General features: G+C 44.0%; 6 protein-coding genes and 1 long non-coding RNA gene across 10 annotated transcripts; 5 read left to right on the forward strand and 2 right to left on the reverse strand.

Annotated features, from left to right (window-relative positions):
• Positions 1-23,942: 23,942 nt before the first annotated feature.
• On the forward strand, positions 23,943-48,829 carry WDR44 (WD repeat domain 44). Its single transcript, XM_082062062.1, has 20 exons — positions 23,943-24,111; positions 30,018-30,051; positions 33,050-33,124; positions 33,640-34,270; positions 34,880-35,010; positions 35,105-35,197; positions 36,068-36,204; positions 37,215-37,298; positions 37,602-37,708; positions 38,367-38,518; positions 39,967-40,105; positions 40,201-40,265; positions 41,478-41,591; positions 42,173-42,295; positions 43,180-43,371; positions 43,537-43,638; positions 44,851-44,966; positions 46,353-46,480; positions 47,170-47,301; positions 47,742-48,829. The coding sequence occupies exons 1-20, from the start codon at positions 24,035-24,037 to the stop codon at positions 47,834-47,836; spliced, it is 2,727 nt and encodes a 908-aa protein (XP_081918188.1). The 5' UTR covers positions 23,943-24,034; the 3' UTR covers positions 47,837-48,829.
• Positions 48,830-56,203: 7,374 nt separating this feature from the next.
• On the forward strand, positions 56,204-139,798 carry DOCK11 (dedicator of cytokinesis 11). 3 transcript variants are annotated; one of them, XR_014185006.1, is made up of 55 exons: positions 56,204-57,021; positions 73,550-73,666; positions 73,889-73,978; positions 74,686-74,768; positions 75,904-75,973; positions 78,143-78,238; positions 81,234-81,368; positions 82,524-82,701; positions 83,153-83,232; positions 84,440-84,523; positions 86,569-86,709; positions 88,391-88,600; positions 88,941-89,063; positions 89,959-90,041; positions 91,513-91,635; positions 91,817-91,893; positions 92,853-93,037; positions 93,139-93,204; positions 93,372-93,464; positions 93,868-93,991; positions 94,633-94,754; positions 95,201-95,287; positions 96,508-96,597; positions 98,075-98,193; positions 100,351-100,420; positions 100,498-100,623; positions 101,178-101,249; positions 101,708-101,854; positions 102,362-102,445; positions 102,857-102,968; positions 106,084-106,262; positions 108,336-108,452; positions 109,157-109,232; positions 109,533-109,636; positions 111,643-111,754; positions 111,925-111,991; positions 112,724-112,771; positions 112,975-113,046; positions 113,273-113,415; positions 114,086-114,201; positions 116,008-116,145; positions 121,186-121,368; positions 122,032-122,145; positions 123,845-124,060; positions 124,142-124,199; positions 125,644-125,750; positions 126,694-126,816; positions 127,733-127,846; positions 129,622-129,768; positions 130,848-131,058; positions 131,398-131,588; positions 132,245-132,345; positions 133,523-133,661; positions 136,235-138,531; positions 139,753-139,798. XR_014185006.1 is itself a non-coding variant. In XM_082062111.1 (54 exons), the coding sequence occupies exons 1-54, from the start codon at positions 56,920-56,922 to the stop codon at positions 136,355-136,357; spliced, it is 6,288 nt and encodes a 2,095-aa protein (XP_081918237.1). In that variant the 5' UTR covers positions 56,204-56,919; the 3' UTR covers positions 136,358-139,792. The 3 variants fall into 3 exon arrangements, 2 of the variants coding, with proteins under 2 accessions (XP_081918237.1, XP_081918238.1); XM_082062111.1 differs by having other exon boundaries at positions 136,235-139,792; XM_082062112.1 differs by lacking the exon at positions 112,975-113,046 and having other exon boundaries at positions 136,235-139,792.
• Positions 139,799-144,153: 4,355 nt separating this feature from the next.
• Positions 144,154-161,719, forward strand: IL13RA1 (interleukin 13 receptor subunit alpha 1). Its single transcript, XM_082062063.1, has 10 exons — positions 144,154-144,305; positions 147,540-147,697; positions 149,766-149,901; positions 151,792-151,912; positions 154,044-154,228; positions 154,570-154,721; positions 155,941-156,073; positions 156,596-156,692; positions 157,293-157,377; positions 158,962-161,719. The coding sequence occupies exons 1-10, from the start codon at positions 144,227-144,229 to the stop codon at positions 159,079-159,081; spliced, it is 1,266 nt and encodes a 421-aa protein (XP_081918189.1). The 5' UTR covers positions 144,154-144,226; the 3' UTR covers positions 159,082-161,719.
• A 19,271-nt stretch (positions 161,720-180,990) lies between these two features.
• Positions 180,991-213,928, forward strand: STK26 (serine/threonine kinase 26; the record flags this gene model as incomplete). 2 transcript variants are annotated; one of them, XM_082062168.1, is made up of 12 exons in its annotated part: positions 180,993-181,301; positions 181,408-181,526; positions 197,298-197,528; positions 204,453-204,509; positions 206,142-206,250; positions 206,344-206,501; positions 208,972-209,157; positions 209,792-209,940; positions 210,611-210,704; positions 211,192-211,254; positions 211,345-211,481; positions 211,997-213,928. In XM_082062168.1, exons 2-12 carry the CDS (start codon positions 181,485-181,487, stop codon positions 212,019-212,021), a joined length of 1,251 nt encoding a protein of 416 aa, XP_081918294.1. In that variant the 5' UTR covers positions 180,993-181,301; positions 181,408-181,484. The 2 variants fall into 2 exon arrangements, with proteins under 2 accessions (XP_081918295.1, XP_081918294.1); XM_082062169.1 differs by lacking the exon at positions 211,997-213,928 and having other exon boundaries at positions 180,991-181,301; positions 211,345-211,485.
• A 4,909-nt stretch (positions 213,929-218,837) lies between these two features.
• Positions 218,838-229,455, reverse strand: FRMD7 (FERM domain containing 7; the record flags this gene model as incomplete). The annotated part of the gene is made up of 12 exons (XM_082062137.1): positions 218,838-219,872; positions 220,043-220,118; positions 220,212-220,280; positions 220,523-220,686; positions 220,979-221,074; positions 222,577-222,724; positions 222,927-223,041; positions 223,186-223,283; positions 223,996-224,074; positions 225,644-225,686; positions 226,197-226,301; positions 229,399-229,455. The coding sequence occupies 12 exons, from the start codon at positions 229,453-229,455 to the stop codon at positions 218,838-218,840; spliced, it is 2,085 nt and encodes a 694-aa protein (XP_081918263.1).
• Positions 229,456-245,396: 15,941 nt separating this feature from the next.
• Positions 245,397-248,100, reverse strand: RAP2C (RAP2C, member of RAS oncogene family). Its single transcript, XM_082061667.1, has 3 exons — positions 247,942-248,100; positions 247,470-247,866; positions 245,397-245,716 (listed from the first exon to the last, which is right to left on the reverse strand). The coding sequence occupies exons 2-3, from the start codon at positions 247,740-247,742 to the stop codon at positions 245,438-245,440; spliced, it is 552 nt and encodes a 183-aa protein (XP_081917793.1). The 5' UTR covers positions 247,743-247,866; positions 247,942-248,100; the 3' UTR covers positions 245,397-245,437.
• A 123-nt stretch (positions 248,101-248,223) lies between these two features.
• On the forward strand, positions 248,224-249,240 carry LOC309444304. Its single transcript, XR_014184987.1, has 3 exons — positions 248,224-248,248; positions 248,292-248,412; positions 249,056-249,240. It is a non-coding gene; the product is annotated as an uncharacterized lncRNA (long non-coding RNA).
• Positions 249,241-258,933: the final 9,693 nt, after the last annotated feature.

The following is a 258,933-nucleotide window of genomic DNA, read 5'->3' on the forward strand; positions in this document are numbered from 1 at the left end:
TATATAAGCTGAAAAGCATAATAAATTAATAGTACAGACCACTTCAAAAAATATGAGTCACTGTGCACTTTGTAGTTCCCCAAATCAATTGCTCTTCGGATACGATTCAGTGGCAGCTGCAAATTTATTTGATTTGATTATATGTTGTCCCCACTTTATTCATCCTGCCTGGGTTTTGCAGCATGACTCCATCCTGGTGCTGCAAAATGCAAAGTAAGTGTCAGAAACAAGAAGGTGTTAGATACATTCATCCCCATGCCTGGAGTTTTGGGGCACACAGAACCCCAGAGACAGGAGCAGCTGGGACATCCAGTCCCCAGAGCATCCCTGACAGCTTGTTGATGTGGTAGAGGTGCCAGTCGTGGTGACCATGGCCCCTCCCTTAATATAATCTTTTTCTGCTTCAGCACTGTACCCACTCTGCTTCTTTTCTAGGCATGATTTAGTTCTGACCGCGAGTAGTATTGTTCTCATTTACTCTGTGTGTAGCACGAACATGGAAAATGTGCAGAGGAAGGTTGTAAAAGTTGCTGTTCTAGCTGGAACTCAACAAAAGAATGAGAAAAACCACAATTAGAAACACAGAGCAGCTATAAATGTGTAGACACACCCTTGCAAGAGTGGAGACCCAATAAATATTTGAATATACCGACCTCTGAAATCAAGATGCTAAAAGTAGTCTCTAGCTTTTGTTTTTCAAAAGGAGAGTATCCTGTTGCCAGAAGAGATTTCTCTAGTATTTGAGGGGAGTTGATGTGAACCTGCTGCTTGCCAGGAGCAACGCAAGACATTTGGGGCTTGCTGAAGCTGCTTCCCACAAGGTGTAATTGCAGTGTCCATGCCACATCCATCCCCACCCCATCCCTGTCCCTGCGAGCCGCAGCGGCAGTCAAGAGTCTCTCTCCTGCACTCCCAGGTGCTTGCCGGCGCTGGCGAGGAGGAGGAGGAGGAGGAGGAAGGGCTCTGGCAGCTCTGCTCAGTGCAGCAGCAGGTCCTGGCTGGAACTGTCAAATTTTCCCTGTGGAAAAGGCTGAATTCTTTTTCTCAAAGCTTTGAAACCACCTGCAGAGCAGGAATGTCCCCCTCTGGCCAGTCCTTGTTTATGTTACTTGTCCACAAGAAATTGCAAGCACAGGTGCATCATCACAGTGCGACACAGCTGCCTGTGTTGCATAGAATCATAGAATAGTTTGGGTTGGAAGGGACCTTTAAAGGTCATCTAGCCCAACCCCCCCTGTCATGAACAGGCACATCTTCACCCAGATCAGGTTGCTCAGAGCCCTGTCCAGCCTGGCCTTGAATGTTTCCAGGGAAGGGGCATCTACCATGCAATGCATCACTCATGCTCCATAGCGACTGACCTTTTTATTTTCCAGACAGTTTAACTGCCCTAACATCATCAGTTAACCCCAGAGCATTTCTTCTCCACTTGCATTTGAAGACTGTTGCTGCTATTTCAGGTCTGGTGTGGGCTGTATGTGCAAAAGTGTGTTCATTCTTCAGGCTCCATAAATGTCACAGAAGAAACTGTGTCTTCATGAAACTTGTCCCGCTTTCATTCTCAAACCACCACAGCTCCAGGAGTGCCACTGCTAAGCATTTTCTAGTCACTTTTCTGTTTTTCCTTTTTCATTTGGGGGGGGCGTTCTTGTGCTAAAGTCATAACAGTATAAAAAGGCAACTTTACATTAAAGAGCAAAACTTCCTTAGTATGTCCTGCTCCACCATTGGAAGAGGAACCGTTTTCCCAGGGATCATATCCAGCAGCCTCCACAAAGATACTTCATAATTCATTTTGTGTATTTTATGAGTCAATGTGCATGGAAGAGATGAACAAACAAGGGTCCACATGCCAATTCCTTGAAATGCCTGTGATGTAGAATATAATATTATTTATGTAAAAGGAACAAATCATACTCCTAAGAAACGAAAGGTCACTGAGGAGCCTTGCACCACGGCAGCAGCAGCTGGCTCACGGCTGGCTCTGCTCCTTGAGGCACTGAGGAGGGATTTAAGCCCTTCTGCCACTTCCAGCGAGTGGCACTGGGGTAGAAATTGTCCATCCTCCTGGGGCAGCACCTGGATGCTGGCCCGAGCTTGGTCCCCCACCTCTTGGGTGCTTGTGGGGCACTGTGAGCAGTGACGGCAGGATGAGGCTCTGATGTCGTCCCAGCTCGCTCCAGCTCCACGGAGGGGCCCTGGCACAGAGCATCCTTCAGAGGGACATGCAGGTTTGAGAAAAGGAGAGCAGAGACAGGTTCCACTGAGATCTGGTTACCTGTGGCTGCAGGGTGACCATTGAGAAACTTTACAGGCTATCCTGAGGCTCTTACCAGTCATCATTCTTGCTGTTGCTGCTTCTGTAGTAGCCTTGACCTGTAAAAGGGCATTTAAAAATTATTTCTACAAAAGCTTTTTACTTTCTAAGCCACAGCTTCAGCTTTTGGGAAAATGCTCTCAAACAGGAAATCCTTGGATTCTTTTTAAAGAAAATGGAGATTAGGTGCATAGTCCAACGAACAGGACAGACATGGCCAACAGAAGCAGGAAGAAAGCTATATGGAGGTAAACAGAGGCAGATTCATGAGCACGGTGTCCCAGCCTCAAGGTTCTGCTGTGAAATATGCCTTGGCCTCACTGAAATGTGCTGCTGCTGCCTCTGTCCTGCTTGTCTCAGGCATGGTTACGCTAATGGCCATGGGCATTAATGTCCTCCGTCGCTGCAGTCACCCCGCAGTGCCGAGCTGCATCCATACCATTTTATTGGCATTAATTTGAAGTACTTCTTGCAACTCTCACTTCCTCGCATCTCTCCGTTCAAAGCAGTTGCCCTGCTTCGAGGAGGATGGGGCATGGCTGGGCTTTGGGCATCTGCCCGGGGCTGATGGAAAGTGCAGGGAGGAGCGGTCCCTTTTCACCTGCCCATCAGCCTTGGATTGAGATTCATTTGAACACACACATACCATCACAGAATGCAATTGTATTTACAAGCATGAATGAATCTCCTCAGTTTTGCTTATTATTTCAAGGAGGGTTTGCTTGCTTAATGCTCCATAGTTATTGTCTCTGCTGTAGAGGAGACAAAGCTACTGCTCTGTTCTCAGTCACAGCTATTTATATCTTGTAATAACACTCCTCAGGATACAAGGAAAAGCATGAAACCAATAGTGTAAAATTAGGACAAAGACACAATCTCCAGGGCCTTTCTGCTCAAAACCTGTCACTGACATTACCACCCTGCTTTTGTTTTCTCTGCTGCATTGCTCCCCTGCTACCTCTCAGGTAGAAGCTCTTTAATCTTGTTTATTTAAGCTTAATTCAAAGCAAAAAGAGTCTGTGTCTTTGGGGAGATCAGTCCCACATTCAGCATTAGACGTGCTGACACCTCTGAAAAGCCAGATACAATAAACCTTTCAAAAGCCTCTAAATGCTGGGAAAATTCGAGGTAGCAGTTGCCAGCACCGGTCAGATAAGGGCCCAGCCCTGCTGTGTGCAGCTGCTCCGGGTGGGACATGTCCGAGCCTGCTGGTCACTGTGAAGCCACTTGCTGGGGAGACATTCCCAAGGGAACAAAGGGAGAACAGACCTGTGGAAATCCAGCCATACTTGAGCACTTGGCAGGTACTTTTTGTGCCTTTTATAATGCTTCCTCTAACTTTAAAATCACATCTTGTCTTTTCAGGGATTTGTTGAGATATTGCTTTGCTGGCCCCAGGATGTTTTTCCCTTAACGATTCCCTAAGGAGAAATTGGCTGACAAAAATAAGTACTTAGTGATTCTTTGGAAATCACATGTGGATGCTATTCCCTTAAATCTCTGCTGCCAAAACATATATATATTTGTAGCATATATGTATAGTTTCTTGTGCCAGCTTGTATTTAGATGATTTTGCAATTGTTTCCCCTGCTATTAAGCCCATCTGCTAAAGTTCCACAATCACAACATCAGAGGTCCAACTCCTCCAAAAAAATTTCTGTTTAAAAGTGACTCGTAACCAGATGTGCCAGTGTTACATGCATTTAGTGCTATTTTTATCCCTCTGCATTTTCTTCAATGATTAAAGCTTTTATCATGTAACCCAGTACTTTGAAACGGCTGCTCAAGTTGGACACTGCAGTTCAGTATTCCATCCCACTTTAATGTCTCCCTGATTGCAGAGAGATGATGCCAAAAATGTGCTTTGAGCAGAGCCACAATGCTGCCTTTTCTGGGTTTTGGCTTTAGAGGTGTCCCTGCTGGATCGGAATGAGCTGTCTGGGATGTCCTTCCAGATCTCTTTGGGGCTGAAGGAAACCAGCTCAGACTAGGTGTTACGGGGATGTTCCCAGCCCACATCCACATCATGTCTGCCCACCAGTTGTGGCCCCAACATCACTCACCATTGGTGTGTGCCAGCCAAACAGCTCCACAGCTGCCAGCTGGGAAAGTCAACCTCAGCTCTTTCACCCTCCCCATGATTTTTTCTTCCAGAACATATGCAATGCAAAAATCAATTACTTGAAAACAGTATCAGAAAAAAAGTCAGTTTAAAAAAAAACACACACACAAAAAAACCAAACAGCTATTATATGACCTTTTTTTGGGGGGAGGGGGAAATAAAAGAAAAAAAAAAAAAAAAGAAAAAGAACAAAAACCCCCAAACAGTCTATTTCAAACCCCAATGCTTGTCACTGAGAAGCCAGGAGCAGAGCTGTGTGCGTGTCCCTGTGCACCGTCCCATGTCCACACAGAGCACACCCGGGGCTGCCATGCTGGGGCAGACACGCTGCTCCTGAAGCCACCTGCACCTACATGGTTTTTCTCATCGGCTTGGAGCTGCTGACTCAGCACCCAGCTGCAGGAGGGGGTGCATTGGATCTAGATAACAGATATGCCGTGTTCAACAAACATTTGACTAGAATGCAGATAGCATAATCAAGATACCCATCTGCTTCAGAAAAGTCTTCTGAGGAGTGAAGTTACACCCTTGCTACACCATATATCCAATTATAATTCAGCTCCCCCCCACACTCCCACCCTCGGGTATTAGCATAGAAGCTAATCACTATGTAACCTGCCGAATGTGTGGGAAATTGTCTTTTATCAGCACTAGCATTACCCCTGGGAATGGGAGGGTTCAGGCACCAGTATGCAAGGTCCCCCCTGCAGCAATGCCGCCTGCTGCCCTTGGCTGTGGGGTGTTTCAGTGCTTGGGGAAAGGAGCTCAGCCCAGGGTTTTCCCTCCCCCGAGCCCCATGGGATGGATGGCACAGACCCCTGACATGGCTGTGGTCTAAGGCCAAATCTGTTCCTCACTGTAGGTGGGAAAAAAAGGTATAAGGGCTGGTGGTGGTGTCTGAGAACCCCTCTGGAGCCTTGCAGATTACAGTGCGAGGATGCCCGAGGGGCAAAACTGGGAGGAAGGCTTCAGTGCCCAGGGCTGACCTGCTCCTGGCACACACCAGTGAAGGGCAGGTTCATTCATCTTGACCACCCTGGCAGTATCTGTAATCTCCACGGTGAGCACTGGAGCAAGCTGTTGCTCTCTAGATAAAGATGAGTCACTCCCCTCCAGAGCAGCAGCTTCCAGCTATGAGGCAGGCAAGAACTTTCTTCTTTTTTCAATGTTGATTTTTTGCTTGATCTTGAAAGTTGCAATCAAGACAGCAGAGAACAAATCCATGTGAAAGCGAGAAGGTGGTGTCTCTTTGCTCTGAGCAAGGCCTGGGAAGCCATTGTGTCTGCACATTGCCAGCAGGACTCAGCGCTGGATTTTTTAGTTCAAGTTTCTTAGGAGATGATGTGCTATCTACTAACACAGTGTTTTCCACAGAAATATTTTGGTTGTGATAAAACACTTCTTTCCCACTAAGAAATTGAATAATTCATTTTGAGCCAGGTCTTCAAGGGTTGATGCCTGTCATGCTTCAGTATGAAATCAAATACCTTTTCCAACCTCCCTCTGGCTGAGTCATCACCATGTCAAGACGAGGGTCGTCCTGACCCCAGGCAGGGGCTGTCTCCCATGAGGAGGATGCAGGCAGGAGGCTCTGAATTGCCTCTCCAAGAGCATGAGCAGGTACGTCACACACTGAGCAAACCCCCAGCGTATCTATGGAGCAAGGATATAATTCTAGAGTGGCCAGTGTCTGAGGCAGTGCCTGGCACCCCAGGAGCAGTTGGGAGTTGAATCCTTACATGATGCTTCCCTGAGCATCGTGGTGGGGCAGGCAGCCCCAGCACAGCGCTGAAATGTTCTGACATTTCCAAGTTTACTCTTCTTTTCTTATTATTTATTTAATTTTCCATTTAACAAAGGCATGATGTGTGCACAGTGACCTGATCCAGGGCACAACAATATATCAAGCTGCTGGCCTCCCCGCAGGCCTCTCCCCATCACTGTTGACCTTTGCTGAACAAAGAGCTGCCCAAATGTCACGTCCTGTGAAAAGCTCTCATCTCCCACGAGGCTGCTCAGGCGTAAGGTACAAACTGGGGCTGGAGCTTTGCTGATGGATGGTTCAGCCCAGGATACAGCAGCAGTAGACAAGATCCAGTGTTGGCTCTCCAGGACATTCGGAAGGACATTTGGAAGAAAGTATGGGTACATTTCACTCTATTACATTACAGAAAGTCTGTAGGTCATGTTCCTTGATTCTGCAGAGTTGCCTTCATCTTTTCTACCGCCAGATACAATTTGCACTTTCTTATTGCTGGTGTTGGCCCACAGCAAATAAGCAGCAAAAGTCACATTAGCATTTTCCCTCAATAGTCTCCTTGCGAGCCAGGACTGTGGTGTTATCTGCATCGGGGCAGCAGTCAGTCCCTGAGCCAGGGCCCTGATGTTCCCTCTGATTAGGACCGTGGTGCTGTAACAGGAGCGTCTGTGCTCAGTGTTCTGCAGCTTCCGTGTGCCAGAGAGCCCTGGGGTGGGCATCCAGGCACTGGTTGGTCACAGAATAGTTCAGATTAGTGGGCCCAAAGCAAATATTGCCATAGTTCTTCACTCCTGGCTGGTTTTATATCAGTGTACATCAGCACAAAAAATTGGATGATTCCTCAGGTTGAAGCAATAGGGTTATTCTATAATTATGAATGAGCAGAAATAGAGAGATCATTCCTAGCAGAGGAGTAAATCAAACACAAGTGGCTGAGATGACACTGGAGTCTAAATGTCAGTATGCTAAGGGCGAGATGCATCCACCAAAAGTAACATCGTGTTTCCTAACAAGCTGCTCTTCCCAGCACCCACCTGAGTTAAACACTTCAAAACAGACTGAACTACACTTTCTGATGCATTCCTGAGACCATGGCTCTGTGATAGCCACCCCTGTGAAAGTCTCATGCATGAATATTACCTATGCAGAGGTGAACAAGTCATTCCTGCATGTGAGTGTGTAGAGTTTGGTGTGCCGTGCTGGGGTTTGCATGGGCTTTAACCCATACTGAGCTTGCTTTATTCAGTCCTTGACTAACGGGAAGTAATTTGAGCATCGGTGTAATCTCAGGGCTCAGCAAACCAAAGTTTTCCATCCTGTATAAATAATAAATGCAACACACCAGGCTTGAATTTTCCGCTTGAAGACTAAACGAAGCTCTGTTCAAACGAACTAAATCTGCTTGCTCTCTTTTGGTGATGAACTTGAGGCTGATGAAAGTGAATTATTTTTAGTGCTAGCTAGAGGCACAAGCAAATGGCTGGCAAAGAGCAGAGCATGTTTCCCTGCCCTGCCAGCGCATCCAGCCGAGACCTGCATGTCCCAGGCATCAAGGATGCCTGGGACAAACCTCAGTGCTGCTATGCAGCCCCACTCAGCATCACCCCTTCTCATTTAGAACAAGCTCTGCGGAGCCCTTTTCACAGAGAGAAGCTCCTTCCAGCCCAGATCCCCCGTGGGTCGGTGGGTGCCTGTCCTGTTTCACCAGTGCCAGGGGAACATTGCTGTGTTCAGCTTTGGGGTGCTGGTGTGTGAACCCCAGAGTTTTGCCCCTGGGCAAAAGCTCCTCTTCTGCTTTGGAACAGCTCAATGGAAAATCCCCCAGGTGCTGCTGCTGCTCTGCACTGCGAAGCAGCACATTAGTAACATTGCAAACATTGCCATGCACTGGAAAAGGAGTAGAAATTATCTGCCTTTGGTTCAGGGCCATCCTCAGTAGTGTGAGCTGGAAATCGGCTTCTGCTGCACGTCCTGCACCTCACATCATGACGGGGGGCGGTGCTGGTGCAGGGGGGTCTGCAGAAGCAGCCTCTGTTTCCTTTGAGTGCTCTGAGGGCTGCTGACTATTTCATCTTTACTTATTGTAATGCATCCTTTACTGTCGTCATTTGTCTTGTTCTTTAAAGGCTACAGTCTGACATTTGGTCTTTGATGATTTCACATTGCTTGTGAGAGTAAAGGTTCTGCCTGCTTAAATAAAGTTTTATCCCAGGTGCTATTTACAAGTTTCTCTTCCCTCCTCACCAAAATATCAACATTTACTTTTACTGCAAGCTGGCAGGGCACCTCACACTTATTGATGAATAGCACTGCAAATTGCATGTACTCGGCTGCCAGCCTGTGTTTCTGAGCCCCCAGAAGAGGCTTTCTGAGACCTCACGCCCTTGGGAGGATGCAGCCGGGCACTGCAGAGTTGTCCCCCCCCCACATCCAGACGTGGCTCCTCTGGGAAGGGTCTGGCTCCTTTATTTCAAGGTTCATACTAGTACTTAATCATTGGGCTTCTTACACACAGATATCATCTCTTAAAGTGTTTTGTTCTGTTCTGTGACACATTTATTTGTGCTGCATGCATGGAGCTTATCTGCCTGGGGATGTATCCCAGAAAGGGCAAGTCTTTCTTTATGGGTTTGGTGGAATTAGCTGCTCATTTAGCTGTTATAAAAAACAAACGAGGGGTTAAAAGCTTCAGGACAGGAGGATCCTATCTGCTGTTTCCAAGCACCATGTGGGGCATGCACAGCCCGCACTGAAGGAATAGGATGGTATTGGAGGTGGTGGCCCCCAGGGCCAGGGGGAGCAGTGAGGGTAAAGCAGGATCCCTGCCCACAGCAGCTGCCAGATCCGGGCCAGCACAGGCAGAGATGGGTTCGTGTCTTACTCTTACGGCACGACTGGACCATGGCTCCATAAGCTTTCATCCCTCCAGCTTATGCTGCAAGGTTTTACGTCTAAGAGCAGAAAAACCCTGTATTGCAGAGAAGCATTTGGCAGAGATAAAAAACATAATGAATGTGATTTTCCACATGACAGAGGTTACTTGATCTCTTCGTGCACCCCATTCTCAATTACAACAAAGGTTTTTCGGTTACAGGGAATTGCCTTGAACTCACAGGAGTTAATTCATTTACATGACCTTATCCTACTGCAGGACACCAGACAGACTAAGGACACCAGTGCTAAGGTTTTCTTTCATACACCCTGTACTGAAGACAGGCAGTGGATTTACCACTGGCATTTGCTTGCAAGCATACCGTGGATGGGCATTTGTTAAGTTCTGCAGCATTATTTGGGAGATCTAGGGGCTGGAATGGCTGCAGGAGTGTTTGCTAGGATTTTAACTATGAATTTGCAGTAATCTTCCCAACGTTAATGACAGCAGTTGATAAAAATGTGGTTATTAACATAAGGCATCTGAAGGACCTCACGGAGTGTTCCTGTAGCGTAGCCCACTTGCCCCTATGCCTAGCAATCCTTGGAGGATTTACCGTGCTGCATTAGTGCCCGTTCTCCTGATGCCATTGTCCTGAGAGCCCTCCATGGTTTTGTAAACTGCCCTGCACATCAGGTATTCAGACAAAACCCCAGCAGCCTGTGTGCCAAATGGAGCATGCTCGAGGGGCTGGTGAGACAGAATGACTCCACACGGGACCTGGCAGCAGATAACCCCCCTGCCTGCAGCGTGACTCTTGCATTCATGCACACATGGTGCCCGCCTGTGGTTCCATCTGCATGTGGCACTGTGGAAACACCCAAACCCAGGTGGCAGGAGGGGGAGAGTAGCCCATGGGTGCCATCCTCAGCATGGTACACAGTGCCGGACCCTCTCCTGCCCCTGCTACCCAGAGGCTGCTCTGCCCCAGTGCTGAGGAACGGGAGAGCTCCATTTCCACTGCACCAAATTGCATTTCTTACCTGCAGCAGTACGTTTTTCCAAGTCATTACTGCAGAAGCAGTGGCACTTTTCTCTTATACCAGAATTACCTTTCACTCCTGCCTGAAGAAGGATGTAGTGAAACGTTGTTTGTTCTGCTTTAGGACACTGTGAGGGGAGATAAGCACCAATGAGAAGCCCAAGCAATAAGCAAGCTCTTTGCAATAGACACTGGCCTGCACTGAGACCTGTGCTTAATGAAATGAATCAATGTCCTTCCCAGAGATCTTACAAAACAAGATTTTCTTTATTCTGTGGTATTCAGGATACAGAGCTAAACTAGCAACAGTTAATCTATTTAAATTACTCTGTGATATATATTCAAGAAAACAGAGGTACACTCATAAGAGTTAATCCATTTAAAATTGATTTTGTCTTTCAGTCTTTCTGAAATATCTGTGGAGGAAAGCCCATGGGCTTCCTGTGTTTCTTGGTTAGAAAACAGACCAGCCAAGCCAAACCAGGCTTGGGGCAGGGGCAGACCTCAGCTTGCTTTACTGCAGACACACTGTATCCAATATTTCAACCAGTACCTGAGAGACAAACTGCTGGAAATGAGCTGGGAAAAGCCACCAGAGTCTTACTTATTATACAATAAAGGGAGACAAGGTCAAAATAACCCGAGAGCTGCCACAAAGATGAGCAAACTGAGAGTTCCTACATGAGTGAGCACACCCAAGCTCATCTCTCACGTGGAGGCAAAGAAAGGGTTTTGAGTTACTTTTGGCATCCTCTGGAGGAAAGCGTGATCATTTTCCCTTAAGGATGGCTTTAGATATCAGACACCAGTGGCAGGACATGGTGCCTTTATCCTCAGAGTGTCCACCCAGGGGAACCAGTGGCCCTAAAGCCTCCAGTGGGATTTGAAACTGGGGCCCCACTCTGCAGCCCAGCCATGGAAGGACCGGCTGGGCTGGGTGGGCAGAGGCCCTGGTGTGGGTGCAGGGGTTTCGTGCTCCTGCCCAGATGCCGGGGTCATCGCACCCATCCTGCAGGCAGGTCTGTGCCCACCACACGGCACCTTGCTGCGGGCAACCCCAGCACAGCTGGCTGCTGGCTGCGGCTTCAGTGCAGTGCACCACTTTGAAGCAAACCCAAGGTAATTGCAGCCAGACAAAACACTTTTCATGTCTTTTAAAGTCTGTAGCCAGGGCCCTCTGCTTTTTTCTCAGCGACCCAGCGCTGCAACTCGGCGCTGCGAGCACGGCGGGGCCCCAGCGCCACCCTCCGGGGCGCGTCTGGAGCCACCCCGGCCCCGGCTGCCCGGCCCTCCTCCTCCTCCTCCTCCTCCTCCACCACCGCCAAGTGGGTTTTTGCTTCCTTTCTCCAGCACCTCTGCATCGCGGCGGTTTAGCCCTGCGCGAAGCAGCCGGTTGCCGTGGATGTGCCGGGCTGGGCGCTGGGTGCGGGATGGAGCTCCCAGCCTGCTCTCATCCCCTGCTGAAAATGCCCAGGCTTGCTGGCCACTTGGCCATGCTCCGGAGCTGACCTGTTTGTTCAGCAGTCACTGGGCTGTGCTCATTACAGCCCCTTTGCACGGCCACATACACGGTGCTGATAATAAGAACAATCGTGCATTTAATCGCAGCTGCGGTGTCCCCAGGACACTTCTACTGCAAAGCCAGGTCAGGTTGGCCATACTCTGGCACACTGAAGTTGCAAAGCAGCCTGGCCCCACTGGCACATCTCGAGTGCACCAATGCAGCCTGTGAGCCCAGCCACTTCCCATTGCTCTCGGTGTGAATGTTGTCTACACCACTGATGTTGGTGGGCAGAGCAACAGCCTGTCCTGACATGCACCCCTGACCTTGCAACAGGACACCTTCAACCAGTAAAGAGCACTTAGTCTAGAGTGTCTTTACTGACTGCTATGCAATCCTGCACGGTCAGCAAAATACTGTAGACACAGGTTATACCCTTCTTTTTACGGAGCGAGACTGTGCCCATGAGCAAGCGCAGGGCTGGTTTTACAGTCTGCCTCCTACCCCAGGAGCTGTGCCAGCAACACATGACTTTGCTTTGCACCCTGATTTCCAAGTCTGGATGAACGGAGCTCCATGAGAGTGGGATGAAGGCACTTTTCCAGAAAATAGCATTGCGAGGAGCTAGCAGAAGCTGCTCCACTGTAACTGCGAGCAGCCCTGTGATGTGCAGGGCTCCGCATTGCAGAGTTCAGACCCTGAGCTACAACACTCAGGCAGAAACTATAAGTTTGAACTGGCAGTCCCCACTCATGTGCTGTGGCTCCACAAACAGCTCCTGTTCCCCACAGCTGGGAGACTGAGCCTCTGTGCTGCTGGAGAAGGCATTTCCCTTACATACTAAATATGGAAGCAGACATAAGCAGCTCTCTTGTTCTTCCCAGGGTCAGCTGGTCCACAGAAAAATCTGGAGGAGGCTTTTCCTTAGCCTTCACTCCCAGTTGCTTTGCTCCCACCACTGGCAGAAGCGGAGCCTGTGCGATGGGGAGGTTTTGCCTTTAACACCCCTCTGCTTCAGGAGTTTTAATTTTCCCCCAAGCATTCATTGGCTCCAGGCTGGCTCCGTGCAGAGGACATGGCAAGCAGTCACAACCAGGTATTGATGTGGGATTTCCTTCCCTGCACCCAACCAACGTTTGCCGAAACTCTGACTTGCAGCACAACCATTGGCGGGGTAGAGATCACCATGGGTGTGAGCTCCTAAATCCCTTACAGCAAGAAACAGAGAGGTAACTGCACAGCTTCGGCGGCTTTGCTGTGAGCAGTAGCAAGGCCAGCCCCACCAAACCAAGCACCATGAGATGACCGGGGTGAACACAGCACATCCATGCAGGGTCCAGCTATCCTTCCCGGAGTGCATCACCAGCTCCAAGCTTCCAGGGCCCAGGGCCGTAGCAGGAGCTGCTTCCTTCCAGCAGAAAGCTGTATCTAAAATAAGTTACATTTACTTCATTGTTTCTTGGCTCCAGTCTTTAAAAGTTCAAACTGGTTTTATTTTTCCTGGTGTTAGTCATACACATAGACTGGGAGCCTAACCTGTAATTCTGGCTTTGCTGCTACTATAAAACATTCAGACTATGCTCTTCTAAACTAGGAGCAGAAACCTTTAATTTAATTCCACTAGAGGAGTTTAATCTAGGACTATGACATTTCCATTACTTAGTAATGCGTATTTAACATTGAGTTGTACACATCTAAAATTAAACCAAGGGAAGGAAAGATGTTGTATAGAAGCAACTACAAGGATTTTATTTAAATTCAGTAAATGCTGTAGATTTAAAACAAACATATAAACAAAGACCCTAAATTAACCCCTTTTGCTTATTAGGCTGCATGATTTATGGAGCTCTGTTTAAAATGAAATGTCTAAGGTTTCTGTTTCTCCCTCATTTTGAACTTCTGGCTGATGAGGGACAGAAAAGTCTAAAATATTGAACACTTCCCTGAGACGAGAAAACCATTTCTGTGGGATGTTGGCCCTAGTCTGGAGCACACAGATGTTCCTCATCCCTTGGGATTTGGTGCAGGAAACCACTCAGGTTTGTTCCCACCGCCACTGAGGGCCAGGTGTGCTGGTTTTCAGCCTAGCAGTCCATAAAATAGTGGGATAAACAACACGCTCATAATTTTGTCTCTCACACAAAGAACACAGGCTCATTGTTCCCTTCTTTGGCTTTGTATTCTGGTATCTATAGATCCCCTCTTGGCTTTCAGTGGGTTCTGTAGGGCAGGGTGTTTCTCACTGTCCCATGATGGTGCAGATGCTGGTCCAGCAAGGTTGCTCATCTAGAGCCTGGCATTGCCATGCTGCAGTGCATGAAGTGCTCCACGCTTCTGCTTCCTCAAATAACTGAGTCATTAAGAAATATCTTCAATTTTACATCCTTTAACATTGCTGCTTTCTGCATCCCCACAGATTGTTTATTGCTCACTGCCAGCGAGGTTTTCACTCCTCCATAAAGTGAGCACAATAAATCAGGCTCTTTTTAGCACAGCCTTAAGAATTCCCAGGGCAGTTTCAGCTCCCTCAGCCCCATAGTGTGACTGAAAGTGGCAAAGAGATAACTAGACTTTCCCAGTCAACCCCTGTTTCCACCCAAAAGTTATTGCTGGATAATGTTTGGTTCTATTGCTGTGGTGGTCGGTACTCGGGATGTCCAGCCTCTTGCTTAGCAGAGTATGGCAGGGGAAGCAGAGAGGCAGTGGTGGCCCTGGAGAGCCCACACAGTGGGTGCCAGGCAGGCTGTGGTGCTGGGGGAGCGGGGCAGAGCTGAGAACAGCAAAGGAAACCTGGGGATGAAGGAAGAAACTGCTGGGCTGCACCATTTGGGAGCAGTCACCTGGAGGCAGCTGTTCCGTGGGGAGAAGGGGTTTCCTGGCTTGGACTTACACACGCACACAGGTGCACCACGTGCAGGACACAGTTGGGCTTCTGCACCTGTTAAATATTTCTGGGAAGATTATTATTTTTTTTTTTTAATTAACGCAGGAAATCAAGGGAGGCAAGAATGAAAGTGCAGGTGTCAGCAAAGGAGGTGCTTTGTTAATTCTCACCCAGGGCATGGCAGGAACCTGGAGCTGCTGGATAAGACACAACAATATCAACACTAGGTCTTGGAGCTGCTTTTACAAATGACTACTGGTGCCTATTATCCTCCACAGCAGATATCAACACCTGTAGAAGGAAAGAGAATTATCCCCACTAATAATGCATTCTCTGCTAGCAATGGAGACTAAGTCAAATACTGTTAGCTTTGTCTAAGAATAAAACATATAGGTCACATAGTGCCCTTTTAAATCTCGGATGTGATGGTTGTGCTAAACTCACAGCCACTGAGATAGGGCCGGCTGCTCTCCCAACTGCCAGAGCATACAAGGATGCTAATGTGGTCCTCAGCAGTCTTTGGAGGAGAAGTAAATACTGACTGTCATTAAATATAATAACATATTAATAACCTGATATTCATTTACTTAATGTTCATGCTCCTAATAGTAGATATCGACCCAAATGTGGGAATAGCCTTATCCAATGTTCTATCACCTACCATTAATCCTTATCGGCTTTGTGGTTGTGTTCAGAGATCTCCCTTGGGTATGTTTCCCGGAAACCACAAAACAAATAAATTGCTTCTGCTGGCTATAATTTTAAAATAATATATATACAGCAGCAAAGGGGCACAAATTGAAGTATACATCAGGAATTTGCCTCATCCTGTGTTACCCTTTAGATAGAGTACAATGGCAGAACAAAGCACAGTCCCTGCTGGCAAGGAAAATGCAGAAAAGAGAATGAGATTAAACACAAAGCAGCTGCAGAGCAGTCCTGGGCTGCCCTGGAGATACCACAGCAAATCCTTCACTGATCTGGGTGGATTCTGGCTTGTTTGACCCGACACCTCTGTTTTCCACTGCTGCTACTCCAGCTTTTACTGTCACCCCTCATGGACACCTCTCTGCTATTACCTGGTCTTCTCTGCCTGTCTCTACCCTCTGCCAGCATCACTTCTTGCACCAGAGGGTACAGCTCATCTCCAGTAACGGGACAGGTGATTCAACGAGTGTTTTTTTGGTAGATTCTTTCCATAAAAACTCAAAAGGCCCATTTCAGACTATTTTCCCACATCTGGCCAGCCAGGTTTGTAAATATACACCACATGCTGTTTCTGGGCACTGGAGAAAGCAACAATGGGCTATTTAATTTCCTCTGGGAGTCCATCAAGAGAAAAAGCAGCAGAAGGCAGCACTAGAAGTAATTATCATCGAAATACAGATATATATAAGGTTGAGGCAGAAAACCACTAAAGCATGAGAATTGAAAGCTGGGGCTGTCATGGCAACCCTCACTCATGCTGCCGTAGTTGGGCATTTCTACAGGACCTCCAAGTAAATGCTGATGTTTCCTGAGCATTTTATGGACATTTTATGGACAGGTAATGGATCTGCTGGAGAAAGTGGCTGGTGCATTTGTGGAGGAGGATGCAAGTTTTGAGGGAAAATCTGGAAACCCAGTCCCAGAGGTTGCAAATACATGCTGAGTAAAACCAGGCTCACAAGTGAGGTTGCACATGAACCCCTGAGCCCACAGCCCCAGCAAGCCACGGCACCACTAGAAGCTGGTCAGGAAAGCAGAAGTTTTAGTTGTGAAACTTGGAACACTGAAATCCCAGCTGCAAGCCTCAAACCAGAGCCAGCTGCAGCACAGGTCCTGCCTTCAGAGCCACTAACTCCCAGCTCCCGCTCTTCCCATCAGAGGCCTCCGTGTGACAAAACAGCTTCATTTTTCTCCACGTAAAAATCCTCGCAGTAATTCTTCTCTTCATGCGACCAAGTCCCTTTTGCAACTGTTCTGTGGAGGAAATAGAGTCTAAAGCAGAGACCGATAGCTGATAAAAACTCCATTGAAAACATTGACCTGCTGGTTGTAGCCCAAGAGAGTCTGGGAGCTCCCTGAGCCACATCAGAGGCAGCATCCAGGCAAGCGGCTACAGGTTATTAAACACAGATGTGATGGCAGGAGGCAGATAAGAAGTTTCCTTAGAACTGACTGGCTTCATGTTAATGGCATATATAAAGTTAAAACTTCCAGACACCACAGTACTTTGTGGTGTTGTTATATCTTTAGAAATCTAACTGATTCTTGTGAGTGTTTTCAGAATGCAGCCAATTTTACGTGAATTTTGGTCCCATACAGAAAAGGTATGCAATGTAATTCCTTCACTGTAATGTTATCTTTTTTATTTTTACTTTCCTTTCAAATGTGAGAGTGTTCTGTAAAGCCATGCTAGCAAAAGCTACTTATTTGCTTCTTATTCAACAATTGAATTAATCTGGGATTCTTTTCTAATCTTCACAAGTGGCAAATTACTTTTCAAACCTGACAAAACTCAGTTCAAAGTAAAATGCTCACTATTCTTCCTTACAAAACCAGCAAATGCACCCTCTTTTAGTGTGCATTGCTTTCATCGTGACTTTTGGTGAGCTGCAGTGAAGAACAAATATACATCTCCAGAGGAAAGCATAACTCACGACTCCACTATAGAGTGATGCACCAACTCTGATTCATAAACCAGCAATATGCTTTTAGGCATTTAAAGAAGAAAACAAAGATGTGACAATTGCATATGAAAGCATATGCATCTACTGAGCATTTTCAGACAAAAATAAAAACATGGCAATTCGGAGGACAGGGTGTTTGCATTTGGCAAAAGCTGAGACACAACTCATCTGCACATGCAGGAATCGTCAGTATGCCAGGAAGAATGAATAAAGAGCATGTCTATGTAATTAAATTGGTTTATTTGTGTGAGCAGATGATGCAGTGCAAGTCAGAGCAGCAGGCAAATTCTTTGAATACAAATCCATGCACAGCCTGAGTTTTGGGAGGGCACTTCGAGAGACAGAGGGGGCTTTCTCAACCATTTCTTACTCCATTCAGCAGGCACTGAGTCTGCACCTCACCTTTGATTCAGTAGCTGCATTCCACCCTGTTTCACACTTTGGATAGCTCCCCATGAAAATAACAAGGCTGTTTAACTTCCAACAAACCAGTTGGATGATCTGGTTCTGGAAGCAGGGAAAGCCCCCAGATGTTGCTGGCTTTGCTCAGCCCGTCCTGGCTCCTCCTTGCCAGGAATCAGCTGCCACTGTGCAGCTCCAGGCTTTTTGTCCCCACGCCTGTGGGATGGAGGCAGAGATGGAGGCAGGGATGGAGGAAGAGATGGAGGCAGGGATGGAGGCAGGGATGGAGGCAAGGATGGAGGCAGGGATGGAGGCAGGGATGGAGGCAAGGATGGAGGCAGGGATGGAGGCAGGGATGGAGGCAGAGATGGAGGCAGGGATGGAGGCAAGGATGGAGGCAGGGATGAAGGCAGGGTCCAGTCTGGGCTCACCCTGTGGTGAGAGCAAAAAGGCAGCATTCTGGCAGTCACTGACCCCCCTTCCTCCCCCATCTTGGGCCAAGGAAAGGTGACTCCCTGCTGTATTTTCCCAGAGTGGCCTTTGAAGAGAAAAATCAAGCCAACAACTTCAACTACATAAAAAATACCCTGCTGAAACACAGCCCTGCAAGGAAGGAGGCTGCAGCCCTGACTGAGCGCTCCTCTCCTGGCTGCAGGGCTGCACTGGGATGGCTGAAGGACCAGGAAAGTTGCATTACAGGAAAGTCTCACCACCCATTTGCAGTCATCTGTGCCTCAGGTTATGTCCTTCTGGGACGTGACTCCTCTGACCTATCAACTCAGGTATAAAGGGAAATCCGACTTTCCTGAAGATCTGCTACCTCCTCAGAAGAAAACCAGCAACAATTAGAGAAGGTTGCTACAGCCTGTCTTGCTCACAACCCTTCAATATAACCAACTCTGTGAAGCCTCTATATGTCAGAACACCTTTTCCTCTTAATCACAACAGGAAAAGACTACCCAGTCCATTCAGGGAAAATATTTTCCACATCTGCATTTCACAGCTATATGGGATATTTTCTTTCCTACAACGTGCCTGGTGCTGAGCACTTCCTTCCCGTGCTCCCAGACAGGAAAGACACATGTTAAAGCGCCACATGCTCTCTGCCAACCTCATCACGTGCATGGATACAAACCTGTTTCATCGCTGCTGGTGTGAACAGCCCAGGCATAGGTCTTGCAGCATGATTTAGTGATCAGCAGCTGGTGAATGCCACTGTCTCTGTTTCCATACCTGCCATGCACAGTAGAAGCCACAGCCGACATTGCCACATCTCTCCCTCCTGCCACACCTGTTTCAGGAGACATTTGGCTTAATGTATTTTTGTTGGTGTGTTTGCAGTGATCTGATTTGGTATTTATGGGAGGGTTGTTGCTGTTGTTACCTGAATGTCCCAGGGAGGGCTGTGTGGGAACCCTTAGCTAGGTACAAAGCATTTCCCAGAGCAGGTTTTCCACTCCTCCATGCCTGGAGGCAGGTGCTGAACCACATTCCACCAGTTGTCACCGAGTTTGCATTTCTCAGTATGTTACTTCACCTTGCAAGATCATTTGAGCTCCCCTGTAGTGTTTGACTCCCTGCTCACAGGGATCCTCCCTCCCTCCTCCAGTTTCCCATTTCCTCTCATATTGATACCCTCCCAAAGCTGCTCACCCCTCCACATCCTCCTGTGACCTTCCTGGTCCTCCCACACTGTTTTGGGTGGTGGTAATTTCTGGAGGCTCTGTAACAGCCTGCAGCAATGGGGTATATCAACACACTGGGATAACATCAGGGAGCAGCATATCTGCTGGGTCTCCACCTGGGACAAACGTGGAAGAAAAATCAAACAAAAGCAAAAGGAGATACAAGTGATCGAAATCCAGATGAAAAGACAAAAGCACCTCTGGGCCACAGCTCTTCATGATCTGCTCAGACTCTGCTGCATCCCGAATCGTGCTGCCTTGCTCCCTGATGTTTTTTCCTGGTGTGTCAGCTACAACATGCTGTGTGTATGTGTGTCTGCTCACCTACACATGTGTATGTCTGTGTGTGCCCCTGTGCACGTGAACACATGCATGTACAGGAGGTTATTTGCTGCAGCAAAAGCCATGGGACATATCTAAGGACAGGGCCAGGCTGTTGTTAGCTCAGTCCATAGTTAAACCTTACCCTGTGTGAGCACCCTTTGCACAAAGTTGTCTGTGCAAGACAGTCATGACCCCCGTAAACCTCCCTGCGACTCCTTTCCTGCGACTGTGCAGGGGTCGGAGCGCTGCCACGTGAGGGCTGCAGTGGTGGCTGCGGTGAGTCAGCAGCGGTTTGCAGAGCTGGGAAGGAGCGGTCCTCACAAAGAGAACCAGAAATCGTTATTTACATCAGTGGACTGTCAAATACGTTGGCAAAGATAAATGATCCTGCATGCGTGCTCAAGGTATGCAGCTTTTCCTGTTTTCCTGCTTCTCTCAGACCAGCACAAGTTTGGTGCTTAGGACTTTAAATCAGAAGGAATCATCCTCTTTTATCTGACCATAGGTGCTGTTCCCAAGCCACATCACAGCTCCACATAGTCATCACCACTGGTCATCTTTGTCTCTCCTGCTCTCACCACACTCTATATTCCAGACAAGCAAGGTCACACAGATAAGCTCTGGGATGAGAGATGCAGGAGACCTGAGTTCCATTCTTCATTTAGCCGCATGTTTTGGGCTTGACTTTGACCCTTGTCTACCCATGGGTGGTGCAGGACCAGCAGTTCTTCCAGCACATCTCCCCCTTGCCTCTCTCTGCCCCCAGAGGGCACACAGGAGATTGCCCACTACCTCTTAAAGCAAAATGACTTTTTATCATTGCTGTGTGAGGGACCCAGCTCCAAATTCTCTCTAAACACTTGCTTTAAGAGCTTATGTCCCTAGGTGACCAGATGAATCAGGAGACTGGCAATATTTTGCAGAGGCTGCAAATCTACCCTCTATCTGTCTGCAGTGAGTATATTAAGATGTAGTGGGAACAAGATCCATCTGCCAACATCAGCATTGCTAGCAAATGAGGTAGGAAACAATGGAGAGGGACTTCTTTGCTTTCTGTGCTTTTTGATCTAGAAAAGCAGTAACACACTCATTTAAGCAGGCACAACCCTTTATCCTAGAAGTCAGTCTGGCAGAGGCAAAACACAGAAATTTCCACACGTCAGCGGTGATTTTGGTAGAATGGTCCTGCTGACACCACGGGGTGCTTGGGACAAGCTGACATGTGAGCTCTGATTCATAGGAGTCCTTGGGGGAAGTTCACTTCTAAGCCAAAGAAAAAAACCTATCATCACCTAGTCAGGAGCAGAGCGTGCACAGGGGTCAGCCACTGAGTACGGGGCAAGCAACGGGACCAGTCTGCTCACTGGGGTGTTAAATGCGTAGACTACCTGTTGGGCAGTACATAGAAGTCAGAAAGTAATTCAAGTATTTCAACTGTGTATTACATTATGTTATGTTAGAAAATCCTAGCAAATGTACTATCCACTATGCCAGAGTCTGCCATTCATAAGGATTTTTACCTATGACCTCCTCTTGTTCCTCATACGGGCTTGGCTTTTGGGACAATTGGCCCAGGGGCAATGTCAGGTATAAGCTTGAGGATTTAACAGCCCAGTTCTTAAAGAGCTGGCCACCATAGCCGCTCCAAGCCAAAGCATGCCACTTGTCATCAATGCATGCAAGGCACATGCATGGCAAGGCAAGACAAGCCCTTGTGAGCACCCATTGCCGCCCTAGTGCTCATCCCTGCCCGCAGCTGGGAAAGGGCTGTGCCAACCCTGGGGAGAAAACACTTGGGTCATTTGTAAACACTAATTACAACCTTAATCTTCTCTCTCTGGAAACTTTGTCCCTCTTACACCCAATTGTCCTCTTGCAGATCTCTACAAGCGGCAAAGATCCCAGCAGTGCTCTGCAAAGCCCCAGCAACGCCTGCAGTCAGGAGCCAACGTGACCCCACCGGCACCTGTCACCGGCCATGACACCTTCTTGTTCAGCCTCTGTCTTGGCCAGTGGGTTTCCTGGCACTTTGTGACACTGGAGCACACCTTCATAGGTAATATTACATTTGTCTCCATGGACGAAGGCAGGCTGCGCTGTGTCACCATGGAGCCGTGGTTACAATCCTCCTGGTCTGGGGGCTCTATCAGCCCCTGAGAAGCCACTCGAATGCGAAGGGCACGTGAGTTTGGAGTGTGAAGGTCAAGATCATTGCAGTTAGGCTGAATTTGAATAATCATGCAGATCTGAATAAATGCCAGAATTGGGCTTTTATTTGAACGTTCCTTAATTCTAGCTATATAATTTCCTCTGCCTAACAAAACATGAAGTCGTGCAGCTGCCATTAGTTACTGACAAACTGATAAACAATTCAAGATGCTTTTCAATAGCATTTTTTCTCAGTTTCTAGAGCTGTCTGCCTTCCCAGCTAATGTTACATCATTGTTGTCTTTAATAATTTAGAGACCATCCTACTTACGCTAATGCAATTGTCGTGTTTGGCTGTCAGAGCAGGAACAGTGAGCAATGAATCACAAGTCAGTAATTTTCTGTACTACTTATTTGCCCAAATTTTTCAACGTTAAGAGCTTAAGGTGTACGCTAGGCTCATCCTTCCTTGTCTTTAGGAGGAATCAGAAGAATTGCTCATGGGTTTCCAATTCATCTCCTTCCTGTCACCCAGCCCTTCTGTTGGTTTGGCTGAGAAGCCTCATGATTTTTTTAAGGGAACAAGAGGATTTGGCCCCACACCACGTGCATGTGGAAGGGCAGGTGCCTCAAATATATTAAGCTTTTACCCGTCTCACAAAAATAAGTGCATACAGAGAGAGCTCTAGTTTGTGTCACCGCTTTGGGAAACTTAGTGCTTTTTGGAAGTCAGAGAAGACACATGAAAAAGAACTGGAGCCCAGCTAAGGGTGCCAGAGAGCAACAGGGATGGGAGGTCAGCACACAGATAATGTTGAGGGAAGCCAAAAATTATAATCAATCTGTCACCATCACACTTGTCAATGAAGGAATACTGCTTTGGCTCAGAAACAGGTACTTATTGCCATGTAGATATTAAAAAGGAAAAGCATTTCAGGTTTCAAAGGGCAGCCTCTTTCCTCCGTGAATTGTTGCTGTCTGATCATGCATAATTCAATGGCAGAAGAAAAATGACAATTTATTGGAAGGAAAAATATGGGGAAAAGTCAACAGAGAACCATGAAATTGAATTCCTGCTACAAGTTTCAAACATTCATTACAGAAGTTAATGAGAAAAAAAAATCCTTTAAATATTTCCAAGCAATTAATGTAATAGAATATCTTAATTTTTTATAATCTGATTCTATTACTTTAATTCTGGTTTCCTTGTATGGCCAGACCAATAGAAAAAAAACAGATTTTCTCCTTCTTTTCCACTGTATTATTTGCTTGCCTTTAATACCAAGTGTTTTGACAGTGTTTAACAGCGCAGATAAATATTTGCATCTGATTTATGGACCTCATTTTGCCTGTCATCCGAAAGGTCAGAGTCAGCATGGTTTTGGTCGGGTAACCTCCTTGAAAGAGCAGTTGTGACAGCAGCAGAAAAACGGGCCAAGTGCTGCAGAGCTGTGGCTGCCCCATTTGCCATCACCACTTGGCAGGGGATGCATGGGGGGCTCCCACAGCAGGGCTGTCACCCCCCATGCTGAGGGCTGCATGGCTCCTGCCTCCCAAAGCCTGTGAGGGGTGCTGGGGTGCACTGTACCGCACAGGGTACACGGTGTTGTGAGGGTGCACGGTGCTGCACAGGGTGCACGGTACGGTAGAAGTGTTTGGTGCTGTGAGGGTGCATGGTCCGGTAAAGATGCTCGGTGCTGTGAAGGCACACGGTCCGGTAAAGGTGCACGGTGCTGTGACGGTGCACAGTACGGTAAAGGTGCTCAGTGCTGTGACCGTGCACAGTCCGGTAAAGGTGCACGGTGCTGCACAGGGTGTACGGTCTGGTAAAGGTGCACGGTGCTGCACAGGGTGTATGGTTCGGTAAAGGTGCACGGTGCTGCACAGGGTGTACGGTCCGGTACTGGTGCTCGGTGCTGTGACGGTGCACAGTCCGGTACAGGTGCTCGGTGCTGTGACGGTGCACAGTCCGGTACAGGTGCTCGGTGCTGTGGGGGCGCTCGGCCCTGTCCGTGTGCCCCTGGCGGTGCCCGCGCCGCCGCCGGCCGCTCCGCGAGGTGGCGCTGCAGCGCGGACACGCGGTGCGGGCGCCCCGCTCCCAGACGTCACGCGGCGGGGACAGGCCGGGCCGCCGCGAACCTCAGGCCTCTCTCGCACTTCCGCCCTTCAGGGGGCGGAGCCAGCGCCGCTCTCGCGAGAACCGCGCGGCCCCCGCCCGCCCGTCCTGCCCGGAGGTGGCGGAGGCCACCCTGCGCTTCGCTGCCGCCGGCTCGGGGCGGCTCGGCCCGGCGCGGCTCGGTGCCGTCATGGCCTCCGACAGCGACACCGAGGAGTTCTACGATGCGCCCGAGGACGTGCACCTGGCGGGCGCCTCCCCCGTGCCGTGAGTCCGACGCGGCCGCCGCCCTCCCCTGCCCTCCCCGTCCTGAGCGCGGCCCTCAGGAGACGCGGCTGGTCCGAGCGTTGCGGCCGTTGGGGAGCGGCCGGGGGGAGGGAATGGGGCTCTGCCAGAGCCCGGTGACCCGCCGGGGAGCACGGGGGGAGCGGGTGCTCGGCCGTCGTGGCCGCGGCCCGGCGGGGCTGCCCCGGCGGTGGGTGGGTTGGACGAGCCCGAAAGTCAGGAGGCTGCGGAGAAATGGAGCAGTTTCTCGGTGTATTCCGTGAGGCTTGTGGGGAGGGCTGTAGCCATTATCTTGATGAGATCATATCTGCCTACCTCGGGCTGGCAACATGTAGTTTTTAGAAAAGATGTGCGCAGACGAGATCGGGACCGGCAGAACTAATGAAATATGGTAAAATCAACAGAGTTTTCAGAGGAAAAATAAGAGAGTGAGCTTCTTCAGCAACAGGCTAGCAGTTTCTCTGTGTAAAACAACTTATGGCGTGCTTTGTTATTTGTTTTTAACGGTGTTGTTTCAATGCTCTTTGTATTTAGCCAGTGTATGGCTCTGTGTAACAAAGTTTTGACAGCATTTTATACCGTGCTACTGACATAAAACTGTGTCACCATATTGTTGATATTAGCAAAGTACGCTCCCTCTTTTAAAATTGTAAATATATCTTTCTGGTTGTGTTCTAAACCGCTGATGATTTCTATCAGTTCTGTTTCTCATGTAGTCTGGACCAAACCTCTCCATTTTATGACCTTGCAAGATGAGGTTTCATGTAGCTTGTTCAAAGAGCAATAAGATATGGATTGTGGGATCCATCCATTTGAAGCTTTAATAATTTACTAAGGGCTTGTTTTAATCTGTGTGTCAGTGGTCACTGGATGTCTAGAACAAAGGAAAGACTAGATCTGTTCTCCTCACCCACACATCCTGTATCAAAGCTTTTCAGAAAGTAGCTTTTTAGGTAGTCTGGTGAAAAGTGTATCTTGGCGTACAGTTCCACAAGATGTGGGAAGCCAAATTAGCAGCGCTTGTGCCAAAATGGGGTTTTGCTCCAACTGCTTTCCTTGCTCTGGCACTAGTGATCATCGGACTGTTCTGTGATTTGCTTCAACTCAAAGTTATTGAAAACAGCTGAAAAACAGAATAGTTTTAGCCGTTTCTAGAAGTTAGAACAGCTGGAACCTGTCAGGGTGGGGACAGGAGAGGGTGGAGGTGTGGGATTTGTGTGGTTAGAAGCCACATGCAGAAGTGGGGGGCGAGATGATTTGGTGGAAGTGAGCCATTAAATCTGGCCCAACCACACATCCTGACTTCTCTTCAATACAGATAATGCTGTATGTCCTGACTTTGCAGGTTTCTCCCACCTGTATTTAAACAGAACTTGATAATATGAAGTCATTCACTAGAAATTAAGATGAAAGATGCTTTTAAAATTTCTGTTGCTCTTCCATAACCTATAAGGAAGCATCATTGACTCAGTAAAATTCTGTCAGCTTGAGTCAAGTAAGGAAGTGATCTCGGAGGGTTTAGTTTGCAATACAGATACTGAATCTGTAATTCAGTCTGCTATTGGGCCTATGCTAGCTAGTATTTTCTCTAAATAAGCTTTGAGATTTCTTAAGAGCTAATTTCACATTTACATTGGACACTTCTTGGAAGCAGGCTTGCAGAACGTAGTTCTGAGACCTGTGCATGTGTAATGATGTGGAGTTGGGACCCACAAAAAAAATCAAAACCTTCCTGTGGGAGGAAGGGCAACTGAAAATAAGTGCATATTGCCCTCTGCAGTGTGAGACATTTCATTGTGCATTCAATCTTCTGATGATCATCAGAAACACCTGGGAATCCTTTTTAGCAGCATGTGCTATAGCCATCCTGTAATTTAGAGGAATAAACTGACACATTAAGAGGGAAGTCAGTTTTTAGAAAAAGAAAACATGAAGTAAGGCACACCTGTTTGGATGCAGGCATGTGGCAGACCCTCTTATTTATAAGAAAAGTTGTCCACCCACTCTGAAATCAAGAACTGCCAAACCTGATAGTGTGAATGTCATATGCCTGACAGTAAGCGGCAAGTTTATTCCTAATGTACTCGTATCCTAAAGATTGTTATGAGCAACCAAACAAAAGGCACTGGATTCAAGAGCTGGTGTAGCTAATGAGAAATATCCTCTGCTATGTTAAATTATTGAATTCTGACTCCAGTAGTTCTATCTTTGTGAAGTTGCATCAATGTTTGTTTGTTTCCTGAAGAATCTCGTTTTCTTCTTTGTAGGAAGTTAGGTAACATTAAGTTGTGCCCTCTTGACACATGAGTCCTTCTTAGTATAATATGACTTGTTTGTTGATGTGTATTTTAGGCAACATGCAAAACTGATGTTGGCAGCAAACGGATGGAGTGTGAAGCGTCGGTTATGTTGCTGTAGTGACTTGCAGCACTGCAGCCAAGTTCTGCCCTCTGGTTAGCTGAAGTTCCCAATCGCTCTCCAGAGGCAGCCCAAAGAGTGCATTGCAGTAACGAGTCCTTGTGGTTTGGGAGGTGTGGACTGCCACAGAGGGCTGCATCGAGAAAAATTGTAGCTTCCAGGCCAGCCATAGGTTAGAGGGAGGAAAATGTGACTTGCCTTTGCAAGCTGAAGTACAACAGTAAATAAGGTTAGTGGGCTGGTTGCTGAACCTGTATGTTCTGTGCAGTGTACTGCTACTATACGTACACTTTAAACCTCTTTTCATCTTCCTGTTAGCACACCTGCTTTGTAACAATGTACATCCTCGCAGGAAAGCAGGCAGTGTGCTCCTGGGATTTGACCAAGGCCATTCATTCACTTTTTTTATGGACTAAATGTTTTGTTTTCGGTCATAAAACTTAGCAACAGTGTGGTGAAAGCATTAAGTTCTTTTTTCAAATAGGTACTAGGCGGGAGCTACCTGATAGGGGGAATGTCAGCTTCCTATAGTCTAGTCAGTATTAGGATGAATGTGACAGCTGAATAAATACCAAAAAAAAAAAAAAAATCTTCAGGAGTTTATTTGACTTTCAGATTAATCAGGCATCTGGTTATGTTTGTGCAGGTGAAATGGGATTTTTTGTTTGATCTTTGTGGATAACCTTGAACTTCTCCTTTGTTAAACTGGTGTTACAGTGGTATTATGTAAGAAAACTTGTAGATTGCATTTCACATAAAACAATTCTAACAAGATTTATTGTTATCAATTTGTAAATCCCACTATTTACTAAACAGTCTTACTAGACAACAAAATTAAGTTTTTGCCTTAAGTTTTCTGTGGCATCTCTCAGTCTTGATGTTCTGCCCAATAGCTATCACAGCTATGTTATATTCTATACCTACTATCTCTGTAACCTTCATCACTTGAGCAACTTTTGCCCAAGGTAGAGCTTGAGAGTGGGAAATAACATCTGTCTCAGTTTGAGTGCTGATTTTCTACAAAACAAATTAACTAAAGAGGTCTGAAAGAGTACAATGTCTTTTGAACCTCATATTTTGTGTTACCAGTGGAGGAATTATTTGTCTGTACCACAAGTGAGGTTCTAGTTGGCGCTGAGTGTCACAATAGAAACCTAAAGTATCTATTTGCAGTTGAGGGATTTACATTTTATTTAGATTGTAAAGTTGTAGCAGTGCCTTGTAGAATAGGACGCTATAGCTTGCTGAAGCCTAAGGCATTAATGTTGCAATTATAAATACTCATTGTTAAAGTCATCTTGCGGATTTCATGAACTGACACACATTTCTGCCACTCTTTCTAAGGAAATCAGAGTTCATAGTGGAACTGAAAATGTTTCAGTAACCAGAAACTCAGCACAGGCTATGACCTTTCCCTACAGTATATTTTGGAAGACAAAAGATGTGATTGTTTTTTTCAGATCAAAATACTGATTTTGCTCTTTTTTTTTGCACATTGTTATTAGCACCTTCTAGGAGAATTATGCCTCAAAACAGTATTATGGATATTGTACATCTTAAGTGTCAATATCTGGACAGAATCATCTAGGTTTAAGGTATTAAATTAGTTATGAATGATAAGTCATTATATATCAGTCCACTGTACTTTAAGTTTACTTAACTCTGCTATATAAATGTGATTTTATTTTTGTGATGAAATGCTTTTAGACAGTAAAGAGAAGAACTGAAATTCCTAAAGATGAAATTGAAATAGTTTTCTTTTTCAGAAGCTATTGTCCCTTGAAACCATCATTTTGGAGGCAGGAGGGGCCAATTAGTCTGAGAAGTCTATATTTGTCTGTATTGCTTGGTACAAGGTGATACTCAAAGTTTTTGAGTGTCACTGACCTTGGTAGCCAGCTGGGATACTTGTACAGTCCAGGCTGAAGTTCATTTACACAGAATCACAGAATGTCAGGGATTGGAAGGGACCTCAAAAGATCATCCAGTCCAATCCCCCCACTGGAGCAGGAACACCCAGATGAGGTTACACAGGAAGGTGTCCAGGCGGGTTTGAATGTCTACAGAGTAGGAGACTCCACAACCCCGCTGGGCAGCCTGTTCCAGTGTCTGTCACCCTCACTGAGAAGAAGTTTCTTCTCAAATTGAAGTGGAACCTCTTGTGTTGCAGTTTGAACCCATTACCCCTTGTCCTGCCACTGGTTGCCACCAAGAAGAGCCTGGCTCCATCCTTGTGACACTCACCCTTTATATGTTTGTAAACATTAATAAGGTCACCCCTCAGTCTCCTGTACTCCAAGCTAAAGAGGCCCAGTTCCCTCAGCCTTTCCTCATAAGGAAGATGCTCCACTCCCTTCAGCATCTTTGTTGCCCTGTGCTGGACTCTTTCCAGCAGTTCCCTGTCCTTCTGGAACTGAGGGGCCCAGAACTGGACACAATATTCCAGATGTGATGTCGCCAGGGCAGAATAGAGGGGAAGGAGAACCTCTCTCGACCTACTAACTAGGAAGCTTTTAAGGAAGTAATCTGTAATTTGGTTTCTGCTTGTGACTGACAAACTAATAGAACCGTAGAATAGCCCAGTTTGGAACAGACCTTGAAAGATCATCTGGTCCAGCCTTTTATATATGAGTAAGATCCTGTAGTCAGAGTAAGCAGTGTAACTCAATATTTAAACATGTTCTAGAATTCTTGAAATCTTGTGGGAAATATAAGTTCAGGTTATAGTTGATCATTCACTGATTGGATTGAGTGGTGACTTGAAGAGAAGTAATTATCTGATACCATTCCCCTAAGATACCCTGTTCTTTCATGTAATTAGTGAAATGAGAGGTTATGTGAGTGGATGCTAATGCACATTCACTGTTTCAGAGTATGCATTTTGGAAAGTAATGCAAAACTAGTTCCCTCTTGTTATAATGTAAATACTTACATTTATACCCAGTGTCATGATTAGAAACAAGACCTTATGTTTACTGGAGAGGCTGAAGGGCAGAGTGGCTGTAATAGTGTTGACTGTACAGAGTAGGGTTCAGGTACTTGGTTTGCAAACTCCTAGAGTATTTGTGCCTCTGCTCTCTGAGAGTTTTGGTTTCTTTGATGTCCACCCTGTGCTACCTGTATACGCTAACTTTAAATTCTCTGTAATGTTAAATGTTTTTAAATCTGTACTTGGAATAGCATCAGTTTATTAGAAAAGGGTGATAGAAATATAATTTCTAGAAGATTCTGCTGAGAAACTTTCAGGGATTGTAGAAACTGTGGATCTGCGCATTCTGGATAGCTGAGAGCTTTATTTGGAGCCTTTTGTGTAAAGGAGTGGCAAGAGAAGCGTTCACTTTGCTGGTCTAATGCATCAAGTATACATGCACCATAAGGGAGGGCTGTACTCTGGACTATTTAATTTGAAACTTACTGTCAAGGGAATTTTTTTTGGAGCTCTATTTAAGTCTGTCTTCTTTTTCAAACAGATCACCAACAAAAGTTGGATCCTGTGTACTAAAGGTGAGTTTCTTCTTCAAATCAAATACTTGTTGATTAACAAAATGTGGAGCATTTCTACCTAAATCAGATGTGCTGCGGTAGCTCTAACATCTGCACAGACAGGAAATTATAGGCTTTTCTTGTCACAGGTAGCAATTGTGTTTGTCTCTCGAAGTTCCAACTTTTATTTAGGGTATGTTAACATCTCAAAGCTAATTTTAATCTGAAATATATATGTGCAATTTAATTGAGCTCTACTTAATTACTAGACTACCGGCTTTCAAGTGATTTGTGAGCCGTGAACAAGTCTCTGCAGCACTTGGGTTTTGGTCTCTATTTATATGAAATAGTTGTCTTTGCTCTTTTCTGGCTTCAAAATAAGAAAAATCTTAGTGTTTGTAGTTCAAAAGCCTTCCCTCTAGGTTATGTGAAGATAAAACACTATATTTAGCTTAATGAGACAGCGTTGCCGCGTCCCACGCAGGTAATTGGTATGCTGCATCTGCACATAGTGTGTGCCGGATTGAGCTGCACTGTCACTGAGTGAGGAGTTGGAACCTTGTACAATTAAGTCTCATTTCCCGGTCTGAAAAGGCCAAAGGTGATGCTGTGCAACACTGTTAGACAGAGTACAGAAGGCTTGATGTTTTGTCTGCAAGGTGTTGGGAAATCGTAGTGGAAACAGCGTTTCTGATTTGTCAGCAGCACTCTGCTGTAATCAATAACATTTTTACAGTGATACCATATCTTATGGTATCTGTTATGCAATAGGGACTTATCCCCTATTTTGTGTTCTGGTTCATGTCCAGTTGATTGAGTATTACATGTGTAAGCCTTTCAAGAAATGTCACTCATTCTGACTAAACTCAGTACAATATCTTGTTGACTGAATTATTGTATTAGCTATGAAGTTCTGTATGTTGCTTGTAGGTTTTTTAATTTTAAGTATTTCATAAGTCACTTGTTCAAAGCTGAGTTTTTGAAGGTGGAAAAAGCACTTCTCTACTTGGTACCATATCCATTGAGTGAATGTGTGACTAATGGTATAGTTTGCCTTGGAATGGGTAAGAAATGTTTCCAAAGTCCAAAGTTTAACAGGTGTGCGAGTTTAATGTCAATAAAATTAGAAATTAATATAATGGACTTCTGTAGACACTGATTACACTTAAGTGTTTAATCATACCTTTGAAGATATCTTTTAGTGATAAGGCAAAGTAGACTTGCATTTAGATTAGAAAAAAAATGTGGAAGGATGGGGATGGAGTAGACAGGGAGGAAGAATTTTTCTGTAACTGCAGTTGTCTCTGTATGATATGCTATATTTCTTGAGGTCAGAACTCTCAAAGATGGATGTCTAAAAGCTTTGTGTGGGTTTTTTCAAACATGTTATAGTATGTTAGTATGCCATAAAGGTTCTGTTTGACTAGCTAAGTGTCTAAAAAAGTCTAAGGAGAAATTTCTTGGATATCTGTACTAGACAGTCACTCTAAACCTTGTCAAGGTCCAAAAATATATGGAGATGTTTTGAAAAATACCTGTTTACTATGGAGATCGGATATCTTGTGCATATCTAAAACTGTATAAGCAGAATTAAATTAATAGCCTAACAAAAAGAGTTTATAATGGTAACAGCTAGTCTTTGGGGGCTTTAACATTGTGAGACAGGTGAGGACTGCTGACCTCAGCAGAAGAGAGTTTTGTGTCTGACAGGAAGGAGTAGAACAGCAGTTCTGTATCTAAACTCGGAATCGGCTGAGTTTTGTTTGTTTTTCTTAATGCTTTAAACTCAGTGAATTAATTCTTTGAGCCAGTTGTCAGGAGTTTTTTGTGAGACAAATACATGCTTTTATCAGCAGCTTTGGTCACCAAATAGACTGTGCAGGATAGTCAAACAGTGGAACAAGTTGCACAGAGATGATGTGTGGTCTTCATCCTTGGATATAGTCAAAACCTGATTGGACATATCTCTGAGCAACTTGTTCTAGTTGGCTCTGCTTTAAGGACTACAGGATCACCACAGGTCCCTTCCAAGATCAAACATACTATCCTATTCTCTGTTAGCTATTGCTAATGTATATGCTTTTATTTATTTTTTTAATTATTATTAAATAAGACTTAAAACTGTTACTAAGATTTGCTACATTATTTTGGCATGCAAGGCCACCTTTAGTGAACTGTTTTTCTTAATTCTTTATTTGGTAGGATATACCAAAGTGCTGATGCTGTTTGTGCATCTCAAAAATACACTTCTTAAACTGCAAGCTGACTTCACATCAGTAGTATGATATCCTGGTAGTGTTGATTTTACATATATAAAGAATAAATAGTACACTCAGCTTTGAATATTCATGCAGTCTTTCATCCAAATCTGCTGAAAATGTTTTTGTTTGGTGCTTAAATCCAGTTGTTTCATTTGTTCAGCTGCAATTTATTTAGATTTCAGAAGGATCTGCATGAAGATGACTGAAGGCAAAAGTATACAATGTGTGCTAGGAATAAACTGTAGAAACTAAGATTCCATGTCAGAACATCAAAAGCATATTTGTGGCCACTTGACAGATCTGCCTAATTTAACCTGGAGATTTCTAGAAAAGTTTGTTTTATATGTTGTGATAATACAGTTCTTGCATCCTTTCCCACACACTGATAAAGAAAAAAAATATTTTAATATAGATTGTCCTTGCTGCAGATTATTGAATGTGTATGTTTCTGTAAACTTCATGCTACCTTCAGTTTTATTTCAGTTAAGATTCAAGCCTCTTAAAGATAACTGCCTTTTTTGTTTAATAGTGTGCAGGCTTTCTCTGTGTCTATGGTTGGATGAAATACTCTTCATGCGCATGACTGTTTAAACATCTATCTGACAACAGTAATGTGTGAAAATGTAGCAGAATTCTTGTCCTTTGTACTATGTAATTTGTTGTAGATATATTTTTGTTAGATCACCTTGCTGAAGATCACTAAAATTATCTACAATTACTACAATTGTCTTATGATATCTACATTATTTTTACTATAGGATGTGGACAGCAAGCTACACAAAGCTGGAAATGAAACCTTTCTTCAAGAAATGAAACAAGATGATTCAAAAGAGGTTAGTTAAATATTGCTTTGTGCTGCCAGCACAACACTAGAAATATTAAATAATTTAATAATCGGTGTTCATCCTGAAACTAACAGAGGTTAGAATTTGTTGTTAATGTTAGTAAGAGTGTCCATCTAAAATGTAAATATGAAACTAAGAATTCTAAAAACAGACTTGGGTTTCAGCAGTGGTGAATTATTTGTGTAATTTACGGGGTCATATTTAGCAGCGCATGAGAACTCTGAAGAGTGAACAGCTCTTGTTTCATAAGTTTGTCACAAAGTACATTGTAGGGGAATGGAAGTCAGTAATTTCATTTCAATTGTCAGTTACACCTATTTCTGCACCTAGGTCTCCAGAATTTTTAAACTAAATATATTTTGTACACAAAGCAACTCTTCAGTGGAAGAGTTCTTGTGGGTTTTGTACAGACTGAGTGGTAAGTGTACCCTACAGTTGCCTGCTGTTTAACAGCAGAATGCTTTGGTGTTTTGCTTGTTCGTGGTTTGTTTTCTTTTTTTTAGATTATTGACAGTATTATAGAAGAAAGCCAGAAGTCACAACAATTGGATGATGATTCTTTAGCTTCTAGAGAAAAAGAACTGACCGTTCCAAGTTCAGATGCAAATGCTTGGATTTCTGGAGTAGGAATCATTAGTAGTATTCCAGAAGTATTAGCTGCTCAAACATCATTACAAGAAGACTCTAGAGAACCGATACATCAGAGCGTGTTTGAGGACACTGAATTGGAGTCAGGGAAGGTTTTGTTTGCTTCTGAGCAACAGGAAACTCATAAACTAACAAAAGTAACTAATGCAACTGACCACAAAACGGATGAAACTGAAGCACAGGAAGAAACATCAAAAAATGAGGACATAACAGATAAGAAAGAAGCAAATACTTTAGAACAAGTGGTTTCAGATTTATCTACCAAAGACCTTTCTACAGCAGAAGAAATGCCTCCAGCAAAACCACCGAGGCAGCTTACTGTAGAACCTGATATAGTTGCGAGCACAAAGAAGCCTGTTCCAGCACGGCCACCACCTCCAACACATGTTCCTCCTCCAAGACCACCACCACCTGCAAGGCCAGCTCCACCCCCCCGGAAGAAGAAGAGTGAACTGGATTTTGACGTGCAAAAACCTCTTTTAGAAGGCAAGTGTTCTATTTTAGATGGCTTGAGTTATCTGCATGGTTACTATTTTTATCTTTTGGGGAAGAATCATTCCATCTTGTAATTTTAGTTTAGTTGAAGTCTAGATGAGGAAAAAGAATTCTTCAACAATCTCAGCTTCTTAAAGTGGAGGAATATCCTTTTGCATTATGAGCGTTCCTAATTCATAGACTTTCTTGTAAACTAATGTTTCCTACCAAAATAGCTACTTCTGTAGCAAGAAGAAATTACCTCATCAATACAGAAACTAAAAGTTACTTCAAATGAAATGTGTGCAATCTGTATTTGCATGGAAATATAACACAAGATGTAGGCTTCATGAAAATGAGTAGTCCTGGGTTAGTAGGGAATGACTAAGAAAAAAATTGTTAATAAAACTTGAGAGGACTGGGTGTGAAATTGTGCCTGTGCCTCCAGCTATAAATGAAATACAGAATTGATAAGGCAAATTTGGTGACAGTTGATGTTAAAAAAAAAAATGCAAATTGTCAGAAAGGGTGTTCTAGGAGTATGATGTTAGGATTCTAGCTATCTGTAGACTATCTATATCAAGTGTTATGCTCTCCTTTCTAATATGAATGTCTTTTTAGTTTCTCGAGAGAACTTCACAGCTGGTGGTCTTTTAACTCCAAGCACAGTGACAGAAGGCATGCCCAAAGATTCTCAGCCTTCTTTGGATTTGGCAAGTGCAACTAGTGGAGATAAAATAGTCACTGCACAGGTATCAGGAAAAGATTTTAAGTTCGGTAACTTTAAAGTTTTCTATCACTTCTGTGTTACGCTGGAGATAACAAGTTCTGTCTGCAAAATTTCAGGAAAATGGGAAAGCAGCTGATGGCCAGACAACAAATGAAGTACTTGGACCACAAAGACCCAGGTCTAATTCTGGAAGAGAACTCACAGATGAGGTATTAATGAATGTGATCGCTACATAGTACGTTCTTGTGCTTGCTTTTCCAGCCTGTCAAATGGGTTGGAGTAGCCACACATCACTCTTTGCATCGCTACGTGTTGTGATGAGAGATGCAAACAGGAGTGATGACATGCTGGCTTTGTCCACCTAGGTGCTTTGTGGTCCCTGAGTCATATGTAGTATTAGTGTTTGAAAGCGTGAGCTGTAGTAGATCTGAAATGCCATGAGTTTGTGTTTGTAGCTATGCAAACACGTTTCAAGATTTCAACATGTGGGAGCACCAGCAAAGTTGGCATTTTGTCATGTTTCTAAAAGGAGAAGTCAGCTATAGGAGAATAATTTTACTATTATAGTTTCTTTAGTTAGTAACTTCCATTAATCCTAATGATCTTATTGAGCTGCTGCCAATTTATGTATATCTGTGTATAGTTTTTTTTTTGCTGCTGCTATACAGATGTGTGATCATAAGCAGATCATTAAATGCTCAAACCCTTTTCTTTTGTGTAGTACTAGTTAGCTCTAAATGCTTTTTCTCTGTAGGTGAAGGTTGTCTTTGACTAAATCTAAGCTACGGCTGTTAGAATATCTGAAACAGGAGGACTTCAAAATCTAATAATTGCATAATATGTTTGATATTAGCATGTTGGGCAGTGGCTCATGTCTGTACAGCTGCATTTCTGATTTATGAAGTTGAAGCTTGTGATGACATGTAATTGATCATCTGTGTATAGTGGTTGATAATGTTTGCACTAACATGCTAAAGGCAATTTTAACTTAGACTTTGTGAAATAAATCTGTAAGATCGGATGATTTATATTTTGCCCTAGGTTTTGGAGTCTGATCAAGTTGTCTTATTTTTCCGTAGGAAATTCTAGCAAGCGTAATGATAAAAAACCTTGATACAGGTGAGGAAATACCCTTGAGTTTGGCAGAAGAAAAGTTGCCAACAGGCATTAATCCCCTAACTTTGCATATCATGAGGAGAACTAAAGAATACGTCAGGTATGAGTGATGATAGCTTTCAGCTCTTTCTGATACTGTTGCTCTCATAGTTTTTGCATACATGGAAACAGCTCTTACGCAAGTAAAGAGTCCCAATCCATCTGTATCTGACAAATTTACTGCTAATGCCAGTTCCCTGTGAACTAGGCTGTTAATTGAGTTCTTTTAAGTTAACTGAAAGTTGATGATATTGCTTGAAACCGATAGGCAAGAATCTCTGAAAATCCAGCTGAACTGCAGTTAGCAATTGATATGTTAAATGTTGTCATTTCTATACTGAATTAAACAAAGTTCATGTTCAAGTACTATATGTTGTTCATTCTACCACCTCCTGCAGCTTTTTCAGTGTTTAATTTAGTAGACTTCAGTGCTCTGAAGATCTGTGGTCATAAGTATAGCTAACTGCTTTGAGGTTTTCCTATGCTTAACAGGGCTTTAGGCCCTTTTAATGTTTAAAACTGAGTCTATAAGCTTTGGTAGCAAAATACAGTTTCTTAATTATCAGGAAATTGTATGAATCGAGATGTTTTTTTCAAAACCTAGATTTGTGTGAATTATGCGTCAGATAATTTTAATTTTTTTGCCTTATTGTATTGTCAAAGAAAGCTCACTTCTGTAGAGCTACACTCTTCTGTGTACAAACTTCCGTTTCAGAATTAACCAGTATTAATTTGATCTATGAGAACAATGTGGCATGTTGCCAATTCCTAGTAATGTAGTGTATTTTATCTCCTCTTATCTCTCAGAGCATCACAATAATCTTTAAGTTTTGAATTTATGGGAATAATTTCTCTTTGGCATCTGGAGTATGTACGCAGTTTTAGTATCAAGATACCTTAGAACTGAAAGATGTGTCTTATTACTTGATTGGAAATACATGGATATGATGTTAATGTGGTACATGAAGGAACAAAGATGAATCCTAAAATGCAGCTCCTACTTTACTAATGTTTTATTCAATTTAGATAAATTATGATTTCATATTGAACAATCACTTCTGTATTTCCTAGTAATGATGCAGCACAGTCTGATGATGAAGACAAAATGCAGACGCAGCAAACTGATTCTGATGGAGGAAGGTTAAAACAAAAAACGTAAGATGCTGTTTCATGTCCCTACAAAGAAAAGGCAGGGTTTGCTTTTCTAAGCTGCAGCTCTCCTTTTGACTTTTGAACAAGTTACCTTTTAAGTACAAGTGCTACCTGAATTTACATAAGCCCGTTGCCCTACAGTTAAACTGAACATTACATTACTGCTGGCAAATTAAATGCTTATTTTAAGGAGCAGTAATGGAAAGAGATAATATTGCATTTCAAATCAAAACTATTGACTCATAATAGCAAAAAAATGAGAATTTGCCAGAATTATTTGTTGAAAAAGTGCCATTCCTTTTTAAGGACCCAGCTGAAAAAGTTCCTTGGCAAATCTGTAAAGCGAGCAAAGCACCTTGCTGAAGAATATGGTGAACGTGCTGTAAACAAAGTTAAGAGTGTTCGAGATGAAGGTTGGTGATGCTGAGTTTTTAATTTCTTTTTTTAACAGGATAAATCTGTTTATCCTTGGGTTTCTAGGATTCAAAGGTGTCTGAGGGACACGTGCTGCTGTATACTGCCACTGTACAGTTGGTGGCTTTTTAGAGTTGAAGCTTGTAGCTTGGTAGGCATTCTGAAACTTGCCAATTACAAGGATGAATTCTTGTAAAGTAGTAGTTGAGAGACCTTTTCAGCTAAACCAGTTGAATACTATAATTTTTACTGTGCTGTTAGAAAGCTGTCTGGGTAGCAAAATGTGAACCTTTTTTGAAAGTTGTTCCAAAAAGCAGCCAATACAATGAAATGGATAATTTTCAGCACACATTAAACTGACGTAAATCACTTAGTGCAGGATCTGCCAAATTTAAAACCCAGTGTAAAGAAAGGGGCAGAACAAAAATGGGTAGCAGTTCTTACTTTGAATGTTCAATATTTGGATTCACTACAACCTAAAATTAGTGTAGATGTATTTTAGACCTTGGTACAACACAGTATTCTTGTTTTGCTTAATAGCACCTATAAAAATTTGCTTGTTCAAGAGTAATCTGCTACCAAAAAGTATTGGCAAATGCTTACTAATAGATTAAATGTGTGCTGAGATATGTGCATCTGAATTTGTGTTCTTCTTAGTCTTTCACACAGATCAAGACGACCCCTCTTCCAGTGATGATGAAGGGATGCCATATACAAGACCAGTTAAGTTCAAAGCAGCACATGGCTTCAAGGGACCTTATGATTTTGAACAAATTAAAGTTGTTCAGGATCTCAGTGGAGAGCATATGGTAGGTCTCTGAAATTTCATCGGTGGTTTTACTGAATCTCTTCAGTGTGAGTTTCAGCTTTTAGTTTTCATCTGCTTGGTGACCTCCAGAGATTACTGCCAAGTTTATTCTTCAAGAGCAATTTCATTCTGGCAAGAAATTAAAATTTGGCTGGTTTGATCAGATCTTCAGGAAAAAGAAGTCTGTAGATACTCAGGCTTTAGGGATTCTCAAGAGATTTTCCTAGAAAGAGTTTTGGTATTGAGTGGTGCTTGGTTTCTTAGTTTCTGCAATTACAAATTCAGGCCGAAATAGGCCATGTTCCACTACTAGAACTGAGCACAGAGCAACAGTATTGACCTAGTCTGCCTGTTAGAGGTATGAACACCAGTATTGAACAGAAATAATAGGTTGTAGAGGCAAAGGTGCAGAAAGATTAATAGGGTGTGTGGATCAGGATGATAAGGAGGGGAGAGAGTGGGATATGATATTTGCAGACATGCCTGTGGAGAATGAGGCAGAAAACCTACCTATTCATCACTGTTGGAAGTGTGCAAGCTCCCCTGCAGAGTCTGAAACACATTCTAGTATTCCTGACTTCCCAGGTACTTCTGCTGACAGTAACTGTCTGACAATTGAAAGAGTTCCACATCTTTCAGTGTTAGGCTAAGGATAATGACCCACAGCAATCTGTTTGGTGACTGGAGAGTTCAGACTTGTCATCCACAACTTAAGTTTCCAGTCCTGCTGGTAATCCATCTGTGTTAGTTTCTATCATACCAGTATATGACTTCTTAAAACCTAGGAAATTCCCCAAAAGCATACTAAAAGAATGGTAGGTTGGTGGAGTCAAATGTCTAATAGCTGTTCAGTAAATAATAGGAGGAAATGGAATATTGCTTGTGTGGTACTGTGTTTTATTGACTACTGACTCTGGACTTTGCAATGAAGAAAGAATTGTTGCCCTCACAGGCTTTGCGAAATCCTCATACCAGTTCTGAATTTAACAAATGTAGTATTCATGTTGGTTGCTAGAATTGATGTAACCAAGCACAATTTCTATTAAAAAAAAGTGTTTGCACAGCTAGTGCTAACTTCATGTACAGCTGCAAGTACTTGCCAGTTTTACTAATTGAGTAGCAGGTTGTAAGTCACTCAGAACCCTGACTTGCTGACTGTTACTAACTGTACCAGTTTTCTGTAGAATGCTGTGGTAGCACTGAGCTCCGTTAACTCTTCACCTACAGTAATCTGCTTTGTGAGCTGTTTCTTTCAAACTGTCTTTGCAAGTATGTTGCACAATCCACGTGTCTTAACACTGTCTTTTCAGTGTTTTGACCTACAATTTATTTACTTGTGGTATCTTGTATATGTCCTAAATCTTGTCAGTTTACATTAACACAAAGGGTTTTTTTGTATGGAAAAAGGCTCTTTATGTAACTTAAACAATAATATTTTTATTTGGGCAGGGTGCTGTCTGGACAATGAAATTCTCTCACTGCGGTCGGTTACTTGCGTCTGCAGGACAAGACAACGTAGTAAGAATATGGGTTTTAAAGAATGCTTTTGACTACTTCAATAACATGCGAATGAAATACAACACAGAAGGTATCTTTCTATGCATCACTAGAGCTCTGAAACACTAGAAAATCTAGTTATTTGGGAACGTAGAGTTGACCATGGTGTTTCTGCCTGTATTGTAGGCCGTGTCTCTCCCTCCCCATCTCAAGAGAGTCTGAATTCCTCAAAGTCTGACACTGATGCAGGGGTACGTACACTGGGTGTTGGGGGAAAGAGGTGAGGGGTCGCACTGGTCTCTAATGTGCGTTTGGATAAAGCAACAATCAAGATGTGGCGTTAAAGAGTTCTTGGCCTTTGTCTTTGAGGCACAGACAAACTGTCTTATCCAAAGACATATTCAGTCAAATACTGTTATTCCATGTGTATGGGGTGCAAGTGAGAAAGTACAACACTAAACTTAGTGCATTACAAAAGGCGCATAGCTTCTCTGTGGCCCTTTGTCAGAGTAGATTTCCAAGTGAAATGCTAAAGGGGAAAAACCTACATTATTGAATTTCCTGTCTTAATGTTTTGCCTCAGAGCATTACTTGCAGTTAACATCTGACTTGATGATGTCTTTTCTGAGGAAGGCCAAACTCAACAATGGGATACTCAGAAACATAATAAAACCTGACATTTTTACATTTTTTCACATCTGTGTAGAATAAAATGGAACATAACTGACCAAAGGTATTAAGACACTGTTCCTTGTAGTGTGTTGAGAAGCTTTAGTAAACCTGCCATTAAAATTAATTTATTTACATTTTTTTCTATTTTTGGTTTCCAGTAGTGTAAGAAATAGATGACAAAGCAATAGCATTATTTAATGTGCACTACTTGGGTGGGGGGGCTAGGAGGGGGCCTAGAGTCTTTCCTTGCCTTAGGTAAGTGAATGGGCTTGCTTAGCCACACGCACCAGGTGTGTCATCTTGAGTGGTTTTTTGGTGGAGAGCTTTTGTATAGGAATTTCTAGGGTATTTTTTATTTTGCACCTGTTTATTCTGAAAGGGTCTCTTGTTAGGAAGTTATCATTCTTGATATGCACTAGAAACATGGAAACTTTAACTGCAGTTTATGTTCTAAATTGGAATGCAGTTTTCAAGATTGATACATTTTTTTCCAAAAGCTTACCTTCAAATGTTTGCTTAAATTGCTGTCAAGCTTGTCCCATTGAATAAAAGCTGTATGGATGGGAAATGTGGAGCTTCTTTATTTTGGAATTTCAATATGATGTTTCACAGACTTGAAATCTACTTGAAATCTGTTTTGGTTGTTTATTACTGCAGTGTTGTTTATTTTAAAGTCATAAGAGTTGTTCTTTAAATTGTTATTGGTCCTGTACTTTTCATAAGCAGTAATTGCTTTATTGCTATTTTTTCCAGCTAACATTTTGTAATGTTTCTATACACTTTTCTGATAGATTTGCAGTGGAGTTGATGAAGACCCAGATGATAAAAATGCCCCATTTCGTCAACGACCATTTTGCAAATACAAAGGGCATACAGCAGATCTTCTTGATCTTTCCTGGTCTAAAGTAAGGCACCTTAATACAGCCTACACGGTTCTCCTGTCCTTTCATTGTTTCCTTTTGTCAGTTACCATTGGAACCATGCATCTAAACAATATGAAACATATTGAAGTTAAGAGAGAAGATTTTTAGAGACAGTGCTTATTCCAGCTGAAATAATTGGAATAAAATGAACAAACTTCTCTGGCTTCTCTAATTAAAAGCATTCTTAAAAAAAATCAATACAGTTTTAATTTTAAGAACAGTCTGGCTGAAGGATCTTAGGCGGGAGTGACTCTCCCTTCTTTAGAAGCCTGTTGTGCCGTTTTTTTTCTCCAAATACTTTAACTACCTTCCAAGTATTCATTTCTGTTGAGATTCTTCCAGAAAACTTTCTGTGATTGAGCATTAGTGTGCTTGGCTTAGGGAAAACACCGATTAGTAATGATAATTTGGATAAAACATTTTATGTTAAAGGTTAAAATGTTAAATTTCATGGCAACAAAGAAACTACCAGAGAAGTTAATCGACTTTGCTGATCAGATTGCTTCTGTATTTTCTGTTACTTTTGAGTCTATTAATAACCATGGAATGCTCTTGTTTCACAGAATTACTTCTTGCTTTCGTCTTCTATGGACAAGACTGTCAGATTATGGCACATATCAAGAAGAGAATGTCTCTGCTGTTTCCAGCATATAGACTTTGTCACCGCTATAGCATTCCACCCAAGGGTAAGTGTAGTTGCTGTCTTTCTTCTAGGGAGGCAGAATTTGAAATTACAGGAGTATTCCCCCTTTATTTTTAGTTTTTTAAAAAATGAATAATAGAGTTTGTGCACTTTAAAAATATCCCTATTGGATAATACTCTGGAACTTTAAGTATTCATTAAACTTCACCAGGAGTGTTCCTGTGGTTTAACTGCTTGTAAGCATGATTTGGAAAGTCAGTTATCTATTGGCTATAACATTATAGCTGATATAGTTTTGAGTAGCTTTGTGAAAAGTCTGAATTTCCAATGACAAATATTGTGACTAAATGCTAGTGGAAAAAATTGTAATGAAATATAGCACATTGTCCAGAAACCACAGAATCCTTGGGAATGTTTAAAACTTGCAAGTATGTAACTCTCTACAGCCTGATCAAACTCTTGAGGCCTTCCTTGCTGTGAGCAGGTGAGGTGGACCAGAGACCTCCACAGATTACTTCCAACCTGTCTTATTTGATGTTTTTTTAAAAATACTGTAATATGTTCCCTGAACATAGGTAACTGGTAGATGCATCAGGAACTCTGAAAGGAGCTTTCAACCACTGACAAAGTTAGTATTTTTCTAACTTGTCTTGAGAGGGTAAAAAGTAATTGTGCTAACAGTGAACAGTTTTTGAACTTGAGGTGTACACCCTGTATGTGTGTAATCTTTTCAAAAAGCTATGAAATTGAACTTCATTTACCAGTGATTGTCTTTTCAGCCTTCTTAAACATTATGATGAACTTGTTTGAGAGCTCTTATTTAGGAGGTTCTGGAGAGAAGCTCTTTGGAAATGGAACAGGAAGGTTTTAAGGAAATCGGGACATACTCATAGCACAAGCTGAGATTAATGTAGTTTGTCCTCTCAGGATGACAGGTACTTCTTAAGTGGTTCATTGGATGGAAAACTCCGACTCTGGAACATTCCTGACAAAAAAGTGGCATTATGGAATGAGGTAGATGGGCAGACAAAATTGATTACAGCTGCCAACTTCTGTCAGAATGGCAAATACGCAGTCATAGGCACATATGATGGAAGATGCATCTTCTATGACACAGAGGTAAAAAGTTTTTTGAGACTGTTTCTTTTTTCATGTTAAATAACAAACATTTAAAAGTCATGCTTATTTAAATATCAAGAAACAAACCATTTGAACTTGAAGCAAAATAGTTTAAAGCTTTTACACAATTATTTCAAGTCAAGATGCATTTTAATATCTTTCCAGCACTTGAAGTACCATACACAAATACATGTGCGCTCTACCAGAGGCCGAAATAGAGTTGGAAGAAAAATTACTGGCATTGAACCCTTGCCTGGAGAGAATAAGGTACTGTCTTTCAGTGCAACTTTGGCTCAGTACTGGAGTCTGATGCTTAATAAGCTTGTGCTAAGTCTTGTTTGTAGTCACTGACTTAAATCAGCATCTTAACACTACTAAAATGAACACGAATCTTTGCTGATTTAGACTAATACAATACTAAATAGTGGTAAAATATACTTTTTTAAATGACACACTGATTAATCTAAAGGTCACAAAATACTTACAGATGGCTTTCAGTGAAAATTTCTTTAGCATAACCAACCTCTCGAATTTTATATTCATTTGGAAAAACGTGAATCTTACATCAACCAAGAAAAGCTCAGTTTGCTTATTGTCTTGGTTTTGGCTGGGATAGAGTTAATTTTATTGCTAGTAGCTGGTATAGTGCTGTGCTTTGTATTTAGAATGAGAATAATGTTGATAATACACTGATGGTTTAGTTGTTGCTAAGTAGTCAAAGACTTGTCAGCTTCTCACACTGTTCCTGTGCACAAGAAGCTGGGAGGGGGCACAGCTGGGACAGTTGTTCCAAACTGTCCAAAGGGATATTTGATACCCTACGACATCATGCTCAGTGTATGTTTTGGGGGAGGCTGGCTGGGGGTACCGCTGCTCAGGAACTGGCTGGGTATGAGTTGATGGGTGGTGAGCAATTCATTGCGCATCATTTTTTTAATATACTTCTTTACTATCACTGTTGTTATTATTTCCCCTTTCTGTCTTATTAAACTTTTTACCTTAACTCACGAGGTTTACCTGTTTTCTGATTCTCTTCCCATGCCACGTTGTGGGGAGGGTGAGTGAACGGCTGTGTGTGGTGTTAAGCTACCTGCTGGGTTAAACCACCACATTTATATAGCAGATAGTGGCCTCTGATCTGTGCTTCATGGTCATGAGTCTCCAGAAATTTACCTCACTAGAAGAACTGTTTTGCTATATTATTGTGGAATGTGTTCCAAAATATCCTTTGCAAATTGATGACTATTCTTAAGGCCCCCATTTTACTTCAGTAAAGAGCAGCTGTTCTGATTCAAAACAGAAGATGAGAGAGAAAAAAGTCATTGTCCTGAATCTTGTTTTGCTTCTTTTGACCTATTTTTTGATTTAAAAAGTGACATAGACAAAAAATAGAATTCTGACTGTTTAAATGAACTCTGTTCCTCTTCCTTGGGCATGCTAATGGTTTCCACTTCTAAATTTTATTTATTTCTTTTCTAGATACTAGTGACATCGAATGATTCCAGAATCAGGTTGTATGACCTAAGAGATCTGTCTTTGTCTATGAAATACAAAGGTTATGTCAACAGCAGCAGCCAAATCAAAGCCAGCTTTAGGTAAGTCAGTGTTACAGCAGTGGAATTGTTGGATTTGGGAAATGCTGTGGCTGAAGTACAGAGGCTTTTGTTTAAATCATCTGTTTACCTTGGTGTGTAGCTGAGCCTCTGAAATGTCACTTACCTCGCAATACAAATGTAACTGAAGGCTCTAGTCAAGAATGACACAGCTGCCCGTGAGCAGGGAGGTTCTGTGGACGAGTGAATCCTTTTCTGTTGATAGTATGATGCGCGTCCATTACTATTGCTGTAAATACAGGAACTGTGCTAGAACAGGTGGGGCTTGGATGCTGCATCTTTTCTCTCATCCATGATAAATAGGTTTTATTTCCTTAATTTTGTCAGGTGGTGTTGCTGGTGTGTTGGTCACCCACCTGTTGTCCTAGGTTGCTGGTCACTGCCCGTGTACCGTCACTGTCAGGCAACAGCCTACAAATCTGAGCTGGAATTATTTTTTTTTCTTTCTCCATGCTGGCCTAAGATGCCTTTCTGAGTTTGAGTATATTACTGTGACTGTCATGGAGATACTGGTGTTTAAAGTAGTAAAAGAAAGGGAGTAGAGGGAGAATATTTGTTCTATTCACTCTTTGAGTCTTGCAGAAGCCAAAGGGGAAAAAATGTTTGGTTATGTGTTTAACCTGGATGTTTGAGCAGAGAAGGGCAGCAGTGCTTAAGCAATGATGCCAAATGCAATCTCGATTGTCAGCTGTTGGCCTTTGAAAGCCCCTTTAAGGCTGACCCAGTATTTCCCAGAATGGCTGGCTCTGGAAGGGACTTCTAGAGGTCATCTTGTCCAGCCTCCCCACTAAAGATTAATTTCTCACGTTAAGTCATCTTTAGATACAGGGCTGTAGCATAGTTAGAGTTTAGATATGTAGCTTATTCATCAGTAGGTAAATTCAAAGTAAATATTTGACTTGTACTGTTTTGTCTCTATCAGTGTTCATTATACAGTCGTCTGGTTACAATCTGGTTGAATGCTTTTTATCTTACACCAGTGTGGATTTTTTTGCCTGTGATTATATTGTAAACAATTTCTGTTACTCTCTCAGGTATTCAGACAGGTTCCAGACTCAAACAGATGCAAATAGCATTTAAAGATTGTTGTTCTTACTAAGTATGGTTGTTAGACTAACCCTCTTCTATGTCAGAAGCTGCAGGAGAACAGCCTCTGTATATGCTATTCATGACTGGGAAGCTTGCATGCACAATCATTTAAGGACTATGTATTTTTTTTGAGATGCAGTCACTAAAATGAAGGATCAGTTTGAATTGCGAACTTAGCCTGATTGCACTTGTAAAGCTACAAGTCTTCCTAGGAGTTACTGTAACAGTTGCTTGCGAAGCTAAGAAAAGTGATGTGTTTTTCCTTCTTTGAATCCTTAGCCATGATTTTACCTACATTGTAAGTGGTTCAGAAGATAAATACGTTTATATTTGGAGTACATACCATGACTTGAGCAAGTTTACATCTGTAAGAAGAGACCGTAATGATTTCTGGGAAGGCATTAAAGGTAAAAATCAGTTTTTGATCCTTGTTTATTGAAGGTCATGTTATTTAAAAAATTAATTATTTTTATTTTCTAGTTTTTATTTGCTCAGCAGTGCAATTCATTTAGTTTGAAGAAATTATTAGCAAGATGCATTGTAACTGCTGGATTTTCCATAGGTAGACTGTCAGAAAACCTTGTCCACAGGAAACTCTCTACAGATGCATGATTGGGATGGCAAGAGACAGAGTAGCTAAGAGTTTGTCCAGCTTCAGTAGGAGATTCTGAATGAATATAATGTTTCCCTGGCAGAACTTGGTTGTGTAAGTGTAGTAATTGAAATAATTATCAATCCTTAGATCCTTTATGGAAAAGTGTCTTTGAAAACAAATGCAAACATTTAATTTTTGTGTCAAGATTAAAAAAAAAAACAAAAACAACTCATAGCTCCTACACACAGTTTTGGGGAAATATGGGACCATGTTTATATTAAACATGTTTTGGAGCTCTTGAGAGTTAGTTTTGGGCACTTACAGAAACTTCTGAGATCCCTAAGCTTCCAAAGCAATGACAATAGCTCCCTGAATGATGAGCTTACCTGGTGCCACAAGCACTAAAGTTCTTGGATATTTACTAACATTTATGCCTGCTATTCTTGTAAAATTAGCAATTCATTGGAACAAAATAATAAAAATTGGATTGTCTTTCTGAAGCGCACAATGCAGTGGTCACATCTGCGATTTTTGCTCCCAATCCTGGTTTGATGGTGTCACTGGAAACTTCTGAAAAGCAAGAAGCTGAAAGTAAGGGAGAAGATTCTGAAACATCAGATACCATACCCTCTGGTAGGTGTTTAAGGTGATCTCTGCTTGATACCACGGTACGAGAAGGAAAAGATTATGAAGAACACTTTGAATTAGGGAGGGGGGTTTCTTGAGATGAAAGTCCTTGCAGTGGCATGGATATATTTTCCCACCTTAGCAGTTGAACACTTTGGCAGCTGTTGCATTCTTAAAATCTGAAAGAAAGCAAAGTGAGGGGTGTAGCTGTTGTCCTGTGTACATTAGGATTATTTTTCTTACACTTGAGCTGTTAGGAGGTAGAGCTGTATCAATATATAGTAAAAAAGTTCATCTCCTAGAAATGCAGATGTGTTCTTGAAGTATTGGCTAGGTAACAGGAGTGGGATACAGGAAGAAGGGTGTCACAAGGACAGTTTATCTTTTAATGAGAGCTTTATTTATTTGTAATGAACTAACAGTTTACTCTCTTTCCTTATTAAAAGGAGCTTTGAAGACAGATCACACAGAAGTGCTTTTATCGGCTGACTTTACTGGAGCAATCAAAGTCTTCATTAACAAAAAGAAATGCGTATCTTAGTTGGTTTGAAACTGACAGCATAAAGCTATGGTACTGTGGGATTAAAATTCCATAAATAATGTGGGCAGAAGCAAAGTATCTAATATAATAATGTTACAGGGTGATTTATTTTTAAATCTTTTATTTTAAGGCTACTCAAATATTGGATCCTTGGAAAGCTGTGTCTACCTATTAACAACTGGGCTTGTAGAACGGAGAGGAATGTGTAAGAATAATCCTGCCAAACATTAGACTCTAAACTTTCTATGAACAGTTGTTTTGCAACGTAATTGTGAACCTGCACAGGTTTCTGCACGAAAACGTATTCACACATGTGTGTGCCTTTTGGTTACATGCACTAATTTGACTATATATCAAAAGGATTTTAGTGGTGCTTGTGGCCACTAGATGTCAGGGATGGGAATGGGAAGGGAGGGTTGGAGGTAGGGCTGGAAAAATGCTGAATGATGTAGTCTAATCTTTGCACAAAATTCCATTTGAGAAAGATCTTGAATTTGTAGTAGCTATTGTTCAGAATTTTAAGTTATGCAAGTTTTTGATGGGTCAGCAACCATGTGTAAATGTTTTTATAAATTTCTGAACTTCAGGACGTGACATTTTTTTTGTTGTCTTTTAATTGTTGTGGACTTTAGATTTCTTTCTTATATACAATTTTTTGCACACTGGAGCACAATACTTGTGTAAAAATTCTCTCATTCCTTGTTCACGGGCACCAGGATATATTCACGTTCCAGATAAAATTAAGCTGCATTAGAAAGTTCTTATATTTTACAACTATGTAAAATAAACTGTTTACATTTTTTAAGCATTGTAGCTTAAAGTTTTAAGTTCTTCTCATTTGTTTAGTGCCACTGAATTTTGAAAGTCTTTGTAAATATTCGTATAAAACACCTATGAAGTAACATTCTGGGCATCATAACCCATGAAATGTTATTGATGGTCAAGTGTTTCGGAGAACAGATGTATCATTAAACTGGGTCACACACTTGGAAATTGTTGCTTCTTTTCCATTTTGATTCATAAATTTGCTTTTTATCTAATTAGTTTTGACCTGTTTCTCAGATCATTGTTCTTGCATGCACTTGTTAACTTCTGAGTTTTACTTTTCCTAATCTTCTCACTTTTTTGATGACAATGTTCTTTCTGAAATAATGGGGTATGGGGTACTGAAACTGGATATTAAGCAGAATTAAGAGTAGTCATGACAGTTTAGTTTGAGGAGGAGACTTTGAAAGTGTGTGAAGAAATCTCTCCTTCCTATTTGTTTAAGAATGAAGACATGGAAAGACAGGAGATGAGTCTTACTCTTCTATTAATATGATTTTATCCAGGTGAATTTGCCCTGGGCTGGCAGCCAAACAGTAGACAGCTGCTCTCTCTCACCTTTCCTTCCCTGTGAGGGAGGAAGGGAAAAGGAGGAAAGACTTGTGAGTTGAAATCAAAACATTTAATTAAACAATAATAAAAGTTAATAACGTGAGTATAATAAAATACAAAGGTATACAAACATACAGAGCAATACTTAAATGCTGGAACACGTGCTCCTGGCAATAAACACCCAAGGGCGGACACTGCAAGCACAGCGACTCCAGTAAAACGTAGGGATGGCAGCGGATGCAGGGAAGTGATGGGAATTGGGCTCTGGCAGCAGGAGCAGGACTTGTCACAGGCAGTGACCATCACAGAAGGACTGTCCCCAGCAACTTCCTGCTTACATATGGCATGTGATGTTGATGGTATGGAATACTTCACTGAGCGACCTGGATGTCAATCTGGGTGTGTAATGTTCCCTCCCAGCTGCTGTCTTGCACCTACAGCTGGACTGGTGAAAAGTCCTTCATCCCCGTGGCAACAGCCAGGATATCAGTGAGCTCTTACTTTCTTTTTGTACCAAACCCCAAACACTGGAAAGCTACTGGAAGAAAACACAACTCTGTCCCAGGATTTTATCCCATTATTCTCAAACTAAATCCAAAACAAATGACCATGCTAGCTACTAAGAAGAAAAAAAATGTAGCTGCATGGAAAATGGCCTCAATTCAGCACAGTGGCCTTCAGGGGGGATCCTGCAACGTTTAGATGTTCTCTACAAACATTTAGATGTTTGGTTACAAACGTTTAGATGTTCTATACAAACAGCCTCCTCCCTAACTTCCTAGTGACTTGAATGTTTTGGGTTTTTTTAGGATGTAAAGATTATGGCTTTGGAAACTGAAGCTGAACTGTAGTTTTACCTTGTAGCTGCCAGAAGCTCTCTCAAGGTGTTGTGCTGGACCTGTTAAGGTACTCAAGTGATCATAAAAAACAAAAAAAGGTTATTGTTGTTTTTCATGATCCAGGATCTTGTGCAGGCAGTAAACAAAGCTGATCTTGAGGAAGATGTTTGACTTCCATTTATCTTGATAGTTAGCTTCTAGCACTCACAGGTCTGGTGCTCCTCTGCAGTGCTCTGGTACTCTATGCTTTTTCCCCAGTTGAACTGTGCTTCAGAAATCAGTGCCTCTTTCTCTCTGCTTCCAAAAGCTGCATCAGGTAAGTGGTACTCTGCTGTGAGTGGTGCTGTGTCCTGTCTAATCTCACCCACTGCTGGATCTTAAGGTTTGTCTGGTACCATACACACCTGGGTTCTGCTTTTATCTAGAGCTTTAAGTTCCCCTGTTTTTTCACGTAAATATCAATTGCTCTGCTGAGCCTGTTCTGTTCAAATGCCTTTGTGGTGTATACATCAGGTATCCCCTTGCACTGGGAAGTGATGTTCCCTCAAACACAAGAAAAGCTTGGGTTGGGGGTCTGTTAACATAGAACACTTCCCCTTGTGCTGGAGGGGTCCTCTCTGGACTGCTTCTTCCAATGGCCTATAACAGAAGTTGGTGATATTTATCTAATCAAAATTCTGCTTAGAGAATATGATTGAGGATTCCCAGGAGGCAGAAGTGAGGAATTGCCATTGTACAGGACCTTGGCACAGGAGATGTCCGAATTAACTCAATCACTTCCCAAGAATCAATAAAACGAGCTGATGGGAGTGTCGTAGATCACTTGAACTCTTCCCTTGGACACCTCATGTCTCTGTCAGTGGCTCCTGTGGGCTGGTTCTGGCAGCAAGCAGCCAGGAATGAAACAGCTGCTTCGCTGCTGCCTTTGTCTATACAGAACTGGGCACCAAGCCCAGTGCATGTGCAGAGGACAATAACGACAGTTCAAGTAGATGAGTAATGCTAAAATTGGATCTTTAAATGCTGCACAAGTCATGTTTTTCTCATGTTAAAAAGGAAAGGGGTATTTGGTTTTTTTGGTTGTTGAGATTTTCTTTTTTAACTTAAAGCAGTGCTGAACTCAGCCACTGATGTGATGCTAACACTATTAAATATAAGGACGTTAGCCATAGACAGGGCAGAATTGATTTTTTTTCAGACACAGGAAGCTGCTGTGTGCTTTTTTTTTGCCTGCCATTAACAATTTGCTGTACGTGTGTTCAGGGAAATGTTGGAAGCTGGCCATCTTCAAACCTGAAGAGTGAACTGTTGAGTGTGGGGGAATGCTAAGCTGCTCTCTTCTGAAGAAAACATGCGTGCTGCTTTTTACTGGATTATCAAGCAATGCAAATTTATTTGTATTTTGTCAATGTCTGTTTTCTGTGTGCCTTCTCTCCTTAGTTACGTATATGATGGATGTCTTGTTTCATTTTGTGAACGTGGGAGCAAACTGGAAGGTTGTAGGGAACTGTTGACTGGTTCTGAGGATGCGGTACTGGAGTTGTGTTTCCAGGTTCCTTATGCTAATGGCTACAGCTGCTGCTTCAGCTTTCCTTGTATTTTGCCAATAGTATTGGGCGGCTAACGAGATGTTATGGAGGCTTTTCAGTTCACATGATGAGAAGCTGTTGATTTTTTGTGTGTGTGTGCTTTAGTGAGAGTGCTTCGAGCTTCTGTGTGTACATCTGATCAGAATGTAATGCTAAGTAAATGGAGCACAAAAAATTAGTGAAGCCAAGTGCTGCATACAAAAGAACAGACAAAAGACCATTCAGAAAAGAACCTGAGCACTTGTTTAAGCCTGTCAGTAAATTTTTCTTTAACAACAGTAAGTGACGAGCATATGCTCAGAGCTGTGCTGATAAGTTTGTTCTACCAATAACTGTAACTCCTTTGACTTTTATAGGGTTCATGCAAAAATTCAAGTACCCTCCTGAATAAAGGCTGTCATTAGATTACGGTGATTATCAAAACAGCTTGTTACAGAATTACACACTACTTAAGGTTCAGGGAGACCTCTGGAGCTTTATTCCACCCCCATGGGGTCTGAGCAGGTTGCACAGGACCGTGTCCAGTTGGGCTTTTAATATCTCCAGGGATGGACACTCCACAGTTTCTGTAGGTAACCTGTCCTGGTGTTTGAGCAGCCTCACAGTAAGTGCTTTCTTGTCATCTTTCATTCTTTTTCCACTTATTTCCTCTGCTTTTATATCTAAATGTCCCAATGCCATTTTTGCCTTTTTTAGTCCTCCTGGGTTTTGCTTAGGTGATTTTGTGTCCGAATTGTTCGGTTCTTCAACAGGCTCTGTTTTTATGGAAGTAACTGCTAAATGGTCTGACACAAGGCTGGGATCAGTATTGATCGGTGTCTTTAACAGTCACTTCATTTTCATCTCTGGCTTTTCAGTGTTTCTAGCCTCAGGACTTCAATTCATGGAAATCTCTGGAAGACCTTGCACAATATTTTCTCATACTCAGCACTACTGGAGCTTCCTCTAAACTGTTGTCAGTCAAAGGGTTCAGCAGTTGGAGGCCTTGTTAACTGTTACAGTATGTACTTGCTCAGGAAAAGCTCTTCATACAGCTGCCTTTGCAGGTCCTTGCTTTTCCTGCCTGGAAACAGATATTCAAGAGCAGTAGCAGTTCAGAGCTTTTGAAAAGGTGAGAGGTTCTTATATAGGCCTGAACTGTGTGCAGTACTTCATACTGTAGAACATACTGCCAAATTGATTTATTTGAAGGATGGTGACCTCTTCATGCTGTTTTCCAGCTGGCCTAGCATATCTGTACAAAGAAACAAATATAAAGGAGATTTTACCACTTTTTTCTTCTGCCTTTTCACACAGACTTGTCCTGTAAAATATTGGGCTGAGACGAGGCAGCAATGGCATTTTGACCTCAAGTGAGATGTCCAGCAGCTGTGTGTATCTTCCTCTTAATTGCTGTATTTGTCCAGGCCAGAGAGATGCTCATGGGAGTTGTGTGAGATCTTAATAATCCCCTTGTGTGACAGTTACTGTAAATAATCTTTAAAGACTTCAAGCAGAGAAGGATAAATAGGCAAGTACTCATAAGCTGGATTCTGCTTCAGTACCATATTGATCTACTTCTTAAACCAAATTCTCTACTTTCATACCATGACTCCCATCTGCTTAGCTGTAATCCAGGGTACAGAGAAGACAGCCAGCATGCAGAAGAGCTTTGCCAGTAGTTCAGAGGAGATGGTCTTTCCTCTCTCAGCACTGATGAGGCTACAGCTCAATGACCTCCTCTGCGTGCAGTACTGAGTACCCCAGTACAAGAGACATATGGATATACTGGGGAGAGTCCAGTAAAGGGCTACTCAGGTGATAAATGGCTTGAAGCATCTGACACACAGGAAGAGCCTGAGAGCTGGGGCTGTTCAGCCTGGAGAAGAGGCACCTCAGGGGGATCTTACCCATGTGTATAAATTCCTGATGGGGTAAAGATGACTGATGCAGACTCTTCTTGGTAGTATCCAGTGGAAGGACAAGAAGCAATGGGCACCAATGAAATGTAGGAAATTCCATTTAAACATAGGAAAAAGTGGGTTGCTGGTTGTTTGTTTGTTTCCCGTCGGGGTGGTCAAACACTAGAACAGACCCAAACCTCTGCCCCTTGAAGTGGGCTGCAGACCCTTGTCTGCTCTTCCATGAAGGTGGGTGCTGGTGGGAGCTCACAGGATGCACCCACAGCCATGGTCAATGTGACTGCCACGACTCCCATCCCCAGGAGCTGAGGCAGGTGAAGCAAGGAGCACAGCAGCCCTGGCAGCAGTGTTTGATCCTGCCGAGTGGGCCGAGTGCTCACCTGGGTGGTGACGGGGAAGGCAGTGCTTGGACTCGGCATTCCTGCCACCTTTGGGGAGCTGTGCCTGTGCAGTCCTGGCTGGATCAGCAGAGGGCAGCCCTTTAACAGCAAGGACTTTGTAGCCTTGAATTAAGCATCAGTTTATTGCTGTACAGCTGGAGAATGCTCCCTTCACAGGCCTAGAGAAGCCAATGATAAGTAGCTGCTCATTGACAGTCCCATTGTCACCTGCAGCAGTGACACGAGTCAGGAGACAGGACAGATGGCACAGGCAGAGTCACAGCAGTAGCTATGGAGTCCCAACAGCTGCTCTTGCCATATCCAGCCTTGCATAGTGTTTACAGCTGTCCTGATGCCACAACTGGACTTCTGAGCACATGTCCTTCCCCCCCTTTCCTCCCCACCTCTTTTTCCCTTTTCCTTTCCCTCAAGAATTGGTGTTCACTGCTGATCCTGGGCTTCTGATAAATGCACGTGCCTGGGAAAAGGGCAATCAATCCATCAGCTGTAGCATGTCAGCTGGAGAGCCTGATGCTCTCCATTGCTCTAGATTGAATCCACTAAAGGCAAAAGAGAAGCTGCATGTACATGGGAAGAAAGTGGAAGCAATTTCAATGAAGCTTGTGTTTTGAAAAGGCCTGGGATCAAAATGACATCAGGGACCTCAAGACACTAGTGTCAACGAAGGGGTGAAGATGTTAGCAGAGTTGAGTCTGTGAGTTCCCCACAGCAGGCTGAGTTCAAGCAAGTTTGGTTATCTGAGGCAGTGCAATTCCTCAGCATCTCTAGAATGCCCATGCATGCTGGGTGCCTTTCTTATGCTGATAAACCACTCCTGGCTTTTCTTCCCCATGAAAAAGGAGATGAAAACCGCAGTCTTTGCAGACCTTGGGCTTATCTTCTCACAGTGATGCTGTGGCTGCTGTTGTCTTGCCTTAGTACTCCTTGTGCTTGAGACTCTTATTCTGATGTTTGGTTTTCCTGAGAGGGAGTCATAGCTTTCTGCATGTTGTTTTCATGTGATGTGTCCTGCCCATTGCTTCTATTTTCCTTTTGGTTTCATGCTCAGCTCCAAAAAACAGCCTCACTGTTCACTGGTCTTCCATGGCTGCTTAGCTTAGTTGAGTGGGATGCTGATGAGCAGCTGATCAGAAACAATCCCTCACTGGCACCAAACCAAGCTCATAACCCTACTAGGAACATTTTGCTCTTGACTGGATAAACAAGGGGTGGATGCTCTAGGGATGACTTTATTTCTGGTCAAGTGACCTGTCACAGCCCTCTTCTCCTCAGCCCCTTGGCAAACACGCTGGTTCTCGGAGCTGTTCCTAATGTAGGCAGAAATGGCACTGCCCTCAGTGTCGGCCTCTGGTCACTGGTGTTGTGCTGGCTTGTGCTCTCCCGCAGTGCCCAGCCTGCTCGGAGGAACCGCGGGGGCCGGGGCTCTCCCCAGCAGGCGGGATGAATGGGGCTACCCCATTCTGTGACAGGGATCATTGCAGTACCTGTTCTCTTGCAACCAGGTGAATGAGACTGAATGATTTGACTTACGAGTATAGCCCAGTTCGTCGCAGTGTAATCACTGGAGTTGCGTGGTGTGGTGGTTCGAAGTGGCTGGTAAAATCTCTGCAGGAGTGGGCATGGGTGTGGGGATGAGGAGGAGAACGTCAGTGCACTGCAGCTGGAGTTGGGCCTCACAATGTTTTTTTGCTTCTTAATTTAGACAGATTTGGAAAAGCTTTGGGTTGGTGGAAAAGCTAATTCTTCAGCTCATAAACTCTTTTTTCCCCCCCCGTCCCTCATCTAATAGATGTTTTATAATTAGCAATGAACTTTTAAATTTGTTTTGCCTCTGGTGTAAAAAATCAGAGCAATGTTTAATATGAAATGGTGTCTGCTGCCCCTTCAGTGAACTGCTAAAAAGCAGAACAATAACTGGCTTGCATGCTTTAGAAGTCACAAATAACATTTTGAATGGTTTGGATCATAATAGCTGTATTCATTATCCCCTACAGCTTTCCTTTCATAATTGAAACAATTTCTCTATATGTTGTGTGGTTTACAGCATGCCTATAGTTCCAGTGAGATCCTTGTAGATAATATTTAATCAGCCGTATGGCACAATATGTGTAAATTCCTTAAGAGTATGGCAACTCTGTCTAATTCAGTATCTTGCTGCGAGGACACAGCACACAAAATAAGTAAAAGGTTTTAAAAGTAAGGCTTTAATGTATAAAACATAAAGGATTAATGGCTCTCTCTAGTTCCATTATTATTTCAAAATCAACATTCTTAAAAACAGTGCATAATGACAAAGCAACAAGGACTAAGAATTAATTTCAGTCCTAAGGAACCTTCCTTCCACATCCTTACTTCTTGCTTTTGCAGTCAGACAGGCAAATGGGACCATGGCCTCTATAATCAAAGCGCTTTCCTTTAGCAAACCCGATAGGTTGGAGATGCTTAGTAATAAGATCTTGTCCTGGATCCAGCTTAGCCTTACATGAACACAGCAAGGACACACCTTGGGCAGAGCTGCATGGAGACCACCAGCCTCCTCGGAGCAGTGTTGTTATAAATGTCCGGTAACTTCGCCTAGAGGTTGGCTGCCTTCGGGTGAGCCCCAGCACCGCTCTGCCCTTGTTCCGTCCCTGGAGCTCCACCAAGGGAGCAGCCCCTGCAGCTCTGGTGGGGCCAGGGAGCGCCTCCCCGGCGCAGGCACGGTCCGGCAGTGCCCTGGGTCTGCTGCGCGCCCCCGCAGATCCCCAGCCCGGCCTTTGTGTGCGGAGCAGGACGGGTGTCCGGGAGAGCGCGGCACACGGGCCAGCGGCTGCTGCGGGGACAAAGCGGGGCCGGGCCGGGGGTCTGGGCGGACCGACCAGAGCCCTCCCCGGCCCCGCCCAGCGGCTCCGCCCGGCCCCGCCGCGCCCGCCGGCAGGGAGGGAGGGAGGGCGGCAGCACCCGCGGCTCCGAGCGGTCGGCGCGGACCATGTCGCCATGTCGGAAGTGAGGAAGTTCACCAAGCGGCTCAGCAAGCCGGGCACGGCGGCCGAGCTGCGGCAGAGCGTCTCGGAGGCGGTGCGGAGCTCCTTCGTCCTGGTGAGCGCGGCGGAGCTCGGGGGAAGGGGGCGCCGCGGCCGGGAGCCCCAGCCCAGCCCAGCCCGGCCCGGCGGTACCTTGGGCAGCTCCCGGCCCGCGGGAGGGGCCGTGCGGGGTTGGACGGGCGGCGGCGGCTGGAGAAGGGGCAGAGTTGGGCAGGGGGTGCGCAGAGTGCGGGAAGAGGAAAAGGAAGGGGCTGGGCAGGGGATGGAGAAGGGGCAGAGCCCGGTCGGGGCTGGGCTGAGCGGGGGATGCGCAGGGCACGGCTGGGTAGGGGCTGGGAAGCGCTGGGCAAGGGATGGGCAGGGCGCGGCTGAGATGGGGAAGAACAGGACAGGGGCAGAATTCGCTCTTTGGGTTCCCCTCCGTGTGTGTTGTGTCACACTATCACATCTTCCACCCCGCTTGCCACCTGCCGTCACGGTGCCCGGCTGAGGGCCGTTCAGACACATGAGGATCGCGGGGAGCCGGCACTTTTCACGCCTGGGGTTAGTTAGTGCCTGTGTGATGGGAGCAGGAATTAACGAGTATCTGTGTAGAACACTGAGCAAACGGGTAACAGAGCTCACCCTTTTTAGGGTGCAAGCAATGTAAAATGGGCAAATAAATAGGGCAGGAGAAGGGCATGGGCTGGCAAGGTGAGAGGGAGATGTGAGCATTGGCATAAGCCAGGAGCCTGATGTATCCCAGCAATCACACTCAAATGTCTGGGGTGACAATCACGTGCTTTATCCCTGCATGTGGGATGCTGCAGCAGGTTGCCTTTGTTGTTCTCACAGCTGTGCAGACGTTAGCTGCTGTACCCTGGGTGGAGGCTGAGGTCGGTCCAAAGCTTCCCTGGGCTTTGTTGGACGTATTTCAGTGTTGCTCATTGAATTACTCTAGCATGTAATCAACTTTGACCTTGACTTTGATGGAAGGTTAGTCAATGGGATATACAGAAAGTGCAGTACAAGTTCAATGAATATTTCCTGTTAGTTCTCTACTGCCAGTGTGTGCTGTTAAATAAATGGAGGTTTTTAAACAACTCTTTTTTTAAAAGAGTTTTCTTGTAAATGTACTGATATCTAAAGCTGAAAAAAAGCTATGGTGATAATCAGCCTAATTTCCTAGTGCCATGGTTATTGCTTCCCATATGTAGCTGTTCAGAGATCCTTACAGGCTTCAGTGTGATTAGCTTTCCCTCTTTGATCAACAATACATAGGAACAAATGCTTTGTAAAAGCTGATGGAACCTCTCATTAAAAATGAAATTGTTTGTGTAGGACCTGAGGACCTTTGATATCCTACAGGCAAATGGTTACTTGGTACCGATGCCAGGTGCCTCCTGTCAGAGAAGGAAGGGATGGGTGGGACTGCAGGTGAAAATAAATAAAACCCTGACAGCAACCCAAAGGAGCCAGTGGAGTCCAGCACCCATCAGCAGCCACTCTTTCTGATCCTCTCTAGGGTTTCGTTGTCCACACTGTCCCTGCCAACTTCTCTCACTTTCTGACAGGCAAATCCCCTGGAGTTGCTGTGCTGCTCAGTGTGTTTGCAGCCAAGTGCTGCAGGAGGGTGAGGGCAGGTGTCTCTGATTCCTAGGTCTTGGCAGAGTTTCCTGCTTTCGACAGTTCAGCAGTAAGGGATAAATCCCAGCCCTTCTGCATCACAAGGAAGAGCCATAAGACACTGCAGTGTTCAGGGAGCGGGGAAGGAGGTGGCATAAGCTTATAGGACTTTTGCTGCCCTTAGTGATTAAGGAGGAGAGTCATGCTTTCTGAGTTGCTCCAAGAAAAAGGTGGTTCCTCTCCATCTACTAGGTCATCATCCTTGCGAGGAAGGGATGTCTGTGTGCTGGTGTGCTGGCTGCCGGGAGAATGGAGAGGGCATCCCATGAAATGATGGTGGAGAGAGGGAGAGACTGAAAAGCCTTAGGTTCTGACTGTGCTCCCAAGGCGAGGCTCAGCCTTGGCACTAATGAGCTGGGCAGCTGCAGAGCATGGAGTGAGTGCAACCCCCACCTGTCTACTCGCTTCTTGCCACGGGCAGAGTGGGGGAGACTGAAGGTCTGGGTATCAGGTGTGTGCCAGCAGGCTGCAGTCCCAGCTCTGCCCCACCCTCGGGCAGATCCAAGCTCACCAGTGCCCCTGGGAGACAGGTGCTGCTTGATGGATACTGGGGGAGCAAAGGTTAGTGCTTGGTAAGTGGAAAATTGTAGCTGAGACCATGAGAATCTGCAGTGGTGAGTATGGATGAGATGAAGGAGTGGGGAGCGGAGTTCATGCTGTGTGTACCAGAGCACACAACTTCAGTAAGGCTCTCCCAGTGTGTAGATTAAGCTTGGCATTTTGGGCATTCAAGGCACTCCCTTGAGACAAGGAACTGTCTGGAGTAAGAAGCCATTTGTAGTCAGTGATAAATGAAAACGTGTCAGTGAGCTTTTAGTGTCATGGAAGCGGTCGGCTCGTATAGAGCCATAATTTGTGTGTTGAAGGAGATGCATCTCGAGCCAGGAGCACTGGGCTCCTGCGCAGCCAGCCTGAGCAAGTGCGATGTCTGGTTCGATGCAGCTCTGCAAGTGCTGTCCTTCAGGTGCAGGGAAGTTCATGGCATATTGTTTCTGTTCCTGGTTTTCTGTTTATGGTTGTCTAGCACCAGTAGAATATTTACACTTCTCTTTGGTGCTCAAAGCTGGAATGAAATTGGTGGGAGTTTGGTGACTTCTGGCAGAGCTTTGCTTTTTCATACCTGTGAAAGGGGAGCGTTGCATATGGTGGTGGTCAGACATCAGCAGCTGTCCCTTTCCAAGGTGGCCAGGAGTACCCAGGTCCAACCCGTTGCCTGTTTGAGCAGCTGCTAGGATGCGGTCCGTGATGTTTCTGTCATGAGCGGAGCTGTAATCTGGAGCTGTAGCAGCGAAAGTAAGCATGGGCTGTGGTGGGGACCTCATGGGCTTGTTGGTCCCCATGGATGGGGAAGGATGAAATGCTGCTTTCGCTTGGGCCTCTTTTGTTTCCTCTTACTGCACTGGTGTTCCCAGCATCCCGGCTGTCATTCTGGCCTTATATCACCTTCACAGACAGGCTGTAGAGGGGAGGTCTTGGCAAGGAAAAAGAGTTCAATGGGAATCCCTTGAAAACACGCACAGCCCTGCAGAGCTGAGCTGGGAGAGCAGGGGCTGCACAGGCAGCCAGAGCATGTGTGAACCCTGGTTCTCTCTGTGCACTTTCAATTGTAAATCTGTAGGACAGCTTGGTGTCAATTTCAGCTTTGAATGGTCCTTGATGTGTGCTAGTCATTGTAACTCATGGATGGAGTTTTGGCAGAATAACTGACAGATGAGGTCACTGTTCAAATAAACAGACAAATGTAGCAAATGCATTTAAGTTGGCAGGTGGGATAAATAATATGCTAAAAGACGAAGGAAAATTGTAAGATTAGGTTAAGGAGAGGAACAGTCAAAGCCTAAGTGTGATAACTTAAACTATTCTTAACCAAGAGGTTACCTGCAGCTTAAACCTTGGGCAGCAACCATAAAATAATGTGTTAGAAGTGCAACTTCAGAGCCAGAGCACAAAGTGGTGATGGTACCTGGGAGAAATATCTAGGCTGAGCCTCAAGGAGAGCAGCCAGGGATTTTTGGCAGTGGATAGACCCGGGTGATTTTTGGCTCAGACCTTCAGTGCAACCTCCCTCCTCCCATCCTCTCCACACTTGGGATGTTGCTGAGTATCAATGGGAAAGTCACCTGGCCAGCCAGGAGGAACCTGCACTGAGGCACTGGCTGGCGTGGGACCTGGCAGCTGCAGGAGCGTTGCAAGACAGAGCTCAGGCCTCGCCAGGAGGATGCACACGTGTGATCTGGTGGATGGTCCCCTGGTCTGTTGGAGATGCCTGTGCACCTCTCCTTCACTCCACCTTTGCTTTTGCACACATGCACGGGAATGAGATCTATAATCTTTGGCCTTGTGGCACTGCCAGGAAAATAGCAAAGGTTCTACCTTCTGCCTCAGAGCCCGAATCAGCTGCAGATGGTCACTTGTTTCCCTGTGTGCATGTAAGGCCACGGCTGAGCCAGAGCCTCCCTGTGTTTCCCCTCTCTCTTTGGGAGCAATATGCTCAGCAGTGGCTGGGCCCCTGCAAGGAAAGGGCTCTATCTCAACCCAGTTGCAAGTTTTCCAAAGGTGTCATTCTCTGTGTTATGACAGAGAAATAAAATGTGTGGGAGACACGAGATCAGGGGAGCAAGCACTTGACAAAACCCAGACAATCCATTTTCCTACAGTGCTGCCAAAACTAGGCATCTGGTGGCAATTTTAAGTCTCCCACAATAGCTTGGATTTTTTTTAGTTCATATATGTACAGATTAACTTAAGATACATTTACTGCTGTGCCATTGAGATTTACAAAGGATGCAAACTCAGAGCATCTTATCTGAGAAGCAGCAGCCCTAGAGGATTTGTCCACATTGAGTGTCAGACAGCCCTGTGGTGCATCCCCACGTGCCCCAAGGCAGAGCTTGGTGGCACCCAAAGGCACAGCTTGGTGGCACCCAGGCACGCTCACAGCCCTCAGCCACTCATCTGCCAGCACAAGAACTCCCAGCAGTTGCAATGTGGGAGAACCTCTACTTGCAAACAACCTCATTGATTCTTGCCATACAGAGGTATTCAAACCAAGTGTCTGCTCTCCTGTGTTACGTGGTGCTGTGGGATGTGCTCCCTGAAACCGCGCTGTGAGACGGGGGCAGCGTGCCAGGAGAAGATGGGTTTTGTTTGGTCCTGGCTGGGCTGGGCTTGTGTGTGTGGCTCAGTTTCAGGCAGATGCAAAATAGGAGATAAAAAGCTCCTTACTAGTGATATTAAGAAGGTTTTGACTGGAGGCAAAAAGGCATTTTGTACTTTCTGTGGGGTTCTTTCAGCTTAAACTATATTATTAATGTCTGAATTTATACTCATGCAGAGGAAATCAGCTTTCTGCATAGCATCGTCTTTTAATAAGCTAAATTCACTTTGATCAATGTGAAGACTGTTTATATGCAGCATTTGTAGTGATCTCGGTGCTCAAGAGAGACATGGAATTTATGCACCTTCCCCCTCGGGTGTAGTCAATATGCTGCGTTTGCATAATTTTCATAGAAAAAGAGATGTATATGAGACATGGGAGGAAATTCTGCCCCTGCATAAGTGGGTGGGAGTTGTGCTGTCGGTTGAGCAGGGCAGGTTTTCCCACTGTGGCAGGCTGCCTCTGGAGTCGGCCACCGCAGCTTGCTCGGGTGACTTCTGTGGAAGTGCTTGTGGAGAGATTATTGCTCACAAGGGCTTGTTCAAGAAAACACTTTAACGCATTCTTGAAATTAATCACATGCTTTCCTGACTTGGGGCTGGTGTGCTGTAAGGAGATGAATTTAGCTCAGCGCCGGCTGAGTGCTGTGGCACAGCCCTGGGCAGCACGTGCCATGGGAATGGCCGCGTTTGCTCCTGCCTGGGCACACATTGGTTGTGCAGGGGACGAAATGCATCATTTTATGGAGAGGAGCAAGGCCCCGAGTACACTGTGCTGCTATTTGGGGCCACTTAGCAAATGTCTGGCATGTCGCCTACTATTGCCCAGCCCAGAAGAGATGAAGCTTCTCCACACACACCTGTGCACTGAGGAACGGGTATTATAGGATGAGCTGTAGTCAATACGTCCATTTTTTTGAGGTTTTTAGGGGCTATGACAAGTTTTTGACGGGCACTAAATCTTGTCCTTCCCAAGGCATCATTTAAGTGTCCTCCTACCCACTACAGGAAAGCTGTAGGAAGGGAGTAAAGCATCCAGCCCTTACACAGGTATGCATATACCTCATCACATTTTGCTAGCTATGTTGTTGGGGTTTTAGCATTCTCTGGGCAAGGCTGAGAGTGGCTTGTTCTTTGCCAGGGATAGTGTTATGAAAATGCAGGTGTCCTTGCATTGACAGCATCTGCCCCAGTCTTCCACCGTCAATGCAGCGAAACGCCTGGAACAGATGGTTGGTGGTGGTGCCTGCAGCTAATGCCAGCAATGCGGTTGGGGATTTGGTGCACTCAAAATTCATTGAGGGGATGGTTCTCAGGCTTTGTTTCAGCCTTTTCAGTTATCTAAAGATTTTTGTGGAGTGCCCCCCCAAGGACCAGAAACATTTGAACCTGGACTACCTGCTCTAGTGCATATTGTATCATCCTTTTATATATGTAGCCTGGTGGTTCTTACAGCACTTCACTCAGCCCTTTGCACACTGATTTGTTATCTCTAATGATGCAAAGGTATACAAAGCTTTTGACATTTCTGTGACCTGAGAATGCAAGTCACAGTCACACACAGCAGCTGAACAGCAGCCAGGCTCAGGGTACACATATGCTTTAGCTTCCCTGGTTAATTGGGCTCCTCACTCCTATTCTGTCCAAGGAAGAAAAGGGTAGTCTCGTATGCCTTTGTGGGCATTGCTATCATCTTAGAAATGCTGGAGTATGTTTCCCTGCCACCATCTCCCTATTTCTCTTTCATTTCCTTAAAAAGTACAAATCAAAGCTCTCCCTTGCTGGCTCCTCTTTGCTTCAACACGGCTGTGACTTATCTATACAGCTTTTCCCTGCCTCCTGCTGCTTCTCTAATGGGGTCAGGTCTGCTCGTTCCTGACCCATTTCTCACCCCTCTCTCTTTCTTGCTGAAATGGAATTTTTTCTCTCCCCTATTAATATCTCCTGCCGCAGGGCTGTCCCTGAGGAGTGTGCGGAAGGAGACCCTGCCTGTTTCGATCCAGAGTGGTCCCTGCTACATCATCGTGCTCCTGGCTCTGTGCAGGGTGACATCCTCACTGCAGCCCGTTCCCTCCATCACCAGGTCAGGGACACTGCACAGGTGCAGCCAGAAAGATGACAACCCTCCTATGCAGTATTAGGACCTGGTCATGTCAAAGTGCTGTCCGTTGCTCTTATATATAACTGTATTTTGGCAGCAATCAGGAGCCTGGGATGTGCATTGGAGCTGCACTGTGGTGTCTGTGTTGAGCCGGACACATCTCTGGCAGGTCTGGAGGAAGCCACAGCTCGGGATGGCAGCTGGCCCCCTGCCCGCCAGGGCTCTGCCAGGCCTGCGGCTCCACGGCTTGGCCCTTGGGGACACAAGGTTGGCGGGTGTGGGGACCCGAGGGAAGGGTTGTGCCAGCTGGACAGGGGTGGAGGGCACAGGGTGGTGAGAGGCTTGGCAGGGGCTGGGTTTATGATGGGGCAGGTAGGAAAGGCAGGAAAGGTAGGAGGAAAGGTAGACAGGAAAGGTAGGAGGCTGCGAGACGAGCCTCCATCTCTTGAAGGGAGATGGTGATACTGGCTGGGGTGGGCTGAATGCCCACAAAGCTGGTTTTAAGGCAAACCCAGCTGCTAACACACAGCCAGTTTCTGTGGCAGTTTAATGATCCAGGAAAGTTGCATTCAACTCAGACAGGTTTTTCTTCACAGTTTTGCCTTTTCTTCTGTGCCTGGGGAGCCCTGAGCAGTCCCTTGTCCCTTTGCATAATGCTGGAGCTTGCATGGGCGTCTTCATCTGGGAGAAACTTTGAGGTGCTTCTGTTGACAGCAGCGTTTTGACTGTGAGTAGGTTGAATCACTGCAGAGCCCGTCCACAGGCCCTCCTGCATTCGCTGGGGAGAACAGAGTTTAACTTTGCAGCCACTGCAGCCGTCTGCACCTGCAGCTGATGCCTCCAGCCCCAAGCCAGAGCAGGGATGGGGGTTGAACAATTGACTTCCTGAGCTGGTTAAACCACCCCATATCTCCGGGGTTTGACTTCATTGCTGGGTGTGTTTACTCAATTGCCAAGGCAACCCAAAACCGTCTTATGACTTCCTGCTCTGTTTTTTGCTGTATGGGCTTGGGCAAGTTGCTTCACCGTTGCCTGGCTTTGCTTTGTGCCCCGGTGAAGCCAAGGAGTGTTTCGCCTGCTCGCCTCCTGGGAGGAGCTGCGCAGTTGGCTTGGCCCCATGCACAAGTGGTTTCTTGAGTGAAAAACAAGTTTTTAAGGGCAGGCAGGAAAGGGAGGGGTTCTACTTATGTGCGATTAATTGCTTTAAGATGTTCTGAAGCTGGCTATTCTGGAGCTGGATGCTAAATATAAAACTGATACAACATAAATAAATGATGAAATACCAGTGACATCTGAAAAGCAATTTGGGATGCTCCAGTTAAGAACTTATATAAATAACATGTATTATTGTCATTGTAATTACTGTTTTCCTTTTTTAGCATGCCTGTGCTTACAGAATGTTTTGAGAAGTCATATCTGGCAGAAATTCAGCTGTCCCATGGAAACCAGTACCCTTTTGCCAATTTCTATTAACGCTATTATTTTCAGAGGAGAAAATCAAAGCTGTGCTGTGTTTTCATACCTCTCATGCTCTGCGGCAGATGCTCAGCTGGATGCAGGTGCAGCTCGGCTGACGTAGAGATGCGCTGATCCCTCCCTCTGCTCCTCATACAGAAGGGCTGGATTTGAGCCAGGTTTTACCTGTGTGGGCAGGGACACACAGGACTTCAGGTGTTGCTGGGGGACTGGAGATGCTGTGGCAGTCTGTACGGAGCTGTTTCTCACACAGAAGCACTTGGCGATCCTCAGGAAGGTCAGGACACAGAAGACAGGGGTACTGAAAGCAATCTCAGATTTTTGCCCTAATTCACTGCCCTGTGCAGGAGCGGTGCTGGATCACCTCGAGCGGGTGCTTATGCCAGAGATGGGCCATGGCTCCAGCTACCACTTGCCCCTGATGGTGCTTTACATAATGACTCTGCACTTGTGCAGGGCATCATTTTCAGAGGGGGTGTGCAAAGGTGAAGTGCACATGGGCTGGAGCGGCAGCCTGGGCCGCTCACAGGTTGGCTGGGAACTCTCACTGCTTCGTTGCAATGCAGCTTCTTTCTAAGGGCTGTTTCCTTTGCTTAAGTGATTATGCAAGAATCTCAAGCGTTCAGGAAAAAACAGCATTCCTGGCCCTCATGGCTGCAGAACTAAGTTTCAAAATGTGATCTGCTAAAGGCTGTGAAGTGTGGAGTCCGCTTCTAAATAAGTGGAAGGGAAATGAAGAGCCATACATTGATTATCCTGACTTCCTGTAATTTCAATGCCAGTTTGAAGATGTTTCAAGGCCTGAATTAGTTTTATTTGCCAGGCCTAAGCAGTAATGACAGGTAAATGTTTGTATGCCTACACTGACATCAATTTTTTGACTGTTTATCCGAATTGGGATCTTGCATTGGTGCTATGCCACTCTCAGAGACACAGCTGATAACTGCAAACACTTTACCACTAGACAACTGGGCATTCCATTGAAAAAGGAGATATCTGACTTACAAAATACCCAGAACCCAGTCTGCCATTTCTAGTGCTCAGATGAGGTTCTACTGCTACCTGGGGCCATCGAGGCAGGAGGAGGGAGGTGTGGGTCAGTGAGATGCTTTTGGACAGGACTTGAGCGGGGTGGAGGGAAGTGCAGGTGAGGGGGCAGGCTCTTGCTCTGCACTTTCGGATGGAAAGCGTGAGTCATTTTCACTGCAAGTGTTTTCTTGCAGGGTGCCAAGACTATGCACCCATCCTCCCCTTCCCAGCCACATGGCTTGTTATTTCTCTGAGAGCTCTGCCTTGTGCTGTCTGCACCATGTGTAGGAGCTGGAGCATGATGCGAACTGGCACATAACTCCTGTATGGAGGTGCGAGTGTGGGGGCTCTCACCCAGGTCCCCATCTAATGAGACTCCTGGAAATGATGCACTTGCAGCTGTGCTGTCCAGCCACTGGGCTCCCTTAGCCCCATGTACCCAATTCTGGGTGTAAAAGAAGCAAAGTTAGTCCTGCAGCTTACTGTGGAAGGCAGAACCTGCCTGCCTGGGCTGCAGCTGGGGAAACATTTCCTTCCAGACTATAGCATGAGCACTGCAGGGGAGAAAGGAGGTGCTGGGGTACCCTGCTGAAGGTATCACCTAACAACTCCTTGGGCACCCCATGCCGCTTGAGGAAGGACCTGTTTGCTGCTGGGAGAGGAGAGCCCTTGGAGGTCTGACGTGCCATAGATCTGCTCCCGTGTTGGTCTGGTCGGTGCACACCTGTGTCCTGCTTTCATGATTCTGCTCTGGGCTACAGAGCATCCACTTGCATCTTTGTGTTATGAGCAGCTACACAAGGTAGTGCTGCCAGCTTTGCTCTGGAATGCAGGGTCTGAGTGAACATGGAATGGGGTGCAGGACAGGCTGTCTGGCAGCAGGCAGTGCCCACTGGACAGGCACATTGGAGCTGTCAGTTATGGTGCTATTTCGGAGGTTGCTCATTTGCTACCCGTGGGGTAGCTGTGCAGGGCACTGCTCTGAGCCATGTTGGTACCCAGTCTCTCCTTCTCAAGCCCCTTTTCCTCACCTCATCCTTCATCATTTTTGGTTGCCCACAGGGCTCCTCTCTCCTGTCTGCAGTGCACACCCACTCCGCTGTTACCTCTTGGACTCCCTGTCCCCAACTTCTGCCTCTCGCAGCTACACAGCCCCAGCCTTTCCACAAGCCCCCCTTCCCATCACATCGCCTCTCCACTCATCTGCCTCCAGTGCAGCCCCATTCCCAGATGAGCAAAACCTGTATCCCCCATCTCACCCACCCCTGCATTGCCTTGGACCAGCTCCTGACACCCTTCACTCTCCCTGCTTCATCTCCTCTTTGGGAGGTTTTTTCCCTTGGCATTTCACAAAATGCTCAGTGTGTTTGTATGTCCATCCTACAGCTCACCTCCCTCCCCTGTCCCACGTGCAGATGTTTCCCCCGTGGTCTCAAGCTCAGCATTTTTGTGCCTTCAGCACAGCCAGGATTCCTGTCTGGGCATTCGTCTTGTGTTTTTAAACTTCCTTCTCTCTGGCCAGTGTAAAAATAGTTTGGGCCTGTTCATAGGCAGCTTTATTGACTATTTTTCATCCTTGTGGTTTTACCATAGCCCATCTCTGCATCTTGCCCTGGGTCCTGCTGTTACCTCAGTTAAGAGCTGGGTTTGCAGCAGGCTCACAGGCACAAGCTCCTTGTCACCTGCTTCATTGCCTCTCTTCTGACTTCCTCCCAAAATGTGGCTTTGCTGAGAAGCCCACAAACCTCTTGGCAGCAGCAAGGCTGCGTCGTGTTGTGACTGCTGCCATGTGTGCTGACTCACACTGTCTTGTCTCCCCGTTTGCCCCTCCTTCCCCACTTCTGTTTCCACCTCTGCTCTCTCCTGTGCTTTTGAATGCAACTTCTTGGGGGCAGAGACTTTATTCCAGCTTTGCACAGGGTTATGGCAGCTCCAGGTGCTGGATAGTCAAGCTCAGGGTTTGCCACTTTTAATTGTTCTTTCTCATGCCCAAGTTCCTGGAATGATGGATTATGTGTGAATCTCAGCTTTTAAAAATGAAGCTCAGTGGCTTTCCTGCAAGCTTGAGTTAGGGCATGTAAATGGGATGAGATGGCAGTGCAGAAACTGGAGGCAGAAATAGTGAAGAGTCACAAATGCGCTATTTAAAAAGCAAGCAAACAAACAACTGTTAAAGACCACACTATTTGAGAGAGCCCTGATCCAGGATCTTTAGCCTTGGAAAAGATTTTCTATGGATAGAAATTCCTCAGTTCCCTGTACCCATACAGTTTGCCAAGTGAGTTTTCTCAGTTCCCATTTAAATTCATGAGCAAAATAAAAAATTAGGAATTCTCTTTGCTGTCTGTGAGGTATCTGTGCATTGTGGTGGTAAGTGGTCCCTTCTCTGCCCTGGGCTGTTGCCAGTCTTAGAAGTGACATGACCATGCCCAGTATGTCCAAAGGGTAGTTGTACACTTGCTTTTTTTCCCGCATTTAGCTCTTAATTCCCCAGACTGATTTTGCCTCCTATTTTCAGTGTATTTCACCTACTTGGTCCTTTGGCATTTGTTTTAAAACTCGAGCTTTGCCAGGCTTTTCACAGAAGTGCGTTACAGGGTTGCAACAGATGAGGCAGTAAATAGGCTGTAAAATGCTCGTTAAATTTTGGGGAACAGTTGTACAATCTGAGGCAATCATATGCATGTACATGTGGTTTGGACTATTTCCTCTTCTTTCTTTAGCTACTCTGAAGAACCGGCACTTTTAGTATCCGGCTTGCTTGTGTCTCTCTAGCTGGTTTGTGAGTGAGTGTGGATGATGCATGTGCTGGGTTGAGCTTCGTTTCTGAGGAAGTGAGAAAACACCAAGTCCCGAGTGCTGATGAACCCGTAAGTTTCTCAGTGCCGGGTGGGGATGGAGCAGCGGGTGTGTGTGCTGGCTCTGAGTGCCCTGAGAAGCGAAGTCGAGCGTGGTGCAGCTCTTTTTCTGGGCTTGGCTTCTGCCCACACAGGGCTTGTGTTAGTGCAAAGGGACCAACACATTGGTTAAGGCAGAGCCAAACCAGTTGGGTTTGCCATTTTCTGCTCTGAATATTGTTTTAAATGAGAGCCAGCCTCAAAGGACTGAAAATACAAAAGCTTTCTGATAATTTTCCTTTGGTTGCTGTTTTTAAAAAGTCCTTGAATTAAACATTTTTCCTTTTTTTTTTTTTTTTTCTGTACATTCACATCACTTGGATTATACCTGTTGTAATTCTGGGAGAAAAGTATCTCAGAAAAACATTAATCATATAGTTATAATAAAAACATTGGCACGTTTGTATGGTATACAAATGCAGAACACTAGAAGGCAGGTGGCTACTGTTTTTCAGGCAATAAAAGTTCAACGTGTCCTTTCCTGTACTTCCCCACATGAGTATCTCCAGCTGCCATTGTGAGCCATTGTTTATAGAGCAAGTATAAGGAATTTTTTAAGCTTTGCAAATGGACACAGAAAGGTGACAGTTTAATCTGACTTCTTAAGATTCCCTCCTTTTGGTTAATGGGTAATTCCCTTGCTAACCCTTTCCTTCAAACCCTCTCTGGTGGTTTCTATGCAGTGGGGGTTTGTGCTCAGGCTGGCAGAGGACAGTAGGACAAGCGGCGCACTGAGGACAAGGACCTTTACTTGGGGGTTTTCCTTGTGCCAGGCCCTTTGTGCTTGCACTTGGCTGAAGGCAGAGCCTTGCGTTGGTGTTTGTGGGCATGTTTCTCTTGAAGTCATTTCACCGAATTTCCTGCTAAAATGCCAGCCAACTCGCTCGCTGCTGGAGAGTCACTACTCTAATAGATAAGCTGTTGTTTTGCCTGTGCCATGGTCCAAGCGGAGCCTCGTGACCCAGTCTGAATGGGGACTCAAGCACAGCAGACGACCCTTTTCCTCGTGGTCCACATGTCCCTGTGCTCCGGGGAGCAGCATCCTCCGGGCAGAAGCAGAGAGACAGAAAGAACAACGTGTTTTTGGGAACAGGCTAAGGCATGGGGCTTGAACCAGTTGTTTTTCAAAGAGAGGTGAGTGGGCTCAACTGGCAGGGTCCACTGCTCTCCTGTTATCTTTTGATTTAAATTGTGTTTATTTATGTTTTTCCACTCTGAGGTCTTTCCCAGAGGCCCTGTTATCCCTGTGCTGCACTGCTTTGGGCTGGGAGCTGCTGCCGGCTGTTCTCGGGGTGCTGGAACCATGGAGGCTATGGGAGAAGCAGCTCACCCCAACCTGCCCACACTGCTGTTGCACAAGAGGTCGGAGGAACCTGTGGAACATCACAGTGCACCTGTCTGCCTGCCCTGCTTGAATAGCTGCTGCATGTGTGCTGGAGCACAGGGTTGCTTTGGCAGCACTGCTCATTTTTTCCTGCAGAAATCGGTTGTTTTTGTTGCTGGACTGTCAGCATTTCTTTGTACTTGGATATCGGCTTTCCCTGTGGAGGAATTTGTGGTTTCTAAGACTCTAATTGCTTTAGCATAATAGTTTTTCCTCTGCTTTCATAATGACTTTGGTGGTACCATCTGCTGTTGTGACAGCAGTCACAGGGCAGTGCGAGGCTGAGCCCAGGATGCTGGGAGGTCTGTGCTTTAACCAAGCTTGTCAGGAAAACTAAGACTTCGAAATCTCATTTTCAGGGCTCAAAGATTTACCTCCAGTCCTATTGGGACACTGGGCACGAGGGTGGGCCGAAGGGTGAAAAATATTTACGATGGCTCCCTCCTTACTCCACAGGTCTGTTTGCAGGGACACGAGCGTGCCTGGCCCTGCCGGGCAGCCAGTGCGGTTCAGGGTGGATGGGGGAGTCTGTGTTTGCTCGATGGCAGGCAGAGGGGAGGTCACATCCTTTCGTGAGCAGCTGCTTGGGTCACAAGCAGCTTGACCTACATCTTTTACCTTCACTTCAGAGACATTGCTGTGGTTCCTGTCATGGCCTGTGACAGCCCGGCTGCACCGTGCTGGGTGCAAGCACAGCCAGTGTAACACGGTGCTGCAGGTGATGGAGGCCTGCAGTGTGCTAAAGCAGGGGAATCACACAGCTTGGGTAACGAGAGCTCTAGGGATGGCATTTCTAACAGCTCTGGAGCAGAAATGCCTGTCTGTGGGTGCTGCAAAGCCCATCTGGGTGGCAGCTCTCGGCAGCCCTGCAGGTGCGTGTCCCTCTCTCCTGGAGCTCCCTGGACCATCAGCTGTGTGTCTCAGCACAGGCTTGTGGGAAGCAGATCACAGCACCGGTGGTTTGTCCAATATCACTAAATCCACAGGAGTGGAAGGGCTGTAGTGAGTTATTTTTAGGAGCTTTTGCATACCTGTGGTGGACAGTGCTGTGCAGGTTTTGAAACTTCTCATGTGAGGATGTGGGATCCTTTTCAGACCTTGCACTTTAATTCTCATCGAATCCCTCAAGGGTCACTGCTGGGACTTTGTCTTGCTGGTCATGAGAGATGTCAAAGCTAGAAAATAAATTTTTTCAAACCCCTAACTTTTAAAAAGAACAACTTTAGAAACAGTCCCAGTTTCAGGACCATGTTGCAAACAAGGACTGAAAATACTGTGTAATTAGAAGGCCTGAGTTCTGTGTACCCAAAGCGACTATTTAATGCCATACTGATGTGAAAGGCTTTTAGAGGGAATCTAATTTACTGTTATAGCTGCTGCTGGGGCAAGGCAAGCCAGGGGAGTTGGTGTAAGCAAGTGCTCGGGCTCATGGTGCTGCTTTGATCAGCTTTGGCTGCCGAGTTTTGCTGGGATTGCTGCGGTGACTGGCAGTGAGAAAAGTAAATTGGACAGGGCAGCAGAGAGCCTACATCTGGTCTGTAGGATCCTGCCTGGTCTTGTGGGGTGGCGGAGGTTTGGGGATGCTTAGCCTCAGACCTGCAAATGGGAGAGCAGCTCATGAATGTCCTGTTAATTCACATTAATTTGCAAAGCTTGGCAAATTTTCAGAAGCACGTGATGTTATCTTGACATAAGACTGGTGTTCCAGATGATTAACTGAATTCAATTAAGCACTTAAGGAGCATGAGACTGAGAGAAAATGGGTTCTTTTTCTCTGTCTAGCTGTTGAATTTTAGAGACTTTTATTTTTCAGATTGTCTCTTTTATGAGATTCCTGTGCAGCTCAGGTCCTGGCCATTTTAGCAGGGCCTGTTACAAAAGGACAAGTGATGTATGTATGTGATTTATTATGAAAATTCCTATTTATACAGAGTCATGGGTTTGGTTTTGATGTAAAGTTTAATTTTCACAACTGCAGTGCTGAGTGCCTGACTCTTTCTTATGAAATCTGAAGTCTAGGGCTGGGCAGCTGAGATGACATTTTCCAACTTCAGAAGTTCATGTTTTTCTCACATTTTTTTAAAGTTCTGTTTTCTGGACTTGTAACATGGACAAAAGTGCTGCGATAGTGAATGTAATAGTGTTCTCCTAATAGTTTTTACTCGTGACTCCAAGGATTTTGGAGAAGTTCCTCTTGCTTCCCAGAAATGTAAGTGGGAGCAAAACCAGGCCCCAGATTTTTTCCAGCCTTTGGCTGTGGCTGAGGTGTGATTTATGGAGAGGGCTTTCCTGCCTCTCCAGAGGGATGCTGCTCTTCCTTCCATGGGGTCAGACCCCTGCTCTGGAGGTCACAGCCGACGACTCGCTCTCATCTCGCCAACAGCACGTTTAGAACACGACTCTCATCAGCTCCTCCAGCAAAACCAGCTTTGAGCTGAGCACAGCCAGGGTGGGAGGCTGTATTTCTTCTCAGCCATACGGATGAGCTGCTCAAACATAAAGATGCTGAAGCTTGCAGCTGTTAAAGCTGTGGCATGTCCAGGAGGATTTCTTGCTCCATTAAGAAATTAGAGACTGTGCTTGGACGAGAGCAGCACAGTGCTTTGTCTCTTCCCATAGCTTATTACCAGGCACACGTAACTTAACCCCTCATTTCCCTCTCTGCGAAACAAGCACATCAGTTGTTACTTGCATCGTGTGAATATCAGATGGCCGAATTAACGAGTAGTCCATCAGTAACAAGGTAATGGTTTGAAATTGTCAGGCCAAATTAAGAACAGCATGTTAGTTATTATATATATACGTGTGTGTGTGTGTGTATATATATACATATATATATATATACACATTTTACCATCTTCTGTTTTTCCTGCAGGAAAAAACTAAAGTGGTGGAACCCCTGGACTATGAGAATGTGATCCTTCAACGCAAAGTTCAGATCTACAGTGATCCCCTCCGGGACCTGCTGATATTTCCCATCGAAGATGTATCTGTGAGTTTGTGCTGGCTTTTTCTCATGTTTGAGGCTCACTCATCTCCAGTCCCGCTTACCTTGGAAAATTTCCACTGTTAACCACATGTTAGTTTTGGCTGCATTACTGACACATAAAACCGAAATGTCCCACTGGTGATTTGGGCCTACCACATTTATTTTAAGCAAGTATCAAGCCCTGAAGTATCAAGCACTGAAACCATGTTCTACTTTTCCCTGCAGATCTCCGTCATCAGTCGACAGAGAAGGACTGTCCAGTCTACAGTGCCAGAAGACGCTCTAAAGAAAGCTCAGAGTCTCTTTGTCAAAGAGGTGGGAGCAAAAGTCTGTCTTTGGCAATTTCTGCCTTAGGCAAGATCCTCTGCTGCAGCTCCTGGGCTGTGAGGTTGCAGATCATTTAGTTTTTCCTGTGTGGGAAGCACCAGTCACTGGCAGGCTGGCTGCACAAGGTAGTTCTTGTATACACCTCTTGTGCGGTGCTTCTTTCCAGTGGGTTTTGTAGGCAGCAGGCAAGGAGTGTGGATTTGCACTGCCTGCCTGAGCTGCAAGGTGCGGGCATGCAGCAGGGCAGGGGGGACTACCCAGCCCCCCAGGCATCCTGAGTGCCCCACGTTTGTTCTGTAAAGTGCTGCTCTCTAGGATCATTCCTGCCAAATGCAGTGGAACTAAATGCCAAGCAATGGTCAGTGTCGAGTTAGAGGCAATACATTTCTGAGGGCAGAAAATTGGTGGTCTCTGGAAAACAGTTCCTTCTCAAGTCACTACTTTTTTAAAGCCTCGGAGCAATGTAAATACAAAACCAGTAGCTGTGCGGCAGACCAGATGCTGTGTGGTTTTGTCTCTGTGCTGAAAAGATTCCTTATGAAATTCCCTATTGCACTGCAAAAAGAGTGAAGCAGCTTGTTGAGACCCTTTCCACTTGTGCTTATCTCACCCAGCAGTCCGCAACCTTTCAGACTTGTGCATGGTTTTATTTTGCTTGGTGCAGCTTTCAAAGATCTGTATTGTTTTCCTTTCAGTGCATTAAAACCTACAGCTCAGACTGGCACGTGGTAAACTACAAGTATGAGGAATACTCAGGAGACTTCCGGATGTTGCCATGGTAAGTGTCCCGCTCGCTTGGAATACTAATGCGTGGTCACAGGGCTGGAATTTGATCAGGCTTAGGAGAAACAATCTGCCCTTTTTCCTGATGCCTGTCCCACAAGCAGCCTCCCCTCCAGAGGAATGTCACTCTGAAAGCTCAAGAGCCAGAGGTTTACGTTATCATGCTGTTGTCACTCAGCTCCATCAGGGAAACGCTGACAATATTGCCAGCTTGGGTTGTTACTTCATGTCCTACCCACTGCTGTGCAAACAGCCCCCTCCGTCTGGGATGAGGACGGACTACAATCTGGGCATGTGGCAGGATAAATAGTGTTGGCAGTGTCTGCTCATCCCGAATCAGGAGCCTCATTGTCCCCCTGGGCTGATGTTCTCTGCGTGCTAGACGCGGGGTTCCTGTGCTGAGCAGATCCTCCTTGTGCCCCTTGTCACAGTTGTACCACTCCCATCCAGTATTGCTGTTAATGTTGGCTGGAGAGTTATATGCTCTGAAATGCCGGGCTGTGCCAGTGATTCCAACCTCAAAGTGAATCGGGTTTTTCAGACGGGCGTACGCATCTCACATTTCTGCTGGATTGTTATTTTCTCAGTGGTGGCGCCTGCTCTGCTCTTGCTCTCCATGCATGTCTGGACCGCTGTTCAGACTGCTCGTATGCTGACAGCTTGTACAATGTTTTTTCTTGCTAATTGGCTGAGTGGGTCTGTTCTGAGGATCTCACATGGAAGGAAGGCAGCAATGGGGCAACACTGTTGATCAAATCATATTAAAATTTGTGAGTAACCTTGCGGTTTCACTTTGCTTCTTTTATAGCAAGATGGAAGATAGACCAGCCTGCTGCATCTCTGTGTTGCATAATTACAAGTCAGCAAAAACTGCAGAATCAGACAGCTAATATGGAGATAGCTAATTACATACTGCCTGTGCTTAATTTCCATGAAATGCACTCAAAAATTAGTTTTCTCTAGCTGTAAGGGGCTATAGGTCTCTTGAAGTCTGTCTTCTGCAGGAGGACAGTTCTGCTGCACTCTGTAGTCCATAGTTTGGCTGTTGGTTCTGGATCCAGCATCCACATGCTGGCTTGAAGGACCCTCATTTCCCAGGCATTAAAAATGAAAATGTGTTGTGATTTCAGCAAATCCTTTAGGCCAGACAAGATTCCAAGCCATGTGTTTGAAATTGATGAAGACTTTGAAAAGGATGAGGTAAGGAGGGTTTTTTTTTAATATATTCCACTCTAAGATCTATTAAAAAGCAGATTTAACAAGGCAAAGTCAGAATTCAGTTCCCAGGAGTGGTTTTCTTGTAAGATGCTTTGTACTGTGAAGATGGGACCAAAACTGAGACAGTGATTATTTTCAAAGTATGACAAGATAAACTCTTAGAGCCAAGAGTCTCCTAAATTTTCTGGAACATTAACCACAATATATCTTATGGCTTTTTTGCTTGAAACAGTGCAGCAGCAGGAGAGGAAAAAAAGGAAGCCAAGGAATTACTAAGTCAAATTCTTCATATCCAGAGTGAAATAGGGCAATTTCGCTTTCAACTGTACAGTGATATCAGGATCCTTCTCTTCAAATGTTTTGTGCTCTGCCACATAGCCAACAATTCCTAATCACTCACTTTTCTCCACTCTATTCACAGAGCGTCAGTCCCGTTCTGTAGATACTGTGCAAATGTTGAGGTGTTTTCTTCCTCTGGAAGCCGCCATGTTTGTGCTCAGCTCATTGCAGGGAAGATTTGCAGCCCTGGACAACTGAGGCATCTCAGACCTGATGGTCAGATTGGATGATGCAGATGCCACATTTCCCTGTGCATATTGCATTTGCTGTAAAAGGGAGGGGTAGCATTTTTCTGTCTCATATAGCATGTGAAGATTAATTCACACATGAGACGTTAAGAAGGTTTAATTTATGGTGGGAAGGGTTTAGCCTAGCTGTTTAAAATCCACATGGCACCAAGATGCTGCTGCTGAGGAGCTAACAGAGGAAAGAGGAAGTTTCTTTCTTGAAGAGCTGAAGATTTTTAGGGACCGTTTCATGTACATTTCTCACAATTGCTGTGTGTGTCCCAGTGCACCTTAGGTCTAAATGGAAAGGTATTTTCAAGTTTGGCCTTAATTTTTTTTGGCTGTGTTGATGGTTTGCATTATGTCGTTAACTTGAGTGTTACCTCTAATAATATTGAATTTGGGCTGCAGACAAAGCTGTGCAGTATGTTATCAGCATGCTTCTGAAAAAGGACAAAAATATGCTATCAAAATTCAGTGGAGACCTTTTTCTTCTGGTCAGTGTGCTGAATACTCAAACAAGTGAAGCTACTGATGTTGGTTACAGAAGACTATTCCAAGTGCTTTGTCAGATATTTTGGCATTTGTATCTTTTGGCAAGGCCATATCTAAAGGATTCTGTTACAGTTTCCTGACAGAGCATTTACATTAGAATTCTGTAATGGAAATTCAAGTAAAAGCAAGCTCTTGATGAAAAAAATGTGAATCATTATGAAGGAGAAATCATGGAGTGTTTTAGCCATGGAAACAAAGCATTAGACAATTTACTTTGTCTTTGGAAGTTTGACAAGAAAAGGGTGAAAACCTGCCATTTGGGATGCAGGAGATGATATAAACCAGTCCCCCCATAGCTCATCGACAGACAGTCCAGGTCCGCCTCTGCTGCTGAGTCACTGGAAGTCCCAGGGTGAGTGGTTTTCATCAGACTGGGATCTCATTTCCCTGCCTCCCCAGCGGAGGTCACGGTTCGGTATGGAGGGAGAACCATTCTCCCTTTCTGGGACCACAGGACAGGAGTAAAGGTGTGAATCCCAGCTGGTGCACCAAGAACAGCCTGGTTGGGTCACCTGAAACTTTCAGTTTTAAATAAATGTGAAACAAGTCAGTTCCATTTCAGCTATTGGGGTTTAGTGGTTTTTGCCTAAATTTAAAATGGAGAGTTGATTTATACAAAAGGAAATGACTAAATAAGTCTGGAGTTCTGTATTTTGCAACTGTTCAAACAGACCATTTTGAAAATGTCCTTCTTCCCCAGGTTTTTGAAATACTGCCTAAGAAACAGCATGTGTTTCCTCATTGCAAAATTACTGTGCAGCTCTATCAGCGTAGATGTAACCTTTCTTTTAAAGGTGACTCAAACTAGTCAGTTTTGCCTCTTTCTTGGAAAGAAGTAACCTGGAAATTTTTTATGGTAACATTGTACCTGTAGCAGTAGGTTACACATATATACTACATATTACTGTATTCCTGTAGTTAAAACAGTATTCCTTCCCATGGCAGACATACCCCTTGTGTCCAAGGGGAATTTTGCATGGGAGGCAGTTCACCTGACCTTCTCTCTTTCTGATCTTTTGCTCTCTTTCAGGATTCCTCGTCCCTGTGCTCCCAGAAGGGTGGTGTGATAAAGCAAGGCTGGCTGCACAAAGCAAATGTAAATAGCACAATCACTGTTACCATGAAGGTGAGTTCAATCCAGCAGTATGTTAACAGTGAACGAGGCACCAGGTTAAGTTCAGACCACGTCTCGAAAGCGAGCAGGACTGCAGCGGGTGGGTTTGGGTTTGGATGGACATCTGTCCTTCTTGTAGACAACAACATGGACTGGAAAATCCAGTCTGGCAACAGCCTTTGTCCTTTCCCTTCACAGAATATAAGACCAACACACTTCAAGTCATTTCAAGCAAGCTGAACAAAAAGGCTAGGCACGTTCTAGTAAACCAAGATTGTTTTCTGAATGGGCAGCTGAGGCCCAGAAGAGGAAAACAATTCAAATAGCTGAAACAGCTGCCCTGCAAAGAAGACTTTCTGAATTGATAGTTTCCTTGCTGGTAGGAAATATGTATGGAGGCCAGCTTTAAATCAAAATGACAAGTCTTTACTTTAAAAGCAGGGGTGATATCACTGAGGAGATGGAGCATTACCGACCTAGAATCAACAGCTGCATTGTCTCCCGTTCTCTGCTGTACATAATCCAGCATGACATTGCTTAGATTTTGAAATGGAGGGTTTTGATAGTTCCACCGCAGAGCTTTTGCTGTGGCAATGAGCCCGTCTGCTGTTCCACCACACAGCTGCCTTATTACAGCGTAGAGAGAACATGAGGGACTTACACTCAACTGTGCAGCTGAGGGCTGGCTGCAGTGAGGCTTGATGCTTTGCGAGGATATTAGTAAATCTCAAACAAGTCAGTTGTTCTGAGGCTCAATTCAACTAGTTATGCTTTCATGAGGCATGAAACAGGACAGTTCATAGGGCTAATTTTAAGTTGAGTTTTAAAATGATTCCTCATGAGCTTGGAGGTGATAGACAGAACCGGGTTTTCTAATTCTCTGCTTTGCCGAGCAGCAAGGTTGAAGCCATTTCTGCTCCTGTAACTGCTGGAGGGAGGTATCATACCTGCTCAATGCAGTTATTTGGGTCCATTATTGAACCTTTTGTGATATTGTTGGCCTCAGTGCCCAGCACCTCAGACCCACCTTTCAGAGATGATGTCTGAACTACACTGGCTTCAGTTCAATTAGTAAGATCCATCGAGTCTCTCATGAAACTCAGATATCAAAGTACTGAAAATCAGTAGCCATTTTCTGAGCTGGTCCTAGTCGCTTCTGTGTCTTACAAAATACCTCCTAAGGCACACACAAGAAATATGAGGACTCTGAACGTCTTCAGCCTTGTCACTGCTTCAAGAGGCTGCTGTGCTATTGCAGAAGCAGACATGTCAGTTTTTTCAGTGCTGGTTCTTTCATTGCGGTGATGTGCCGAGCTCTTGGTACCTCACACTATTGCTAAGCACATGCAGAGTGTATTTTGTGGAGGGACAGCCCACGAGTAAACTGTAATTATGCTACAGCTGCCAGCATTTATTTCAAAATAACCTTTCCTTGCAGAGAACTTCCCCAGTTTGGCTCAACTCCCTGGCTGTCTGTTTTGCAGCGTGTCACTATGCTGTGTTGGAATCATGGCATTGGGATTTTCTTCCTTTTCCCTTTTCCGTTCCTTTTTTATTTTCTTCCATCTCTGCCCAAATGGACTTGCCCAGTTCTCTGGCCACCCCTCTGTAATTGCAATGCTCACCAACAGCATCTGTAGCCTGATCAGAGGGGATATCCCCTCTTTTCCTAGGTTTATAGTATTAATTTCAAATCATCATAATCTTCTGACAGTTATTTCTGACAGCGGTGTTTACAAGGGGAGAAGATCATAGGAATAGTGTTTGCTGCTTGCTTCTGCATTTCCTTTTGAACAGAATTCAAAAGATGCAAATAGTTTAGCGTCAAATCCCATACCCATGAGGGATGTCAGCCCTGTGCTATCTAGAGAGAGATCTGTCATGGGTTTCTGCAGGTTCCAATGCCAAAGTTTCTGAGATTGATTCAGCGAAGTGTTAAATCAGTGTTAAAGCTGGCTTAACGCATAGCATACCTAGCTTTCCATGTATTTTTATGCTTTGTTGAACTAAAGGTTTAGTTAAATTTATAAAACTTAAAGCATAACAACCTTTGGAGCACCTCTGCAGTTAACTACTCATCTCAATGGTGCCAGAGGTTACTTTTCAGAGGGCTTAGGTTACCATTCAGAGCACGGTGCTCCCTTCCAGTTCTGTGCAAAAGTGAGTGGTTTTACTGAACATGTGCTAGTGTCAGTAAAGATGGGAGCAGGAAATTGCTAGTAGCCTCCCATCCGGGATGAAAAGTGCTGTGTTTAGATAGATAGATAGATCTTACAGATATGCAGAGTGGTGGAAATACTCACGGTCCCCCTTGCCTCCTGAGTTACAGCCCAGTGCCTTTTGGCTGACAAATGTGAAGGAAGATGTTCTGAGATACTGGAGAACTTTTGTTTTTTCATAAAAATCAGTATCTCAAACATAGGAGCACTTCCTCCCAAACTCACTTTTTGAGGAGAGCATTGCTTTTTGAGTGAGAATCGAACACTAAGACAAAGCCAGATCATAAAAATGGGTTTTTATTAAAAAAAGAATCAAATTCACAAAAAAAACAGAGTCCCTTGGCTTGCATTTGAGTGCTAGGAATTTCCACATGTCTGTTCTGGAGAAATGCTTTGTAATTCTAATTGAGGTCTTTATCAAAAAGGCCCTTCTCTAGGGTGGGATGAATCTTCAAACCGTGTGCTGATCTGAATTTGCTGTGCAGCATTACTTTGTAAAGATAAATGAGGCTGGAGGCAGCTGAGAGATGAGCTGGAAGCCCTGGGGCTTTCCTTTAGATGGGCAAACTTAAAATAATAACAAGGACATTAAAATTAAAGAAGATGACGAAATCTCTCTTTAAAAAAACAAGTCATACTCAGAGGTGAGTCTGCAACACTAGGGTCATCGGTGTTTCTTGTTACAGTATTTTCTCAATAGCAGGGGGGCAGATACTGAAACTGAGGCTGTGGTTTGTGATATATGACAGAGTGACTACTTGCATGAGCAAGACTTTGTTCCTTTGCAGGTATTCAAGAGGAGATATTTCTACTTGTCACAACTCACAGATGGTTCCTATATTCTTAATTCCTACAAAGACGAGAAAATTTCAAAAGAATCCAAAGGCTGTATTTTCTTGGATGCTTGCAATGATGTTGTTCAGGTAGGTGGACTTTCTGCATGTCTGTACGTGGGCTTATACATTGCCGGCTCCAAGACAGACATGCTCTCTTGAGGTCCGTGCCATCAAGGGATGAAAACATGGACTTACAAACTAACCCAGGGCTCTGTCAGCCAGTCTGATTAAAAGGCAGGCAAGGAGTTTCACACTTTTGTCCAGGAAGACAGCACGTGGAAGAACTGCTGTCAGAGTAAAATGGAAGCGTTTCTTCATTACCTCTTCTGCTGTCTCCCTGCTCTGTCCATCTCCTTTACCTTTATTGTAGGTCAGGTGCCTTCCAGGACACCTGAGGCTTGAAAGACAGTAAATAATTGATCTTGGGCACCTTCCTCCTCTGTTTGCTGCTCACACCAGCTTCTTGTTTCCTAAGTTACGTCCCAATAGCTCCATGCAAACATGCAGCCCTTTGGGTCTTAGGACTTGTAAAGGGATTGTAAGGTTTTAGGAGCAGATATTTGTATGGGGCTTAAATCTTATGCTGAGAGTGATGTGGATTGCTGCTGCGCCTTCTGCCTTTGCTGTCTCTGCAGGAGCTTCAAGCATTGAGTGTGGTGCAGCTGGTACAGGGCAGCTTCAATTACTCCAATGGTTTGTTTCAGCATGGATGAGTCAGAGCTGTGCGTTCCCATTTATCTTTCTGAATGCAGTAAAAGCAGTAGTGCACACGCCTCAGTAATGCAGAGGATCTGCTTCCCAAGTTGCATCAGATTTGCCTTGGCTTATGTTTGGAAAATGCTGTTTGAAGGCCAGTGGACCTCAGAAAAGAAACCACTTGCTTTTAAGCCTCTAAGTGTCCTGGAGTGCAACGTTACTTATTGTGTCAGACAAATCCAGTTCCTAGCTTCTCTGGGGAAATATTAATGACATAAGAAGGAGCTTGCTCCTGCTCCTCAGTGCGATGTCTGTGGTTCAGTCTCGCTTTCCACCACTCTGGCAACCGTGGAGCTGAGTACTGTCTGAACGCAGCCATGAAGCCCGTTGTGGTTGCTGCAGGAGAACTGCTGTCTGAAGGAGGGCGCTTGCATTCTGTGTAGTGGTATTTCAGTTCAGGGTGCTTCCATGGAGAGGCAGGTACTGTGCTGAGTCGTTGAGGAAAGTATAATAAAAATCTTGCTCTTTCTTGTTTGTTTTTTTCAGTGTCCTAAAATGCGCCGTTATGCATTCGAACTGAAGACAATAGATAAGTACAGCCACTACCTGGCAGCTGAGACTGAGCAGGAGATGGAAGAGTGGCTGGTAACCCTGAGAAAGATCATTCAGAGCAATACTGAGAGTTTGATGCAAGAGAAGAAAGATACTGTGGAATCTGTGCAAGGTCAGTTTATAAATAAACACCTACCTTCACCCTTCTCCAGCAGGATGCAAGCAGTGTGCCTGGAGAAGTGAATACTTTTCTTTCTGGATTAATAGCAAGAATTGTGGCTGACACATGATATCATGCAAAAGGGCTTAGTATAATGTAGACAATAGTCTGAGGAATAGAAGTGGAGGGAAACATGACCCTTCCTCTGGATGGGAAATCCATGGCAGAGTTTCAGGACTCCTGGAAAATTGGCTCTGTGCTGAAGTTCTGCTTTGGAAAGACCTGGTGGACTGTAATAGTACACTCTGGTACTAGTAATATATGGAAAAAATCTTTCTTGTGAGGAATGGAAAAGTCTCCATAAAAAGTTTCTATGCTATTGTAAGCAAATATTGCAGGATGCTTTCTGGCAGAACAGTGCTTCTGCAGTTGTTTTGAACATCTGTTTTTTGTGTCCTTGCAGATGATGAATCAAGCACGCAGGGAAAATCAGACAACATCCTGGAGAGCCTGGAGAGAAGCATGCATCCGGAGCTCATGAAGGTATCGTGTTTGCAGAGATGCTCGCCCAGCCCATAGCCATTCTCTCCACCTTGTTTTTAAAAGACGTTTTTCACATTCTGTTGTCTTCAGCTCTGGGGCAGCTGGGCAGGCAGCAAGTGTTCTGAGCTCTCTGTTGTCTCATCTGCCTGTCTCATGGAGGGAGCTCCATGCTTTGAGACTGCACGCTCCTCACCTCCAAGTGTGGGGCCCTTAAGGAAGAACCAGATTTGGAGCAAATGAAGGGCTGTTGTGGTCGGTACTGCTCGTCCCTGCTCAGCAGGGGTGTCGAGGGTTTAGATTGCGGGGTGACAATTAAACCCTGACAGATGTATTGTTAACCCCCTCTCCACCCCCACTTCCCCTTTTTCGCCCCTCCCTCTTCCCCCTTGCCACTGAGGATAGGCGATCGGGAGGGAAAGAAGAACAGAGAGAAGAGAGTTGGAAAAATTAAAGATCATTTACTAATGCTACTAATAAGAATAGAGAAAATAATACAAAATATACAAAACCAATCTTGAAAGTCTCAGCAACTGCAGAGCCGGCACCCAAAGTCCTGGATTAGACTCCGCAGCCAACTGGAGCTGGATTCAGTCTCTCATTAGGCCTCAGTTCACAGGGATGAGTAGCCATAAGGAAAAAGGGAAAAGGGACGAGATGCTCGTGATCTCCCACTTTTATATGAAGCATTCACGTGAATGGAATGTTATACACAGTTGGTCAGTTTCTTAGTCACTTGTTTCTCGTCGCCCCTCTCGCGAGATGTCCATCCATGCTTATCAATAAGTTTGCATTCCATTGCTAGGTTTACCAAAACATGTGTCTGGTTCTCCAGGAAAATGCAGTTAATATGAAGGCTTTAGCTGACAGGCAAAATTCACTGAAAGAGAAACTTGTTTTTAACAAAAGCAGGACAAGGGGTGACCGTCCTGGCCATGAGAGCTGAGGGGCAGTTAGGTGACAGCCACCTCCTATTCACGATCAACAGTGTGCTTGCCTATTTCTGTCTGCTTTCACATTTGGCAGAGCCACATCGCTTTACCATCACTGCACCGTGTTGGTGACTGCAGCTGAGAAGCCTTACATCGTCTCACGTGTCACAAAGGGAACCTGAAATATGTTTATTTTGTTTTGCTTCCATTCTTTTCAAATAATGAATGTTTGCCTCTGTGTGGCCAGGCAGTAACATCAATGCTTTCCTTTGTCCTAGTATGGAAGAGAAACAGATCAGCTGAACAAACTGAGCAGAAATGAAGGAAGACAAAACCTCTTTTCTTTTGACCCAGAAGTCCAGGTAAACATCCCCATGTTTGCAAATGGGAGGTTTTGCTATCTGTAAGAGCTCTCTTGGGGTGGTCCCTCTCCTGTTCCCTTGTCTGACCACACCGTTTGCCTGCAGAGGCAACATGTTTTTCGGTGGATTGGAGAACAGAAGTGCAGCCCACGTTCCTGTCAGTGAGCGCTGAACAAGATGTCAGTGCTCAGGTGATAACTCAAATGAAGGGAGGACTCAGAGCAGCCCCACACATGGCCTGCCTCCCGCTTTGCTGGCTTCTTTGTGATGCATCTTGATGTTACTGGATTTTAAACCCATCATCTGGGCCTCTGGGAGGTTCTCATGGTTGCAGAAGCAGAAGTGATATTGCAAGGACACCTGCAATGCTGCGTGGGCTCAGCACGTCTGGAGCAGGGAGCAGTGATATTAAAGGCCATGACAGGGGTTTACAGGGAGAGCCTCAGTCTTCAGCGAGTTATCAAATGTAGGGGACATACAAACAGGAAAAAAAACCACCCCATGCTGTTCTTATGCACTGGATGGAGTAGAGGTTCATTGACTATTGGCTTGTTTTCTTCTCAACTTTGATGTCTTGGCTGAGCTCACTGCCAAGGTCCAGGTGTGCGATTTCAGTGGAATGAGCTGCAATTGTTAACACAGTCTTAAAGAATTGTTCCAAGTTATTTCGTAGTTTCTGGTTCTCCTTCTGGCGTGCTTTGGCTTGTTCACACCCGTCAAAAAGAACATTCTGGTTTAACGAGGAAATGTAATTAGTCTTTAAAAGGTTTAGTTGTACAAAATGAACTTTTCTCTTGGCACTTCTTTGAAGATAAGCATCCAGGAGGCTGCTTGTTTTTTTTTTCAAGAGAAGCTTTGAGAAGTTTCCTATGTTCTAGTCAGATAATAAGAATGGAAATATTATTCAGTGTGGAGCATCTAAGATTTATATTTTTACATAACCAAATGGTTAGGCTGAATTCACTGCCTTCCCTCTCTACCCAGAGCTTTTCATTCTGCTGTGGGTCAGTCAGATCTGCTATAACACTGGGCATTCAAAGTCACTGCTCCAGTCAGTGCTGGCGTGTATGCGAGTGCTTCTATGCTTAGTGCTAAGGAAACTGGGAGCAGGAACGTATATCCACAACGTACTCTCCTCAGAAAGAAACAGGGAAAAAAATAGGAAGAGTTTCCCAGAATGGGATTAACAATTGCAGCCCATTTTGCTGAAATTACTTGATCGTGAGGTACCAGCGGCCAAAGTTTGGCATGCAGGTTTCTGCAGGATTTGAGGGGGAAAAATGAATAGGACTGTGGCAGATTGTCTCTGAGAGATGTACTGGTATTTAGGGGTGTTTAGTAGCTCTCTGTCCCCAGTGCCAGTACAATGGGTGTGGTGAAGGCTGAGGGTCTTTATCTGGCTGATGCTATCTTGGTCGCATACGTCTGCTCTCTGGAAGAGCCGATGTCAAGACCAGGCATGGGTGTTCTGGGTTAGGAAGGAGTTGATTATAATCAAGACTGTCTGGATTTCCCAGCCGGCTCCACAGACAGTCTTGGTTGGTTCTAACCACACCAGTTATTGCTGTGCATCTAGAAATGCCTTCCAGTTCGAGATGATGTTCACGATCCCAACAGCATGTGCCTTCTCTCTATTTCAGGCACAGGGACCATCTCTTAAACTAGTCAAATCTTCAGAGTGGAAGATACTTTTCCGAGTGTAACGACGGCTTTATGTTCCGCTTTCTTCCCCAAGCTCTAAATGGTGTTTGGGAAGATCCCCAGGGTTACAGCAAAGCAGGAAGGAACTGAAATCATACTGAGGTTTAGTTTTCTGTGCTCTGCAAACCAGATTGCTAAAAATTGATACATCCCCATGAATTCATGTCTTGAATACATTCGTGTAACATCACCAAATGGCACTCATTTGTGAATGTCTTGTACCTTTTGTACCACTTTAAAAAACAATTAGTTAAGATAGCATTGGCTGTAATGTGATCCCTTAACATTACTCAGGGGTTTATTTTCTTTTGTAATGAGACTAGATTTGCTTGTTTGCTGTCTAGAGGCTAGACTTCTCCGGGATCGAGCCTGACGTGAAGCCCTTTGAGGAAAAGTGCAGCAGGCGCTTCGTGGTGTGCTGCCAGGACTTGTCCCTCAACCTCCTCGCTCAGCTCAGCGACAGATCGGAAGAAGGACCCACCAACGTAAGGGGAGCTCTGGTGTTTCCTGCTTTGTCTTCTTTCTCCTCAGCAGCAAGAAAAGCCCTTGACAGATTAATCTGGGTGGACAAAAACAACCAATTTTGCCCTGAGCTCCGATGGGACCTGGGCAGGTGGTAGCTGCTGGCCCCAAGTCATTACAGCGTTTGTCTGCCTTGGTATTTTGGTGTTTCAAAAATGTGTTTGGAGACGGCATCTGTCCTGATGTGACAGGAACTGGGGCTGTTGGGAAGCCAGCAGTTCAGAGGCGTAGGGAATGGAGAGTGTGTGTCTGCCATGTTCTGGGTCCCTGTCAAAGTCCTGTTGGTAAATTATTAAGCTCCATCTCCAAACCACTCACTGCTGTGTTTTATTTCATTTCCCCTAATTGCAAGGGATTTCCCTGTTCTGAAACCTTCTTGTGACTCCCAGGCTGACTGTACTCACAGCCACTTTATTATGTGTATTTGTTATTGTGCCAAAGCTGTGCCTTAGCTTAAAAAGCTCTTCCTTGTATTTTCTGAGCCTCTGATATTTACAGACAACTATTACATCTCTCCCCAGCCTTTGTCCTGCCAGGCTGAATAGACCAGGCCCCTCTAGTCATTCCTCCCAAAACATACTCCCTGTTACCACATCCTGCACTTGCTCTTAGCTGGAGTCAAGCTGTTAGACGAGGGTGCCTGAGCAGCAGAGAGCATCGCAGGGGCAGCAGCAGTGCTGGCACTGACTGATCTCTGCTGATGGGACTTTGTCTGAGGCCTGTTTGAATTGCCAAGGCTTTTTTTGTGATGGTTTCATATTGGCAGCTCACGGCTTGTAGAGCAGGCTCGTCCTCCTCAGTAACGCCCAGCTGATGAATGTGTTGCTGATAGCAGAGATTCTTGTTATTCATCCTTAATCAGGCCCAGAGTCAGACTTAATCAGCACATTTTTAGTATTGGTGTAATGCCTCCAAGTTATGCTGTTATGTCTTGGACTCACTACAGCCTTATCTTCAGGCCTCCTCTTTTATCTTTACATGGACGCATGCCTGCTGGGATCTTTGAATTAAAAATATGTGGAAATGTTGACACTTGGCTTATGCCATCAAGGTCAGTAGCTACAAGAGAATTGGCACATTTTGCACATGCAGCTCCTCAGCAGTGTTAGCCTTGTATTTGAGCTCTCCTGGCTGGGAGAGCTGACTTTGCTCCTGTGCCACCCAGTGTGTAGCAGCTGAGGAACATTTTGAGTTGGGTCATCCAGAGCTGATTGGCTTTGGACAATAACTGGAGTGGTCTTTAGCATGTGAATATGAACACTCCTGAATTGATTTCTTTCTCATTCCAAAGGATAAGCAGGTCTGATGGATTGGGTTCATCTTTTCTTCCTAACTCCATTGTTTATGACTTATATGAAAAAACCCATAGATTTCACTCTTTATATTTCATTGATGTTTTTAAAGTAGCTTTGTTCAAATTGACTAGATCAAAATGCAGGAAGATGCAGGGAAAAATAGTTTTATGTGTTTATAAAGCAAATAAACATGGATTGTCTGTAGGAATTCTCTAAAATGCTGGTGTACAAAACTAAAGGAACAAACAGATGCAGAAGACAAACCTAGCAGGGAAAGCAATGCATGTTGATACTCTTGAGCCTGTACCATGCAATTTTTTTTGACACGTATATTCAATCAAATTTCCAGGTTGAGCCCTTTTTCCTAAGCTTGGCATTATTTGACCTGAAGAATAATTGCAAGATTTCAGCTGACTTCCACGTGGACTTGAACCCACCATCTGTCCGTGACATGCTGCTGGATAACTCCCCATCAGGAGCCGAGAGCACCAAGGGGCGTTCGCTGGGCGAGAGCTTTGTGCATGGAGTCCCCGAGTCTTGCCTGCGCTACATTAAACGGGTGAAGAACTGACTTTGTCCTTGCTCTGTATCTCTGTTGAGGCTGTAGTTGTTCAGTAGCATTGTGGTGTGTTATTATCCACCCTGAGCTGGCAGGTTTTGGTCAGTGTCTCAAGCCAGTTGCCACTTCGGGCTGACTGGCAGCCATAGACAAAACACCAGGTAGAGTGTTTCAAGACCTGACCACATTCAAGCCTTGTGAGGCCCCATGGCCCGTCCTCTGCATCAACCAGGGCTGGGTCTGTGTGAGTTGTGGGAGGAAACAGTGAGATGATCAGGGACAAACCCAGAGGTGCAGGTGGAGTGTCCTGCTCTCTGACAGCCTACTGTATCTATTGCAGGGTGTTTTCTCCGTGACTGACCCACACGTGGAGATCTTCCTGGTGGCCCGTGTGGAGAAGGTGCTGCAGGGCAGCATTACACACTGTGCAGAACCGTATATGAAAAACTCGGACCCGGGGAAGGTATTGGATGGGGCCATGAAAGTACTTGCTTAGTGATGCTGTCTGCTGCTGGGGAGGGTAGTGTAGTCTGAAACATGGGTTGTTTCTGCTGCTCTTTAGCTGCTTTCTGGCAAATACTGTTTTCTCTTTGATTCTGCTACTCATGCTGTTCCCAGACTGTCATCAGCTGAGCTGGCCTTGGAGAACTGATTCCTTCCCCTGGGAGGAGGCAGAGGATTTTTAGAAAAATCCAAGCAGTTGGGGCATGGGGACCTTTTCCCATTACAGTTCAAGAAGGCAAAGCCTGATCTGGCAGTAAAAAAAGTGGGACACTTCATCCTCAGAGAAAAGGGCTGCACTGCTACACAGTGCTGCACACAGTGTCTTGAACTGGTCCCAGCTCACACCAGCTGGGAAAAGTGATGTTTTAGTAGCAGCAAAACATGAGCTTCACCCTTTATTCTGCTCACCCTGCCTCTCTCTTGCTCCACGCAGGGAGCCATGATCATAGGGGAACAGTAGCAAAGGGTATACAGGGAGGGGCCCTGGTACTGCTGGCATCAGTCTCTGCATCCTAGATGGAACTGATGCTGCCTTGCTGCAGCCAGTCAAAATCCCTGGAAAATCAATGTATGGAGCACCTGATATGTGATGACATTGCCTCAGCACACTTTGTGTAGGATGAGCCAATTACAGTCAGTTTTAATACAACTGTGCCCACAACATGTTCACTGTTGCTTTGCAAAAGTAATAAATGTGCATGGTATGAAGCGACAGGGATGTCTGTCAGCTGCTTTGGTGACTGTTGCACTGCATGCCTGAAGTTTCTTTTCCCTGGAGGGTGCAGTGCTCTTTACGCCTTTTCCAGGGCCACGTAGAAGCCGGGGCACACACTAACCTCTCTTGTGTTTTGCAGACTGCTCAGAAGGTCCATAAGGTGGCCAAGCAGGTGTGCAGCCGTCTGGGGCAGTACAGGATGCCCTTTGGCTGGGCTGCCAGGTTAGTGACCTCAGACACTGCTTTGGCCATGGTGGGAGCTGTTGCGAGTTGTCCGACGTTCCGTCCGAGTGGCAAAGGGCCAAGTGACTGAAGTCAGTGAAGTTACAGCTGAGGGCAGAATCTGGCTCCCATTCCCAAGGCAGAATGTGGATTGGCCTGAAATGCTCTATCTAGAATTAGAAACAAAATATTAAAAAGTAAACAGTGCTGGGAAGGCAGTAACCTTCCTGCTGACCTGTAGCTACTGCTATCAGGGCAGAACGTTCCTGGGGGTGAATTACCCTGTCCCATGCTACTGCAGGACTCGGTGCAGAAATTCCCTCCCGGCACCAGCCATTGCCAGGGACAGGATGAGGGCAGAGGATCCCCTGGCCTGGCAGTCGCAATCAGCTGTGCCTGGTCTCCCATCTTAGACTCTAATGTATGTCCTTGAGAATGACTGGAGGTAGTGATCCTGTTCCCTCGCTGTTCTTTTACTGGGACTCATAAAGTACATCAGTGCTAACTCCATTAAATCTCACATCAGAGGAAGAACTGAGGCAAGTTCATCCCTCTGCCACTGCTTCCTAGTCCTAAATTGCTGTTTGGTGCTGACAAAAGGGATGGTAATGACATGGGAACACCAGATGACTGTCACAATGGGATGGGATTTGGTAGTATGCAGCTTGCAGTGTGTATTCTTGAGCTGAATTTTCCTGTGACACTGGCCGCTCAGCTTCAAGATCGTGTTTGTGGGATGCAGCTTGCTCCTGGGAGCCAGCACTCAGCCTATGCAGTGCCTCAGCATAGCTGTGGGCTCTGTGTGGGCTTCTTTAGGCTTCAGATTTGTTCCTGCTGGGTAAAGAGCTGCATTTAGAGACCAAGGAGTTGAGAAGCAAACAGCCTGATGTAGCAAGCTGTGTTGCTCTGCATCCCTGTGGGTTTGAGAGGAAGCTGTTTGCACAGAAAGGGGGTACAGATGCTTTAATGTTCCTGCTGTATACAGATACCCACAGCCTTTCTGTTCAAGGGCAAAGATGCTGATATTCATCCAGGGCAGAGTCCAATCTCCTGCTCTACGTTCAGGAGAAAGCTGATGTATGTCCCGAGAATGGTCTTTACTGCGCACTCCTTTTCTAGGAGGATTTCCATGCTCTGAGCCTATGTGCAAATAGGAAGATACTTTACCACTTGGTTTTAGAGGAAGAGAATTGAAGGTGCTTGTGATTGTGGACCAGGCTTGGGTCTGGGCTGAGCGTGTCCTTCTCACCTGGGTGGAGAGAAGAGAAATGGGTGATGTCCCATGTGATTCTATGTGACATGGAGGATTGCAGTCTGTGTGGAGGGTGATCGGAAGGCCTGGCAGCATGCAGAGCTGTCGCAGGCCAGTGAACCTCTTGCCTGATAAACTGCCCTTCAGCCTGGTGAGTCAAGGACCTCAATGTCTGTATATTTACCAACATTTAAGAAAAGTGTCTCTTCTTTTCTGCAGACCAGTGTTCAAAGACTCCCAGGGCACTCTCGATGCTGAAGGAAAATTCTCACCTCTGTACAAGCAAGACAGCAGCAAAATCTCAAATGAAGATATGCTGAAGCTTTTAGCAGAGTATAAGAAGTAAGTGTAAGAGACTGGTGCAGAGGCTAAGCAGGCATTTTAATATACATTTTTAAACAGTTCAGTGTAAGCATGAGATGACAATTTCTAAAATACACAGAGGGTAACAAAAAGCCCTACTGGTGTGCTCAGCGCCTGAGTTTTCAATGTTCACACTCTTGTTCTTTTCTCCCTAATGCAGACCAGAGAAGACAAAACTACAGGTCATTCCAGCCCAGTTAAATATTGTCATCAAAGACATCCCACTGGACTTCACAAGTAAGGATCTTGGATCTTAAAATAAACGCTGATGGCTCTGGCCTCAGGAGTTAATGCTTCTAGGGGGAGTTTTGCTGTTACCTTAACAAGAGCATTTGGGGTTTCAATGAGTAATCGGCACAAGCCTTGACTCATCTTTCTGATGGATTCTGTGGAGGGATGTGGTCCAAGTTCTGAGGTTTACCTGAGGGGTGCATCTGCTTTGCAGTTTGGACATCACATCCTAAATCTAAAGGAAGGCACCTGCCTGTTTTTTTTGTTATTTTTACACCAAGCTCATATAGTATTTTTGTTCCATAACACCAGAGGGCTTCACAGACATGGTCAGTATGATTCTTCACTTTGCATTTTAAGAAACTGAGGCAAAGAAAACACTCATGATGTGTTCAGTGTTACTCCATGGACCTTTTGCAGCTCCTATCACAGGTTCTATAGTCTGGTCCCCTGTCCAAAAGGCTTTCCTCATGGAAAGCCGTCATCTCAGCAGCCTGTCTGCTTCAGTCAGGTGATGTTTGCGTGATTTATAAAACAGTAACTTAATGGCTCAAATTCCTGGAAGTCCCAAGGTCCTGGACAGAACAGCCGTCTTTGCCCAGACATGGGTAGTTCACAAGACCCTTTGACTTTGCCCAGAGCTACAGGCAAGTACCATTTCTGCAGTCTCCCCTGGCAAGGAGAGCAGAGCCCTGTAGTGCCTGTGCACCCGTCTATTCTCAGTATTGCTGATGCAGTTTGGGACCACAGATGTTGCATGATCAAGGGGAGAATTTTCCCTTAATCGTTTCAATGGAAATGGTCCAAGTCCTGCTGCCTGCTCAACACACACAACCCTCTGATGTGAACAGAACTGGATGCTCGAGAGCAATGGCAGGATTCCAGTCCACAAATTCCCTTTCACGTGGGCTGTACTTCCCATGTTTGTGGGGCATGCACTTACCCAAGCTTTCCTTCTCTTCTAGATTGTGTCACAGCTTCTTACATTCCTATAAAGCCCTTTGAGAAGAGCTGTGAGGACATTGCAGTTGAAGTGGAGGAACTTGTCCCAGAAGTTGCAAAATACTGTTATCCGTTCACTGTCTACAAAAACCACCTCTATGTCTACCCCTTGCATTTGAAGTATGAGAACCAGAAGGTGTTTGCAAAGGTGAGCAACCTGGAGAGCCACTGCAGCTGGACTTGGTGTAGTCTGGGGTGATACTGCTGAGCTCTGGCAGTGTCTCATCCTCCCGTTCTCCCTTGTTTCAGGCAAGGAATATTGCTGTCTGTGTGGAGTTCAGGGATTCAGATGAAGCTGATGCCAGGCCATTAAAGGTGGGTACCTGTTATTTCTAGGGACCTGGGGCTCACTGCTGTGTGCTCTGTGCTAGCCAGGGTGAGCAGGACAAGAAGAAGACACTGAGTATCCATGCTGTTTCAATTTGGCTGGCTAATTTAGCGTGGCAGCAACCCTGAATCCAGCTCTTTGTTTGTGTTTCCAGTGTATATATGGCAAACCCGGAGGCCATCTCCTGACCACAAATGCATATGCTGCTGTGCTGCATCACAACCAGAGTCCGGAGTTCTATGATGAGGTAAAAACAAAATGATGGGAAATAAGACATTTTCCTGGATGCTACAAAGCCGAGGGGCTTTTCAAGATATCTCTTTTTCCAGGGCTGGGTGAAATAGAGATAAAAATAATTGTGAGCCCTTTGCCTCAGTAGAAGGGCTCAGCAAAGCCAGAAACTTTGTCAATTTTTAATGCCAGTTTATTTTCTGCTGTCTTTACTGTCACGCTTTGTGCACTCCAATCACACACTGCCATTAATAAGTAATGTGCAAATATGATGAAAATGTTAGCCGGGAGTTATTTAAAATGGGTAAGAATGTGTCTCGTGTAACTGCATGCAATATAGAATTTGTGAAATAAAATAGAACTTAAAATATTACTCCACAATTAAAAATACAGACTTATCTATCATGATATCATTTTAGATTAAAATTGAGCTTCCAATTCACCTCCATCAAAAGCATCATTTGCTTTTCACCTTCTATCATGTCAGCTGTGAAATTAATGCAAAGGCAACATCGAAAAAACAGGACACCGTTGAAACTCAAGGTATGTTCACTGCTTAAATTACTTCTGCTGGAGTGTAAGAGTAAAGATAAAATGAATGTAGGAACATGAAAAAATAGTAGATTAAAATACTAACCTATCTGAATTCTTTTTTGAAAGCAACCTAATACAAATCGTGGCTCTAAACTGGAGTAAAACACAATGTTTTTAGTGTATACTAAAGCTCAAATTTTTGCTGCAATCTGGCAGCTATTTTTGCATATCCTTGATTTGTATGAATGGATCTACTCTCAGTCAAGTCATCAACAAAAACTTGATGCGGCCTCAGAGGCTGATCCTGCCAACACAAGGCACGTGTGGGAGACCAGGTGCTGCTGGTTGGGATGTATCTCCATTCATCCTTGGGCGACTGAAGGACCCTTGTCATGATGCTCCAGACTCACACACCATTTCTGAACCTCCAACCCACTCCTGATCTTGGTTGCGCTGTGTCTGAATTTCATTCACCGAGTCAGCGGGTAAAAGATGTTTTAACAAGGCTGACATGGCCGATCTCAGCCGCATTCAAGCCACTTGTATGATGGCGAGTTGGATTTTCTCAGGATGACACAGCTCTTTTTGGAGCTTGAGCTAAACATTTATCGCTGTGTGTCCGCTAACCCTGTTGCTGGTTGCCTCTACAGTGGGATACGCCTGGGTCCCCTTGCTGAAAGACGGACGGATTGTCACCCTGGAGCGGCATTTGCCCGTTTCATCCAACCTTCCACCTGGCTACCTGGGTATTGGGGACACAGAGTCACGAAAGGTATGAAGGCCATTTAAAATGGGCTTAAACATAAAGGGAAGAGGAAAACTGAGCTTTTGTTACCACTGTAAGTTCTGGGCTTGTGCAGCTGGAAAGATCCCTGCTGCAGGACAGCCCCCAAAGCTTAAGGTTCTTAGCGGTGGGAGACAGGACACTTTTAATTCCACTTTGTGTGGCTATAAAGATTGCAGAGTATATGTTTGTGGCGGGCTGGATTGGGCTGTTGCTTGTGGTTCAGAGCAGGAGCGTGGGCACGTGCTCTGTGTGCACGTTCTCACGGTGATGCCTTTGCCCTGCCATGGCTGCAATGAGGTCACTGATGTTTGCACTGGGGAGGGTCCCGTTCTTCTACCCCAACCTGTACCTTCTGACCAGGTGGCTGTCTGCACAGAGCCACCGTCTCACCGCCATCTGAAACCAAGTCCTTGAATGTTGTCTGTTCACAGCAGCCCAGTGTGGATGCAAAATGGGTGGATGGAGCAAAGCCACTGTTTAAAGTCAGAATCCATTTGGATTCGACCATTTACACCCAGGTGAGTTGAGCACTGTGTTCTTAAAGACTTTCAACACAAAAGCAGAGGAAGCAATTGCTGTATCTCTACTACTGCTGTGCCATGGGTGCTGTGGGAAAGAGGTACCTGTGTTTGCAGAGCAGCACTGAGATGCTTATGCAGCAGCAGGTCTGGGATTACTTGCAGGAATCTGCTCCTTTGTCTAGACGTGATGAGACAGACAGTTGTGTACATGAATGAACCAAGGGAGAGGGTGATGTTTTCTTAGCTAATTGCACTGTCACTGGCAAGACCAAGGAAACATTTGAGCAAATGACCTGTTTTGATGATGCAAGAGAGAGAAGAACTGGTAGAAATGGGAGTTTTCCCCAAATACTAGACTATTTATTAAGTTTAGGAAAAAAATGTTTTCTGACAACAGCAGACACAAGAAAACAAGAGTCCCAATTTCCCTTTGAAACCGGTCAGGCAGTTTTACCAAGTCTTCATGTGTTCTGTGATCTTATGGTAGTGATGGACTTCCCCAAGCTTCATGTGATGTGCAGCAAAGATCCCCGGCACCTGCTCTGGGGCACCTCCTGTCAGTTCTGCTCAGGGGAAATGCCCCTGGCAGGGTTTGTCCTGTGCTGGATGGAATCACCTGCATTTACATTCACAGCAACTCACTTTCAGCTTCATCTAAATCTGTTTTAAGGTCTTACTGGTTCTGTACAGCACTGAGAACAGCACAGTAGTTCCGCTCCTCACCAAATTACATTCCCAGATGCTTTTCAGAGTTAAATAACCCAGTAATTAAATTTAACCTTGGAAGAGGAGGGAGAGGAATGGGAAGGAGACTCTGCCTCAGATGGACAGTGGGAGGTAGGTGAGGCAGATGGTGAGGCAGCTGGGATAGGAGGGCTTCCCCTTCTCCAGACCAGTGTTGGATGGACGCTGTGATTCAGGGTAGTGCAACTAAAGGAAAATTTTACGACTGCTGGCAGTTTTGTGCTTGATCTCAAGATTAGTTGGGAGCCAGGGGATGGGCAGTGGCTGGGTGCATTGGAAAGGGCATGGAGCAGTACTGTAGGGCTGGGAGATGGCAACTGGGGACCAAGAGTGCCACTGGTAGTGACATGGGGCTTGCTAGAGACATGGCCCACTGCCACAGGTATGTCAGCAGATTTTTGGGTGTATGCTGCAGAGTACATGTTGACAAACATTGAGGCTGCTGTGTTTAACTGGTTTTTCTTCTCTTCCAGGACATGCACTTGCACAAATTCTTCCAGTACTGCCAGCTGGTTCAGGGGGGAGCTAAGGAAGTCCCAGGAGAGCTCATTAAATACCTAAAGGTGAACAGTTCTCATCAGTGGGCTTTGTTGGTGTTTTCACAGACCACCAGTAAATACTCAGACCCCTGCCCTTCAGGAGCACACACTGGCTGCAGCACTGGGACCTGTGCATTGTGCAGGATCCTTACCTTTGCTTACTGACACAAGATCTGCTGTCTGTGTGCTGCTTCCCACCGCCTTTCACAGTCGATAAGTAGTCAGCATCGCCCTGCCACGCTGGTGGCAAACCCTCCTCTCGGTGGGCTTGCACTCTCCGCTCCTCCCGCCCTAGATCTGATTCAAACTTTCAAATTGTAGCACAATCTCACATTTTCAAGAATTTTTCCATTCAAAACAGGATTTCTTTTCAGGCTGAAAAAGATCTGTGAGATTATCAATTAGTTACATTTGACCACAGATGACCTGTGACTGAGACCCAGCTTTTTGGCAATCACTGTGGCATGAGTAAGGGCCTCAGTGGAGGTCCAGCAAAAGCTTCTTCAGGGAATATATTTCTTGGCTGTTTACTGTCCTTGTTTCCTCCCATAACTGCCTCTTTTTCAGAGTGCTGCCATAGAAACAGCTTCGCTTCCAGCGTCAGGGATTTATCACCACAAAGTTATTGGATGTGTTTCAGATAACGTATAAATATTTTAAGAAATAGAAATAATGGCAGGTTTTGAGGTCAAGCACTAAAAAGAACAGTTACTTCTTTGTGAGCATTTCATGAAGGGACTGGGTAGGTCCCAGCCCTGCGCAGCCACAGCGACCTCGCTGCAGCCTTCAGGCAGGGAGATGTTTACATGGGAACCACACATGAGGGCTTCTTACCACCAATACCTCAATAATTTCAGCAATTTAAATACCTAGATACAAATTTAAGAACTTTTCGTTAGATTTGCAAATTTGAAAACTGAAAATGAAACGCACTGTCTTCCTAGACTCATTATATGAGATTCAGGCAAGTGAGGTCTGTGAGATGCATGGAGGGTGTATGCACCAGGTGATCTTGACCTTCATCAAGTCACTTAAATCCTGTTTCCAATAGCAAGCTATGCCCTTTGGAGAAAAATCTCACTGCAAGTCATCGACCAGCAGGTTTCCATGCTCCAAAGGCATTTGTAAAAATGGGACTTATTCTCTTCAGAGAACTGTCACAAGTGACGAGAAGAGTTGAGAGCAAAACTTCAGACTTAAATTCTGGGTTATTGGGGTCAAATAATAGCATGTGGCCTCTAATTAACTCATAGGAGGATCAACACCTGCCATGAGTGATATAGGTAGCTCCCCAAAGGCACGCAACTGGGATCTGGCAGCTGGAGGGCAAGCAGCAAGTGCTGCTATGGGTCCAAGTTCTCCTGTCCTTTCACAGGCTGAAGCCCACACCCTGAAGCATTTGCTAATGCCTGTCCTATTGCCACAGAAATATCTGTGCACTGAAAATATTTAACATCTGCAAAATGTTGAACTAAAAGTGTGTTTTGAACATCTGTTTTAGTGTTTGCACGCCATGGAGATCCAAGTAATGATTCAGTTTCTACCTGTAATTCTTATGCAACTATTTAGAGTCCTTACAAATGTGACCCAGGAAGATGAAGTAGCTGTCAACTGCACCATGTGAGTATCTGGTGAACCATCCAGTTTTCTCCAGTTACAAACACAAAGCCACAAACTACAGTGCAAAGCAGGGTGTGGTTTCCCAGTACAAGGTGCTAAGTGGCAGCATTGCCTGTCCACTGCTCCCTTGCTGTGAAACACCAGCTGCTGGCTTCTGGCACTTCTGGGGCAGCATGGGGCACTTGTCCTGAGAGCTGCATTGGAAAAAATGTGGTATTTTAAAGGTCATCCTGGTTTGTTTTTCCAAAGAAAAGGGGTTTATGGGTGGGAAGACAAGTTACTGGGGTGTCAAAAGGCTTCAGAGCTCCCGGACACAACCCAGCTGCAGATGGGAGCGATGCACTGATCTCATCCCTGCACACCATCCCCCTGTGTCAGAAGTATTACTAAATATACCCTGACGCTGGGTGTGTTATGCTGTACAAGTAGCCACTACATCCGTGTTGGCTCAGAACATACAGCCAGAAGCGGGTTTGTTTAGTGATGCTCTGCTGTGCCTGCAGCCCCAAGAGGGCAGCACCGACCAGGGCCTGGTCCCCACAGAAAGCTTCTGCTGTCTGCAGGCTTGTGCAGGGCCCAAAGGGAGCAAGAGGTGCAAAACTATCTTTGCTGCCTAGCTCTGGCCATGACACCCCTTAAACTGATGGATACACTCATTACAACATCCATCTTCCTCCCGTGGCTCATCCTTGATGAAGTGCTGCAGTGTAAAGGGAGATGCTGGATGCCACTCCGTGGAGATCTTCCTCTGACTCCAGGAGGCACCGTGCATCCATGTACCAAAAGCATCTCACTCCCATGAAAGCAGAGGTTGGAGCCTGAGCCCTGGTTCCTCAGGGATGCGGGGCCCACTGCAATCACAGTCCTATACCATGTAGTGCAGGTTGTGGAGACTTCTCTTGTGTGGAGCACTCTAATCCCACTTGGCTTGAATCAGCAGAGGGCAAGGACAGGAGAACAAGTGACCCCCATTACCTGCTGGGTAACCAGCTCCCATCCTCACTTCCAGAGACTTTTTCAAAGTTTGGCCTGTTGCTTTCCAGTTCATCAGTAGCTTTCCGTTTAATGACAACTGTTTTCTCATCCAGTCTTTCAGAGTGAAATTTAAAACTCCATTTATCTGATAAATGACTTGTAAGCTCCTCCCTGTGGTTTGGCCTGTGGGTTCTGTGACAATGTGTAATAGTTTGTTGTTCCCTCTGTCTGGGACTGGAATGTAAATCCCCAATGTTGGCTGGGGAAACCAGGCGCTGGCTGCCTTCATCAGCGGCCTGGAGCACTTCCAAAGGGCTGGCAGGTTCTCTAGGGTCTGCTTGTCCTGAGTGAACTGCAAGGCAGCAGCCCAAAAATAATCCAGTGCATGTAACAAGGAGCAAATTTTGCAAATTCAGTAAAAAAGAGCCTTCCAAAATTAATATGTTCAGGGGATGCAAGAAGATATCAGAATTAAATAATGATGGAGAATTTTTTCTTCCCTTCTCAACAGAGATTCTGTAGGGGTTTGTGTTCATTTTGCAGACTCGGTGCAGTAGTACAGTAGTTGTCACTTGTTTCATCATTAGGAAAGGGCTCCCAGTGAGAATGGACTCAACACATGATCAGCCGTACGGTGTGGATGAATTTGCAGTATGTGCAGGAGGGGAAAACGGGCTGGTTCTCCATATAGCAGGTCCATAGATGCAGCCAAAGAGAATGGAGTGCAGAGCAGATTAACTTAATATTTTTCGTTTTGACTTATCTAACACCTGAGCACTATTCAGATGCCTAATGTTCACTGCAGTGTGAATTTAGGTAGCTGTAGGCTTTAATCCTGGCAGGCCAAAGAAGAGGATATGTCCCCCACAGAGAAATGCTCCACCTCAGCTGCTCGCACAGGGAGCCTGGAGCACTAAAGGCAGCTGGTCTGGGCGACACCTGGTCTGGTACCAAAGTGGCCACTTCAGCTCTGAGCACTCTGTCGAGGGGCTGTGCTTGTGGCAGCCACAGGAGCTGTGAGGGATGCCAGCCAGCAAATACTGGCTATCTGCAAATCAGGCTGTGCCAGTGGTGAGGCTTTTGGGGTTGGATAAGATGGCACACAGATGGTGTCTGCTTTCCTGAGCAGGAGGAACTTGCCCCTCGCATTGCGTGCTGAACACAAACCACATTTCTCCTCAGGGTTCTTCTGCACATCGTGTCCAAGTGCCATGAAGAAGGTCTAGACCACTACTTGCGCTCCTTCATAAAGGTCAGTCATGACACACCACTCTGCAAAACTCCCTGCTGGGAGCAGGCACACTGCTAACGCTGTTCCTCTTGCCTCAGTACGTCTTTCGAGCTGAGAAACCCAGTGTCACACAGGCGAAGATGACCCATGAAATCCTGGTCCTTTCCATGGCCACCATCCTGAAGCAGTCAGCAGATTTTCTAGCCATCAATAAGCTACTCAAGGTGAAGTATTGGCAGTACTTGGCTGTCAGGGGTGCAAGGGAGGAAAAGGGGATCTGTATAAAGCCCAACACTTCCACCCATCTAAACCCACCTCAGGAGCAAAGCTACCAGGACAGCTCCTCACATCCACATCCTTGAGGTTCTCCCATTATAGCAGAGATTAATTCTTGCAGGGAACCTGGCTGTATTAAGGCTCATGACAGGACACAGCAAAGGGCTTTTCGTTTTGCCAGTTTTATCTATTTTCTCTGAGCCACACATGAGGGGTGGCTCACTGAGTTTCTGCCCCTCTGGGCCTTTACAGGGATTGCACTCCAAACTCTGCTGGCTCCTTGCAGGGCACACCAGGGTGCAGAGGGGATTGTTGTTATTCCCACCCCAAGACTGGCAGGACTCCTGCAAATGCACCCATGCCAAGCCCCCTGTGCAAGCTCAGCTGTGCTTTAAAAATGCCATTTGAATTTGAGCTTTCCCTCCCACATTGCTGTTTCCCCACATAGTGAAACATGTTTGATCCTGCTGAGAAAAATGATAGTATTCTTTGTTCATTCTAGTACTCGTGGTTTTTCTTTGAAGCACTGGCGAAGTCAATGGCAATGTACTTACTGGAAGAAAATAAAATCAAGGTAAAAATAAATTTATTGGATGCTACATTACAGAGCCATCACAAACAAACTCTCCTCCAAAAGTTTGTCTGAAAAACTATGTAACTTGTTACTTAAAAAAACCCCTCACAAGCTGAACAGCTAGCCAGATCTTTCCCTTTTCTCCACTTTACTTTTCCCTTCTTCCTCTTTCCACTCTCAACTGTAATTTAAAAAATCCAGATCTCCTTATGGCTGCACGAGGCATCCAGAGATCTGGAACTTTTAAATTACAGTTGAGAGTGAAAAGAGGAAGAGCGAAAGTGGGCTTGTGCAGCCTTCTTTTCTGTTACTATCTACTGCAGTTTCAGCCAGTACTTCGTTTGTTCCAATGTTTTATTAAGAAATAACATAAACGAATGCTAAAAGGAACTCGTGCCTGTGCGCGGTTCTCCCCAGCTGTTTGCAGCACTGAGCGTGGGACGTGCTTTTGGTTTCAGCTGCCCAGAGGCCAGCGGTTCCCCGACTCCTACCAGCACGCCCTGCATTCCTTGCTGCTCGCCATCATTCCTCACGTGACCATTCGCTATAATGAAATCCCCGAAGAGTCCAGGAATGTCAACTTTAGCTTGGCCAACTTCCTGAAGGTCAGCAGTTTGTTTCCTTCTCCCAGGCTTTTATCAGAAGAAAAAACAAGCAAACAAACAAACAAAATTGCAAACAAACAATCAAACAAAGAAAACCACAAACAATTAGAAATAAGCAGCAAGCAAACAAATGTGTTTGTACTTCATCATTGAAGAAACTGAAAAGATGATGAAAACTCTGGAGGGGATAAACCTTCCTAGGGAAGAAACCTTCTGAGAGAGAGTGATACTCTGTATGTTATCTAGGGTTTTCAGTCACTCCTAGCAACTGTTCAAAACCTGAAAAGAAATACATATGCTCTCTTTTTAAGTGTTCCTGTTGTCCACTGGAGACTTAAGTGATGTCATCCAAATAATTTCAGAGAAACAGAATCAAGTATGTTTTGGAAAGTCAGCAGCAGCCCAGAGGATCAAATCTGGCTGCTGGAAGGATGGTACTATGGAGGTGATTTAGGCTGATTGCTTTTATTTTCAACAATTGGTCACATGTTGCTATGTTTTCTCCAGCGTTGTTTGACCTTTATGGACAGAGGATTTGTTTTTAACTTGATAAATGATTACATTTCGGGATTCAGCCCAAAAGACCCTAAGGTAAGCAGTATGTTTCTTGAAAGGTGGTTTGCAGTTGTACATGTGTATGTCAATCAAAACTCTGTAGTGATTGTTTTATGTGACACTTGGAGGTCTTTCAGACACTATTCTTGCAGAGTCTTCTGGAGGCAAAGACCTCTTTGTCTGGGCCAAGAGCTTTAAACAATGTAAAGAGTCAGAACTAAAGGAGAGATATGTTAATAGTCTAGATTAAAAAGGTAAAGAAGTCCCAAGTGACAGCTATATGCACTGACACTTAGGGGGAACAACACAAAAATTTGCCAGTTATTACTGAGTTTCACCAAACACTATTTAGATTCCCCAATCCTTGTGCAAACACATTGAACTGGAAGCAAAAGAGTCAAACTGAAAACATAGTTTGTGTTTGTCTTCCTTCTGTTTTTTCCTCAGCTGCTGGTTGAATACAAGTTTGAATTTCTTCAAACCATTTGCAATCACGAGCACTACATTCCTCTGAACTTACCAATGACCTTTTCTAAACCCAAGCTGCAAAGAGTTCAAGGTATGTCCTTTCTCAAGAGACTGGCTAGAGAGCTATAATTTATTAGTCTTGATGGCTTCTGACCAGATGGAATCTGTTTTGGTGTCAAGGAGATTTATTTCCTGGTTAGCCTGATTTACAGTAACCTATGCTATTCTGGCTGGTTTACTCAATTTTGCTCTAGAATGATATGCGGTCAGTTTTTTTCAGTATTTCCTATATTCAAGTTTGCATGGGACTATCCAAAAGAAATTACCCCTATTTCAGTAAATACACAAATTGTGCAAGTGTAATCCTTTGTTACCACGAGTGTCAGCATCCCCTGAGAAGCAGGGGATTCTCTCTGGGTCCTGATTTCTCATCTCTGCTAGATAAATACAGTAAAGATTGCCAGGTTTGGGTGCTAATAGCCTGACAAGATAAATACCAGAGAGGAGAGCGAGATTTGGGATTCCCCCGTGTGAAAACCCAGCGGATTTATTCTGATGCAGGTGAGGGGATATTTAGTTGTGCCTCAGGGTGCAGCCATACAAATCCCACAGTGGTTCCTTTTACATCCCGTTGGTAGAAGCAACACAAACTGTGAAGTTTCCCTTATTTTGATATGTTTCTGACCACTCAGAGCTTTCTGGACCAGCTGCTAATCTTACACTTACATCAGTTTGGCTACTTGCCTGGCATAATTTAACAAAGTCACTGCTAGAAAAGGCTGAGAAAGAGAAAAACAACTACAGTCCTTCCCCGTTGCTTGCTAGTGGCGTAATAACATGAGAATGCTCCTTCTTGGTTAACATTCACCTTTGCGTTTTGGGGTGGTTAAACTGAAAAGCTGTAACAGTAGCTTATCTTTTCTCCCGTGTTTTACTGTGACTAGGACCTACCAGTTGAGGTTTTATTTTTTAGGTGCGTATTTTAAAACAATGATAGCAATTGTCATTCACACTCATCTCTTGACAGTAGAGCAGCCTGTCCTCAGGTTGCAGAGGTGCCTGTGCTCTGCCTGCCCAGCGGAGGCATGCAGTGATGCATCTCCATTGCAAACTTGTTTGGTTTTATGGACAGACCTGTGATTAGAGAGGACAGCAGGCTCAGAGGTGAGGAGATATCCTGCTGGCATGCCTCACCCCTTTGTCAGCTTACTCGAATGAAGAAAGGGGATGTGCCAGCTCCCTACTACTCTGTTTCTGGGAAAAGAAGGAATAGCCCCTGGGAAGGTGAGTAAAGAGGGCTTCTGCAGCAGAGGCAGAGCACATCCCTGTGACCACATCCTGTTCAGTTGGAGCTTTGCATCCTGGAGCAGTTTCTCTGAAACATCTCAAGTAATAGGGCTGGTTCCTGGTCTGTGTCCCTGCCGTCTTGCCTGGGGCACATGTGTATTTCATCAGCCAGAGCAAACCACCGAGCTTGACGTCACAACCAGCAGCACAGGACTGTTTTTGCAATTGTGTGATAGCAAAAAACCCAAAAGATTGACAGAAGCTAGGAGTTAAGCAATAGCCTTACGGATAATGTTAGAACATGATGTACTGTCCCGTTTCTCCAAGACTTAGAACATTACTTACTCCTGTTTATTTTGCTCTCTTTTTATTTGTCCCTTTTCTTTTTACACATGCATTAGATTTTTTTTCATTTGCTGTGGAACGGTTCACTTCAGTAGGTAGGTCCAACTGGGATCACTGAATCTTCTAATGTAGAATTAAACATGCAGCTTCCAATCAACTAGCTTGCGTCCAACTAATGGGATAACCATGATGTGTGACACTTAATCATTTGCTAACATGACTAACAGTGAAAGCTAGATAATGCTACAGATTGCTTTCTCTTTCCTCTGAATCAGACTTTCACAAACCAGTAAATGCTACTTATGAATCAACAAACCTAAAAATACCTTTCGCAGCCACAGAGCTGTTGGAACCCTTTGGCTGGGATTTTTCAAAGATGTGTGTATGCATCCTGCCTTAGCACAGAAAAAGTCTCACATCTGTGGGCTTTTGTTAAAAAAATCAAAAAATCTGAGCTGACCAAACAACATCTGTACCCTTTAGGGGAAGAAGTCACTTTGGGGTTGTCCCTCTGGGAGGCTTAGTGCCAAAATGCAACAGTCAAATGGTGCCTGTTGTGGTTCTGGTTAGACATATGGATTGCCTGATGGAGATAATGGTGTCAGGGCAAGGTCATTCATAGCAGCCCAAGTGCGCACACACCCTGCGCTGAAATCTGTGTCTCTGTCGCTTCTCTGCTGCATTATCCAGGCAAGTCAGTGAAAATGACGCCTTACCCTCATAGCAGCCGCTCCTTTGATCACCGTATATAGCCTGAATCTGAGATGCAGGGTACAAGTTAACCAAGGTCATTAGGTACTGAGCTGCCTTTCTCCTGGCAGTCAGTAGAGCCGTTAAGGAGGTTTTGTTCAATATCTGCTGGTGGGAAGCTGAGGGAGTCTCACAGTTTCTGGCAAACAGCTGCCCAGAACCCTGTCCTGGCTCTCTGGAGCTGGCAAGCCTGGCTGTGCAAACTGCTGGAGGATGCAGTAGCGATCACTTGCTGCCACATCCTTGCTTGCATCCCTCATCCCAGCAGGAGTATTTGCCTTTTCTCTGCTCTCTGACCTGGTGAGAAGGAATGCAGATTGCACAGAGGATGTGGAGCAAGCTGCAGAGGCACTGCCAGGGCTGGGCCACTGTGATAAAACCACCATCTCCACTGCCCATCACCACCCTCATAGCTGCTCTGTGGGGATTAGCACCTCCGCTGCCTGGGCAGTTGGGGGATTTACAGGATCACCCTCAGTCAGGAGCAAAGCAACCCGCATGCGGTAAGTCGTGCCGTCCTTTTCCATTTCATCCATCTCTGGCTTTTACTCTTCAGAGCATTAGTCTTTGCAAAGCATCACACTGCACAAATCCTTCATTTAGATGCTGCTGAAGTGGTGAGGACTGAAATTAATTAGCTGGAAGATGCCATGTTCTTTGATATGACTTAACTCAGTGGTGGAGAAAACTGTAGTCAGTTCAGGCTTTATTAAAAGATCAGCGCACTGTAGGAGACAGTGATGAACCATACATGACCATTATGTCTTGCTCTGAACAGATCCCTGGAACAATTCACTTAACCATTGCCTTGCTGTTTCTTTCAGATGTAAGTCTTGAATACAGCTTAACTGATGAGTATTGCAAGCATCATTTCCTGGTGGGGATGCTTCTCAGAGAAGCCTCTGCTGCCTTGCAGGACAACTACGATATCAGATACACAGCCATCTCAGTCTTAAAAAATCTCCTGATAAAGCATGCCTTCGACAACAGATACCAGCACAAGGTCAGGCATATTTTGTTGGCTTTTAAACATAATGTTATTGAATTTTGTGAAAAAAATGCATGTGTCAGAGCTTTAGATCTTGTGTGGTACACTAAGGGTATTCTCTTTATTTTTTAGGGAACTGTTGTAAGTAACTGATTGTTATGGCATTACAGTAATAGCTCTGAGAAGTGACGTAGGAACACAAACAATGCCATCAGATAACTGCAGCACTCTTATTTATGCAGAGCATTTAGATTATAAAACCCTGAGCCATTAAGGAACTTGAAAGTGTCATTAGCCAAGAGGCTGTTCAACAAAATTAAGCAACATCAATGTTCTTCTGGTCTTGGACTTAAATTAATATCCTGCAATAATATGCTGTAATTAGGAAACAGGACTGATTCCTGTTACAAGTCAGCTGCATGTTTTACTAATGAGTGAATCAGAAGAGAGGATCTGTGGATTCTCATGAGATGCAGGGTGTCCGCTGGGTAACTTTCAGCATTCTTTGGTCGGAGGCTCAGTGTGTGGGGATGCTGAAAGAGCCTGGGGTTGTGCTTGTTTTTGTTCTTGATGCTGCTCTCTGCTGACCCATGTCCTTGAAAGGGCTGAGCTCCCTGTGCAGACACTACCTGTCCTTGCTCTAGGCTGAAAACATGCCTGTCTAGAGTTCAGCTCTTTGAATTGCTCCTAGTGTGCTCTATTCCTGGGATTTATCTGGGAATGTGGGTAGCCCCCTGGACACGAAGGGTGGGAGAAGTGACCCAAATGTGCCCTGGGCTCCTGCCTTTTGCATGGACCCAGAGCCACCTCCTCTCTGCTCTCTCCTCTCTGCTCTCTCCTCTTTGCTCTCATTTTCTCCCTTCTCTGCCTGTTTGGAAGGGCTGAACAGGAGCTGGACTTGCTTTTCTCTGCCATGATGATCCTCAGTGACTTGCACTGCCATCAAAACAAAGCTGAGACCTGTGGTAGTTGGCAAGACTTGATCTTTAAGGAGAGATTTGCCAGCTGTCTGTCAAGACTGAGCCAGACTGAGCCTGTTTCTGCGCTCCGGGGGGCCTGAAAACCCTCACACTAATTCAGGAGCTGTTTGCCCCCTCGGTATGCAGCACAATTCCTGCCTCCTCAAAAACACCACTGGCTTTAAAATTGTCCCTCTGGATTTTTGTACGTGTGTTGTGCTCCTGGCTGCATAAGCAGGAAACTGCCTGGAGCCAGGGCAGGATGCTCAGCTGGTATCCCAAGATACCAAAGTGAAAAAAACATGTCACGGGCAGGACAGGCTGAGCGTGGCAGGGTCTGGTGCTGCAGTCTCACCCCAGCCAAGGAAACCCCAGCTCCATCAATGGCTGAGAGAGGGTTTTTTCAACCTCTGGGCATTTTCAATATTCCTTTAATCTTTTATCATACTGAATCAGAAGAAAAAAATGAACTCTTGTATCAGTTAAAACATGCAATTCAATTCATAAACCTTTATTTTTTTAACCTTTCTATCAAGTCCAGAATAACAAGTTTTTAACAAAAGAGAAGTGGATATTAGAGAGCCTTGCGTCATGCCAACCCTGTCCAGGTTTGATCTGTATCAGTTAATTCAAATTAATCTGTTCCTACAAACTGTTTTACCTAGAAGCATTTGCTATGGAGAATTCCTGACTGGAAGCAATAGCCAGCACTAGGCAAGGAGCAAATGTTTTTATTTCATTGCTCTTGGGAGTTGCACTTGAATATCAAGCCATGTGAGTGAAGTGCCTATCAAAGAGTTAGGAAATCCGGGATTTAGTTTATCACACATCCTGTATGACTGAGAATGTTATTCAGCTCCCAAAATCCCTGAATGCCCCACGCTTGCTGCTAGAAGGGTAATACCTACCTGGCAGCTCTGGAAGTGGAGATGAGAAGCCAAGCCAATTCATGTCCTCAGACACCCTATAAAGTGTGTAACAAAAAAAAAAAAAAAAAAAAAAAAATATATATATATATATATATATATATATATATATATATATATATGTTTTGGCTCCAGATTTTCCACCTTTTACCCCATTGAAAGCCTGGGTTCTTACCTACATTTTTCTCCCTGTCTTTTTTCAGAACCAGCAGGCAAAAATAGCCCAGCTGTACCTGCCGCTGTTCGGGCTGCTGCTGGAGAACCTGCAGCGCGTGGCCAGCCGGGAGGCTCTCTACTCCTGCGCCGCCGCCTCCAGCCCCGTGAGTAAAGCCCAGCGAAGCCTCTTTGCCCTCCTCCTCCATCCTCCTCACCCCGCACACACTTCCACTGCCCGCAGCCAGGCTCAGCTGCAGAAATAATAAGTGTGTTTTTCTTCTCCCCACAGCCCCAAAATGTACTTGTTTCTTTTAATTTGGCTTTTCTGGTGACTTGGTTCTGTCTGTAGCACTGGGCACTGCCCTCTTTTCCTTGCTGTCGTTTAACGTGTTCCTTTATGGTATGGGTAGTGCTATCAGGTGTGGTAAGTCCCTCCAAGTGCAATGAGTTGCAACAGGGCTCAGGCTGGGACTCCAGCACTGATGTGGGGAGCTGCCTCTGCCTGAGGGCTGTGTGTGGTTCCCAGGCAGGCTTAGCCTTGCAGGCTGGACTTTGTTCCGCCTTGTCCTGGGCAAAACAACAACAACAATAACAAAAGGCATTTGAGAAAAAAACAATTCAAAATTTCAACTCAAATGGTGAAAAACAAAAGGCAAAAGGCTACTATGACTTAATTTAATATGTTTGCTATTCTTTGTATTCCTCCCCAAGTCACTTGTCTCCTCGTTATGGAAGAAAGAAAACAGATGTTTTTTCATCTGTTTTTTAAAAGCTGCTCTAATTTGCCTTTTTTAATTTCATTATTCTCTCCTATAAGAGAATAGGTGTTATTTTCCATTGGTCACAAAAACCTTATATTGCTTTATAGACATCCAGGGATGAATTCATGTGCAGTTTCGCATCCCCATCAAACAGATCCAGCCTGATTGCAGACAAAGATCCAGGTAAATTAATTTTTCTAAACTTTAACTTTCCCATTTATTTTTAACATAACTATTTGAAAGTAACTATTACCAGCCCCCAAGACCCATTGCCTGAAACCTGAAATAACCATCTGTCAGAAGACCTCTTGGAGTCTGTATGCTTTTCCCCAAACACGGTGTCACCCCAGTTGTCCTTTCAAGATTAATCAGCTTTCGACATGGGGTTTAGGCAATCCCTCTCTGTGCTGTCTGATGCTGTCAGTGATGCGCTGAAGAGTGCAGCTGCAAAGGCGTTAATTGTGGGGTTTGTTTTTTTCCCAGCCAGTGGAGCAGCACTTCCAAATGGCCATGCAATAAAGCGAGAGGACTCGAAAGGATCCCTGAACTCAGAGGGGGTGACCAGTTCACCAGATCAGAGTGAAAATGTAATGTATCTGGGGTTAGAAAGAATGGTGTTCACTGCACCGGTCTGTGGGCTGTGTTAAATAAGGGGAGGGAAAAGGAGTTTGCTGTGGTAATGTTCTCAAAGGCCAGCTTATAAATGCTTCTGTTTGGCGAGATTCATGTTTAACAGAGGAGGTCAGACTCAGGGGTCTGGTATGCTTTCTCTCTTCAAACATCTCTGAGACAAAAATATAACTGTCGACAAATTGCTTATCAAAGATGAAAGGCAAAATCCGTGGGGAAAATCTCTGCTCCTATGGTGCATTTATCCACACTCAGATGTGCTCCCTGTGCGTGGATGGGTCTCAGCTTGGCCAGTGCCCAGCGCGCAGTGCTGGGAACTGGTTTCCACACACAGCTGGGAGGCAAAGCACCGTGATGTAAGATTGCCAGTGGCCACCGACTTAAGAGAAGATGAGTTATTTGTAGGAGAATCACCACAGGCTAATAACCGCTGCCCCAAACTGGCACAAGGAGACTGCGGTCACATCAAAAAGAGCTCTGACCCCACTGTTCAAACAGCGTGTACTCTGCTTATTGGCAGATTGTAGGCATGGAAATCAGGTATTTGTGCAGACCAGCCCCTGGTTTTCCTCAAGGCACTTTCCAGATGTCTTGGGCTGGCATGAATCATTAATGCATCTTTAAAAACTTTGGCCCCTACAACAAGCAAGGCAAAGATTATCTGGGCTCCTGCTGGCTTTGTCCTGACAGGCTTAGGAGAGGTGGGGCCTTCCAAGCTCTCCCACATGAATCACAAAGCTACAGGACCAAGTATAGCCAAACACTTGACTATCAAACTGTTCATATTCAGCAAATCTCTGAGCATATGCTGCAACCCTGCTGGCAGCAACACCTGGCTGGGTTTGCAGAAAACGTTGTTGCTTGCAGCTCAGCTCTTTCCACAGCTAGGCAGCCTCTTCTGTGTCCTTGAAGACATGTTTTTCAGAGCTCTTGAAAACAGCTTTTCTGTTAGGGATTGTAATATCCACAAAACCATTGAAAAGCAATGCCCCGTGGAGGAGCACAGTTTTAACACTGCTCTGCAGAGCCAGGCATGTTGCTTATCGCTTGTTCCGCTGGAGTGAGTTGTGTGGTGACTTGATACTTTGGCATGGTCAACAGCAAAGTTCTGGCTATAGCACTGTATCTCAAGCTCTAAACTGAATGTTTAATTCTGTTGGATTATGACTCATATCTACAGCTTGTCTCAGAATAAACAACAAATAAGATCTGTGGATCTTTCTCCAGACATGTGAGGCACAGCTTTAAGAGAAGTGTTCTGCTTAGAGCTTAATCGTATCCATTTGTTGGAGGATACAGCCAGGGTGAGCACAGAGAATGCAAAAAAAAAAAAAAAAAAAAAAAGGTAAAGCTTTAGAAGTTGTTTCCCTCCACACAATGCCCAAGCCTTTCCCACACATATTGACTTACCTGCAGGATTTCACTTATCTTTGTCTAAGTCACTAAGCAGGAGGCAAAACAAGAGACTCTTCCAAAAATCAGGAGAAAAGAAAAAGTTCTTAAGCTGAAATTTCCAGGCTTTTTAGTAACCGACATTTTATTTTGAAGTGTACATCTTTAACAAAAAGTTAGATTCTTGCTTTAAACTGTGACAGCTAATGAACTATTTTGTTTGACAAGAACTGATTGCAAAAATATCTGGGAGCTTAGGCACTGCAGAGAGCAGGGGAAGTGAAAGCAGGGCTGCTGTGCATTTCACTGCATAAGGCAGCATTCTCTGCCCAGACATTTTTTCTTGTGGCAGAGAAGTATTCAACCATGCGTCCAGCATTTCCAAAGTGCCCATCACCAGATGGGCAGCAACCCTGGAAGTTGAGATGTCTCCAAAGCACGTCACACATGGTGCAGTGGGGCTGCAGATGTCAGGGACAGGAGGAATGCTGGCACATCTGGTGTGTGCCGGGTTTGCTGCGCCCATGCACTCAGGGCCACTGTCCCCCGCATCACATTCCTGTGCCTTTAGATCCGCAGAAGCTCCACGAGAAGTAGCGTGTCACACTGCAGCCGCCTGGACCAGTTTGAGATCCGAACGCTCCTGATGTGCTACCTGTACATTGTGAAGATGATTTCTGAAGGTGGGTGGCTCCTGCTCGCTGCGGGGCAGCCAGAAAGACAAGAAGCCATCACTGGCAGTTTTGGTCTATAAGGTCCTATGTTCATTATTTTTTTTAAATCTCAGTGCACTGTTTGCTTGTTGTTTTATATTTCTTTTATTTTCTTTTTTTTTTTTTTTCTTTCCTTTCAGATACTCTTTTAGCTTACTGGAACAAATTCTCACCCCAGGAGCTGATCAATGTCCTTGTGCTTTTGGAGTGAGTATCATGAGGCTGAAATTCAAATACTGCACCTTTGTGTGGGCAGCACTGGCCAAGAAAAAGCAATGAAAGTGATGTGCCTTGCTGGGTACACATGGTCCTGGGCAGCACGAGAGGTGTCTGGCAGGATGTAATGAAATGCTCTTCCTCCCTCTGAGGAGAAACAGGTGTATATGGAGGGAACACGGTGAAGTGGCAGTGTCCTGTGCTCAGTCCATGCTGTGCAGAGGGTGTCCCAACACCCAGGATGAGCAAGGCTCGTGGCCCACCCTCCTGCCATAACCAGCACAACCTGTGCTTTGCAGCCAGGTTGGTGGAACGGATGGAAGAAGAGACAGGGGTGGGCCATAGGGTTTGGAAACCAAGAGTGTGAGTCAAGTGCCTTGTAAATACAAACCCCAAACTCTCATGCATGGAGGAGTGTGTCTGCAGACAAGGATAGGGTAGCTTTTAAATCATAGAACAGTTCAGGTTGGAAGGGACCTTCAAAGCCCATCTAGTCCAAACCCCCTGCCATGAGCAGGGACATCTTCACCCAGATCAGGTTGCTCAGCGTCCAGCCCAGCCTGAGATGTTTCCAGGGATGGGGCACCTACCACCTCTCTGGGCAATTACCTCGTTGTAATAAATTTCTTCCTCATGTTTAAAACCATTACCCCTTGTCCTGTGTTCTGGATCATTCCTGATCTGCAAGATCTTTAACAGATACATATTTTATTTTCTTTCTAGGGTGTGTTTATTTCACTTCAGATATGTGGGGAAGAGAAATATTGCCAGGTACTGTATTCTTCTGCCCGGGGCTGAGGTAGGGGGGCCATCCCTGTGCTCCCTGCCACAGCCAGGGCAGGAAGGGAGTGTGCACAACCACACCGGGTGAACCCACACAGGCAGGAAACCCGTGGGGCTGGGACTCTGCTCAGCACCAATGCTGCCAGCAGAGTCCCCTCACTTTAGCACCCTGCCCCTTCCCTCCCCTCCAGCTCCTGCATGAGACCCCCAGGCCCACGCGCTCCCGGTTGCAGGTTGGCAGTGTCCCCCCCAGCCAGCTGCAGGTGAGACACATCTCTGCTCCCCAAGCAGCAGCACTGCTCTTTCGTTAGCTCTAGGACCATCTGGCGCGGGCAGGGTAGCTTGGTCATTCCCACTGGGATTGTCCAGGATAAGCCAGATTAGTGCGTTGGAGGGAGGCCAGGTTTCCATCCTGGTGCCTCCTGTAATCCTGTTGTGGTGTGGCCGCTGCTGCTCGTCCAAACCCGCAGTCTTTGCTTCCCCGTGCAGGGTGCATGATGCCTGGTTATCCAAGCACACGGGAACCGATAGGAAATCCCAGACGATGCCAGCGCTCCGCAGCAGAGCTGGGGCGATGCAGGTGCGGCTCCAGCATCTGGGCAGCTTGGAGACCTCCTTCACACTCAACCACAGTATGTACAGCAGAGCGAGGTGGGACTGTGGAGTATAATTAGCCCGCTGAAAAGTGCATGTAGCCATTTTCTGCATGCTGCTTATTGCTTCAAGATACTGAAACTCTGCAGAATCACAGTGGTCACTGCTCTTCCCTACAGCATCCCTAGATTAGTTCACCAGAAAGATTTGAGCCAGCCCCTTAAAAATCACCTGTGGGATTTAGGAGTTGTGTGACTTTTTCCTCTCACCTGCCTCGGCTCAGCTCCTTGGCTGGGGGTGTGTGTAGGCAATGCCTTGGTTTGGGTAGTGAGCAGGACAGGCAGGAGAGCTGACCCATGCAGACACCTGGGCCAGGACCTGCTCTGAGCCTCTTCACGTGGGTGAGTTTTACCCCGTTGAGGCACCTTGCCATTTCCCCTCTGCGGGTGCAACCTGGACACCCCATTCTCTGTCTGGCTTTAAAGACAGTGAGATTAAGGGGAAGTACAAATACTGGTTTTCTTGTCTGGCATCAGGCTGATACAGCTTCTCTTAATGTAGCTGACAAATTCAGCATCTTGCTATTTTACCTCATCTCCCAAACCCAGTGAACTGTGAGTGGGGGAACCTTGTCCATATCAGCATTGAGATCTTGTGAGAGCTGGACTTTTGAACACTGTTTCCTCCTGATTTGCTTTCTATCCACAGATGCAGGCACCTCAGAAGCAGATATTGTGCACCAGGCGTTACTGGAGGGCAATATTGCCACCGAAGTGTGCCTGACAGTCCTGGACACCATCTCTTTTTTCACCCAGAGTTTCAAGGTCAGCATTGAAATCAAAAGTATTGTAGAAAAGTGTGCTGTATTTCTGTACGTGTGTAGATTTTCATGATCCATTCTCCTGGAGTGGCATATAATGGAAGGCTTTACAAAACCAAATCATTTGCAGCTTATTTTCCAAAATGCTGAGTGTTTTACAGGATCTCAGAATAATTATGCACTTACGCAATCTTGTATTTTCTTCAAAACTGCAAGACCAGTGAAAATTACATGGATGTTATAGTATGAGTGTAGGCATTACAAAAATAGAGTAAGAGGAAATCTACCTCATACAGAAAGGAGGGACTAGAAGAAAGGGAAATGAAGGTCTGGTATTCTTAGAACAGTCACTGTTTTCTACCATAAATTGCCTAGAAGCGAGGCCCAGATTTCTTTGAATCGCTGTACATGAATGTCTCTGGGGCTGAGGTGTTCCAGCTGTCGTTATCAGTTCAGACAGGACCAGTAGGACTGGTAGAAGTCTTCTCTTCCATGTAGTGATTCACACTCCTGGCAGTCATTGCCATCTATAGGACTCAAAGACTTGATGGTAAAGAGAACCCCAGACCGGCAGCAATGTTCTGAAATACTGTTCCAGAAAAGCTCTTCCTTGAAGTGTGGTTGGAGGAATCCTGATTATAGCAATGTGTCTCAAGAATAACTCTAGATTTCAGAGTAAGCACAATGGAGATGCATTTTTCAGATGGATTGAACCAACCTGAAGAGAAAGGTCATCATATCCTCTGCTTCTGTTACAGAGCAAAAAAGCCATCCTGGTGCCTATGTTAAATTACTCCTTAAAAGTCTGGCAACAGCAGAAGGATTTATGTGCAAGAGCTAAAACTTGCTTGGCTTTCTCAGTTGCCTCTTTTTGAGTATCGCTGAACCACAAAACAATGTGATTTTTCAAACCACAGGATAGACTGGATTCTCTTCCGCTTTAATGGGCTTCTGCTTTGCTTTTATGGTCATACAGTGTCACCACACAAAAGTGTGCTCTGCACTGCAGTAAAAGTGCTGATGCTGTTCTTACTGCCAGAGTAAATGAGTTCAGTTAAAAAGCGTGGATCCTAATCTTACCTTGCTACAAGATGTCTACAGGATATCAAAAGACAAACCTGAGGATTGCTTGGACTGGCAATGACATGGGCACTATTGATCTCCCATCGATATAGGGTATCCACATCCTCAGTGAGTGGCCACAATGTGCCAGGCTTCCTGTGCAGTGGCTGCAAGGATGACAGCAGGCACATTAACTCTGACACCAAGCTGTATTAATCCTCTCCAAGTAATTTCACTTTACCATATTTCCAAAAGGTGCAAACTGTCAAAACTTCGCAGGAGCCAAGGGAAGTGTACTGACTTACTGCAGCTAAAAATCTGTCCAGTGAAAAGATGTGATAGTCATTTTTTTTTCCCCTCTCTCTTTTTGACTGCAAATGAAACACTTGTTGAGACAAATATAAAGTAATGGGAAAAACAGTGTGATAGTTATGTTGGTAACAGCCTGTTTTATTCAAAATAACTCTAGGCAACCAGTGAAAGTTGTACAAAATATTCAGTTAGGGTTTGGAAGTAGTGCTGCAAAAGTGGTAACATATTTTTGTTCTATTCTCTGCCAGAGAAATATCATCTGAGCAACTAGTGTAAGTTTGTACTGGTTGTCACATTTATTGGTCATGTTTTTACTGAAGGCCCTGATCTTTATCTGCCTTAAGAACTGATGTGATTAATTACGCAAAATTATCTCTGTCATTTCCAGCTTTGGGCACAACATTTCTGCAAAGTAAATTCTCCTATTGCTTTCCAGACCCAGCTTTTAAGCAACGATGGCCACAATCCGCTCATGAAAAAGGTTTTTGATATTCATTTGGCTTTTCTCAAAAATGGACAATCAGAAGCAGCTCTTAAGCATGTGTTTGCCTCTCTGAGAGCTTTCATTAGTAAGGTACGTAATACGTGACTCCAAAGGTGCAGGAGAATTTATATAGGTATGACAGAAGAGACAAGACCAGTGTGCTTAAACTCCCGTTAAACTGATATTTTGTGCAGTTTGGAGATGTGTTCTAGAAAACAACTTCTCCGTGGATTTAAAAAACAACCTGGGTTAAATTATTTATTTATTTCAAGAAGTATTTATTATTTGATGGGTATCAGGAAACAAAAGGAGAAATCATGAGGAATTGCTTCACTTGCCTTGGTCACGAAACTGCTGTTAAAGATTAGGATCTGACCAAAAGCTGGTGCTTCTTGAATCTTTGCCCCAAACTGTCAGTATTGCTGACAAAGCTATTGCGTGAATAATGCTTGTACTGACAAGCTGCTCCTCTCCCATTGCTTTTGAAAGAGGGTACTACTGGCTGAACCTCTTTCTATACTTTTCGGAGCCCTGTTACACAGTGAGGCTGTTTAATCCCCTGAGCTCAAGCAGCGTCAAAGCCGCAGGTAACCACATAAGAGCAGTGACTGGTGCTATTGCTGACATTTCCCTTTGCGCTTTTCAAAACCTGCCACTTCTCATAAGTACATTTTTGAGACTAGATGTACATGCAAACTCCATTCCTTCCAAGCTGCTCGGTTATCATATATTCAAAATGGATTAAAACCTCTCAATTACTTGGGTGCAACACTTCATTAATGAGGTAGATCCAAGTGGTGTGAGATTGCAGACAGGCAGAGCACAGTATGTCAATGATAAGCAGTGGTGTGTTACTTCCAAGGGAGGTCTTGCATGAGTTGTAAAGCAAAGCCTAAGGAAAGAAACTGCTAAACTGTTTTTCAAAGATGGAAAAAGTCCATGCTATGTACATTTTACTATAACTCCACGGCAAAGCTAAGAGCTAGTATGAGTATGTCTAGGGCTGAATTTTGGTTTGTCCTAAGCACACACATGAGGAGCAGAAAATGTAGAAGTCTTGCTATAGGCACCTGTCTGGCTGTAGACAGCATGGTCCCCTATGGGGTATTTTTCCACTGGGCTTCTTAAAGCCTGCCAGATTGGCAGCTGGCACTGGCAGGAATCACTCTGTTTTTCTACAGACTCCAATCCCTGTTTATTGCTCTACCTTTCTTTTGAGTTTTCTGCTTGCTGTGATCTACTTAACCTTGAGATGCATCCTGATGCAGACCTGCACTCACCCCCCTCAGACACAGTCTCTCTGCACATCTCTTCCCCTTACTAGTTTAAAGTTTGTTTAGCCAGAAATACTTTGTTTTGTGCATAGAGTAAATAAGAGACCTTCCTTGCCTCCCCGGCAAATTCTCTGTGGTTGTTTGAACGTGAAGCCAAACCTGCACGCCTGCTCAACTTGATCTCACCTTCAGCCTTCAAAACCTGGAGCCTGTCAGGGCTTCCACGCTTGCTTTCCAAAATGCCAATGACAGCAACGCAAACTGCATTCTTAGCTGCTGCAAGAACAGGCAGTGGCTTCATTTTCTTGGATTTATGCCAGCCTCAATCCACGCTGAATTTGCCATCCTGAGTCTTCAAAGATATGAAAGAATTATTTCAGTTTGTTTCTCACATTTCCCGGATGGCAGGACACAGTGTCGCTTCTGTAAAAGCAAGATATGAGCGCAGAAGATGGTATCTATAAGGAAGTGTTTTCTTTGCTAGCTCCATAACCACATGAGTCCCAAACTTCCGTTTAAGTCCTCTGAAGGACTTTTCTAAGGCCCAAAGTGACAATAAAATAGCTGGAGGGATCACTGTGTTTCACAACAAGTGCAAGCATGGCATGTTTTTCCGCAAGTTTGTTTTGAAGTATAAAAGCTGCACTGCTTTTGTTTTGTGTTGCATATCACTGTTAGCTATAAATTAGTGTTAACTACAAGAAAACCAAAAGTGAGTTATACCTTTGACACAGCTAGAGTGGACAATTTGTCATTTTTATGACCTTTTGTAGCTAATAATTACAAGGAAAACAATCGCCCTCTTATCTAGGGTCACAGTAAATGGTTGCTGGAGGGGAAAAAACTCCTGAGATTTATTCTGCACCCCAAAATCTTTCTTAAAAATAGTTTGCTTTCTGCATTAAATCTGGTTACTGGATAGGCAAAAGACTTTAAAAAAGAGAAATGTCACAAGAAAGCAAAGAACAAACAAGGCCTATAATTGCTTGCATGTTTGGTTTTGGAATGAATCCTGCTTGCATGTATGTGTGCTGGGAATTAGGAAAGGAAGCCATCTCTGTTTTACCAGCTAGGAATATGCAACAGAAGCTAGATTGCTCTTGTTTTTATACTCTAAGTTTTCTTAACATCTAAACCCTTCATTCAGACCGTAACTTAGAGATTATTACGTATTTACATGCTTGCGAATGGTCTTGAAATGAAGGGTTACAAAGAAAATCTTGCACAGAGGAGGGGACCAAGATAATTTGCACCAAATTAAAGAGCAGCTCAGACACATGGATGTGAAAACGATGGAATCCCCATGTAGCTGCCTGCTCCGTGCCTCGGCATCCCTCCATGCGTTGGCACTTGCAGGGCATGTTAGAAGCGTCACAGATCCCAGACCCTGAAGGACCCAGGCAGCAGAGCCTTGCTCCTCTCCTGCAACAGCTGATTTGAGATGCTTTTCCCTGTCCTGTCAGCAGTTCCCCTGAGCACACTAAGCTGTGCTTTCCCTCGACATCAGTGCTCTCAGGACGCAGCACCAGTACAGCCTCCCATGCAGTTGTGAAGGGCACTTGGCCTGTCCTGTCCGCTACTGTGGCTGCCCTGTTCTCGTGTCCCTTCTGAGCTGTGGCCTCTTCAGGACATACTCACTGTGTTGACTCCTGCTCTGGCCCTTCATGTCAGGGCTGGATCAGAAACGTGCTCCTCCAGCACATGCAGAGTCATCGCCACACGTGCTGTTTCCCAACTCTTCCCAGCTCGTGTTCTCCTGCCAGCTGGAGAGCCACAGGCAGCACCTGGCCAGATCTCCGGCAGGCAAACAAACACCCTTGGGTCTGCCACCCCGAACCCGGCATCAGGAGTGATTGCATCTGCTTGGCTTGGTCTCCAGAAGGCAGCTGGCTGGGGACACAGGTTCCCTATGAACAGGGCACAGGTTTTCCTCCCAGAGCTGGTGCTGTGTGGAGGGGAGTGTGCAGGGGGAGATTTGGGGCTTCTTCTGCAGCAGATTCCCAGACAAAATTTTTGTCCCTTGCATTGGGTTGGAAATGTCTGAAAACCCTCAGCAGGCGAACAGTGGTCCTTGCTGAGAGCAAGTGCCAGCCATGTCTTTGTAGGTGTCCATGTGCTGGCTGGGCTAATAATCCCAGTGCTGATTGTGACTCCATCTCGCTATGGGAGAAGGATTGCATTACAGACAGGCAGCAATTAATTGCTCCTTTCCCCAGTGCACACATGATCCTCTTAGCCGTGTGTTACTATGATGTTTATTTGCTTCTTTTCTTTCTCCCTTTTTTTTTTTTTCTGAAAATATTTTTCGCAACAGGCAGTGAACAGCAAATATTTGGGCAGTGTCTTCCTACTGCCTTGAAACCTGCGTGGTTCAGTGTAATCCCAACAGTGTAGTCTCATTAGCTACAGCTCCTAGATTCCTGTTTTGAGACTCTTCCACCAGCACACCATGGTGGTAGCCACAGTAGTACCATAGCTTTTCTGAATCAAATATACTTAATGCAAGGAGTAGAGGGTCACCGCAACAGCTCCAGGCTCTGACTTGGAGGATGTGAGTGAATACTTTTGACAGTATTTACTGTCATCTCCTATGGGCAGAAGGTAGTGGGGCAGACAGTAGCGGCTCATGGGCTGTGTGCTACGAGGACCATTAGCTCTTGAGTGAATGGAGCACATCTCTGCCCTGAATGGACAAAAAGCATGGTTGCCTCTGTTACCTCTCTGTGCCAGGAAATTCCCTCGGGGCTGGTCCTCAGCTGCAGCAGAGGGAGCTGAGTGCTGCTGTGTGATGCCCGAGCAGCCTCTGCTCCCTTCGGGAGGTGTTAGCATCACCCCTCTCCAGCCAGGTCCCTGCGGTGGCTGTGGAGGTGGCTGCATGCCAGCACAAAACCCTTCCTTGTTCTGCTTCCCTACACCCAGCCCACTGCAGCCAGGGTGGAAGGAAGCCAAGTGCAGTGCCCCCTCCCCACCAGCCACCGCCCATGACCACAGCCAGACAGATGCACGTTGGTGGTCCCCGGCTCCAGCGAGAACTGCATGGTGGCTGCTGCCTGCCAGGACCGGGCACCGCTGCCGCTGTCTGCTTTTCAGGCACGGCTGAGCTGGCCTCTGCAGACATGCTTGGAAGTAGATGTTTGGTAAGGTGATAGATGTGCTATGGCAGCATGAGGTGCTGATCTTCCCCTTCTGCTTTTCTTCACCCTGATGCAACTCTCCGAGCCCCGTTGCTAGCTGAGGCAGCTCACAATGCAGCTTGGCTTGGTCCTGCTACTCCCTAGGCGCAGGTCCATCTGGAGGGCCAGGACAGGTCACTGTGTATTTTAGACTCTCTGGGAAAAGCAAGTCTCTTGTTTGCATTCCTGAGGGAAGTCGTGATTTTAGGCTTTTTTGTAGGAATGCATGGAAGTAGCTGTGCAAGTATCACAGGTCATGTTTCCTGGTGGGGTTGGACATCTGGGTGGGCTCTGGTGGATTTTCTGGTGTGCTAGTTGGTAGCCTTTGGTGGGAATGTCCGTGGGACCTCTCCTCTCTGCCCCACTGCCATTGTTTATGACTTTTGTAAGAACATATAACTTTTGTCTGTCCAAGTTGGTGAGAATTTGCCATTGAACCCAAAAGTTGTTGGGGACGGATATGTGGACATACACAAGCACATCCCCAAAACTGTGACAGCAAAGTTCTCATTGCTCTAGGAAACAATGTTAAAAATAGGCCCCAAATTCATTCTCACAAATACTTTCAGGCTCAAAACTCTGACAGAATCTTTATTTAGGCTGTCCAGGCTGGAGCCCAGTGTGTTGTCCTGTGGATGTAATTTTATGGTGTATTTTCTAATATTTGCGTGTCTTTTCTGAAGTTTCCTTCAGCATTTTTCAAGGGAAGGGTGAACATGTGCGCTGCCCTCTGCTACGAGATCCTGAAGTGCTGCACTTCCAAGGTGTCCTCTACAAGGAATGAAGCCTCTGCTCTGCTCTATCTCCTGATGAGAAATAACTTTGAGTTCACCAAAAGGAAAACGTTTCTGAGAACCCATCTTCAGGTCAGTGACCAGGGAAAAGGTAGAGAGCAAGATGCCTCAGACCTAGTGAACAGATACATCAATATGTCACCTCCTATCTGCAGAGGATCCTACTGTTATATGGACAAAAATCCTCTTGATTTCCAGGCTTTGCCTAATTCCTGTTTCCAGTGATTGGCCCAGGGCCCTTTGGGCAAAATACACTGCTATCAAGTACTCCAAGCTGTCGAGTCCTTGGAATCACAGATACAAGACACATCTGTTTCCCAGCAGCTGGCCGGGATGGGGTGGAAGGGATGGCAAGAAGAGCTGCCTTTGAGGCAGGAGGAGGGATTTTTCTGGAGCTGCTTTTGCAGCTTTGTCTTTTTGGAGCAAATTTAGATACCCGGTGGAGCAGATGAATACTGTCTGGGTTCTAACCAATCATGGAAGAAGGTAACTAATATACAAATAGGGATTTGTATTATGGTTGTTATATTGTTAAATCTGTGAAGGTGCTGTTCAGCAAAGCAGTTTTGTCCTCTGAGAAGTATTTATCCTTGTGAGATGTGACAGCAAAGCCAACAACAACAGTTGCTTACATTGTAGGAAAGATGTGATGTTTTCCAATGCGTGTTTTATGTAACTGTGACAAGAAAACTCCTCTGTCAGGACTCATTTAAAGCGCCTATCTTGTCCCAACAGATAATAATTGCAGTGAGCCAATTAATAGCAGATGTGGCACTCAGCGGTGGGACAAGGTTTCAGGACTCCTTGCTCATCATTAACAACTTTGCAAACAGTGACAGGCCTATGAAGGTAAGTTGGAGATGTTAAATCACATTATGTGCTATCATCTGAAGATGCACTCAAGGAAATCATGTTTAAGGGTAAGGCTAATGATTGGAACTATGATTTACAAGCTCCTACTGCGCTGTGTTTGCTCAGTAAACAAGTATTGTGCCAACAGCAATAGGACCAGCTGCACAGGCAGGTCATTCTCCATCCGTGAGGCCTCACACCAAGAGGAAGGAGCTCTGCAATTCAGGTTATACTTTGCAAAGTGTGCTGCTTGGGAGGGTGTCCAAAAAGCTTTCCAAGAATTTCCAGCTTTCCTTCCCACAAGGGAGGGTCTGGTACTTCAGTCGTCTGAAGGTAATAATTAGCAGGAATTAATTTTAGTTAATTCAGTGTCAGTAATATTAAAAAAGCCCTCTTTCATGATGATCAATGGTTATATTTGTTTGGAAAATAATCATCTGTCTTTGCACTAGAATTAACATCTTCTACCCAATGCATTGAACAATATATCATAACTGCAGCTTGCTCCATAGCACACAGTGTAGCTGCCAAGGTAGGACTGGGGAAAATGGGAAGAGTTTTTGCAGTTCTCTGGTTACCCTATGACTTAAAGGTAGAACGGGAACCCCAGGTGTTGAGTTGTGCTATAACAAAGTTATAGTTAGGGTATACCTGGCAAAAACCTCAGTTCTCTTCTCTTCATAGATGCTTATAAGGGTTTCACTGAGCCACACTTTGCTGATTGTATTTTATATCATGAGACCATCATTATATCCAGTTTAAGTGCAAGAGTACAAAAGAGATTTCAGTGCACTGGAGAGGGTGCCGTGCACCGGGAGAGCTTGAGAGCAGGAGCCCAAGGAGAGGGAACATGAGCCAGGCTTATGAAAGAGAAAGCTGAGGGGGACCTAACTTCTGCTTTCCACTACTGAAAAGGAAGACTGTAGAGACAAGGAGGCCAGGCTCTTCACAGAGGTGGAGGGTGGCAGGACAAAAGGCAATGGGCACAAGTTGCTAGAAGGGAAAGGCCAGATTTACTTAAAGAAAAAATTATTTCCCAAGAATATGGTGCAGCTCTGGAAAGGGACCCAGAAAGGAGGTGGGATTTCTGTCCTTGGAGATTATAAAACTTGGCCTAACAAGCGTTGCTCTAACCCAATGATGGCCTTGTTCTGGGCAGGGGATCAGACTGAAGTCTGTGTTTCCTTTTCAGTTTATATTACATTCCTGTGGTGGGAAGCTCTACAAATGCCTTTGGTGCTTTAGGAATTAAGGAGTGACCACATCAGAGACTAACAAGCAGGATGTTGAATGACATGAAAGCCACTTTGGGCATGGTTTACAGTCCCATCCTGGGACATTTGCATGCATGAAGCACATCTGTCTCACTCTCACACCAGCTCCTCGGAATGCCAAAGCACCTGCGTCACCGTAGCACGAGAACAGCCATCCTGGCATCCTGCACATGGCCAGGAGAGATTGACCCTGTGCACACCCAGGTTGAAATGTCTCTAATTGCAGATGAAATACTGTACACTGTGTGCAGTGTGAGTGCAATAGGCAAAAGCTAGTTAGTCTTATCTCCTGTGGTCTCGGCATTTTCAGATTGGCAGTAAGTGGAGTGTTGGCTGAAAGGGCAGCAACAGTCTTTTGTTGGCAAAGCCTGGAACACCATTTATTTCTGTATTCGCTTCTAATTAGATTTGTTTTGTGTCAGGCAACCGCTTTTCCTTCTGAAGTCAAAGATTTGACAAAGAGAATCCGTACAGTGCTTATGGCTACAGCTCAAATGAAAGAACATGAGAAAGATCCAGAAATGTTGATAGATCTACAATACAGTTTGGCCAAATCTTATGCAAGTACCCCAGAGCTCCGGAAAACATGGCTGGACAGTATGGCAAAGATACATGTAAAAAACGGAGACTTTTCAGAGGTAATTAATTTAATTAAAAACATGATGTGAAACAAAACAGCTGTACAGATGACGTTTTAATTTTTCCTTTGTACTTTGCAGGCAGCCATGTGTTATGTTCATGTAGCAGCCCTCGTTGCAGAGTTTCTGCACAGGAAAAGTAAGTGCTGTTTGAGAGGCACAGGGACAATGATGCAGTGATGGGGTCTGGGGAGATCAGAATATGTTTAAAGATAAATTTATCTCGATATGTTACATGATTATTTTAGAAACAAGCTAAAAGGAAAAAAATAATACAGTCGATAAAGCCAGAAGAAGATGAGTGTTTTTTAAGAAAGGAATTCAAGAGTTCAAACACAGGCATTTACTAGACTGGCCAAGTCTGCTTAGACATTCACGTTGGCGCTTCCTGAGTAAAATAAGAATTGACACATCATGTCTCGATTTAAATGTTCAGTTGTATTTTACATTAGCAACCATGCTCACAGGGGAAGCCCGTGTTAAAAATTGGCTGTCAATATGTTCAACAGAAGTATCACTGTTGGTGCTACAGACAAAAATTTGTCAAAATTCAGTCAAAAAAATGAGAGTATAGCCTAATTATACAAATATGGAAAGAACTATCAGAAATAACACATCAGAATGCTGTGGTTTAATGCAAAACGGGAAGGAAGGACGGACTTGTGTTTCCTCAAATAACACCACTTTGCAGGTTTTCCTTAAATATCTGTTCCACGGTTGATATATTGAACTAATTTCTCATTTCCGTGTAAGGGACTATTGTTGAAATGGACACAACATTTCAGAAATTTAAGCATAGAAGCTGATTATATGCACTGCCTTGGCTGGAGAGGTCTCTAGTGCCTTGTTCAGTGGGCTTGGAGTCCCTCCAAATTCTGTACTTTTTCTTAGATAAGTGGGAAAAATCGGGACTTGTTTTTCTGATACATATACACATTTCACCTGAGTGCCGAGGGGAGGGTATTGAAAGTTGGCAATTCTTTATTTGTACCCTGGTGGCTGCTTACCACAACCGAGTGATAAAGGAGAACTTCTAAAAAATAAGAGGAACAAATCCAAAGGAATATCAAGTGACTACATTGAGTTATGTCTGCCACTGGCACGCTTTACATATATGTAGGCTGAAAAGGGTTCAGTAAAGGCTGAACTGCTCAAAGGTTTGGGGTACCTAACTGTGATGTCTGCTAGGTGTGTACAATCTTGTTTCCTTACTACCCAGCTCTCCAGCATCCGTTAACAGCCTTCTCCTTGCATCTTCTGTGCAAAAACATACCCTTGTCCTTCCCTCCCGACTTTCATTTCATTGTAGTCAGTTAGGCTGGTCAAAGATGACTTCCAGAGTGCACACTGGGAAATCTGGTGTGCTCGATGTTCATTACGTACTAGGAATGACTCCCATGGCAAATGGCTGGGGAAGTTCTGATGTGTTCGGTCTCGCAGAGCAAACCAGTAGCAAAAATGGGAGTCAGGTTCCCTGCTACTTGTCAGACTTTGCTAACAGCTAGACTGCTTTCCTGGCCATTAAAGCATGACACATTTGAGATATGTTATTCCACTAATCCATTTGCTTTTGTCTGCTACAGAACTCTTCCCCAGTGGCTGCACTGCCTTTAGGAAAATCACTCCCAACATTGATGAAGAAGGTGCAATGAAAGAAGATGGTGGGATGATGGATGTACATTACAGTGAGGTGAGGTCTGGTAGTACAGACTATAGGATATTTGATAGCCGATTAGGATTTAGTTTTAGACTTCATTCATGTGATCTCTAACAAATTACACTTGTGAACTGACATCTGTAAGGAAGACTGTTCCACAGCAATTTCCCATGAGAAATCTGCGTTGAAGGATTTTCGATGTACAAGTCATATATGTTAGAACTGGTGTAAATTCTTGATTCCTTTGAAAGGCTTTTCTGGCACTGAGACTGAAAAAGCTACACCACAATCTTTGCCTGCCACGTTATGCAAATACTAATTCTGTCAGCACAGGGACAGAATGCAATCAAGCTCTGCCAAGTGAGAGGTCAGCTTAGGTTGCCCTTGAGTTTTGGCTGTGCACCACATTAGCAGAACAATCCAGAAACCATAGCAGAGCACTGGGGAAGTGGGTGGATCCTCCCATGAGCCACAAGGTCTCACAGTTACTTTTGCACCATCCTTGTACAGCTGCGTTGGGTGGGCTACATGGCTGTGCGAGGTGGCCCTGCAGCCCAGCTGCCCAGTTGCCCATTCATCAAGATTACACTCTTTGATCCTTAGCATCAAATACCACTGCAATTGCACACGTGTTCCCTGGACGTGTTTCTTAGACATGCACCTCTGACTTCAGTGCTGTCACCTCCATACCTTCCCAGAGTTTTGGCATTCTCCTGGGGGAGTAGCTAAATAACCAAGACATACTTGCTGGCTATCGTGCTAATGATTTATTAAGAATGAATTCACTTTTAAAAAATAACTTGTCCTTTTTTTTCTCCCAGAAATTTGGAATACCTTTGGAAAGGCCAGGAGCACACAGAGTTTAAACTTACGTAACTGTGGCTACTTATACTGGGACCTCTTAATGTATCTGAAGTTAAAATGGTTTTCTTTTCTAGCTTTGTTATTAAAAACACCCATTTGGCTGCTCTTGTAGGAAGTCCTGGTAGAGCTGCTGGAGCAATGTGTAGATGGCCTATGGAAAGCAGAGCGTTACGAAACGATTTCTGAAGTTTCCAAACTGATCATTCCTATTTATGAAAAGCGGCGTGAATTTGAGGTACGCGTTTTCAACTAGTTTGAATCTATCGGGTAATTCCCTGTATCGCTAAACAAAAAACAGGAGGCTTTTTTATTTTTGAAATTATGAGTTAACAAATTGGTGTCAGTAAAGCAGACACTGTGCTTCATTGCTGGTGCTTAAAACAAATTAGTGAAAGCAATGTTCTGGACAGTAATTATAAAAGCTAAAGACACAGAAGACTCATATTTAGTGAATAATTCCCACCTTCCTTCCCCTAAAATAAAGCTGTCGTCCTCCCATATGCTCATCAAAGCCAGATTCTTTTTGATGTTCGAGCATTGTAAGGGTTAAAAACAGAGTGAGAACTGTTCAAAGAAAGGACCAGATCTGCAGGTAATTCAGGGGCAAGTGGAAAGGAAGGAAGGAATTTGATCCCAGCCCTCGCCTTGCTCCTTCCCAAACCTGCTGTGACCCGAGCTTTGCTGGGGCTGTTGCTGGACTGCTGAGCAGCAGTGCTCTTTCCTTCCCTCTCCCATGACCCCCTCCACATCAGAACATCATCCAACTATATAATTGAAGCTAGGGGAAGCCTTGATCTATTTTTTTTATCATAAAGCTGGTTTTAATTAAAAAATAATAATAATTTCTGGGTAGAATACTGCAAGCTGCTCTACCCTTATAGACTTAGTCAGGGCATGCTGAGATGGTAGACTCAGCCTTCTCTCTAAGGATAGTGGTCTTATTGAAGTCTGTGGTGCCTTTCAGACCTGAAGCTAAGCACGTGCTTAAGATTGAGGTTTTTCAAAGAAAACTGCATGAGTTCAGCCTCTTTAGAAATTCAAGCTTGAATTCTCCAAAGGCTTGTGTGCAGATATCTCAGTAGCTTCAAGTGTTAGCTAGATTTTCACGCTTGCAAAATTCTGCTTTAATGATGCCAAGATTTGATTTCCAGAAACTTACTCAACTATACAGAACGCTTCATGGAGCGTATGCTAAGATACTGGAAGTAATGCACACAAGGAAGAGACTTCTTGGAACATTTTTCAGAGTGGCCTTTTATGGACAAGTAAGTATATACACCATCTCAGCAGTTACCTAGTGTCTGGCCCCTAAAAACTACTGCGCTGGCAGACCTGGAGATGAAAAACCTGCTGCCACTTCTGGTGCAGCCACTGCCACGTCTACATTGCACCCTTGAGGTGACGGTTTGTGTATCTCTCCTGGAGTGCTTGATATCTTACCAAGTTTATGATTCTGCTGGTGGGCTTTTCACAAAACAACTAAGCAGTTAGGAAATGGCTCCATGAGTTCAGAAAACACCAGGGCTTTTTTTTAGTTATAGTTATTATAAGTTACACAAACACAGTTTAGTGTGTATAGTATATAGCCAGTAACAGTATATAACCACCGCATGCAAACAGCAGTTGTAACACATCTTCTTCTGCAGACATTTGCTGCTCCCTTCTAGATATTAGTAGAGTAAAAGGTTATTGGAGAAACTGGAGACAAAATACCTATCAGTGTTGGTTACATAATTGTAGTGATTGATAGCATTATTTGTTAGCTGAAGTAGCCGGTAAAATGGACAAGATTTGGAGTTCAGAATCCCAGGAAGGAGCATGATCTTATTTCTGATGAAGTCTTCTGAGCCTGAAAGCAGTTGTTTTGGTTTTTATTTTGTTTTGTTTTCCAGCTATACCAGTTAATCTAATAAAGTGTGTTACCTCTCATCTCCCTTGTGTCTCTGAACTATCTGCTTCTGCTTGTGGACCCATAACGATGGGGTGATGCAGGACTCCTCTTTAGAAAATGCTATGTAAATTATATTAGCTGTGCCTTTCCTGGTTCCTTCTTTTAGGGGAGATGATGAATCCCCCGAAACCATCTTAGGTTTGTGCCTTTGAACACCGCAGCCGTTACACACAGAAAGTATCTGAGCATTGACTTTGGCTGCAGCAAACACACATCTTGGTGTTGTCCTCATCTTATCTTCGACTTTGGTTATGTAAAAATAAGGTTAGCAATAGATAAAAGGGAACAACTGCTGGCTTAATTTTCTAGAAGCTGTAGAAATAACGGGATCAGCCCCTAAAATTAAGCTGTTTAACGTATCATCCTGACAACCCATGCTTTTGCACTTTAGACAGTTTTGTATGCCAGATACACATGAGATAGTTTTAACAACTTTTGACTGGAACAGTTTGCCAAAGCATGAAGCTTTCATGTTGTTTTCATTACAGGAAGGTCTGGTGATGCAGACACGACCTTTAATGCAAGTTTGTCTCTATTTACAGCAAATACACAGAGTTCCACTTCCCCGAATACAAGAGGAATCAAAGCAGAGGAAACACATTTCTTCTTTATTTATTGCCTAGAGGCCCTTTCAACCTACACAAAATCCTTCTCTTTAGACTGTTCATATGGCTTTACTATCAGAGCTTCTTCAATATATGTGTCTTTCTGGGCCTTGTTTTTGTGTTTTTTCTTCTGCTTGCCTCTTTCCAACCTTCCTAAAAGTCAACTGCTGGCCAAACCCCTCTTCCACATTGTTTAGATTTCTCACTGGTCATACTCAAGTATTTGTGCTCAGCAATGATGTGTTTGTGTTGGTTGAGGAATTTTGTTGTGGTGGGTTTTTCTGTTTCTTTTTTTCACATGATTTTTGAAGGACCCCATTAAAACAGGCCATGTTCAATGAGACTTTATGCAAGTCATAGCCAAACCTTCTTGACTTTCTGAAATGTTAGTAGAAACTTGCTTTCGAAGTAGCAAATCTAAAATAAAGTATTCCCAGCAAAGAAGCCCAGCTATTCCTCACTACTTCTTTGTGATTAATTCTAGGCGTTCTTTGAAGAAGAAGATGGGAAGGAATACATCTATAAGGAGCCCAAGCTGACAGGCCTCTCAGAGATCTCCTTCAGACTTCTTAAACTTTATGGTGAAAAGTTCGGGTCGGAGACTGTAAAAATAATCCAGGATTCTAACAAGGTGGAGTTACACTGCATGAACAAGCTAACAAAATGCTATTAGGAGTGAACATCAGAGTCACATACTAGAGAGGGCACTGACAAACATGACAAAAATATCGATTGTACTTTAATACTGTTCAGGGCCGGGGGCTGCACTGCTCTAAGCATTGTGCAAATGGAGCACAGAAGGATGAGCTTTGCTCTGTGGAGCTGAAGCTGAGAGATAACAGATCATCCCTTCCTTCTACCAGTAGAAAGAGAGGAGCGAGCCCCGTATTTCAGCATCCTCCAGGCACCTCGCATCCAATTGCCCCTCATACCCTCATGCTCCTCTGTCGACATGTTGCACAGCTGGATAAGTTTTGGCGCTGATCTGGCTCCAAGGTGGAAATAACTGAATTTGGAATTATGAATGGAAAATTGCAATCCACATCTCACAGAACCCTGTTGTTGGGAGGCAGTAGGAGCCAGTGCAGAGGAGCAGATGATTTGAAGTGGAGTTATTTGTTGCTTTGACACTGCATGTCTAAAAGAAAATCTTTTGTGACCTTATAGCTGTAGCTCCTTCCTTTTTCTATGGAATATCCATTAATGGTCCCTGCAAGGACTGTTCACATGCGTCTGGGTTACCAAAGGTGATGCAACCGTTGATATGTCTGGGTTACCAAAGGTGATACTGGTGATCCCGAAGCTTGGTTTGTGCAAGCCCTCAGATTTGCTCGCTGTGGCCCAGTACTGGATGAACATTAGCACATGGCCTGGAACCAATAGGGCCATATTAGAAGGACCAAGTAGCTCAGGCACGTGCTGCATTGATGGGTGAGGTGATACGGATGGCTATCTGTTCCAGATGGAGCTTGTTTGGCACCAGATGAGATGTTTCTTGTGCTACACCTCCTTGTCTTGTCTGCCTGCTAGCAGGTGGTCTAGACATCACAGCTAAGGTCAAGGGGAGTGTTTTGTGTGTCATCCATTTGCATGCAATGGGGCTGGTTCAGCAAGGAGTCAGTTTAAAACAGATCCCTGGAGATAATTAAGCAACTGTACGTTGAGTTATTAACATTGGTTCCTCTAGTGAGTAACCCTGTTATTTCACAGGTCAACATTAAAGACCTTGATCCTAAGTATGCTCATATTCAAGTGACTTATGTGAAGCCCTATTTTGAAGACAAAGAAATCTCTGAAAGAAAGACTGAATTTGAAAGAAATCATAACATCAACAGATTTGTATTTGAAACTCCTTACACTTTATCTGGAAAGAAGCATGGCAGTGTGGAAGAACAGTGTAAAAAAAGGACCATTCTAACTAGTAAGTACAAGCATCTCAGCATGATACAGTATGTATCAGGGACAATTTTTAGACTATTTTAGTTCATGAAAATATCCCTAGAGAGTCGGAAATTGTCTGAGCTACTTAATCAGAATTGTGATACAATATTCTGGTTGGGAGGGGAATTTACCTTATATTTCTGTGTGCAAATTTTTACAAATTAATAAGTCATACTGGTAATTATAAGCATGTTCAGGATTTCACAAACACGGAATAAAATCCTGAGGGCAAGGATCTGCTTGTGTATGTTCTATGAAAAGTACTCCTATTCGCTGCATGACTTTTCAATCTATAAACTTCCTTTGCTGTTTCTGCTAGCTTTGAACTCCTTTCCATACGTAAAGAAGAGAATTCCAGTTAATTATGAACATCAGGTTAATTTAAAACCAATTGATGTCGCAACTGATGAAATAAAAGACAAGACAGCAGAGCTGCAGAAACTCTGCTCTGCTGGTGATGTTGACATGATCCAGCTGCAACTCAAATTGCAAGGCTGCGTTTCTGTGCAGGTAAGGCTTGACGTCCTTTCAAAATTACATTTATTTACACATCTCTGAGTGAGTCATCTCAGCATAACACATTTACTCTCCAGAAATCATTAACTACCTCGTCTGCAGCAAGGCAGCAGTCAGCCTGCCAGCACAGCTTGCCCTGCCACATGCAGTGGTACGTTAGCGGGTGGCTCATGGTAATTAGTATTTTGTCCATTGATGTTTACATTGTCAAGTCTAAGTGTAATTATACCTTAGTTGGCCATGGGTGAATGCTGCAATATACTTAATTCTTAAAGATTGTTCTGTAAATATCAGGCACAAATAGCCTTTTTGTGAACATGATCTTTCCCAAGCTGGATAAATGACCTTAGGACTCAGATCATACTGCTTTTTCAAACAGAAATAGGGTGAAAGCATGAGGAAATGAATTGAATCTCTCTTTTAATCTCCATTTATCTTTTGGTCTTAAAAAAACTAGATAGAGAAACAAATACTCAAGTTTTGAATCTTCAGGGGCCTCCGGTGACATGAGTCATGCGGAGTTGGTAGCATTGAAATAGTATGCTAAATGTTTTTGTAAAAAAATAATATATATATATTGCCTTGATAACTGCTTTTAGCAGATCAACAGAAGTTCCAACATAAATTATTTATTTCGGTTTTGGTTCTAGGTTAATGCTGGTCCCTTGGCCTATGCCAGAGCTTTCTTAAGTGACAGCCAGTCCAGCAAATATCCCACTAAGAAGGTGAATGAGTTAAAAGAAATGTTCAGGTAGGATTTCTAATGTGATAAAAACCTGCCAGCTGGCTGGAACATGATACGTGCTTTGCTTATGTTTTGCCTGTCTCCAAAATCAGCAGATGCTGAATGCTCAGATGTGCCTTATAAAGATGCAGGTTGGATCTTATAAAGATCTGTGGGTGCTCATACGAAAAAAGTCAATGTAACTATATATGTCAAGAGTTCCCATGCTTAGGGCTGCGATCTCCATAGGAAGATTTGCTTGACCGCCTGCTTCAGTAGTTTGTGTGGGTATTTGAGGTTATAGTGCATTGTTTCCCAGTCTTTCCAAAGGGAGACTTTTTCCTTGATAATGATGAACTTGAAATATTTTAAAGCAAATGCCTTTCCAGTTTATGGGCGATGATCATTCTTGTTTCTTTTGCTAATTTTTGAAACTATACGACTTGCACAGGCGTTTTTACAACTCCTGTCCCTTAGGGTAGGTTTTACCTCCCACATGAAAGTGTCTCCCAAGATATAATCAGACAGTCCCACCACATCACTTTTTGGATGTCTCAGGAGAAACTGGTTCCCCATCAGCTCCTGCATTTGTTAATGGGTGCTGGTGACCCCCATTTTGTCCATTGGTTACTGTATGGAAGGAGCAGCATTGGGGCCAATCCTATTTTCCTTCACTATATTGAGTAACCTAGCAAACCATGAAACAAATAAGAGAACAATCCTTGCAATCCTGTGCATGGATGCAGGACAGTGGAAAGGCTGTTTTACTTTCTAGCCTTGCAGTGCAACCAGAAGGACAAACACAATCTCTATTTCATGCAAAAAATCAAAGTCATGCTTGTATTTTCATTATATTCTGTAAAAAGGGAGAAATATGCATGTGAAATAAACTGAGTAACCGTAACGGGCTGGGGAGAAGGTGCGAGAACACGGTGTTGCACTGGGGGTGTGTGTGTCCCATCTGCTGAGGGTCCAGGCTGGAAGGAGCTCCAACAGAAAGCACAATCCTGTGTTGCAGTCGCTCCCCATTCCCCGATCCACTGTGCCAGCAATGCTTCTAGAATGTGACTTGTCTCAAACATTGGAGAAAAGTGAGGGGAGAGAGAGAGGAAAAAAAACCCAGAAATATTTGCCTATCTGGTTGTTTGTTTTAGCAGAAGACTGGGTTATTCAAATGCCCAAAGTTCATTCCTTTCCTCCCCAGGAAGTTTATACAAGCTTGTGGAATTGCTCTGGAGCTCAACGAGCGACTCATTAAGGAAGATCAAGTGGAGTACCATGAGGGCCTAAAATCAAACTTCCGGGACATGGTGAAAGAGCTTTCCGACATCATCCACGAACAGGCACGTACTGCATCTCGGGAGCCCACAGAGGTGGTTCTCCATGCTTGAAAACGAGCTAATGCTGAAAACTCACTGAAAACTAATTGAAAACTTGATCACTTTTCATGTTATTTAGCGAAATATATTATTAAAAGGCGAGTAGCTGGACATGAAAAGTAAACTAAGCACATGGTGGATTCTTAAAAGTGGCTTCTGTTGATGGAAGGTCTCAGCCTGGTGTTGGTGTACAGTGTGCTTCAGGTTGGAGTCTTTGCTGACACAAACCCTTAGTTTACTAGCTGCTCTGCTCATCAGAAATCCTGTGACACGTTTTGCCTCATGTTTTCTACATTGTAAGAATCCTGTGATAAGTCACAGGTCGAAATTCTCTGCCAAAATTTCCATTTCCTCAGTTATGTCCAGTTTAATTTCCTTTTTTTAATTATTCTTTTCCCTAAAGGATGTTTTATTTTAATTTTGGCCTGATGCCAATACACTATTTATGGGCACTGTTAAAACATTTGTGCTCATTTATCTGACCTATATCTTAACGTTTTCTTGAGTCTTTCTAGGAAAATAGATCTAATAGTAGCATCAGAGATGTGAGAGATCCAAACAACAGTTGCACATCTATCTGGTATTGTGCTGTGAAATTAGATGAAAACTGGCTTTCTGAAGTGATCTCTGTACCTCTGCTCTTTAATTTTGCCATGATTATGACAAAAGAAAGCTCAGTGTAGATTTGCACTATCGAGCACATAAAATGAACAGTACAGGCTGCATTGTGGTTCACAGTACTTGAAATTCAGAACAATGTTTTCAGAATCTCCCAGTTACTCAACCTACAGTCCATGTGTGACCATTAATTAAAAATGCAACACTTTAAATCACTAAAAATATGTAGGCAGATTCCACAATAAGGTGAGCAGTTTTGCACACTAATGCAAAAATGTGCAAGTGGCAAAATAATACAACTGCACCAGGTTGATATTTGTAAGTTAGGTTTGTTTACAATAAAATAATGTTTATTGGAATCAAATGAAGTCTCGCTTTGGAAGATTACAATCTAATTTCAGGGTAACAGTATGTGCAGTCTTATGATGGGGCTGAATTTTGTTGTAGGAGTATAAGAGAGGATCCATTTGAGAGTGACTGCTTCATCCCCCTTTCATTAGATTTCTCTACTATTCTGCTCATGACCACCATCTTCTCAGTGTGCAAACTATGAATTTTGCACGTTCTGCACACTAGTGTTTTTCATGTACATTACCCACCATGCATACAAATTTCATTCAGCAATGTTGGTTCATAGGAGTTGCCACCTGCTTACTCTAAGTTGTTCAAAAGTAAACCTTTCCAAGACATTTAATTTGCATGCAGCTGTTGGAACGTTTCTGTATTCTGCAATAGTCAAATCAAAACCAAATCACTCAGTTCTGCACCGTCGCAGTACAATAGTTAAGGTTATCTTAGAACAAAGAAGCATTGTTAAATCACACTCCCTATTATCCTGTTAGATTTGCAAATTCACTGTCATGTTGTCTTTGGATAATGGGCAAAATATTATAGCAACTGAAATGTCGATGTGAAGGGCTCACTGGGAAGGACGTACTTTTCACTTTCTTTTTGTTTTAGATCAAAAGGCAGATTAAAAGATCACATTTATGAGCACTGTTCTTTATGGTTATACAAATTATGTAGATAACTGCTGACTTGAACTTTGTATTGCTATCAAATGACCTAAGTATCTAACAAATTAGACTTAATGGAACATGTTTTCCTCTTCTGCAAAATTACTCAGTCAAACACAAAAAGCGTATTGCATTAATTTAGGGTTGTCATTGCAAATAACATATGTTTTTCTAAATATTGTCAGTGCCGCAAAACAACACGGGCAGTGTACTTAGTGTGAGCTGGCAGGGCAGATGGGTCACTCACTGGGTCAGCCTGTGACCTGTCTACAGATGTTTTAAGTTGGAGAAATGTAAACACACAAAAAATGGTAAAACTGCAGCAGAACAGTTACAGGAAGCCTCAGAGAGTGGTGGAAGACCGGATGTCCAGACACTGTTTATGATGGCCAGTGATCTCAGTTTTACTAATGTAAATTCAGGCTAACTAACTTGTTGACTGGTGAACCACAGGGTGAAAAACAAATACACAGTTGGCTCTAGAGCAGCTCCACCAGTGCTGTAAGACCATCCTTCAGGTTATAAACTACAAAATCTCACCACATGGCATGGATGTAGTGAGTGTTTGCTGTATTTAGCCGCACATACTCCAAATGCGTACCAAAGAAATGGTTAAAATTCTGTTACTGCTAAGATATAGTAAAAATTGCTATATAGAGAATTGTTTCTTTCCTATACTGGATAGCTGTAATTAAAAATCATCTAATAGTGCACAGGACAGTGTATATATGAATGCTACAGAAATTTCTAAATTACTCTTCTTTCTCATTTTTATTATGCTGCCTTTGCGAAACAGCTTTGAAGACAAGGTTGGATATCTCTTTTGCATACCTTTTCAAACAGCTTGATTATAGTAATGAACGGATAGTTTTACTGAATTTGTGACTATTTTGTTTTCTCTAGATCTACCACGAAGATACAATGCATTCGCCATGGATGCACGACTCCCTACACGTCTTCTGTGCAATCAGCGGAACATCTAGTGATGGAAGTTACTGTTCACTTAGACCCACTGCTGAAATATAAACATATCAGTCATATTTTACAGAGCTTTCTCAGGAATACTTGGAACTGTAAAAAGGATGTTTAAAAGAATCCATGATGAGCAAAGATTCAATGTGTTTTTTTTCAAAAAAGGTTGCCATGCTTTCAAACAGGGTGCTTGCTTATTTTGCTGAGCAACATTGAAAGTGCCTGGACATTGCACCACTGTGCTTGTTTTCTACTCTTTTTTTTAAGCTAAATGTATAACAGGACATGGAAAGGCAGTTATCTAAGTGTGTATTGAATTGCTGAACTATGAATTGAAACGATAATGGTACTATGTAAAGTTGTACAATGGAATATAATAAAATGTAAAACCACTTTGTAAATAGAAGAAGCATAGAGTATATAGAAATTAGCATTTTATTGAATTTGCTGCTAAAAGCTTTGCTGGACAGGGAACATGAAGGAGAAATCATAGTTGCTAGTAAGAGACCTTCCCCTTCTAAAAAGTGACTTGAGGTCCAGATGCCCAATTGCATGCACACAAGGAGAATAAACTCACCCTGGTCTGGAATAAGTAAAACCTAATTCAGAAACGATAATTTTTGTACAGCCTCTGAACAAATAATTCTAAAGTAAACTCCATGAGAGCTGAGATTACTATAGCTGATTTCAATTTTGGCTTTTCAGAGCTGCAGGAGGATGGGTTGTAGTCACAGAGGACAACCCAAGAGCTTTGGCATTTGATAATGATTTTTCTACTTACCACTCATGGTCTCACACAGATATAAACTCTGAAGACACCTTAAACTGAGTTGAGAATTATGAAGTGCTTCAACAGCTTTCAGAAAAAATCTAAAAATCTGTGAGACGTGCTTTAAAAAAATGCAGTTTATCAAAATAACTCATACAAAATTGAGGGGTTTTTTTAACCACATATGACGTGCATGTTCCCTTCTGTTAAACACATCTATTTTCTGAAAGCCCTTTATTTTTATCTCTCAAGTCTTTGGAGAAAATGTATTTTCCACAATTCTTTTATTCCTTCTCCCCCCGCCAATCTTTAATACAGTATCTCTCTTTCGTTTAATAGGACATTTGTAGATGCAGGAAGAAGAAAACAGATCAGTAATTCTTTTATCCAGCAACATTTTTAACATCTGTGTTTTTCAAAATCATGTCAATTGTAAATAGGGTTCCAGTAGTTCATATGGGAAGGGTGGGTTTTTTAAGGATATGTAACAAAATGTCATAATAAAAGGACTCCAGCTGGGTGTTCAGCTTGGCAATAGTGTCTATAAAATGTTAAGCTTCTGATTTCCGTTACAAAAATTATCTTCAAATAGCAACTGGATGACATTCCAAAATGTTTCTTATGTGTGATTCTAAATACCTAAAATTAATGGTCTGCTGAGAAAATAATGTTGTGATCCGTGAAGTCACCTATTAGCTGTTGTAACCAAAACACAGATATGGCAATGTAACAAACAGATCACGTTCCTGCTTGTATGTGCTTTTATGCCAGGCAGGCTCTAAATTTAGCTTAACAGAAAGAGGAAGAGAGACTAGTGTGTTTAAATATGGTCACTACCTTATTGATTTTCGTCTTTCAACAAATAATATTTAAAGGCACATAGTGAGAGTTTTCCAAATTACTAAAATATTATGAAGCTGTTTAATAGTGGACACATTTACAAAATTATTTTTTGAGTTAGTTAAATTCTGAATATCAATACTAAAGGTGTATCTTGAATACAGTCAGCAATGATGAGATCTGGACATCCAAAAGGTCTTGCTCTGTAGCTCTTTTAAATACTACAGCAACCTAATAGTTTCCCTAGAATTGTAGTGAAATTGTTATTCATGTGTTTTGATGTCTTTAATGTACTGAAATAACATTGTTGGGTGAATTTTCAATTATTTACTTTTGCTGATATTCCAGTGAAATTCTTACATCTTCAGATATCTTTAATGGTCCAAGATGAATTTTTGTCTGAACTTCTCAATTTATTGTTAGTATTGGAGTCGTCCTGTCATTTCAATTTAATATACTGGAAAATTGTCTCAATAGTTCAGGAAAAGAAAAAGAAAATATTTAATACCCATCCAATTAGAATATATACAGTCAGTACAGTTCAGAATACAGACTTACATGCAGTTTTGATGAAGAACAAAAATGATCATGCCCTAAGGATTTATCTTCTGTCCTGCAGGTAAATAATTTGACTGAATTTTTCATAGAAAAATCTCACAAGAAAAAATTGTCCTTTTTAGATGGGTTGTAAAGACTCTTAACAAACCAGCCTTGTTTTTTCTTTACATTTTCACCAATCTAGACATGATAGGGACTGGTCATTAGATATTTTACAGCTGTATCTGGACAACAGCGCCAAGAAGGTGTTCACATTTCTCTTCCTATCCTTTTCCTCCATAATTGACTCAATTTAAAGAAGCCCTCCAGATTTTTTCTTATTTCTAGTTGAAATAGCTTAATTGACAGATATACCTAGGGAGCGTAACGTATATGTCCCTGTTTTATGTAGCCGGTACTCACATTGGGTAATTCCTATTTGCTACCTTTTTTAGAAGAATATAAATGTTCATTGTTCATTAACACTTCTGTTTTTCTTATACTACCTAAGGAATGGTGGGAGATTTTCATCTGTAAAAATTAGTAGGCATATCTCAAATTACAACCTCACATGCCCTCTTTATTTATATCCATATAGCTACACATATATATATATTCTATATACACCTTCAATTCCTTTTGCTGTAAAGTTGCTGTATTAACATGTCAAGCCTCCAGAAGTGATGAATTGGCAATTTTGCAATCACACAATTATTTGCATAAAAGGTGAAGAAACAGGATAAAGTATCTGTCAATGAGGATTAAGAGCACTTGGCTACTCTCATTATCAGGACTGTTCTGGATGTGTCAGAGACAGATTGTTTGCAAGTAGGACATACAAAGCACCACAGGGTCTGCCAGCACTTTATGTACAAGAACATGCTTTTAGAGATTTATACATCTAGACAGAGTAAGCAAAGTGTAAACATTTATTCTCTTATTTGCCTTACTGCTTTTCTCTCTGCAGAGATTAGAAAGTAGTATGTTAAGACAAATAACTTCAGAGTTATGTTTCTTTTCCCCAAAAATCTGGGATGCAGAATTTACTGCATTCAGGGGCATATTTCTATATACTACTTGATGTTCTAAATTTCTTCTGGTAACTGAAGTTTTCATGAGATAGGTCAACAATTGCAAAAGCATGGATGTGAGAATACTTGTAGTGTGTAACGTGTTTATTTTGTTCCAGAAGCCTTTTGAACATATACCACATGGTATTTTGATATATTTTGAGAGTTTGCATAAGCATGACACCTTTTATCTCAAAGTAGATAAAACATGTTCATTTTCCCTTCTTGTACAGACAGAGCCCCACGGACTTCACAGCAGGCTCCAGAATGACCCTACAATGTGATGTAACGCAGCCCAAAAGGAATGGAGGAAAACCTAAGTGGAAATCATGGGCTCAAAAGTCTCATAAAAATGAAACTACATGTTATTCAGTCTACCCGCTTGAGGGGAGTAGCATGTAGTTTCATTTTTATGAGACTTTTGAGCCCATGATGTTCACTGAGCTGAATTCTTCTAATTAAACCAGAGGTTCTTACTGGATTTAGGAATACTGAGTACAGCTAATATGAAACCACACTTAACCTTTAAATAATATGCTTGTGTCAAGCAATGGTGAACCACTCATGAGATACACGTAATATTTCCACTATTCTGGATGTAATTTACTCTATTTTCTTGTAAATTTGACACCTGCTATTACCTGTTCATAACAGAAGTGCTTTTATTGTGTGTGTATATATTTGTGTTGTATAAGTCCTGTTTAACCTTCTGTGTGTGACAACAGACTGGTACATCCTGTTTGCCTTGGTTGTTGACTGATGTACCCGTGACACCAAGTAATACACATGCTACTCCAGAGCTTCTGAGACCAGCAATCCGATATTACTGGTTTTATTCTTGTTTGTGTTTCTTGAAGAATCAATGACTTGGACAAGAAAACAGAGCAAAATCACATTTCAGTCACTTCAGATAAAAGAGAGTTTATTCCAGGTCAAAATAAAAGACTACAAAACCAGGAAAAATGAGCGTTGTAATAAACATGTTTTGATTAGGGTGGGGTTTTTTTCTCTTCACAAAACAGGGTGAGTGATCTGAAGCTAATACCAGTGTAAGATTCATGGGACTAAAACCCAGTCAAATGAGCTACCACATACACTGCCTCCAAAGATGACTCTAATAAGTCTTCAAACGGATAAGTACACCAAATGAAACTGCTAATACTAAAATATTCAGCAGCAAATATGAGCAGCTGATTCAGAAATACTGAAGGAGGACAACGCTGATGTGCGGCATTTGCACATCCAGCTCGGAGGATCCCAAAACATAATTCATTGGGAAACCAAAGACAAGCATAGAGGTGCCTACAAATTTTTAAATAGAAATAACATGTGAATGACCAGTGAGGAAATGTCATAGCAAATCACCCTGCTTTCCTAAAGAATATTCAGTAAGTTTGTGATCAGGTTTTTGCTCTGGTTTGTATTTCCAGTTTTCAAACCCAGACTAATGCCCTTTGGGAATGTACTTACTGTTGCTCTACTCCAACTAACTCAAATGACTAGATTCGGTTGCCAGTATACTAATATATATATGTATACTAATATATATATATGCCAAGCTCAGGCAGTTGTATTGGCTATTATATGATGTGATGGAAGTCAGGTATAAGTATTGCTATTTACCTCACCAGTGGATAAAGGACAAACTGCTTTTTCTGCTGCTTTTTTTACCTCTGAGGCATCCTGTATGGGGCTCTCACGAGCCTTGGCCGAACAGCTGTAGAACCAGGTTCATGCCCTGCCTCTGCTGATTGGTGAAGGAGTTATTCCCTTGCTGAATAAACAGAGGAATTAAATAGACCTTGGTGTTTAGGGAACTGTGAGCAGGAGAGTTGATGCACAGACTTGCAATAGCAATTTATTGGAGAGGGTTACATGGTTCCATATCTACCCTAAAGTGTTCTTCAAAAGACATAGTTTTTATTCTGCATAATTTCTGATTTCTGGTGATGCTTGGGCAGCAGCTCAGAGAGAATTTGCAGAGTTCGTGGCCGTTTTGAACACACCTATCACAAACCTCTGAATGTTCCCCAAAGAACACTGAGGTCGAAAAGGGAGAGGCCCCATGAGTCAGACCGGGGTTTTTCAGCTCATGATTTTGGATTTTTGTGCCTCGGATCCAGATATATTCTAATTGGCTGAGCCCTTTTTTGAACTGACCCCAGCCATTTTCTGAAGAGCCCATAATTATGTCAGTTGAGACCTGAAATATTGACACAAAATCAGAAATGGTACAGAAGGAATCTCGCCATCAGTGTGTGGCAACTGAGTACTCTTCTGGTCCCAAAAGGGACAATTCCCCACAGAGTCATGCTGCTAATTACCACGGCCTCTTGTTGGACCTGGTGATCATGCAGCCACACCATGCGTCAGCATCGTTTCTTAATCTGAGATAGGGAATATGCACAGGAAAAAAATGGCTAGTTGTTCTTTTTTAATGCATCAGCAAACTCAATGTGCAGCCCCACGATCACCAGCTTTGGTTGTGTAGGTGGAAACGGCAGGAACACTCGGCCAAGGGCAGATCACAAGCATGATCATAAATCAGTTTACACCAAGCATGAAGCCATACCCCAAGTACTTATTTAACAGATTATTTTAAAGATACCTCAGGTGTGTCTGTATGTTTTCCCGTCACAACAGCGCAGGCATATTGTCTGAGAACATGAGCGAGCATGAGGTTTGCGGCAGAAAGATGCAGGACAGGACTCAATGAGATTGAGAAACGGCAAGTCACAGGTAGGTGGCAGGGATCAAAGGCTTTGGGCTTTGGCAGGAGTTCTGATTGCCGTGCACTGTAACGGGAATGTGATGACAAGCCGAGCACTTGGGGAGGAGGGAGAGAGCTGGGGAAAAACATTTCAGCTGCCTCTGATGATGGGCAGGCAGCCAAAAGCATGCAAACCATTGGATGTGTGCTTGGCGCTGGCTCTCCCAGGAGAGAGTGGATGAAACAGAAAGAAGGAAGGAAAACAAAATTAGCAAGGAAACCAAAAGCAGGAGAGAGATCGGAGTATCTCGGATCAGCCTTACTGACAAAGGTCATCACTGGCAGGCGTGGTCCATGCCGGCTATAGATACTGTACACTCTGATCACAGTCACACAGCTTCAATGTTCCATGTCCTGGAACTTTTAAGCCACAGTTTTTATTTGATTATCATTGCAAGCCCTGTGGCACTTACTAATCGCAACCAGGAAATTTGCTAAATCCTCTTCTTTTCCCAGGAGTATAAAAACAAACAGGCAGGGAAAAAAACAAAAATCACGCAACAAACAAACCAAACCAAACCAAATCAACACAGGATATTCCCCGCCCTATCATAAAAAGATCCACTTCCCGTTTTCTAAAACTAGTGTCTTAAAAGCAGATGAATTCTTGCAAAACTTCTTGAAGAGCTGAGTAAATACTGAAACGTTCTGTTGGCTTAAGAATAAGTAATTTTCACTAGTAAAGTTTGGTTTGCCTTGAAACTCAGCCAAAGTTTCCTCTCTGTTGGATCTGTACTATGTTTATAATACCTATATTTGGGTGGCAACAAGGAGCAAGCTTGCTAGCTACCACAAAATCTAGTTCAGAAGTAAAAGCGTTATCCCAAATGTTTTCTTGTCCTGGAATGTATAAAAATATCACTCAATATTGCCAATTCTGTGGAAATTTGGAAAAACTACTTGCCACGTCACACCAATAAAAGTGAGAGCAAAACTGCAAGTGACCATATCATGTTCGGCAGGGGCTGAAGCAGAGGGTGTGTGGGGAAGTTTGTAGGAAGAAGGTTCTGTAGTAGCAGGTCAGAAAAAGAACTATATGCATTTTTAGTACAGATGAGAACTCTAAAAATTACCTGAATTTGCAGGAGGGAATTTGAAACAAGGACTTCTGCCAGGTGGACTGAATAACTAGATTTAACAACAAGAGAACTAGCAGGGGTTGTGCTCACATGGTTGATTTCCTGGTGAGAGGATGCGAATGTCTTGGGCACATTTCAATAGTTGCAGGAGCAAAGTATAGATTTGGTTGTAAAAGGAAAACGACTTTGACTCCCAAAACAGGATCCTTCCAAGTTTGTGGTCGTGCTGAAGTGCAATGCGAGGGGAATTGGCTGGGTGCTGCAGGAGGGCTCGGTGGGGCACCGGCCTGGAGCGGGCAAGCAGCACAGTGAGGTGCGTGGTCCACGGTGGTGGCCACTGTAAAGAGTGAGCGGGAAGCGCTCAGGGTCCCTCAGCGACACTGAAGCCCTGGTTTTGCGGCAGGGCCGTGGTGGGGCTTGGAAGGGGTCCCTGGGAGGCACAGAAGGCTCCGTGGGGAAGCAAAGTGTCTCCATGGTGTGGGTACAGGAGCAGCGATGGCCAGCAGAGACCGGAAGGAAGGCGACACATGGGGTGACACAAGGGGTGGACAACGCAGGGAAGGGAGTGGGGCCGGGGGGTGTCGTAGGGACCTCCCCTCGCAACAAAGACGCAGCCCAGCCCCGCTGAAGTGGGCATCCGTGGGCCAGCTGCGCCAGCGGCGGCAGGGGCCGGGAGCCCAGCCCCGGGCAGGACTGCGGGGCGGCCCTGCCCAGGTAGCGGGGCGGATCACTGCCCCCGCCCGCCGCTCCCCGCTCGGCTCGGGTTACCTGGGCGGGCCGCGCCGCGGCTCTTCCCGTCTGGCCCGGCCCCCGCGACGGGAAGTGGGAGCGAGGGGCCGCGCTGGGACGGCCTGAGCCATGGATCGTTCCGGAGCGTCGCCGCCGTGCCGGCTTCTGCTCGCCGTCTGCTGGGTGGTCACCGCGGGGACAGCGGCAGGTAGGAGCGGGGAGGGGAGCGGGACCACCGGTGGGCTGCCGGGCTCGCCCCGCTCCGCTCCCGGGCTCTGCCGAGCGCTCGTCCCGGCGGAGGAGCGGGAGCCGGGACACCCGCGGGGGAGCCGCCGCGGGGACCTTCCCGGGCGTGGGTCCGGCAGCCGCACTGCCCGCTCGGTGCGGGTACGCTCGTGTATTTAAGTGAAATGCTTTCATTTTGTAGTAGAAATGCCCGAAGCGCGTCAGCTGTGTGCAAGAGCAATGCCGGCAGTGCGCCTTGCCTCTTCCCGGGCAGAGGAACGGGGATGCTTTAAAAAATCTGCTTTTCTCTCTCTGGAAGGCAGAATTTGACAGGGTTGGCAGAAAACTTTTAAGCTCTGTCTTCGGTTACCAGGACTGTCCGTGCCTTAAAAACCGAAGCAGAAGCCCACCGCGTTTCTCTCTGTGCGTGTCTTGCGGCAGATTCCTGGAAATCAGGCGAAGGCACCGCCGGTCCCGCTGCGGGAGCGGGTTTGCTGATTGCGGGGGCTCTGGGCTTTCATTTCCCTTGCTCTGTACTTTGTAACGTTACATTTGCCGTTACTTTTAGTTTCCCTGCTTTTGGAAGCACGAACGTTTAGCTGCAGGAAAGAGGTGCGTGTTCCTCGGAGGGTTTTATAGGTGGGGCTAGGAGCCTTATAAATTCTGTTTTAGTTTATATTATGCAAAAATAGAATTGCAGCCATTATTGCAGACTTGTTATTTTTTAGGCTGGCTACAATTTGGTTTATAACTATGTCATCAACCTTAAGAAAATACAGGAGGACAAAATACAAATGCAAAGTGTTGCAACACTTTTACAATACTTGATGTTTCGACATTATGGCTTTTCGAAATAAAATATTTTCTATGCGGGATTGTCTCAGCTAATTCCTGCTGCACTTTTATTTTCTTAGAAGCATCAATGTGGTTTTGGTTTTCAAGAGTGGAATAATGTCTTTGCTGTGGTTCATAATTGGTATTTGAGTTGTTCTGCTCAATTATCTCATGATGAGATTTTAATAAGAAAAGTATTAAACTGTGTATATTTTATACAACAAAAGTATGAGACTGGCCAAGCCTATGAAGAAGATAAAATCTTCAGCTGAATGCAGCATTAAAGCACGAGCTTCAGAATTGTATAGATTAATCTAAAACCTACTAGACTTAAATTTTCTAGGCTAATCCAAATCATTCATTTAGTTCTAAACCTAGTTCTTACTTTGTGTGGTTAGAAATCTGCAAGCTTTAGCGTAACTACTTCTAATAAAACCTGTTAAAAGGAAATCTGTAGAACTTCAGAACAGCAATCAAGGGTGAGACTTTTTTAACAGTTTGTGGCTTTTTGGAGGTAATTAGAAGAGTGATCATGAAATGACAGAATGCTCGGAGCTATGTCATTTTGTTAAATAAATATATTTCTTTTTTTACATGATCCAAAGGACTCGGTATTTGCAATCTTAATGCCCCGACGCTGTTCCTAAACCTGTCATAAGTTTTTGTTAGTGGAAAAGGTACTAGGCAAAGATGTTCTGGTTAAGTTCACTTGTCCCAGAGAGACTGCATTTTTGTAAGAACAGAAATTTCTCTGCTCCTCGGGTCAGCTGTAAAACTGAACAAACAAACAAAAATACCCAAAGTTTTAAGTATTAAAAAAAGCTAAGCATATTCAGACTAAAACAGTAAATCTTAGTAATAATTCTCATTTTCTGTGCAAGCATATGTTATGTGCACATAGACACGGACACACAGATGGTAATCATGGTTGATTGCAACGCTTGCCTGTCGTTTAACTATGCAGAGGTCCGACAGCCCCCCAAGAGTTTGAGTTTTCTTCAAGCTTTGGCAGCTCTGGCTCTCGGGAGATGTAAGACAATGGTGTTACAGATGCTTTGAGCTGACTTCTTGTGGCAAGAAGCTGGTTCGCATTGCCATCCGCTCTCCACCCTGTGCTAGCTGAAGGCAATGAGGCTGCACTGTGACCTGTATGGGAGAACCGATCTTGGGGGAATTATTCTGCCCCTTCCCTATGCGCTTCCCCGAATGTTGGGGCAGGTTGAACCTGGTTTCCTGGAATGAGCAAGACCTGCAGTGCTAGTTGATGTCAGTTTGAAGTGCTCGGAAAACTACTTCGTAACAAGGGTGCTTTCCATACACGAACAGGTGGTGGTACCTCAGTGATGATACTTGAGAAGCAGTCTCATTTGACCTCTTATTTAATGCCTTCTAATAGTACACATTTCAGTAGCTCTTTAAAAAACAACTAAATATGCTTTCATTTTCTCAGGGAATTCCCAGTTCTTAAATTTTTAATAGAACTGGAGTCTGACACATACTTTATTTTTTCCTGGCAGTTTTCTGTTTTCTGCCATATTTCCCTTCTTTGTGATCTAATACAACCTTCAAGCTGTGTGACCGGGTATTGAGTAGGCTGTGACTCAGTGCACAAGAGTACGGAAGGGTCAATGCGCAAATGGATTTATCCCAACAACTATCTCTGAGTCATGGCTCTTCTGCTTCTATCTTGCTTTTGGAGAGGTGCAAAAATGTACTGCTGAAGTGTGCCAGCAGTAAATTACTATTTGCCCACACTGGTTTTGCTCACCGTGCCAGAGCATAGCATTAAAAGTTTAATAGGTGAGTAATTGAAAAAGCATTGTGGTTTCTTCGTTGTTTCTTAACATTCTCGTTTTCGCTTGCATTGGGCTAAATTGTGGTTGTAACATACAGCTGTTGCTTGCAAGACGTAATCACTTGTCTTTTTAAAGTTTTCTGTCTAAAACTGTATTAATGGAAAACTTTGGGGTAGAATGAGGTGTTAATTGCTCCACAAAATGTATGTACTATGTTTACTAAAGATTCAGTATGTGTGATGCAAACTGGCAGCAGAAAGTGCCTGGAAAATGAGTCTCCTCTTCGTGAGCATAAGTTTCATTACCACAGCCACTAGATTATTACATACTGTGATTACTTAAAAGTTACATTTAAAAGTTTTTTGTCTGTGTTTCTTATAATTATTTAGATGATTAATGGACTGAGATAGCAATAGAGTAGAAACAATTTAGTGGGCAGTAGCTTATCTGATCGTAAATATGAGCTGACAAAGTTGAGAAATCATTTGTGTTCTTTTCTGTTGGAGAATTAAAAATCTGGCAATATTGCTAATGGCAAAACGTAGAGCAACAGGACTGTTATGCTGATAATTTCTTATTTCTTTTAGGAGCAAAAGTTCTTCCACCTCCATCCAACCTGGACTACTCATTTATCCAAATCTGCACCCTGAACTGGACGTGGAACCCCCCAGAGAACGTAAGCAGTAGCTGCGACCTGGAGTATTCCAGCGACATTGTGATTGATGAGATCCCTCAGGACAAAAGAGTAAGTGCATCGCCTCTTTAAACTCTGCTATGCCCCTGTGTCTTATTGTGATAAACTTGTCTGTGTATAAGCATAGAAACATATATATCTACAGTTTTAATACAGTCTTCAATTCTTGTTGTGGGATCAAAACCTCAAAAACTAGTCATACCAGCTTGTGGGATCTTCAGATCGGAAAAATCTGTCTGTCGCTCTCTGATAATTGAGCTGCTACTGATAACGTGGAAGTGTAATAATAATAACATGAAAAGAACTTGTTTCGGTCTTGGCTTATGCAGCTTTCTAGAAAAACTGAAATATATACAGAGCAGTCTACATGCTTAAGACTTGAATGGCAATTTGCAAAGGCCAATCTCCTTCACTTTGAAATCAATTTAAGAAAGAGGTATGCAAAAAAACCTTGATGTAGCTGTGATTTGGCAGCACAGCATCTTTGGGAGGTAATGCTGAGTATTAACGTATTCTCACATTTGCCCCATCCCAATACTGCACATACAGTTACCCACAGGAATTGTGTTATGAATACAACATGGAACACATTTGTTCCCTGGAATGGAAATTGTAAAACTTCTTTGTTTTGGTCTTTTGTTTTTATTCTGTGTTAGATGATTTGCAGCCCAGATGTGATCCTTGGTGTGGATTAACAACTTTTCGGTCAGGACTGAGAGTAGCATTGCTGTGATGCTGAAGGGGCTGTAGGATAAATATTTTTACCATTCTTTGCCAAGAGGAAAATTACAAACTGTCAGAATTTGAAGCCTTGAATATGCACCGACTGTGGAATCAGCATTGCTGTCATTTCAGATATGATGAAAATCTATATGATACTTCTTGAAACAGTCCTTTGTTGTTGAGCTCTATTACCATTTTATGGCTTGATGTTTACGGTGGCCTGTTCACAGTGACCGCCCTACTCTTTCTGACAACTCCAGGATATCCTGGTTTTGCAAACAGCTGAGCTGATTTAATGCCTTAACATTGCTAAAAGGGTGATACTTCATTTTTGACACCACCTTATCTAATGAACTTCATCTGACCTTTAGATGAGCCAGTCAAACTTACTAACTGTGCAGAAACCTATTTACCATGACTGATGGGTTCATTAACAAATCAACAAGTTGAAAGTCTACTTGGTTACCCAGCTGAGTTTCTAGAAGGGTCTTACAGATGTTAAGGTCAGTGGTGTTGAATGAACTGTGAGATAGTGGTTTCACATGCCACAATAAACCAGACTGTGCATCATCTTGTTGCATCTTTTTGCATTACAACTGGTAGCACCTAGTCTGTTCATAGCTGTTTGATTTTCTTACCCTCTCGTTAGTGCCAATATTTATTATTTTTTGCATACACAAGAGTGATTATACCATCCTTTGGTAATCACAAAGATCATTTTTTATCCTGTTTCTAGTTAAATAAAAGACACATCCCTAGCCAAACAAAAGATGCTCAAGAAAGTGTATGAGAAAAGGTTAAGGCTTTTTCTCATACAAACACGTACTCTTTTCTGAAAATGGAAGCTCATAGGCTACTTGGGGGATGGGGTGTCATTCTATTTAATAGCCACTTGTGGATTTGTTTTTATAAATTTTTACTTTGCTCCTGAGATCAAAGCAAGCTCTTCTCATTGCTTTTTGGTTTTGTCTTCAAATGCTCTTTCTTCTGTTTGTCAAACACTCACGTGCACACACACACGCAAAGGTGAGAACTGTAAGCTCCTGTTTATACAGTTGTAGTATAAACAGGCTTATTTTGTTTCATCCATGAAGACTTACTCTAGAACTGTTTTCCTCCACATTATAATTATTCCTGTATGGTCATTGCTCATGTCTACAGGTCACTGGAGTAGAAGTAGTTTTCCTTTGTTGAGTTCTGAGTGTACCTGATGAGGAAAAAGAAAATCTAAGTGATGCTGAGGTTTCCAGTGTAGTTCAACACTCATTTCATTTGCCTTTGAGTTGCAGTCTTTCGGAGGGGCCATAATATGTTCTTACATTAATACTAATTCCCACGTGTCTGATATGGTATGCCAAACATTCTGGTTTTCTTTCACCCCCACATCTAAACCCAGGAATGGAGTAAGAATCACTTTCGTGTGACGGATACATTCTTGAATGAGGAAATGCGTTTCAAAGTGAGAAGTGAATGCAAGCACGACAACACCAGCGAGCCCAGCCGATGGGTGGAGACCTCCCTCCTGCCAAAAGGTACCATGTGCAGTGGCCAGACTGGGAACAGACATGCCCGTCTTGGCCTGAGGAGATATGGCCTTGTTTTCTCTGCTATTGTGTCAAAATATCATAGAAATATATAATAGAGAAATAGGGAGAGAGCAGGCACAAGGGCTGGTTCAATTGGTAGAGCCTCAATAGAACTGTTATACTACTGAGCATAGTCACAATCAACTTCAAATTGGGTCCATCTTTTTGAAATGCCCTGTACTTTGAAATACAGCTTCAGTCTTCTGACACTTAAAACTTTGCGGGCAAGCTTGTAGAATTTAAATGCTCTTCCAACACAACAATGTGGTTCCCTTCATTCCTCTTGTCCCTGTCATGCTTGTGAGATAAGACACAACTTATGTTGTAATAAGTCTTCATGACTAATATCTGTCAGTTTGTTTTGCATGATTTCTCTATACAAGCAAAAGTCTCTAAAATAAACCTACATTTGTAAATATTAGAGGAATTAATCTAGTAAATTTAACAACTTGTTGAATAAATAAGTGGCCTAATTAAATAGCTATAGTAGGGTTCTCTCTTTTTCAAGAGATATGTGTGGGGTCTACAAAGCTGTGCATAGCAAAAGAATAGAGAAAAAATATTTGTTGTTTCTTGACATCCAGAAATAAGGGCTATGTAGCAACATTGTTAGGAAGCAGACTTCAAGGCATGCTGGTTTCTGCTGGATGCTGGGAGTTACGGCAAGGAAAATAGAGCCTCTTGCCTTGAGGAGTAAAAGTCTGCCTAACCCAGGCTTGTGACTCGACATGGATGAAAATCGCATGTGGACAGGAGAATGTGAGACCTTATCAGAATTGTCTGCGTGTCTGTCAGAAGGGTATTTTGGAAAACTGGGGAAGCAGATCATTAGGACAGCATGTACTGAATGGGTTGGGGCTTTTAAAAGCCTGCTTGCAGATAAAATATTTTTAAGTGCTTATTGGAATAGGAAAACCAGTTTCCTTTTCCTACATTCTTACACAGTCATTAATTCAGTGAGAGCGCAAGCTTGGAAGTAGAAGTTGGCTTGGAGTTTGCCATCAATAAGTCTGGACTGTTGATAAAATTAACATGCACTTTTTTTTAGTTTGTGGAGATGTTGCTACTTGTTACAAGGAAGAAATACCTAATATGCTGTAATATGATAATATGGTATAAAGAACTTGTACTGTACAAAAATGCGGGATTGAATATGAAAGACTATTCTGTAATTGCTCTGCCTGGGAGATACACTAATGTCTGTATTCCCAATTGCTATGTACTATTTAGTATTTTGTTCTGTAATTTGGGTTTTCAATATGTTTAAGAAGTTGAATGTCTAGAGGCATATGGCTCTCAATTAAAAATTCAGTGTTACTTTTGTCCATATTTAAGATCTACAGGTATTTCCATATTCAGAATACTGAGAAACTAGTATTGTGTCTGGAGAAGATAACTATAATTAAATGCTGACTATTTTTAATGTTGATGGCTGTAATAACTGTAACAAAGCTAAGTGTTATCCCTATAATAGCCAGTTACTTTAACTTCCTTTCAAAGTATCAGTAGTTTTATAGAACAAAATATTTTCCTGACTCAACACCTTGTCTTTAGCATCAGGTATCTCTAAGTAGTCATTCAGACCTGGCAGAAACTGAGATTCACTGTTATGGTTGGTTTGCATTTAGAAGTTACTCTACTGAGATTTCAGCTATTGCAAATGATAAACAACTGGAATTCATCCCTTGCTGTGCTGAGACAGGCAGGCTGAGAGCCCATCTTTGCCTTCCAGACAGTTTTAGTTATGTAAAAAAGGTTTGTTTACTCCTGGAAATTGAGGAGAAGACTTTGCTGGAAAAATAAATCTTAAAGAGACATTTCCAACTTGCCTTGCAGGTATTCCAGGTACTGCTGCTGTTGACTTAAGCTGCATTTGGCACAATCTGGAGTACATGGTTTGTACATGGCGTCCTGGGGAGAATGCAGGCAGTGATACCAATTATTCGTTGTTCTACTGGTTTGTATGAACTTTTTATTCCCAACTCTAATGTGCTTTAGCTCTAATCTTTAGTTTTACGTTATACATTTTGCTTGTCTGCTTCCTGTTGCTTTGGAAGATCCCAGGGCATTGTGTACAAGGTAGTGTTGGGTCCTGTCCAACAGAAAACTTTGCTGCTGAAGGGTCAAGAGGTTGCTGTTGCTGAGTCTTTTTGGGAAGCTGATGTAACTATTTTGTGAAGCACTGGCTGCTTTTTGTAGCCCACTTGCAAGCAACCGCGATTGCTAATTTTTTCTGATTAGGGATTCAAAGAGGGAAGAATTAAGAACTGAGTTAGACTGTTATATTAACTGCTTTCTTTGCAGCCCCAAAAACATGGGCTGTTTAAGTCATAATCACTCGCTAATGTATGTGTCGGCTCTTAAATCATTGGAACACAGTATGAAAGCGCAAATAACATTTAGCAATACTTTTGTTTTTATCTTCTATGTCATAAATAATCGATTCATCTTGAATGTTACAGAGAACGAATTTTTATCATGATCCATGCTTGCCAGCTGACTGCCATAAATAGACTCTTGTTCCAAAGGAACAGAGCTGTGAGCAAAATCTTGGCAGCAAGGTCTGCATACAGTTATCTATGCATACTTCTGTATGTCGATGGGGCTTGTGAAATGCCACATTGCATTAGCTTCTGTAGAAATATTGAAGTTTTCTTTCTGAAAGCCTCCTTGTAGTAGTTGTAAAGCATCTTTCTGTCTTATCTGAACTAACTAACTAAATGTTTTCCTCTTCCTCTCCAGTGGCAGTCTCATGGGCTGGCTGTTCGATTTAATGCATTTGGACAGCAAACTGCAGAAAACATGCTGCTTTAGTTAAATGCAGGGAGGACTGTTCTCTCTCTAAATTGCTACTCAAATAATTTTTTTGTTTATTGCAAGAACAGTACCAATGAGGCAATGAAGATCTGAATTTCTGGGTATATGGATACTTACTGCAATAATGCTTTAGATTAGAGCTATATATTTTCAACTTACCCCTTAATTTCAATGAAAGATGTAGCTGCAGTGACAGCAAAGTGTTTTAATTCATGCTGCTTAGAAAGAAAAATACTTTTTGATTTTTAAAGCTGAGAACTAAGGAAACACTTGATTTTTAGACTGAAAGATACATTTTCCATGATGCAGGGGAGATGGGTTTTGGTTTTTTTCTCAGAAATGAGTGAACAATTACTGGAAACCTTATTGCTTAGTTCCATTTCATATTCTTCTTTCGTATTTTCCTCTAAAACACTACCTTTTAATCTGAAGTGAACATGACTATGAGCAAGGGAATCCAGTCAGTGCACAGAGAGCAGGTTGGTGCATGGGCACGGTGCTGTCTGCTCCCAGCACCTCCGGCTCCATCAGCCCCAGGGCGGGGAGCTCAGAAGGGTGGATAAAAAGGGTCTGTCCTGAAAACAGAACAGACAGTTGGGGCTTCCCCAGCCCCTATATATTGAGATATGAAGTAGGAGAATGTCACTCCTACAGTGCTCCTAAGTGAAGCTCTGATTTACTCTCTATCACTCTTATGTAAATAAATAATCACTTGTATTGGGAGGAAGAGCTACCAGCATATTTTCACTGGGGCCCGGGGAACAAAGAGAAGGAAGGAAGAAGGTTGTCATAGCTCCTCTGTTGTTGGAAGTGAACACGGACATTTTGGAAAGCAAATACAGGCAATAGGTGAAACTCGACCATCTCAAGCAAGAGTTGCGATACCTGAGACATTGCTGAAGGAGATCGGTCAGCTCATTCCATCACAGAAGTGAAATTCTGTTGGCAGGAAGTGATCCAAATCAGTTTGCTTTCAAAATAGATTTTTTTTTTTCCTTGAAATTGTTTTTCCATGTGGAAAATGTGAACCAAAGCTAAAAGCAGCTGTTATATTTGGTGCTTAGCTATAAAGCAAACCTGCCCCTCTTTCTGCTACTTGACACTCTTTAAAAAATATTCTTTCTAAAGCTTGAGATAAATGAGAAGCTTCTTACTTTGCATAGCTTTAATGCAAGCTTATTCTTTAGAATTTGTAAGAGGTTTAAAAACAAGCTTGCTCCTTGCCCTCCTGTTCTTTTGAAGTTTAAAAAAATATATTTTTATTCCTATAGGTTTGATGGTTTGAAAAACCATAAGAAGTGCAACAACTATTCTATGCACCAAGGAACCTTTGGATGCGTTTTCAATTTTAGCTTCCCAAAACTCACCAATACTTACCCAGCTATAAGTATTTTGGTTAGAGATGATTCTGAAGAAATTAGGCCTGTGTGTACAAGTAAAAATCCTACCACCCTTGGTAAGTTTAACACCACATTATAAAAAATAATTTAAAAAAGAAATTGTGTTTGAGAAGCTTGCACATAGTATGCGGTGGATGAGACAACATTAGATGTTCCCTTCTTTTATTGATCTTTTATTTGAGAATTATATGAACGGGATGGGGTTGAGGGGTGAGGGGGTGATTTTCCACTCATTTTTGCTCTTATTCTTTAGTTGTTTTTATTATTTCCTGGCTTTTTTTTGCTTTTTTCTTTTCTTAAACTGGTATAAGTGTAATATGATGCAATACGGGACTTGAACAATTTTTGTGAGCAGTGACGTATACTGTTAACTACTTTTTTTCCTTTTGCATTTCAGTAAAACCTGCTACACCAAGATGGGTTAAGCTGTCAAAGATCAATGATGAAATATATTTAGAATGGAGTGAATCAGACACCTTTCCACAAAATTGTTTATTTTATGAAGTTGGATATCACAATGGTGATGTGAACAGCGCTCAGATAATTAAAGTAATTTTTCATTACTTACGGTTAACTGATTTTTTTTTTCTCTATGTATCTTTTGTAATTTGTGTTGATATTCACAATAACTCAAATGTTGGATGTTTAAAAATGAAAAGTCATGTAGTCTGCATGTGAACAGGTCTGGTGCACTAGCTGGAAGTGTTGTGTGGACTTCAGATTTTTCTCCCATACAGTAGGTTTCTGATAGTAATATCTATACAGCACAATTCACATAAGTCTTGAATCCTCGGCCCATCGTTTGTTATGGCAAAGCAGTAATGTGTCAGAACAGTCCAAGATGTATACACTAAACTAAACAACACACATCAGGAAATACACTGCAGTGCGTGTATCTGTTTGCTTCTCTGTGGACTTTGGTCTGGTGGTGTTGGTCTGTGCTCGGTCAGATGTTTGCCTTGATTTTGAATGACCTGACTCGATTACTATAAAGCAAAATTAATTGCTGGTGCACACAAGGACACGGAATGTTATACAGGAAAGCAAAGGGATAAAAAGGCTGAGAATGGGGTGAAAGAAAAAGGTGTGCGCTCTTAGATAAAATGATTTTAATGTGCATGTGAAAAGCCTTGACTTCAGTGTCTGGATGTGCTCATGCCTGTATCTGTATAGCCAAACTGACAACACTGTTTGATCAGAACAGTAAACAGTGTGATAAATTTAAAAGTGAGGTGTCAGTCTTCTCCTGCGGAGCATATTTAGTTGTTTGTCCTACCCCAAATTTAGCAAACTTGAATAATATCAACTTTCCTCAGGAAACCAGCATTTTGGATCAAAAATAAAAGTTCAATCCCAGCCAGTGTGTGTGTGCGCCTCTCTGCAGAGGCATCACAGAAGACTTTGGTATGGTCAAAGTTGGATCAGCCTTGCTGCCCTGACAGGGGAAGGCAGCGTAACTCATAAACATTTCTCAAAAAAAAAAAAGAAAAAGCACATTGTTCCGAGACTTAGTTTAATCATTGGTGTCAAATGCTGTATGATACATGTAGCAATGAATAAGATTAAATCTTAGCTTTGGAATCTCTATTTAGGCAAACTGTACTGGTTAAATGCTACTGTGTCCTTTTTTATGAAGTTCAGTATTCACAAAGAGATCTTCCATCAAAACATTCCGAATACATTAACTGCACAATGAAAATGGGCTTGTAAGTGACTGAGAATACATTGGTAGTTGAACAAACCAAATTACATTTTCTTTTTCCCTTAGGTCGAAACAAATTATACGTCAATTCCTAGCGTTGATCCTAATAGCAAGTACATCTTCAAAGTGAGAGCAAAACTAAAGCCTGCGTGTTACAGCAGCAAACTCTATAGTGATTGGAGCGAAGAAAAGAGTATTGGTGAGAACAATTGTTACTGCAATTTATTGCATTCTATTATTCATCGTAAGGCATGTAATACCTTTTGTCTGCTAAGTGAATGGTAGTCAAAGATCATCTTCCCTATGTATCTATTTCATTTTAGGTGAAAAGAGGGCAAGAGAGTTCTAGTCCATTAGCAGTGCCATCGATTACTGCCTGTACTGCTATATATGTTGAAGGGATTGTTGTGCAACAACACCTTTCAAGTGCTACTAGTTCTTCAGCCCCGAGTCTTGCTGGTTTTCTTTTCTTAGTTTTTATTTTATTTTCTTTTTTTAATTATTATTTATTTTCCTTTTTTTTTCTTTTTAGAAATCATTTTCATTGCCCAATGTATCTGTATTATAATATGCTTTGAAAAAGGAGTCCTCACCTGCAAAAGTGCTAGTGTATTTGAAGAATATTCTGCCTGTGAATTAGTTAGAGAATTAGTTAATTAATTGTAATTATTCCTAAAAAGCCTTCCAAAACACCCCTTAGTTTCTAACTTTTGTTTTCCAGGTGAGAAGACAGACTCTACATTCTATTTTGTTTTAATAATCACCATTCCAGTAACAGTAGCAGTGTCTACGATAATTCTACTAGTTTATCTAAAAAGGTAAATAACAATCATCTCCCTTTATTTACAACCCACTAATTCTGATTGGTCTTTGGCTTGCGTTACAATTCATCACTTCTGCAGGTAACTGTCCATGATGTGGCATGTTTCAATAGCATCTGTTTTATCTGTAACATGCATTGCGTAACAAAAATGGCACCACCATTGTGCCTCAGTCATTAGTATTAGGTTTATCATTCATATACGTGCTCTGTTTTCACCTGGGTAGCATCAGGTATGCATACTTACAGTTAGATTCTTGTTGCACAGCTATTGCATCCCCTCTCTTTAAGCAATTAAGTCTGCATTTAAAATTAAGCTTATGTATAAAGTGTATTTTACCAGATTAAAAAAAAAAATCTGCTTTTGCTGCTGTCCTTGACAAAAGCAAAAGTTATTTAGAATCTGTTTGAATATTTCCATTTTCATTTGGGGAGTAAAAACGGGAACCGGGCTATAATTACAGAGAACGAACGCTGGGCAGTGATGTTGAAGCTGATGCCATAAATTTTCTTTGGCACACCCGAGTATTAAATTGAAATGGTGAGTCTTAAATTAATACATCTTTCATCTAAAGCTTTTCTTTTTCATCTTCTGAAGGCTGAAGATATTCATTCTACCACCAATTCCAGACCCTAGAGAAATTCTTAAGCGCATGTTTGGAGAACAGAATGACGATTCCCAGGTTAGTAAGAAGCTGTTGGGTGAACTAATCTATTGAACTGGAATCTGTAAGCTTCTAGTTTTCTTTTTCCTAATACCTATGTTTATCTGAAAACCAACTGTACGTAAGTAAGTATACCATATGAAGACTAAGTATTCATAATAATAAGAGTTGTACAGAAGCAATTGCCCAAAGCTGAGAGGGATTTTTTTTCCCCTCAAATTGCACATACTTTTTTTCTAGAAACATTAGTAGAATTGCATTATTCTGTTATTTTACAGACTGCTGGTCCCTTGAATGTGTTTTGGGTTGGTTTGGGGGTTGAGTTGTCTGGTTGTTGGGGTTTTTTTTGGTGGTATTAGTGTTTGTTTGGTTTGTAGTTTTTTTGTTGTTTGTTTTTTGTTTGGTTTGGGTTTGGTTGTGGCTTTTTTTCCCCCCAACTCCATTAAACAGCTTATACTGAACATGTAGGTCTTCCTCTGCTAATTGCTCATATTTATGATGTTGAATAAAGCTATTCGTATTTGACTTCCAGCACCTTGTACTTTTAGCACTCTCACATTTATCACAGCCTGTTAGCTATGAAGTAAATCAGGACATTTAGCTTCTCATTGGCATAAGAACAGAACTAACTACAGCTGCTTCAAGCTTTAGTTGATTAAAGACTTGCTATGAGCCCTTATTTCAGGAAAAATAAACATAGTACTGATTATGGAAACCCTTATTTCTAAACAAATCTAACTCAGTAGCTCTTTATAAAAATCCTAGGGGAAGTACACTGACAAGCCTTAGTTCAAACCTGGGCATGAAACAAAGTATGTCGTTCTCTTAACACAGTCCTTGTATGGAAGGGACCTTCTGACTTGCTATGGCATCTCAAAATTGATGCCACCTGTGAAATGTTTGTAGAGGATAATAACTATCTGGCTGTCTGGTGCTGCACATGCATTGGATGTTCTCAGTTGAACAGGAGTTGCAGGAACCACTGACTCTGAAAATAAATCTCTTTTTGTGGCCTCCCACAACTTCCAATTGTAAATGGAGTCACAGTCCAGAGTCCAAAATCCAGTATTCCCATTTTCCACAGGGGTATTCTGAGTTCACCAAATAATAAACCAGAACTATGTGGAAAGCATGGATCTTGCTTCCTAGTTTATTACCTTTTAGATAGATATTTCAGCATGAGGATGATAAGCATAGTAGCTTTTGTCATGCTTCGAGAAGTGTTTTGTTACTGCCCCTAGTAATGCTACGTTCTTGCTTCTGAGTATTATCTTGATCTTCTCTATGTGCTCAGGGTCTCAGTGAAAACTCCACTAAGAGTGTACATCCTCACTTCTCCATCCTCCTGCCCATTAGCTGTAGTTGGAAGCACTCTTAAAATGGGGACCAACCTTCAGTTATTTCTCATCTCCAGAGAGGACAACTCTTCTGTCAGCCACAGGCCTAATCTATGTCCCTAAAAAGCACAATTTGTTGCCCAGCTACTGTGGCTTTTTCACCATAATACAGTCTGTATGTTGTGAAATGGGTCTGTCCTGTTGGGTTGAAAAAACAATGCTCGCATGAAGAAGCGCTGTTAAAAATGTTGTTGTTCTCTTTCAGGGCTGTGCAAAGGATGATTCTGTGAATGCTTTTGACAAGTTTATTAAAGAAGAAGAAATTCATTCTTTAATTTTAACAGAAACTCCAGAGTGTACTAATTCTGAAAAAGAAAACCGATAAACTCTGCTTTACCAGTGAAAGATGAGGAAGCTTTCATTCCTGCTCAGGTGACAAAGTAGATGTGAAGAGGCCTGCAAGACATTCACCAACTTTCACCTTACTGAGTCCTTTCTAAGTCTTATTTCTCTGATATTCAGGCGATACATCACTAAGAGTGGCCATTCCTCCATCTCTGCTAGAAATACTCATCTTGGATCACTTGAGATGAGCTTGTACATAAATTTCATCTGACTACATAGCAGTATCTCTTGTTCTGGCTCCAGCCAGCTCTGCCTTACTATTTGTCATTTGCTCTTGTGTTTGTGCCTCACATTAGACTGTAAAAGGGTTTTTTGGAGCAAGCACTGTGACTTCTCTGAAGTATTTGGCTCTGTTTTGCTGCAGATGAGATGAGGTTTGTTTACAGTAGATGGCTCGTTAGTGCTACTACATGGAACTGCTGCCCAGTAGGATGCCAGAGCATGGACTATTGGTGGCATGGACCATTTGTGGATGGCCTTTCCAGAGGGCATTCACTGACTGACCATCTTACGCTTCTGGATGATGTGCATCAGCTGTGGCCTGCTAAAACCCCATGAAAGAGGGTTGTTTTTTCTTCAAAAGTGTTTATGAAAAAGCCTCTCTGCTTTCCCGCTGGTATTCATACTACTTACAAAAAAAGCTTGATTTTTTTTAACCTTTCAAGTGCCTGTCCTCAGACATCGTGCCTTCATGGGCTTCTTGGTTTAATTTTGTTTTGTTTAAAATGATAAATAGAATTTTTTACCTGTGTTGTGCAGTGGCACATAACTGTATTGAGTCTCAACCAGACTGTGATTCTACTTTGGCCATATTGGCCTGAAAACACCTGATTTTTGGAAGCTAAGTCATCCTGAATCTGTCCAGCAAAACTACCAGGATGGATGGATGAGTCTAAGGAGCTTTGGTCAAATTGATTAGCAAGTGCTAAACCACTGAAACTGAATTAATTCAAAGACTTCAAGACCCATCCTTACTGCTGAGCTGATGGATTTGTGGGAAGAGGGGATGACAACCAACCCTTTCTAAGGGATAAGCTTTATTCTTTCTGTAGTGATAAGGCTGTGATTTGACCTTCCCATCTAAGAGCTTAGCAATTTAACACAAGGTGCTGATTTGACTTTTTTAAAAAGAATTACTTCTGCATTTTACTGCAGCAGCTTGGTGACTTTTTTTTGGTCATTGTTAATTCATGAATTTTCTTGTTTGTTTTTTGATGGTTTTGTTTTGAGGTTGCTTTACCCAGCAAAGCTCAACTGGTATTTTCTAGCACAACTGTGATGACATTGCTCTGAATTCTGAGCATTAGTTACTACCCTGTGCAGCAAGGGTGTTAACAGCAGTACCCTGATTGTGCTGGAGGCAGGAAGTAATACTATGGGGAGAAAGGGCTCCATGCAAGCTGTTTATGGTCAGTCTTCAGGAATTTCTTGCTCCTCCAAGATAAATGCAGACCCATTAGTCATTGATATAGTCAGTCTAAGCAGACTAAGAAGAAGTTTGCTAGAACAAACTCTATAGTCATTAACCTTTTAAAGTTCAGCCATGTCCTCAAACCCTATTCAATCTAAAATCTGAAATGAAATGCTACATTTTTGGAACATATTGTTCTGTGAGAAGTAGAACCAACAGAGCTTGATTTTTTAGCTACAGATTTACATCCTTTACCCTCTTACTTATTTCATCTTTCTCAATAAACCAATCCCCCCTGAGCTGTTCAAATACAAATTCCTTCACGTCTCTCATCTCCTTTCTACCACCAGTAACAAGAGGTAGAAATGTAGCAGAACTAGCAGGCCCAATATTAGCTTCAATCTTCTACTTACAATCAGGCTAACAAAAAAAAAAAAAAATTGGTTAATGAGACAAAATGAGAATAAAGCCTCAGGGATTTCAGTGAGATAAAGCAAAACTCAGGTTATACAAAGTCAGCGAGCAGCACTATCTGATATTCCAGAGGTAAAGGAATAGTGTGGGTGAAAGGGTAACTGAATTCCTGTGCCAGCTGCGTTCCCTCTCCCCCGCAACACTTACATCATTACAGCAATATAAATATTTCTCAAATCTACCTCATCTAGAATGATGCTCATCATAGACCACTAAACAAACAGAAATGTATGATTTCAAGATAAGTAAGCATAGCAGTGCAATATTGTGGCTTTCAGTATAGCTATCCAGGAAGATGATCTTCGGTACTTTACCCTAAATTCTTTTGACTTTTGTTTTGGTGTTTATGGTAAAAAAAAAAAAACAAAGCTTATTTGTTCAAATTCATACACCCAAAGGAGTAGAAAAAACAGATGGTCTTATGCCAAAAGGAAGACTTCAATGCAGAGGATGGTTTAGATCATTATATAGAAATGTTTGGGGTAATTCTTTGTCTCCCAAATAATAGTAATTGACACACTTCCTAATGGATGGATTTCTTGAGCCTGTGTTTTGGCATGTAAAGTGTCTGAGTATATTTTTATCTTAGAAGTGTCTTGTTTATGGTTAGGGGGGTTTTTTAGCTTAAAATTTCCCAAATTTTGCTATCATTTGTTTGTTCTTCATTGCAGTTACTTGATCTGTAAGTTTGTTTAAAGAATGAATAAATATGTCTGAATGTTTTTCAATATAATTGGATGACATTTCGTTCTTGGATTGAGAAGATAAACTGAGATGGAAGAGCGAAACTAAATTTGAGGCATGCAGAACCCAGAGAAGAAAAACCGAGTGTTGCTTTGCTCTCTTCCCTTTCAAGAGAGAACTTGGCCCATGCAATCAGTGAGGAATGCTATAGCTGCATTGTTTTTGGCTAGAGTAATGAGATGGAGATGGAATCGTGCTCAAGACATGTCCCCTCACCCTCTGGGTACCCAATGCCGTGCTGCTTTCTTACATTGGCATGTTTTTTTGTAACACTGTCGAGAGTTAATAAATTCTCAGACTGGAATCTGGCTGAGGTTGCTGTAGCCTTACCAAACGTAGCTCCAATATTTTATCTTTGTTAGCAGCCGAAGTCATTAAAAATGCCAGGTTGCTAAAGTGATGAAAGCCATTACCTAGTTGCTTAGACCTAAATGTGTTTAAGTGCCAAATAAACACATTAGCAATGGCTTCTTTGAAAGATTTGGGGAAAGCGTACTTGTCTCCCTTCAGGTCAGTGAGCAGGTCACTCAAAATTAACAAACTGTGAAGTTAAAAAATCCATTTGCATTTTTCTTTTCCAATTCCACAGTTTTTGTGGCAGTAATTATTTTAATCACTCCCCATAAGTGACCTTTTCCTGTTTTAATACGTTATGTTAAATAATTTACGTTTTCTGTATTGGGCATGATAGAAAAAATAAGCACTTAATTTCTTTTTTTGTGAATTTTAATTTGTTTAAATTCAGGAATGCCATGACGTAGGTGAATAGCTTTAAATGAGTCAATAGACGAACACACCGAATTGTAAGCCACGGTGTTTCAATGCTCACTGGGCAGAACTATTCACAGATTAGGTATTTCCATTCACTGGAAAATATGCAATACACTTAGTTCTGAATTGGCACTTCAAATATTCAGAATTTCCCCTTGAAGGGAAATGTTGATTTATTTTTCACTTAAAATAAAAAAAAAAAAACTACTTTCAGTTCTGAAGGGTTTTCCCCTCCCCCAAGGCAGAGCAGAGGCAGGTGAATGGAAGCCCAGGCACGGTCAGGGCTCTGCAGGAACCTCCTTTCTTCTCACCCCAGCACCGTGGCCGGGCAGCAGCTGAGCTCTTCGGGTCCACGAATGGGTACGGTGGGGCTGGGAGGAGCAAATCTACCAGGGCTATAGAAGGTTCATCGAGATGATTCTCAAATACTTCATGTTACACAATATTTGCAAAAAATCCTTTATGGGAGCAACCCCCGCTCTGTTGTACTGCCAGCTGTAGAAATGTGGCTTCTAGATAATACTTAAGATTCAAAAGCAAAACTAGATTAAAATCTCTCGATTTGGATGAGGGAGCTGTGTTGAATCGTGGTGAAAGTAGGAGACTTGAGATCACTTCGATGTAACTATATCCACGCAGTCACCACAGCAAAGCAATACGGGTTTGGGTGGGAGGCTCAGGAGAGTGACAAACTTTCTTTCGGGTCCGGAAACTCTGCCTCAGGTTTGTAGCATGTCAGAGCCTGAAAGGTTGTTGAGGACTTTTGGGTTTTTTTTTCTTTTTCTCTCTATTCTCCAACTCTGTTTGATTAGGTTGATGAAATATTTTCTCTTGTAGACCTTGTGTTGTTTATCACTAAAGTACCCCTTCTACAGTTTTACACTGATTATTGCCAAGTAAGTCTTGTGAAGGGAGTAACTCAGCACAGAAAGGCAATCGCTGCTGTCACCACAAAGCTGTAAAACAGCCAGTGTATTCTAGTAATACTCTCTGCTCCTTGTTTTGCTTTTGCTAAAGTACTGCAATTATTTTGATGACTCTTGCACAAAGCATCTACAAAAGATGCTTTCCAGTTAGCCCATACTTCCAGTAATTGTGCGCTTATCTTATTACATTGAAGTTTTCCTCTATTTAATTTGGCTCAAGCTGCTAAAATGGACTTGGCTAAGAGCATGATGAGATTGAAAGCTTAGCAAGAAAGAGGTTTTGTTAAACTTAGGCACTGTCACTATTTGGAACTTGGACAAAATTCACTAAGCTAGATCAAAAGTTAGGAGCAACTTGAACCAGGAGTTAAACTAATGTCTTGCTTTAAAAGTAAAGCTGGCCCTGTATATTCTGTGCTAAAAAAACACCCTAACTGAATATGCATTTTATGCTAGGAACAAACTGGTGTGTGCAATGGGCATCCTTTCCTATTGATCTAATGAAAAATTTATTAGATCCCATGCTGTCAGCAATTGCAGTCTCAGAGCTCTCTGCATGTATACAGTGTCATTCTGTAAAGTCTGAAATACCAGCAATGAGGCATTTTTAAGGCACTTAGCTCTGTCTTTGCTAGTTCTCCTGGAGTTGCTTAAATGTAGCAAGTTGAAACAGAACCCACTGGGTTTTTTGACAATGGCTGTGGGAACACCAGTATGACCTTATGTCTATCTGTTTTGCCTGTTGGAGCCTCTCTCCCTCGTGCACTTCAAAGTCTCTTAGCCTCACTAGTTTCCTTCCTTCACACAAAATGTCAGCATAGAAACTTCAAAAATACCAGCTAGGTACTCTTAAAAGGTGTGAAACTGCTCAGTACTTCAAATGTCAAATTTGACTACATGGAAATTTATTCAGAATATGGCTATTCAATTTTAACTTCACATGCCATCATGTTCTGGGAGAATACTCAACTTTAGATACTCCTGATTAGATTGGCAGGTAATAAGCTGACATTTTTCCACAGCTGATTTTCATAGAGCTTTTATTGCCTTCAAGACTTGGTCTTTTGTTTTCCTACAGGGAATAAAAGGTAGAAAGCTGGTAACATAGCAGTTGGAGAGAAGGGCATCTGCCTTTCTGTATGTGGGACTATGTTTGGGCTGGCTTGGAGCAAAAATCCTGCAGCCTTTGAAACACTGGGACATTTTTATCAGGTGTGTAATGTTATTTGTGTTTGTTTGTTTCTGGGGTGTGTGTAAAATGGTATTGATTGTCCATTATTAAAGCTTAGATAAGGCTGAAAGAGTTGTCATGGTACCACCTGCCTTGTGCTCTTCTGCTGAGCAGTGCCAGGACAGAGAACTCTTAGTGAAGGTTTGTCCAACTTGTAAAAAAATCTCATGAAAGAGTCTCCCAAATGTTCTGTCCCGCTGTTTTATTCTCTTTAATTAGAAAACTCCCCCAGTAACTGACCTAAATTGATTTTGCTGCAAATTAAGTTGCCTTCTCTTTCATCACATCACCAGGGACCATGGTTGTTTAGCATCTTGTTTGCCCTCTGATCATGTTGACATGAGTTCTGTCTCTGCTATTTTCTGCTTTGAAAATAAAAAAACCCACAAACCCTGAATCTTTCAACTGTGTCTCCCAAGTTATGTTTTCTAAATAATTCATCATTCCTGTTGTTCTTCTCCAGAGCCGAGTGTGTTGCTATCTAAGCCAGATTGCATCACCCCCAAGTCAGCACAATTACCTTATTTGTCTCTCAGTCGTCTTTTCCCAAGTTCATCCAGAATTAGTAGCTTCTCCTTCTTTTTGTGGTAACGGATAGTTGGATAGCTGCTCCTCAGTTCCTGGCTTTCTACAATTTCTGAGCTTTTTTGCGATGCTGCTGCCCTGTCAGTCACTCCTTACTGCAAAATTGATTTCTCCTGCCTAAGAAGAATGCTTTTAACAATTTTTATAGGATTGCATGTGTTGCTGTGCCATTTGGAAAACTGCTGAATTTTTTTTATATTTTTTTATATTATAATTGTGTCCCTAAACATCTTTCTAACCGTTCCTCCTTTGATATAATCCTTGGAGTGCCTTCTTTACAGGATGAAATTGTTTAAACTGCTGAATAAAACTGCTAACCTGACATTCCTGTGAAATGGCAGCATTTGTTGTCCTGCTGGTGGTTCTCAATGGCTTGTAAACAATGTGAAGAGGGGATTAAAAAAAATTGTTTATGTTATTCCAGAATTACCCCAGGGCTAAAAGTTGGACAAATGGATGGATAATTTCTTGGATGTTTCCTTTCTGAAGACAAACATGATGTTTGTCCTTCGGGTTTTTAAAGACCTCTCCTGTTTGCTACAGGCCTCAAAGAAAACTGCCTGTGTTCCGGCTTGCGTCAGTGTTTAGATCGTTATGTGCTGTGGGATTAATGAGGCCCTGCCCACTTGAAGACATCCACTTATCTGAATGTTCTCCAGCCTGTTCATCTGGATGTAGGTTTATTTGTTTGTTAAAGTTAATTTTCTCTGGTTATAGATAATCCTTTTCGGAAAGGCTACAACGAAAGAAAAATCAACTGCGCCAAGCTTCACCGCAGCTCGTTCTGATCTTTCCCATCAGGTCATGAGCCTGCACTTCATTTTCCTTTAGCTTGTAACGTACCTAAAGGTTCTTTTCTTGTCTGTTTTGTCCCCTGTTAATCCAGGCTTGTTTTAGCCTGTTGCTTTCGTGCTCTCAGCCATGCTGGAAGCTGTGGTTCAGAGCCCCTTTCCCGGTGGGATGAGGGCTGGAGGGCAGAGGAAGGGCATGCTCGGGGCGAATGAGAGGCATCAGTGCTCACTGAGACAGCGACCACAAATTACAGCATATATAAAACAGGCTTTATTAGCTACTGCCTGCCAAGCCAGGCTTCTCCTTCTGGTCTTCTGTCCTCATTACTCTACCAAATATGGTACAAGTGCCTGGTGGGAAGGGAGGGAGGCAGAGTCCTGCCGGTGTGCACGTCAGCCCCTTCTGACATGCAGCTTTCCCTTGCTCTGAGTGTCCTCAAGGTGGTTTGATGTTGCTCCTAAATAGTTTCCTGGCTTATTTTATTTACATGCCATGTATTCTTGCACATCGCCAATGATAATTTAAAAAAAAATGTTTAAAAAATATTTGAAAGTGGATTAAATGCAAATTTTTGCTCTGTTGCTGTGCTGTTGAGGTAGAATAAAGGTAGGGAGAGTACTCTGAAAAACAGCAGTCAGGGAGTTTGGGGCCCTGTTATGCTCATATAAGATGCACTGTAAGTAGTAACAGATAATCAGCCTGCTAGGGCCCAACTTCATGATACTGCTCTTTAAATGGTCTTATTTATACCTTCAACCTTTTATTTTATACATAAGTGGGAAAGCTGTATAGCATATTCTTAATGCATGTGAGGTTTTTGGTATTAATTTTATTTACACAGACTTCCAGAGCTGCAAATTCACCATAACAACATACTGTTGGATACATAAGAGTCCATACACTGGAATTAGCATGAATGTCTCTCCCCTGGGTGATGGAGGTGTAGTTTACACAACCCGGAGCTGATTCAGCTATCGTACAGCTTTGCTGCTTCTTGAAGAAGGTAGGGTAACACCCTCCCTGGGATTAGGAAAGAGCAGCTGGGAAGAGCAGCCGAGATCATTGTCTGGATGATCTGGAATATGATCGTGATTATTCATATTTAAATAACAGACATGACAACGCAAGGTTGTTTTCAGAATTATTTCATAAAAGTGCTTCTGCTTATATCGTTCTTCTATTACATTTATCTCCTGACTTGTCAATTGTGTTTTCACTTCTATTCCTTGCTAGATCAGATAAGTAAAATAAGCTTGCAAAAAAAAGTATTTCTTCAGCATGCACAGCTCATGATACGACAGACTAGTTAGCAAATCCTTGTCCTGAGGCCCCTGCCGCTATTATAAATGAGTTGTGTGCGGCCTCTACAGGAATTGGTACAGAATTAATGCTTTTATTATACTGCTTATCTGTTATGAGATGCCTATGAATGAATGATAGAGATAATTAAGGAGACTTGCTGTTATGTGTAAGATAAAACAATGCATTTTATTTTGTAGTTCTGTTTTGAATCCTGAGTAGCAAGAGTAAAACCTTCCACTTTGCCAGAAAAAGAAAAAAGCTAAATCCAGATAAAATTGAATGCTTTAGTACGTTGTATCCCCACAAACACAGAATTCAAACTGACTGTTCAGGACTGATACAACATAGATACAGATGGGTCACATCAGACCAACATGGGTTTTTTTTCCTGGCTTCTTTGCCTTTTTGGTGCAATCAGGTCAGTTCCTGCCTCTCCCTTAATAATAAGGAAGGTTAAAGCTTTGCTTTATGGGAGAAGCTTTAGCTGTTTGTCTCCAGGACATGGAGCTCTGGAAAAGTCAAACACTGTGAGATTCATGGGAAACCCTGACGTTACTTGCACCTCGTTTACAGTTACTCTGAGGCAATGCTATTGCCAGCTGCAACTTGGATGTCTGTCTGTAGTTATTCATGCTAGAAAATAACTAGCTCCTCAGGAGAGCCTGGGCTCCTGTTACATTTTATTTTTGTAGCTCAGAGGATGGACAGGGAGAAAGGTGTCATACTTTCCATGCCAAAGAAAAAGGCTGTGAGCACTGAAGCAGATGAAGCCTTGATTCACGCGGGGTTGTGCTGTGCACTCCTTGGCAACCCCTTGGCAGGTAGATGTGCTGTCATCCCTTGCCTGGGACACAGTCTCAAGGTTCATCCCTCTCCCATCTTCACAAGTTGGTAGGAGCAGATCCATGGAGGAGCCCTTTCAGCTTTTTAATCGAGTCAGCTGAAGGTGGCCAGAAGGTCCAAAAGATCCTCTGGAGAGGAGGAGGAGCACTCAGCCCCCTGCTCCGCTTCTGAAAAGTCAGGTTTTGAGGGATTAACGGCACCGACTCTCAGTGCAGGTGAACCAAGAGACCCTTTATTTCCGCAAGGCGCTTACATTTATAGTTAGTAGCTGTTGTACACGCGTTTAACTTTCTGTTTCAATTGGCTTATGCCAGCTGTTCACGTGCTTAAAGTTATCTTGTGGTTGGTTTACTTAATCTTGCGTGCACTCTGACAGTTTGTCTAACACATTGTAAATATCTTTTCTCATGCAAAAACATTCTGGTTTCTCAGTCTATTTTGATCAAGGTCTTTCCAGTAACTCAAGATGACTGTCTCTAAGATATTCCACAAGGTTTACACAAGAAGTGGAAATGTCGAATTTGAGTGCAGAGGTGACTAATGACCAGAGAGGGGCAGGACAGGCCTGGGATGAGGAGTGCCACTAGCACCAGCCATGAGACCAGAAGGCACGGCCAGCATGGGGAGACAGAGCTAGTGGCATCTGCAGGGAGCTTGTCCTTGTCGTGCACACATTCAGGATGCTTCTACAGCTGTGGGTTTGGGCTTTTTGGGGATGGTGGGGGGGGTTATTTGTGTGTGTGTGTTTGGAGGTGGGTGTGCGTTTTGGGGTTTGCTTTTGTTTTGTTAAACCGATGGGTTTTTTAAATGTTTTTAAGATGTTTGACTGCAAAACCAACGCAAAGCCAAGGCCAGCCCGGGAGGGCAGGGCTGGCGCTGTCCAGAGCCGACACCGGGGGGCAGGAGTCTCCCAAAAACCGCTCCTCCCGGGCTGCACCGTCCCTTCCCAGACCGGCCCCTCTGGCACCGGCTGCCCCCCGTACGCCTCCCGCACACCCTGCACATGCCCAGGCACCCCTGTGCACACTCAGCCCCCCGCCCCATACGTGCCCAGGCACCCACCAGGGCTGGGTGTGCAGGTGTGCTCCTGGGCGTGCAAGAGTGCTCGGGGGGATGCAGCTGTTCTCCGAGGTGTACATACATACATACATACTCCAAGGCATGGCCACAGTGGGACTAATGCAGGGCACCTGACTTGGCAGGAGAGCAGAGGGACCATGTTCTTCCAGCTAATTGAATAAACTGGGGGATGTCTGGCTATGAAGGATTAACAGCTCCAAGAACTTCTCAGAGCACAAGGACCTTCTGCCTGTGAAAGTCCCTGGTCTGCAGCCTGCCACCAACCTCCTTTTCTTGTGTGAGAGTCCTTCTGCTCTTCCTGCTTCTCCACTCATGCACAGCTCTTGTCCCATGCACTGAAGAGCACCCAGAGAGATTACAAGGGGCATTGGTTGAAGTGCAAAATACAGCCCAAGGGTGAGAGGGGAGCAGAGGGCTGAATGGGCCCCTGGTGGTGTGTACCTGCTTGGAGCTGCCTACAGATCCATCTCCTGAAATTTATTTTGTTTTTAAGCAAGAACAGGAGGTGAGAGCTCCCATGGCTGCATTACCCAAGAGTTATCCCATGTCACCAGCAGGTCTCACATTCCCTTTTGCAGAGACACTTCTTACAGCTGCCTTCTATCCCTACTGCCTGGTAACAGCCAGCTTCTGATGTTTCAGCAAAATCTGATATTCTTGCTTTAACTGAATCTGTGTTTTCTAACAAGCAGGACCGAGCAGCCGGTAATCTGTGACCAGCCTCTCTCAGATGTTTGACAATATTCTACACCTTGCTTTAGTGCTCCCAGGACCAGAAGATGAGTGCTGTGGTCATGGTGCAGCACATGGTACCAATAAAGTGTGTACCTCTGCTACTACACATCACTCTGTGGTTGTCAGGTTACCTCCACACTGTGGGCTTCCCATGGGATCATGGGCATCCAGCACTGCTACTCAGAGGAGCATCCATCAACACAGCACAAACAAGATGTCTGCTCCTGCCAGATCAAGAGAAATTGGTGCAATAGGGCAAATAAATAGGAAAGGACCCCATCTGCTCCACCAGGACGGCTCAAATCCTTAAAGGTAAAGTATACTTGGGAAGTTCCTCAGGAGGGAGAGGGCAGAGTGTGCCCAGACCCTGTTTGAAAGCCTGAGATCACAGGGAAGGGTGACATTTTATTAATAAGCCACTAATGACCACCTCTTTGGCATTTCCTGAAAACTTAGTGTGTTGGCTTTACCTTGTCTGTTGGGGAGCACTCTGATGTCAGCAGTCAGAAATCCTGCTGAACCGGCCTGACTTGCAAATGAATGAAAGTCAGCTAATCTGCTGTCTTATCTCTCCTCCACCCCCAAATCGCCATCCACTTCAGGCATCAGAGGGAAGCTAATTGACTATTGAGCTTCCTTTTCGTGCTCAGACACCTCCAGTGACTTGGTTATTTTTCTCTCATTTTTGTTTCCTAAACAAATTGGCTTCAAAGGCGGTGCTGGTGCAGGTGTCAGTGTTACGTGATAAGTATCTACCAAATAACTAGGGGAGAGGCTTTGCTTTACCAGGTGCTTGCTGCTGCTTTGAGACATCTGTTGTAGTTTTGCTGCCTCTCCCAGCTAACCATGGTGAGAGTTAGCACTGGGAAAGGACATTGGTTGCTGCTCCCTTTCTCTCTTTTCCCTTATCCCCCAAAGCTGAAGAAAGTGGGGACTTTTGGGTGCCAAAGGCCAGCACAGAGTGGCTTTCCAAGGCATGTGACCTTTGCAGAGATACATCACTGTTCCTCAGAGAGGCTTTTTGAAGGAAAAGGGCAGATGTCTGTGGGAATGGTCCCCTGGTTGCGGGCTGGCCCAGAGCAGGAGGCTCTCATCTCCACCTTGTCTGACCCTCATCCTCCTCCACCCTGCGGAGTGCTGGACCGGGCATGTGGCCAGGCTGTGTTTGCCTTTCCCGGGTTGGAGACAAAGTAGAAACTTGGAGAGAGGAGGGATATGCTAAGCTCTTGCCCTGGCATCAGCTGCGGCAAACCACTCCCTCATCCATGCCATTTTGCCAGAGTGAGAAAATAGGAGAAGGTTACATGAGCTTTGGTGTTGTCACTTTCATGCCCGTGAAATTGCAGGTAGCCCCACTGGGAAGGAAGCTGTTGGCATGCGTGAGGATATGGGCCCAGCCAAGGACCAGCTGGCCACTATCCACTGTCCCCAGCCAGAAGAGACGTGCCCAGGTCTGCACGAGCCACCCGTGGAGGCAGGTCTCAAAAGCCAGCCCACGACAAAGGGTCACCTATGTTGGACTCCAGGGAACCACACAGGGTCTTTCTGTGCTGTGAGCAGCTCTTCACATCCCTCCCTGGGATAAAAGCCTGGGCTGGGGTAATAACTGGGGCAAAACTGAAAGGCTGAGGAAGTTGTGCTGTCAGGGTGTTTATTGTGGTGATGGAAAGCAGGGGGGGCTCCAGGCCATGCATGCATGTATCTGCATACATGTGCAGGAGCTTTGGTGTTACATTTTGATAGAGCACAGACAATGATAGCCCGCTGGCATGAATTGCTTCAAAATTCAGGTGCTCAAATGCCACAGAAGCACCATGTGGGCGTACTACAGGTGGAGGGAAATGAGGTGCTAGAGCTGATAGCAGAAGCACGTTCATCAAAGTGGATTAAATGGGATCCACCTATACAGGAACCACCTGTACAAAGCACCTACAGAAACCACCATGCAGAGCACTGGGGAAATCCAGGGGAAGCACTGCAGGTGAGGTTCAGAGTGGTCCCCGCCGCAGCGTGGCAGCACTGGATGGTCAGGGCTCTGCAAAGCCGTGGTGGGGACAGGGAGGTGGGTGGGAAGCAGAATACGCTGCAAGCCCCTTGCCTGCCCACCAAAACGTGCTGCACCAGATGGGTAAGTGCTGGGAGAGGCTTCAATCTACACCAGCTATAATTACCCAGGACGTGAACGCAACTGTATGGGCAAGGCAGCAGGAGCGCCGTGTCTGTCTAGCCTGGATGTGATGAGTTCCTGGCGACACTGCCTACGGCGGGAGCAGGTGGGGCAGGAGGACACTGGGACTGGGCACAAGGAATCCTCAGCATCCTGGTGAGTGCAAACCCACAGCTCACGCAAGACTGTGTCATGGTGTGCGTCTCTGCCAGGCATGATCCACCGCTGCTGGCCATGTCCCTGCTCCCTCTACAGCTCTCCACCAGATGCCCTGTTGTGCTGCATGGGAGCAGTCAAATGGCACAGTGCAAAACTAAGGCATGTCAAATTTTCTTTCTTTAAGTTGCAAAAAAGTACATTTCTGCAAGAACGCTCAGCTCTGCTGGGTTCATTTCCTCCCTGGGCTTACAAAATCTGCTCCCAGGTCCCATGCAACAGTCTCAGCTGCAAAGGCAAAGCCTTGCTCTGATGGGCTGCTCTCATGGCAGGAGAGCCTCCAGGGAGTTTGCTATAACCTTATGAAGGAAGGTGAACCCACCTTTTCACATCCTTATTGTGCATTTTGGTCCATAAAATCGGTTGGTGAAACAAGTTTAGTCACAGGACTTCCTGGCAAAGCAGCTCATAAACAAGCTTTCCTCACTTCCCTCTTATGAAAGTTCAGCTCTCCTCTGCTGCTCTGACTTCTTTGTTTCCCTCTTCTCCCACTTATCCCCTGACTCCCATTAGTATCTGAGTCAGCCTAGCAAACATTTACCCCGTGGCAGCCTCTCCAGACATAGCAGGAAGATCAGGCTTGGGAGTGCACTCTTGACACGTCTCCCGGGGATCCTTTCCCACTGGCTGGTAGATTATTTTGCTGTCGTTCCTCATTCACACGTTGAGAAAGAGGGAACCAATGGCCCATGTATTCAGCAGCTCGTTAGCAGTGAATGGTAATGGGGTCTGTGATGCTTCCTCTTCCCTTCTTCCCTTTCTCACTCATATCCTCCCCATACTTTGTACCTTTGTAGTGGCAGTTTCCTGGACTGAGTGTGATGATCAACAGCTGCTGGTAGAAGGTGCTACTTAAACAAGTGTCACCATTATTTACGTTTAACTGAAAAGTACACCCACTTTCCTGGATGCAAAGATGGTCAAGCACTAGCACACACGAAGGAGGCACCAAACACTGTGCGTTTTATAGATGCAGCCTTCTAGTACACAGGTCGTATTGTCACCATCATGGCATTTGCAGTCTCACTAGTAGCCTTGCTGGCCTTGATCCACATACTTATGTCTGACTTCCTTGTCAGCACAAGGGATAAGTGTACGTAGCAGTTGGACCAGATAGAGTAGAGTTCCCAAAGCAGCCAGGAGAGATGTGAACTTATGAGTCATCTGTTCTTTGATTGCTCCTAGTTGGCAGAAAAATGACTCTACACACAGGGTTGAACTGGAAATTTCCTTTCCTTGCTGCAGCCTCTGTCATTGAACACACTTAAACCCAGACAGCTCACCACACTGGTGCTTTGGCCTCACCCATTCACCCAGAGAGACCTTGGCCCTTGCATGGAGTTATATTTTACCTACCATGCTCTGCCTGTAGCAATGTGATTGCAGAACTGGGGCTGAGAATTGTCAACCCTGTTGTCATCCCATTTGCCCCCCGGCCAGTCACAGCCATGCCGGCAGCTGGGTTGGTTTGCAGCATTGCTTGAGGGTTCATTTACTGGAAACCAGAATCGTGAAGAGAGGACGTTTTCCAGATGACCCTACTTATATATTCAAATGGAGGTGAAAACCTAACAGGATATTCTGGTAGCCCTGTGTTTCATTTTCATTTCTGTTATGCTTTTACTCTGTCTTGTTGTAAAACTAGCAAAACTCTAAACTGTCCTCACCACAGCCTCTCAGTGCCCTCCTTCTCCCTCTTACTGTCCTTTTTGAAGTCTTGAGCATCTTCTGATTTTCTCTACACAGAAGCCACCATCTGTGACGTGTAGCAGCACACCCAAAGCCAGGCACTTGCTGTTCTTCTTAAGTGACAGCCCAACTGGGACACAGATGTTGAGCCTCATTTCCCACAATCCAGTGGCTTCTGGACATTTTTCCAAGAGATTTGTTCCATTCTCTCCTCTTGCTCAAGTTCCTTTTTAACAACAAACTTGACTTAGTATGTGTTTCATGCAAACAGCCATTTCCTTTTGAAGCTCTCAGTGAAGGCTGTGTTTGTCACTTAGTGTTCTGGGAAGAATTTGGGTAAATTGGACCGGAGACAAAAATCTCTCTGTTCTCTCTCGCAGGAAGGTATCAGATTCCTGCATTTCATGTGCATTTCTACTCTGAGGAGAAGCTCAGTAACAGTGGTGTTATCAGGCTGTCCCTTCGCACTGATTCCCAGCTCAACCACATCCAATTCACTCACTAAAAAGACTCGTTGCCATCATTGCTAATTCCAGCTGAAGGCTCAGGTGGGTCTCCACGAGTCAAGCTGTAGTCCTCTCCTTACTAAGGCACCGTCATTAATAGCAAAGGGTAAACAAAACAAATAAGGCACTTGGGTCTGTCACTGGCTGTGACAGTAACACCATCCCAGTGGTCAGAGCCTTCTGCCCCAGCCAGACTCAGCCCAACCTCATGTCACAGTGCTGCTGCTGCAGAGATGCAGGAATGCAAAACTAGAAACAAAGAGCGGAGAGGTTTGCATTTAATGTCCCCGTTTGGCCTTGCAGAAGCTAGAGGCAAAGGCAATGGGTCTCTGCCTACCCTACCTGCTCCTCAGGAAATTGCATGTTAACTGAAAGCCATCAAACACATATCTCTCCTTGCACGGGCTCCAGGGACAAGTGCATTTCCACAGCCGCATCCCACTGCCTTCTTCCTCTGCCTGAACTGGGGCAACTGGGAAGAAATTGTCCATGGGCTGGGGTGATGACCACATGCCCCAGCTGCACGGAAGGACCCATGGTGCCACTGTCTCTTCCTATCTGCTAGCATCGCTGCAGGGGCCATGGATTTCTAAGCCATATTCCTCCAAGGGAACTACGAAGTTATTTCTAACTTTGACCCAAGTTTTCTGTTCTGAGCATCCCCGTCTGTGCTCCCCACCGTGCCGTGACCACTCTGCCAGCCTGTTTTCAGCAGGTACTGATAGCTGTGATGTGCCAGGAGCCCTTGGAGGGCTGCCCGTGCATTTTGTGAGCCCCGTTGCCACGATACTGAACGCAGAGCAGATGTTTATTTCAACAGAGATGGCTTTGATTCCTTTTCAACTTTTCTCTTGAGCTGCCATCGTGTGTGAATACTTCTTCCCGGGAGCCAAGCGCTGTCAGGGACCAACAGGCAGGCGTCGTCGCTGCAGCCAGCGTGCAGGGGAACGGGGTTGAGAGGCATGTGGCAGGATGGCACAAAGCAAGCTGATGGCCCCAGCCTCTCTGGAGGGATCACTGAGGCTCTGGGAGACTGGCTGAAAATGGGTGTGCATGTGTGTGCACATAGGTGTTTTTGCGTGGCTCTGTTTTGGTGCTGAAAGCCTGGAGAGGCTGGGGAAAACCAGACTCATGCTCGCAGCTTCCAGCACTTCAGTTTTTTCTTTGTTTTCTCTCAGTTGCCTTCATTAAATTGTTGCTGCCTTGCTGCAGACCTGGACCAGCATAGCTTGGGGCTGAGGTGATGAGACCATCCTCTTCTTGAGAGCAAGAGAAGCCAGGCACCAAAAAAGACTGGAGATGTGGTAGAAAGATTATTTTCTTTCAAACAGTAATCCCAGGTGAGAACTACTGAGAAGAGATGCCACTTCTTCCTGATTTTTTCTTTTTCCCTTTTCCTTTCCTCTTCCATTTCCTCCCTAGTTTTCATGTTTGAATCTTTTAAAAACTACCACTTTCTTTTCTCTCTTTCCTCTAACCCATCTTGTCTCTCTTTCTCACCACCCTTTTCTTGGTGCTGGCAGAAGTGGGTGCTAAGAGCAGCATCCACCCTGCCCGGAGCCCTGCCCAGGGCTATCAGCCTGTGCCCCTTTGTAGTGGTGCTTAGTATAGGAATTCCACTAGAACTAACTTCTTGTTGCTGTTGCCTTACATAGACATGTTTTTAATCCTATAAATACTGTATGTATTTTATTAAAAAAAAAAAAACCAAACTTGTACTAGCTGTGCAAAGACACTGTGCTGCTGGGGCTGGCATTCTCTTTGCCCACTGGCAGGGCCTCTCACTCACTTCCTTCACCCCTTCCACTGTTGTGGCCAAACTATTTTTGGTATTCCAAGAGCGTAAGCTTTGCTGAAATTTTGATTTCCTGCTAAGGGGGAAATTAGACCAGGGAAGAGTTATTTAAAAGAATAAAGTATATTTGCAAGCAGGGAGGAGAATATATGAGAACATTAATTTGAGAAGATCAGTGTTCTGTGATGTTAAACTACTGAATTGGATAGAATTACCTATAAATATACACGTATGTGGTAGTTTATTTTACAGAGAGAAGTGTAAGTAGAGTATATTTGTAATAAAGAGGTCAAAAAGACAGCACTAACCACATCTCACTTATGTTGCAATCTTAGAAGCATAGGAGTATCCTGTAGAGACTGTCTTCTTTAAGCCAATTACTATGTTGAAATAAAAAATTCACCAGTACAAGGATATTTTTGTCACAAAGGTGGAAAGTGCCCTTGAACTTGTGAACAGTTCATTCAGTTTATCGTAATCCTTAGTCAAGTAATGACTCACCATTCACCACACTGGTACAATACACATTCACTATTAGCTTAGTACCTGCATAAAGTCAATTTACAGATTTTTTTTTTTCCTGTTAAGGATAACTAAAGATTATGTCAAAGAAGATCTCCCAGGAAAGAAATGAAACTGTGCTATAGACTCATCTAGTGCTATGGGCACCGTGTCTACTTGTTCTGTTAGCAAGTACCTCTGCCTACTATGGCAGGACAGTCCCTCCCATCTCAGCTGGGTGCTGTCCGGCCAAACGTTAACCCTCCAGGTCGAAACTTCAACACAGGAACAGGCTGATCGTGCCAGAGCAAAGCTCATCTACTATGGCAGCTCATCTCTGGCTGGAGCCAGTGGCAGGGACTTGGGGAGCTGCTTGAGAACAGAGCGAGCAGGGGCAACACTTGCACTTGCCTGCGGGGATTTGCAGCTCATGTACTTCCTCCACCAGAGGTGCTAGTTTTATAAATAGTATTTCCCAATGTTGTTTTTTTTTTTTCTTCCATTAAATTGTCCAGTCACTTTTGGCCCATAGCAAGGAGTTTGCCAGCTTAACTATATCCTGTGTGAAGAAGTGCCAACTTTTCTTTTGAACTTGGCACCTGCTTGTTTGATTTAATGATCCTTAGTTCTTGCATTGAAGGAGATGGTGAGCCAGCATTCCTCACCCACCTTTTCCATCCTAGGTATTTACCTCAGCCTGATTATTTTTCTTAAAAGTGCAGGAAGTGTCAATTAAAAAATACTTCAGCCATTTCTAAGAAGAAGATTGCAGGAAGATATATAATTCTGCCCTGCTAAGAAATATCATTTTGCCCTCTTGTCTTTGATGGAGTATGTGGAATGCGGTAAAGCCGTCATCCTTGTGTCAAGGATGTGCCATTGTTGTCCCTTGGAGAAAACGCATGTTGGCCATCTTATGTGAATGTCTCCATTTGTGAACACTTAGCCCTTTTTTTTCCCAATCCTAGTAAACTTTTAACCTCCACAACATCTTTGACAAGATGTTTCAAACGTAAAAACAAGAAAGGCATTGAATTTCACCAGTTTGGGATTCTGTATTCTGCTTTTATGTGATGACCCATTAGCCATGCTGCTGGGAGAAAGGTGTGAGGCAGATGCACTCTAAGCATGGTCACCACAGCCCAGGCGGGCACTGCACCGGCCAGCTGAACTTTGCAAAGGCACTAAAGGGTTTGCAATACCCAGATCCACCCTGGCTTATAGAAACTGGGTATCACATTTCCTAGACAGCTGTGTGAGTCTGATGGGGTCTTTCCTAATGGTGAATTTGCATCAGCTCTGCCAGAACCAGATCAGACACCCACTCCCTCCCTCACCCCAGCAAATCGCTGTGAGGAGTCCCTGGAGTTCACAGCTGTAAGATGCAGTATTTTTCTGTTTAGCAGTGTAAGTTATTTTGTTTTATTCATTTGCATTTGGAAGTTTGAGAGAAATTTCACCTATTTTTTGCGGTAGGTCTAAATCAGCTAACATGGTGCAGGCACTCTCAGTGTTTTTACCAGCTCTCTGCAGTCTTCTGATATAAAAACATTTTCACACCAGCAACACAAAAATAGTAGTTAAACACACAAAACAGTAGAAGGTCTGACTTGGGTCACATCACTACTGTAAGGCCCTGCGAGTTGTCCTAAGTGAATTGTAGACCCATTTTAAGTCTTGGAAAACAGCAGCAACTTGTATTTACAGGGCGGGCTGGAAAGGGGCAGGGAATGTCTTTCGTACGGCAATATCAGCAACTGACCACCTGACTTTCTTAATGCACAAATTAGAACTTGCTAATTACAGAGTGGCATACAATATTACAAGCCTTTTCCTAGATGTTATGGTGCCAGCCTACCTCACTGCACAGCCTGGCTGGATGACTCAGTTGTTACATGACCAGCTGATTACTTAAGATTCTCTGACAGATTTTCCTCCCTGGCTTCACTCACTGTATCATCCCAGGACTTTTGGAGTGAGTGTGGCATAAACAAGCGTTGCCTTTTTGCCAAACATTTTGCTTTGCGTTGTCACTGCAATTCTCTTGGCCATCCTGCCAGAGGCGGGAAATAACTACAGATATAATTACTGGGCAGAACACCTTATCACATCCATAGCAATTGTCCTCCTCTATTAAATAAATTTGTTACAGTCCCTTTCATGTTATATTAAGCTGCATGCAAGTCAGAAATGCATGAAAGGCCAAAAATCTCACTATATGGCCCCAAAACAGGAAGGATTTGCAATTAGTACTCTCTCTGATAGAAAGTAAACAGGTGTCTTCAAGAGGAAATATCTGAAGAAAAGTATAAAATCCAGGCAAGGCTGAGATAACAAGTTAGTGGGATTCTGGGGAGAAAAATCAAGGTAATGAATGGATAGAAAAAGAAAAGCAGAGTCTTGGAGCCAGAAGAGGAACAGAGGGACAGTAATGTATTAGCAGCATGAAACAAAAATTCTCATATTTCCCTTGTCAGGATTTTTTTCAGGGGTCATGTTCTAAAGATCATTAAAAGGTAAGAGGAAAAGTGTATGTTTAAGTATGTTTGAGCAGAATGAAGTAGGCAGGATTCATAAGTTCCATGAGTGAATGTTCATTTATTTACTGAATCACTGTACATAATTAAGATGGCTTTTTCTCAGTAGAAAATCTTCTTTCTTTCCAAAGGCTTATTAATCAAAAACATTTTCAAATTTAAGTATATCGTATAAACTTCCAGAAAATACTTACCTTATATATTCCACCCTTTAAAATGAACTCCTTGTAGGCTTCTAGGTAGCTACTGCATAGAAGCCTTTTAAAGCTATGTTATTTTTTTAAAGGTGCAGAAGAAAGTACATATTTTAATAACAGTAAAGGCTTAACAAACCAGCAAGTTGGAAACAAAAATATTCCAGCATGAGCCACCAGCCTGTCCTCAGCTAACATCACTGTTTTTTTGGTTCGAACCACAGTGAGTTAAGGATGGAAAGACTGCCCAACGTTGAAATTCTTGGCATTAGCCTGCTTTAACACAACCTTACCTTGAACAGAGGTGTTTTGTGTTCCTTGCCACAGTGCAATATTTCTCTCAGTTGCAAGGGAGAGAGAACAGCTCCCTTCACATTCTTTCCAAAGGGACCCACCCACGGAACAGGGTAGCTATGATACGGCCAACAGTCCAACACCTCCAGCTTACCTGATGTTTTCTTGGCTTTTAGACCTATAAACCCGTGAATTTGGGGGAAGTCCCTGCATACCCACGAGGATATTTTTGATGGGCCCATGTGATTTCTACATTCTTGCTCAGAGGGGTGAGGGGAAGACGAATGTCATAAAATATGTTTGGTTTAGCTTCGCTTGAGTAACTGGCAAAAACTCTCGTGTATAAGAATGTGAATCACAAGCACGAATAGGTGAGTCACGTATGAACAGGAAAAATGTCACCCCAAACCAGTTATTTTTTCCTCCCCAGGTCCCAGTAGAATGTGGGGGCAACCCACCCCACCAGGGAAGGAGAAGGCAGTTTGAGACAGAAGTGTGTGTTGGGTGGGTCCGGTGGCAGCTGGGGCAGGGCAAGTGGAGACCTGGGTGGGCAAGAAAATCAGCTGCCCCAAATGGACAGCTGAACCCCCCCAGTTTCATCAGACATGCCCATGCCACCTTCTCCAAGCCTGGCTGCAAGGAGACAAGACACCACCTCTTTGTGTCGCAAAAAGCAAATAAAACCCATAAAACATCCACTCGGTGATTTGCAACTACATGTCCCTGGGGTGCAGGAGCCCAGGGAGCAGTGGTGGTTGTATCTTTGGGGGTGCAAGGAGCAGAAGCCGTGCGTCTGGCGGTTCGGCCGCTGTGACAGTGTGTGGGGAGTACAGAACCCTGTGACGGTGTGTCTGGGAGGGAAAGGACCCTGTGGCAGTGTGCCCGAGGGGTTCAGGCCGGTGTTACACCACGTTCAGGAGCCCTGGCCAGTGTGACAGCGCTCGAGGGGTCCTGGGGAACGCGCAACGCCGCGGGTGGCGCTGAAGGCACCCCCGCTGTGGGGACCCCCGCCGCCCCTCCCTCGCCCCCCGGTCCCTGCCCGCCCGAGGAGGCGGGGGCAGCTGACGCCGGGGCCCGTGCGGTGGCGGCGGTGGCGGCTCCGCCCCACGAGGCCGGGGCTGAGACGGAAGAAGCCGCCGTCGCCGCCGCACAGCAGCCGCCGCTTCTTTGCCGGAGCCCGACATGGCGCTCTGAGCTCAGCCCCGGCAGTGCCGAGAGCCGCCACCCCGCGCGCCTCTCCGGGGGCCCCGAGCAGCTGCCCCCGCGCCGGGACCGGGCAGCGGGGCATGGGCAGGGCGAGCGGCGCCAGCCGGCAGGGCCGCTGCTAGGAGCCCGGCGGGCATGGCAGAGCGGCGCTAGGGCCCCCCTTGCCGTCGCGCAGCTCGGCCCCAGTCCCGCGGCCGTGAGGTGAGCCGGCGGCGGGCGGGGGCTGCCGGGCAGGGCGGGCCGCGGGGAGGGAAGGAGGGAGCGCGGCCCGCGCTGAAGCCGCCTCCCCGCCGCTTTGTCCTTCCAGGCCCCGCCGCCGCCGCCCAGGAGCAGGGAGGCCGAGAGAGGGGAGCAGCGGGCGGCGCCCGGCCGCCGCAGCCCGCCATGGCCCACTCGCCCGTGGCGGTGCAAGTGCCCGGCATGCAGGTGAGCTCCGCGCCGGCCCCAAAATGGAGGCGACGGGCCCCGGGCTCGGCCCCGGCTCCGGAAGCGGCGCTTGTGGCCTCACCGGGCGGAGGCCGCTGCTGGGGCGACGGGTCTGGGGGACCGCGGGTGGGCGAAGCGGGGCGGGCGGCGCGGCCTGGCCGCCGAAAGGCCTCGCTCGGCCTAGGGAGGAACGCGGGCCGGAGCCCTCGACGGGCGAGGCGGGGAGGTGCCCGGAGGTGACGGGAGGCCCTGGAGGGGCCCCGCTCCGTCAGCGTGCCCCGGGGGTCGCGTACCTGCGCCAGCCCCTCGGAGGCGAAGGGTGCCCCCTCCCTCCCGCCCCCCTTTGTTCAGGGTTGGCCGCGCCGCATCCAGGAGCGCGTCAGAGCTTCTAAAACTGATTAAAGGCGAAATGAAGTTAATCGCAGGGTGTGTGGGTGTGCTGTAAATGACATATCAAGCTGGCTGGCAGGCGTACCCTCCTGCAGGACTTCCCCACCAACAGGCACTTGGGCGCTGGGCCTGTAGCGGAGCTTCTCCCAGGACCTTCGGTTAATGGGAAGGTCCGTGCTAACCCGGCCACCTTGCTCCGGGAGCCGTCAGCTGTCAGAAACCTGCACCTCTCTTCGGCCGGGAATGGGGAATGAGACCTGCTGTCGCTTCTCTGTGTTTGTGGTGTCCGCTTAGAAAATAAGCAAGCTCATATGTTACTGATTTTCATAGGAAAGGTGGAGTTTCTGTGACTCTTCGTTGTTATTACACTGGACAGTGTAATACACAATTATTCAGGGATCTCTATCAAACATAAAGGAGCTGAGGACCAAACTAATTTTGGTGTTGATTTTTGATTTTCAGATGCTGGCAGCACAGTCAGTGTTTTGAGTTTTCTCTTATGAGATAGTCACAGCTGGATAGTATTGGAGCTTTTTTCAGTTCAAATAACGTAGAAACTTTTTTTTATTAATATGTGAGACATGTACAGTAAAGAGTTCAGGAGGTTTCAGAGCAGAAAGTTAAAATTTCTCTTGCTCAGGTATCTTCATTACTTTTAGAAAGTGTAGAATTGATGTATGAAGAGTATTTATATATTGATCTGGGCCAGTTACAGTAGCAAGGTTTGGTTTACCTTTCTGATTTCAAATAATTTGCAGGCTCTTTGACATCAGTTAAATTTTGGTCATCTACTGACTTTATGTTCATACAAGAGGACATAAAACACATTTTCTCCACCTCCTTGTTCCATTAATATGTCAGGGTTACTGTTGTATTGGCACATCGTAAAGAAATTTTGTGATAAAAGATTTAGAAGCTTTAGCCAGAGCTTCTTTATTTTTATACTCTGTTCATGTGTGTGTGTGGGGGGGGGCTGTTTGTTTGGTTTTTTTTTAACGTTTTTATTTGGGAGACTTCTATTTCAAAATCCAAGTTTGTCAGTTTCTTATTTTTATATCTGGTTAATGTATTGCTCTCCTATTTTCCATAGCTGTCCTATCATCACAAAAGGACCTTGAAATTATTTAAGGTCCCGTTTTCCATTGTTATACTAATAAACTTTATGTAATAGCATACTTAGTTCTACTAGTATTGTTGTTAGTTTAACCCAGATCCCTTAACATATATCTGTATGTTTAAAGCTTTTTTTTTTTGAACTGTTAGATATGTACAGCTGCATAGAATTAAAATACGTATTTTCTTTTAAAATGAAGACTATTACACAAGTCCTGAAAGTCTTAGAATGCAAATAAGTAGAATTCGGTGCAAAATTATACTGCTCACTCTTCTCTTAGAAGGGTCTTGGTATTTTTTTTAATTAAAAAAACCCCAAACCTGTTCTAGAGTGTGGTAGTCTGAGGTATAAGGGTTGCTTCTTTTGTTTGTTTAACCTATCGTAACTACTGAGTCAGAATCATCCAAGTGATGATAAAAGCATCCCTGCTCCTGCTCAGTGTTAAACTAAATGCATTGTGATCGATTGAAGAGGGAATAAACAGGTTCTTCTGTAATGGAAGAAGATCTGATAGTTGCATTAAAACTATCACTGTGGGAAAGTGCCTGTAATGTCAAACCTTTTGTTTTGTAGTCTGTGTTGAGGGAAGCATTTCATTGCATATAACAGTTGGAAACTGAATTTGCCAGAGAATGTGTTACAGGTTTGAAGTGTTCAGTTTTATTGTAATCTTATACTTTCCCTCCTATTTCATTATACCAAAAAAAAAAATCAATAAAAATCTAGAAATAATGTGTAATTCTCATACTCCTAAAAGAAGACTTTGATTGTTTATCACTAGAGTATAACAGAAGCTTTCTTGATTATGTCAAGATCTTTCATCTTATGAAGACTCAGGTTCCATTAAAAAAAAATATCCAAACATGGAAAATTACGGAAAGTCACACAGAGTTATTTTGGTGAACTGAGAGTCTGACTTCAGTACCCTGGCAACCATGTAAGACCCAGAGGTAGTATTATCTGTTGCCCTTATGAGTAGTTACAGAACCATTTGTTTATGTAGTGGTTGCATTCTGTTTAACCTGTCCTGTCTCCCTAACAAACCCAAATTTTATACCTAACAATTCTTGCCTGCGCAGACAACTTCCTGAACACATTCATTTTCCTCACTGCTTTGGAAAGGCTCCACTTGATCCAATTGTATCATGTTAACTTACCTTGCTGCCAAACTTCTAAGCCCATTCAATAAAATCGAAGTACCCTGAGAATGTATAAAATGAGTACTCTAAAGCCAAGCATGATACCCCAAATTATGGCATTTTACACAGAATCCAAGATAAGAGGGAAAAAACAAAGGTTGATAGAGCCATGTGAGTGCAGTTAAAGGTGTCCTGGTTACATGAAGCACAGTTTTCCCCAAGTTTGAATATCAGGTTGGAGTTTTTATTCAGTAATGTCCCTGTAACTTTGTTCCTTGGGATAAAAATATTCAAACTAGTTCTTAGTCTGGAATGTTTTGAGATCTCACAGTGAGAAACTTCTCCACTGCTACTGTCTTCAAGGAGTCTAGTTGAACTCATACAAAGCATTTCTAGATATGCAAGAGAGATTTTTAGAGCCTACCCGTGTCTTGACCAGATGATCCTCCTGGTCCCTTCTAACCTGATATCCTATGATTTTATCAGTCCAGGGCCTATACTGAAAACAGAGCTGGGGTGAAGGTCTTGGACCCCTTACTCATAGTCCTACGCTGCTGCTTTCTCTTGTCCAGCAAGTGGGATGGGTAGTTCTGAGGGTCATGTTTATTTCAAGTGATCTGAAAGTTTAAAGTATGTCAGTCCTTTCAGATGGATGCATTTCTGAGGCACTTGTATTTTTGGCAGCATTTCATAGATTACTCTAAAACATCTTTACAAATGAAAGAGGCTGGAAACTGTAAACTTACAAGTGAGTAACAATTAACAAGGTGGACAGTGAGGAAATTTTTCTGTCAGCATCCTGAATTTCCCAGCTAGTCTGAAAACCTGCAATGAAGCATCACTTAATTAATAAATGCTTTTTTTAGCTGGTAGAGTTTTTATGTATACACTTTTCCTATTCTAATTTGTTGTGCAAATATTAATTCGTTAACTGATGGAAATGTTGATTTTTCTCATTTTGTTTCTTCTTTTCAGTATGTGTGTCTTTGGAACCTGATTTGGGGCTTTATTTCTCTTTATCTCTGCTATCCTAATAATCTAGACACTTTTTGCTTGCTTTGTCATGGCTTTGTTGGTATCTCCTGATCCTGTATGGCAGTAGTCTTCAGTGCAGCCAGAAAGGTTGTTCAGACCTGATCTCCATCTGTTTTTACTGGCATTCAGACTGTAATGCAATAAAGAGCCTAACTTCCTCTAAAAGAGAAGGATGTGACCTGTCAGCCTGTGTACTCTGATTCACAATTGAAGAATTGCTTGATTAAACACAAACTTGGATGTAAAGGTGATCTTTGCTCTTTGTGCTGCTGTTAACAGCCTGGCTGTAGGGCGCTGCTCACAGAACCACCTGAGCTGGCAGCTGCAGAGTCTCTCCCTGCAGAATGCTCAGAGGCACATGAGTTAACATCTAGTTATTGAGTGGGATTGGAAGATTAAAGGAGAGCTAGTGTTTTTATTTTTGAATTGGTCTTTTTCATAGAGCTAGAAAAAAAATACATTTTTTCTTAAAATAAGTGCACCTGTAAAAATGGACTCTTCATGTGTGGTGCCTAAAATTAGTCTGGAAGTGTGTCAGATTTCTAGTAAACTTTAGGCATTGTAATTACAAGAATATGACTTCTGTTAAGAGCAAGCAGTCTGTTACTATCCAATACTTCAGAGGGTGGGCATTAAAGGAACTTAAACATTCGAAGAAAGATCCATTCAAGGATCTGTTATTCTTCTCCTAGGAACTGGGCTGTATCCTGATGCTTCTGCAGTAAATTTGAAAAGACTTTAAACTTTTATTATTTAGAGACATAACTTAAAGGGAACTGGAAAGTCTAGCATTTGTAGGACATCAGGAGACTTTGGCAGTGCCTAGAAAACAGGGATTTCTTATGGTTAAGCTAGGATGGACTCCAGTGTTTTGGTGATGAATACCTTGTCCAATTTCAGTTCCTTGATTTGTACTTTGAGCCACAGTGCAGGCAGACTGCATGAAGAGAATATTTTAAGACCTGTGGAGAACATGCCTCTTTGCTACTTGAAGCAGATATGTATCAAAATATTTGTGGAATTCAACACTGCGGTTGTTCCTTTCCTGGTCGTGCTTGATGTACAAGCTGTATCATATCTAATAGCAGCCTGCTAACTCAGCTCGGGCTTTATTAGCTGAACTTGATTCTTCCATCTTGTGCATTGTGATAAGTTACTCTGATGACAAAGAAAAGTAGGGCTCAGTCATACTTGTACTGTCTTGTGTTATCAAAGGAAGAGGATAGAGTGAGCTCTGGAACAGGTTGAATGCATGGTAGCTGTGTAGATATAATCACCTGGAATTCAGCAGATGCTTTTTCAGGCTTAGAAGAAAAAATCCACAGCAGTCTTTATAATAGTGGTTTTTGTGCAGATTTTACAGTTTTGTACACGCGTTAAGTGCACTGGCCTGGAATTCAGAGGCAAATCTGCTGAAGCTGCAGAGAGCACATAAAACAAACTCAACTCTTCTTACCTAAATCTCTCTGCTGTTCTGTACCATCATATACTGTCAGTTTTGAGCATAGTATAATTTCCCCCAAAAGATAAAAACTTTACAGCTGAAACCGGACTTTTAACTTAAAAAAAAAAAAAAGAAAAAAAGAAAAAGTAATTGTTACTTTCTTCTATAGTATTTTTTCTCCTGTTGAATTCAACATTGAAACTATTCATGCTGGCTGTTTTTGAATTCCAGTGTCTCAGCTGTACAAGTCCCGATGAAAGTTGTATTTTTCTTTTCTCCTTTTCCTCAAAAAGGACACTATATAACAATAGCTCAATCATATATTGCAATTTGCTGTTAAAAAGTGGAACAAAAGTTTTATTTAGATGCTTATTTTGAGGGGAAGATTATTTCTTTATAGGTAGTAACTTTGTGGCACACCATGAAGAATGTATGCGACTGAATGTGCCTCTGCAGCAGTATTCATCCTATGAGGCCTATGGAACATCTTAGTGAAGGCAGGCAAGCATATATTACCCTCAGTTTTCATTATTTTCAGTGTCCTGAAAATGCGGTTTTCAATCATCTCCAAAAGTGAAAGGATGAATTTTAAATCTGTTAGTTAAAGTATCACTTGTTTGCTCTTTGGTGATTACCTTCAGATTTAAGAGAGTCATGAACTCTGAAAAGTGATAAGAGACTCTTGTTTTGTCTTTCATTCATTCTTAGGGACTGAATTTAATAATTGACAGGAGAGTTCAATATTAGGGGGATGGGGTTAGAGATGAACACTACAGAGTTGGTTTTGAAATCCTTCTGTAACAAATAACTTTCTGGCATGCTGTAATTAGTGGCTACCTGTATGTTATCTTTGAAGAAATTAAGAGTTGGTGAGGTATCTATCATGTCAGGAGTCACTGTTGCAAATCATGCCTATTTCTTTCTAACTTAAGATAATTGAAAATCAAATTCCTTCCTAATACTGCCTCACCACTTTTTACTCTATTTAAAGAACTGTCATTTGTTCTTTAGATTTAAACTTCTAGCAGTTCTTCTAGAACAAGTCTGTTCTTTTGATTAGATGAGGATCACTAAGCACACTCCTTAGCTCTGAAGGAGACACTTAAATCTCCTGGGAAAGGTGCCCATCAGTGATATTCACTGAAATGTATTCTGCCAGAGGAATTGCTAGCCAGATAAATCGGGCAAAAAGAACTCAATCAGAGAAATGGTTGATAAAGGGTCTGACAAGGTAACAGTAGCTCACCAGTCTCATTCTTCCTCATATCTTGTGCGTGTGGTTTTGCAGAGATAGTCTGTACTGATTAGGTCCATGACTTCAGTTTAGGTCTTTCTTTATGAAGGAAGCTTTGAAGAACTATGTAGAAGTGTGAAGCCAAGTTTGTCTTGCCAAAATCTGTGTTTGAATGGTCTTGATTGAGGCACTGTATCTGGAAAAGCTTTGTGGCGTGATCTGTCTTGTTTCTGCATGAATTCTGTGTGCATCGATGAAGGAGAACAAGGTATGAGGAATGTTGGTTGTCTGCAGGTTTCACACTTGGGCTGTGGAAGGGGGTCTCAGAGCCCAGGGTGGCTTCACTATTTTCACAAACCAGATGTGAAGAGCTGTGTGTTCCGTCCTGGAGAATGTTGTGTTTGTTTGTTTGTTTGTTTTGGTGGTGGTGGTGTTGTTTTTCCCCCTCTCTTTTTTTTTTTTTAACCTTCCTATTTCCCCCCTGCTCCCCAAACTCTTGCAGGCTTTCCTTTGAACTGGCTGCTGTTATGTGTTCTGAATATTTTAATAACCTAGACTGGGGTGAAGGATCAGAGAGTGTCTATGCCTTGCTAGACATCAAGCTGTATTTCAATGCAGGCTTCTGTGTTGGGAGTGAATACAGAATAATAAAAACACTCTACAGCTTGAAATGACCGTAAGTGTTGTAAAGTCCCTAAAATGTTAAACGCTGAATTAAAAAGATTGATCTTCTACTGATGTAAATAAGTTAAAAACATATAGATAATTATGAGGGGAGCAAGATGACTTTGCTGTTGATCCCTCACCTAGGAAGGTGTTATCTGGCAACCAGTCATAGCAAGAACATTTTTACATTCCTGCAGAGCTTTATTCTAGCCTAGTTGGCAAGAATAATCTGATTTTTTTTTTTTCAGGGTGTTTCTCTTTCTACCCTCCCCCTTCCCCTCGCCTTTTATGTAATGAAGTGCTTTGCCATGCTATGAATGAGCTGCAAAGTAGTTGAAAAAGGAGTTTCCTGAAATGGGCAGGTTGGTTCTGGCAGGGTAGGTTTCTTGCTTCCTTTGTAGCTCATTTTGGAGTTGTATTTCTGGTTTTTCATTATGTGCTTCTTGTAGCTTCAGGTCCAGTATGACTGATATGATCAAGGGCCAATATGCAAGACAGTACAGCTTGCAAGCTTGTGGTCGTCTACTGTTGGGGAGAGGACAGAAATCTAGGATTCTAGTAGGCTGGTGTATTTGTCTTCCTTTCTTAAAACAGTCTCTACCAAAGCTAAAGGACTGGTGTGATGTACTCTAACCTGCTTGGGCTTTGTTACAGATAATGATTATGCCTGGAGACTTCTGTGTGGTGAATACACTTATGGCCTGCTCTTTAACCCACATTGTGTTTCAGAGCCATCCTTTTTCAACTAGTGTTTTTTTGCCTTGCTTTAATTTTAATTTTGTTTAGCCTGAAAATAGGTAATGACTACTTCAGTGGAGAGATTTAACGAAGATACGTGTTAAACTTGAGGTCTTGTGGCTGCTTTCTTATGTATGCACTGACAAGTTAAAAAGCTGGATTTTGTTGTTATTTTTGCTCTAGCTGGATTATAGTATGAGTTTAATCTTGTTTACAGGAGGAAAATCTGTGTATCAAGTTCTAACTTGCACAGAGAAGAATACTAAATGGCTTCTAAGATAGAGCAGTGAGGAGGCCTGTAAAATTATGTTAGCAGTTGCCATTTAGCTGTAGATACCGAACCTCTAGATATTGGGAAAATGATCCAGATCCTGTAATGACATGGTTTATAGCTGGCAGGGTTTTGACGTAGATGTTGCTTTAAATGGGTGTGGCAAAAATGAAAAAACGTGTGTACTGATAAGCAGGCTGCTTGCTGAAAGGAAAGGCGTACTGCTAAAAGTAGGCTGCAGTCCATAAATGGTTATTTTTCCATATTCCTGTTAGATGTGGCTTTTGTAATCTCTCTGCAGATTACGTTTTTCAAAGCAGTTCATAAAATAGATTACAAATGTTCTTCAGCAATGAGAAATTGCAGTAGTCTTCTGGCTCCTGACATGAAATTCAGGGGTGCAGGTAGGTAGTTCATTGAGGTGGGTTAATTGCCCATTCACCAGTTGCTTGTCCTGCACTGCTCAACAAGGGAGATGAAATGTGTTTTGAAAGATCAGCTTGTTGAACTGTAATAAATGCGCAACAGTTTGAACACTTTGCGATACCAGAACCTGTTGATTTCTTGAGCTGACTTCTGTCTCCATCTAAGGATGTCCATCCTTCTAGTTATAGAGCATTCAGCTCTTACGTGTTTCTCAAATCATAGTAAAGACCTGGCCACATAATTTGTGCCCCCCTTCCTCCTTAATTCCTCTGACTCTTTTGGCAGGCCATGCTCCTCAGAGGTGTGGGCAGATTGAAGGATATGTAGCTGTATGCAGTGGTTTGAGGATACTTTTTTTTAAAGATACTAGATAGTTAGAAGGTACTGATACATAGAATGGAAGCTAAGTGGGACTCCATTTGAAATGTAAGGACATTCAGTTACAGAGAAGCTCACTTGTAGGAGAAATTTCTCTTTGTGTTTCCTTTCCTCGATGCAGAATACTCTTCATAAATAATTGGTGTAATTTTTTAAAATCACCTTTGTCAAAGAGCTCATCTTTGGAAGATGTGTTGTTATTCTTCCTTTTAACTTATTTATGCTCTTTCCTAAGCTGCTTCATGTTGTGTTACCAAAGTGAAAGAATGGCTAAGAATAGAGGAAGTGAGTTCAGTGGTTTCCATTTTCGGCACAACATAAAATTGACAGCTTGCATCTGCCACAGGTCACAGATACTTCGAAGATGAAAATGATTCTTTCCTTAAAAATCTGAGAATGGGTGGGTTTGAATGCTGATTTTAAAGTTCGATAGTCATTGAATTTTCAAGCAGCTCACCTTATGGCTGACTTCCTGAAAACCAAGCCACGTGGGTTTTTGGTGCTTATTTTTGCTTGTGTTTTATATTGAAGTTCTCCACGTTCTCACTAACAATGGCAATGAGTCTTTTCAGATAAGGGAGGTATTTCATAAAAGATGTAATAGAGGACAGGTCCCATTTAAGGACAGCAAAGCTCAGATCTAGTTTTTACTACCTACTGTGTAGATAAGCTTGATAATGTAAAAGTTTGATACTATATAAAATCAAAGTTGTTTTGTTGTTAAATGATTTTTTTTCTTCAACATGTATTATAAAGTTCCAGTAAATATAATGAAGTATCTATGATCCTGATGTTTGAGTCTTGAACAGGACTGCGGGGTAGCAATCTGAGATTAGTTACATGCAAAAGTCGCTGAGAAGCAAGAGTGTGTGTACAAGACGGGGAAAAAAAAGACATTTACAGGTACCACCCTTGTTTTGAATGTTTGCAGGTTCATTTTTTTCCGATTCTTTATAAGTACTAATGGATCTGCACCTGTTCCTTCATTAACTTCAAACTATTTAAATTTTTATGTATACACACACACACACACCTATGGCACTGTTTGTGTTAATAATTTTAATGGTAATAGAATTTTAAAATAAAATCGACAGGAGGAGGTGGAGAGGAGCTCCAGCAATTAAAATCTATCACTACCTGTGGTGGCTTTGTTGTAAAGAACTGAAATGTTCCTTATGCAGGTAAAATATGGAAATACATATAATGTATGTGCATATATACTGTTATATAATAGGTTATGCATGGTGTATGATTAATATATATGCAATATCTGAGACAGAATGCAGATAGTGTATGGAAAGATATTCAACCAGATTTACCAGTCTTACTCCCTCTTAATTTCAATTTTTTGGGAATTCTGAAAAGAAGAAAAAACTTAGAAGTGCTTCATTATCTGAGAACAGATAAATCCATGATTGCAATGATCACTATGATTTCAATGTGTTGCACCCAGATGCAGTATTTTTTAAAAGTCAGAAAAATGCTGAGAATAGATGAAATGTCTTAACTTTTAGTCTTTCTTTTATTGACTTTCAAGTGTCTTTTAAACTCATTGTATTCCAGATATCCATTCTTAAGACAATAAAAGGTATCTTGGAGATTTTGCAGATAATAAACTAAGCCTCGTAATTGCTCTTTAATTTTATTATTAACTGTAATTCAGCCAGTGGAACTTAAGAGAAATGGTGCGTTGCATGCTGGCTTCAACAACAAAGTTGGCATACAATTCTGATCTGGCATTTTAATACTGATGTAACTGTGAGGCTGCACAACAAATTAATTACTGGTGAGGTTTTTGGTTTAGTTTAGTTTTGTTTTAGATGTTTTGCCGTAACATAACCTTCTTTTCCTCAACTTTTCTGCAAGATAGCTCCTCTCATTATAGTGTACCTCTGACTTCTCCCTGGCTATGAAGATCAGGTTTTACATGATCATTCTACTTTAGTGAGCAATTGCTTGAAATTACAGTCTTGTAAACACACAGATAATAGTGTTGGCTTCCGGAGATACCAGTATGTGTTCGGGTGCTATAGGAGTGTACAAGTAGACACTCTAGTCTTCTACCAATCTTTTATAAAATCTTTGGAGCTAGTTATTGCATTTTCATCTAAGCGGTGTTTGAGTGATGCCTCCCAATGTAGGTGAGCTATTCTGTAACACTGCTACAATTTTAAGGAAACTTCTGTCCCAAATAAAGCCTGGGAGATGCTTGAAAATCCAGATAGTGTAACAGCGTCTCTGGATCAGATTTTAGAAATACTCTTAAGACAACAAGATATGTGTTCTCACATGGTCAGAAGAAATCTCACAAGACTATGTTAAATTATTTGCTTTGGGAGACCTAGAGGATCCTAGTTTTGGTTGTGTTAGATACAAGACATTAGTTCAGTCTTTGGCCAAGATTCTTTGAAGCTTTGTTTTCTCATTCAGTTGTACTCAGTACCCTTTAATGAAATTCATTAACAAATCTTCTAAGCAGACCTGTTTCTGTGAAAGATCCATCCTGTACTGACAGATCCTGAAGCAGTCTGACAGATTGTCTCTTCTAATTTGGTGTATGTCATTAGATGTCTTCATAATCTTGGAAGTTAGATATTCAGTGTGCTTTAACTTCATTTCAAAGGAAGAACAATTTAGAGAACAGGTATGTGAAAGGGTTGGAGGTAGGTAGGTGAGTCAGCCAGTCAGTCTTGTAGCAGAATACAGCCAGGACACTGCTGTGTAGCTGTGCTTATTGAAATCAAAAGAAAATGCTTAAATAAGCCATAAGGGCAGAATACTTGATGCAGCTACTACAAGTATGCTGGCAAAAATTATGCTGTAGTGTTTTTTATATGGGGATTCTGAGCAGGTGGTTGGATGAGATGACCTCCTGATGTCCCTTCCAAGCCAAATTATGCTATGATCCTGTGACTCCATATGCATACATATGTATGTGTATAAACACATACAGTAATGGCACATGGTTGGATAAGAGAGAAGGAGAGATTTTACTGAACACTAGAGCAGGCTGTGCAGTGGTGCTGGACTGGTGACATGGGGACGTGCTGGGCTTCCTAAGCTACCAGGAGGGCTTGTGTTGTCACGCTAGTGCTGGTACTATTACTCACGCTGGCTGGATTGAAATTGCCATGTGAATGTGCCTGTGCTTGTTATACTTGTTGCTGCTCTTTTTTTTTGCTTTTCCTCTGTAGAAACATGCTTAAGGAGGAGGTGAGGAGTAGATTCTCTTCCTGATTTGTCCACTTGTAGGTGTTACCTTCAGAGAGGTGATGACAGAGTCCATACACTGTCTATTGTGTTGTTACCATCTGCTTCCCAACAGACATGACTCCCCATAGAAACCAGTATTTATTTTTAAGAAAACAACAATTATTCATGCAGGCAACTTTCAAAACTTCTAAACAGTTTTCTCTTTCAATGAAAGATCTGTGAAAGAACAGGGAATAACAATTGGTTGTTTTGCTTAAGAGTGTTATTAGTGTTAGAAATGTTAATTTTTATCATATTAGAAGCTTAACTGGCAGCTGTGCTGCAAAAATTCATTGGTATATATTTGAGTATATATACCCACATTTATATAAAATATATATCCATCATTTTCTATACCAGGAGAGGGAGAATAAGCATTACTGCATTATGTAAGTTTATGTTTGTTTAAAAACCAGTCTTTTAAAGTTTTTTGGTTTTTATTAGTTGTAGAAAAACATTCCTGTAGAACAATAGTCTGAAAGACAAGGAAATTAAGAAACGTAAAGGCAAATTTGTTTCAAAATGCAGTCTTTGTTCTAAGGCCATGTTTTAAGTTATGTAGCATTCTAAGTTTGAAACCCTTCCAAAGGACATTATCTTAGGATTAACCATAGTTGGTCAGAAATATTTGCTCTTATCCTGGAGTGTCCTGCAGTCCCTTGTCAGCCTCGGTGGATAACAGAAGCTGTAGAGCTGACTTTGCTCGCTGTGAGAGGGTTTTCTCAGGATAGAACGACGTGGCTCCTTCCTGTAGTAGTGCCACACAGTTTTTCTCCTAGGATGCCCCTCTGTTCCCAGGGATGTACAGGGAGTTCTGCGGTGTCGGGAGGTCCAGCCGTGCCTGATCCAGCACTCCCATGGAATGGAGTTAGGAGCTGTTGGAAGCTAAAATAGCCTGTAAAGCTCTGATTCACCTGAGGTAGCTTGGGTGAGAGGGTTTGGAGGCCTGGCCTGTTTTGTTGGTGACTGTTAAGTGGGTGGATAGGATTGAACAATGTGCATTTCCACTAAGGAGCCCAGAGGAATTTTCTGCTTAAGGTTTCTCCCCAAGCAAAACCCAAGTGTTGCCCTTTGAGTTCATCAAACATTTGTGAAGGGTTGGATTAGCTGTGTCTGTGATTAAATTGCTTTTCTTTTGTCTCTCTGGAAGTGTTTAACAGGTTTCATCTCAAATCAACAATAGCTGTTAGTTAATATGAATGACTCCCAGAATCCCAGGCTCAAAGTGTGTCTCAAAATGAAGCTATTATTTCTGAAGATGTTATTTCGAGTTAATGTAAAGTTTTGCTAATCCCCTCTCATAGTTGTTTCTTGGGGGGATGGGGTGGTGGTGTTCATTGTTTATTATAAATGAAGAACTATCAGTTAATTATACCTTATTGCAAGCAATGCTGTAGTTCAGGAACGTGTTACATTGCTAGATAAATGACAGCTCTGCAGCTTAACTAGCAGCAGGGAAAGGCTGGGTGGCAGTTGCTGCTGCTTCTGTCACACCTGTCCCTAAAATTGATTTTTTGAAATGCATCTGAAAATAGATTTTTAAATTCAGTTTTGTTTTTTTTTTTTTAATTATTATTTTAGTCTTAGTGATTAAAAGATGGCAGGAACTGATGCAGTAGTGTATGGTAATATGGCTGTCTTTGGACAGTTTAAAGATTTACGGTTTGTTTGGGTTTGATGTTTCTTCGTCTGACTAAAAGCTTTATGAATACCTGAAGCCTTCAGTAATTTTTCTTTCCCAATTTTACATTAGCTGTCCAGATTTAAGACCAAATAGTACTCATCTTTTCTTTTCTCATTTGCTTTGATATAGGTTTGTTAATCTTTTAGTTTTTCCACTCGTTCTATCAACAGAAGAAAATACAAAATTTTTTGCTTAATTATTTCTCTGAAGGTGTTGGGCGTGTTTGTTTTTAGTGGAGCAGAATAGCAGGGAGCCCATTCTAGACAAAGGGGAAATTCCTTTTTCTTATTGCTTTAATGTGCTGCTCAGGAACAGCAGTGTTTCTTGTATATTTGTGCAGTCTAAAAATGCAGCTCCACAGATCAGCATGAATCTGCCGTACTACTTCATGTTCCCTCCTCTTCTGATAGCACAAATGACAGCCTGGTATATATGAGCAGTGAACTGATTCCACTGAAAATAAGCCTGACAAGTCATATGGTTAACTCTTAGCTAAATCTGTTTCCTGATTAATCTCATCATATTGTGGAATAAATTGAATACATTTGGACTCAATGATCCTGAGGGTCTCTTCCAGCTGAAATGATTCTATGAAATTTTGGTTGTGGTAGAAGTGACAATAAGGGCCCTGTAAGGAAATGAGACTGTCCATTTTGGACTAGGTTCAAGTAGTAATGTATTTTTTTTCCCCAGTACAGATTTTTGCATCCATTTGCAAGAACACCAGTGTAAAGATGTTTTCTGGAGCTTCATGTTGATACCTGAGTATTTTGTTATGTAGAGTAATCTGTGCCTTGGGTTGCATATCTGCTTTTGTCACTTTTGCTGTTTCTGAGTTTTGGGGTGCTAGAAAGATCTAAAGCAGAGCATCTCTTTCATATTATATGTTGCTATGGGGTCAGAGGACTTTTTGAAGCAGATGTTTCTGTACAATGAGTTGCCCGGCGGCAGTAATGTGTTTAATTCTGTTGTTCTGCAAAGCATGGGCTGTTCCCTTAGCAAGTCTGTCTTACCTCTTAAACCCACTTTTCTGTAAACTTTCTTACTGTGGTCTGAAGTTTTGTGTTCTTAAACTGTGGGGCAAGTCATCTGTGTGCTTCAGAAGTCCCTATTGTGGTTTTTGGATACACAAGGTTCTCTAAGCAGCCATGTAGCATGCTTTATCCTGAAGGGAAAATAAGAGTTTACTTCCTTTTTGTTTCCCACATGGCTACTTGAATGGAGCTGAGAAATTCAAAACATTTGTGCAATAATCAGTCTGCTGATCTTAAGAGTAGTTAATCAACAGAGATTCCAAGCCAGGTGTCCTCAGCAGTGCTCTGCTCCCCTTTTTAAGACATGCTTGGGTAACACCAGCCAGTTCTGATCAGTACCCCTGTTTCAGGACTCTGCTCCAGCCTTCTTATTCCTCCTTTGACCATCCCTCAGTCCTTTTTGCTCTACTTTCTGTCAGCACTCTTAGTTGAAGACACCTGATCTTATCAGATCTCAGAATCTGATGGCAAATACCGGGTAGTGTGGTCCTCTCGCAACCAATTCCGCACTTGGTAGGATGCTTCGTCTGCCAAGGCTGTTGGCCAGGTAGCAGGCGCAGCCTTTTCTTTCTGCCTGGGTGATGATGTGAGTGCTTCTGTGCCGGTAGTTGCATTCCCCACCCTTCTGAATTACTGCATAGATAGGATTAATTTTAAGAACAGCTCTGTTATTTCATTTTAAAAAGGTTGTTATGTCGGGAAGTGAAGTGAGGTTTGTACCCGACTTCTTCCCTGGTGAGGCTCATTCACGTTTGACACAATTGCGTAATGCATGTTCTGTAACTAATAGCTGAATTAGAAGTTAGCATGCAGGAAATAAATTTATCTGATGCGAGCCTTGTAGTGATGAGAAATCTGGATTATGTGCTTCTTGGGAAGTAATGAGGGCTGGTAACTTGAAGGTTATTAGGTAACTCATGTATCTTTTTTTGGTTTTGTTTTTTTCTTCTTTTCTTTCTTTTCTAGAACCACAGAGCAGACCCAGAAGAGCTGTTCACAAAACTGGAACGCATTGGGAAAGGCTCCTTTGGTGAAGTCTTTAAAGGAATTGATAATCGGACACAGCAAGTGGTTGCTATAAAAATCATAGACCTTGAGGAAGCAGAAGATGAAATAGAAGATATACAGCAAGAGATAACTGTTTTAAGTCAGTGTGATAGTCCTTATGTAACAAAATACTACGGATCATATTTAAAGGTAATGTATAGTATTGCACCAACATTTGCTAGCGCTCAGTTGTTTTGAATGCTGCTAGGAAAAAAGTCTAAAATCGAGGAAGATTTATCATGCCAACTTGACCATTTTCAGTAGGTTTTGGGTTTTTTTTTTTGAGCAGAGCTTTTAACTTTGTTTTGCTCCTTTTGCTGCTTGCTCTTTGAGGCTGGAATTTTCACAAAATTGCTAGAGAATGAATGGAGTTGATAGAGGATTCCTTTTGACATTGCTGTTGGGACCTGGTTTTCTCTCCTCCCTCCACAATCCATAGCACAATCTTGTGGCCTTCCTGGGGAAGAAGAAAATACCTTCATAGATATACAAACAAACCCCTTTCCCTCGTATGGGAAGAAATGCTGAACTGTGTAGAGATGTGTTAGTAATTATGCGGCGTATCAGGCCTGAGACGAAGTAAAACTGACATCAGCAGAGTTATGTAACCACTCTGTGAAATGTTATCTAAGGCGTAATTTAAAAACAAACAAACAAAAACGAAAACCTACAGAAATCCAAAATGTTGAGTAAGTCTTTTGAACTTGCAGAGCTGTCCAGGTATAGTCAACTTAAATATTGCTTAAATGATCTGCAGTGCATACATGTTTTGGATGATTTAAAAAAAAAAAAATCTTTGAATAAAAGCTGAAGTGTTAACCATAGTTAGAGCTATCTTAAATGTCTGAGGTTTTTTTGTTTGCTTGCGGGTTTTTTTGTTTGGTTGGTTTGGGGTTTTGTTTGTTGTTGTGTTGGGTTTTGGTTTGTTTGTTTGTTTCTGGCTCCTTAAGGCATAGTGGGGGTTTTGACATGATTCTAAAGACAGATCTCTGAGAAACGTTCCTGTATCACACTTGTATCTTTCAGTGATACTACAAATTATTTGCAGAATTTATTTAGTACTGTTCTTTGTAGATTTGGCTTTTTTCATCTTTAAATTGCCAAAGTATTCATTTTTTTTATATTTCAATGCTAAGTGGGTTAGTTAATTTTCTTTACTCCAAATATGAATTCTCATTTTGACCAAGACAAGGCAGCTATGGTGGCTTTGCTATTTGCTTAGTTACTCGATACTCTGTGGGTTCTTCTTCTGAAGTGAACATACAAGTTGTCACTCATGTCCCATCTTTCCTTCTCTTTACTGGGCTCCATCAGTGGGAGTTTTTTGTTTGTTTGTTGTTGAGTGATAACGCTCAGAGGTGTAGTAGAATTTACTTTCCTGTACCATAGTATATTACAACAAGCTGGTTCTTCTCAAGATATCTTTGAATTCAGCTAGAAATGTTCCCCTGGAGCCGTGCACAAGTGGTACTGCAGATCCAGACACGATCAGTCTTTTTTATGGTCCTTTATTTGTGATGAGCTCAGTCCTAAGTATTATCCTCCTGGGTATCATCATTTTAACTTCGTGTTGTAAAAGCCCAATTGTTTGCCCTTAAGTACAAACAGGTCAATGTAAATCTTGGAAGGTGTTTTTGCTTGGAAGTGTTTTTGCTTGGAAAAATGTTTTATTAAATTTGAGAACTAAACAGCAATTTCAGCAGCTTTAAATGGGGAAATGAAACTTTTGATTTGCTGGGGGGTTGTTTTGTTTGTTTTTGTTTGGGTTTTTGTTTCTTTGTTGTTTTTTGAGGGGTGGCTGGAAAAAGCTTTTCTAGGTCATGAACTGAACAAGAAAATAGTATTTTCATTATTTACAGCAACATAGGTGCTGAAAGCAAAAAGGGTATTGTAAACCTGCATCACAGCAGTTTGTCTTTGGCCTTGTTGTGCAAGTCTTCACTTTTTACCCCTTTTCTTAGATTTGTAACTGTAGTTATTCTATCGGTGCTATAAAACTTTCAACTTCTGATTAGATTTTATTTTTCTTTTAAAAAATTCCTGCCAAATCCAGGGTCATGTTAATGCTGCAGTGCTCTCCTCATCTCCTCACCACTGTTTTGAGTTCTTTCCATTTCTGTTCTACATTTTGAAAGATTAATGCTGATCTCCTGTTTACTTTTCACACTTGTAATATTTTGGGGGAAGGAAAATTTCTGTGTGTAGAGCTTGTGAAGGTGTTTGCGGAATTTTGGTTACTTTCCCATTCCTTTAAGAAATTCTTCTTAAAACAACCTACCAAACAAACAAACATAAAAACCCGACCTAAAATATGGTTCACAGGAATGTTTTTCATCCTAGACTAGCGTGATAGGTAGTTATGCTGCTTGCGGTTCCCCAAGCAAATTAATAAAAATGTTCACAAAGAAAGGATTACTTTTAGTTCTGTAGTTAAAAATAAATAAAATTACTATGTAAGTAGTATCTACATTTTTCTTAGGCTAGATTTATTCTAGATACTGATACTAGATCTTTCAGCTTCGGATTCCTTAGGTGAAAGAGTGTATTAGCCTTATTAAATGTGCAAAGAATCTTTTATGCTGCCTTTTCATTTTACTAATAACAGGTATTTTGAGAGTTCTATCTGTTGTTTGTTTGTTTGTTTTTTTTTACTTAATTGTTATAGCTTTTAACGTTTTATGAGCTGTTACTCTAAGAATGGCTGTCAGCCTAAGTATTTATCTGTGCAGGATTTCATTCAGGATTTATTTTCTCTCTGTACTGTAGACATCTCTTGGAAGTGGTGAAATAGGTACAGTTGTGTACCAAATGACTGTGTAATTAAAGGTTAAAGAACACTGAGGTAAATTGTGAAAATAAAGACATCTGATTTCTTACAAAGCCAAGTCCCAGGCTGCAGAGATGAATAGCAGTTTCCTATGAATATGACTGGTAGAAAAATCACATTAAAAGTGGTCCCATAGGTTTGTTGGTGCATACTTAGTTTTATGTATAAGGATCACTGAAAATATTCCTAGAAATACCTTTTAAGGTAGTGGCTAAAGAGAGCATAAGCATACAGTAGATAAAAGGTATTTCAAAGTTTAAGAGAGTTTTCTTTTTCCCTTTGCATCTTCATTTACAGGAAAACAAAACTTTTGAGTCAGCCTGCCATCTTTCATATCATGCCTATGGAATAGAAATAATTTGCTAACATATATTAATCATACATGCAGTTTTCTCTGAAGCTCTAGGAATGGCATTAGAAATGTTTTTGAGTTTTGCACAGTTTAAATCAAAGAGACTTAATATTTTCTTGACGGTAACAAAGTAAACCCTCAGTGCGAAGTCATTCAGGTTGCCTATAACGCTTTATTGATATTTTTTCAGTTGAGTAATCTAGATCTGGTTTAAATCTTTAAATACTAGAAAATTTGATAGTTTTTCATTTGAATTTGATAGTTTTTACTTTAGAGAAACTGCAGCTGTGACCATGTGTTGGCTTCAGGTTTTTCGTGTGCACCTCAGTTCATCCAATTGAACTGTAATGAACATCTTCTGTTGTAACTTGTTCTTGGTTTTTTAACCAATTTTAATTTGAATAAGCAGATTATTCTTGTTATCAGTATGTAGTTTGGTTTTTACTCTGGTAAGATAACATATTTGATAATTAAAAGTTGTTTGTGACTAAAACACGAAATAAGATACATTAACTGTGGGGGCTTTCTAATTGCAAGCATTTCTGATGAGAGACTTGATTTTAGTGCAGTGTGTTCCTGTTCCGCAGCTTTCCCGTTTCCTGGTGCTACGGGATGTGAATCCAGCCCCGTGGCCCAGGCCGGGAGCAGCTCCGTGCAGGCTCCCCCTGAAGCTCCTGCTGCTGAAAAGGAGACGGGAACAGTGTCTTTATTTCAATTACTTGACTTACTGATTTGTAACTTAGCTCAGCTGATGCCATGTAAGATACTCTTCTGTTCTGCAGCCTACCTGTTCATTGGCTACAGCTTGTTCATCTGACTTGTAAATGTCCCTTAATATTTTTTACCTAGCAGCGCAGTGTTATTTGTCTGTTATCAGATAATTTATGCTTTAAAAACCTCATCATTGATACAACATGTCGAGGTCTACCTCCTTTGAGGTTCTTGAGATAAAGCTGATGCCAGTTTTTAGTTATTGTGACACACAAAAATGTAAAACCCCCATATCTTTGTAATGTAGAGTACTACCTGTATGTCTTGAATTTTGGAGTCTGAGTTGGAGTTTCAAATTGAATTAATCCTAGAGTTTAGGTGTTAGTATTTCTTTTTCTTAAATTTTAATTTGGTATCTGGCAAGATCAGTAGTGTTTTTGAACGTATTGGTAGGTGATGTACAAGCATCTATAAAGTCAAAGAAGGCACCATAATAAACACATCCGTGTACAGTAGTAAAATGTTTTACCTTTATATTGTGTCTTTTACAAATGCATGTAGAATTGTATAGTACAGTCTTACAGCTGTATTAATGAAACTTTTGCAGCTGTTAGATAACTTAAATCCTGATGCACGTGTCTGTAGATTTTTGTATTTGTGGTACGTCAGGATCTAAATTTGTCTCCCTATCCCATATTGCACTTTGATTGCAATTAATATCCTTCTCAATAAATAAAACATCGGTTGGGGAGGGTACCCTTGAAAGTGATAGTGCAGAGCAACACTGCAGCCTGAGTTACATTAGAAAGCGAAAATGAGTGTTTTCCTCAAGCCTACTGGCTTGTCCCAATGTATTACGGCCTTACCAGTCCAGGCAAGAAAAAGATTAAAGATATTAAAAGTCACTATCATACTGCCATGTTTCTGTTACGCTGATTTGTGAAGCTTGATGAAATAATTGAGCTGAACTTTCCATCTGATCCCACGGAGATACATCTACTCTTGGTGACTGAAATTTTGTGATTGTTTTCCCTATTTGTGCCATCTAGCTGAAGAGTTATGTCTATCCTTGTAACTACTGCAGCCTCCTGGGCTTGCTCTTTTCTTTTGCAAATCAAAGCAAGCCTGAAGTTATTCTCAGTTTTTCAGCTTTCAATGTGGAGAATTTCTATAGTAGCATCCAGGGACTTCCATCAAAATGGTACAGCACTTTGTGCAGCAAAGCTTTGAGGCTATCTACAGATGCTGCTTGTTCTACGTTGTCTATTTATACTTGGTTGACCTAAAATAGCTAGGAAAAAGGTTGTTCATGCCTGGCAAGAAAATATCCACACCCGGTTACAGTGGATAGTAGCAATTTCTTTGAGACATTATTTCAGAAACACAGTACTTATTCATTTTCACCCTATACTGTTTTCAAGTAATAGTCAAATCCTCCAGACATGTCCGGTAACCACAATGTTTGCCTTAAACTGGAGTTCCTTGCAGGTCTTCTCAGCTGACAAAGTTAGGCTTTATAAAAACCCGCTAAAATTAGCCAGCCCTTCCCTGCTGATCTCATAGTATTGGAATAGACTCTCATAAATGGTGTGTTTTTTAAATTCAGTATAAATCTAATAGAGCACGCTTTGTTAAGGTAATTGGATGTGGTGCCTTCAGAAACTGCACCTTTATTTGCTTGTTGAGTTTTCTTCAGATTTCTGTCAGTAGTCAGGCAATAGGGTAGGCAAGCATACAATGTGGAATGCAAGAGGCTTTGAAAAGTACTTCTGCCATAAGCTTATGCTCTCTATAAGGAACTAGCCCTGGTAAATATTTGCTGGAGACTTAAATAGCTTACATGGTACTTCACCAGGTCTGGTTCACTTTAATATTTTTAATAACTGCTTTTTTGTTTTAAATAGAGAAATGTTTTTATTCACAGAATTCCTTAGATTAGTAGCCCATAGGTTAATATTTGTGTTTACTCTGAAAAGTGAGGGGACTCTGACAAGTAAATAGCAGAAGATCCAAGTTTTGAAATGCGCAGTCTGTAGATCTGATACCAAATCTTTCCGATTTTGTTTATATGAACCAGCCACATTTTGTAGCTACTTACCAAGGGCAAAGTCAGCATCTAGAAATCAGTGTTAGCATTTGTCAGGTCTAGTATTCTGGTAGTTGAGACATCTCCATAAAGCAAGCACAGAAACTCATGTATTCCCAGAGGTTGAGTTCAAATAGCATATAGTGAAGGAGTATTATGAACTTGCAATATTACTAGAAAGGATAAAACCTCACAACCTAAGATAGGTGTTTTAAGACATACTTGAAATTGAACTATATTGCTCCTGTCTTTGACCTTCTAATGGCCAATTTCGAACCTCTGATCTGAAAACTTCAGAAACCGGAACATTTTTGTAGGGTTCCAAGTGTGGCAGTGCCATTTCTCCGGGCTGGTGGTTGTACCTCGAAACAGGAGCTGCCCCTGTGGCCGCAGGGACATGTTCTGGTAGGATGCGCATCCTTGGGTACAAGCATATTCAAGGGCTGTCAGTTCTTCCTTTTTGCTGGATCTGACAACTTCAGTTGGAGCTTGTGGACTTGTTAGATACACGCTTGGCACAGTTACCATGTAGGTGAAGAGACACCTGGCAGCTACCTCCATTAGGCTTTAAATTTCTATTGTCTTTGAAGTGTGTTTATGCTCCCTCTCTCACTCAGAAGTAATTTAAGTTCTGAGTATTTTCCTCAGATGAAAAGCATGGTAGACATTACAAGAAAGTTTCCTGCTGAAATTGTAATGCTTGTATATCACAAATGGCTGGAATTAATAATTCTAGTGCAAAGAGAGTCATGTAAGAACTACAGCCTTACATTAAAACACTTAGTTTAAACTTAAACCATCATCAAATCACTTTTTTCTCCAAGTTCCATTCCTTTAGGTGGAATCATTTTAGTGGAAAATGATTAGTGATGGGGGAGTTTTTTGTTGTTTTTTTTTAAATATGGAAGTCAAACTTCCATTGAAGTTTAGACATCTTGCCCAGGGACTGTGTGATCATTCTACAAGAAGTAATTACATGTAACTTGGTGGTTAATGGGACTCTGCATTTGCATTCTCCTAACAGTATGCTGGTAGTCTATTGCAATACTTTTTTTATGGCAGCCTTGGACTTCTGACGACTCATGCTTTCCTTTACAGGGCACAAAACTATGGATAATAATGGAATACTTGGGTGGAGGGTCAGCTTTGGATCTTGTAAGTATATGGTTGGTTTTTTTATAAGTACTAGTGAGCCTTATTTCACTGCACTTTCATATCTCTTTATAAAATATGAAGACAGCTGATACTGCATCACTGCTACATTGTAATACTCAAAAAAATGCAAATTTGAATGGAAGTTCTGTTATATTCTGTTGATATTGGTTTGTTTGTTTGTTTTTACTGTTTATCTGTAAGCATCAGGAAGCATCCATTTATTCTCAGACAAATGTAAGGCAATTTTTTGTAGTATGAGAAGTATTGTTTTTACCACACATGGTGGGGTTTTTTGGGTTTTGGGTCATCTGTCTGTCCCCTCTCCCCAGTAAAATATTCATTAAACTTGAATTAAAAAAATGTTTCCTTTGGGATTGGGTCTTTGAATGATTGAAGTGTGTGCCCACAGAGAACAGTTAATTTTAACTGGTTAAAAGGTGTTGGGTTTTCCATTTTCAATTAAGCATGAAAGTGTGTTTTACTCAAGATGGGGTAGTATTCATGAAGGCTGTAGGTTAGAGAGTACAAGAGCACGGTCCCCTGGATGTGGATGTGGTTTCCCCACACATTCAGTACAGCTCAGAGACCCACCCTTTCCTGTCAGATAACTCAGGCTTTGTTTGTGTCATTCTGAAGGAAACACATCATGTCTTCAATATTACAGAATGATGCTGGTTATATATTGGCTAACAGCGGTCCTGCCTGCAAGAGCTGAAGTATATTCACAAATCTGTTTAAACTTCTGTATGAAATTACATCACATCAACACAACTACAGGAATGCCAAAGCATAGTAATTATGTGTAGCATATAGTAGTTTGTAGCTCTGGAACTCAGTCCTTTTGAGAAAGGAGCTGTGAGATACTTACTCTTTAACATTTTTGAGTAATTGATAGTTTTGTGTGGAGTGCCAGAAATAGTGAAATAGCTTTTACTAGTGACAATTTAAATCACTAACGTTTAGAAGAAAAAAAATTCAAGATTTGCCTCACTTTACCATACCAAAATTTCGGGATGTTCTCTGTTTCAGTGCCGTGTTCTTGGTTTTTTGTTTTTAATAGCAGAATCACCTACCTTATTTGCTTCTGTTTTATTTACATAGCTTTCTAATGTGCAAAGTTTACAATTATTATATACTAGCAGCTTTATAGTAGCGGTTTATGTTCTTGATGCAAAAGCAAGCGTGAAATCAAAAATGCTGTACGGAGAAAAAAAATACATCATTAAATTTTTAAAACAGTAAATAGAGTAGATTAAGAAACTCAGTTTATTTCAAAATAAGTTAAAGTGCAAAATTCAGTCTGCTCTGTTTGCTGTCTATAGGAAACTGAATTTGTGGAATGTTAGTTGTAGCTTTTCATGTGCATTGTGTGCTGAGGGGAGTGCATACTGTATACATTAGAGTAGAAAAGTAACAGCATTTTCAGTCTTCTGGCCGTAGAGAAGATGTGAAGATGATCGTTCCAATGGCACCTATTTCTGATAAAATGTTGACACACTTCATTGAATATTTCATTAATTTTGTTAGTTCTTAACTTTAAAAAAAGTGTTTCAAGTTTAAGATTTAATATGAAAAGCAAGGTAAAAATTAATCTCAAGACTGAAATTATTTTAATGTGTCTTTTCTCTAAAGCTCCGTGCTGGCCCATTTGATGAGTTCCAGATTGCGACCATGCTAAAGGAAATCTTGAAAGGTCTTGACTACCTACACTCAGAGAAGAAAATTCACAGGGATATAAAAGGTGCATAACATTTTAAATGCTACTTTGTTAAAGCCTTTAAAAATCATGAGAGCAGCATTCTAATTTAGGTGTTGTGTTATTTCCCCTTGGTAGCTGCCAATGTCTTGTTGTCAGAACAAGGCGATGTTAAGCTTGCTGATTTTGGAGTTGCTGGGCAGCTGACAGACACACAAATTAAGAGGAATACCTTTGTTGGAACTCCGTTTTGGATGGCCCCTGAAGTTATTCAGCAGTCAGCGTATGATTCAAAAGTAAGTATGAGAGTAGAATACCTTTTCTTTGTATCTGTAGATCCAATGGAAATGACTTTGATTTTTCTCCTTTTGTCTCATATCAGTATGGAGAAAAAAACAGATTTCAAATTACAGGGCTTCAAATAATAAAATTAAAACTACAATTCAGTTGTTGTACAGCAGTTACATGTCACTGTACTCACGCAAAACCTATGCAAACTCACCGAGTAGGCTAAAGCTTTCATGTTAAGATTCTTTCAGAGAAACTCCCTGGATGCTTTCAGTGTCCTGGGTTCATTGGTTCATTTGTTTTTAATTTCAATTCCATGTTTTGCATTTAATTCAAACAGTAACAAAGCTCTCGCAAATTAGAATGCCACCAGAACTTATCAGTTTGTTTTCTCAGATTTTTATAAACAGCTCTGGATATAATTTCTTTAATATTATTTCTGAGGACCCTGTGTCATACTGAAGATTTTAGCACAGGTGACTGACTTTGAGGAGGAAAAAAGTAACTTGAACTAAGCTGTGGTATCATTATGGTACCTCGCATGTTTCTTTGCCATGAGAGCTGTTGATGGATGACTAATTGCAAAGGAGAGTTTCCTTCTGTGAACTAGCCATAGAAAAAGAGACCTCCTTCGTGTGTTTCTGAGAGTTGGGAACTGCTGTTAGAAATGATAAGGAGGGAACAATCCCCTTTTTTCCCATGTCTCTGCCCACCAGCCAACCTAGAGCATGTGCTTACTGAAATGGCAGTGTGCTTTGGTGCTGGCATTGGACTTTCTGCACTCTGTGACCTTAAATAGGAGTAAGAAATCTAAAAACCTTGATATATGCAGAGTAATACTTTCCTACTGGTTCTTCTCAAATAGTGAACATGTAACTATACTTGCGATGTGCACATAAATGAAAGACTGTTGAATATCTGAGATGTCCTGAAGATATTCACGCTCCGGGAGACTTTCCCAGGATCATTCAGGCTTGAAGGAACTTGTGTACATGTCACAAGGGTTCTGGCTAATAAAAGGAGTATGTTGTAGTTCTCAGGTTTAGGGTTTCAGTGGTGCAACTCTAATGTACTCCTTAGGGCATTTTAGAAAAGCACTCTGCCCTGCTTTAAAAATGTGTGCTGTCCAGTCGAAGAGAGAGTAATTCCTCTTCTTCCTGTGTACAAATCCAGCTGTATCACCTCTTCGCTTATGTTCTCCCACCAACCTGATCTTTTGCCTTTCATATCTCCTCAATATGTTGCAAGAGCAATGCGCTCTCTCTTTTCTTTCTGTGCCAAAAGTGTGGTGGGAAAGCAAAGAAGATGCAAGCCTTCGGTAGGACAGATGAAGGGTTTTAGACTTCAATTTCTAGGCTATTACCGATGAATATTTTGGCTTCTGGACTGAATTTTAGCCTTGCTCCCTCTATCCTACTTCAAAATGACTGAAAATAAGATAGAAATACGTACATTTTTGTAGTGGCAGAGATTTACAAGTCACATCTCTTCTTTCGAATTTTGGTCCAATATACAATTGTTGGTTGTGATGTTTCAGTAATAAACAATGAGCTAGTTTAATTCTTCAGTATTAAATACAAATATTAATTCTTACAAATAGAACAAGAATAATGGAGAGATGCAAATTGTAACCCTTGTTTACTCTCTAGGCAGCTTTGGTTTATGACTTCTGTGCCAAGTGTAGTCAACTATTCCAACCATTTTTTATTGAGAAACACCTTTAGTGACCTTAAAAGCTATTGTAACTTATCTAAAAAGGTGCAAGTAATGTATATTTCACTTGGGAAAAATCACTAAATTGGTAAAGAATTCTCTAGTTCATAAGATATTTTGATACAAAGAATTTGTTTACAGTGCTTACCTTTAGCTAATATAAATACCACTTCATTATTCTTCAGAAACTGACACTGTGAACTTGGTGTTTCAGGTCTAACTACTTGTTGATAGTTTTGTAGCTAAATTCATCAAACAGTCTGTTGAGAAAGAAATTAAGTGAACACCCACTGGATTTGATTGAAGGCTCTGCCTTTTTTCTTTAGAGTGAGGTATCAGACAAGGTTGAACACCTCAGTGCATCTACAGCTTAAAAAGTAACATCAACAGCAGTTCTGCTGTCTAAACAAAATCTGAGTTAGACATAGGAGATGTGTGGTGGTTTGTAATTCATTATATAGAAAAAAAATCAAAGGAAGAGCAATGTTTCTGAAGCTTTTTCCAAAAGCATGTGTATTCAGGTGCACGTTTAACTAGCTGACAGTGTGCAACCGAAGTGATGTTGTAGGTGTTTGTCAGTAAAGACTGATTAAGTTAGTCAGGTCTTTGGGAATTGTAGCCTTCATGTATTAGAAAGGAATCTTTGTGCACAATCTACTTAGACCAAAATTAGTTTTATTATATAGATGCAGTACATGTCATTATTTCAGTTATTAAATACTTAGCCCTTAATTTTGTACTAAGAGCAACTTTTTCCTTTTTCAGGCTGACATCTGGTCACTGGGAATCACTGCTATTGAACTAGCCAAAGGGGAGCCTCCCAACTCTGATATGCATCCGATGAGAGTTCTGTTTCTCATTCCGAAAAACAATCCTCCGACTTTATTAGGAGAATTCAGTAAACCTTTTAAAGAATTCATTGATGCTTGTCTGAACAAGGATCCAACATTTGTGAGTAGATATGTGTGTGTGTATGTAGATGTTTTAGTTTTGTTTTTTACGCTCTCTCATGCTTGCAAACCATTTTGCTGGTGTAGTGCACCATAACTGATTGAAATCATTTTAGAGACCATACTTTCCACTGTTAATAGTAGCGGTGTTTTTAATAGCTATGTCTCCGTCCTAGTCCCTTTTGTTCAAAATACTGAAAGGGAGAGGGGGAATGCTGAAAGAAGTGATGGTGCTGGAGGCAGCTTCTTACAATGCACTCAAGCCCAGGATAATGCCAGAGAGAAGCTTTGACAGAAGACAGAATCTTACATCTTTTTCTCTAGCAGAACTCTTGCTGTCTCTCTGAATTCTGCTTACAAGGAAATGTTGCATTGGAGAATTTTGATTAGTCATTTTCCTGGGTGTGTACCTTCTAGCATACAAGGACAAGCAGTATAGTCTTTGTGTGACTTGGTCATATTTTTAGAGCGCTCGTAAATGTGGATTACTGGCTTTTCTTGACTTCCTGTTTCACTAATTTCCTGATACTATATGAGTTAGCTCTACAAGTCAGTTGTCTTACTAAATCTCCCCTATTAACATTTAAAATCATGAAATGTTAGCATAACATTAAATATTTATGTGTTTCTTACAGCGCCCTACTGCAAAAGAACTTCTGAAGCACAAATTCATTATGAAAAATGCCAAGAAGACATCCTATCTGACAGAACTGATTGACAGGTTTAAGAGATGGAAAGCAGAGGGACATAGTAGTGATGAAAGTGATTCTGACGCCTCCGATTCGTAAGTTTATTTTCAGTTTAGTCTCTTTTGGGCTTTTTTTTAAATGTTACTGAAGTAGGTTTGTTGCAGTTTCTCTATGTAATTAACTCCTCTACTGCATATCTGTCTTTGATCTATATGTTTTGCATTCAAGAAAACCCCGTTTATGAACCTCAAGACTAACGCATAAGTCAGCTATGCGCTCATTATCGCTTTACGCTTTCTCTGTCTGAACTCAATTTCAGTTCTGTTTAAGTGCTGTGTATTTCCTAGTCTAGGGCTAGTGGTTGTACCAAAAACAATGAATCACAATTAGAAAAATTGCAGAGAAAGGTTGAGGTGTATGAAGAAGTTGGCACAGTGCCTGTGGAACAACATACATTCTGTAAGTCTCTTGCTTTTCTGGATATCACATATCTGTTGTAAATGGGATGCCATGGAGAAGGTAAGCTTTATGGGTAGATAACATCTTCCATTTGCTTTCATCGTATTTCAGTTTATTCAGCCTCTGAAGTTGTGGGGTTTTTTTTCTTCTTTTTAAAGAGTGGTTAATGTTTCAATACACATTTTTCTTCTTATTTTAAGGACTACAAAACTAATCCGTGTGTATTTATTATGTATTTGGGTTACCTATGCTTGCTTAGCGTTACGTTGTGGCTAGTATTATGTACATCGTATCCTTTTTCTTCAGGGAGTCCAGTAACAAAGAAAATAACTCCCATCCTGAGTGGAGCTTTACTACAGTTCGGAAGAAGCCAGATGCGAAGAAGCTGCAGAATGGGACGGTGTGTACACTCTGAAGAGTTCTTCTTTCCAAGTGCTGGTTTTGAAGCCAGTTAAAGGCAGATAGTGACAAAACTTAGTAATGACTCACTTTTTACAAGAACTGACGGTGTTTTTGTAGTTCAAGAGATGATGCTTGTTAGTGATATTTCCTATGCCCATGTCAGCCTTAAGTGCAACAGATGCCGCATATGAATAGATCAGTATCTCTTCATAGAAGTGTGAATTTTAAAGACTCATATAATATTAGAAGGGAAAAACTGAACTGCTTTTCTGACGATATATGACATCATTTCAGATGTGTCATCAAGCATCGGTTTCCACATCGCATAACATTTGTTGATGTGCTGTACCTTCATTATTTTTGTAATGTATTTCAAGCATTCTGTTGAATTCAACTGAACTGTGAAAATCACACGTGCTGTTTTAAATGCAACCTATGCATTATATGGGAGTATGCTAATGCAATCCTTATTTGTTAACTTTTAGGATCAGGATCTTGTTAAAACGCTGAGTTGTTTAACTATGATAATCACCCCTGTGTTTGCTGAGGTAAGTCTTGACTTTAAAAACTTCTTTGAAAGTTATTGCCCGAGTGTCTGATAAGTTTTATAACTTTTCTCTCTTTTATCTGCTACTCAGCTCAAACAGCAGGACACAAATAATGCTAGCAGAAAGAAAGCAATTGAGGAACTTGAGAAAAGCATCAATATGGCAGAAGCAACATGTCCAGGGATCACAGATAAGATGGTGAAGAAACTTATGGAAAAATTTCAAAAGTAAGTTAAGAATTTTTTTGTGTGCATTGTAATTAAAAAAATAACAAAAAACAAAGTTTTATTTTAAAAGAAAAAATTTACACTAAGTACTTACACACAGGAAAGGTGCATGAGACAGACAGACACTGAGCTTCATATGTTGGGTAAACTTAAACGATCAGTGAAAGATCTGCTATGTCCAGTGCTTTAAACTCTGGTGGTTAGACATAACACATCTGTTTGGTCTTATAGTGCTGCAATCCTACTGTAGTTTTTAAACCTTGCTTGCTTTAAGTTAGCCTGCAATCTTGTCATAAAAGCATATTTGTAGCAAGTAAGGGAACAGGAGAATCTTCAACTTATCTTTTTAGGGAATATTTCATTGAGAATGTTGCTTCTGTTTTTTTTTTGTTTTTCCTATGTACTGTTGAGATGAAGGCATGTGCTAGTTTAGTGATGCAAAAATAGTTATGGGCTGTTTGCCAAGCTGAAACAATATAATTAACGTAATTCTAACTTGTATTTTTTATCCATAGATTTTCTGTTAATGACTCATCCTAAGAAACTTCACATAATTGACTGCTGTTTCGTATGGACCCAGTGAAACCCACCAAAACTACTTCAAGCTTGGCAGTGCTTAGCTCATGAGCTCCTTGTGCCTTTTGGATCTTTGCAACATATTGATGGTGATTGAGGATTTGAAAGAACCTACTCAACTATTTTGTGGCAGTGCACATGGTTTTATATTTTCAGGAAATTATTTTGTAAAGAACAACTTTTAATATTGTAGTTTCACCTGTTTAATCTGATAAATGTTGAGGTGCAGTTTTGCTTTTAGAAATAACCATTACTTTAGTTAATAGAAAGTGCAAGTACAGTATGTTCTGATGCTATTTTGTTCCTGTACATGGAGATGTGCAGGTCTTTTGTATTCATGAGTTAAACTTTTGTAAATCACTAATGAGCTTCAGAGAAAATAGCTTTTTCACAAGCGTATTCGAAACATGTAATGTAGTGGCAAGGGTATTGCTGTAGCACCTGCTTCAACCAGCATATATTTATCATGCCCTGAAAAACAAACCTGCAACAGTATCTATTCTAATTCTAAATTGGTACAGTATTTTAGGCAGCTCTATGATTAAATATATTTGAGAGCAATATGTCAATAGTTTGCAGGTGATATGTAGCAACAGGTATATCCTGATGTACAGTATATGTATTACCTTTTAGAACAGGTTTTGAAGTAGTGATTCAATCTCATATCGTCACGGTAGGAAAATTTAAAGCAATACAGTTGAGGGGGTGGGGCTTTTGGCAATAATGGACAAAACCTGAAGTCCAATTTCACTTAATTTAATTTGTTTCCTCTGAGTATACATGCCTGGGTGGACGGGAGCCAGAGAAGCCGAGCGTCACATGCTACATACCTCACAAGCAGGTATCGGTGTAACACCAGCGTTCTGTGTGGTGGTGTTGTTTCTCCTGTAAGATATTTATACACAATTTTGTTCTTAAATACATTCAATACAGTACATCAACATAATTTGTTTATAATTTTCTGAAAGTGTATTTTAAATATGTATTTACCAGTTAATATGCAAATAACTGAGTTATAGATATTCTTTCACAAAAAGGTAGTACTGTGCAGTACGGAGTGAATTTTTTTGCATAAATGTAGGTAAGACTATAAAGTTGCTTTCAGTTATATATTTATGGTACTGCTAGATGGGTAATATCTTCTGTTTTGTTTTGGTTTTTTGGTTTTGTTTTTCCCTTTTTCAACCCAGTATGTATATTATGCTGAAGTTTTGAACTGGGATTGTTTTTCAGTACTTAGCTGTGGAACTGTTGGTGTAAATTTATTTTTGATAAAGGCTGGGTATGTTTATTTTATGGTTCAGACCTGCACATTTTGTTTTTGCACAAAAGTAATTTTAAAGAATCTGAAATATATCTGCCAAATATTGAAAAAGTAATGGTGTGCAAGTAAATACTGCATTTTTAGTCAAATGTTGCCATTACATCGTTTTTATAAAGGACACTTGTGAGAGATGGTGGTTAGATATGCCAAGGACAATTATTTTCAATGGTGCCTACACTGTAAAAAAAATTACTTTTAACTCCTTGTTTTAATTTTAAAAAAAATGTTTCTGTTTAAGACTTTCATCTGCTATATAACTGAAATTCAATTAGAATTTATATCTGAGAAAAAAGTCTGGAAATAGTTTTTGAAAACAATAATGTTATGGATTAAATAAATATTTTTATAAATGTAAAAGCAGCAAAAGTTGTAAATACAGTTGATCTGAAGCTTTACAAAATAACTGCATCACAGAAACAAATTCTAGTGCTCCTCTAGCTTCTGTAGTTGTTAGTCTTGTAAATCTGTTTATAGATGAAGCTTATTTCAATGTTTTGGGGGGTTTTAAATGGTTTAAAAATAAATATTTAAGTTCTGTAAACTTTCATGAGCTTGTTCTGTTGTGCGTTTTATTCTGGATTGAGACAGAGGTGTGGACGTACCTCTCACAACCCGATGTTCTAGTCCAAGGACGGTGTTCCTCGCACAGAGTTGCACGGTTGCTTTGGGAAGGTTTGGGTCCCCCGGTGCTTTTCGTGTCCAGAGGACACCTGCACTGCTGCGCCACAGGGAGCGCCACAGATGCGCTGTGATTCCAGCCCGAAAGAGGAGTCGTCAGGATCCGTGTGCTCAGATGAACGTGCGCAGCCGGTGACAACGCGGTAGAGATGGCGAAAGGCTCCGACTTCGTTGCGAACTCGGCGTTGTGGAGTGAAGGTATGAAAAGGCCTGTGCCACTGTTACCTCGGCTTTCACTTCAGCAGTCTCACCCCAAATCTCTTTCTAAAGAGCTCCATACAAATTTCTCAGTTAAAAACATGTATTTACTTCCATGTCACTTCCCCTTAAGGTGTTATTTTTATGTGGGAAACCGAGGGGAAACGTGATGAGAATTCCTTCCGAATTTTGTAACTGGTGGCTCTATCCTGTTGGCATCAGGTCTTTAATCTATGCAACTCTGTAAACAATTCTGGGTTGGTAGAGTTAGTGAATTAAGGGGGAAATTGGAACCTGCCCTATTTGTGAAATGACTGTAACAAAGTGCTGAACTATGTTGCCTCTTCTTTTCCTGTGCATGGGTGGGATGTGTACCTACCTCTAGGACAGCATGGGGAAAAAACTCATCCATCCAAGTGTGTACAATGCAGCCTTGTTCTCTTCAAGTCAATTCAACAAGTTTATTTTATTGTACTGCATATGGCATTTCTGTGCCTCACATCTCAGTGCATCATGAGACTATGATTTAACTAAAGAATGGATGTGTGTATTGTACTGGTTTCCAGGGAATGGTTGTCTTTTTCCCTACTACGTGTAATTAATAGTTATCGATGACCTGTGTAACTTAATCAGCAGTATTCTGTTGCTGGCAGGTAGCTGTTGGAAAGATATATATCAAAATACTCATGCAAGAATGGTCTTGCCTGTTTGGTTTGTAGGCTTCCCACTGTAGATTGGGAAGAATTGATACTCAAGTAGTTTTATCAAAGTAGTCTGAATCTCAGAATAGGGAGATACATTTGTTCTTGGGCAATGAGTCCTTTCTCAATGTAACCATTCTTCCAACGCTCCATCTCTGACTCTAGAACACTTCTGTACAGTCAGCATGTAGTATCATAAACACCTGTTCTTGCATTCAGTTGAACGTCTATAGCTGAATAGGAGAGTACATAGGTTCTTAATGTGTTTGCACAAAGTTTAGCAGTTGTTAAAGGTTTGATTTTTATTACACTGTTTTATGACTTAACACTGGAATAAAATTATTTTCCTCTTTGCAAAGTTCTAGTGCTATGGATGTTGGCTTGCCTTATTTCACATTTTACTGATAAGTTACACCTAATACAGAGATAAGGTAAATACACTGAAACCTGTTGAAGTGTTTCTCCAAACCAAAGTTCTTTGAGTACTGTGTACATTTGGTGGGTGGTTTTTTTTAATATCTGAACTTAAACACCTAAACATAAACACGTAAAAGTTGTTGAACATTTTAAGATGAACTATATCTGTAAGTGATAGATTTTGTATGAACCCAAATTACTTCAGTACAAATGCACCAAGTACTTCAACGTTCTGACAGTGTGATGCTGCTGTCCCACCTCCCCCTGGAGCAGTCCTTGCTGGCAAAGTGCTATAAAAGTTCACACTATCAGCAAACCAAATCATTTCTTGTCGTCTTGTCATCCTTTTTTTTTTCTTCCCTAGTGAAACACGGTCACTTCAATAGGTTGTTCTGGCCTCTTCTGGGTGAAGTGGGCTGAGCAGGGACTGTGCGGAAGGGCTTACCGGTTATTTCAGTTGTACCTTGACATGTGAGCCGTTGTTCCCAAGTCCTTGTTTCTCCCTCTCAATGCTGATTTCCCAGCATAGTCCTGAATGCCAGACCTGGCAGCTCCTGGAGCTTTGGGCAGTGTGGATGGATGTTGATCCCTCCTGGTGGGACTGTGTGTCTGTTCTGGGTCATGCTGAGGCACAGCTGACCTGTACCTGTATCTCCACATGCTTTCAGGAGCTAATACTGTGTCCCTAAGATCTCTTTAAGGGACATTCTCTGAGGGCTAATAGAACATATCCCAGAAGAGCATGTGAGGGTCCCTGTAGTTCACAGCTTCTGCAGCACAGGGTAAGCAGGAGCAAAAGCAAACCTTACAGTGTGCTCTTTTGTTGATCTACTGCATTTCTTTGGGCAACCAAGAATGTGGTTGTTTCAGCAGCATTCAGGGACCTCGGCGAGTCTCCCCAGTCCCGGAGACAGTGAAGGCACGGAGGGAATCAGCAAGAAGCTGCAAGAGACAAAACCAGCAGCTCCAAGGAGCAGTGAGGGCTGCACAGGAGCTGGTGGAGGCGGGGGGCGGTGGGGGGAGTTGCAGATTCGACAGGGCAGAAGGAAGAACTCAAAACTTTTTGACATGAACAACTGATTTTTATTGTCCAGCTTCTAAAACAAAGGACAATGATGTGCAGATGGCATGGTACTCCCTAAACCCTGTTTCTTTTACGTGTTAATCTATTTTCTGTCTTTGCCCCAGCTGCCCGGTTTCTGAAAGCTGTTTTAGGAGGTTACAGTGATGTCTTAACTGTGAATATTTACTGGGATTTACAGTCACACAGAGTTACAGTCTCACAGAGTTGTTCTTAAAATCACCAAGATCCTTCCCTAAAAAAGGCTTACAGTGATGTCATCATTCTCCAGTTTTCTGAGCAGATTTCATGTAGGTTTAGGGTAATAGTAAGTTTTTTTGTAATTAAAAAAATACTTCCAGGAAGTATCTTTATATCTTTTACCTTCCAGAGGGCAATGGATGCCAACCCATGGATGGCGAGAAGTCCCATTACCTGCTCCTTCTTTATAGCCAGAAACAAGCCCTGGTAAAAATAACATCACACTCATGTAGCCAGCAGGAACTTTTTGAATCACCAAGGGCAAACAAGGTTGCAAAGGGCAAACACCAGCTGCCTGCTTCTTTCCTACCCCTTCCTGAGATCCTTTTCCCCATGCTGCTTAACTAATGCCTGATTTGGGGGACCAAAGGACCCTCCGCCTTGTATGCCTTATTCCTCCAGATCTAAGCAGGGCACGGAGGTGCCCATGCATGACAGCTAACGGGCCTAAGAAAAGCAAAGCTGTGCAGTATCAGTCATTAAACCATGTCCCAGAGCTCACTGTGGGATGCTGCCAAATGATTTACAAGCACAGCTGAGATGTTTCTTGGGGAAGGATAATGTTTCGAACTGTCCAGGGAGAAGACAGAACAGTTTGCTTTGTCTCTGGCTCAAAGCATCCCAAGGAGCACCCCACACTGTCTAGTTGGAGGCCAGTATCTAGTGGAGTGCCCCAAGGGTCAGTGCTGGGGCCAATATTATTCAATATATTCATTAACGACTTGGACGAGGGAATTGAGTGTACTATCAGCAAGTTTGCTGATGACACCAAGCTAGGAGGAGTGGCTGACACGCCGGAGGGCTGTGCTGCCATCCAGCGGGACCTGGACAGGCTGGAGAGCTGGGCAGGGAATAACCTGATGAAATTTAACAAGGACAAGTGTAGAGTCCTGCATCTGGGCAGGAACAACCCCAGGTTCCAGTATAGGTTGGGAGATTACATATTAGAGAGCAGTGTAGGGGAAAGGGACCTGGGGGTCCTGGTGGACAACAGGATGACCATGAGCCAGCACTGTGCCCCTGTGGCCAGAAAGGCTATTGGCATCCGGGGGTGTATTAGAAGGGGGGTGGTTAGTAGATCAAGAGAGGTCCTCCTTCCCCTCTACTCTGCCCTGGTGAGACCACATCTGGAATATTGTGTCCAGTTCTGGGCCCCTCAGTTCAAGAAGGACAGGGAACTGCTGGAGAGGGTCCAGCGTAGGGCAACGAAGATGATTAAGGGAGTGGAGCACCTCCCTTATGAAGAAAGGCTGAGGGAGCTGGGTCTCTTTAGTTTGGAGAAGAGGAGACTAAGGGGGGACCTTATTAATGTTTATAAATATATAAAGGGTGAGTGCCATGAGGATGGAGCCAGACTCTTCTCAGTGGCAAACAATGATAGGACAAGGGGTAATGGGATCAAGCTGGAACACAAGAGGTTCCACTTAAATTTGAGAAGAAACTTCTTCTCAGTGAGGGTGACAGACACTGGAACAGGCTGCCCAGGGAAGTTGTGGAGTCTCCTTCTCTGGAGACATTCAAAACCCGCCTGGACATGTTCCTGTGCGACCTCACCTAGGTGTTCCTGCTCCAGCAGGGGGATTGGACTAGATGATCTTTTGAGGTCCCTTCCAATCCCAAACATACTGTGATACTGTGATACTGTGATACATGCTCTCTTGTCCTGGAGGGAGGAAAGGCAGGATGGATGGCCTCAAACACCTTTCCCATCACTATGCTTCCCTGTACCTGTGAAAAATAGATGCTTATGCTCTTCTGTGAGATGTTTCTGTTTTCCTTTTTTTTCCTTTCCTCCCTGATGAAGACTCCAGCAGCTGAGCTCCAAATGTAGCCAGCAGCCACCACCATGGGAGGGACACGAGGGCTTTGCAGGGCTTTAGGAGAGCCCTGCTCCCTCTGGCTAGAGCAGGACTCCCACGTGTGGTAGCAGAGACACACCAGCTTCCAAGTGTGGAGCAGGGGTTGAGTACTTCTGAACACTCTCCTGTTGTCCTTCAGCACATCCTCTATAGCTAAGAGCACTCACACAACACAAGCCCATCACAATGTTTCACAAGCCATACACAGCCCTGCAGGCGTCACCCTTCTGTGTCCCAGGTCAGTGCTGGCCACCTGTGCTCCCTCCAACTGCTGTGAGGCACCTAAGTGAAATACCTGGAGGTCCCTCTGGAAGTCGTCTCTTCAGCAGCGCCCGTGACGAAGGACACCTCCTCATCCTCTTCATCCAGCTGGAGGCTGCCGGAGGACAGCCGGACCCGGGCCATGGGTGAGCGCAGCACACGGCCGTACAGGGAGCAGTAGTCGGCAGCCAGCAGGTCAGAGTCGGAGTCGCTGGACTCGGTGCTGCTGCCCACGTAGCGCTCGGCCGAACGTCGCAGCCCCAGGCCTTGCTGGGCTGGCACGTGCCGAAAGATACTCATTTTCCGGCTGCTGAGAGTGGGGCACGGCCCCAGGGGCCTGAACTCCGAGCCGTAGGGGAATCGGATGGTTTTCATATCCGACTGGCTCCAAGACCGCTTAGGAGGCTGCTCCTGAAGCCCATAATCGAAGGAGCGAGCCAGCAATCTGCTCTCCCCAGTGGGAGTCACGCTAATGCCCGCTGCCATGCACATGGCTTCACGATCAAACTCCCCAGCCCGGGTCCCACTCAGGCTCCGCCGGGGGGGTTTTGCAGCTGCAGGGCCACATCCACCAGCTGGTCCTACTACGTCCTCACCAGGTGCTGGTGTGTGGCACGGGGGCTGTGGGGGCCTGTCCAGGTAGAAAAGGACCTGCGGGGCTGGGGTGACCATGGGTGGGGGACACGGCACGTCCATGTACACCAGTGGCCGGGTGCTCACCTCCTGCATGTTGCCCACCGAGGTGCTTTTATTGTTCCCGGTGAACTGGTGGTGGGGTCGAAAGGACGTCAAGGGGTTCCTGGCACTGAAGAGGTCAGAGGGCTCCCATGCTCGCTCCAGCTCCAGCTCAGCGTAGAGCAGCGGGAAGGCAGATGAGCTTTTGGAGTGAGGCAGGAAGGTGGGGGATGCTTCTGGCTTGGAGCGCTCCAGCTCGGTGGCAAACGTCACCTCCACGGCGGAGCCACAGCGGCGGCTGTCCAGCGTGGGCTCGGAGGTGTGGACCCCGTTGGCATGGTAGGGACCCCGGCTGCCGTAGGCCAGGCGCAGCTCCTCCACCTGCGTGGGGCAGAGGGTGGGTGGGTGCCCGGACCCCTGGCTGGGGAGAGGGGCAAAAGAGCCAGCAGCAAGTGCCCAGAGCCCAGGCACTCCAGCTGAGCTCCACCAGCTGCGATGCCAAGACCCTCTCAGCCCTAGAACTACCTCTCATTGACGCCAAGGGGACGTACCTGTTTGGAGACGTCTGTCAGGAGGTCCGGGGAGGAGCGGCACTGCCTCTCGTCGTAGTGGGATGCGTAGTGCTTTCTGCAGGGCCAAGAGCATGGATGGGTGCGTGGCCAGGAGGATTCCATTGCCCACAATCACCCAGGCATTGCCCCCCACCACACCCCCCAGTACCTCTCAAAGGGCAGGCTCTTCATCTTTGCCTTCCTCCCGTGCTCCAGCAGCTGCCTCTGTGTCCTCCCACTGCAGCAATGGGGGAAAAGGCACGAAGATCACTATCAGCCCCAGCCCTGGGCATACGCACATCCCAGGGGAGAAGGGATGCGGTGGGACCCAAGCAGCGGTCTCTCTGGGAAAAGCAGCTGTCAAGCATCATCCCCTTGCATCAAGCCGGGTCCAACATAAAGGGCGGGGGGGAGCGGGGCTTAGAGTCCTCCCCACACCCTCCCTGATCCCAGCAGTTTGGTTTTCCCCCAGGACTTGACCTGTAGCGGAAACTGGAGCCTTTGCTGCACAGAAGGGCTTTGGGCTTTGACTTGGGCTCTTCAGACAGCCTGAAGAAGGCATGGTACTCCACACACGTCTTCCAGAAAGCCTTGCAGGCGTCGCGGCTCGCCATGGTGAACTCCAGCGTGTCCTTGCACAGCGCCTGTGCAGCCAGAGACAAAGTGTCAGGGCCATGGCGCCGGGCTCTGCTGTTTGCCCTCCTGACGCCCCAAAAGCATCACACTGGGTTGCCAGTGACTCTGGGCTGTGCAGCATCACCCTGCTGGGGACACGGGGTTGGCACATGCCACGCTCGAGGTGGCAGTGGGGGAAGGAGAATCACCCATGAGCAGCAGAAATGGATTTTACTCACAACTGGGGACTTTGTGTGACTGATCCTCAGTCCACAGTTACCCACTGCTGAGCCTGGCAGCTGCCTGCAGTGCGGTACTTACAGAGAGGTTTGCGTGGAGCTTGATGAGAAAATGCTTCCTCTTGAAACTCAGCTTGCGAATTTTGGACCAGTTGAACGTGTTGATCTTTGTATTGCCCTGGAAGGACAGACACAGCAGTTAAGCCAGGACTGGGCAATTCAGAATAGCCCAAATATGATGGGCCAGGTCCTGAGCTTGCAGGACACTGAATGAGACCCCAACACAGCTCTCAGTGCTGCTGGGGTCTGAGGAAGGGGAGGCAGGATTGACCCTCTTCTCCAGCAGCTGGTCCCAAAAATGGGAATTGGGATTCAGGGCTTAACTTTGCTGGCTGAAGCTATTTGTAAAACTCCAGGATCCCAAGATAAACCTCACAGAGGTAAAGGCAGAGCATCCCATCCATCCTAGCTCAAGAGGCAAATGAGTTAATGCAATATCAGGCCCCCAAAATAAAAAAGACCCTTCTCTCCTTTTCTGGGAAGTGTAGCAGAGTCCATCTCACTCTCATGCCTTTAGACTCAGCTTAAGCAGTTTGCAAGCACACCTTACCCTTCATTATCATCATGCATCAATTTGGAGGCAGCTGCACAACACTGGTGTCAGGGCAGGACCAGCTAAAATTGTGCTACTTGATGCTGTGGCATCAAGACCCTCTCAGATTTCTGGGAGAGTTCAGATTTTAATAGGTTCACAGATACTCTAATCATGCGTGAGGGGTGTTTATGGAGCCATAAATAATAAATAACCAGGTCTGGCAGTGCTAATTATGAACAGCAGACCCATGGTTAAGGGCTTGTTGTTTTGGGTTTTTTTTTTTCTGCTCTGGCAAGATGTTCCCAGATTGAAATTAGGTGGTGTGGGAGGCAAGCACTGCTTCACGCCGGCTGCAGGGAAGTCTGTATTTATTCCGCAGCTACGCCGTGATTATAGCGTTATGTAATTGCACAGACGTGAGGTGCCTATTTTTGATGGAAGATTATATGGTGAATACATGTGATGCAGCCATGTAACCTGTGGTGTTTACACGGGGGCGGGCACGGCGGCGCTCAGCCGGCACGGATGGAGGCGGTGGGGCTGAGCCCTGTAGCAACGCGTAACCTCTGTGCCTGAGGCCTGCTGGGGTGCACTCCCTCTTGTAGGATTTGGGAGGGTTTGGAGCACACGGAGACGAGAAAGGTCCCCCACCAACTAGAGGTGATGTCACAGGATCACAGAATGATTGGGGTTGGAAGAGACCTCTGATTGTCTAATCCAACCCACCTGCTAAAGCAGGTTCACACAGGAATGTGTCCAGGCGGGTTTGGAATATCTCCAGAGAAGGAGAGTCCACAACCTCTCTGGACAGCCTGTTCCAGGGCTCTGGCACCCCCGAAGTAAATAAGTTTCTCCTCATATGCAGGTGGAACATCCCGTGCTTCAGTCTGTGCTCGTTGCCTCTCATCATGTCATGGACACCACTGAAAAGACTCGGTCCTACCCTCTAGACACCCATCCTTGAGATATTTATAAGCATAAATAAGATCCCCTCTCAGCCTTTCCTCATAAGATGCTCCAGACCCCTCGTCATCTTTATAGCTCTGTCCCTGGGATAGGCCACCCACCCCGAGCCCCGGGCTCACCCGCAGGACCAGCACCCCCATGTGCGTCACTGCCAGGTTGATCTGCGTCCCCTCGCCATCGCTGGCGGGGTGCGGGCGAATCCCATACATCTCCAGCTTCCTGGCCACGTCCAGCAGCTGAACATCCGACTCAGCCGGCGTCTTCCCACTGGAGAGACAGAGGCACCAGAAAGTGACAAGAGTGAGAAGGCAGCTGCTGAAATGGGCTGGAAAAAAAAGCCATTTTGGATGTGCACACAATGGCACCACACTGACCCTGCAGATGGCCCTGCCTGCTGATGGGCACAGCCCCTTTGGCAGGTGCCCGTCGGGTGCTTTGGGTATGCAGCCGGGTGTGGAGCAGCCCTTACCTGTGTCTCCGGTGGTAGTGCATGATCTTGTTGTCCAGATACTCCTGGTTGGGAAGATACCTGTGGGTCGCCAGGTGCTGCTGATCCATCTCCTCATGGAAGTCACCCAGCTCAGCTGTGGGGGACATGAGGAAAGTGTGGGCGATGCTGTGAGGGGTCACTGGGTGGGGGGACCCGGGCTGCACAGCCAAAGCCAAGCCCAGTTGTCCCCCTACCCGGGGAAGGGGCGCTGTCTCTGCAGGCTCTCGCCTGCCCTTACACTGCAGCAGGTGGGAGACGAGCAGCGCCGCGCTCTTGTCGCTGCAGGGCAGCCGCCCCAGTGCCAGGTCCTTCTTGATCTGGAGGGTGAAGAGGTACCTGTGGAGGCGGACAGGAGCTTACCCTGGTGGAGATGGGCCCAGCAGAGAGCCGGGTGGCAGGCTGAGGCGTGAGGGCTGTGCTGCAGGGACCTGACCAGCCCCGCACCTCTCCCTGCGCTCGCCCATGGGATGCAGGTTCACGAGGTCACGAGAGGAGCACACAACCCCTGCAGAATGCTGCAGCTGGGCACTACCGCAACCAGTACATCCCTGCCACTGAAATGGCCATTAATAGGTTTCAGAGTTAACATTCCTTTATGCTTTGGCATGCATTTGCATCTCTACTGTTCTGCAGAAGCACTGTCTTGGTTTTATTCTTAGTTCCTGTTTGCAATGCGTTCTCTAAAACATAAGAGCTAACAATGTCATTTTTAAACATAAAATTCAAGTGCTTCATTCAGAACACAGCTTGAGGCAGGAGCTAGACTGAGCAGAGGCAGACTCGATGCCCAACTGCTAAAGCATTTGGCAGTAAACAAATTTCAGCCTCTTAAGATGGCTGATCCTTCAAGTGGATTTTGTTTAAAAACAGACGATCAAGAGAAGACACTCAGTTTTTGTTTTGTAAAGTACAGAGCTCTTCCAGTACTTAGAATAACCACTGCTCACAGACAGGCTCAGGTAGATGAAGATAAGGAATTAAACACATACATCACAATTGTAAAAATACAGAACTGTGCAGTAAGAAAGTAACAGAACAAGTACGGTACCTTGTCAGCTCTTCTCTCAGATGGCCGGGGTCCACTGGGAAAAATTTCACCATAAATTTGAAAAGAACCTCCTTAGGATCTTAAAACACAACATCTTCATAAGTTTTCTTTTACGTGTCTATTGAGAACATTTACAACTCTCTTCACACATCCTTACAGAGCAAATTACTCTGGACCCTTACAAATCAGAGCTGGAAACCCTAAACATTAGGGACTCCAACCTGCCCCCAAAAACCAGCCTGCCCCGATCCCCAGTGTTACCAGTGGAAGCAAACAGGGAGCTGGACACCTGAATAATACTGAAGAGAAAATGCCCCAGCAGTTCTTTGAATTGCAAAGACCCCCTACCAGGACTGGGGTTCCATGGGGTAGTGCCAGGGATGCTGGTGTGGAGCATGGCCAGAGCCCCAGTGTAATAACCATCAGCGGGGCTGTACATTTAACTCAGCCCTCCAATCACTTGGGATGCAACAGCTCCATAGGAGGCCGTTTGGGCAAAGCTTTTCCACAGGATGAGGGAGAGCAAGTGGCCAAGCCCAAGGCAGAGAGAGTGGAGGGAGGGAGGGAGGGAGGGAGGTAATTTTGTAAGCACTGACCATCCCATGGTACCATGTGATGGCTCAGAGGCCCCTGCAGGAGCAAGACCTTACAAGAGCAGGACAGAAGGGATGTGGAAAAATAAATTGGTGCCTGAAATAATCCTGCTTCTGGTGCAGTCAGAAAGGGGAGGCTCGTTATCAGGCTTTCCTCTTACAAGAAAATTAATGCAAACACTATACTGCAGCCTCCCCGTGACAAATACTGAGGTTGTGGCCTCATGCTTTTGACCACCTCCTGGTCATCATGTATTTGGGGAAAAATATAATTTGGTTCATTGCAGGGGTGGAAAGAGTCATAGGCTGAAAGTGGCACAGCGTTAATATTGGCTGTGGCCGCATCAGGGGATGCTGAACCTGAATTCACATCAGGATTCGCAGCATCTCCAAGGCTGTGAGGCACGGGGCAAACCCTGCTCCACACAGAGTTCACACCATGCAGATGTCTGGGCTGCCGAGAGCTGTGAAGGGGCAAGGAGGGTGAGCAGGGAGCGATGCTGCTGCCTTGCCATCTCAGAAACACACACACGCATGGCCCTGCTGCTCTGCCAAGCTGGCAGGTTGTTAACAACTCCAGCCCAAACTGGTGCAGATACCAGATTGCAAAGGCAGCAGTGTTTCTACAGGATTTTATACGGGCTGGGGTGTCTTTGCAAAGAGTCCTGTCCAGCCTCATGCTACAAGGGATCAAGCTGGAACACAAGAGGTTCCACTTAAATTTGAGAAAAAACTTCTTCTCAGTGAGGGTGACAGACACTGGAACAGGCTGCCCAGGGGGGTTGTGGAGTCTCCTTCTCTGGAGACATTCAAACCCGCCTGGACATGGTCCTGTGCGACCTCACCTGGGCGTTCCTGCTCCAGCAGGGGGATTGGACTGGATGATCTTTTGAGGTCCCTTCCAATCTCAAACATACTGTGATACTGTGATACAAAATGAGCTCAGGCAAATGCTGGAAACCAAGCTCCCATTCCCAAGCAGTAAAAGCTGCAGTAGTCTGCACTAGTCTGTCACTGGCAGTGATTTAGAATAATTTTATTCTTGAAATACTTACTTTTTACTTGCTTTGTTATGGGTTTTAGTGGCTCCAACCAGACCTGAAAAAAAGCAAGGAAGAACTGGGTGAATAAACAGCACAAGTGACAGGGGGAATAAAAGCAGCATTATCATGCTAGAGTGCAACACAAAAATGTTGGCCAGCTCTGACAAGCAGTCCTGCTGATGGCTACAGATAAAACATCGCTATCACTGTGGCTCTGCCAACCAGCTTGTGGCTCCCCTCCCCTTCCAAGGGGTTTTTGGCATTGTGGCAAATCCTTCTGTGGCAATTTCCCATGTGGCAGTTCAGGGAGGTGCTAGCAAGCCCTCAGCCATGCGGGCGGCTGCTGTGAGGATGGGGTCACAGCACAGCAGGACAGCACGGTGCGGCACCTGCTGCGAGGATGGGGTCACAGCACAGCAGGACAGCATGGTGCGGCACCTGCTGCGAGGATGGGGTCACAGCACAGCAGGACAGCACGGTGCGGCACCTGCTGCGAGGATGGGGTCACAGCACAGCAGGACAGCACGGTGCGGCACCGGGAGCCCACGCTGCACCCTGCACTCACGTGGTTCCCAGCCTGGCTGCAGAACTCCAGCCCGAAGTACTCCTTCTCCACAAGGTTGAGGTGGCTGCAGGCGAGGTTGAACAGCCCTTTCCCGCAGGATTTTTGCTAGCAAAAAGCACACCATAGAAACAGCAAGTTAGGCAATGCTGACAGCAATGGTGATGGGATTTTGGTGAGATGGGGAGAAGTTTTAGCTCCTTGCCTTCACCCTGAGAGGAACTGTGGGATTTTTCTTGTTCCCAAAACCTTACTCAATAAATGTTGCTGGTTTCAGCATGTGGGAAAGGACAAGTGCACTCTGCTTTCCCCTTACCTCTGCTCTTGGAAATCAGATTCCTTCTCATCACTTCTATCCTTTTTAGTAAACCAGAAAGGAAAGGAATCTTGCTTTTGACTCACCTTTTGCAACCATCACTGTCCAGGCAGCTTTATCTCTGGCAAACCAGGGAGTGATCCCTAGGATGAGCATCTGCCTGACCCAGGGATGGCCATGGCAAACGTGCTCTGTTAAGAGCAAAGGGGAGCACAACTCAAACCTGCACAGTCAGCCCACGTGCCCCAACAGCAGGGAACCGAATTGCTGGGGACAAACTACTATTATAGTTAATAGTAATTAACAGCAAGAGGACCCTGCAGAGATCATGTGCTTTGGGCCCTAGGTCATCCATGCGTTTTGGCAATATTAATTAAGTGGCACTACATGCTGGTAAAGGAGGCCAGGCTGTAGTTATTCCCAGTAAACAGAAACACTCAGAGGGTGTTTTGCTTGACTTGTTGCTGTGCTGTATGACATGGCTGGGGAACAACCCAGGGGGCCTCTGACTTTGGAAAATGCTCCAGAAAGCACCAGAAATGAACCTGGGAGTGACCCACCCCAGCAAAAACCCTGCTACTCCTTTACCAGCTTGTGAAAAACAGACCAAAAATGAGCGTGGGTTAGTGCAAAAGCAAGCCAGAGCAGAGAGGTCAGGTTAGACAGCTGCTCAACTATGGCATTTCGGGTGGTGGAGCTGAAGGCAGGCTGCAGCTCCCATGCCAGCGGCTGCTCCCGGCTGGAGCAGAGGGACCCGGCTGCCGGCGGTGATGCACGCTAATAACCACCTTTCACAGCTGCTGCTGGGATGAAATTGCTGGCTCCGTGCTGAAAGGCCGCTGAAAAGTGACAGCGTAATAACAGTATTCACTCTGCAGCACTCCCGGTTCTCCTCAAAATTACTAGAGCACAAGAGTAATTAAAACAATTATAAACGTTGATTTCCAAGCTAGAATTTTCTAGCATGAAAGGCCTTGGCCTTTGTCAGGCAGCCAGGCAAGACAAGCATTTCTTACCAGGTTATTACCCACCACGACTGCTGGCAGTGACCCGCTCTCCTCCAAACTCAGCATTGCCCAGGGCACTGGAGGCGAATGGCTCCATCCCTGGGGAAACCTGCTCACCGGGGAGACGCAGCCCTGTGATGCAGGGGGCAGTTTAAAAACAGTGGCTTTCCCCTTGCAGAGCTGTGCTTGCCCCATCCCAGGTGTGCGGAGATGTGCCAGGCCCCCGCCTCCCCCCGCCCTGCGTTCCCATGCAAAACCAGACCTTGCTGCTGGTGCCAGCAGCGCCATCCCCACGCGAGGCAGGTATAGATACATACGCCAAGTGCAAGGCACAGGGGAAATCAGGCCCAGCGTGTTTTCTCTCTTTTGTCTTTTTCCCTCCTATTACACTGAAGTATCGCACATTGAAAAGAGCTTTCCAAAGTCAGGAAAGGTTTAGGAAGAGTTGCTTGAAATATCTGCTCAAAACTTAGCCCAAAGCGGTCCTTTTATAATGAAGTCGCTAATTCAGCTACTCATTTATCGTATCCATACAGCATATCAAATGCATGAAATGCCTAAAAGGGGTTTCCAATAGTGTTCCATGCTAAAAAAAGAAATGACCAGGAGTTCCTCTAATGGAAGCTATTTGCTGCAATAACATGTCATGCAGAACTATAGTGCTGTAAGTGTTTTGGGCAAATAAGAAAGCAGAGATGGAAAAAAAGGCAGCAATATTGTACCAGCAGCATCTTTCAAATTGTCTCTCACTATGCCCTGATCTAATCAATAAGGAAAAAGAAACAAAATTACTAGTCTCATTTTTAAACTGACTCTAGATCTAGGATACACTAATTTAACTAAATCAAACAACTTCCATGCTGTGCCAAGTGATGGAATTGCTTTACAATCCTCTTTTGTGCAAAATTGCTGTAGCAAAGAAACCAAGCAGTATGTCTGAGACCAAGCAGTTCTCAGGCTGTGCTATAAACCAGAGGCAGGTCTGTCTGAGAAATGCAATAGAACTTGAAAAAAACCCCAAAATTATACAAAACTCTCTGATCCCATAGGAGACAGTAAATACCAGGACAGATCTCCTTGAATTAGCTAATAGTTTCCTACTGTGATTATCAAATCCTAACCAACAGTAAATGCTCAATCACACTTGTAAGAAGATGTGTTCTTAACACAGTCAAGATATATCTAGTTTCGGTTATCTGTATACATACATATCTATATAAGTCTAACACCACAGTTATTAACACTTTCAACACTTAAAACCTATTACAGCAGTCAGTATTCAGAGCTATCATTGACTAAATATGAGTTATTAATGACAGTGTGTTGTGGGATACTATCATGCAGAAAATAAGATTGAGTTTTTTCCTCTGCTGTTCTCAAAACCACAGAGTTTTCTTTTCCAGCTGGATGTTCAGGAAGGGATGCACACAGATGTTTCTCACTGGGGTGGTTTGGTTAAATATCCTATTTTTATTCTGTTCCCAGATTTTTCTTCCTTGATGAATGCTTATACTGGCAGTCAGATAAACGACAGAAGAACTCAACACTTGTCAAGAACATCAGCTCATATTAGCCAATTTCCAAAAGATGACACCACATAAATAAAAGCCACTCCTCCTTTGTTATAAATGATGTTAATAAGAGAGTGTTGATGCTGAAAGACACTTAGCAATCAGCATTGTAACCTCTTGTTTTGGAGTTGAGGTTCTTTTGCTTTTTTTTTTTCCTTAAAAGCTGAAAACTAGAATCTATGAGAGACCATGCAATCATTCAGAGCAGCAATGACTTTAATAATTAGCACCAAAAAAAACAACCCTAAAACAACAAAACAAAACACAAACCCACAATAAAAAAACCCAATAAGAATATGATACCCACTTACATCCACTACAAAGATCTTCTGGGAGTCATCCAGAAACTGGACTTTCAGGTGCAGCATCCTCGAGCATGTGGCTGAGCGTGCGGTGGGCACGGGAGCGCTAGCGATGTGCACGGTGTGCCGGGGAGCCAGCCCTGACTCCTCTTGCACACATAATTTCCCTCTCAGCTGGATGGAGAAGGCTGCACAGACGTGGAGTGGAGGCTGAAGCAAGGGAATTGAATGCCTAAAAAACAATTTAAAACAACAACAACACAGAAAACAACGAACAACACGATATGTCCCCTGGTTTAAATATCACCGCTGCATTAAAGAATATTTCCCTCCTGTGAATTATGGGTCTATTAATAGGGCGAAAGGCTGTGCAGCAGCTCTGCAAGAGTGGCACTAACAGGGCTGAGATAAATATTGAGATTTTTCAGCTGGTGGTGAGTAACATGAGGGCAAAGCAAACCCACACTTCGGACCGCGGGGCTGGTGGGGAAGACCTGAGCGACTCAGTCACTGAAGTCGCCCAGCAGCCGATGTTCCCCGTTCTCTGCTCTGGTTATGTGCACTTTCAGAGCAGCCGTGCTCGCTTCGAGCGGCGCTCAGATAAGGTCCTGTCTGCTGAGCAGTCGAGTGCAGGCTGGCAGACAGGCTGATGTACTCCACGGGACACTCGGAAATGTTCCCAACTGAACTCGAAACCAGGTGAAAGTCCTTCCCGCGGAGGTAGAGGAGGATCTGTTGCTCATTCTCTGGTCTGGCAGCTTAGTGACACCTCACAAGCTTTTGAGACAACCTGGCTCTTGGTTCACACCTGAAAAGCCCCACACCTCCACCCACCAGCTCATCCTCTAAGTGCCAGAGCCAGCTGCCCACCCCCAAAATCCCCCGGGGTTCAGCCCGGGATGGGCTGGGTGGTGGGTGCCTGGGGCTGACACTCACCTGGTGTCCCTGCCCCGGCTACTGCGGGGCCGTGATGAGCTGCCTCACCTCTCCAGCTGCTCTTGTCCGGCGCAGCTTCCCCTCCCTGAGCATCTGGATGAAGGCAGCATTTGGGCAGGAGCCTCCACTTGCAGAAATAAACGCACTGAGTAGAGCAAAAAAGCAGGTGTTGGACTGTTGTAGCAGATCGTTATTGCTGCTGGAAAAAAGTCACAACCACACACGTTCCTGTAGGACCCAGAGTGATAAAAATGCATCTCAGCAAACCGAAAAAGCCACACTGAGTGCTGCGGAGATTATGCCTGTTTCTCCCTTTCCAGTTTCCACTGAAACATGCACTGTAAGTCACTGCAGGCCATTTGCTCTGGTCCCTCTTACACTTCCAAAATATTCCTGGGGATATCAGGACAGAGCCTGTCAGGGCATGCACATAGCTTGCCATCTGGAGTTTTTTAGTTACAGAAAAACTTGTTAGTCTTCTACTAACTAGGGTGAAAAAGAAGCATAAAAGTTAAGGCAAATCTGCTTTTCCATGTGAAAATACTCCACAAAGCAGCTGAGCTCATCTTCTGCCAATGGCCAGCAGGGGCTGGCTGGACCCAGAGTGCAGGCGCTGCTGCCGAGGACCAAATTTCCAGAGTTGCCCTTGGCCCCGGGTCTGAGCTCTTTGTGTCATGGGAGAAGGGCAGCGTCACACACAAACCATCCGGAGGGGCTGAGTACACTTTCGCTCTGCAGTTTTAAATGTTTGTGCCATCACATATCAACGGAGGAGAGAGCAGCACTCTGGTGAGCAGCTCACACATCGCCGGCACGGCTCTGCCACGGCTGCACCGGACCGGCAGGAAGGATGTATGGGGATGTGATGGAAGAGCCCTCAAACCCCAGAGGAAACCAAACCTTGCTATGGGCTTTTCTGGCTTGCTGGGGACACCAGCCCTGGGCTCCATGGATGCTATTAGAAGCTGAGCACCAGCCAGCTGGGTTGTGGGTGGAAGAAAAGGGTTTTTTTCACTACTGTGGCATGAAGAAAGGGGACTGTTTGGGGTTTATCAGGGCCTCTAGCCACCCTATAGAGGCATTGATGCAGAGAGTGTGAATCCAGCAGAGGCAAACAACGTAAATGAGGACTTTTTCAGAGCAGGAAAGTAAGCGAAGGCCTGAAGAGATGTGACCTGGGGCTTGTTGCTTAGATCAGGTGAGATCCACCAGATAAGACACCCACTTTACCCCCACCCATCTCCTTCCTTCTTCTGGAGGGGACTTGGGGGTCAGACAGAGCAGGACACATGAGGAGCACCAGCAATCCTGGCTCCAGGTCAGTGCTGATCTCCAGCCGGGCACATGTGTCCTCCTTATCCACAGGGGCAGGGAATAATGTGAAAATGGTGCAAGAAAACGTGGAAAAGGTGAAGAGCGAACGCAGCTGTACCAGCAGGCAGAGAGGAGATACCAAGCAGCAGCAGCGAGAAATGCTGCAGAGCTGTTTGCTCAACCAGCATGACCCTTGGAGTTTTAATACTCTGGACCCTGCTGCCACAGGTGATGTTATGAAGCAACATTTTTTCTCCAGTTTGCCCCAATCCTACCCAACAACATCCCACCACGGTGCCTCCTCATCTTGCTAACATTCCCACCGAGAGCTGTACTTACGGCAAAGCAACATGACAAATATTATTCACTCGCTGAAAGCAACTCCACAGACACCTCAGTGCTCATCAGCACTAATAACTTGTCTGCAAAACTGGATGAGACCAACGCGAGTGGAGCAGCTTCTGTGCACGAACGCTGGCAGGAGGAGCGAAGGTGAACACCCATAGCATTAGGCTGTAGATTAAGACAAGTTTAAAGAAGAATTGCACTGTCTGGCGGTCTCCCACCCGGTGATTCCGGTGCAGCTGATGACACAGTTACATGCTCGCTGCATATTCAGCTGGTGAGGATTACGTGATAAACAGAGACAGAGGTTTTGGGAGAGGCCTGGCTGCTGTGCAGGCAGGTATCCCAGCAGAACCAGCAGACAGTACAGTCAGTACAACTTGCAGGCACGTGTGTGGGAGCAGAGCAGGACCCAGAGGTGGGGAGAAGCATGGGGGCGTTTCAGCTGCTGGACCCGGCTGCAATAATAATAAAAGAATAAATCAATTTAGCTGAGTTTAAGCACTAAGCCAAATTAAAAGTCAATCGGGCTTATCTCATGTTTTGGGGTTTTTTGTTTGTTTGTTTAGTAGGTTTTTGATGCTCAAGGAAGCAGAACTATATCAAATCTTATTCTTGTGATTATGTTCTTCTTTCAGCTTCAGCAGCTGAGGTAAATTGCTCTTTATACCTACCTGTAATAACAGAGTAGGAAATCATAAATAACCTTGATTATGCACAAAAGTCTCCAAATACAATTGCAATTCCAGACACCCCATAGACAAACTAACTGTAAGTGCAAAACTGTCTTTAAAATCCTATTAATATATACTCACACGGTGCTACCGAAGTCCTGAAATATAAATTTCTTTCCATTTCTCTTCTGTTCTCACCCTGTGCAGAACCGTGCGCACATTCCAGCCCACAGCCCCATTGCCAGGACAAACCAGACCTTTGCTTCCCGCTCCCTCTCGTGGTGCTGATGCCCAACAACAAATACAGGTGACAGTTCAGTTCGCACGGGTGAGCAATAGATAACACAATCTAGTGTTCATCGATGTATGTTGTTGACTTTTCTTCCTTTTTCAGTTTTATATGCTCTGTGAAATTATTACCAGACACTGAAGCAGTTTCCTGTAAGCAAATGCAAATGATAGCGCAAGCTACACAAGAAACCAAATAACAGCCTGACTCTGGTATTATTGAGAACATATTATCTCATTTTTTAATATGCTAGTTGTGTTCTGTTGTTGGCACAGCTATATGAAAAGCACTCTGTGATGTTTAATTCAAACAGATCACTTCCAAGGCACGAGAAAGCCATTTATCCAGGAAAAGAAAGCTGCATGGTTGTGTTGAGTCACAGGAGTGCTCGTGCCTCCAGACTCAGGCACCTCGTGGCATTTGGTCATTTCCAGGTAGAGATGCACCTCACTACCTCTATGTAGCAGTGCAAAGCACAGGACACGTATCTGCTGTCCTTAATTCATTTCAAGCACGAACCGTTCCTGCTCTGCTTGCACATCCCTACACCAACAAGCCGAAAGCAGCGTAAACTCACCTGCAATCCCACGGTCCTGCCAAGAGGTCTCCACATGCCCAGGGTCTCTGTCCTCACCAGCGCTGTCGGGAATTCAAACCAATCTCCCCCCTCCCTAAGGCTCTCCATGAGCCACGTGCAGATATTTCCTCGGTTCTGCCTCAAGGGGAAAATAAAACATCACAGACCCCCATGTACCAGACTGCAGAAATCTGACCTGACAGGTGGGCAGCGTCTGCTCTTCTGCTCACACAGCTCTGGCAGCAGGGAGTTACAAGACTGGAAGCAGCAGCAGCTCTTCAGAAGTGAATTAAAGGCCAGGATGGTGAAAACCTTTGCTGAGCATCATCAGAAAGGGTCAGATGGCCAAAGGCTTCATCTGAGGAAGCTGCCAAATTGAGTCTGTAGTGCTGGGTGAAGAGACCAAATCCTAGCGGGAAGGATGGAGTTCTAAGGAACTATATTGCTCATTTTCATGACATATGTGGCTTCCCTCTTGGCTCAAGACAACTAGCTCTGGTTGAGTAAGCCTTGATTACATCTAGGCAAAGAAATGCACGTGTTTTCCAAGTGCCTCCAGGCCAATGGATCAGACCCATCTCACCATATGGATCTTGATCCTGAGTTTCATTAACAAGTTTCCCTCCCAGGTAGACTTTCTTCCCCCACTCCCTTCTTTTCCTTTTATTCTTCCTCAAAAGACCCTTATCACACTTCAGTCCTACCAAAGCCTGCCAAATTCCAGGCATATAGCTCAAAGCAGAGCTAAAGTTGTGTCAGAGCCATTCTTCAGAGCAGGCAGTGGAGGACAGAGCAGCAACCACCTGAAGCTGGGAGCCTGGTACTTTTGTAGCCAAAGGTAACCCCTGTCTCATGGTTCCTCTTCCAGGGCCCTCTGGCAGATGGTGATAGCTATGAGATGACAGACGTGTTTCAAAGAACAGGCAACATTCCTACATCATGACTGTCCTAAGGTTCCAGAAGTACATTCATAAAACCTTTCTAAATTATTAATATGGGCCCCAAAATGGGACAATTCAGATGGCCTGAGATACTGTGCTGACAACAGAGAAACAGCTTAGCCAGCTGAAAGGAAAGGAACATAGCTGGGTTCCAAAGTGCTTCTAACCACTGTCTGACACTGGACAGACCCCAAAGCTAAAAATCTTTCTTCTAACTTGTTAAAAATACACCTGCATTACTGAGGTTAGACATAGGACATTTGGCAAGTCTGTGCTAATTCCTGGAACAATGCATGGAAACCAATGCCAGGCTCAGCAATGTGACACAGGGCTGTAAGGGACTTCAGGAGATGACACATGACAACCCAGCGCACGGAGACAGGAACTATCCAGAGCACACGCGCACCTTCCTCCAGCAGCCGTCATCCCGTGTCAGCGTTGAACATCTCCACCACCTGCACAGAACCGCTCGCTCCAGCACTCAGCCAAGCTCTGTGAGCAGCTCGCTCTCTTTTCCAACATAAATCAGCTTTGCTGAAGATTCAGTTTATCTCTGCTTGTTTTCCTCTAGCAGCCATGCTGTTGCTGATTACGCGATCATTATTAATTTGCTTTTAAGAAAAAAGGTCTAAGGTCTAATACAGCAGTAGGATGAATCCCAAGCTGATGATTAATCATCCTATCTACCAGTTCCCGAAAAGACAAGTAGCCCTTAAGGAATGTCACAAAAAGCAAATATATTTTCTCTTTTATGGGCTGACCAGATAATTTAAATCTGATGTCAAGGCAGATCTTCTAAGGATATAAAACTGGATGAACTAGTCAGCCTAGAGGCAAGAAAAAAACAGACAAAACCAAAAAACTTAGTACCAGAAATTTCCCAGAGAACTGATTGTTTGGTTTACTGAGTTACAGTGATTTATCAATTATACCTTTCAGTAAAAGCATAAGAAGTGTAAGTCTGAATCAGTCACATTTTAGTTTCAGAAATGTATGAAAGATACTAATGCTTTTAATAAATCTAATAAAATTTTAACTTTGTTTTTTAGGTTCTAGACCACTTATTTATTTACATGCAAGAAGTCCAATTTCAGAACTATTCTACAACGCTGGCGCATCTGATTCCAGGTAAGTCCAAGCCCCTCCCCATCTCTAACAGCCTCCCACATCGTGCCCTCAGGAGGGAAGTGCTACAATTACCGTTTTTCTTCTGAGGCAAGAACAATCGAGGTCATCCAGTAACAGGCAGCATCCTGGTGTCTCAAATCCCACGCAAGCCTGATCACTAGAAAGATGATTTGGAGGATGTAAGTCAGTGTTAAGAAAGCTGTCACAGCACACTCAGAACCAGCAAACACCGAGGAGCATAGATACAACACAAACCAACCGACCAGCAAAGCCTGCCTATGGGTGAACATTTTGCAGGTTCCTGCAGCACAAGAGACTCTTCCCCATCAATTTTTGCAATTATTGCAATTACTGCTCCAGACATTTTTGGGGGGACTTGAATGGAACCACAGCTTCCAAAGGCAGAATCAAAGGCAAGTTAGTTAATTCCATACTACTTTGTTTCCACGGAGAACAAGAAAGTTGCATCTTTGTAATGCAACTGTATCACCACTGCCAGCCAAGCTATTGGAAGCTCAATGCTGCCCTCAGCAGAGCCAACAAACTACTACACGTAGGATCTGACCCCTGAATTGAGCACTGTTGCCGATTTACAGATGAAAGTCCGTCTCCGCTCCTCGCAGCTGTATTGACAAGCCAGACATAAAAGTGGCTAATTTTTCACTTTCAGAGGGCGCAGAGCACAGGGCCACCTCCTGTGCTGGGGAGCTCGCCCGCAGCTCCAGTAGCTCTGCAAACGCTTCCTCCCGCTGCCGAGCCAGCGAGCAGTGACTCACCGAACCGAAGCGCCTACCAGCAAACCAAGCTGCCCAGCCTGCTGACTTTTCAGCAGAGATAACTCAAACAAGCCAACGTGTATTGTTTTAGAACCCATATCTCATTTTAATTAAGGCTAGACACTTCCACCTAGCTTCAAACTGTAACCACAGCCAAGCCTATTAGGGCAGACAGCAGCGCGCTGCTCGACACGAGGTGTGGCCGGCAGCTCTCCTCCACCCACGCAGGGAGCTGTGTCTCCTGCGCCTCCTGCCAGGGCTGTCCCCACTGCGGGTTCGCGCCCAGCCGTGGCCGGCCAGGCTGCAAGGCCCGGATCTGCCCTCGTTAGCGACTCATTTACGTGTCACCCGTGCTGGGCGGGGGAGAAGAATCCTCTGGTTTGTGGTTAGCTCCTGCCCTCCAAACGCACCGCAGGACGTGCCCGTCCTCTGGCTGCACGGGGGAAATGGGACACGGGAGAGCTTTCTGGAGGGCCTGTGCAGTTTTGTAGAAGAGCTGTTACACCAAAGAAAAGGCTGCCTATGAAACCCCATCTATACAGCCCCCCAAAACAGCCACCCCAGATTTAAAGCAATGTGATGCTGTCACACCCGTTTTATGAAGGACATCACTCAACTACTCGTACAGTGGCAGCTGAGGTCACTCTCAGCACCAAGACTTTCGAAAGATAATGGCCGTAAACACGTCTTGCATACCTCCTTAAAACTACCAACCGAGTTGTGCAAAGTCACAGACACTTACTGGCTGTACTTGCATTCACTTCCCAGCCTCTGAGAAGGAACAGGAAGCAACTCGCTGAGTTGCACCAAGTGCCACAAGGAATCAGGAATATTATTGCTCAATTACAACTTCTTTTAAACCGCATGAGAAATCAGACTCGGTGACCAACCCACTTGTCACCTCTTGAAGCAGATCGGTCCTAACGTGTTGGCTGCCTGTCAGAACAGGGTGTGCTTCACCCCCAGCCCCTCAGCAAGGTTAAAGGAAGCACAAATTTCATCCAATATCACTTGGAAGGATCCTCTGCCCTTCTTCTCTGTCATTTTCCTCTCAAGACAGAAACTACTCCTCCACCACAGTGAAGGAAGTGTGAGCAGGAAGAAGAAACAGCATAGCAACCTACCTTCAAGATAAGACGAAGGCTGTTTTAGCCGGAGGAGGGGTGATGAGCATGCTAGGTGGTTTTGTCTGTTGACACATCACTGAGGACTGCAAGTACTAAGGTAGCAAGTTTTTCTAAAGTATAAATCACATTCTACATTAACACATGGGTTTAGTTACAAATGCGATATTAAAGCTCAGTACCACGACTGTAAGTGGTGAGGAAGATGTGCTTTTTGTTACAGGGCCCAGATGACAATCAGTGACTTGGCAAACTCAAGGCTTTTCCTGAGCATTTAATTGTTATCAAGTTGCTCTGGGCACTCTCCGCTGGAAGGTTTTCTAGAAAAATCTTCTGCTTCTCCTGAGGCAGAGCTCCAAGAGCACTGACTCTGCTAGAATGGTGGAAAGATGCCAGTTCTGGATTATTATGGTAGAGAGCAGCTACAGAAACACTGCAAGGTGCTGTCAGGACTCACAGCTGTGTTCACACACACAGCCCGTAGGAAAAATAAGAACATTAAAGACTTGGACAAGAAAAACGCAGATACTTCTTTTGAACAAACCTTCATCCTACTGGCCTGTGAGGAGGGGCACCATCGCTGCTCTGATGTTACTGCGCTTAAAATAACCAGGAAAATAAAATAAATAGCAGATTGTCACTTGAGCCCACTTTAGAAGAAACTGAACACAGACTACTCACCCCAGTTTGGTAATACAGGTATCTATTTTATTAAAAAAGTTACAAACAGGTGGACTGTAGGGTTGTCTTACAAAATGACAAGAATGAATTCTACTGGAAAAAAACTTTTTACAAAGCATTATAGGTAATTGTTCCATTTTTGCACTTGTTATTCCAGATTTCACCTATCACTGATAAAGATACAGTACATTAGATACATGATGTTAGGTTACATTTTTATTTGTAGAGCCCTACTGCAGTGATTTGAACAACTCCTAAACAGATGCCATAGTAAAGACAATACATATTGCATTTATTATTAGCCTCTTACTCTAATAAGCAACTTCACATGCAATCTATTGAGGAAGCCTAAAATAACTTTTGGTCCCTTTTTCCCCCCACAGTGTGCTGAAGAAACCATCTCTCATTTTCCCAGTCCTGTCACTCTAAGCTAGTTCAAGTTTTTTAAGCTTTTTTTTTTTCTTTTTTCTTTTTTTTTTTTTTGTTTTTTTTCATGCTGAGGTCAATGAAAATGAACACTGATTTGATAACTACCCATAGGAATGAACCACTGATTCATATTAACCAACTTCTCCCCCCCTTAGACAAAGGAAAACTAAGATCTTTTATGGATTACTTTTATTTCCTATTACTTCCTTACAACCTACGAAAAAGATCAACAACCACCACTTAAAAAGAAAAATCTACTTTGAATGCAAGGTTTGGTTTAATTCTGAGATTAAAGTGCAAACCTAAGTATTAGCCTCAGCCTGCTTATGAAGTTTGTACAAACAAGGGGCGGGGGAGGGAAATTCAAGTAACCCCACAGGGAAAATAAAATAAAATTAAAAAATCAGGTGTTTCGCTACCCAAGCAGAAAACCTGGTGTCCTCTTCTTTTAAGGATTCAAATTCAACACTGAATATAGACTCAGACTCTTTATTTCTGCTAACACTGTAAAGTCAGCCTGCATTATTAACAATAAAACACATTAATGTTGAGATACTGTACCGGTGATCTTTTATTGTTTAGAATGCCATCATCCACAATACAATTCATAAGTTTGAAACTGCTTAACCTCATATATCCATCACTGCTTTTACTGGAGCTTTTCTCAAAGTTATTTAGCTATTACAGGGAAAGAATGTACAATTCTAGAAGCATGTTCAAATGACTAAAGCTGGGCTCCTAAAAACCTAGAACTTTGGTGCAGTAGGTGAGCTGCAGTTATTAAATCTCTGCAAAAAAAATTACACATTTTAAACCACTGCTAGAAAAATCTCTCATGTATGCAACATGTTAATAAAACTGAACAAAAAGATTTCATCTGTTCTTTGTACATTTTCATTCTGCTCTTTATACCTGTGTTATTGTTAAAATTTTCAAGTATTCAGAGAAAATGTCGATCAGGTAAACAATAAGGAAGGCAATGGCTGTTTAAAGCACACTTGCAGTTAGTATCACTGAAACCTGGTGCTTTTCCCCTTGTTACACCAACTTGTCTCTAATATTAAACTTGTTTATCGGGAAAAAAAATAACTAAAAAGCAATTTGTGACAGTGCAAGAAAAACTTTAACAAATATTGCTTTAAAATATTATTCAGAAAGACAAACATTAGGAAGTATAAAATGTAAAGTGATCTTATTTGCATTAGATTTACATGTGCAGAGGTCTACTAGATGTCTCTTAATGTGCCAGGCAAAGCTGAGCTGACTGATGAGGCATACAGCCCATTTTGAAGGATAAATTATCCCTTTTCAAGGCATAAAGAAGCTATTTGTAAACAAGCAAGTTTAGAAACTCAGTAGAAGGAAAAGTGTGCTGCCATTTTTCAATGCTACAATTGTAATTCTTGATTAAATGAGTTTAAGAAACCCACGATTGCAAGAAAAGAGACATCAGCTGGAGACTTTACATCCCATTCCAAGTAATCCCTATTGCCAAATCAGACCAGTTACAAACCCAATATCACAGCTGCATTTGCCAAGAAAAGGGATACTACATCCATACAACAGAGGTGCCTTCAGTATCTTTTCATGACACTGTCACACGTAAACAAAAAGTCTCAAAGAATGTCCAAGTACATTGTAGGAGAAAACTTTGCAAACAGAAATAAGCACTGATGCGAGGTAATATACAGAAGTAACCATTTGTTTAAGGCTCAATTTATTCTCCATTAAAACTCTCTTCTTTTAAAAGGCATTGAGTAGGTAATACTGAGTTTAAGTATTTAATAAATACAAGTTCAGAAATTGATTAAAGAAATCAATTAAAATATTAAAAATGAACTCTTGCATATTAGCCATTATATGAACTTAGAAAGCTATAAAAGGACTGATAGATAAAGAACAGATTTTTAAACTTATGGTAAACATGCTAAGCATTCTGATTAAGGTGTGTGGATCCTGGAGGCCACCAACCTTATGCACTTAGATGTATGGCAATGTGCTGTAATAGAGACAGGTTTACCAAGGCTCAGCTCTGCAACCTGGGCTGAAAGTTCTCCAAAGCAGCATCTGTGCACGTTTCCTCTGAGTTTTATCTGCAATTTAAACAAAATAACTAATGAAAGTCATGTTCAGTACACATTCAAAGCAAACTCAGCTTCTCCCACAGCGTGGAACAGCTTGTTTTCCATGGTGAGCTCCAAAGCCCCACTCCAAAGCAGCATTGTTGAAATTCTCCTCCTCTAATTCTGGTGATACAAGAGGTAAGCAGGTAACAACTCATTGCTATGAACTTTGTAACACCTGCCCCCGTGGGATACCGAATTGCTTCTGAAGATATGAAATACTTAGGAAATTTAATTTCTCCTGTACAGAAACACATACAGTAGGCTTTGCATTGGTGGTGAGCAGGCACTACAGCACCCACTAACATGAAGTGATGGCCTTCTGCACAAGTTCTGGGAACAGGCAGGTGAGCCAAGTAATTCAGTTCTGATATCTGAGTTCTCAGCATCCAGATCCTCTAAGTTACTACTAAAAAAACCCCTTAGCATTCATCAGATTTAGCCCCAGCAGGGACAGAACGGTAAGCCTCCGTACTCAATCAAGCACATACATATAAGTAGTCATCAATGTGACAAATACATCCTGTGAAGTGCAAGCAAGTTATCAGAAATACAAAGATTTATCTGCAGATATATCCTAAAAGCCTCTGCCGAAGCTCAGTCTGTAGAAGTCTGTCCTTCATACACATATGCTTGCACTTCATTGAAGCTTGACACTTGGCCTTTCAGGGATTTTGATGAGTCTTCTCGATTCTTGAAGTAATTCCTTCATAGGAGTCAGGTCCTTACATTACCTACTGCACCACTTCTTTTCAGCTGTTGATTTGCTCTCAATTAACAGTTTGTCACTACAGAGCGCTCCAACAGTCAGGGTTTCCCTTCTTGCCTAACAGGTCACCCCCAACATTTGGGAGCAGTACTCCTGTACTGACAGGAGCCAATAGCCAGGTTTTGCTTGCCTGTTTGTTTTCCAGCTAACAATAGTTCTCACCTACTCTGGTGATTATGTGTCCCACCACACAGCATTTTAAATAGGGAGGGTTCCTGCCCTGTCCAAACAGCAAACACTTAACAGGGATGGATTAGACCCACTTAAGAGGTGTTTTGTTTTTTCTTAGAGCACAGAAAAGGCAAACCATTTACAGTGCAGCTCCTCATCCTGCATGAGTTGGATGGATCCCAAAACTTCACCTAAATCCAGTATCCAGTGCTGTGGCCAGCAAAGAACTGCTGGGGATAGTAAGAACAGAGAAAGCAAGTAATGGTATTTTCTTTCACATGCTCTTTCAGTGTCCTTGTACTTGCAGACTAGGGACCTCTTAATTCAGATTTGTAATCTTTCCATTTAACTTGTGCTTAGTTACTACAATTAGCACCATATAGTACCTTATCTGGTTTTGCCTGCCCATGAAATTTCTATAGCACTCTCTAACTCTATTCTCTTCTGTGAGTAGGCAGGAAAGAGGGGGGTGTTAAACAATCTAGTGTGATAAATTTGGCTGTGTTGCATAGCCACACAGACCAGAAGACAATATACTTTCAGTTTTTATCCCTAAAGCAGAGTACGCTTCCTTCGAAGTGTGCTTATATCAGTTATTCATGAATGAGGGGGATAGAAATCACTAATCAGCATCAGCCTTTTGCCCCAATAGTAAGGTGTTCCCACAGCGATTAGTACCTCTGCAGAAAACTTAACACACCAGCACTGTAACAGGTGCCATATTTTAAAGAAGATTTAAAATACAAACCGCTGTCATGTCGAGAATTCAAGAGAAATACTAGAGCGAGGAACAGAGAGCAGCTACGGGAAATCTCACATCTCTGAATGCAATAATGAGGTGACAGGAGCTCACTGCAGAAGCAGGAAAGGGAAGAGGGGGAAACAGGATGCAAGAACAACGCACATTTTTAAAAGGAACTATGGGGTATCCTGGTTATGTAGTTATGTTCCATCCTTCATTTCACCCAAGGCGGCTGACTGGAACAGTAATTTTAGCAAGTGCTGCTAAAACATGTCATGAAAGAACAAATACAACATTATACTTGACAGACAGGTTGAGGTGTCAGTACCAAAAAAGAGGTAAGTGGTACTTGTTAGTTAGAACTGACACTGAAACAGCCTTAGATAAAATCAGGTCCAGCATATCATACACCTCCCTGCTGGGTTTCTTCATCAGAACTGTAGAGACAAAAACTGTTGTACTTAATTCATTCTGAACTAACTAACCTAAAGACTCCTGCTGGACATGGACTGATCACAGAACTCAGAGATGGTGAAGATCATGCCAGGACAGAGCTATAGTTTAAGCTCACTTCCTACACACAGCTTTTCAGACAGTTGGTTCCACTTCCTCAGTTTCACTTTACCTGGGAGGGGTCACTGCTAAAGCAGATGTTTGAGAAGCAGCAATTGTTCCTGGATCACAGATAAGCAGAAGAATTACAAAGCTGGTTAAAGCTATCACAGGAGACCATCAGCAGGTCTCCTACACTAGAGCACATCAGACAGAAATTATCAAGCAGTAAAGGCTTGTCATAACGTTAATGAGAACCTACACCCACTCAATCAAAGAACAAGAATAAAATGGGAGCATGGAAGAAGAAAAGATACCAAAAGTGTGAGGCTGAAATGAAAGATATGGAGGATGAAGGCTGTGAAGAGCAAGGACCAAAAATAAGAAAAGATGTTCCAGACATGGTGAGATCTGGACTGAACAGGAAGCTGCTTAGGCAGGAAAGTTTGGCACTGATGATGAGATTGCACTGTGCAGAAGCAGCATCTCCTAGAAGCAAGGAAGTATTTTGCTGCTAGAAGCTTGATGTGACACTATGAGCTAGACAGAATGAAGGAGATGAAATCTATATTACCTCAATTTCACCTTTAAGATTAAAGTTGATATTTAATGCTAAATCCAGGGGCAGACAGGTTACAAAAAAGCCTCCCTTAGAAATATCCCCTTCTGAATGTATACATTTTATGGATAGAGGGCCTGATTTTGTCAGAGTGGAAAACAGCAACCTGCACAAGATGAACCACTAGTAACCCAGGGGACTGCCACAAGCTTTGGCGTGATACGTCAAGTCCACATTCTTGTTTGTGAAGCTGCCTTAGAAACAGCCAAAACATTACACTGCTATACTATATAATTCAAGATATTAACCCTGCATCACTCCATTAAAAAAGCAGTAATTCATCTGGTCTGCTCCTTCCTACAATCTGCATGTGTTACGGATTAGCGTATGAGGAAGGACTTTGTGTATTTTTCTCTGCTCCAATACAAGCAGTTTGCTCACCTTTCAGCAAGCACACACCTCTTACATGGTGACAGCAGCCTTTCCTTATTTCGCAGAACTGGAGATAAAAACATTGTGTATTATCTTCAGTACGACACTGCTAGGGTCATGAGTATCTAAAATTTTACATTCACAAAGCACTTGATAACAATATCAAAGACAAGCTTTGAGACTTCACTCTATGACCTTGCACTCAAGATTAAAGAGGTAACGTGGTCCAAAGCTTCCGGTAATAACCTATTTTCCCTCTAGTCACTCAGACACAAAAAGCTCCTTTGACTTGAGCAAGAGCTACTAATGCGGCAGTTGGAGCCAAACCCTCAATCAGTGCAGCTCTCAAGAGTTCTTTCCCCCAAATTTCCATGTCCTCCCTCATCCCTGCACCTGCCCTCAGAGATCACATCGAGCTGTTCGCCAAGAGAGGTCCAACAGACAACTGAAGGTCTGATGGGACAGCTGGCTGCACACAGAGCATACACAGAGGATTCAAGCCGATGGTAAAACCAGACCTGCAACAGCTACAGGCAAAAACAAGAGCAGAGGGGTCCAGAACCGCCTTGCACAGGAATGACAGCACTGCTGCATGCAGGGGAGGAGCAGATGCATTTACACCATCAGGTGAAAAAGGTACTGACAACAACCACCAAGCGTGCGAAGGGCCAAGAGCAGCTATCCTTGCGGAAAAAATAAAAACCAAAGCAATGCCCAAGACAGGGGAAGGTTTATAGATGCCCCTCTGAACATTCCACTCTTGCCACACCTCTGATGAGTCACAGGGAGAGGAAACAGTCGGGCACTGGGATGCCATTTTATAGTGTGTTCTCTGGTCTGGAGATTTCACTTGAAAAGCACTTTGCACATGCCCTTGACTAGTACACATGGGCTTCAAGCCACTCCTCACAACTCAGGGTGGTTCTCTTTTAAATTTCTTCCACTGAAATGTACTCGAAGTACATTCAGTTTCTGTACCATAGATTTTTTTTTTTTAATATAAGCTCAAAGTCTTCTTAGCAAAACTATTAGGAAACTTGGTCACAATAATCCCATCGAACTCCAAAGTAATTCCCATTCCTCGAAAATAATTCAGATACCAACTACAACCAAGAATGAAACCCACTGCAACATCACAAAACATTATTAAGGATAATGCAATGTCATATATGCAATGACACTCAAAATAGGTGCTGATGAGATAACCTGTCTCGTAAAATTGCTGCAACTAAATGTAGCGTTCCCTGACTAACCCTACTGAACTAATGCGACAAATCCACTTGACTCGAGTAATCATGTGCAACCAAATGCACAAGCTTCTATCTCTTTTGGAGGAAGGCTACCTCCAGGTTAGACTCCTTAATTTCAGACTCTCTGTCACGCTTTATCTGCTTAATTAAACAGCATGATTATGCACCTCAATTAGTTATGACTGCTCCACCAACCTGCTCTGTATGGCCATGATTGAGGTTTTTCTTAATTTCTCTCACTGGACGACGCAAGTTGTACAACACTGATCTTGTTTTTCAGGCAGGGAGGCATAGTTCATTTGCCTGACGATCTCCGCAAACAGTTCATCCACCATTGTTTTGCTCTTGGCTGATGTCTCCATGAAGGGACAGCCCCACTCCTGAGCCAGGGCTCTACCTTCTGCAGATAAGACCTCCCTCTCCGACTCCAGATCCACTTTATTCCCCACTAGGATCAGGGGAACTTTCTCGTATCTCTTCACCCGGACAATCTGGTCCCTCATCGGCTTGATATCCTGATCAAACAATCCAATTGGTTAGTATGGGTAAACAATCACATGAAATTACTACATAACCAGATTTTAATAACCCTCACACACAACTGAACATTCAAAACACATCAGAAGCCTTCTTAAATTCATGCAGATCTAGAACTCAGAGGAAGTTCACTATTCATTTTTAACAAAAGATTATTAATTTTATATAAATGCATACATATTTTATAAAACGTATGCAAATATACAAACAGAAAGTGACTTCTGTATTCTAAGAGAGAGTTTTGCTTCAGCTAGAGAAAGAAGCAGCAGAGCTGCTTTGAAAGTTGATTGCAGTTCTCTGAAAAATAAATATCTGAAGTCGAATGACCTGTACCATTACACCATCATTTAGGAAGCTTGTGTTTAGTTTACAGCTTGAGAAAGCTTGTAATTTAAATGAAGTCTTCTCACTTCTTAGAATAATTCATTGTGAAGACATTTAATCACATGTAAGTAATCAAATTAGATGCTGTAAAGAGATTTTATTACCTAGAGATGCATTTATTCAAGTCTGAGCTAACACTGGGAATTTACACTTGGAAGTCTGAGTCAGTCTCCTCTGCCCCCTGACCGTTTTGAGTTACTATCAGCACTACTAAGTTCTACAAATTCTTGCATAGTTCTGAGACACAGCAAATTAAGCATTTGAAGTTACCACTGTGTAAAAGAACTGCAGAGAGTTGTTACACCTACAAGCTGCAGAGTAAACATGCTATGGACAGACAAAAATCATTAAATATTAACAGGGTGGACTACTGACTGTATGTCCATTCCTTGAATAATGGGGACTTGCTGGTCCCCAAAATAAGTGAAAACAAGGGGAGAAGCATCCCAATGTCATTGCTGTTGTTTTCCAAAGAAAGTATGTCTTCAGCTTGCATATGGGCTATTTCGAGGCCTCTGCTCAGATAAAGCTTAGCCTTCAGCAGAAGCAAACATACTGCTTCAGTGGGGGTGTGCAAGGTTTTGCCAAGTAGCTGGAATGCAACCAACTCAGCAACTGAAGCCAATGTAGTAGTTGCATGCAGTGCGCTGCATGCAGTGCTGCTAAATCCACTTATTCCCCATAAATAAAGCCTCATTTCTAGAGGCATCTTGGATGAGTTACTGGCTAAGATATTTCAAATTTTTGGAGAGTTTTAATGGTAGAAATGAAATCCAGACTGAAAAATTATCACATATGACTTGCTTTTTCTCTCCAGTACACCACCTTCTCTGTGAAAACATCGAGCTTATGCTGGACAGGAATACATCTGAGGGGAAGGGGGTGCAAAATAGCAGCTTACTTAACAAGTCACAACTGCAGAACAATAAGACTCTCTTCAAGACCAACTGAAGAAATAGGCCTTTCAAGAAGGGGGCGGGGGGGGGGAATGGGGAAGGAAAAAAAAAAAAAAAAAAAAGAGGAAGTCTCGGTTTTAATATGGAGTAATTTCTTCATAAATTGGGATTGCCAAAAGATTTCTATGCGGGAAATGTGAGTGGGTCATTGTTTTCCAACACTGCATGGGATTTAACATGGTGGTACCCTAACAAGTACCAGCAAAGCAAGGAGCTTCCCCCTCGGGCTGGTAAACGTGCCTTCGAGCAGGGCATTTTCCCTTTGGCCCCTTCAGAGACAGAGCGCTTACACCCACACATGGCTGACCCTAAACCCTCCTCCTCGGCCCAGCGCCTTCCCCAGGGCAGGAACGGCTCTGAGGAGGGTCCAGCCGCCTCCCCGCCGGGTTACCTGGAAGGACTGCTGGTTGACCAGGCTGTAGACGAGGATGAAGCCTTGGCCGTTTTTGATGTAGAGATCGCGCATGGAGGCGAACTGCTCGGTCCCCGCAGTGTCCAGGATCTCCAGCACCGACGGGGACGAGTCCACCTCGATCTCCTTGCGGTAGAAGTCCTCGATGGTGGGATCGTACTTCTCGATGAAGGTCCCGGTGACGAACTGCACCGTCAGGGCGGACTTCCCCACCCCCCCGCTGCCCAGCACCACCACCTTGTACTCCCGCATCGGGCCCCACAGCCGCTCGCCGCTCCCCCGCCGGGCCCGGGCCTAGGGCAGGCGGCAGCGCGGCCCTCGCATAGCCCCGGCCCGCCTGAGGAGAAGGGCGAGGCCCCGCTGCTCCCGCGCCGGCCTGAGGGGGAGAGACAGCCGTTAGGGCCCAGACAGCCCCAGCGCCGCCGCCGCCCGCCGCCGCCCCGCTCCTTACCGCCGCGCCTCACTCCATCCCGCCGCGCCTCCGCCGCGGGAACCGCCCGGCAGCGGCCGCCCCCGCCCGGAAGGGTTACGCTGCGGCACCCGGAGGCGCGCCCCTCCCTGCCGCGCTCCCCGGTCCCTTCCGGCGCGGAGCTGCGGCCGGGCCCCGCCCCGCGGCGTGCTGCGTCACCGCGCTGCGCAGACGGAGGGGACGGCTTTGAGTGAGGCACCGGAACGGCCCCGCCGCCTCCGGCATGGGGACGGCTTTTCGCGTGGCACCTGCCCGGCCGCGAGCGGGACCCGCCCCAACATGGCGGGCGGTCCCCGAGCTGTGCGGCCGCGCAGGGCGTCCCCTCCCGCCAGCGCGGGGCGTCCCCTCCCGCCAGCGCGGGCCGGCCGGGCCCGATCCCGCCGCGGGCTGCGGGGCCGAGCTGCCCGCAGCGTTTAAATCACTCTGAGTCACAGCAGAGGTTCTATTTAAAAGGTGGTTTTCTTCGAGGAGCGCGGTGGCCGACTCCTGCTCGGTGCTCATTAGAAGCTGATTTTGGGGAGGGCAGGGCCCCGCCGGGGTGGCTGCTGGTGATACCGTAAAATCGGCAAATAAACTCTTAAAACCACGTTTTGGGGATTTAAAAGTAGCATTTCTTAATCAGCACCGGGAGTGTCCCTCCATATGTTCGCCACCCACCAGCTGGTCATACATAGCTTATTCCTTACAATTCTTAACAACCATTAACATATTCTACGTCTATTCTAACACAAGCTGAACGTTTAAACAATTCTAAGTAACATTCGCATGTTTCTCAGTTACTTCTCAGTTACCTGTTTTAAAAGAACATGTCCTAAATCTGTGTCAGTTTTAAGAACAGGGTATGATTACTAAGTGCAAACATTCTATGGTTACGAGGTCTGCTTACACAGGGTTGGTTGCTGCCTTAATATTCCCCTAAACTATGAGTTCTATAATTCCTTAAAATACAGTCTAACAATTAGAAATACAGATGTCACTGGTGCGGTGGCACTGGCGGTCACCGGCGGGGACAGGGGCCACGGTCGCGGTGATTTACACGTCTGGAAGTGCGCTGGGGATAAAGCGGACTGATAAAAGGAGTTCCCTCTACTTACAGGCTTTGTCCTGTCACGGCTGCAGCGAAAGGCACCAGATGTCGCAGCTCGGCTGCACGAAAAGCCTCCCGGAACCGGCACCAGCTCTCCCAATAAACCAGGGAGGTGGCTCCGGGGTGCTCGGTCACTCGGGCGGCTTCGTGACTCCAGCAGCAGGTGTCAGCAGGGGACCGGGCACAGGAGCCACCGGGGTGCTCTCCGGTGCGCATCCCCTAGCACTTTGGGTATTACCCCGGTACTTCCCCCATCAATGAACTTCCCCCGTTGTTAAAAGGAAGTAACTAGAAAGAACAAACAGCTGTTTTCTTTTGAAGAGAAGCTGCTAAATTAAAGTATGCTGTGATTAAGTTACAAAAGATTACCCATGATTAACCAATTGACACGATGCTTTCTAACCACCTGCAAAACGAGGGGATATTTTTCAAGTTTTAGATCCTTCTGCATGACAAGAGAGAGAAGATTAAGTAATACATTGTTTAGAAGCAGAATGCTTAGCTTATGTTTGACTAATAATTAATAAGTGTATTGTAAGTAAGAAACGAAACAATTATAACTAACTTCATAAATTATTTCTTAGTACAGATGTATTGTATGTTAAAAAAAAATCCCAAAATTGTAATGAATATGTAATAATTGTGTGAATATAAGCAACGCAAGAGCATCCAGTCATTGGAGCACTTATGGAAAATAATTCCCCAGTGCTGTCAATAAAGAATGCCTAATTAACAGTATAATTGACTCTGCTATTAAGTTTATTTCTCCGTTTCACTTTCTAAAATAAAAGCCCCCAGTCACTTCAAACCCACCTCAATCATTTGCATGAAGCATTCCCACCCACAGGAGAAGCTGCCCCCTAGTACAACTAAATTTGTTTCTGGGCACCAGGTTGCTGCTTCTGCTTCTGCTGCGGAATTTCAGCAGACACGTGTGAGACGCAGGATCTGTCCCTCTCCCTACGCGTCACCTGTTTGGTTGCAAGTCTGAGCCAGGCACCGCTGTCTGTCCACAATGTCCATCCCGCGCTGCCAGCGGGCCCTGGAGAGGTGCCTGGTCAAGGCTTAGCATCACCTAAAGATGCAGACAAGGCACTGTGAGGTGGCCCTGCTAGTGGCTACTTTTGCAAATAGCATTATTTTATTCACTTTATTGCCATAAAGAGAATATGTCCATTATGGGGAAAGCTCAGTGAGGACTTTTAGCCACCAGAACAAATCTTACATAAGTTACACCAAATTTCAGTCACTCTTCTTCATTACATGTAAGTAATAGCCACTCTCCTTCCTTTGCCATTGCCTCCCAAATTGTTTTGTCAAGTGAACTGCTGACATGAGGCAGATGTGCCTGGATGGAAGATGATATTCATGAGGCTGGTGAATCAGCTCAAAATTGTAAAAAGGTGAGCATTAAACCAGGCTGCCTCCCACTTCAACCCTATTATAAATTATGAGTAGTTCCAAAGTACCTAATGCACTCAAGGTGCTCAGGATAAAGGAAAGATGCAGCCTCTCACAGAGGAGCTTCCCGTCTAATTTTAACCATGACACAATCAGTGACAGTGACAAAAGGGGAGGAGGGAGAAAGGGGGCAAGGGAGGATGAGAGTGGCAATAATAAGATTACACGGTCACTTAGGTTCATTATGTGCGTGTCTTTGTGGCACTGCTGGTCCATTATGTTTGTGATGGGTGAGGAATGACTAAGGGAGAATTGGGGCAAAGAGCACAGCCATGGGGCAAGCAGAAGAAAAAACAAATACATTTTGATGCAGTTTAACTTCACCAGTGATGCCTCGCTCCTGGGCTGAGTGGACAGCCCAAGCAGGTGGGTGTGGGATGGGAAACCTGGACTTTTTTTTCTTCTCCAGGTCCTTGGTGTATAATCAGTATCCCTTTGGATTCCTGGAGATTTATTTCCCAACTCACAGCACTTTATACTTGGCCTTAGATGTTGACAGCTGAAAAAAAATAGCCTGATCTCAAAGTGCACCAGACTCTTCATTACCCTTAAGGCGAGTTGTTCCCTTCATTAAACACTTTGCACAGCTACTTCACCGCCTTGTAGGCTACCATGTACTTGGAGCCACAAAAATAGCTGGTGATGTAGAAGGTTTCGAAACTCCGGATGGGAATATCTGCTCCTGCCATAAATGGCTAAGCCCAGAGCTGGCCACGCAAGTCACCTCCTGCGATACGGCTGCTCCGCCACTCCCTCGCCTCCGTCCTGCTGAGATGTGGCACATCCTGGCTCAAAGTCCTGATTTAATGTCTGCTGCCACTTTCTCCCTGGCTCCTGGCAAGGAGAAAGGTGCAGGCCTCAGCACTGCCCCAGGAGGGTTTGCCCTCTCTCAGCAAAACAAACCTCCCAAATGAGCATCTCGGCAGGATTTGATTGCTGCCAGAGCAGCTCTGTGCTCTTGATGGACTCAGCTGCTCTATGCCATGCCTGCAGTCAGCAACAATAAAGCGGGGTCTTATTAAATTAACCTGCTAAGACACAGATCCTGCAGGGATTGTTCAGGAAACAGACAGATGGCACAAGCAAGAGCCAGGAATAACTGCAATCGCCAATGTGAGAGACGGATCCTGCCTGGTGCTGTGTCCAGCAGGGAGGCAGGAGGGAGGGCAGGCAGCACCCTGTCCTGCAGAGCCAGGCTGAGGAGGTGGCAGAGGAGCAGCCCCAAACTCTGGAGGGACTGAGGAGTCTGGAGCAACCTAGTGTGGGACTGCACTACCTCCCACCCTGGTGTGGATGCTGCCTGGCTGCTGCTGCTGCCTCTTGCAGGGTGTCCACGCTGTAATCATCAGCCAGTTTGCTGTTGTGACTCACCGTGTCTGCCCGAGCTATAAACTGGGTTTTTCTTGCCAGGAAGCCCGCATCAGGCTGCGAGCAAAGGCGGCTGGGTAGATCCGCAGCAGGGCTAGCCTGGATTTCACCTCTGGCTGGGCACATCATTTGCGTAAATACATGCAAAACCAGCTTAAAACCCAGTGTCATTTCTTCTCCGCCCCTTCCAGAGGTTTGGTAATCCACTTATTGTGCTTTATGGTGTTCAGCCTGTAAGCTGCAGGGTAGGGACTGACTCCTTGGGGCTCGTACGGCTGCCGGAGCACTGGGGGCTGCTCTCACATGCGGCTCTTTCAAGGAGGTCCTGTTGTACCAGTCACATAGACTTAATGACAGCTTTCGATTTTGGCTCTGCCAGATGACAGTGAAATATGTCTTAGGGGTTGGATGTGTTCACCTGGCCCAGACTTCTAATTCTGGGCTGTTTCAGGCAGTACAGCCTGCAGAGATACTTTTCTTCTTCACCAGCTTTTCCTGTCAATGTAGAGATGACTCAGAGGCAAATTCTGAGGCCTTTTCTCAGAAATGTCTTATTTCTATCATTTGTCAGCTTTTAGCCATTACTTTAGTAGCACCAAAAGGCATGCTGGCTCTTAAAATAGTTAAAGGACATTTTCCAAAGCAATTATTGATTCTGGGGTAGAAGTGGGGCTCACAAAACAAGGAGGTTATTTGGATTTCTGAGAGGAGAAGCATCTCTCTTAGCTCCCCAGCCACGGTACCTTGTCCCAGGAGCTGGTTGTTGCTGATGAGCAAGGGAAGATGCTGCTGCTACACCCTGCCATGCTCCCCAGGCAAAGCTTGTGGCTGTGATTGCCGTTTCCCGAGTCACCGGAGTGTCTGGGCAGCAATGAGTCCCTGCTCCGCGCAAGGATGCTGGTGATGCAGTGAGAAAGCTGGTTTCACGGGTCACTCCTCTTCCTATTTTCTCCAGAGATGGAGTTGTCTCCTCATTGCCCTTCATGGTCTGAGCTGATATAATCTGTTCTGCAGTGCCCGGGAATTGTCTCCAGCAGTCGCTCACCGTATTCATGTTGGGCTTGCGCTGAGCCACAGCTTGATGGTTCCCAAAAAGTGGCCCGTCCTCCATGTGCACGACATGATGCCAGCACAGCACGTTCTCCTTGGGCTTCTCAGAATTTCCTCAAAGGTGATGGGACAGGCCTGTCCTCAAACTCATCCTTATCAAATCACCAACACATGTGACAGCCTCTCCCTAGAAATATATATACATGCATATTATAAAGTTTCTAACCAACATTGTTGTAGAGTAAAACTGAAAATACAGCTCCTTAAGGCTCAAAAGCCAGAAGGCAACAGTGAACACATAAACCAAACCTGTTGCTTTAAACCCCAAATGAAAATAAAGGAGGAGGGAAGGTAAATATACTGTCAAGACGTATTTTTAAGATTCGTGAAAATAAAGCAATTTTAAACTGATGTCTAACAGAAGAGTTCCCATTCACTTTTAAAACTCCATGGGTTTCCCCTTTTTTATTATATCCCTGCAGTATTTGCAATTGAAGTGCTACAGAAAAGTGCAAACCTGTACATGAAATGTGCTAGCAAAATGAAGCAGCCAACAATTAATTAGAGTGAGAATCTCTGCTTTATTCCCATTGCGGAGAAAAAGAAAACATAAAATTCAGCCCAAAGGGGGAATGGAGAAAATACTTTAATATGATGTTGATCTTAATAAGCAAAAACATTTCTTCTTTTTAATAAATTAGTTTTCACTTGAAGATTTTCTCGTAGCAAGGTGACAAGTATTATCCCAAATTGTTAATTCCTCGGTGCAGACTCCAGCGCTGAGCTCATTAAAGCGTGCTGGATCCCCAGGCGGGAGCTGCCAGGTTGTGCGATGACCTGAGACCATTACAACCACGGTGCGGTGTCATCCCCAGCCCTGGGACAAACAGCGCCACTGAGACGGCCGAGCGCCTTGTCAATTCGGTGACATGGGGACATTTCTGCTGAAATACTGGTGCTTCTTGCCTGGGACAACCCGGTGCATCCCTCCTGGCTGGGGTGGGATGCACACACACACAAGTCAGGTCCTGGCAGAGCTCATGGCATGTGGAAGCTGTTTGCGAGGTGGGCAATGTCACTGTCACCAGCTGCTGGGGGGTGGCACATCCACACGGCACGGCCTCGCTCACCCATGGATGGCACTCGCTTTCCCACCCATTGCTTTTCCCCAGCACTGCTGAGGACACAGACACAGTACAGAATCACAGAATCACAGAATGGTTGGGGCTGGAAGGGACCTCCAGAGATCATCTAGTCCACCTCACCTGCTAAAGCAGGCTCACCCAGAGCAGATCACACAGAAATGTGTCCAGCAATGTCACCAGAGAGTCCCCATGCCAGGCACACATCCTCAGACGTGGGTCTCACGAGGGTCGAGGCAGGTCACGGGCTGAGATGCTTCTGGAGGAAATCAACGTGAGGCTGGAGGAACAGGCTTTCCAGACAAGTGTGTCGGCAGAGCCGTGAGCAATGGCCAGCCAGGCAGCGCTTCTCCCCAGACTGCATTTACAACAAGCGAATAAAACTGTCTGCGAAGCGAGAACACTGCGAGCTCATTACGAGACACTTTATCAGCCTTCTTGGCAAAGGAGGCTGATGGTGCAAAGCTGTGTGTCCTCCGTGCCTGAGCCTGTCAGCTCCCCTGGAGATGACACCCGTCTGCTTGGAGGCAATCCAGGCACCAGCGGGATGAACAATATTCAAGAAACTTTTGGACAACTCGTGGGGTCAATTTTGGGGTTGTCATATGCAGGGGCAGGAGCTGGACTCAATGATCCTTGTGGGTCCCTTCCAACTCAGAACATTCTATGAGGGACTTCGCACCACCCCAGGAAGGCGCAGCCTGGATAACGTGTGGCACCCGTCACCATCACCCAAGAGAGCTGAACCAGCAGACTCCAGAGGCTGGCTGCTCCAGGAGCCCAGCACGGGAGCCACAGGGTTAAAGTGCTTGGCCGGGGAAGGTCCTTGGAGGAGAAAAACACTGAAACTGCTTAATTAGAGTATTCACGTTGGAGGAGGTTGCACCACAGTTAATTTCTCAACTTGAAAAAAAACCAGAATTAATATTTGCCAGCCAGCCAGGACCAGAAGCAGCGGGGGCTGTCAACAGCCTTGCTGGGGCTCCCTGTGCTGGGGAGGACTCCAGAGATCTCTGCCGGAATTGCCCACAGTCTTTAGTATTTTCTTCTGCAGTTTAAGAATTTGCTCAAATTCATTTTGTGGATAAAAGCTAGTGATCCAAACCCCAACTATATCTCTGCCTTCAGCAGCAAGGGGCTGCTGGCTGGTTTGGTTTTGCAGAGCAGCGCTTTGGTATTTCAGAGAATTTCCTAATTTGCGCAGCCTGGAGAGGATCAAACCCATGGCTGGTGACAGCGAGCGTGGCTCTGACAGGGCCAAGGCTCCACTGCCTCCTTCATCCATGGCCATAGATGTCTCAGCATCAGCAGCCCCCGGCGAGCCCGGCGGTGCCGGTGCCGGGAGAGGATGCTCTTTCCTCTGCCTGTGCCATGGCAGAGCTGTGGGCAGGTCCGGTGTGGGGCTGTGGACCCAGGATACTGTGAGAAAAGTGCTGAGGCTCATCCCTGGGCTTGTCCTCATCCGTGGGCTGGCAGCTCTCCTTGATCTGGTCCATCTGCCTCATCCCTTAGGCTTTTCTCATCTCCTGCTTTTTGCTTTTCTAATCTTTCCACCAATATTTAATCCCATGCCAAATTCTTCCCCATCCTCTTAAAATTCTACAAGTATCTTTTTTTTTTTTTTCTTTATTTTTAGCTTGTCTGTGTAATTGCAAAGCAAAGCATCTCGAATCCCTCTGTGTTTAATCTTCATACCTTGTACCAGCACTATGTTCTGATCACTTAAACATAAGTTCTTTGTGTATTATGCCTGGTGACACAAATTTTTGCATGTTCCCTAGAAAGAGAATCATCCTCCATTAGCCAGTGCTTTGCAGTGAGTGAAAAGGGATGGCGCAGCAGGAGCAGAGGCAGCAGCTGAGGGTCCCCACCCTGTGCTGCACCTCAGAGTGGTGCTGGTGCCTGAGCTGAGCTGGGGTTTCTTTCCCGGCAAGATCCAGTTGCTCCTCAATGCCCGCGAGCAAAAGGCTTCGACATCCTCCATGAACGCTGCACCAGGTGAGGGCTGGTGTGCGGCTGGGCTGCTCGGCTCTGCGGGTCCCTGCCATCCTCCCGCTGGCCGGGCGGCTGCCACTGTCCCTGGTGTCACCAGCCAAGTCTGAGCATGATGGCAAATGGGAGAAAAAAGCCGCTTCCTCGTGCACAGAAACGCTGCACCAAGAGCAGAGAAAATTGATCTCTGGCTGCTGAGCCTTTCTAGCACTTTGTGCTGCTGAAAGGAATAATCGAGCCCAGCCCTGGAGAAGACAAAGATGGAAAGAAAATAAAAGCTTTCCCCATCAGGATGATTTCTGCCAGGGATTTGGGCCTTCCCTGGGGACCCCAGTGTGGGTTTGGGGAGAGGATGTGCTGGGGCCACTCTTGTTCCTGGGGCTGGTTCAGCAGCAGCTCCCATGAGCATGGGACCCACAAGGATCCTGCAACACCACCAGCAGTTTGAAATCTGGATCTAACACTCCATTTTCTCAATGATTATCGGACAAAAGAAAAACACACACCAAAAAGGAGTCTGGAGTGGCTCCTCCTGCTCCCGGCAGCACAGCCTGAGCTGGCCCAGCCCCAGCTTCAGCTACTTGCAGTCCAGGGGACACACATTTTGGCAGGCAGCCCCCGGCCCCATCCTTGCCAAGCTGCCCCACAGTGGTGGGGAGAGCTGTGGCACCGCTGGGCACCTGTGAGCAGAGGTACAGGGGGACAACCGTGTCCCCGCGCTGGACCAGGGGAGTGGAGTTGTCACCCCAGCCCCAGGCGAGCACTGCTGGAGGGATGCTCCATCATTCGGTGTCCTGTAGAAGATGCAGGTCGATGAGGCTGGAGGTGGGGAGAGGCAGAGGAGGAGCGATGCAGCTCAGGCTGGAGCAGCTCTCCCTCCCCGCTCCTGCCTGTGGGCTGCAGCCCTGCGCCAGGACCGGCCGGGCTGGCTGGCTGGTAGTGGGCGTTCATGACTCATTATCCCTGATCACCATCCGATGACACATTTACTGCCAGCAGGACGGGCCTCCTGCCAGCACAGCAGCCCCGGAGCCTGGCAGGAGGGTGTCTGGGCTCTGCCAGCAGCCATGCTGATAAAGACAGGCTGGGAGGTCCCCGGCTGCAGCCCTGGATGCACAACCCCACGTGTGCCCCGCTGGGCGGGTGATGGGGCAGACCAGGTCCCTCTGTCCTGGCTGCACGTGCCCCAATAGTCAGGGTGCGAGCACAGGGCTGGCTGCAGGTGCCGGACCTGTGCAGGCAGCACCTGGCAGGGTACGGGCAGGTTGGGGAGCCAGCCCAGCATCCTCACCTCCCACAGCACCCACCCGGCTCGTCCCAGCATCCTGGCTCATGGTGCTGGGCCCACAATGACAAAATGCCTTTAAAACACTCTTTATTAAGCAAGAAATGTGACTCTGCTCCCCATGCCAAGCCCTAATACAGTGCAGACCTAAATAGAGCACTAATGCGAAAGCTTAAAGGATTTCCCATAATTGAGCGAAGCTGGCAGAGGGGCAAGAGCCTGGCGGGGGAACTGCAGCCCACCTCCCTCCCCAGCACGGGCCAGCCTCTGCCCAGCACCGCTGGTCCAAATCCAGCTGCAGCTCCCACCCATGGACTGCATGACATGAGGAATTAAAAAGTCTCCCAAGACCTCATCCTGCCCAGCCTAGAGCCCCAATTCACGCTTGTTACCCTGTCCAAAATCCCCTTGATTAATGTAAGAGCAGAAGTCGGATTGCCATGTGTGAATTCCCGCCTCCCGAAGTCACCCCCATCTGGTGCAGGACCGGGCACATCCAGCTCCCAGAGCCCAAAGGATGCTCAGAGCAGGGGAGCTGCTGAGCCAGCACCCGCTCCCCCAGCACACCCCGACATCCAGGGCTGAGGAGACCGCCAGCACCACATACCCCAGCAAATACACAGACTTATCTCTGCATTACTCCTGCCTTGGTGCTGCCGTGCATCAGCTCTGAGAACAGCGCTGGTTTAATGTGCTGTGTCCCATGTCTCCTCACCAGCGCGGCAGAGTGTGACCCTCAGGCAGGCTCACCTCGCAGGTGGCCGGTGGCATTGACCCAGGCTTGTGTTTCTGCAGGGGAAATCAAACAGTATTTTTCTTCAATGGGAGTTTTTCAGAGGCTTTGCAAAGTACCTGCGAGCACCTTTGTTTTGGCGCAGGCACATGTGCACCGAAACACCCCCCCAGCACCCCCCTGCACCCAGATGTGATCGCTGGGAGCTGCTCCCAGAGCCCGCACTGGTGGGGCTGCAGGGTGAGCAGGGACGCCAGCGGGGACGCCAGCGGGGACACAGCCACAAAGCCCTCTGCCAGCTGGAGTGAAGGACCTACAGGAGCTGCAGCAGAAACACCGCCACGGAGATCAGCTGAATTACGGTGGAGTAAAGCTTTAAAGCAGAAGCTGCATCGATTACAAACACAGGCTTCGAGCGTGCGAGGGCTGCAGAGGGGAGGAAGGCAGCAGCTCCCTTGGGAAGGCGCAGATAACATTTACGAGCAAATAATTTACATGCACTGTGGAGCAAAGCAAAAATACCTCTGCGCAACCCAGCTGCAGCTCCAAAGAGATGAACAGTGCAGCAGCATCGGACCACGGGCTCCCGCCCGGCTGTGTGATCCTCGCTGCGGCACCGGCGCGGCTGTCGCGGTGCTGTCACCTCGGGGCTGGATTTACACCTGCTGATCCGGGGCAGCAGGAACAGCCAGGGACAGGACGGAGCGAGCTGCTGCTAAATGGACTGGCATGGCAGAGCCTCCCTGAAAAAGACAAAATGAGGAGCAAAGGGCAAAGGAATTTGCAGCAAACGTCTTCCAGCTAAGCCAAGCCTGTCCAGGAGTCTGTCAGAGCTGGCTTGCTGGGCACTTGCTCC

The sequence above is a fragment of the Streptopelia decaocto genome (assembly GCF_964273445.1).
Source record: "Streptopelia decaocto genome assembly, chromosome: 10".
Taxonomy (NCBI): Eukaryota; Metazoa; Chordata; class Aves; order Columbiformes; family Columbidae; genus Streptopelia; species Streptopelia decaocto.

Excerpts from the sequence above, each read along its gene's own strand:
- WDR44 (XM_082062062.1), top strand. The coding sequence starts at position 24,035 with ATGGCCTCCGACAGCGACACCGAGGAGTTCTACGATGCGCCCGAGGAC. Across the intron at positions 24,112-30,017 it reads GCGGGCGCCTCCCCCGTGCC|ATCACCAACAAAAGTTGGAT; the intron begins GTGAGTCCGACG and ends TTTTTCAAACAG. Across the intron at positions 35,011-35,104 it reads ATAAAATAGTCACTGCACAG|GAAAATGGGAAAGCAGCTGA; the intron begins GTATCAGGAAAA and ends GCAAAATTTCAG.
- DOCK11 (XM_082062111.1), top strand. The coding sequence starts at position 56,920 with ATGTCGGAAGTGAGGAAGTTCACCAAGCGGCTCAGCAAGCCGGGCACG. Across the intron at positions 57,022-73,549 it reads TGCGGAGCTCCTTCGTCCTG|GAAAAAACTAAAGTGGTGGA; the intron begins GTGAGCGCGGCG and ends TTTTTCCTGCAG. Across the intron at positions 100,624-101,177 it reads CCATCAATAAGCTACTCAAG|TACTCGTGGTTTTTCTTTGA; the intron begins GTGAAGTATTGG and ends TGTTCATTCTAG.
- IL13RA1 (XM_082062063.1), top strand. The coding sequence starts at position 144,227 with ATGGATCGTTCCGGAGCGTCGCCGCCGTGCCGGCTTCTGCTCGCCGTC. Across the intron at positions 154,722-155,940 it reads ACAGCGCTCAGATAATTAAA|GTCGAAACAAATTATACGTC; the intron begins GTAATTTTTCAT and ends TTTTTCCCTTAG. Across the intron at positions 156,074-156,595 it reads GAGCGAAGAAAAGAGTATTG|GTGAGAAGACAGACTCTACA; the intron begins GTGAGAACAATT and ends TTTGTTTTCCAG.
- RAP2C (XM_082061667.1), bottom strand. The coding sequence starts at position 247,742 with ATGCGGGAGTACAAGGTGGTGGTGCTGGGCAGCGGGGGGGTGGGGAAG. Across the intron at positions 245,717-247,469 it reads TCAACCAGCAGTCCTTCCAG|GATATCAAGCCGATGAGGGA; the intron begins GTAACCCGGCGG and ends TTGTTTGATCAG.